A 288358-nucleotide genomic window follows, 5' to 3' on the forward strand; every position below is an offset into this window, starting at 1 on the left:
CGAAGTGAGATGGTTATTTTATTACACAGGCACTGAACAAAAGAATTAGTCTACATCATTTACAACACCAGCCATCTTGCTGATGCATTCCCAGGTGTAATCTTTCCTTGTTAAAGACGTAATGAAAACTAACCCATCTATAGATCTTGCCCCACCTCCTCATGTTTTTGTTTTCTGACAAAATTAGAATTCCTCGTGCAAAAGATGGCTCACTGTTCTTCCAATACTTTTAAAAAAGTTACTGTTGTTACTATTTGATAAATATTGATTATACCTCAAGAAATAAACTTACTGCAATGGCTTGTTGGTATAGTACAGAACAAATATCTTTTCTTGAATTCCAATGGAATTCGACTTCAACTACAGTGTCTCTTACTCACATAGGTAAAATGCATGCTTCAGGAACACATTCATGCAAGTTAAATTCATCATTTCAGTGTCTTTTGCAAAGCTTGTTTAAAAAGCATTGCTCACCTCACCTTCATCCTTTCATTTGACAGTAGAACTATGGATGTTACGCATTGTATTCGTGAAAATACCTACCTTCTGAATGACACGGGGTCTCACTTTTTTAAGGCAAGATCCCAGTAAAGCACAGCATTATCATGAAGTCGGACTAGTTACTGTGAAGATTCTAACAAACAGCTATTGTGAAAGTCATTGTAAACAGGTAGTACTTATTGTACAGAAACTACTTCCCATGACTTCCCAGTCATAGCCTTCTATTCAAATGCAATGAAAGCTACCCACTGAAATAGAAGTCATTGTGAAGATTAGTTCCCATATGGGTTTATTATAATTGACTAGAAAATAAAGTAATTAATAATTTTGTACCCAAACTACATGTATTTGAATAGGTTTTGATTATATAAAGCTTATCTTACCAGGATATTCTATTTTAATCTATTTACTTATTTACTACTCTGCTGCTGATCTGAGACTTTGATCCAGAGGCACAGGCCAGCCAACCAAGAGACTTTCTTGAACTTTTCCCAGTAGCATGCATCAGCATTATTTTATCAATCTACTTACTGGCAAAATAAGAGACAAGGTTACTGGACAGTGAACTCTTCTGTGTGAAGAATACAATTCAGTTACTGCCAACAAAACTGCTTTGCTGGAAGTTTTAAGTTGTTAAAAGTTTTAAATTTTCACACTTTGGTCAACTTTTCTCTTTTATATCCTGTTACAGTTTTGTTTCATTAAACTGGTTAACACCTTTGAGTTAAAACTGGTAATTTTAAGCCATTTGCAAGCTGAATTTTTACTTACCATCCAAAGACCATTCAAGTCAAGTTTTAAAAGCAATATGGGAATTCACTGAGAATATCTACAACTAAAGCAAACCCTATTCAGTAACACCCAGCAGCATATTTTATTCCATAGTCCCCACTGTATCTAAAGTAGTAGTCTCCAGTATCATATTCCCCTTAGCCTCTTCCTTCCACTTCATACTCCGAGAATTCTTTACAAATCTCAGCCCCAAATTGGTAAATATTCACAGTTTACAGTCAAAGGCCAGCTATTAAGGTAGTCAGTCATCCTGAATTCTAAATCGTCCAATGCAAACACACAGAGGCAAGATGCTTAAAGATTTTTTGATTTATTTATTACCTGTGCACAACAGAGGTAACTACCAAAAAAAAAAAATCAAAAGATATACAGTATTTTTTACATGGTGTTTAAAAGCAATTCGAGTATCACATGACTGTGAAAAACTAATGTTGCCAATTGCAAATCAATACATGTTAAGATCTCAGTGGAACAAACCCAAAAGCCTTAGAAGCAGTTTGAGAGCACAGGGCAGTACTCCTTAGATTTGCACAATGATTGAAGTAATTTACAGTTAATCTTCAGGAATATTGAGACAATGTTACAATCCAAGTTTCTGTACAGTTAGATTTAAAGAGATAACCAGAACAGTACTTCTAGTATATTTTAAACGAACTCGCTTAAGCTTTTTTTGCTGAGATGGTTACCAAATAGGCTGAAAGATTCTACACCAAAAACATGTCTTGTGACTTTTTTTCTGGCTTTTTTGGTTACTTATAATTTCATTATATTGTAATGTGTAAATTCTAGAAATGAGCTGTTTCCATTATATATACTGTGTTTATACTTTATACAAATTAAAGCAAAAATGGTAGATTACTCAAGTGGTATAAATCTTACAGCATTTTGCTAGCAAAAAGTACATGCTGAAATCACAATAAGCAGTATTGGTACCCACAAATTATAGCTTTAATTTGTTTCCTTTTAAATTTGTATTCTACATAAATTACTACTGAAGGCTTATGTTTAAGTAGTAAATAAATTGGCCAGTTGCAGGTGAGACAAAACCTGTTCACCCAACTGCGAAAGCTGATATTGTTTCAAAAAATCACAAATAATGCAAAACGAAAGAAGTGTGATGCATGCAACAACTGAGGGAAAATTCATTGATCCCCATTATTTGAAGTAAACTACTGCACTCCACCTTAAAATGCATCAGACTGATTTTAGTTATAACGAGACAATCCCAAGAGTCAGAATGAAATAAAGCAAGTATTTTAAAGATTTAAGAGCTGTTATCAAAAATAAATTACATTTTTTCAAGTTAAAGAAACACTGCTATGAAGGCTGAGAGCCCAGGAGCCTTTCAATAGCTGCATTGATGTCTCCTCCTGTTGCTATTAGTGCTTGCAAGTTTGCTTCACGGTTCAAAAAGCCCATTGCACTCAGCTGCTCCAGTTGTTGCTGAAATCTAACTTCTGGATTTTGTAACTGCTAAGAACAAAATTTTAAGATATAAAACCATAATACGTATTTGGCAAAGTACATGATTTAAGCATAGTTGGTCATGCAATTTTCCCTGTCTTACTAAGATCAGCCTAAACCTTTTCACGTTCCTGAAACTAGAATATGACAAAAGTTCAATTCTCTATTGAATTATACTGTATTTGTGAGGAGTATCTACACTTACATTACATTCTTGACTACAGGAAAAGCTGCTTGTTTGATAAAAATGGAATACAATTAAATCTGGTAAATTTATATCCTAAGAATAATTTCTTAATATTAGCTACAGACACCAATTATATGCATATTATATACTGTGTAATATATATGCATATATGTAACTATATATATGTAGCTATATATACGTACTATATATAGATAATATACATACATATACACACATATACACAAGATATATATATAATTTTTTTTGTTTGTTTGTTTCTTTTTTAAACAGTTCAATAAAGCAATGTTGGACAGCAACATTTTAATGATAATGCTGCTGGCAATGGTGAATGCATTAGGCTTTCTTTGCTTGGTATAAAAATCAACTCTTTTAATGTTACAAGTATTTGTTGATTAAAGTTACCAGAATTCTAACTATTAGAAAGCTTCAGCATAAAGCAAACTGACAGCTTTTATAGACTGATCCTGTGCATATGTGGCAAAATTCTTCTAATTCAATTCAAAGGCATTTTTCAGTTAGAAAAATTATATGAAAATAACATGCTGGACTAATACCAAGACCATTTTTGTAATCAATGAGAATTTAGATATTAAACAAAACTTTTGCAACTACTGCTAATTGTATTTTTGTTCCAATTCAACAATTTCATCCATGAAGAAATTACTACCTGTAATGGCTCCAAACCAGTACAAAGTAAAGACACAACCTGACACTTAAGAAATTCACCTCACTGGCACCATCTCTGCCACCACCTGCTTCCCCTAAACACAACTACGCAGAATACTCCATCAGTAGCCTAGCACACGACAGCGTAACAAGATGCACTGCAGCCTGGACCTGCAGGATGTCCATGAAGCATACAACAAATTCAGGCCCCAAAAAAATGGACTGTGGCTATTCCAAAGCCTACGACAGACTTAGTCACAGCTGAAGAGTAACAACAACACAGACAAAAAGCACAGAGATGATTGTTTTCATCAAGCTTAAGCTCTTTCCTGAGCCCACCTTTCATTTGTTAATGAACCTCACCACCTCAATTTGCATCTTTCCAGGCATTACAAAAATTCAGGGCTATGAAGATGAGCATTAAAAAAATCTGTTCAGAGGACACTTTTACTTTTTTTAACATTTTTGAAAAACATTTTTTAAATGTTTTTCAACTATTTACTTGCACAGCTGCAACACCACTTTTAAGCCACTTCTGCTTTCTTTTGGCCATAATTATTCTGAGCTCTTCTTTCAATTCTCAGACTTCTTTTTGGTGGTTTAAAGTGAAAAATGCAATAATAATTAAAAAAAAAAAAAAGAAGAATATAGTGCTCTACATTACCTGAGCATTTGCACCAGCAAGTGCCTGCAACATCTGTTGAACAAACTGCTGGTGACTGGGTTCAGTAGATCCTGATGCTGGACTTGTATTTTCACTGGGAACAGAACTAGAAACAGTGGACCCTGTAGGAGTTCCTGTGCTTCCCAGTCCACCTAAACCAGGATTAAATCTGCACAAATGACAGAAAGAAATACCTCACTTGAATAATAAACACAAGCATAATTATAATGTCTCTTCTGATCCTAAACTTAATAACCAAGTAAAAATACTGCCAAATACAGAGTGGCTAACAATTTTAGTAGCATACTAAGACAAAGACCATAGCCATCACTGTTTAAAATGCACTACAGACAAAATCATGAAAAGATTCCAAGACAAGTTTAGTGAAACTAAAAAAAAGCAAAACGAAGTCTTTATATGTGATAATCTCTACATGTAAAAAGAAGGAACAATACAGTGCAAGAGAGGAGTTCTTGTCTAAACTTGTAAGACCAATTCTCACCCGGGTATAAGTCCTGGTGCTTCTGTTGCTAGTGTCTGCAAGCCCTGCTGAATCTGTAGCAAAGCCTGCATTGCTCTAGGGTTTGACATAGCTGATAATGTGTCAGGATTCTGCATCTAAGAAAAAGAGAGAAACTTGTAACTGAATCATATACAGATGTTCAATGTTATTTTTTGATCACAGATGTTTTATAGAATCTGATATTCTTTCCAAAGTTGCTTTTCAACTTGAAATTTGAATATTTACATGAAATCCTTCAGGTACATTATCATTTTTTTGGTAGAACTTCCACTGAAAGTCATCGATGAACTCTCTAGAGATGGACAAAGCCTTCCAAATGAGGAGTACACCAGGAAAAGTATTTTTCGTTACTTCTATCAGACTATCACCTTTCAAGCCCATAGGATTGTATTTGTCCATCATCATTCTAGGGTTAGTCCCCTGTTTCATACTACTGGTGAGCAACAACACCGAATACAATGAAACTCAGCAAAAAGATATCTAATAAAAAGATGTATTTCCGTTTCCTAGCTAAATTCAGACCACAGCAATAAGATCATGATAGCTTGTGCACGTGTTGATACTTTTAATGACCTTGCCGACTGTAGAAATATAAATACATACAGTACAAAATAAACCAGCAAGCAAATGCACAGCATTAAAGAGCCCTCACTCTACTATGACTTCAACTAAGAGGTGACTTTCACATCCACAGATGATATAAAATGCAATTCCTTTTGATTTCTGAAATGTCCAGAAACCAGCCTACTTTAGATAAAAATTTAAACCTGCGGATTTATGCTCACCTCTGCTTAGAGATGCCACCCATAATTAAAAGCTATTTGTTTCAGTCACAAGTGAGGCAGTCTTAGTACGAAGACTTAATTCAAACAGCAGACAGGCTGATTAATCTTAGCAGCCTTCACTTGGCAACTAGACCAAATTCCTTCTGCTGCAAAAACATTTTAGATTAACAAAGAACTGCACATATTACAGTCAAAATTCCTCTGGTCCAGGGCAGAATTGCAGTAAGTCTGTCTGGAATATGGGTGTGTAACAAGACTTAAACACAGTCATCTATTAACACTCTGCAATCCTCTCTTGGATTTTTATATTCGTGATAGCTAGAAGTCAGAGAATAACTAAGGATATAGCTGGCAAAGTCCACCCAAGTCTTTAAAAACATTCTGGGTCCCCCAAAGTAAGTTGCTGCAATCACTGTAAGAAAACAATCTATAAACTGTGAATTACTGTCCAATATTCAGAGTTGTTTATACAGAAAATGGTGTCCCAATGATTTTCAGAACACTTAGAGCAAAGGAACAGAAATTACAGAATCATAGAAATGATTCCTGCTGTGTCTTCGCTATCTAGCATTTATTTGTGGATTTCAAAATATAAACGTGGTATTAGCTTCTCACATACCTAGTCATCACAACGTAGTGACATCATGAAACATCACAACCATTCATGTAGTTAAAACAACTTAATTAGTTTCTTCTGAGCACTGAACTTGCTACTGTAATTCACGTGTGACTTAATTTGACTCATAACACTGCCTGCTTGCAGTAAGATCTTAGCAATATGCATTCATTTACTCTAATTCACAGGGGTAAACTAACATGGGACAAACGTATTGTCTAGAGAATATATTTAACAGTCTTTTAGCCAAATAAGAAAGGACGACAGCTTACTGAAAAACATCACCCACTGAGTTGTGACATTTATTATTAACTAGTATCTCATCTTACTTGCTGAAGGAAAGTAGGAAGCTGTTGTCTCATTTGTTCCTGAAGCTGAGGATTTCCAGCAAATAAAGGATTATTCAACATCATCTACGGGAAAAAATGTTTAACATTAAAGACCAAACAGTAGAAACCAGTGGGCTTCAAGACAATTACTTACCACATGTAAATCACAGAGAGGATGGTAATCATTTATGAAAATGACCTCACAGAAAAATCATCTGCTACTACTTTGACCAGAATTTGTTATAAACCAACATGAAAACTATGTAGGGATTTGTATTATTCTTTATTTAATCTTTTTAAGCAAAAATACTGCCAAATACATGGCAAGACAAGCTAACTTTTACCTCAAGACAATCCTTTCCTGCTCGTGTCCGCTACATACTTAAATGACACAGCTTCTCTGTAAACATCATCTGCACAAAGTCAGGCTTATTTTCCAAGCCAGTATTCCTTACGTAAAGTGATTTCTGTTCTGTAAGCTCAGCATTTGACTTCGAATATTATTGCTCAAAGTAAAATTTGAAAGCACTTCTGTACCATTCACAGAACAGCAGTATCTGTACTTCTATAGGAAGCAACAGTCACAGGTAAGAAAATAAAACCAGAATAACACCTAAAACCGGCATCGACACCTCCCCTTCAATTCTCTCAGCCTAGTGCTAGTATTTATTTGCTAGCAGATCTATCTCCTGTAACTCCCTTAATTTGTTTTATTTAACTGTCTCTTAAGCAAGGTCACAAGTTTAGGGCTGTACACAACATACACAAACTTACAAGTTACTTCAAAAGAATGCCTGGCAGATTTCTACTACAAATTCAAGAAACTCACTGCGACGAATTGTTAAAAGGTGACCAGGTAAAAATTTCATTGAGCTAGGCATTGACATACTTCAAGAACTGTGCCATTCACTGCAGACAGTTACTGAATCGTTTGGTTAATACATAACTATCACAGATTCAACTGGGAAAAAAAGAAAAAAAACTTAAATGCATGTGTTACTATCTAAGGTGCGTTTACCTGTACTGCAAGGTCAGGATTCTGGCTTAATGACTGCATCATGCTTCTCATATAGGGTGCAGACAACATGTTTTGCATCAGTTGTGGGTTTTCCGTTATCTGCTGTAATAAGCTCTGCATTCCTGGTGTGTTGAACATACCAGCTTAAAAAAAAACACAAGGACACTTTCGTAAGCACCATATCAAATGAATTAGACTAATTAAAACCAAGAATCAACCACTTGATTTCTACAAGTTTTAATCACTGAAACGTAACTGTGTGGTTTTGCTTACACAAATGCATCCTAGAAATACGTTAAGAAAAAGGCTGCATCCAACAAACAGTCCCACCAGGCATTTAAATTATTAACTGTTTTCCTGTTTGTCTCCAAACAAGAAAAATACTATCACTCATCTAAAGATTCCCCACCTTTGTTATTTTAAGGCAATACCCATGTATTATCACTCTTAGTTTACTTTTCATGTTTGTTTTTGTACAGAGGACTTTGACACTAGTCAAATGTTCTACTAAAACAAACAGTAATAAAAACTTTAAATCCAAATCTTTCTCATAAAAGCATCATTCCAGCAAATTCTGCAGTATTTGTAAATATATATAACTACAATAATAGACACACCTCCTAATCCAGGTCCCAAATTTGGTATGGTTGAGCTCTGTCCCGTACTGCCAGAGTTGCTATTTCCAACAGTACTACTGCCACCACTCTCACCGCTGTTGCTGGTATTTGTCGTGGAACTCTGAGAACTGGACTGAGGAGCCCAGGGATTTGGTAAAGGATCTCTATTTTCTGTACGAGATGGCTGACTGTCCCCTCCTGATGATGCATTGCTTACTAAAGAAGCAAATGGGTTACCTCCAAACTACAGAGGAAGGAAAAGCAAACATATCATCTACAAAAGCCAACTGTTTAAAGTCCACTATAAATGGCAGGTTACCTTTCCAAATTTAAAACATGAAGATACATGTTGATGGCTCTTGACTGGTTATACTCACCAACCTAAAGTAACTCATTGTAAGTACTCTTAAGACTCCAACATTAAGAAACGCGAGCATCTCAAAAAAAAAAAAAATCCCATTTCTTTCAGAAAGTAGTGTTTCTACTACACTAGTATTTTGATCACAGTAAGACCCCTCCTGTATAGCAGTTTCCAACTTCATCTTAGGTTCCAAGTCACTAAACAGGCCATTACAATTTTCCTAGACCTCATAATTTTACAAGTCAAAGAAGTAAAGCAATTTTGATTTTTGTAGTAACTTAACATAGAAATTCATTAACTTTAAAATAGCTTCTTGGACCCACAAAACTTTATCTGTATTTCTTCAGTTTCAGAAAGGCACAGAATTTGTGAACATCTTTCCTCTGAAGAGAGAAGATGCTACATAGTGAATTCAAGCTTATAGAAATGCTTTGCCAAGTACACACTTGAAAAGTTACATTGTTTATATTCTTTCATTTTGGAAAAATATTTTCCCTCAGAGGCATTTGTAATCTTTTCTCACCTGTTCCTGTGCTGCATTCAACATTGGCTCCTGAATATCTGTGTACATACGTCGCAAAGCATTGTATCCACCTGGTATACTTTCAAGGTTGCTCAAGGCTCGGTCTTGGTTTCGCATCATTTCCTGCATCATTGCAGGGTTTCTAGCAAGTTCTAGTGTCTAAGGAAGTGGAACGTTTAATCTGTATTAATAAGAAATCCATTCTAAAGTGAAAACGTCAGCATTTGGCAGTATCTCAGTTACTAATATCTATTCTTGCTATGTCATTCAGTTACACAATAATGAAACGTCATGAACTTACAGAGATCTTTCTACATACCTGTCGCATTATATCTGGATTATTCAGCATATGACTGATCTCCGGATTTCTCTGTATCAGTTGCTGCATTTGAGGGTTAGCCATAATTAACTGCCTCATCAAGTCAGGATTTGAAAGCATGCTCTGAACGAATGGGTTTTCCATTATCTGAACCATCATTTCTGGGTTGGACATAAGTTGCCGCTGCATCTGACTTTGCAACTCTGAAAAGTTTGATGTATTTAAACCCAGGGTACTCAGACCTGCCAAACCTCCAAGGCCACCTTTAGGGGAGGAAAAAATGTAACTGAGCTTTCAGTTTCTGGTATACTTTTATACACAACCATGTTCTTTCAAAATGCAAAATACTTGAACATATCCCACACTTCAAAATAAATGCAATAGTCCATCTTCATGAGCCTGATAAAGTCATCCACTTAATTTGCTTCTTTAAATAACAAGACACCTGAAAAAATGTTCAAATTGCATTGAAATATAACTTGTTAGAGGCCTTTGGAGTTTTCCCCTCTAACATGTTCCAGTGCATTTCTAATAATCATTTATCCATCTCCTCTTGTTTACAATATAACCAAGAGACCTCCTGTGATATATGTTCATCTGATTCGTGTCAGTATGGAACAGTGCTGGGGCCGCATGATATGATGAATATGACCTTCTGTCTTACATACCCTTGTATAAGCACAAGTCTAAGAAAAACAGAGTGGTTAATGCATATAGTTCTTGTACCTTGCAAAGGAATATTTTAACACGTGAAGTGTCAACAGAGAGCTATTTGTGTTTGTATGTTCTTTCTTTAAAGTCTCTGATGTCTGGGGGTTTCAGAACAACTGCTAACAACTAGTAACTGTTATGGCTTCTGGATGGGACACTATGCAAGCCCCTGATATCTGGCCAGGTGGCCAGGAGATTAAGGAGAAGAAAGAAAGAAGCTGAAGGAGGCTAGAAGACAAAACTTGCAGGGGACGCTGTGTAAGCTTTTGACATGCTGCCAAGGAGTACAAAGGGGAAGGACAAGAAAAACAACCTGAGAGGAAGACTACGAGCCTTCAGCATGAAAGACCCCCAGAGACCCCCAGGGGGACCACCGGGGACTGATGCGCATGCTCCAGTAGGAGGGTTTGAATCCCGGAAGCTAATTATAATAACCTGTTTTTTTTTTTTTTTTTTTTAGAAGTGGTAATGAATATGTATTAGCCTAGGAGCATAAAAATCAGCTGCTTGATGTAACTGGTGTGTGTCTAGGTGGAGCGGAGACTCCCAACGCACCCAGCGCTGTTTGCTTACCTCTTTTCTTTTAATAAATTGTGAACTTTGATTATAATCCTATTTTGGGACTGAGCGATTTATAACACTCCTAATATGACATGTATTCCCTATTCTAATTAAAAGTAGGGCACTTCTTTCTACTGCTGCACCAAGAACTAATAACACTTTCCATTTTCCTCCTTTGATGAGTCTGAACAGAAAATTCACTTTTTTTAAGATACTAGTCTAAAGAACTGTTTACACCTAAAAAGCAATTGGCCTAACAGCTTTCCCAATTCTGGTTTGTTTAAAAAGCATAAGATGTAAAAGCATGAAAAAAAATATTACAGAAATACACAGTATTTTTAATATCAGACTGCAGTCTTTTTTCTTGAAAGAGAAGATTGAAACTAACAACTGATTAATTATAAATTTATCAGGATTTTGCTGCTTCTGTTCCAGATCTTAGCTTCACGTAACAGATGCAACTTCACCACCCTCTTCATGCCAATAAAGGTATACTTTTAAGGGGCAGGATGCACTGGAAAAAGTTTCATTACCCATAATGCCAGCATACAACGTCAGTGGGACCTTACTACTGACAGTGAAACAACCCATGTCTACAACCCCATCTACAACACACACATCATAGATATTTGTTTTTTGCTTGCTTGTTTTTGTTTGTTTTTTTTTAAGTCCTGTTTACTGTAGAATAAAGTTTCAGTGACAATTATCTGAATCCAAGGGAAGATACCTACCATGATAGCTAACAAAACATTCTTACCTAAGCCAAAAGGGTTACTGTTTGTTGAAGCTGTTGTTGAGGTACTACTGCTTGATGTTGATGTGGTAGCAGTACTGCCAGCGGTATTTGTTTGTTGAGCTGTGTGGTCTTGTGATCTAAAAGAAATTTTAAAATAACAAGTTTAGCAAGGTTATTTAAATAAGGTCATTAAATACAGGAGTAGCATCATCATACTTTGAGAATCTTAAATTTCTCTCTGATAACTTCTCAGAAATCACAGACCTCTAGATGGCTTCCTATAACAAACCCTTCTCAGACATCAGCAACATCATCTGTTCTTCACAACAGTAGTTTCTAACATTATGAAAATGGATGGGCCTTTGCGCCTCTGAAGCCATTACCACCTTCTCATGCAATGCCTGGGACACCCAACAACATATTGCTTTCTCAGTCCTTACCTTGCTTTAGGAATCCTCGGCCTTATTCTGCAATAACACTAGCCCTCAGACAGTACCAATTACATGCCTGGGGCTTAAAGAAATAAAGACTAGCAAAATCTAATTTATTCCATGTCACATATTTAATAGGATGCCTTACAAAATGTGAAATTCAATTAGTGTTTTATTTCATTACAAGACAAATATCAGAACCTCAATAACGTTTCAGACTCAAAATAGGGTAAAAACAGCTGCCCAATTCATATATTCATCACACCTGTCTATAGCAGAGGCATATGTTTAGGTGCTGCCATGGGGTGAAAGAGATTATGGAACTGAGCTCATTTAAATCCAATTTGCCATCTACACAAAGAAATGAGGCTAGTTTCAAGCACAAATCAGTTCCCCTATCTGGTTCAAACAATTTGATAAATAACTGTACTTATTATTAAAAATCACAGTGTAAAATAACTCCAAGAAACTATTCACTCAAATCTCACACAAAGATATGAGGATTACATTATGTTAAATTTTACAGTTCAGCTCATCTCAGTGCCTTTCTGGTACAAAGAAATTCTATTATTGTTTCAATAAAGCAAAGACAGAACAAAATTCAAAAATAAAAAACATCCTTCTCCCCATGCCCCCAAGGCTGAGAGATGACTCAGGTCCAGAGGCCTCTCTAGAATGTTTACGAGCTCTGATTCCAGCTAAATGTCACATCTGAAAGAACCCAAGGGGAAAATGAAACATTTTGCAAGTCATCAACATTACAGTATAAATACCCCACCTGCTAGTATATCCTGCTGATTTTGACCAGGATTCTTGTAAATAGCAAATAAAACGTAGCATGCCAAGTCACGAATGTTCCAGGTGATATGGGACCTAATAACCTCATTCAAGTTCCTATTGATATTCCAATTAATTATGAAGGAAAATTAATCTGGGTCCACAAGATCTAACAGTTCATTAAGTCCATAATCACTCCTATGAACTCAGTTTTGCCTGCTTTAATTTGCACTCGAAAAATAGACTTTTAGGTCCATCAAAACACATACACAATCTGCTGAATGAAAACTCATTCTAGAGGGAACTTGCCAGATAACAAGCTAATGATCTGGGAAAAGGAATACATGAATACTTGGCTTTGACATAAGGTGGGTGAAATTCTGGGCTCCTGAGAAGAAAAAGCATTAACAGCAACCACCAACTTTTAACACAAGATTACTACCATCAGCCAAGCAGCTGTAACTTCAGTGATGAAGATCATAAACCGCAAAATTGGTAACAGTGAGTATGAACTTTCTAACGAAGCTATTTGGTTTCATTTGTTCAAGAAAACACACATCTTTTCTCCGTAAGCAAAAGGTAAAAAAAAAAAATAAACAAAATCTTCTTTGGTTCTTCAACTGAGGAGCTATTTGGAGAAATAAATGTACCTCTCCATGTAACTGTCAAGAGATCTCAAAGCAGGAGAGAAAATTGGACAAGACTGAAAACTTCATTTCAGCATGCTTCTGTTTTGAAATTGGGGGTATACACCCTCAAGATAGTGCTTTAGGTATCAAGTCTTTCAGCCTCAAGCCTTTGACTGAAAATCCTTGAAAGCACACATCTTTTAAATCTGCTTTACCATGATGTTTCCTCTCGTCAGCACCTAAAACCGTGTTTGCTTGTAACATTTGCATTCAGAACTTCAGTGCATCTTCACTACCCATTACTAATCACTGCTACTTTGAAGCTGTATTGGCTAAATTAGAAGACTATACTGGAAGCCTGTATTATTAAAAAAAAAGTTTAAATATTTTCTGTAAACACGAGCACTTTTTAATAAAATACCCATAACCAATCCTGGTTGAAAAATGTATGTTAGGATTCCTACTTGAAAGCTACACATGCAATGTTGTTTACAATAGAAAAGATGATCTTTTTGAGATCTAGTTTTGGAGGAGAACTTTTGTTTGTTCAGGTATATGGCATCAACGGTAGCAGTAACAGTTCAGAGAAAGGTATATGGCATGTGTAAAATGGTTTGAAGCGATTCAGTTCTGATACTCACGGCTGAAAATCAGCACTTGCCAGGCCACACTGGCAGGTATAAGGGTCTTGCTTTGGAGTAAAGCAAAATAACAAGTATTTCAGTAAGAAGAAGAATGAGAAGGTATAACATCATCCCTAACTACCTCAAAGAGGATTCCCACTGTGCTGGCAATTAAAGGAATCCTGGTTTCACTAACTATGGGCTCATGAAACCTCTCAAATTAGGCCTCTTATGAAACCACACTCAAGAGTTCAGTTAAAAAAAAAAAGTCACAACAACAGTAGAATGCTAGTTCAGGTACACGGAGCACAAAATTACAGTATTGGCTGATACTGTATACAATATTGAGATGGTCATGAGACCTTACTTTCAGCCATCGCTTTTGACAGGTGCCTGAATGTAATGAAAATGCCTGTGACCTGGTGAGGCCTACAAAGTGTAAGCATACTTCTTTTCTCTCCTTACTAGTCTCACGCTCCTTCCTCCAACATCTGATCTTTTCCCACAGATGATCCTCACTACAGACACGGGAGTCTTAAGTAGAACAGAAGCAAGAACACTTTCAGGCTAGCACAATGAGCGTGCTATTAACTCTGAGAGCTAGATTCAAATGCGGGATATATTACCCTACTTGCCAAAAGGATTTTCAGTCAATTCTTTTCCTTCAGGGCATTTCACAAGAAGTAATGTGCAGATGGCATAGCCAGCTCAACTTGATGCATCTTTCTCACTATCATTTAGAAGTAGTCTCACCAAAACAAAACATCCCAAGCGAAGTCTGTCTGCTCATCCAGATAAATTAGTTCCATTAAAGGTAGCTCGCTCTCAAGAATTTTATTTCCCTGTTTTACCAAAGCAGTAAGAATTAACCACATATTTTTTTTTTTAAAGTGTGAAAGGTGCACAACAGACACTTACAGTCAGTTAACATGATATCTAAGAGAACTACAGAGCAAAAACGCAGCCAACAGTTGGCAATAATACCAAAGTTAAAAAACTAAAGCAAAAGACTTGAATTTAGAAACAAGAATTCAATCAAAATACAACACAAGTCTGAGAAAGAACATTGTAACTTCACACTTATTTTGCGCCAACTGTGACAAAGAAGCTGACTCGAGTGGTTTAGTGAGATCTAGTTTTGCCACACAGAAAGCTGTCACATCAAGAATTAAGAATATTTTTACGTCCTAAAGGTAAATAGAAGACTGTTTATCAATAACCAGTTACCTGTTTTGTGTTTTGATAACCAGGTGAACGGTAAGTCCATCATGAATCCCATGCTGAGTCAAAGTATCTTGATCTTTTAAAATTTTTCCAGCGAATATCAATACAAGCTGATCGGTGTGGGACTTGAAACGCTTAGAGATTTCTTCCTTAAACTAAAAAAAAAAAAAAAAAAAAAGTACAGTTACATAACTGAATACCAAAGTGCTAAATTTCTTAGTAATTTAAAGGACAAGCTACTTTGTTCAAGTTTATTGTATTAATGCACTTGTTCTGCATGTTCTGATTCACACAATCAAGAAATACTTCCTTAAGTTCACTCAACCTTTTTGTCCAAAGATAGGCAACCAACTCATCTTTATTACATGGAGGAGGAATGAAAGTGTTTCACAGACTGCTAGTTATATAGCTGACAATAACAAAAAATCTGATTCCACTTAAAGTCACTCTGTTGTGCCTTCAAACAGGCACACATCCATGACGTACTACTGATACGTACCACACACATGCCTATAGGTAGTTTTATATAATCACATCTATAATTACATAGCAGCATACATAAACTAATATATACTTACACAATTTTCTTTAGATACACGTATTTGCTGACAGACTGAGGATACAAAGTCACAATAGAATGAATCTGTCTGCACTTTCACTGGAACTAACCCAAGAAGCACCCTCTCTCCTCAGACAGTTTTGATGCCTTCCACAAACCAAAACCAGCACACTTTCCACACAGGCAAAAAACTTCTCAGGCAACAATGCCTTCTCCTTGTTGAATGACGTAGCCACATGAATTAGAGTTCCAGCCCAGGCCATAGTGAATGACCATATACTTCAGCTGACCTGGAACCTTATCAACACCACTGAACATGGAAAGCCACTGTATGCCTCCCTGCCTTAACCAGTGATAACCATGGCATGCTTTGGCTGAGATCTGACTTTGATTTTACTTTTCTAGAGAAAAGCATTCTCACAGAAAGAAAAAGAAAAATCACAAAAGGTAAAGTCGAAAATACCCAGGAAAAAACATTAAGGAATGACTATTATAGCAAAGCCTCGCAAATTCTTAAACAACACTAGTCAGTAGGCTAATTATTATAAAGGTATCCTAGGCAGTTAGGAAGACCTCTACAAGGCCACCCTATTTAACATTTTAAATTTAAATTGACCACACTACTTGAAATGAAAGTTTCCAAGCATTCTAGGAATTCTCACTGCTACAGAAAATACAAATATTAATCTTGCAATAAGATATAAATTGCATTTTATAACTGGCATGACTGGAAAAAAAAAAATCCCAGAGCACTATACTTTGAAAGAGTCTCTAATTGAAAGGTTTTATTGGAAAGGAAGAGAAAAAACAGATGCAAAGAAAAAAAAAAAGGCTGAGACACAATAGAGATAAAAGGCCTCTGTATATGGATAGGAGGTACTCCTTGGTTATTTACATCTGCTCACACAGTTAGTTCTGGTTCTTATGAAAACAACCTTTAAGTCAGATTTCATGCTGGTAATATTTAGACTCGCAAGTACTCCAGAAAATTCCAGTCCATTTCTTCCCAACTGGGTCACTTACCTGAACCATTACTGACATGTTTATCTAGCCTGCTCTCAGAGGCCCCCAGCGACAGACTCTATCTTTCTTCCAAGAAACCTACTCCAGTGCTTCACTCTCCTGTTTCTTCATTGTCCTGCCCACCACAGACAATGCAAACAAACTGTTCTCCTAAGAACTTTTCCTTACGGGCAGTGTTTTCTAATCCAATAATTCTCACCACTCTGAATTTTCAAATCCAGTCATATTGTACAGGTAAGACTCGAAAGTGGTCACAATATTCCACGTGCATTCTTATCCACCCTTGCTAGGATAACAGGATGAACTCCACATCTTGCAAGCTGTATTTCCATTTGTAAGAAAAAGAAACCCATACGTAAAAATAGCAGTGCTGACTATTTAACAGGTATAAACTCTGGGCCCTTTTCTGCAGAGCAACGACGTAGGCAGTTGCTTCCTATTCTGCATTCTTTTGGTTAATTAGTCCTGAGAGCACACATTCCAGAGCAACATAAAAACTGCAGAAATACTTGCAGTTTGGTACAAAGATAATGCAGAAGAATAAAGATATTATGCCAGACCAAAGAGTAACGTCATTACCTAAACCCATTTACTATCATATGTTCACAAGATGCTGTAACAGGGAGACCCACAACTTAACCACCATCAGAAAGCTGATGCCGTAGTATAAATGGTATTTATATTACTTTATCTTAAACCATGCCCTGTTACCTGTTTCTAGAAGCAGCTATTTACCCACGAGGTCAAGGAAACAAGATGCCTTTTATAGACTAAAACCACAGAGTATCTAATATTACTGGTATATAGGCATCAAAGGCTATACACATCCTTATCCCTACTATCATGTGAAGCTGATTAGATGACCTGCAAAAACGTTACTGTAAGACATGAATGCAAAAGCCAGTGTACCAGGACAACAAAGGAACCTCTACAGCAATGTATGTGCATGATCAAAAAATCACAAGGGATCACTTTCCAGCCAGGATAACGCATCTATCATGAGTACTGAGCCAATTCCAGTTAACTGTGGCCTACTGACATTAACAGCCTAATAGCAGGGTGCGGGGATAGAAAAGATGAAGTCAAATCTTTGTTTTTTAATCAGTTTCACATGGATTCAGCACAATCTTAAGATTTCTGAAATGAATGAGAAGGTACTAAGAGGTTCCAAGCAGGACTGAGCTTTCTTTGACATCTCACTCACAAAAGAAAAACACTGAAAAAAAAAAAATAGGTTAACATGAAATTTATTTTGCAAATGAGTCTGCTGATTACTCTCAACAATCAAAGATACCATCAAGAGCAAAACAGGCCAGTGAACAGCACACTGTTTTTTCCTGAGGCAGAGGGAAGAGAACCATTTACATGTCTGTAAAAAGGAGGCTCACAGAACATTTTGAACACAAAAGTTTGGTTTTTTGTTTGTTTGTTTTTTAAATTGTCAGCATCTAACATGTTGCTTTGGGGTGGAGGAGAAGGTTTAATATAAGCCAGTCTTCAACAGCACCCGATCCCTGCCAGTACCATAAAATTATTAGATCTACATTTGAGTGTTCTTGTGAGACCCAACCTGGAACACTGCATTAGGCTCTGGGGTCCCCAGCACAAGGAGGACATGGACCTATTAGAGCAGATCCGGAGGAGGGCCATGAGGATACTTAAGAGGGTTGGAGCACCTCTCCTGTGAAGACAGGCTGAGGGAGTTGAGGTTGTTCAGCCTGGAGAAGAGAAGGCTCTGGGGAGACCTTATAGCAGCCTGCCAGTGCCTAAAGGGGGCCTACAGGAAAGCTGGGGAGGGACTCTTAGTCAGGGAGCAGAGTGATAAAAAAAAAAGGGAAAGATTTTAAATTAAAAGAAGGCAGATTCAGGTTAGAGATTAGGAGGAAATTCTTCACTCAGAGGGTGGTGAGGCCCTGGCACAGGTTGCCCAGAGAAGCTGTGGATGCCCCATCCCTGGGAGTGTTCAAGGCCAAGCTGGATGGGGCTTTGGGCAGCCTGGGCTGGTGGGAGGGGAGGTGTCCCTGCTCATGGCAGGGGTTTGGAATTGGGTGAGCTTTAACTTCCCTTCCAACCCAAAACACTCTGTGATGATGCACATAGCTACTGTTTGAACTGTGAAATAAAGTCAGGGAGGGTGGAACAGAGAACTTTCTCTCATCCGCTGTGCACAAGCAACTCTCACTGCTACTGGTAACTAAATCACAAGACCACTGCCCCACCATAAAGATGAAAACACAAAAGCTTCTTTCAATTCAGACAGCGTAAAGACAAGAAAAAGGACTGGCAATTACTTTACTCCCACAGATCCTGCCTGTGCAGTTTTGATAGGACTCCTCACCACATATGGCAGATATTTTGCTACAGCACTATGGTAGTGAAAAGACCATAGGTGTAAACTCTGGAAGCTCCTAGACGTGACTAGCAAAGGCAACTCTATCAATTTTATTTTCCCTGGGGTCAATCCAGTATGTATCAACTCAATATCTCACATTAAACATATGCAACCAACAGAAAAGGGAGTAAAGGAAATGAGATGATGACGAGACACTTAGGCAGATGTAAGAAAATAAACTTTGGGACTTATTTCACTTTATATTTGTACAACTGAACTAAGTAATACTGCCAGTAAGCTACAGTGAATGCTTTAAAATACTTCGTCGCCTGGGAAAAGCAAGAGTGGAGGAGTCCGAAGTCTCATCAGCTGTCGAGAAGCAGTGAGTGTTTGTGTGCAGTTCTACCACGCTGACTTCCTTTTCATCAGCATGCTGCACTGCAAACAATAGTTTTAGCCAACTCGATTTACTGTTCAAAAATTCAGTTCAAAACAAAGTTTTCCTTCACTGTAATATTAGGAATAAATAATGGCTTACCATACCTAACACCTAGCACGCTCACAGAAACTAGCTCATTGTGCTGCAAATACAATAGAAAGTAAAAATACAATAAAAATAAGGTTAAAAGTGACATCACCTTTAGACAACATTGTTAAAGAAACAGTATAAAGAAACACAGTGAACAGACTGAAACACAAGACTAACATCTAGACAGAGTGCCCTGGTTTCCCCAAGGAGGAAAAAAAAAAAAAAAAAGACAGCTTTCTTAACTAGAGTTGTGAGAAACTAAGTTGTGTTTTTGCAGTAAAGAACTTATTTTCTCTATTCCAAGGTAGTTGTGTAATCATAACAAGGAGAAATCCTAAGTAGGTAAGTGGGCAGTAGAAGGCCTCACTCTTTCAAAATAAGATAGAAGCTTGAGAAAAACAGGATGAGCAGTGAGGGGACAGTAAAATAAAGATCACAGATTCGAAAAGCATAAGAAAGGAGAAATTAAAGGGTTGAAAAAAAAGAAAAATTGTACACGTATGGTATAGAGGAGGGTCGAGTAGCTTGTGAACCTGTAGTACTCTGCCAATGAGGAAACAGGGGAGATGATCAGGCAAATTAGAGCTGATGTTAGTCATGTTGAAGCACCTGGTCTGTGTTATCCTTTTACCTTGTTTCTATTAATTTTTCTTTAAAGGATAAGAGCAGTATATTTTTATTTTTTTATTTTTTTACATTTAGAGGATTAACTTTTTTTTTTTTAATAAACAGCACTCCTTGTTTACAGCCTCAATTTGAACGATGCTATGTGCAGAAGTCACACTACTTTCAGTAAAATTCAGCCCAGTGCTCAGCTAACAAAACTCTGCTCTTTTGTTCCACGCTCTCACAGAAACAGGCTCCACAAGTCACGTTAGGCCTCCTGTTACACCTTTCAGCTTGACTACCCCTCAAGGTTTTTGCAACATTCAGGTGAACAACACTGTTGATGCCCAGCCCTGAACCAGCATGAAAATAATCCAACTTGCATAATTCCTACATGAGCTAGTTATAGTAAATATTTTGTCACTGAGCAAAGCCCATGTGTCTGAATACACAAGAACTACTACAACAGCTGACTAAAAGAGACTGTTCTGCAGTCACTTTGCAGAGCACATCCATACTTTACACCTTAACCTACTAACCTCCCATCATCTGACAAGTTTGTCTAGGAGGGTCCCTTAAAAAGCTATTCCAGGCAAAGTAAAAATCAAAAATGCAAACAGTACTTTGATGTCTTACTACATTAGGATTCAAAAGCTTTCTGCTGACTCATTCTCTGCCATCAAAATCAGCAACAATGGAGCTACCCACTCCCTCCAGAAAACGCTGTGTAAAAACTATAAAAGGAAGAAAACAAATCAATGGGAAAAAAAATTCATATCCTCTCAACCTTGACTTAATGCAACATACTGAAAAATTAAATTACAGTAACAGTCTGAAAGAGGCCTCAGGGAACTAACATCCAACTACTGCTGAAAACCCATGTATAGGAGGCTCCAGAAAACTGCAACTGCTTTGAAAATACTAAGCTACAACTTTATCCGGGTAACAATAAAAAAGCAAAGTTGCACTCTTCCCAAACCAAACTGTTTTGAGCTTGGTAATGGGTAACAAGGAAGCAAAGGTTTGCATCTAAATGGCAGAACTGCTATTTAGACTCCCAGCAGTCCCTCAAATAACAGCCCTGTTACATACAGATTGCCTTTTATACAACAGAATCAGTGGCTACACATACACCGAACCCAAGATGAGGAACCAGAAGAACCAAATAAATGCACGCACAGCAATGCAGCTGCTGATAGCCACAGTCTCCTGTCCTGATGAATCATATCTGGTGATCTTATGACTGTGAATGAAAGGGTATCGACAAAAAGGGAGTTTTCATTGCACAACTCTTGGACACTGTACCGGAAGGGGGACAAGTATTCGTGGCTACAGACAGCAAAGCACGTTTGGCAGAGCCCGCTATTTGCAGCAGACAAAGCAGAGCTGGAAAGTGCACCCAGAATCAGGCTTCCACACAACCCTTTTCTGTCTGTCCTGACTTGATGGAAAGTTACTATTTGCCCATGCCCTCATCAATTACACGTGCTAATTTCACAATCAAATTATTGCCTCAAATTCTTACACCAAATCAAACTGACAAAAAAGTAGTTTTGAGAAACAAATTCAGATTCTTGATGAGTTTACAAGCCAAACAAGTCCAGAAAGGAAAACCAGGGCAGTGCAATCTAGTGGAAATACCCAGGACTCATGTTAGAGCCAGTTCTCTCGCTTCCAGGCAACCCTCAGCAAGCCACTCCGTTTCTTTGTGCAATGACTTCGGAGAAATGATCAGCGGCACCTCCCTCCTCTGAGGGAAAAGAGCTCTGCAACCTACTGATGGAAGCCATGGTGCTTTCAGCAGAACAAGACTGTTCTCTAGCAAGTCAGTGAGACTGGAAAAGGGCATAAAAGGACTAGATGTAAACTGTGATTCGTGCAGTAGAGCTGCTTTTTGAGAGCTTACCCTGTAGTTGCTTTTTCACAAGGGACAGCTTAAAATGTCATATTTTTCAACTTCACTGCAAAGAGCTCAGGCAACATTTATTTTTCCTGAGGAAAAACCGCCGTGTGAGTTACTGCCAGTAGAATTATTACTCACTCTACCACACAGGTAAATATCTCTAAATTATTTGACTTGAGCAAGCCTTAAATTTAATAAGATACAGAACATAAAACATGAGTGAATGACAGACATGATGGCTAGGTCTGTCATGCATAAGGAGCTATTAACCCCATCAGCATCAAGAAGTCTAAAACCAGATTTTTTCTCCATGTAACCACGTAATCCCCAATTCTCAAAATTTTGACCAAACCTTACTCCCACTGTTAGTAACCTCACTACATCGCCAAGGTTTGTAGTCACTAGATTCAGATGCTGACTGGCTCTGAAATATATAGAACATCTTACCATGTTACCTCTACAACAGGTATTAATTAATCCATTAGGATTTTCTCAGGCTTTCACAATTTCAGACAGTACACAGGAGAATCTTTTACAACACCATGCTCCCTACTCCAAAGCAAAGGATGACCGATGACTGCAGAACAAACCCAGAGAAATCCACAGGAGGAAGACAGCACTATTTTGGGCACTATTTGACATGGACAGCTCAAAAAACAAAAGCATTAAAATGAAATGTATTCTACATAAAAGTATCTGCACACAAAATACTTCATAGTATTCTGCCAATCATTTATCAGAAAACACTTGATAAGTATCATAAATGAAAGTCAGAAACACCGGTTAACTAAGTCAACTGTCAGGAAAGACAACATACCTTCTTCTTAAGGTTTTTGTTCTGCCAATAGCAGCTGTATCAGATTTACATGGCAAGGTTGAGTTCGGTGGGAGGGCTGCAGGGGTGGCCTCTGTAAGCAGAGCCCAGCAGCTAAAACATGCCAGGTCAGAGCCAGTTCCAAAAGGGACCTGCTGCTGGCCAGAGCTGAGCCAGGGAGCAATGCTAGTTGGGTGAGCAGATTGAAGACAGGGGGAAAAAAAAAATCTGCCATGCAACAGCAGCTGGGACAGAGGACTGAAAAAATGAGAAAACGTGTAAGGAAGAGCCCTGCAACCCCCAAGGTGAGTGCAGCATGAGGGCAGGAGGTGCTGCAGGCAGGCAGCAGCAGGGAGAGTCCCCTGGTGGAGCAGGCTGTCCCCCTGCAGCCCATGGGTCCCACATGGAGCAGATCTCCACGCTGCAGCCCCCCCATGGGTGGAGGAGCCCACAGTGGAGCAGGTGGATGTGGCCTGGAGGAGGCTACGGCCCATGGAGAGCCCCCACAGGAGCAGGCCCCGGGCTGGAGCTGCAGCCCGTGGAGAGGAGCCCACGCAGGAGCAGGGAGTCTGGGGGGAGCTGCCGCCCACCCGTGGGGGACCCGTGCTGGAGCAGTTTGCTCCTGGGGGATGGATGGACCCCGTGTGACGGAGCCATGTGGGAGCAGTGCTTGAAGAGCTGCTGCCTGTGGGCAGCCCCAGCAGGCTCAGTTCGGGAAGGACGGCATCCATGGGAGGGACCCCACGGGGAGCAGGGGCAAAGAGTGACCATGAAGGAGTGGCAGAGATGAAGCATCAGGGACTAACTGCAGCCCCCATTCCCTGCTCCCCTGCACTGCTCAGGGAGAGGAGGCAGAAGCAGGGAGTGGGGAAAAAGGTGCTTTTAGTTTGCTCTTATGTCTCATTGCTCTGTGCAACTAGCAACACATTAATCTTCCCCAAGCCACATCTGCTTTCACCACAACAGTAATTGGTCAGCGATGTCTCTGTGCTTACTTCAACCCACAACCTGTGGGTTTTTCTTCATTTTGATTTCTTTACCTGTTCTGCTGAGATGGGAGAGTGAGAGCACATGTGGTGGGACGTGGCAGCCCACCACAGCAGCCTGACATTGTTCTAATCATATTTCCCAACTCTGAGCAGTAGAAAAAAAAAAAAAAGTCAGAAACATAGTCAGAGAATGATTTGGATTGGAAGGGACCTTAAAGACTGTGAATAATCAGAGTATATGGAAAAGTCCATGAAGAGTCATACAGACACATCGATAACATGTCTAAATGCAGCAAGACACAAAACCATGGAAAGGAAAATGCTTTGAAGCTGAACAATTTATATACTTAAGAGTCTTGAATGACAACAGGAATCTTGATCACTATACTGAGAAAGAACAGCATATAACGTATGTGGTCTCATCTTATTCTGGTTGTACCATTCAGTAACTCTTGACTACAAAGACAGAACTGGATTAGGTTGAAGAACAGAAATTAACCTGCGCTTATGAAAGAAAACATCATATCAAGTGTTAAAAGCTTATGTAAGTTGGGAAAGATGTTCCACTACCCAATTACACAATGCTCCCCTTAACACCTTTATACCTGTGTGATCTTTGTAAGTAGAATATAGCCTCTTCAAGACTACGAGTAGCAGCAGGCACAAATCTGAAATACAGGATTTATGTATCTAATGTTTCGACCATAAATTTCACTCAAGTTTGGATCACAGAATAGAACTTTGTGAGATCTCCACTTGTCAAGAAGCAGAGTCCCAACAGGATGTATACATTAGCACACATAATTCAACTAGTTTAAAAAACACAAGCTGACAAACATGCTACTACTGCAGACTGCACTCTGCCCATCTTCCCATCTTGCAGTCTGCATACACATCACTGGATAGCAACTCTGAACCAATTGTAATAATAAAACTTCGAACAAGGTTGGACGCACGTTTTAACACTTAGCATTCCAAGCAGCACAACGTAAATCTCAGCAAGCTTTTGCTCTTCCAATATTGCCCTGTGGTGAAGAGAGAGTAAAGGATGAAGTCAAATTGTTTTTCATATAACCAGTTCGAACACCACATTACTTAAACCACCGAAGTCATTCGCATTAGGATGTGAGCATTCATTAATGTGACTACGCCTTCTCTTCATGTATGTGCTTTAACAAAACACACTGCTAAATCAGCTCTGCTAAGCAAAGAACTGTAAACGTTTTATTGCCATGAACTCACAATATAAAGCAAAGGAGAAAAAAAAAAGAGGATAGTTTTACTGAGCTCAAGTGAATGGGAACTTGTAGTCATAAGGCTCACAAGTATTCGTTTTCACCTACATAATAGAAATCTTGGCGCAAAGCACTCTACAGGCCTGCAAATTCATTATCATACACAGTCAAGAAGGGAAATATTCGTTCCTTGTCTACACTGAGCAAACATGCTCAGCACAAACAGTTACAGAAGGGGAAAAAAAAAAGAGATGTGTGGCACTTGCAATTAACTAACCTCCTATAGCAGCTTTGCACTTGGAAGCTATTTTGCGTTCTAACCTGCTTACTGCCTGTTCTGGATGCACAACACAGGAGCAGCAACAGCAATTCCTGTGTTCCTGAGGTCTTCCAACATCGGAAGAATCCTCCCTGACTTAGAACAGTTGCAAATCTGGTTTATGTTGAGTTGAGCACACATTATTCAAGTTCGTGGACAATACTAAATTAGGAGGAGCTGTTCATAGAATCATAGAATATCCTGAGTTGGAAGGGACCCTTAAGGATCATCAAGTCCACTCTTGACACCGCACAGGTCTACCCAAAAGTTCAGACCATGTGACTAAGTGCACAGTCCAATCTCTTCTTAAATTCAGACAGGCTCGGTGCAGTGACCACTTCCCTGGGGAGCCTGTTCCAGTGTGCAACCACTCTCTCTGTGAAGAACCCCCTCCTGATGTCAAGAAGTCCTGTTGATTCCCTTGAGGGTAAAGAGGCCATAAAGAGAGACCCTGAGAAATCAGAGCACTAAGCATCACAAACCACATGAAATTTAAAAGATTAAATTCCAGATCCTGCACCTGAGATGGTACTATCCTAGATGTACATGCAGGACTGGAGACAAACACCTGGAGCACGGCCCTGCAGAGAGGGACGTAGGCTTCTGACTCACGGTTTAGCTCAATATGAGTCAACAATGTGTGCTGGCTGCCCAGAGGGCCAACCACATCTTGGGGCACAGTAAGCACAGTATGGCTGCTCCATGAAAACAAGCAATTGTTCCACTGTACTCAGCACTGGTGCCACCTCACCTCAAGTAGTGTGTGCAGTCTGGGGCTCCATGACATAAAACGGATACTAAACTATTAGAGGCGTCCAAAGGAAAGCAACAAAGATGGTAAAGGGTTGAGAGGTCGTGACTTCAGGGGAGCAGTTGAGAGTTCTTGATGTGTTCAGCTTGGAGAAGGCAGAGAGGTGATCCCCCTATTGCTGCCTACAGCTTCACGAGGCGTAGCAGAGATGGAAACACTGGCCTCTTCTCTCTGATAGGATACAAGGGAACGGCTTAAAGTTGCTCCAGGATGGGTGTTAGGAAAAGGTTCTTCACTGAGAGGGTGCTTGGGTGCTGGAACAGGCTCCTCAGGGCAGTGGTCACAACATTGAGCCTGCTGGAGTTGAAGAAGCCTTTGGACAATGCTCTTAGATACATTGTTTAACTCTTAGGCTGCCCTGTGTGGAGCCAGGAGTAGGACCTGGTGATTCTCAGAGGCCCCTCCCTTCCAAACGAGGATGTTCTATGATTCTAGATTAACAGAGCAACGTCAGATACATATTGCGTAGCCCCATGTTTGGCCCCAATAGCTCTAAGTATTTATCTTAAAAAAAATAAAAATAAAAAAAAAAGGAGTTTCATTCTGGCAGCAGACTGAAAGCGGCCAACAAATAAGCGACTCACAAAACAATAATGTCAGCTATTGAAATATGCCACTGAATAGCTTTTATTTTGCTTTATGCATTTAGCACTTTTTTTTTCCCCCTGCAAATATGGTAGACCTGGATGGCCCATCCGTAACAACAAACACACACTTACTGATCCCAGGCACATCTGAACAGATGTTCAACTTGTTCTGTATCTGAGACTGACCTGTTTTCAGGGCTGACTCTAGAAACATCGCACTTACTGCTGACGCTTATTATTAACAACAGTCTATGATTACAGGTTAAGACAAACAGCACGATACTACTCACTAGTGGACAGTGCACTTTTTAGTGCTGGTTAGGGCACCGTCTAGGACTCACAGCAACAGTGGACCCCCACGGACAATCCTATTTCATGGGAACAAAGACATAACTGTGAATCTGATCTGTGTACATGTATCCAACAGAGTTGCCGTACAATGTTTAGTTTAAGACATACTGACAACAAAGATGTTTCAAGCAGCATGTTCTGTCAATCACCTAAAAATGTATGTCTGTTTTATGTTCTTTCTTGCTCATCTATTTCAGTTTTTGAGACAATTGCCCACTACAGAAACCTCAACTGGCATCCACATCTGAAACAACCTTGTTAAAGATACCCTACAAAATTCACACCTTAAGTAAGTGTGTTTATACTTCCTGAAATACCCAAATACCCACAATCAGACTGTTTTTCAGGACAAACACGATCCTTTAGTTGGATCCAGCATATGAATCTTTTTATAAAAAAAAAAATAAAATGCAAAGAACTTTACAGCAACTGCATTAATGCTGTTCACACATGCAGGGAGAAGAGAGAAACAAAGTACCTTTTCCAGGCTGAGATTTCTGGGAAAGCTGTGGACAACATCAAAAGCAAACACAGCCATTTTACCTTTGGGAGAAACGCCTAGATTAAGCTTGCGGACAGAGTGGCAGATAGCATGCAGCGCTGCGGCTGCCAGAAGACCAGTGGAGATAAGAGAGAAACACCTCTGGCAGCGGGAGTGAAGGCCTCGATAAAACTTACGTCTGGGATTCTTACAAGCCAAATGCTGACAGGGAGAAAAAAAAAAAAAAAAAAAAAAAAAACACCTACAACAGACTCAAGGAGAAAAACTTGAAAGAAAAAAAAAAACAAAAAAAAACATCACTTTGTTTCTTTACAGCGACTAGGTGGAGCAGAAGTCTGATTTTCAGCCAAGGCGCTGGCACCACACGTTATGCTCGGGAGCGTTTAGTTTGTCTTTTGTGCTGCCCCGATAGCCACAGCTGTGTCTTTTGTCTCGTCCCTAAGGCACGATATCAGGCACTGCATCCAGACATCGGTGCACGTTAACAATTTTTGGATTGCTGTTACCGACCACACACAAGAGAAACAACGTGAAGTCAAAAGGTTGCCTCGTTCAAAGGAAACTCAGGGTGAGTTTTAAGCAAACCCTCCTAAAAACGAAAGCAGCTCCGGATCGCCTTGAGGGACCTTCACCTTTGGGAAGCATTTTGTGGTGGCGACGCCTTCCCCCCCCCCCCACCAGCAGGACCCCCCCAGCTTCACACCCCCCCTGCTCCCCTTCCAACCCGTGCAGACCAGGCGGGCGGGCGGGCAGGAGCCTCGTGGCCAGCCTCCAAGCAGGCAGCAGCCCGGCAGGCAGCAGCGCCGATGATTCAGCAGGTGCCCCCTCCCGCTGCGTGCGCCACAGGCCCCCAGGGCGCCCGGGGCCTTTCGCAACGCGCCCGGGGAGGCCCCGGCGCTGAGGGGATGAGGGGAGGGGGGCGCAGCCCTCACCCCCGGCCCACCCCCAGCCCCCAGCCCCCAGCCCCCAGCCCCTGACCTGCCCCACGCTGCTGGTCTCGGCCACGGCGAACTCCTCCTTCTCCTTGGGGGTCTTCACCGTCACCTTGATGATCCGCGGCTCGCCGGGGCCCTGCCCGGGGCCCTGCCCCTGCCCCGGGGAGCCCGAGGGGCTGCGGCGCCCCGAGGGGCTCTCGGCGCTCTCCGACATGGCGGCCGCGCCCGGGCCGGCTCCCCGCGCGCTGCTGCTGCTGACGGAACCTCCCGAACCCCGCCGGAACCTCCCGAACCCCGCCGGAACCACCCGAGCCCGGCCGAAGCCTCCGCCCCGCTCGGCTCCGCTCCGGCTCCCTCAGCGGCGGGCGGAAACACCCGGCTCGGCCGCCCGCGCGCGCTGATGACGTCGCGCACCGGGGAAGTTACTAGAAAGGGGAGACGGCTGCCCGGGGAGGGGCGGGGCCTCTGTCAGCGCGCATGCGCAGAGGGGGAGGGGTGGGGGCGGGGTGAGGGGGCCGCGCCCGTTGCCCGCCGTGAGGGGAGGGGAAGGGGCGGGCTGTGGTAGCGGGGTGTGTCACATCATCCTCAGTACATACATACATAAATAAGTCATAAATAAATAGATGTGTCATAAATAAATATATATGCCAAGGCAGCGGCGAGGTTTAGCTATCGGCACCGGCTGAGGGTGCCTCCAACCTTCAACTTTGCTTGTTTGTTGTACCAAAGCGGCGTAAAACTCTGACAAAAGGGTCTAGAACAGCTGACAGCAGCAGGCCAGCACAAGCTCGGCTGGTCCAAGAGCTTCAGCTATTAAAAAAAAGAGAAAAGAAAGAGAAGAGAAAGGAAAAAAAGAAAAGGGAAAAAAACAAAAAAAAAAAAAAGGAAAAAAAAAAGAAAAAAAAAAGACAAAAATAAAAAGGAAAGAAAAAAAAAAAAAAAAAGAAGAAGAAAAAAGAAACAAAAATAAAAAAAAGAAAAAAAGAAAAAAAAAAACAAGAAAAAAAAATCACGCTTCCTGTCACGCTCGTCCCGTTTCCAGCCCCGGCGAGGCTGTGGTGCCCTGCCCAGCGGCTGGCAGGCGCAGGGCTGTGGTGCAGCAGCGCTTTGCACTGCAGCCAAGCAGGGATTTCAGGCAGAAATCAATCCGATCAAAGTGCAAGGAGATGTGCCTCGTCCAGGGCTGTTCTTAGTTGGTAGATAAAATAGCTCTCGCTGACTGTGGGGGTACTGCAGCGTGGTTTGTATTAACTAGCGCAACTGCTACCCGCTTTAGGTTAGCTGAGGGTTCCTAGACTAATAATCATCTGTGCTATTTACAGAAAACACCTAACAGACAAACAATACTACAAATTCCTATAAAATCATAATTTGAATTTATAAAAAGCTCTTAATTGAGCAGAGGAAACGTTCACAGAGAATGGTTATTTCTTCATCTTTTTCGGTACAGATAACAGCAGTAACAGTGTTCATTTGCCCACACTGGAAGCATCAAAATGGAAAATACCCTGAAACAGGACAACATGCATGTGTTTGCAGTGAGATATGCAGAATGCAACTTATGCACAATGCATGGACAAGTGAAAATGACACAGAAAAGTCCTTACACCTCCTTAGGTTGCCACGTTTTTCAGCAATATCCTTTCTTTCCTCTTTGTTTTTATCTTTCCCCTTTTCTCCCATCTTTGCTTTTATTTCACCTTTCTATAACCATCTGTACAGCTTTTCTTCATTAATTCACAATCCTATCAAAGTACTTGCTGCAGCAGTTCAGTTTAATTCCCAACTCTGACTAGACATCTCCAGTTTGATTTTTTTTTCCATAGGTAATTGATTTAAACAAGTGCAGACAGCCAATTGGCTTAAAATAAAACAAAAAAGAGTTCACAGCAACTAGATATTATTTTGCATCAAAATGAAAATACTGGCTGAAGTCAAGTTGAACCAAATTAAGAATATCAGTAGAAGGTCCTGACCCAGTTTAGCTAAACTCACTTTAATGTTCTACCTGAAGCTAGTGATAAAATTTTGAATTTAGACAAGGTTTCATGTGGTCTAAGTACAGTAAAGCATACATGCAAGAGCTTCAAAGTTTTCATATAAACTAGACATAACACTCCATACTTTTCTGAATATTAAAGCCAAAACATAACACAAATACCTTGGTAATCAGTTTTTAATAAATAAGGGAAGAGAAAGAGCATACATCTTGACTCTTGTGGGACCTTTACAAGAATACACACCTATTAAGCTTCCCATTTCTGATTTGCTGGAACAAAGGCTAGGGTTCTTTGTTTAGGCACAGATAAAGGTGTTAAATAAAAGCTGCATGCTAAAGTGTTACCAGATAGACAACGATTATCTTTTGCTGCTGATATGGCGCTCCCTGCATGGATACACTGCTGCCTTTAGTACAGCAAACCACGAGCAAAGTGCGTTGTTAGAGCTGAATCAGAGGGCAACATCCTTGTCAGCTCATCAGTAATTCCAACAAATAAAACGCTGTTGTCTCACTTTCAGTGGGATTTATCTTTACTCTCTGGAAGACACTAAAGATTTTCATAAAAGTAGCATTGCACAGGAACAAAGCCCTGAGCTTCTGAACTGTTCATCTGTTTTATTCTCCTGAGTAGTTAACAGGCATTTTCCAATTGTGCTATACACTACCAAAGCCCCATCCACACTTATTTTTGCTGTTTTGATTCACAATCTTTTTGGGTATCTAAAATTTTGTAGTCATACATGTCAGAAATTTATTTCTCCATCTCTACTCTGTATATATCCTGTGCTTTGGTCTTTCCACTAGGCTCTTGGTCTCTGTAATCTGTATTGTGTGGAGCTTTTCTTTGAGCAAAGACACCTCAGTCCTCCCCTCCTCCCCTCGCCCCCCCCCCCCCCCCCCCCCCCCCCAGTTAATTTATTAGTATTGTTAATTTTAGTACAGGAAACTTCTCTGTCTTACTGTTTTAACCACCTACCTTAAAGGTAGCACAGAACCTAAGCATGTTCAATAAATAGCAGCCTTTTAGTTTTTATACTTCTTTGTTATCTTACCTTCACTTAAGAGATTCTAACGATACTTTCTTTTTTAAATGGACAGGGGGGTTGTGTTTTTTTTCCCCTTTCTTTCAAAGCAACTATGACAAGCAAAATATTGTTGAAGATTTGTACAGGAAATCAGAAGTTTGTCTATCAGTAAATTATGTACACTCATAATCTGAAATGACACATTATGGGAAAGAAACAGCAAGAGAACAGCTGACTTTTCATAAGAAGGCGTAGTGGGAGTATCTCTCCTGAAACAGGTTGCAACAACTATGAAAAGCAGCTTCGTCTTCATGAATGTTCATTTTTTACAAATGTAAAAGAAGCAAGATATGGGAAAATAGAAAGTTTTTGTCCAGGTATCATACAAAACTTGTAGGAGCAAGAGCAACAGAGTAGAGAACAATTCAGCTCATTAAATAATTTGTGTAATTTATGCAGATCCCCAAAAGGGAAATACAGAGGATCAAGATGAGTTGCACTGAACAATGAAAACTACATTCAGCTTTGCCCCAGTTAGAAATGTGTGTTTTTAGCACTTAAACACAAAATTTACTTTTTTTTTTTTGAATGAATGAACATGCACTTTTAGAATACATTTTTTATTTCTTTAAAAAAAATCCTGCTATTGTTAATCAACAAGTATTATACAAGCAAATTCTCATTTATGTCAAACACTAGTACAGGAAACAGGTTCGTTCCACAAGGCTGGAGGGGGGAGGGGGTGTGAAGCAGGGATTACTGATAGCCCTAGAAAGCAAGGAGAAAAAAAAATATGTAAAATACAAACAGAATAGTAAATTAAAACTTACAGGAATACTAATGTACAACATAGCTTGTAGCCAGTCTTTTGGGTTTTACCTTCTAGACATCTGAAGCAATACAGCTTTGAATTCTTACCTCTACGTATAATTTAACAATTTAAAAGCACCTGGAAACTGGTGCTCCTCCTGGATTTTAGGAGGAGATCTATATTCTGGATTTCCTAATTTAAAGTTGCTTACAAATGCAAGCCTGTTGGAAAAAAGTCACAGCTTAAACTTAAAAGCACCACTGTCTCGACTGAAAAGTCTATCTTGTTATGGTAAGTATTTCCTATGGAGCAGCAGATAATGAAAAATGCCTTCTCTTGCCAGAATCAGTTTTGTTGGCTTTCTTTCAAACTATTAAAAACACAGGTTACTTTCATCCACCTAGCAGTGTTTGATAGAATAGGACAAGATGCTGCAGTTATATGTGGTCACAATGTACAGTTTTGAAAGAGCACTGTCAGGCCCAGGTATCAATCCTTTCATGGGAATGTAGCATTTGGAAAATAATTTCAAAGAGCTGGCAAAGGCAAGAAAAAAAGAGGACAAAAATCAGTGAAATTACAGTAAGACTTCCAGTCTTACTAAGAATTTTGAATTAATATGGGCTATAATGTCTACATTTCTATGTGAGATACAATGACTTAGTTCTTAGACAACTCTTATTCCACTGTTAGCATCTACATGGTATTAATTTTCAGAAGTCATTGCTAATTATAAAAGTGTTACAGATCCACTGTACCTTCACTGATAAAGACTTTTGTCCCGTTCTCCTTTCCTACCTTCTCATGAAGCACCATCTTCACACCTGTTTTGCTTTGGAATTTTTTTTAGTGCCTTATTGCAGGCAGTAATAAGTCTTCTGTTTTTAGATCTCTTCTGGGTTTAGCTCTACAGTTGTTTGTTTCCTCCTTCCTCTCTTCTGTGGTTCTTTCTCTGCATCTTATGTGGTCCCAAAATCCCAACAGTGATTTTCTAATCCATTTCTAGTCAACCAACTGTTACTTCACTTCTGTAATGCTCCACATTAACAACTGTGCAAAAACATCCCAGGATTTAATGCTACATTCAGTTTTGCACAAACAATTCTGTATTTGTATAGTCATATCACTGACAGTTTATGCAGGGCAAAAGAATGTGTTAGAGATTTGTATCTTATCCCAAGGTTAACTGTATATTATTGAGTCTATTGTGAAGAACGGCACAGGGAGTTCTTCAAAGCTGTGTAGGAAAGCTCATTTTACACAGTAGTTGAAGGTCGCATATTGCATTTTATGGCAGAAATTCACGTAGGACACAGATGTTCCATACAGGGAGAGGAGACAATGACTGCTAATTTTTACACATCTGGATTCAGCAAACAAGGAAATGCCTTTGCATGGGCTTTATTTATTTTATTTTTTTGGCTTGGTGAAACTATGTTGCATGCTAATGCATCTGTAGCTTAAGAGTCATTAAGTGGAGCTTTTGAAATGGGAAAATCTATGAAAGCAAGAATTCAAACACAGAAATGGAAGAGTAAGTTTTATTGAATGATAAAAAACTAGTAGCATTACAATTAAACATTTAAGCTTTGCCAGAATGCTAGTTTTCTTATTTTTCTTTTAAGTGCAACAAATCAAATATTCAGAATGTTAATCAGACTAGTAATTATTTTCTCTTCAAAAACTGCATAGTTCAGCAGTTGTACAACAAATATATAAACTTCTGCAAAACCCTGAAGAAAAAATGGATGTTTTTTGCATTGAATCTGGTGGCAAAGGAGATCACCTGCACTGGTCAGTTTCTAAGTGCCTTTTACCTCTTTTCCAACTCTGTAAGAGAAGGTAAACAAATGTTTAGTTAATGTAGTAGACACGACATTTTCTATCTGCAGTTATTTTCTTTATTAAATTAGTATAAATTATCAAGTAAAAGAAAATGAGTTGCATAAGATATACAAATATTATGGGACACAAACCCATCTGAACACCAAATACAGTTACATAAATGAAAACAGATGAGGTATTTATAGGGTACCTAATTGGGATTTTAACATCTGGTGATAAAAACCACTCTGGTTTATTGCTTTTCTTTATTATTTTTAACCCACACATTTTTGATCCAAATTTTTTAAAGGCTTCCTCATCTTTCAGGGAAGTATTCCCTAAAGATAGCAAACCTGGTGTTATCAAAACCAATGCAAGAAATGGAGATAAGAAGGGTTATTGTGATCTTCCTGGAAATATTACAGTGGAGAATAATAGAAGTAGAAACAATGATCCCTGCATGGCAGACAAGACCATTTTTTAAAAAATAAGCAAAAAAAAAAAAAAAAACATTAAAAAACACAGAAAAACATGTAAAGATAAAAGCATATACCAGGGGATGTGGCAAAGACTAAAAGACAAGGTGATTTTGTGGTAATTACAAAAGCATGTAAAGGAAGATGTTTTTCAGTCAATACTGTTACACTGTTAATCCTGCTTATTACAAGTCATGATGAACTTTTCTTAATAAAAATTGTCTGCTTACAATAAATACTAAATATTAGCAAAATACTAGCTATCGTAGTGAGAACAGTGATATGAATAAATGCAGCAGTAATGGATTTACTTTAGTTTCACTTAGTGGTGTGAGCACTCAGCGTCTCCCTAAGGGGAAGGCTTCTGTAAGGCTTCTTCTGTCTATAACAGGCTGAACTACCTATTTTTGAACTACCTATATTTGTCAACTGCTGCACAACAATTTTAAGAAACAGCTTGTTCACTTGTGGTAAAGTGACAGGGAGATGACAAAAACAGAAAGACAAAAAATTACCTGTAGAATCAATGTAATGTCAGCCACAGAATTTACGTTATCTGAAGACACTTGTTTGCCAAAGTCTACAGGGCTACCTTAACAGTTTCAACTATATCCTATAAGCTCTCCCTGCAACTTATGCAAAAGGTCACAACCAAAGACAAATATAAAATGTGCCAAGCCATGCACAAGTACAAGTCCTCAGTCTCATGGGATTAAATATTTGCTGTCCTCAAAAAAAGACAGAATGTTGAGCATCATATTGTTTATACTGCTGCTAACTGAAATTTACTAACATGATTTGTATTAGTGGCCATGCTAAACAGCATATGTACAGTCAGCAAGACACTGATCTTAGCACCCAATTTTGACACAACTTGGTGTTCATCTCCTACAAAGATTTGGCTAGAGACAAAGCTCTGATACAGAACTGAGGGAAGAATGTGTGAGAAAAAAAAAACACTATGAAATCTACAGTTAGTGCAATTACACAATTAGATACAGTATGGGTGGAACTTCTTGCTTTTATTTACCAGCATACTTCAAGTTTTAAAGTACAAATTGGTTTTGCTACTGTGCGTTTTTTTTCCCCTACATCTTGAACTGAAAATTATTTCTTAAATTAAAAACATTCAAGCTAACAGGTCAGCTTGGAGCATGTTACCTCATGACAGTCTCAGTTACATCAACAACAGATAAAATTACAGGTATGTAAAATAACAATACCTGGTATTTTGTTAATTCTGCCTGCAGTAGTTTCACTTTGGACCTTTCTTGCTCTAATGCAGCATGAAGTGTAGTTACCTAAAAAATATACAGACTATTCATTTATAAAGTATGGTTAACATCTACAAGTTTATCAAGTCAACTTAGTTCTCCATTAGCATCATGTGGACAAACCAGTAATATGTGCTGGATTCAAGAAAAACTACCAGCTACAAATAAAACATTCTTTAATGACCATTATTTCCAAAGCAACATTTACAGGTTTACCTGTATAATGCTGTTGAAAGCTATATAGTTAAAAACTCTTCTGACTTTTGAACTCTGCATTAATTTCTTCCATAGAGCAATTAATTGATGCAATATTATGCAATACAGATAAGCTTACTATGTTGTCCTTAAAAATTACTACTTGATAATAAGTTTAGACAATTTACTAAATTGATAATAAGTTTAGATGAGTTAAAGGCTTAGAATAGTAGCCGTAAACTGAAGCTAAGCTTAAAAATCTTGTGTGCTCTTCACAGTGGTGGCTTGCCAACAGTCATGCTTATAAGTCATCTGCACTTCACTTGTGTTTATACAGCAGCCTTTTCCAAACCAGAGACTAGAAACAAACAAAAACAAAAACAACCTCCAGACCACCACCACCAAAAAACAACGCTGAAACAGCATACAGAAAAAAAAGCATCTTCTGAAGCACCCTTCATTGCTTCTGAGCTTCGGTTACCAAAGGATGATGTTCTTAAGGCACTGTTGAAGGCAAAATCCTTTCAGGCATGCTGAAGTCTGCTGTCTTTCCAGAAAGAGTTTTATGTTAATCATACCAGAGATTTACATGTCCTCTGACATACATTTCATTAGCCTAGCGCTACATAACATTTTTTACTTCAAGCAAGTTGTGGTTTCAGCTTCCTCCTATCATTGCCGTGGCATTTTTGAAGTACATTAAGAAAACCTTGCTTACCTGTAAGGTCAATTCATTTTTGATAGTTTGTGATTCATTAGCCTGTTGGAGTATTTCTGCTTTGTCTTTCACTACAGAGACAAAAAGAGACAGCAAAGCATGAGGATTTTTCCTGAATCTGCAGGTCTTCCTCTGCAACAGCACTATGATGTTTCTTTAATTCACTATTTTGTTACTTCTGAATAACTCTGCCTTCACTGAGACAACAGACGATATCTATCAAAAGTAGGTATTAGCTACCAATGCCATTAGTAGCAGCTTGAAAAATTCTGAAGGTTAAACCTCAACCTTGCACTACTTATACAACACTTAACCCCGTAAGCAAATTTTGGAGACAAAATACAGAATACTCTTAACTCTGTACAAGATCGGATTTGATAAAACCACAAAGTTGCATGTTTTTTATATTCCATCACTATTCCACATAGAAAAAACCTTCAGAACTTTACCTCTTTCCTTTAAAGATGAAAACATTTGTACTTGTCTCAGAACTGACTTGAAGTAATAAAGTTCCAATGAGTTAACATTATGAAACATTCATAAAATCATTGAGAACTACAAACAGCTTAGCTTTTTTATAAACTCACTTGCAGAAAAGAAAAAAAAAAGATTTTTTTTTTAACTCAAAAATCTAACCTAGAGAGGAAAATACACGTATGAGATAAATTAAGAAATTGAAAAGCAAAGGCAATTTTTTTTTTTTTTTAAGTGTGCCTGGTATCACAGACCCATACAACTACTTCATACAACATTAAGGATATTAAGGGATAACTATGCCTAACACATAAAAAGATACTAGAATAATTATGTATATATGTGCATAAATATGCACATCTGTGTATATATATAATTTCAATCTTTGACAAAAACTCTGAATTATGGGAACTATGAACAGTGCTACAACAGAAGAGAAATATCATTTCATGTATAATAGTGTTTAGCTGTCCCTATTCATTGTATGGCAAAATGCTTGATGTAGAGTGTTTCCAACCGCTCAGAGCAGTTTGCAAAAATACAAGAACTGAACATTTACCAGAATCAGTGCCACTTGAGGCTAATGAGATCAGTCCGGAACAGATCAAGTCACTAGGAAAACAAAGTCCAACGCAAAGAATCACTCTACCTAAAACATAACTAAGCAGTTTAAATTTCGAAGAATGATCTCAAAATGCTTGATTATGTAGTATCAGAAATGCAGTACTGTGTGGTCCAAACCCTCTGTTTTACTGGAGTTTCTGCAAATCAATGGCTTCCTAGTTCTTTCTAGTCACTATGACAACTTTTTTTTTTTTTTTTTTTTAAAAAAAAAGCTGCTTGGAAAGTTTTCCCAGGTTTTTAAAAGAATTTTGAAATTCCCTGATAAAACTCTTACTTACTTTCACCTTCTTGAAGCATATTCAGAAGTTGTGCATTTCTTGCTTTTACTTCTTTATACTTTGCCTGTATGAAAGAAAATAAATTATTACCTGTATACACTATAATAACATTCTTTAAATAACCACGAATAAAAGGTTTTCAGGTTGAAAATCATCACTGCTGCAGGGAATCTGATTTGTCTTAGATAAGTAACAACCAAAGTAATGGATACGTGACAAGTGAAATGGGTGAATAACTGAAAGCCCAGAAATTAAGGCAACCACAAGCCTTAGAGGAAGTTAAAATATGAGTTGTGTCAGTACAAGAACAACCATTTAGAGCTGCCTGAATTATAAAGGCCTGTTGCATCAAAGGCTTTATGGTTTCTTGCCAGAAAAGCATTCAGACAGCACACAATTATAAACACACTTTCTGGATAATACAAAGAGTTTTCATATTACTTGGTGAGTAGAGTAAGATCTTGCTGCTCTACAGACTATTTCATTCAGTATTTTTAGTTCATAGTTACCATCTCTCCTTTTCAACTCTTTAGAGGTTACTTTTCAAGAATCCCTTTTTTGATTTTTTTCCAATCCGATACGCTTTCTTCATAAGGCAGCCTTTTCCTTAACCGGCCACCAATGCACATTTTAGCCATGTTATCTTAACTAAACTTATTTTTCTTGTCATGAATCTCTGGTTCCCGTAGGCTCTTGAAAGAAAACTGAACATGAAGTTCTATTTCAAGTACACTTTTTTTTTTTTTTAAAGCTATCACCTTCCACTTAGAATATCACCTAGTCCTCACAAATCTTAGTCCCCCTAAAAAAGTTGAAGCTACTGCTTACCCTCCAATGCATTGAAAACATGAGAAAAAAAAAAAAAACTATTAATATTGTTTGTGGATTTTCCAGTTTCTTAATGTCATGGAACCATGCACATGTGCATATACCCAGTAACTGCAGCCCTACCACAGTTTGTGGTTGTGTTTTTTTGTTTTGTTTTGTTTTAAATAATAGCACTTCCAATTCCAGTATACCAACACACTATCATAAACAATAAACATTAACATTTACAGGAACTGGAAGGAAATGAAATGGCATTTTAAAGTTTCAAAAACTTACACTTAAGCAAGACCTTTGATGACCACCTAAAACTCTGGACTACCTGGACAAGTTTATAAAATTAAACAGCTGTATCATCATCTATCATCTCACCAATATCCATATGCATTTTCTGTATTCTGCCAAATGCAGTGAAGTTCTAACAGTGGTAAATCTGAACAGATTTATACTTCAAAAAAAAAAAATTAACCTGGGTATTACAACTCTAGTACACAGTGAAAACAGCTTTTAATGAAGTTTTACTTGTATTTAATAGAAGACAGAATATAGGATTTCATTATTGCTACACCACAGCTTTAAGGGAATTCTCTTAAACCTTTCCAAATACTGTTCTCTTTAAAAAGAGATTCTAGAGATACACAGTTCACATAGTGGACTGAATCTCTAAAGAAAAACAACAACAAAAAACCTACAACAAATAAGTAGTTACTTATTTGAATTTGAACTATTTGAAAAGCTTATTTGAACTAAAAAAGAATAAATTCCATTTTACAAATTGGAAAAGACCTGAGGAAATCCAACCTCCTGCCCTAAGCAGAGCTAACTTCCAAGACAGATCAGATTGGTGAATACCTTGCCTAGTCTTAGATTACTACTTTAATTTTTTTTAGACAATGAATAAAATTTTATTTCAGGGTATTCTGCATTGATTCTTCTAATTATTTTTACATTCTTAACTTACCAAAAAAGACCACTTCAAGTAGCAGAAGAGGATTATTTTTGCTCTGTAAAGACAATTTGTGTCCAAACGAAATCATCTCTACATATTAATACATACTTTATTTCAAAATGGATAATAAGACACAACTAAAGTTAAATTTTGTTCACTACTTTAAAGCTTTTTAAGCTACATACCTCCCACTGGGTTATTATATTTTTAAGTTGCTGAATTTCTGCATCTTTCTTTTCAAGCTCAAGCTCTAGTTGTTCTGTTCTTCCATTTTTCATAACACTTTCCTGTAAACAAGCAAGTATCATTTATTAATAACTGAGTCACGTGAATTCAGTTTTTAGGAAAGGCAACTTATTTCTCTATTATAAACTAGATTTATTTTTTTTTAATGGAAATTGGATCAGAATATCTTCACAAATGCCAAAAGAATAAATAAGAAATACAGTAATAAGTATTGGCATGTTCTATGAGGAACTTATTTTGATCACACATGATTTAAACACCTCTTCAGTTTAATAAAAGTATTAAAAAATATGTTACAGGATTTTGTCAGTTTTTGTTCTTTGTTTATGTTCTTTAAGATTATCCAGCTTGTAATTAGCACTATCTTCTCATCATTGTCATAGTTTCAAGAAACTTTTTCAATTCAGAGTGACTTCTATTTTACATGCCTGGTTGTGCTCATGAGATGTGCAGTTGTCTGTTTCATTGCAGTCAGCAAGCTGGTCTCTTCTTTTTTCTCTTTTAAGTATTTTGTGAACATCATCATCTAGCCTGTTGAAAAATCTTCCATCACTCAATGAAGTCTGGGAAGAGCTCACCTCCTGTCAAAAGTAAACATCATAACAGATTTCCCTTTACACAGGTTATTATTGAGCTTCATGCTTCATTGCTTCATGCTTCAACACGCTTCAAAAATAACCTCAGTCATGGAAGACAACATCCTGATATTATTTTGTCTTGTACATCCTGACAATATTGTGATTTCTACCTAAAGAATATGATACCAGTTGAAGAGCTAGAAATTAAAGGTCATCATTTAACTGATTATGGGATTACACGAAACATCTAATTTTAAATCAGATTTAGATACTTTTGCACTATGCCCTTGCTGTTTTGTTTCACTTCACTGTTAACTGTTTTTCCCTCTACGAACTTTAATATTTGTGCACTGTACCACAACATAGTAACATTATAGCACCTTCTTAACCTTTTCTTAACCTTTCTTAACTTTCTTTCTTAATGCTTCTTGTTTGTACTACGATTTTTATTTTTGAACATACAAATTTACAATTCTCATCAAAGTTTAACACTATCTGAGAACTAAAGAAGCAAGAGCTATCTCTAAGAAAGCCAACACTAAGTTCTCAAGTACTACACTACAGACATACATCCCTATTAAATCTGCATCTGTAAAAGTTTTCCAAATGCAGATCAGCCAGTTTGGGAATATATAGCTGTTTGTCACTACAGAGAGTGTCCAAGCAATTACTTTCTAAATATAAGATTTATTTTTATTTAGTAAGAAAATTTAGCTGAGTAAGAAAAAATGAAGACTTACCTCATGTTTTTTAGCAAGGTTATCTGAAAGGAACAGAAAAAATGAAATGACAACAAGAAGTCACTGATATTTTATATAGCTCACTATAAAAACAAGCCATTTTGAAAAGAGGGGACAAAAAAAAAAAAAGTATTCTTCCACATTAGTCGCCTCTCAATGCCACATTAAAAAAGTAAAAAGCATTATAAAGTGCATTTTGGGTTAATCTCTGTATATTTGATTTTTTTCTCAGTCCTTTCACACTATTTAAATCAAAAGCAGCATCCCATATACATTTGCTTCAGTTAAAGTGGAAGGCAATGTTTTTGGCACATATGCTTACAACTTCTTGTTCGGTATTGTTTTTAACTTAGGATTTTATAGCATATTTCTCACTGTATACCTGAATGCCTTCCACTGCCTCGTCTTAAGATACTAACACTGTGCTTTTTCTCTTTTTCTTATATTCAAATTACTGGAAAGAATTAGAATTATAATGTTGTAAATTTACATAAAAAACATCCTTAGAAAGAGGATGTTAGGAAACAAATAACTTCCTTTTCCAGACTCTACCTTAAACTTACTTCCTCACTAAATTTCAGAAGCTTTTCTCTATAGACAAAAATAAGAGTTCTAAACACGTAACCCATAACAAGTATATAAAAATTCTTTCTGTATTTGCACATTTTAATAAAAAACAGTATTGAAGAAAGGCAAACTGACTTGCTATTATTCAAAACAGAAGAACTCAGTTGCCTGAAGAATGCAGACATACTACATCACTCCAAAAAACACTTACAGATTAAAACGGACACAATATTTGAGTTTACTTCCCACCCCAGGGATACATTAAATTATGTTTTCTTTAACCTTTTATTTTTTCCTGCTTATTTAACTAGTCTATTATTATATAATGAACAATTAGATTTTAGAGTTTGTAGGACATGTTAACTTCAACTCATTTAGTGTTTTTTCAAACACAGTATTAATGAAAAGAGACAGAAGGTCATTTTGCTGTTAGCATACACACTATCAAAATTCCAAGTAGAACAGCTCACATGGTATGATAAGGCATACCTATATTACTGTCTGACTGAAAATCTTTCAGGGGCACAGTGAGAGGTTTGTCTTTTCCTTGCTGGTTCTTTCTTTTCTCTTTCTTATTCACAGACTTTGACTGAGGTGAAGTACATTCATTGTTTTCATATTCCTAGAAGAATAAAGTCCCACTGGTATAATTTTCTTCAATACCCAAATATTGTTTTATCTGAAGCTTTATAAAGGAAAAATATGGTGATGATATATTAAAGGAGACTTTGGCCTGAACAGGAATTTGCAGGCTTCAGATTGGTTTAAAGAGTGTAAGGCACACATCAGCAATTAAGCATCGGTTCTGTTTTCTGAAGTAGAGCATTGCTCTTCACTAAATCACAAATGAATTATCAACCTAATACCCCCTCAATCACCTCCACAATTTTATATAAAAACTCAGATTTAGAATATAAGGTAATCAAATGCAAGAAGGTTAGCATTTCCTTTAAAGAAAATAAACAGGTCTACTGTACCTTCATTTTATTCTTAAAATATACTTATTCATTCAGGAGGAGTAAGAGTAATTAGTGTTCAGCAATGCTCTAACAGCTGTCTCCTTTTGAAATCAGACAGGCTGGTACACAATATCCATTTGAACCTAAACAACACTTCCCCCCATATCTGCATTAACATTTTTAGCAAAGTGTCACTGTCCCAGATGTTTTGTTCTATTTTAGCCCAAATAGGGAGTCTTAAGGAAGAAAATGTTATATGAAAAAAAGATGGAAATTGAGTACTTTTCTTTCCATGAAAACAATGTTTTTAACCTGTACTTGTGTACTGTTTATTGAAAGGTAATTCTCAAAAAAGTCTGCACAAAGTAAAAAATACTACTACGCCGAAGATTGTCTTCACTTTCAAAAAGTACTTCTAGTATACCAGTGAAAAATATAATTCTGGGTTTTAAGCATTGTGGTATTCTCCCTCCTCCGATAACTGAAATACCATATGAGTATATTTGCACAGAAGTGCATGTGTAAATTTTATTTCTTCATGATGCATAATTATGGTTAAACTTATATTTTTTGTAACGTTTCATTGTCTCCTGAGTTAATGCTAAGAAGCAAGTTCCTGTTAGAAATTAAAATTTATTTAACCACACTTTTAAAGAAAACTCTTCAGTATTTTGTAAGAACCACTCAGAAAATAACAGTCTGATCCAATCTATTCCCTGACCAGCTGAGGGAAGTGTATACAGCTTATCAGAAATAAAATATTTAAAACAGAGAAAGGTTGTTAGTGAAAATGTAACAGTTTTAAATGTAACTAACAGTTTAAGAGAAGTCAGTGCTTTGATCCTCTGACTCTCCAAGTGTGCCAAATTTGTTCTGAGCAAGATCAGGATCTGGATCTCTTGTTGTACTCTTCACAAGCCAATTAAAAACAAAACAAACCACCCAATATATTTTTAGATATGCTTTCTCTCAAATCCTCTATTTTTCTAAACTCTCAAGGATCTGAGGAGCGGAGGCAGACAATGTAAATGAAAGAGCTGTACTTTTAAGAGTGATTTACTTTACTTTTAAAATTCAAATCTCAAAAACTTCTACTGTTTTTACATTAGGATGAATCCCAGAAATACCTTTTTGTGCTCTTCATATTCCAGTTTGCTCAGCAGCAAAGCTTTTTCAAGATCAGCTTCAAACATTTCAGATGTCAGCTGAAGAAACAAAATTAACATTCCTTGTGACTGGTTTGTTAAAACATTAAAAAAAAAAAAAAAAAGAGAAAAAGCAGACCAAACCAAGACCACATTAAAATTTCTGTTTTGATTCGTGTATCAGTAGAGTAACCAGAAAGCTTTACTGACGTGAACATGGCATTATTTATAACAGATATACATTTTTGTATTATGAGTAATAAAATAACTTGCTTTGCCAAACTGTTTGATGGCTGTAACCGCACAGTAAGTTATAAAAATCTTTATGGAACATGTATTGCATCTTGAAGACTTGTTTATGAGATTTATTTCAGACTAAAAATAAAAATGATTTTAAACAAAAATCAAAGGGATGCTAAGGGATTAAAGCATCATCATGAAAAGATCATCAGAGTCTGTGTTCTTTCATTGTGTAGAAAAGAGTAAGCACCCTTTTTTTAGACCATTTAACAGGAGAGCAGAGCTAAGCCAACCTGAATGATTTTGAGATATTCTCCAATTTCTGAGAAAAGAAGTGCAGCATACAGCAATGGGAATGGGGAGCAAAAAGTGGGGAGGAAAGGTGTTACAGAGACAACAGTGAGGTTTCTTCTGTTTGATTTCTGGATGAGGGCATTGAGTGCACCCTCAGTAAGTTTGCAGATGACACCAAGTTAGGTGCGTGTGTCGATCTGCTCAAGGGTAGGAAGGCTCTGCAGGAGGATCTGGATAGGCTGCACCGATGGGCTGAGGTCAACTGTATGAAGTTCAACAAGGCCTAGCACCGGGTCCTGCACCTGGGGCACAACAACCCCAAGCAGAGCTGCAGGCTGGGAGATGAGTGGTTGGAGAGCTGCCAGGCAGAGAAGGATCTGGGAGTATTGGTTGATAGTCAGCTGAATATGAGCCAGCAGTGTGCTCAGGTGGCCAAGAAGGCCAACGGCACCCTGGCTTGTATCAGAAGCAGTGTGGCCAGCAGGGCTAGGGAAGTGATTGTCCCCCTGTACTCGGCTCTGGTGAGGCCGCACCTCGAGTACTGTGTTCAGTTTTGGGCCCCTCGCTACAAGAAGGACATCGAGGTGCTTGAGCGGGTCCAGAGAAGGGCGACAAAACTGGTGAGGGGCCTGGAGAACAAGTCCTATGAGGAGCGGCTGAGGGAGCCGGGGTTGTTCAGCCTGGAGAAAAGGAGGCTCAGGGGCGACCTTATCGCTCTCTACAGATACCTTAAAGGAGGCTGTAGTGAGGTGGGGGTTGGCCTGTTCTCCCACGTGCCTGGTGACAGGACGAGGGGGGGAATGGGCTTAAGTTGCACCAGGGGAGTTTCAGGTTGGATGTTAGGAAGAACTTCTTTACCAAAAGGGTTGTTAGGCATTGGAACAGGCTGCCCAGGGAAGTGGTGGAGTCACCATCCCTGGAGGCCTTTAAAAGACGTTTAGATGTAGAGCTTAGGGATATGGTTTAGTGGAGGACTGTTAGTGTTAGGTCAGAGGTTGAACTCGATGATCTTGAGGTCTCTTCCAACCTAGAAATTCTGTGATTTTTGTTTGTTTTCCAACCTTATTTCTTTGTTTTCTTTCAGGACTAGAATCAGTAATTAGGAGTTGGTTAAACTGACTGAAATTCCTCCACAAATAAGTGAACTGCTTTTGCCCACAACTGTTGAATCCATTCTGACCATGGTAGTTATCTATCAAAAATTAGGACTTTTCCATTACACTGAAAAGCTCCATATTGTGAGATATGTTCATCTGATTCGTGTCAGTATGGAACAGTGCTGGGGCCGCATGGTATGATGAATATGACCTTCTGTCTTACGTACCCTTGTATAACCATAAGGGTAAGAAAAACAGAATGGTTAATGTATATAGTCCTTGTACCTTGCAAAGGAATATTTTAACAATTCGTGACAATAGAGAGCAGTTCTGTCTGTCCTGCACTGGCAATTTAATTCTTCCACAGATGTGGTTTCTTCCCTTTCCTCCCCGTGTCCCAGTCTCCCCCTCATTATAGTCAATTTATCAAATCTTCAGAAATATTCCTCAAATCCATGAGCCTATTTGCTTTTGTTATTCCGAACTCTTATTCCTAACAGTTACAACCTTTTTGCCTTCTTTGTGGTTGATTTAGCACTGCTATAGATGTGACTGGAGTGTCCCTGTGAATGGCCTGTGAGGAATGTTTTAACTACTCGTGAAGTGCCAATAAGAGAGCTATTTGTGTTTGTATGTTCTTTCTTTAAAGTCTCTGATGTCTGGGGGTTTCAGAACAACTGCCAACAACTAGTAACTGTTATGGCTTCTGAATGGGACACTATGCAAGCCCCTGATATCTGGCCAGGTGGCCAGGAGATTAAGGAGAAGAAAGAAGCTGAAGGAGGCTAGAAGACAAAACTTGCAGGGGACGCTGTGTAAGCTTTTGACATGCTGCCAAGGAGTACAAAGGGGAAGGACAAGAAAAAAAAAAAAAAACTGAGAGGAAGACTACGAGCCTTCAGCATGAAAGACCCCCAGGGGGACCACCGGAGACTGATGCGTATTCTCCAGTAGGAGGGTTTGGATCCCGGAAGCTAATTATAATAACCCGTTTTTTTTAGAAGTAGTAATGAATATGTATTAGCCTAGGAGCATAAAAATCAGCTACTTTATGTAACTGGTGTGCATCTAGGTAGAGCGGAGACTCCCGATGCACCCAGCGCTGTTTGCTTACCTCTATTCTTTTAATAAATTGTAAACTTTGATTATAATCCTATTTTGGGACTGAGCAATTTATAACAATATGAACATTAAAAAAAAAAGAGAGAGTGAGACAGAATGAGGATAGGGAAAAAAATACCCAAAAGAGAACAGTTAACATACAAAAATATGGTATGTTCACAAAAAGATTAACTTAGCATGCTTTTATCACTTAGTGTATCTGTAAGCAGCAATTTAGAATCCTGTGTGCTAAATAATTATCACAAAACGGTGCTGCCATAATGTTACTATGAATATTAAACAAATACATTATGTGATCTCTAATACAACAATAACCCTATCGTAATTAATTTACCTAGTAGCCATTCAGTTCTGGACAGGCCTGAGCATGTTTGAAGCTGTCCATAAGCAGAACAAAGGTCACTACTTCTAAAGCACTCCGCTGAGCTGCTGCTTAGACCTGATTATTCTCAAAGACAGTCATCTACCCAATAGACTCCCAAGCACATTCAGTCCTGCTTCAGTGCACACAGTCTTAGTTTCAGAATGTGCTCATTATCACTTAAACCTATCCAAAATCCAGAAACCACAGATTCCTTTTCTTATGTACTCATGATACAATTCTAATAACTAAGCTCTGAGTACACATAATACCCCTCATAAATGGAAATCCATGCAAAACACTTAGTGACTCTCTTCAAAGCTTTGCTAAGACAGACTAGTATTATCCATCATATTTACACAATAGCTCTACAGTTTGTACAAACTTAACTTCTGATGTCAAAATCCAATAGAAGGAAACTGTCACATAGTATGGCAAATTGAAAGGTAAATATGCCAGGAGGAACTCTTCGTGTATTGGGAGCTGCTCTTTGTGGAAGTGCATCCACAGCAGGGACCCACTGTTTCTCATCTGGTGCTGAGCATCACCCTTCCTTACAGTATACCATTCAACATTTACCTCTTCATCAATACTGTATTATTGGACAAGGGAAGCTGTGGAAGTGAGAGAGTAGGATTTCATGCCTTCTGAATGTGAACAGTTTGAGTCCGTATCTCTTCTCTCTGATAAACATGTGCAAGTTGCAATTTGAACCTTCCTGTTAATCAGTTTCTCCCATTCAGAGATATTTTTATTAAATCTGGTAATACTGTCAGTATAATTTTTACCCCCGCCAAATAAACAAACAAATAAAAAAAAAAAACAGAAATCATGAGTTGACAACACTAACCAACATTTGATGCAAGCTTTTGAGATGCATATGATAAACTGAAGTCCTCACCGTTTTCACTTGTTTCTTTTTTCCCCATCATGCAAGAAAAACAAAGCTATTTCAATGCCTGACAGTGCTGTAATTCAGCAGTGGCAACTACAAACAGTGAAATAATGTAACGTTTTAAAAGGAGATTATTGATTATGCGTATCTTATAAAGAATATCCCAAGATACCCACTTCATGTTATATATTTTGTACTATGGCAAACATTTTCATTGTTGTTCTACAACAGGAATCACAAGTGACAATTTCTTTTCCCATCCACTAGATTTTAATATTTACATTTTAAGAGTTTCTGGGTTAAGTAAGAAATTCAAAGTAGTTCTGGACATTTTTGGCACTTCGGTATCTTTGGTACCTTGGTGTAAACCTGATGATTTAAATCATATATGAACCAAAAAAGTTCACCATAACCTCTATGGCTGTCTGAGAAACCTATAGTGCATGAGTTGTATCAGTAAATTGAAACAATTATTTTGTGTTTACACTGCAATTTAACAGTGATTATGCTGAACAGCTGTTTCTCTAAATATTTACTGTAGCAAAATTAAATTTAACAAGGAGTTTCTTGGAAAAATACTGATGGTCCACAGTGTACCTCTGTTCCTTACACTCAGTCCATTGTAACCAGAGAAAGCTGTTCGTTGTGCTACGGAACAGCCTATTTTTCAGTCTCAGAGTTGTGATGGAATTTGGCTATTTCTTTTCCTTATAAAAATGAGAAAGAAATGTCTTTAGGACTTTAACAACTGTATGTCACTATAATAGTAATTGGTCTAAAGGTATTTTTAAAACAAAAGAATTCCAAGGCAACTACACAGTAGTGTAGCCTATGTCAGTAAGATCAAAATGAACAAGGACTTATTTTTTTATAATTGAGTTAACTTCATCTGACCATTTCACCATCCAATAATAAGACAAGATTCTCATTTTTACCTGAAATAATTGCTTAATAGCATACAGAATACAAAAATTTTACCTACTAAACAAAGCAAGTCTGCACCTTAGAAGTAATTCTAAAGCTAGTTAGTTCTGGAAATTTTCAAAAAGATTATTAGGTCATTACTCCACTGATAGGACAACCATCCAGAAGCCTGCAAAGGTAAGAACTTGGATATATTCTGTTTAAGGAAGAACCTATATCAAAGTATTAGCAACATATAAAAACCAAGGGCAGCATCCAACTGTCAATCTTTTGTCAATATAGCTTTCTATATTTTCTATTAACTACAATGGGAAGTAGTTCAATACAATCTTTTTTGGTGAGATATAAGCTGAAAATCTCTAGATGAAAATATCATCCTACTAGCTGCCAGCATAGGAGTTCATTAGTTTCATTAAATACTTTTTAATTCCTGTCAGTGTCACTTATCTGCAGTTTGCCTTGAAAAAGTTCATGCAAAGTTAACTACTCTGAAGGACGTAACAAGACAGTCAAAACTGCATTATCCACAGTGAATTCAGGGATGAAATAAATTAAAAAGAATAAACCTGCATAGCAGCCAACCAATTTGAAAGAATCTCAAAAAAAAAAAGTGTACCAGAAGATTTCTTTAAACACTACCCAATAGATTAAACTAAAGAACTAAAAAGATTATTTACTTGCTCAGCTCTGCTATTTTATCCTAAAAATAGTTGAAATACTGCAAACAATTCAAAACATTAATATTCAGCATGGTACAAGAAAATCACTATATATTCTTCAGTACCAAAAAGGACTATTTCAATGCCAAATTAAAGTCAAGAACCAAAAAGACTTCTTTTAACCTGTGAATTTCCACTGAAACTTTTCCTTCCATGTGGCAGTATTTTGTTGCTTCCTCTCCAGCCATATCTCTTTATCCATGAGACTTAATAAAGAAACTTATTTCAGGAAAGTCAAAGACTGCTAAACACAGTAAGCTGTACCTGCTCATCTCTTTGTCTCCACTCTTGCCAATTTTCTTCCTGAGAGTTCTTTTTCATCGTAGCATGCAGTTTTTGTTCTTGCTGAGATAAACTGCCTCCATGAGAAGATTTCTGAGGAATCTTTTTAAAAGCAAGGTTTCTGAGCTGAAAAACAGTTACGTTTCATATTAAACAATATATTAACAAGAACACAGAAAGAGCCTTAACAGACCAACAAAAGTATTTATACACATGCAAACAGACATATACATGTTTTACTTTACTCTACAGTTTGGGCTATATTTTTGTTTAATTGGCTATGGTACGTACCATAACAGAATTTCTCATATATCTTAACAGTGGATTAGAAACAGCAGTAATATAACAAAATAAATATATATTTCCTGCTGAAAATACTTTGAACAAATCTGAATGGGTAGCGGTGTCCTACAGTTTTCATGTTCTGCCAGACAGTGCCCATACCTGAACTAAATTAAACATAATACCAAAGAAACTGTGGTATACTGTTTTGGCATGCGTGAATGGAAGAACAAAATGTTCAGGTAGAAAAAAAGAATAATGTAGATAGCCCCTATAGTTTGCAACAGGTCATATTTACGAACCTGCAATATGAATTACCTCTAATTGCTGCACCATATGGATACAATACTGCCATGTTTAAAACACCTTACATAATTAGAAAATGTGATTGTGACAACCTGCAAATTTTGCAACTCCAAGATATTCGCTGCTAAAGCATAAACATTAACTGACAGTGATTATTTCACTGAGTGAAAATGAATGCACAAAAACAATTTAGTATCACTATATCAACAGGGACTTCCTTAACATATGCTTTACCCTACTACTCTATAGCCTGGGCTACATCTGTGTTTAGCTAGATAAAGTACACACTAGCTTGTAAAATACAGAATATCCTACTTTCACCTAAAGAAGTAATTTTAAAACAAAACGGACAAAAAAAAGATGTAATCTGTGATTAAGTAGTTCTTCTTTCACAGGGAAAACAAAAACCAATGACTTTTCAGGGACAGCAAAAACTCTTTATGAGATAACAACCTTACTCACTGTTGAAAATACAATCCCTTTACCTCATTGGCCTCACTCTGCTGCTGTTCTCTCTTTTTTCTTCTTTTCTCTCTTTTCTTCACATTTGTAGATCTACACCCTGAAGCTAGAGATTTACCAGCACGTCGGCCATTTCTGCCTTTTCCAGGCTCTGAATCAGTATCACTTTCCAGTTGTAGTAAGGCAAAACGAGATGCAGTGGTAGGGACTGAACTGATTATAGCAGATTCCATTGCCATGTCTGAAATTCTACTGAGCTGGCTTCTTTTAATTATCAGTTTCCTGGGAAAGTAGCACAGAAGGTAGAATGAAAACATTGTTTGATCAAACAAGCAATAATTCATATCATTAAACCACAGAAGTGGTTTTTTTTTGGCTCAAAAAGCATAAGACAGGGCTGGAATTGGGGGAATGAGGGAGAAATCAAAAAGATACAGTATAATTTATTTATATTTTAACTGACTACGCTGTATTACCTTAGGTAACTAAAGAAGAATTACATAAAAAAAAAAAAAAACCAATCTACCAAACACATTTTAGGCTAATACATTCGCTCTTGAGAGATATAGTGGAAAAAAGGTGGCTCTAAAAGAAGCTGGTCTTCATGTTCTGGGTGGAAAAAGACACAATAGAATAGAATAGAATAATTTAGTGCTTAAAAACTATTTCAGATGCCATCCCTGGAGCCTGACAAACACAACTTAAAAATGAAGTAGAGAATACACATATGCAAGCTCCAGTTTTGGGTAAGCAGCCTTATCTCTTCTTTTACAAGAAGTTTAGTTTTGTTTGCAATGCACTGGAGATTCAGCAAGCAGTTTTCTCCACAGGGAGGTGAACCCAGCATTTCAGCTGGTACCGTCCACAAACATCAAGTTCACCTGTTCTTACAGCAAGACACAGAGGATATGCTGGGGGGAGACAGAACTAAGTAACACTTATGCCTTCTGTTGTTGCCTGTAGCTAAAAGCAACATGTACATCCCTGTGACACCATTCTAAAGATCAAATCATTTACCTAGCATTAAAGCTAGATCCTGGGTATATATATGTTTGTCAAACTGCAGTTTTTCCATGCAGAGTTTGGTCAACTAGCAGAGTATTGAAAGTGATGATATCCATCTCTGATTACAAATTTCATAGAAAACAGACATCTAGATATGCTGACATATTACGACAGAGGTGTAGTGAGATAATACATACTTCTTGAAATTACTGTTCAAAAGGAATCTTTATAGTTTGAAACAAGTTCTTTAGTTATCTGCTTAGATAACCTACAAATCTGTTCCTTATTAACTACTATTACAAAAGAACATGAGACTCTGCAGAAGTTTCAACAGGCTCTCTTTACCACTTAACTCCAGAATTTCTCCAGTCCAAAATTGTATAGGTGCTCCATATATACTCAGGTATGTCAACATGCAACAATAGCATGGCAGAGACCGTTACCCAAAATAATTATTTAAAAGGAATATGTCATTTCACTTTTCAGAGATGAAAGAACCATGCTCTACTCTTAAGTTTACAGGAGACAAAAAGGTTACAGAAAAGAGCATTCTCATCACACAAAGTTACTCAACTCCATTTCTCTCAAAATAAGAGAAAATGAAGCTGGTCATCTTAGGAGAAAACGGCCATTGAGCCGTGAATCTACTTGATGCTGATATTCAGATTAGCTGATCAGACCACAACTATGTATCTAGAAAATATAGGTCAATCATATCTACATCATAAGTAATTCATATTTGTCACTCTTTAAATGACAGAACAGGATACATTTGGATTTTTGTGCAGACAAGACTGTGCACATATGCACACGTGTGCATACATTTACAAATATTTTAATGCTAAATAACTATATAGTTAACCAGCTGAGGAAATTAGTTAAAGTTGAGAGACTTCATGCTCTTACTAGCTGGACACGAAATATGTTGAAACTTGAAGCTCGGAGAAAAGATTACAGGTGCATCTTTACAGCAAGAAAAAGCACCAGATAAAAGTGCTCAGTCATGTTACACAAGAACTTATGATGCTGGATGCTGCTCTAAAGCAGACAACACTAAAAGTTTTGTCTGCAGACTCCCTGCTGTGCTTGGCTTAAGAAAAAAAAATGGACTATAGTATGACTCTTCAGTAAAAGCTTGGAATTTCTAGTCTCTCTCTACTGTGGTGTATTTATATATAGTGTAAACAGTACAACGGCACAACAGTCTTTATTTGTACAGTGGCAGCAGTGGCTAATGCTGCCAAATACTTCTTTTTGCACATACAATCTGAAAACAATTACACGTAGCTGAACCTCTACACAGGTACATAAAGTGGCTGCAAACTCCCTTCTTTTATCTACAAATACACCAATAAGTATACCTTTGCTGTCTTATCGTAGTTGGCATGCAATTAAGAGCCCAGCTGACAAGTACATTTAACAAGTACTACCCATGGAATTCTGCTGTTCCAATTCACTGAAATACTATAGTGACAACATGATATCAATTTACAAAACCTTATTCCTGAATTATGTGTTTCTACATAATAATAATAATAATAATGGATGGCAATGAGCTTATAAAGTGAATTGCAAATACATGAGATTGCAGGTTATTTTCTAGTTGAGTCGCAGATAGTTGTTAACATTGCTAATTCAGTTGGTAGGACATTTCAATACTATTCATATTACAGCAGGATCAAATTATCCGACTTCTGCAACACCTAAAGATGGATCCAGTGATTCACCAAGGCCTACCACCATGCCAGGCTTCATATTTTAACACCACAACTACAATTCTGGCAGACACATTTTATTAAGCACCTAGCACTTCAGTTTCAAAGTATGGCTCCCATTCCCCCCTCCCTGAAAAAACAATGGGCTGATACCTCAAAAGCTTTCAGCTAATTAGAGGTGCTTGCTAGCACTCTTTCAGAAGCTGGTATAGTTCCCCCCACCTCAGGAATTATGAGCAGTGTTATTCTGTATTGCTATAGAAATAACCAGTTGTAGAAAATTAAAAACACACTGGTGTAATTGAGCTTGAGGCTGTGTTTAAGGAAGCTTTTTGATCACAGAAAGAAAGTGTTCAAATACCACAAGGAGTTTCATAACTCCACAGATCAAACTATGACCTGAAGCATCATTTCAACTTCTACAGTAGTTTTCAAGTAAGAGTTTTGAAGTCCGGTAAAATATTGGAAGTAAATAACAGCCTGTTGCCCAAACCCTATTTGTCTAAACACAATATTCCCTACTACATAGGCTACAGGAAAAAAACACATGAAGGTAAAAGGAAGCAAAGCCTGCTGGCAAATATTTGAAATTGTTTCCATTTGTGTTATGTATTAGCGATAGCAGTAGTCTTGAGAGAAGACTTTCACTAATGTGTCAATGAAGTAAGTAACCCTGTTACAAAAAGATCCCTCAAGTTGCAACACCATAATGGCATGGATTGACAGCTCCCATAAATGACCCAGTTTCCAAACTTTCTGATCTGCATATCACTAGCAGGCTGCTAGTGCAACTCTCTGTGCAGTCTGCTCCAAGCAGTAAGAGTTGTGAACACAGCTCCTGCAGCCAAAAGTACCTGTTACTCAGATTCATGCATCACCAACATAAGATGAGCATGATATACATGTACCATATAATTTTAAGGCAACATTATAGCAATGGTTATTTCTAGCAAGTAGTAATTTATTTATGTAATTTTTAGTGCTTTACTCATTTGTAGGTCATGCTTTTCTACAAACCATGTCAGCATACGTGAATGGATTATGTCAGATTTTTATATTAAAACAGATAATACCAAATCGGTCCCATTAATGACATGTAACACTGCTTTAGCATGCCTGATGCAGCAATTTGTAAGTACACAGAGCTTACTCCACCCTAAATACTTGATAAACAAAGAGACGTTTAGAAAGCTAAACTGTGAAATGACTGAACCAAAAGGGTGTATTTCTAGCTTCAGTTCCCTAAAGCATTTAAGTACTTCTCAGAAACATAAGACAGGACAATGCCCTGAAGAGCTTCAGTCTAGTTTTAGACATGATGTAACAAAGCTAACTATGATAAAAGTAACATAGCCAGTGTTTCAGTAGCATCGAATCCCTTTTCTATGTTACCCACCTTAACCCACACTGCAGGTCAAAGAGCTCTACTGTAAGCACTGCTGTAAGCCCCCAACACACATCTTAAGAGGAGCGTAATGCACACCCAGAAACTCAGTTGGAGCATCAGCAGCTTCCTGGTCTGTGTACAGCTTTGTATACATGCATGAATTTACATTTAACTGGCAAATGTTCAAACACCACAAAGAAATGAGCAGCACATCACAATTTAGGACTCTAGGCTGACGTTAGTAGCAGACTTTCAAGCATTTGTGGAATAACCACATAGCTTTAAATACAGTGATCTACTGTTTCAAGGAAAATACGCTGAAGAGCCCAAAAACACAACTCAGTTCCTCTTGAACCACTTCCATCTTCAAATAAACTAATAAAGCCACAGATTTCCAAGAACGTTGAAAAGAGCATCTTCCCACACGCTGTCTCCTTGTGTCTATTACTAACATGCTTATTTGCCACCATCTATCATCAAAACACGTGCTCAGCTAACACCTAAAGTACTGACTGATCCCAGCACTCGCTGGTAAACCTAAAACACCACCAAGATACACAATAACTGAAAGAGCATGTCCATCCTCTGCTGGCACCGACCAACCTTCGCGCTGCCTGCACACGACAGTATTGATCTTTGGCTGTTTGTACACTTCATCACGGCAAGCCCCATCTACTATTTAATCCTTATCAGCGCGTTTACAGGAAGCTTTGATCCACCCAGCGGGATCAGCTTTCTCACTTTTAATAACCTTTATTTAAGCCATCTGATCAAAGGCTATCAAGATACTCTATTTAAAACGCTCTAAACCCTTAAAATCACTTAGGACCAAGCCACCAGCTCGCCCCAGAGCTCCAGGAGCAGCTTCCCAGCCCCACACACCCTGCCTCGGGAACCCGCTCCAACCCGCAGCAGCGGCGAGCACATGGCAGGCAGCGAGCCTGGCGGTTTAGAGGGCGAACAGGTTGTGAGGGAATTCACCGGAATAAATAACTTTTTTTTTTTTTTTTGAGGAAGAACTTCAGGAAAAAAAAAAAAAAAGGAAAAAAAAAAACAAACCCAGTTGAGGTGCACCGTTAAAATGTAACAGCCACCGGTTTGCTCGCAGGACGCTGGCTGACCCACGAACCCCCCTTGAAGCCCTCCCACCCCTAAAAAAAACCCCAAAGATTAAAGGGCATTTATTAAGCTCGCAGCTGCTGCCTGACGGCGTTTTCCAGCTCACACCCGGCCTCCTGCCCCAGGAGCCGCCCAACGCCCGGCGGCAGCGAGCCGAGGCAGCCCAGCCGGGGCACGTCCCGGGGAAACTCCGAGCGCTGCTCGCGGCCGGGAGCTTTTTATTCACCTCTCCCCAGGGCAGGGCAGGGCAGGGCAGGGCAGGGCAGGGCAGGGCAGGTGGTGCAGGCGGGCGACAGCCGGGACGCTCGCTGAGGCGGCGGCGGCGCCGTGAGGGACGCGGTCCGGCCGCAGCCCGCAACGGCCCGGTTCTAACTGCCCGCAGCGCCGGGGAACGGTCCGCGGCCGGGCCCGCGCCGCCTGAGGTGGAAGGGGGGGATATAAAGGGGAGAGGCGGGGCGCCGCCGGGTTTGTTTATTCCGCCCGGCCGGGCGGTACGGGGTCCGGCCGGGATCAAAAATCACCGCGGGCCGCCGCCGGAGGGCCGCCGCCCGCCCGCCAGCCCGGCCCGGTCCGCCCGCCCTACGTGCAGCGCGGGAGCGCCGCCATGTCGCGGGGCGAGGCGGCCGGCGGGGGCGGTTGTGGCGGTGAACAAACATAAATGGTTGCTGTAATACATAATAAATGTTTGTTCGTTGTCTTTTGCATTATAAAAACAAGGAGTTCCGTTGGAGGAGCGGGAGTTGCAAAAGCTCCCTGCTGAATTAAGGAGCTGTATAATGCTTGGCTAGACACTATGAAAATTCTTTTGCTTAATGTAACAAAAAAGAGAACCCCCTCCCCTTCTCTCCTTCTGCATCTCAGTTGCCTCTTTTGTTCAAAGACCCTGCTGCAAAGCTCATGTAACCATCTCCTGATAAGTTGCTAACCTAGTGTATCAACATCCTGCCTTCCTGTCTCATGCTGGGCCAACATGACCAAATAAAAAAAGAAGTTGAACCACAACGCCGAGGAAGACTATGGCCTTCATCTTCACAACCACCAGGACAGAGACGACCCCCTAGCAACAGTGTGCGCAGTCGCAGAATATACCAGGATGTGCTGCGTAATCCTGGAATCACCAAGATATAAAAAGGGACCCTGGCGGGAGGTGATGTGTGCGCCGTTGGCGGAGCCGAGACTCCCCGGCCGCCCAGTGCTGTTTTGCTTGCTGTTGCTTACTTAATAAATTCCTTTCTATTATTAATGCAATGCTCTCCGAAAATTAATTAAGGGGGCAACTTATAACATGGGGCACCTTCCCTTGCTTCTTCCCTCACCACCTGTGTCCACACACCCCAGTAGTCTCTCAGACCATTTCCTCCTTACTGCACTGTATTTCAAGCAGACACCTGGGAAGCTGAAGTCCCCCATGAGACTTCCCTTGCTGCGTATGCAGTATTTTATCTGTGTTTTTTGTTTGTTAGTTTGCTGGGGGGGGAGGGAGAGGGATGTTCTTTTTTTTTCTTCCCCGTTTTTCTTTCCTTTTCTTTCTTCTTCCCTCTTGCCCATATGATTGCCTTGCTGTCCTCTCTCTCACATTGTTCTGTTTGTGTATTGAAATTGCTAGCTCCTATTCATGGTCAACACTTCATCCAGTTCTCAAAGATCACAAATGTACCCAATGTATTTACCTCCTGTAGTGCTACAGGACATTGTACTTATGTCTGGAAATGGATACATATGGCATACAGAATCTAATGTTTGAATGACTACTTAATCTGTAGTGTCACAGCTGCAGAAACCTGCAGAGCATCAGCAGACATCTACTACCAATTGAGTTGTATGTTTCCTACATTCCTTCTTGCTTATTTTTCATCCGTAAAGAACAGAATTTCCATTTATGCAGACCTCAAGAGGAATTCATACTTAGTTGTAGAGTAGTGACAGGTATTTGATAATACACAGTATCATCTGAAGAAGAAATTTCTTCGGCAATTCTTTCACCTCATAAAGAATAGTAAATAAGTGCACATTTTAAACTGTATTTACTTGTTTGTTTATTGCTGTTTGACAACAAACATGGAGTGAATAATACAGACACTAATATTAAACTTAACATTAGCAAGACATGTTACTTCCATGAAAGTAGAAATAATCCAACAAAAAGATTACGATTCTTATCTCACAATTGAGATGAACAACATAGAATAATTAAGTATGGTTTACCTAACCGTTTAGAATATAGTATTTTGCAATCTACTCAGAAAAATTGTAAATGTGCCACAAGACAATAGGCCCATTTATCATGTTGTAACAGCCGCCTCATGATGTGGACAAATTGATTCTGTGCTTGCAGCAAGGAAAAATGCAGTCCTTTCATATCTACAGCCACACATGTTATACACTACTTGCCCAGATGACAGCAGAGTAAAAATCCCTTTGCTAAGTACATCTAATAATCCACAACAACACTTTCAAATATGCCCACTTGTAGTCCACTGCTAACATAAAACTAACCTTACTTTCAAAAGTGCCTTTTTTTATATGTTGGAAAGAGTTATGGATAAAAGTTAGATTCATTGAAGTGCGGACATTCTGCTCTCTGCATTCAAGTTTGTGCAGCTATTAAGTGTATGCTTTTCAGTGAGTACTGTACTCTTACAAAAAAGGTTTGCTTTTCATCCTGAACTGATTACCAACAAAAGTAAATCAAAGGATACATGTAGCCCTTGCAGATTGGGAATTCAAAAGAATTATCTATCTTCTAAAAAAAGACATGAGTAATTAGTACAAAGAAAATACTGTATTTGCCCATTACCTAGAAAATGCTGAATTTGATCCTCTGTTTTGTTTGTTTGTTTTCTACAGTAATGGTACAGAAACAAACAACACACTTTGATATTCCCAAAGTGCAATATTTTTAAAGCCCCAATAAACAAAACCTTCAAGTGAAATAAGCAGTTCCCTTAATTTCACAACCAGACCATAACAATTTTTTTTTTTTTTTTTTTGTGGAGAAACAAAAAACTTCTAGGTCCTGCAATAGGACACAAATTTTAGATGTGATATTTTTTAAAGTACTTTCATGTTCCTTTTCAATAACAAATTCATCTTTAGGCTATTTTAATCTCAAGCATGGCTCGTATAAAATGTATGAAGTATTTAGAAAAAAGAAGTCAGAGGTCAGTCATTATCAATACCAGGTAAGATTCTGGAAACTGTATTTTCTAGCTATATAGTGAAATAAATTATGTAGTTTGTTATTGTTTCTGACCCAATGAAATGAAGCAGAATGTTCTTTCAGAAAACCTAAATTACACAGGTACAGTGCACTTTGCACTTCACAGTGCAATTTTTGAAAAATATTTTAAGTTAGTGAAATAAAAACAAGTAAACAATATAAATTACTTCTTCAATGTTAAAAGGTCTTTGAATGATATGTCCATAGATACTGAATTAATTACAATCCATCTCAGATTCACTCAAACTGTGTGAACAGCACAAGAACCTAATGATTTGATTGTGACCAGAAGAACTAAAGGGCATTAAGTCGTTCATCCATGGCTGCTACTTAACAAGACCATCTGTAGTGGGTTTACACGGCAAAGTTTTGGTAGCAGGGGGCCATAGGGGTGGTTTCTGTGAGAAAGATCTAGAAGCTGCCCCATGTTTGGGAAGGGCCCCATTGTTTTCCAGAGCTGAGCCAATAAGCGATGTTATCTTGCGCCTCTGTGAGAGCATATTTAAGACAGGGAAAAAAACGCTGTGCCACACAGCAGCTGGGAGAGTGAGAGGAGTGAGGAACACCCTTGCAGGTGCCAAGGTCAGTGAAGAAGGAGGGGGAGAGGTGCTCCAGGCGCTGGAGCAGAAGTCCCCTGCGGCCTGTGGTGAGGACCATGGTGAAGCAGTTTTCTCCAGGTTGGAGAAAACTGCTCCAACCTGGCTCCCCCACGGGCAGCAGCTCCTGCCAGATCACCTGCTCCTACGTGGGCTCCTCTCCACGGGCTACAGGTCTGGCCTGGAATCTGCTCCGGCAGGGGTCTTCCACAGGTGGCAGCCTCCGTCGGTGCAGGGCCACCTGCTCCACCGTGGTCTCCTCCACGGGCTACAGCGTGGAACCCTGCTCCACCATGGTACTCCATGGGCTGCAGGGGGACATCCTGCTTCACCATGGTTGTCACCACAGGCTGCAGGGGACTTGCACCTGGAGCACCTCTCCCCCTCTTTCTACACCAACCTTGGCACCTGCAAGGCTGTTCCTCATCCCTTCACTCTCCCAGCTGCTGTGTGGCACAGCGTTTTTTTCCCTGTCTTAAATATTCTCTCACAGAGGCGCAAGACAACATCGCTTATTGGCTCAGCTCTGGAAAACAATGGGGCCCTTCCCAAACATGGGGCAGCTTCTAGATCTTTCTCACAGAAACCACTCCTATGGCCCCCTGCTACCAAAACTTTGCCATGTAAACCCACTACACCATCAACAAAGAAATCTAACACAGTACCTTCAGTACCAACAGCTATTAAAATTCAATGAAGAGTAACTATGTCTTAGTGATACTAGACTTTTTGTCCATTTCGATGGAGTCTGGAGCAATAAAACTGACACCTGCACCAAGGCTTGAGCGTCTCAAAGCTAATTCTGAGGGAGGGATATGACGTAGCTCTCTGCGAGATAATTTTACAGAGGTTACTCCTTGAAATTGTGTTATGGTCTCTCTTCTGTGGGTGACAGAAGGTAGCTGAGGATGAGATTTTGAAGGCTGAGCTTCATCTCTTCCTATTTTGTCATCACCAGTGCTTGACAAACACTCTTTGTTGCATCCACATTCTGATATATCTTCTCCAAGCTTGTATGAATTCTGCCGTGACCTTAGAGTATTTATTCTGTCTGCTTCCTTTACTTTTCCTGCTTGACAGTTGGTTTCCAGGTTATGTGTTAGCTTGAATTCCTCAGAAGCAGCTTGTGATTCATCTTGACTGCATGCCCTGTCACCAGCACTGTTACCTAAAATGAATTTTTTATCAGGAAATACACAGCTAGAAGTTATATCAAGAAACATTAGCAAGTTGGTATGGTTTTACAGCACGAGTAACTTGTAGTATGAAAGTGGTAAAAAATTACAGTAATCTCACTTTTTTCTGTTAAAAAGTTTATCACCTACAAAAATATCAGAGGGATTTACTTTCCACTGGCTCTGTGCTTGTAATACAAGCTTCACCATTCTAACTTGCAATTTAGGCAATCTTAAAACAACTGAACCATGACAGTAAAATATGAAATTATTCGTATTTTCAAAAGTAGTCTGCAATTTCATTAGCAGAACACACAAAACATATTCTTTGAATGTGACTTTAATGTACACAGGGATTTTTGTTATTTTTAAAGCTCATCACTTTTTTATTACATATATTCAGAGGAAAGATAACTAAAGGTAATTATACAAAAATACTGAGCGCTTCTTACAAACGTTACAAACATATGTATTTGAAAAAGTTAGAAATTCATAGGGACATTCACCCTTCTACATTTCGCTACAGTTTGGCTGGGATGGATGTTTCCTCACAGCAAAACATGTCCTGGACTACATGCTTCTTTGTGTATTAGACACAGAATAATCTTCCCCATGCTCATTTACAGTCCAACCTGTGGAATATTCATATTCACACCGTCACAGCATACTTTCGAGTAATGAACCTCTAGGCTTATTATCCTGCCTGGAGAGCTAAACCTCAATTCACTCTGGTAGCAACAGATGCATATGTGACCAGCATCTACGTGTTACAAAGACATGGCACTACCTCAAGTGTGATGAAATAGAACCATCAGTTAAGAGGAAGAATGAGTCACGCTGAGCCTTAAAACGAAACACGGGGCCAAGAAGGCTGCACTGTGCGTGTGAAGTGTTGGTGGTGGCAGTGTGAGGTGTAAGACAACCAAGATAATGACAATGATTAAACCATTTTTGCTCCTACACTAGAACTACTTCATTTTAAGTTTGAGTTGTGGTTAGTAGGACATGGAACAATCAAAAACTTTTAATAGTTGTTTGTTGGTCCTTTTTTTTTTTTTTTTTTTTGGTCAAAGCATAGATCACATTAGGAAGCTTATCTTCTTACTACAAATATCTAGGTCTTTTAACCTGAATAACGAATGATTTTAGTTAACTGGAAGTATGGACCTCCTCATTGACAATCTTCCAATAAATAACTTCTATGAAATCAAGTGCTGGCAGCAAAATCAAGTTGATTGTTTAAAATACTGGCATCTAAAAGCATAGCATATTACACATTTGTTAATTATAATGCCATTCAGAGTCTTTCAGATAATAAAATACCGTTTTCTCAACCACAACAGCGTGAGACTGTAGCTTCTGAAATTATGCTCGAATACACAGAAAACCAAACATGAATTTAGAACAGTGTTATACCACTGCCTCTATTAAAACCTGATGTTGTCTCTCCTTTGCAAGTGTGGGGAGATGTAGTACCTTCCTGGATAAGAGTTAGTTCAGTAAAAATATGACTTTTATGTCTATCTGATATACTTTTGTCTGTTTGCTACCCCTCAAATGATCTACTGACAAACACAAAAGCATTTTAAGATAATGTACTTACATTTAGTAGGTGCCATTAGTTGATGGGGTGACTCTCCAAAAAAGCCCTTCAATTTCTTCTTCAGCTCTCTGCTGGTTTTCTTATAATAAAATAAGTCTTTTTCCAGTTGCTGGACTTTTACTTCATACTCTTTCAAGGTTTCTGCAATACCTTCACCATCTTGTTCTAGGGCAAGTAAAACTAGTATAAGAATCAAATCTTCACTTCACTTCTCTGTGCCAAAATCAAGATGCCCAGCTAGAGATGTCCTGTATTTTGCTGACACTCTGCTTTCAGTGTGTACATTTAAACTAGTATGACAGAGGATCAAAAAGCCCATGCCAACCCCAATTCTCCATTTTAATAGGAGCATTTAGAGGATAAAGATCAATGGGATTGGTATCTTTCACCTTTCCAATGTCAACAAATTGAATATAAAAATATGACAATTCTGACAGTTTTTTAAAAATGGTCAGCTTTTTTCTTTTATACAAGCACCTTGTGTCTGTTCATCAGCATCCTACTCAACATCAGAATTAGTAACAGCCAAAATGTTATCTTTCTACCTCATATATTCTTTTTTCTTTCATGTGAAACACAGTATTTCTCAACAGTGACTAAAGATAATATCTGCTGTACAATTCCCCTTTGAAAACAAACAAGCACCCTTGAAATGATGCAGTATCAACTGTAGTTTTTTCTCATGTTCTCTGTGTTGTAGCGTCAGCTGCCTGTCACACTGCAACTTGATGTGCTCAAGTGCAGATTCCAATTCACGTATTATATTTTCCTGGTCTATGACCTTCATTTCCTGTTCTTCAGTCTGCAGTTGTAATTTACGTTCAGACTCTCGCAGGCCAACAATCTAAGAAAGAAACACACTTCTATCAAACCATTTCAACAAACGCTTTTACAGTTCTGCTTAATAGATGAATGGATACAAAAGCAATTGTCTCTATAAACTGTAAGCTTATACTGGAAACAGATTTGCCTGTTGACATGAGTTCACACTTCAGAATTGAGCTCTGTATATTTTGATCACATGGACTAGCGGATTTTTTAATGCCCTGTGCAGAACTTAAACTGATACAAGAGTTTTTCTCCTGTTTCTGGAAAACTTCCAATTTGTGTACCACAGACAACATGTTCACAAAATCACCCAAGGTTCACCCATGGGCAAAGAGAGACACCAAGTCCTAATACATTTCTTTTTTATGTTTCCAGGTGTCATTACGATTCTTCAGTATATGGTGGTAAGCGCTTATTTGCAGAAAGATTTTATAATGGATTTGGAAAAAAGAAATACTATCCTGAGGTTAATAAAGACTGCAGGTGGGAAGAATTTCAATATGACACCACTATTTAAATATGTTGCTACTTGAGAAGTTAGCAGCATAAAGCAGTGGAAAAGAGCAATGAAATTTCCAGATTTGCAACACCTTTTAAGCTAATGACACCAAAACAAGATACAAACAAGTAATATAAAAGCATCCTTTTTTATGTTGATGTCAAGATGCAAAATATCCAAATTAACAACAGATGTGAGTAACCTAAGCAGGCTTTCAATGAAAGGGGATTAAATTGACTTTACTTCTTGACACTATTTCATTTAACTATTTAGCACAATAACAGGTAATAGGATAAAATATTGATCATTAGCCAAAGCAAACCTTGTTAAAGTATTTGAAGAGGATAGCTCTGAGCTCATTAGCAGACAAGGAAACTAGTTTTCCTATTACATTATCCTCACTCTGTGAAAGGATCTGTGAAGAGGATCTAAGCAAGTACTGGCGACTCTGAATACTTTCATTCTTGTAATCAATAGCAGCCTCCAGGGCTTCAATTCCTTCTTCCAGCTGGAAAAGGACATGTTCTTCCTACACAGAAACACAGGAGTGAGATTGTAAAAAAAGTACAAAACAACCTTTGTGTGCATAAGACATTAACTTCATTCTCAAAGGTGAATCTAAATTTAAGAGCAAGACTAACTAGTAGTAGTACAGAGAATGGAATGGGAAAAATAAGAGGAAGAGTACAAATCTAGAACCTGTTTGGAGCAACCAGGAAATGTTTTGATATCCCTTCCACAGACCAGAGTTCAAACAAATGGTTCATCACCACAAAAGCCTAAATTCTATTCTTCCTTCATTTTCCCCTCCCCACAATTTGATGACTTCTATTACTTTTTCAGTTGAACTAGTTTTCTAATTAGCGATTAATGAACCAATCAGATCTGTAAGCAGTTTGGTGACCATTATCTGTGCAGGAAGGTGGCAGAAATTAATGCCCTGAAGTATTGCAGAAGATTCTGTGGAGTGAAGCAAATAGGATTCTTTCTGGCATGCTATCAGCTCAGTAATAGGCCCCAACTGCTGCTTCTCAAGACCTAAAACACATCTGTGTATTTTACATCAATTTATTCAATCTTCAACTTAATTATACTGATCAATTCAAGTGTGTAACATCCACAATATGGCTTATTTTCATTGTAACTATATGGAGGCCTTCAGGTGAGGTTTGGTCTTTCACAAAAGCCTATGAAAAAAAAAATCAAGGGACATCACTATTAGAGTACTTCACCTTGTTCTATGTCATGATATGAAAATAGCTGCCTAAGATAAATTGATGTACATCCTGTTTCATTATTTCTAATTATATAATTGTTAGGCCAGTGACATTTGTCCGGACTCTAGCTAAAGTAAGTCCCTCTGAAAGTATATGTTGTTCACTGTTATGTAAGTAGTGCCATTATAGCAGTATTTTCATGTCGGCTGTTAACAAAAACACCCAACCTCAGTTCCTTGATTCTCTACTATCTAATCCTGGGAGACATTTTAGGTCATGATTGGAATACTTTATTATACAACATTGCCTAAAACTTTTATGTATCTCAGAGATAGTTACTTACTTCAGCTGACAACACTTTACCCTCTTTCAGTTTCTCATCCACACTATTTCTTCTTCTGAGTAGCTGATCCCTTTCCTTCTGAAGAACCTGAATTTTTTCCAGAATGTCTGTCTTATCTTCAGTAGTGCTGTCCTGAAGCTGCATACCTTTATCACACAATTCCTGGTCCAGCATACTTAAGCGAGTAGACAATTTCATACTATCTTTATTTAAAGCCTTTAAAAAAAAAAAAAAAAGAGAGAGAGAGAGAGAGAGAAAGAAATAAGAGGAAGAATGAAAGAAACCGTAAGTATAAAACTCCTTCCCCATAAACATGTACATGAGACTGTCACATGCTAGAGTGGAAGACCTGTCTACTTCTTGTAAAGGGATGCCATTTAGGCTAAGTAGATAGCTACCATAAAATTTACTATTTAGTCAAAAGATGAAAGAAAACAAAGAAAGGCAATGTGCAGTTTTCTACATATCTTACATGAGTTAGTCATTACGGTGACAATGACATTTCAATTTCTGTTTCTCAGTAGCCAAAGTAAATAATACAGAATGTTTTTCTGCCATGTTCTCTAGTTTGCAGGCATTGAGCAATTTTTTAGATATCGTTATTTAATGTGCTGCAATAACAGAACTTTGGAAGTCAGATTTTGTTTTGTTGTTAGAATTTCGGGGATATCATGTAAATAAAGATTATTACATTCTATTATTCATGTTTAAAATGTTGATTTGATCAAGCCACACAATAATGTAATGGCAGCGCTAGAGATACAAGTTGCATGGCTTAAACCTCTTCTGTTATCCGGCTGCCCTCCTCCCATAGTCTTTTCAGTCAGCTCTACAATTGTGTTAAGTTTCTTTTTTTTTTCTTTCTTTTTTTTTTTTTTTCTTAAATCACCTGGCTAGATCTCAGTTTCTTGATTTCTAGGTGGCTTTTCTCTTGCAATAATGCTTCTTTTTTAGCTACAATGGCTTCTCTTTTCTTTAAATCTTCTTCTAGTTCCGCTAACTGTTGGTGCTGTTGAAGAATTCTTTCCATTTCTTCATCCAGCCATTTCTTTTGCTCTTCTAATTTCTACAATTTAAACAGAGATCCAGAGAGCATTAACAAGGACTATTTGGGTCAGAATTTTATGACTATGTTTTTCCTCTTTTAGAGTAACTGATAAAACATGAGAAATCAACATTTCAATTCTTAACATCAATTGCTCAACAGAATCCTGATTCAGGATAATACAGAAATAGGACTGACTTAAGGAGAGGCTCAACAATGTTATATTACTACATCTTATGCAAACAATTTTATCAGATGCTTTTAAGGAAATGTATTATTTTCCTAAAAACAGTTATATAAATAGATGTCATATATAGAATGACAACAACTAAGTTTGAAAGGTACCATAAGAAATCAGCTAGCCCATCCTTATTGCATTATTCTTGCCCAAGACCAAGATTTGTGGAAAAACACATAGTGATGAGAAACTGTGATGCTGAAAGAAAGAAAAAATGGGAGTTCTGACCCTGCTAGCAGAGTCTATTATAAGTCTCTTCTGAAGCAATGGTTTATCAGTGGGCATATTGCTGGTATGGCTAAAAAGTTGCTTTTATTTCATTTTTTAAATTTATTTTCACCTCTAAAGACATTGGTTAACTCATGAAACTCTCATGTTCCAATGTCTAGTTCTGAAATCATGCAGGTAGCACTGTTGCACAGGAAACCTACTATTCTAACACTGTCATGCACGACCAAAACCATAGCCGTCTGTCATATTTGTCAGATGGGAAAAGAAATAAACAAACAAACCATGCAACATTTATAACAGAGCTCATCAGAATCACCTTCAAACCTACCAGACAACCAAACTTGTTGAATTTCCAGCTATCTGAATTACTACCTTTGACAAGTCATAGAAAAAACAAAGACATTACAGCCCTCTCCTTTCATTCATCCAAAACCAGTAAAAGAGCTTCTTGACTTGTCTCAGTTTTTGCTACAACAAAAAAATAACAATTTAAAAAAAAAACAGGGGAGGACGGAACGCTCTTCTTCCAAACGCTTTACAAAGATGACAAGGGGTGAATAAAGACACCTTTCTTTCCAGTGTCCACACAGATTTGGAATAGATCAGCTACCTCTGATTTCTGTAAAGTTCCCACCGAGTTATTTTTCTTCTTTTTAAATGCAGCAATCTCTCTGTCTTTAAGTTTAAGAATCTTCTGTTGCTGTTCCATCTTAAGCTGAAGTTCCTATAAACAAAAACAAACAAACAAAACTTTCTTTTTGCCTCAATCAGTGTGTTTTTCAAACACATTTAATGACAGAATCTACGCAATCATGAAATCAGAAATATTGAACTAATTTACATGCAAAATTGCAACTCAGGGCTAGACATCACATAATAACATTTAAAAAAATAGCTGAAGAGAAAGGAAGAATGAAGATTTCTGTGAAAATACTTATACGCAATTTCTTCAGTGTCAAGTAAGCAATTACTTAAAATGACAAAATCTGGTAGTATAGTACATTGCCTTTGGGAAAACAAAGGTAAAACTGGTTGATCTTATTCTTTGTCATAAGGAAACAGAAAGAATCCTACTTTAATTTGTAGCTGGTCCCGCTGAATCTCTGCTTCTAGTTGCTTCTTTTTTTCACTCTCCTCACGCAGTCTTTTCTCTAGCAGGGTCTGCTGATGCTTCATCTGAGCCACGTTCTGCTCAAGTTCTATTGCTCGTTTTTCACTTTGGTTAGATAGAGAAGCCAGATTCTTAGTGTCTTGCTTCTTCTTCTGTAAAGCCTGAATGTTCATGGAAAATTTCAGCTTAACAACAGGAAAACTTAAAACTAAAACCTGACTCAGGTTAATTCTCTATTTCACTGAGTTAGGACAGCGAGCAAGACTTGCTACATTTTGCCACAACAATCACACATTATTTCTAAGGTCTCTGAGCCTTCGTAAAATCATCAAAGACAGAACTATCTAACTACTTAGTTGTTAAATAGTAGTGGGTATAACTGTGTGAAGGTTTTGTGTGAAGCTGGTAAGAGTTTCACAAGCAGAGTGTACAGATTTCAAAGGTGATGCTGAGACAGGAATTTGCAAATCCTAATGGTCATATTGGAAATACCTGCACTTTCAGCTTAGCTGCATCCATCTTCTTTCGGAACTCTTTTTGTAGCTTGGCTTTCTCAGGAAGGTCTCTCAGCTCCTTATTCTCCAGCTCCTGAAGCTGTTTTTGAGTTTCGGCCAGTTCCATTTTGGCGTGCTCGGATTCTTGCTCCAGTTTAGTTATCTTCAAAGAATATTGCCTGCTTACAGACTCTGCATCCTTACCTTAAAGACATCATATCCAAATAGTTTTAAAACAGCAAGATAATAATTTGCAATGTATTACTTAAACCTGTAATTGAATCGTTACTTACTTCATCCTGATTAAACCAAAAATTTCTGAGACATTTTTCAAACCTAAACAAACAGCTCCCTTATAACACTGAAATATAGATGAACGAAGGAATCTTAAATCTGAACTCTTCATAAATCATCTGATGTCACCAAAGAAAGTAACACCTGAGTGCCATATCAAGTGAAAATTTTCTGCCTACTGCAGTCCTTGACAAAATAGCTTGCCTGTATTATTATGTTTTTTTTGTTTGTTTGTTTTTTGGTTTTTTGTTTTTGTTTTTTTTTTTTCTCCAGAAGAATATGCTACATATTTCTCAGCTTTCAACTTGGTAATCAGCAAACAAATCATGATTGTGTTTCTACTGATTTGCCCTGTTCGGGCAATCTCATTTGCTCTGTTTGGGATTCCGTAAGTACTGTTATTGGGGGAGCACAATGTTTCTCAATGACAAAAGACTGCCTCAGGAGAATATGTACACAGTAGAAGAGTGTGATTGAAACAGGTAAGCACAGATCTTTAGGGTCATCATAATGGTAAGTTTCTGGCAAGCATATATATATCAGGACAGGTGTGTAATGATATAGGCTAACAGGGGCACTGACCTTTTCCCTCATCCACTTCTGACTCCTGCTTCTCTACTGCTATGATGGGAATGCAAGCATTCCCAGCACAGTGTCGTATCTTCTCTCCTATCCCAGACACTGGGTGACAAACACATGTCCATGAAGAGATCAGTTGCACCAAGCATACATGAAAAATTACACTATAGGTGGATAAACACAATAAGCTACAAAACACAAAAAAATATTTAACAAACAAATCTGCAGATCACAGCTGAGTAGGACACAATAAAAATTTGCAGCCTTCAATGCACTCATAGCAAGTAATTCATAGAAGTTAGGAAACTGTAAGTTACCAGAAGTATTCCCGCATAAGAAAATTACTCAAAAACTAAGATATGCAGGTCTTCAGAGGTTTTGTGTCTTTCTTCTTGCTTATTTCTGAATGTCTTCATTTCAATTTTTCAGTCACTTACCTGTTCTTACTAATTCCTTAATAAGTTCTTCTTTCATTTTGATGTTAAGTGCAAGTTCTCTCATTTTTTGCTTGGCTTCAGTGAGTCTCAACTCTGAATTCTTTAACTTCTGCATGTTAAAAACATGACTTTTCTGGAGGCAGTCAATTTCTTCACCTTGAAAGAAAACAAAGCAATGTGGAGACCAAAAAAAAAAGGAATAAAAAAGGAATAAAAGGAATACACTCTTTATCCAAAAGACAGTGATCTGAAATATAGTATGTATAGAATTCTTACAAATGAAGTGAAAGAGCCAAAAGGAGAGAGTATTGCAAAGAGTCTTTTCCCTGCCGTCTAAATACGGAAATAACAGCATGCATTAGCATTTCAAGAATGCTAATGAATGCTAACCTGAGAGAGAAAAAAAAAATATTATTTAAGCATTTTCAGTGCATCTCTGATGAAATAATAGCATGTTTCCTTTTCTTGAACTAGTACTAGATTTGTATGTCAAGTGCTTTCTCGCTAGTAAGTATTACTTAAACATTAAGGTCACTGATGTCAATTTCAGAAAAGGGAAAAGGAAAATAATTTAAAAATAAATTTATGTTGAGCTATAATGAAAAAAGTATTTGTAGCAAATAAAGACATTTTGATGAGAAAAATAATTACATGTGATAAAGACATTATTGCATATTCTAATATTATATCTAACACAATTTACTCTCATGACTTCCATTTTACCTGTGGCTGTATCAGTCTGTGGCACAGATTTGTCACATAAGCTGGACTTGCCAACTTGACATTTCATGTCACTTTGCTCAAACGGAAAGCACAGAGAAGCCTGTTTTCGTGTCCATGTTTGGTTTATTGAATGCCTAAGAAAGAATGGAAAACATGATACATTCTAAACACAAAGGGATTTTTTTTCTTTTAACTTTATATAAAGTACATGATATTAAAAAGAAGAGTGTCAAACTGAGAAAGCTTACATAAGCATTTGCACCTTCTTCTTCCCTTGCTTGATCTTGTTGGATGATGTCCCCAAAACAAGGATCATGCAATCTTTATCGCATCAAAAAAATGTGGTTTTTAAACTAGTTTCATAATATGCCTAGTTGGTCCTGCAAATTTATTTTAAGTAGTATCACAAATGGCCTCACATTACAGTAGGATTAGGCAGTAATATTATATATTTATCTGTAACAAAAATTAAAGAAAAAATTACTTAAATGAGAAAAAAAAAATAAATTACTTTTTACTGTCTGTATTTTCTTTCTCTTCATCACTCTGATCAGAGAGGTGGCAGTGAAGGACTTCATCTTGATCATCTATGTAGCTCAGTATCATCTGGCTACGAGCACGGAATCCTGCCATCATCCGAGCCAGGGAAAAAGCAGGGGGACTGGTATACACCTGCCAAAAAGCACCCAAAAAACACTTGTAATAGTTCAGTAATTCTTTATTGATATTCCAATAGTATTTCAGTTTAAAAGTCTTTCACTACCTGGCCTTGTATGCAAAATTGCAGGTGTTTAAATAATATTTCTGAGTACCTGTGTACCAGAAGGTTTTGCAAGAGAAGGTTCTGCTTAGAACACTTGTCCCAAGTGCAAAAGAAGGTACTGTTACCAACTTATTACCCAAAATGTTCAGTTTATCAGTACAGAATAATCATTCATTTTGGTAATGCTTCCTGTCTGAACTGTTAAACATTGCACAAAAAGACCACTAAAGACTACAGCTTTATGACTGTGATAAATTCTGTGTTTTAAGTCAATTTGTATGGGGCTTTGAGCAACCTGATCTAGTGAAAGGTGTCTCTGTCCATGGCAGAGTTGGACTAGATGATTTTTAAAGGTCCCTTCAAACTCCAGCCATTCTGTGATTCAAAATGTAAGCCCATATATTTTGGACAATTGTGACATAGCATGTGTCGCAAGACATTAGAAAGTACTTTTTCAGTCTTCAATACCAAAATGCTTCAAAGCTAAACAGCAGCTGACAATAGGTCACCATAATTTGTCACGCCAAATATAATTATTGAACAATAACTGTTAAAAAAAATGTAATGCTTAGGTAGACCTTACTTTTCGTGTCTCTGTCCCTGAAGATGGGTAAAGGGAGTGTAGCAGACTCTTTGTGAGTGGGACACTGTATGGCCTCCTTGCAGATGCCGTAACAGCAGGCCCATCTCCACAAGCACTTGAGAAGTCCGAAGTTTTCACATCCATAAACTTTTCTAATTTTTCTTTTAGCTGATCAATAAGGATTTGCTGTTCCACCATTTTTTCATTCTCATATTAAAAAAACAAAAACAAAAACTGTTGCTGATCATCAGGTTTGCATCATACCTTTCTAAATTCATTATAAAGGTCAGTCTTCTTGTATATCATTCACTAACTCTAAATTCTTCTGCAGTGCACAGGCAAATTCTGCAACAAACTGAAAATTCTCTGGCATGACAGGTAGAATCTTACCTCTCCCCAAACTCCAATCATTTTTTTGAGACATTTTTGTCTCTAAAGGACCTGTCCTATATAAATTATGTCAGCTAGATTTAGACATCTAGCGAGAAGTAGATGACATATTTATCAGCCCTTGCTTGCCTTATTTGTGTGTTCATGGATAAATAAAATGGTAATTCAAGAAAAATGTTCAAATGAAGCACATGGTCTGAGTTTAAATAATGAAATGTACATACATATAGGCTTCCTCTTCCTCTTGGAGCGGTCCAATTTGAAAGATTATTTTTATTAATTAACATTAATAAAATTGTACGTGACCCCAGGATCCCCTGCATCAACCGTTACTTTCTTTTCTACCCAGTCTCAAATTTGTTGGTAATGCTAGTTTGAAGAACTTACTTGCCTTTCCTACAGCAATCTCTGTGCATTGTTCAAAATTACTTCACTGAACTGATTTATCCATAAGGCCAAGACCATACAATTTTCAGTCTTCTCTGTTCCTTTCAGAATACATCTAAAATCTTGCCTACCAACAGGAAATTTGAATAACAGCTAGAGATAGTTAACTAAAGTATGCATTCTCCTACTTTGAATCATATATTTTTTATTTATTCTTTTTTTCTCATCTTCTTAGACTGCAAGTCCTTTCCCCATACATAGACAATGCCCCACAAATTGACATTTTGTTGGAATATAATACATAATATTTCTGTGTCATAGGAAAAAGAATATATATGTGAATACCATACATTTTATGATTGTGGAAGTAGTAATGGGCAACTCCATCTTGCAACTTTTCTTTTTTTTAATCCCTATAAGACTCTGTCCCTTATGCCCTTGTACATACAACCCCATAGTGCATAACCTGTTACATAAATACATGTGTACAAACATTTACATGCTACTTTTACAGTTCTTATCCTATCATGTATCATTGAAATGACACTTTCCTGTGCATACAACTTTAAGCCATTTGACACAAGCATTTGATTTAATTATTATACTGATTTTTCTGTTAAGTAAAAGTGAGAGCTGCGATGTTTTGCCTACAGTACAACTGTTTCTGTTCGCAACATCTGCCTCGTATCCTCCATAGGATACAATTATAAGCATAATCGTATATAAGCATCTATGTGCATTATAAGCATGGATTGTTTCAGTCTAATAAGCTGACAATATGCAGTATGGGTTAAAAAAGGAAAACACACAAAAAAAGCCTATCCAGAGATGACAGAACAGAAAAAAAGTTAGAGGGAAGGAAAAGATGGTGACCAGTATACTTACCTTTCATTCATTGACTCTCCCCAAGCCATCAGCAAAGAAGAGGAAAAAGGAGAAAAAGGAGAATAAGGAGAAGAGTACTAACTAGCCATGTTTATGCTGTTCCCTTTAAAAAAGGTCAGATCTATCATCCTATAAAGTCAGATCTATCAACTATCCTATATATGGTCTCCTGGATCTTGAAATGCTATTCACTTACTACCCATTAAAATTTCATTAGCATATACAAGATCTAGAGAGGGAAGGAGGCAAGGAGTGTTTGCACTGTGTCACTCAGCTTCTTGTAATAGTAAACACTCAGAATACTAGGATGAAATTCTGTCTTAAAAAGTCAAAAGGCGACAATACTTTACTCTCATACTGAATAAAGATATAACAAAGCATGTTTCTATACAGCCTTTCAATTAAAGCATTCTGTAAGAACTTTATGGTCTTTTTGAGATTCTAAACAATCTTTAAAAGCCTTTCAACTCCTAAATCATGAATCCTCCTGAAACAACTTAGCAACAATACAGATCTGGAGGAAGGCAGGAAGCAAAGAGAGGGTGAATGAATCACTTAATATCATACAGGAAGGCTGTGGCACAGTTAGGCTGATACACAAACTTCAGGAATCACAGTATTGTGATTCACCCACTAGATGATCTCAGCTCATTAGGGAATACAGCTCTAATTCAAACAAGGTGCTTGTAAGACTGGTAGGTGTTTACATCCAAAAAAATTCTGAAGGATCTGTCTTGAAATAATGAGTACATTCCTATAGTGGATGGATGGTTTGATATAGATATATGTAATATATGCCAGAGGAAAAATACCTGTAATCTATGTATTTCTTCAGCCTTCTTTAAAGATTCCAGTTGCTCTTCATTTTCCTGTATTAATGTCTTTATCTGATTCTGCAATATCTTCAATTCATGATCCTTCTGGCTGAATACTTCTTCATCCATAGCTAGAGCCTGCTAGATAATAAAAGGAAAATTCAGCCAGTGGAAAAGCAGGCATTGTTATTGTTGAAGTTGGAAAATTAAATACATACAGATATTTATTTGTTGTTTAAAGATGTGATTGGAACTGCAAAGTTGTGACGTATATATGGCAAATTCTCCCACCACGGAATCACAGAACAGCTGAGGCTGGAAAGGACCTCTGGAGGTCACCTGGCTTAACCCCCGGCTCAAGCAAGGCCACCTTGAGCAGGTTGCCCAGGACCATGTCCAGGTGGCTTTTGCAGGTCTCAGAGGATGACTCCACCTCTTTGGGCAACTTGTTCCAGTGCACAGCCACAGCCACCACACAGTACACAAGTGCTTCCAGATGTTTGGATAGAAGCTCTTGTGTTCCAGTATATGCCCACTGCCTTTTGTCCTGGCTGCATGTTCACTGCACCTTCCCTTCAGGTATTTGTAAGACATTGCTAAAATCCCCCACTGAGCCTCCTCTTCTCCAAACTGAACAGTCCCATCTCTCTCAGCCTTTCCTTATTGGAGAGGTGCTCCAGTCCCTTAAGCATCTTTGTGGCCCTCTGCTGGACTTTTTCCAGTATGTCCCTGAATCTCTTGCATGGGGCAGCCCAGAACTGAACAGAATAAAGCAGAATGGAGTAGAAAAGTTGGAAAGGACCTACAAAGATCATCAAGTCCAACTGGCTGACCACTTCAGGACTAACCTAAAGTTACAGCATGTTATTGCGGGCAGTGCCCAAATGCCTCCTGAATACTGACAGGCATGGGGCACCAAACAGCTCGCTAGGAAGCCGGTTCCAGTGTCTGACCATTCTCATGGTACAGAAACTTTCCCTGATGTCCAGCATGAACTGGACATCCCCCACAGCTTTCTGCCATTCCCATGCATTCTTCCCTCAGTTACCAGCAGCAGAGACCAGCACCTTCCCTCCTCAGCAAGTTGCTGAGAGCCATGAGGTCGCCTCTTGGCCTCCTATTCTTCAGACTGGACAACACAAGTGTTCTCAGTCTCTCCTCATAGGACCTGCCTTCCAGCCCCTCTACCAGCTTTGTTGCCTTCCTCTGCACACTTTCAATTATCTTAACATCCTTTTTAAACTGTGGAGCCCCTGAGCACACAATACTCAAGGTGAGGCCACATCAATGCTAAATATGGTGGGAGAATCACCTCTTTTGACTGGCTGCCTATGCTGTGTGTAATGCACCACAAAATACAGTTTGCAACTGCAACTGGACACCCTACTCCAGGTGTGGCCTCACTGAGTGGAAGGATCACATCTGTTGACCTGTTAGTGATACTTTGCCTAGTGCAACCAACAAAACCACTAGCCTTCTCAGTAGGAAGGGCACATGGCTGACTCATGTTCAACTCGGTGTCCACCAGGACGCCCAGCTCCTTTTCTGCAGGGCTGCTATCCCGCGGGGTGGCCCCCGGCATGCACTAGTGCCTGCAGTTGTTCCTCTTCAGGTGAAGGACTCTGAACTTTCCCTTGCTGAACTTCATGAGGTTCTTGTCAGCCCACCTTTCTAGGCTGTCAAGGTCCCTGTGGTTATGGCAGCATGGCCCTCTGGGGAATCAGCTGCTCCCTTCAAAAGTGGTTTCCACCAGTTGTTTCTTTACTTCTGTTTCTCATCTATTGATTTTGTTTTGACAAGTTTCTTTCTCCCAAAGGAAATAATGTACCCATAACCAACGCTACGTTACAAAGTGGGTATTTAAATCCAATTATTTTCTTCAGTGTGCTGTGAGATGTGGCTGTAAAATCTCAGCATCAATCATAATATTAATACACCTCTCAAACAAAAAAATAAGGATGGCCCTCCTCATTTTTCATCTCAAATAAGAGCCTGAAGATTAAAGAAATTATAATATTATTTTTTTTCAGATGTTTTTCTGGATAAGTGATCCAATAGTGATTGAAGGTTACTTCCAAATGTAGTTGGCCTTCCAGAAAACCTTTAGGAGCCAAATGCAAAGTATAGACACACTATGTCTTACCATTCTAAAGACAGATACTTCTGTACAACTATATCTTTTCTGTACAACCTATATCTTTCAAGTAAATACAACTCTTAAGAGCTGCTCAGGAGCCGTTATTGCCCTGTTTATTTTAGCATCTCCCTAACCATCTCCTCCTAGCTGTGGATGGCATGCTTACCTGGGTATCTTTCAGTTTAAACCCAGCTCTTACACTGTTTTGAACCTGGGAAGCAGAGCTTTACAATAAGCCAGAGAAAAAAAATGAAGAATAAATAACATAGCTGTAATTTAGGATTACAGATTTTCTTGAGAACCAAGAAAAGCCAGAATTTGTGTATGCAATTGCGAGGTAACAATCTACAGGCTTACCAGAATTCAGTGTGAAAAATGAAAAGAGGTTGATTTTATAAAATTCTAACTTGTTGGAACTCTATCTCTTCCTCCTACAAGACAGACACATTAGCTTTCCTGATTTGTTCATAGGTACCTAAACAATCAACTTATAATGAAATACCTGGCATTTCTTTAGTTCTCTCCTCAGCTGAAGAATTGTGATATGATGGGGCTCTTGCATGGTGCCAGTTCCAGTGTCAATTTGCTGCACGGTAAGGGCTTCCTTCATTACTTCCTGTACCGTGTTGATCCAACTCTGCAACCTGTCCCGATGACTGCTTTTTAAGCTAACATCATCATTCAAATCAACCAGGAATGGGAAGGCTTCGTCCAAACAGTTTCTGTAGCTGAAGCACTGAACTTGAAGCCGGGTGAGCTGTTCTTCTAGCAAACTGATTCGGGTTCTTTCTTGATTTAAGTCGTGTGAACACTGATTACCAACTTGTTGGTTCTGCAAAGCTTCTCGGAGCAATCTGATTTCAAGTTCCATTTCATCAATCCGGTCTTGATCAGGGTTGTAGTTTACAACTGGTTTATTTCTGATGTTTTTGGCTCTGTTTGCATATTTGAGTGAATTTAAAGATTCATCAAAGTCTGATGAGGATGGACTTATACATGTTATCATGACAGTCTTGGCGTTCCCTCCTAGGGAGTCTTTCAGAATGCGAGTGATTTTAGCATCCCTGTATGGAATATGTACGCTTTTCCTTTTTGGGTCTCCAAGAGCACTGATGACATTTCCCAAGGCCAACAAGCCACTATTGATTTGAATTGATTCTTTGAATCGTTCACCAGTATTTCCAGTCTTTGTCACCCTCTCTGATCCTGCCAAATCCACAAAATGGAACTTTGAAGCAATCATCTGGACTGATTTCCAAGATGAATCCTGTGGATCACTATTTTTTTGAGACTCTGCAGATGGTTTCTGACAAATACTGATAGTAAAAATGGCATGTGATCGACTAGAGTGTTCGTTCATTTGTGTTGTGCCTGTGTGACGAGCCGCATTGCCACTTTCCAACAGGCTCATCACTTCATCTGCACATTCTACTTGGAATTCCTTAGCACCAACAATCACTTCAAACACCAAAAGAAAATCAGAATAAGTAAATTAATTCTAAACTTTTCAGTAAAAGTTTACTGCAATTATGAATAGTCAATCTATAAACACAAATCACAGAAGCATACAAGCCTGCATTATTATAAGGTTGTAGCACATAGCTAAATAAAATAAAACAGTATATGGAAAGCATGAAGTACAGCACATCTGAAACCTGCAGAAATATAATATATGGGTGTATTTTGTCACAGCATTTGAAACAATATCATAAACAGAATACACAGACTTAGGTGTTTACACATCATCTTATGCAATTTGCAACCTAGTGCTATCTAGAAAAAAAGTATGAGCAAACCTAGCTCAAAGCTTACTTTGTCAGTTAAAAAAAAAAGACAGCAATTTTGAAAGTTTGTAGTAAAAGTGACTCCCAGCCTATGTTAAGAACATAATTCTTAGTGGAATGGAAGCAGATATTTACAGCATAAGTAGCTTAACAAATATAACTTTGAAGTGAGAAGCAAAGGCTTAATCTTAAAGCATTCATTCAACTGAATAATCATGCACAATTGTGTTTCTATGCTGAATTTGCAGACACAGTAACAGTACTACCTTACCACCTGATGCTGCTTCTGGAGGAACATTGATATTGTTCATAGGAATCTAAAATGAATGCTACTTCAGATCAGCTAAACTGAATTTATATTTTGAAAACGTGACTTCGTCTAGTATTAGTCATCGATAAGCTCTCTTTTCAAGAGATGGAAACAATAATTTGTGCACACAACAGAAATCAAATGCACGAAGTTCTAGAGCTGAAATCCTACCTGTATTTCCCTTTTCATCTTCTCGGATATGTAAATCTTTCACAGAGGTCTCCAACTCCAATAAATCTCGAAGTTCTTCCTTGTAAACCTCTATATAAGATACTTTCACACGGAAATCGATGTTATGGTTTTCAGAAATATGCTGAAATAACTCCTGAATAGCCCGTGGGATTATGCCTTTTTCATCCTCTGAAACTGATGCTAAAATATAAACACAGATGTCACAGACACTTGCAGTCATTCTGTCACACAAATTACAAAGACTAAAACTAAAGAGAAGTCTGTGAGGTTTATCACTCCATATAATAAGGAATAGGAAGAGCTCAGTTTTCCCAAGTTTTCATGTAAATATTTGCTTTTCTGTTGATCAGAAATGCATGGAAATGATACAGAACTTTACTACTTTCTGCAGGTATGAGACTGAAAGAAAATTAAATTAGTAAAAAATCACGCTAGAAGAAAAAAATATTTTGAACTTGCTAATGAATTAATGATAAAACTTCAAATCCTTTATGCAGAAAGAATGAATACATAATTTTCAGGGTTTCAAATTCAGAATCAAGGACCAAGAAAAATCCAGATAGTCTTCTAATTCCTGCTACTCCACTTCTTCTCTCTTATTCAGCAGAACAGACAAACAAATTGTGACTTCTCGATATGGAAGGGAAGATAACCAGAGCTGGTGATACAGGATTCCAGAGAAAGTTAGAAAGCAAAATCGTATACATGCAGAAGCTGAAGAATTCTTCTGCGAACTAATACAGAAAAAAAGTAGTTTCCAGTCTCAGGTGTTTGAGAAACACTGACTTGGAAATACCAAGTAAGTTGAATAGTAGAGTTTCAGATATATGCCTTTAAAAAAGCAAAATTTGAATTCAACATAAAGTTCAACAAGGCCAATATGCAAGGTTCTGCACTTGTGCTGGAACAGTTCCAAGCACAACTACAGTCTGGTCAGAAAACAGATTGAGAGCAGCCTTGAGGAGAAGGACCTGGGGGCGTTGGTTGATGAGAATCTCAACCTGAGCCAGCAATGTGTGCTTGCAGCCCAGAAAGCCAACCATATCCTGGGCTGCATCAAAAGCAGCATGGTCAGCAAGGGGAGGGAAGTGATTGTCCCCCTCTGCTCTGCTCTCGTGAGACCCCACCTGGAGCTCTGGGTCACCCAGCACAAGGACGTGGAAGTATTAGAGAGAGTCCAGGAGGGCCACAGGGATGCTTAGAGAGCTGGAGCACCTCTCTTACGAAGACAGGCTGAGGGAGTTGGAGTTGTGCACCCTGGAGAAGAGAAGGCTCTGGGGAGACCTTACAGCAGCCTGCCAGTGCCTAAAGGGAGCCTACAGGAAAGCTGGGGAGGGACTCTGGAGGGACTCTTTGTCAGGTGGTGTAATGATAGGACAAGGAGTAATGGCTTTCCAACTAAAAGAGGGTTGATTTGGATTAGATATTCAGAATAAATTCTTTACTCAGAGGGTGGCAAGGCATTGGCACAGGTTGCCCAAAGAAGCTGTGGATGCCCCATCCCTGGGAGTGTTCAAGGCCAGGCTGGATGGGGCCCTGGGCAACCTGGTCTAGTGGGTGACATCTTTGCCCGTGGCAGGGGGTTGCAACTGGGTGATCTTTAAGGTCCCTTCCAACCCAAACCATTCTGTGATTCTATTCCATGAAATTTATATATGAAATCTCTTTGTCAGTCTCTGAAAAAAGTCCAAGAGTGAGTTTGCTTAATACAATTACCTAAAGCAGATACTTTCTAAGTAGGATAAATGGAGCAAAAATTTCTAAAGCACTGTGTTTCAGAAAGTAGTGTAAGTTGCCTGTTAGAATAGAGAATGGGAAAGAGCATTTTAATTTTTTTTAATGAGAGAAAAAAAATTATGAGAGAAAAAAAAATCTCTCATACTTTTGGTATAGCCTAATGGACACAGAATTTGTGTTTAGAACACAACCATCACATAAACTTTGGAATATATACGTATTTTTTTGCTATACATTTTTTCATTATCTCTTAAAAATTCTCAAGCATCATCTGTTATGTATTAAATACTTAATTTGCAGAACTACATTGTTCACACACACAGAAAAAAAGACTTTTTACAACGTACCAATGTGACCACCTCCAATGGTGTAAGTCTTCCCAGAACCTGTCTGTCCGTATGCAAATACTGTAGCATTATATCCCTCAGTCAAAGACACTAGAAGAGGTTTAATGCAAACTGTGTAAACTTCTTCTTGGGTTGAGTTTTTGCCAAATACAAAATCAAAAGTGAAGACACGGTCTTTCCCAATGATTATTTGTTGTGTATTTGGGACTAATCTCACGCATACTTGGTGGTTATGAAGTACTTCCTTGGAAAGCAGAGGTCTGACCCTTATTGCAACTTTAACTGGGATCTCCTCCATGCTGGCCTCCATCTCTGTACTCCCCACTCAGTATTCAGGAAGTCATTACAAGATCTGTTACAATTCCTCTGTTCACCTCAGCTGCAATTTTCTGCACCTAAGAAAAAATGTTTTCCGAGTTAAATAATAAAGAATTAACTCCCTGCTGAAAAAGAATGTTGAAGAGTTTCCCAAAGAATACATAAGCATCACTACACCCTGGAAAGTAACTGTGATAAAAAAGCAGATATGTTAACAACTGTGAAACCAGTGCATAAACTAATTTTGCTTCTATTACCTTCTAAGCTAGCAGACTTAACCTTTGGTCTGAAAGTGGTCAGACTTTCTGTTTGGACATTATACTGCCATATGAAGCAACAATATCGTAAGATCTTGTTAATGAACTGTTGATAAAGCATATACTTACAATGAACCTTATTTTCTCACTGCTACAGTACTGATGCATAGGCAACAGAAATTATTCAAAAAAAAACTTTTTATCCTGAATTTATACCTATACACACACACGTGCTTTAAAGCCATCTTCTGCTTACAAGGGCCAAGTATTTATAAGTTCAGAAAGCTGTTGTGTTGCTTACATGGTGGGTATGATTTTAAATATTTATGATTACTACACACCAAGCATTCCTCTGATTTTATTCCGTCTGTTTATGCCCATATGTAACTATTTTTTATTAGTTATATATTTCAGCAACCATGGTTCCTTATCCTGCCCCCCATGGATTAATTCTGAAGCACAAGAAGAAGCATTGAATAGTATTTCTTTACAAATGTCTATCAGAAACACTCAAAAGCCCCTATGGGTATCAAATGCTGCCGGACCCCAAACACATCTTCTGCTCTTGCTGATTCTCATTCAAGGAGGCTTTGCCATGCAAAGGAAAGTTTGCTGAACTTCCTTCTTGCTGAACTCCCACGCAGCCTTTTGGCTCTGTTACCCAACTGGCAGAACTCACCAGCTAAGCACATCAAATTCAGCCTTCATGAAAATGCAACCAGATTGAAACACAAGTCTTCTGTGGTTGCAAAGAGAAGAGTTTTGGCATTTCACTTACACCCATTTGCATTGAGGGCTTGTCCATGCAGAGCTGAGAAACTCTGGAAGCTGACAAAAAGCCTTGTTTTACAGAACCGAGCAGAGGGAAGCCAAGGAAGAGAAACAAGAGCCTGAAATCCTGCTCGTTTCAGAAGGGGCACGGCAATCACGAGCAGATACTGAAAACTTACAGACTCCCCACCCCCCTCCCCTCCCAAAATTACACCGAAACAACGAAACAAGTCGCGGGGAGGGGCAGAGGAGGGGAGAGATCCCGTTTACTATTTCCTCAAACAAACACACACCAAGCAAAATGCCGGCTCAACGGCGCTGTGGGGCGGCTCCCCCCCAGCCCCGGCCCCGGCCCCGGCCCCGTCGCTCCCCGCTCCAAACCTGCTCCGGGCGTCGTGAGGCAGCCTCCGGGCGGGCTGAGGGGCCGGCGGGCCGCGCCTGGGCCGCCCGCGCTGCTGTTGACAGCGCCTCGCTAGGCAACGGCCGCAACCTTCGGCGGCGCCGCCCCGCCGCGCACAGCGGCCCCCCGCGGCAGGAGGGCGCGGGCGGAGCGGGGGTTGAGGGGTGGGTGTGAGGGGACAACGGGGGGCAGCGGGGGGCAGCCCCCGGCCCCCAGGGACGCGCACAGCTCGCCCTCGAGTCCTGGGGAGGGCCGAGGGGGCCGTCTGCTTGTGGTCAAAGCAGGGGTGCGAAATGCGGCTTCCATCGCCGCGCTCGTCGTGGAGGAGAGCGTCTCCTTACGGCTCCGGTGCAGCTCAGCGGTAAAGGCTGAGTTTTGCCTGAAACACAAGCGGTCTCCAAGCAGGCGAGCCACGCTCACAACTGCTCGCAGCTGCTGGCCCAGCAGCCGCCTGGAGTGTCCAGGCACACGTCCACACACAGACACATCTGTAGACACAATACCAACAGAGCTCAAGTAGCAAAACCTGTATTCATACAACTTTTCCAGCATGATTTTACACTATTAGCTCCAGGCACAGCTAGAGAAAGATCCAGAAAAACAAAAATAAACAAAAAAAAACAAACATAAGAACATAAGTCAGTAATGTAACATCAGAAAGTGAGCGTTTGCTTGATTCAGCAAGCTCCAGGTTACTACATGAGAAACCACTGCATTAAAAAAGTAGCTGTAACAGATACCAGACGGGACTCAATAATATATACACCGTACGCGATGAAATGGAATATCTTTCATCTCTTCCCTGTGATCCCTGGCATAGTCCCAAAGGTAGTAATCGAGTAAAACCGCGTTGATCTGATCGCGCATGTCTTGACCCTTCTTCTCGTAGAGCTCCAGCAGGTGCTTACAGATCAGTGCACAACACCAAATTGAACAACCGCGGATCTCCACCTCCTCTTTATCTCCAGACTGGAAAATGGTTCCTGCTGGACACAAGAGACAGCAATGCAATTATGTTCGGGAGGCAGCAGTCCCAGGATGTCCTGAATTTTCTCTTTTTATTTCACGTTTATTCTATTCTGGGACTGCAGCTTTCATGAATTAAAGTGTAACTACTGTGTTACTGTACATTTTCTATTGCTCACTTTAACATTACCATATTTTTAAGTTTGCCTTCCATTCAATTGAAAAGCCATCCTGTATTCTAAGAGACTGAGTTTAAAAGCAGAACAAGACTCTGGGTTACACTGCACATTATATGACGATTTTGTTTGTAGAGGATACATTAACATAATTCCAAACGTGTGTACGTTCTGCAAGGATAATTCTACTCTTTACAAGGATCAAAAATTAAACAGACCGCATAGACAATTTATCTTTTCCATGCATCCTCATAAGGACATTTCCATCTTGGCTGTTCAAACAGATCCTGTATCTCTCTCTCTATACACAGACACACATGATATATAAACACACACATTAATATGCATACATATGCACACATATATGTATGTGACCAGTTTATTAAGATTCATGGGCTATTGCATTAATTTGTTTATCTTGCTGTGTAATTTTAAAATGGCATAATGGCAGTCCTACTTATAAATACACTCATTTTGCAGTGGAGAAAGGATTGGCTTCTGTTTTCATTTGTTCAAATTTCTAGTTACTAAGTACTGGAAGATGTAACCTGTCCTATACAATTATATTCCTTAAAAGCAATGGCATGTATTTTTTTTTAAGTGGACGTTTATAGTATTACCTTGCTTGTCCCTCATATAAACAGCAGCTGTTGTTTCGTACAGATAAACAAGAATCCCCCTGCTGTTATATGTTCTTCGAACTTCATAAAGAAATCGCTGCTTCTCTTATTATCTAAACCTCAAAATCACAATGATACTCATGTTGGAAAGTGACTCTGGCAACAGTGGTTGTTTTAAAACTTGGAGATCAACTGCTTGGAGTCTCTTTAATTCTGTGCTTAATCCAAGGGAGTTAGATCTTCATAAAAAGTAACCTTAACATTTAATTTGAAATCACTATTAGAGAAAGAATTCCTTTCTGTTACCTAACCACTACAAAAGTATCAGTTTCTTGGAGGGAAAAAACATATAAATATATATAATATATATAATATATATATATGTGTGTATATATATATATATACATGATCCTCACAGAGAACAAATGCGGCATCTTAAAATCAGCTTTTATCTTACTCTATCAAAACATGATTACTTGACATTAGAAAGGAACAAACCTTCCCGTAGTTTCTTCATTAGCTCTTCGGAATACTTCATTGCTTTTAAGTGAACAAGAACTTGAGGAATTCTGTAGTCAGCAAATATAGTCAGACTAGAAATGTCACCAAAAAAGCCATCTCCCTTGCCTTCCAATACACTCCATGTATCAGCCACAAGTATTTGTGCCCGTTTGTAGAAAGAAACCTTTTTTTCCTGATGAAAAAAAAAAAGCAAATTGCTTAAGTGCCAGAGACACATCAAGAAATGCAGAAAATGGCATCTCAAGAAAGACACGTAAGTTAATGTTGTTCTAGAAAACACAGCCCAAAATATTACTCAGTTAAGCAAAGGTTACTTAACTAAAAGAGAATAAAAGTGCAATACTGTAAATACATTAATACTTAAAAAATATTGAATCACAAGCAGATATCAAGTGGAATCCTCATTAAAAGAAAAAAAAAAAAAGAAAGGTAGATACTGTTGCTGTGGAATAAAAAAATACTTGTATTAAAAAATGCTTGTATATCAGAAAACAATGCTTGTTTATTTCCACTTCATGAACACTGGCTGCAATCCAGCACACAAAAAGAATTCAAAAATTCTTTTTGAAACCCTAGAATTCATCCAACATCCAAGCCTAACTAGGAGGTATTAGATTAGACAGTTAACATATTACGTTAACTTATCCCAAATGTTAAGGAAATAAAATTTTGGTGAAAACTATAATGAACGATTCTCAGTGGTGTCTAGCATACCTTGCTAGTTAAGGAGGAGAGATGATAATTAATTTCAGTAACTGGTGTATTCACAAATATTAGATGTTCTTACAAATAGACCCACGCATAGTGTTTATTACATGTTGTGTTTTTTTTTGCTGGTGCTAACCCTGAGAAACATTACATGCTTTATGACTACTCACAAGGGGAAAAACTAATGCTGTGCTATGATCTGTACAGAGCTGAGGCTTGTACTCTAATTACAAACAAAATGCGCAAATGTAAACCTGCACTTTTCAGAAAAAAAACTATGAGTGGATTATGTCCTTTTCTTTGCTTTATAGCTAGTACACATGTCATTTTCATCTTTTGAAAAAATGTCCTTAACAATATCATGCAACCAAAATGGTTAAGCAAAAATACAAGTAGATGGGGATTCTACTTATTGCAAGCTCTGTTCCACCACTCTTCATATAGCCACAATTTAGAATAGCATTTTAAAAGTTCATTTAATTTTACTTGACTGCCAAGATGCTACAGGCTGAAAACAAAGTTGATTGTTTGTCATTGAGTGCTATTCTACAAAAACGTTGAGAACAAGATGTCCAGCTGCATTTCACAGAACAACTTCTGTAAACATTCTGAAAACTTTCCACTTCATTCCCTTCTTGATGTAGATGTACAAACTTCTAGAGAATACTGCATTTTGTACATGTATGCTAAATAATAAAATACCACTTGAGACTCACAACAGGAAATAAATAAATGATTAACAGACCAAATTCCATTGTAGCTCCTACCGTCCTGAAGCTAATGAAGACCAAGGACATTGCTCTTCTAATAGTGTATTTTCCAATATAGTAAGGTACAGATAACCCCCAGGAACACAATATTTTACAACAGCAGAAGACAGACTTCAAGCAGAACTTCTCATCTCATGCTGCAATTTAATTTGGAAGAAAAATACTGACTGGTACTCTTTACAGAGCATATGAATTTATGATTTCATTGTTTCAATTATTGTTAATTTTTATGCTGCACAGATCTTCTGGAGTTTGTGGAAATTTTCTATATGAAACAGACTATGAAGCATTTCCAGTTAATTTTCCCAATATTCTTTTCAACAGATAGCAAGCATGGAGGTGGATGACACTATGTCTCAAAGATAGTGTAATTTGTCCAATCAGGAATGCTGCACCTGATGAACTATACTTCTTTTCTGCAACATCCTCACATTCCAGGAAAAGCTACCAAATACGGAGACACTTCTGTCTTCTCTCCACTACAATGAGCCAGTATCAAGAGGCATAACTAATTCTGGCCTACTGACATTAAAAGAAAGAAGGGGTATTGTGCTGGCAGATATCAACGTGCCATAGCATGGCTAGGAAGAAAAGCAGAGAACAGGAAGATCATGAGAATTTTACCACCTCCATCACAGGTGATGGGAAATATGAAGTACATACATACAATATGGATGACTGGAAGCCCAGAAGGACTCCACTGTATGTCAGAACATGAAAAACCTGACATGCAAGTATAGCATAGTCTAATACTTAAACTTCTGCCAGGATTCAAATTCAGCACAGCATCTTAATATGAAATATCCATATACAGGCAAAAAGGCTTCAGGGATTTTGGTTTGCAACTCACTTTTCAGAAGCAAAAGAACATTGACAATTTATATAACTACATTCAGGAGTGTGTAATTATGAAAAATGTTTTGTGTATATGTTCGATAAAACATACAGCCAAAGAACTGTCTTAAATTTAAAAGTTCTTTTAGGAGGTCAGATTACAGGAGAGCTATACTAGTTTGTGATAGTGTGGATTATTATTATAGTACACAGTTTGTTTTACTATCATATATGTATTTTTATTACGGAGAGTCAGTGAAAAACACTGGCTTGTTGTTGGATACTTCATCCTATTTCCAGTTCCCTCCTAATCCTCGTAAGTACAACTTCGCTTTTGTTAAAGATCTCAGCCTGCTGCCATAGAAGTAGTTAGGATAACATGATCCACGTCACCACCTCAGGATAGGTGACAACATTGATTTTACACGTGTTGTTTTTTAATATTTTTCAACATAAGTCGGGTGTAAACCTGGTCTGCATTATTCCACCCACTTTCAAAATACACAGCTTGCTTAGTGAAAGTAGAAAAATAGCTTCTGTATTCATGCAACAGGCTTTACTACTATGTCACTGCTTATGGTCTGGGATCATTTTTGGAACGGCTTTTCAATCTGAAGTCTGCTGCTTCTTTTAGGGAGCCTTACTTTAAAGCATTTGGCATCATCTCATGAAAGACATTACATCAGTGAATACAGTCACTATAAAGATAAGAAAATATTCTATTTATCACTTTGCCTGGAAAATAATTCCTTTTACATCACAAAAATTGTAATTAAATTACTTCATATGTAAAAAATCCCTATAAATTAAACTAATAGCTCCAGTGATTACTTACGAAGAAACTCTGATTTTTCATGTTAATATAGTATCTTTTTTCATAGCAGGAGACAGAGGAAAATATAATGATGCCACCTATTCAACAGCACATTTAAGTGAATAATGCTATTAGCTCAAAACTCCAGTGAATGGTGTTCTAGGGATTTATCTTCAAAAGATTGTACAAACTATTAGTATAGGCTGTACTGTCACTAGAATAAAGTATTTTGGTGATCTGACAGCTGAACTGTACGGATGACAAACAGAGTGCAGGAATAGCTACATGTCACTAAGGCTAAATAAAAAGCATGCCTGTGTAGGGAAAACGAGACACAGAAAATACCAAACATACTCTTATTTACTTCTCACCAGTTTCTGTCAGGGAGACTGCTGTATAAAGCTTCAGCACACTGTCAACTCTGAAAAAGGCGTGACATCTGGGGTTAACTCATGCCTGTAGTCATTTGTGCAAGGTCTGTTTAATTAACAACAATTCATGTTACCCAGTTAGCTGGGTATTTTCACTATACTACCAGAGATTCATTTACATGTAAAGATCCTCAAGGTAAATGAAGAAAAAGAGATGGGACATGGGTTGAGGGGTAGCAATTTAAGAGGAAAAAAAAAAAGATTCTCACTTTTCAGGCAGAAGTTATCTCATATATTACACATATTATAAGGCATACAATGTAGTTATGATCTAATTGGGAACTTGCTGTATATCAAAATTACAACAGAGTGAAGATGACAGAAAAAGCATATGAAAAACTGGCTCTCCTCTGGTGAAAAAAAAAACTCATCATTAGAAATATGCTCCTGACTATGTCACTACTCAGTACTTAAGATAATGAGGATTCCTTTACTGTTAAAAGATAGATCGATTTTGTCTTCAGAAGTTTAATTTGACAGAGAAATGAAATCTCAATAATTTTACCCTATCTTAACAAAATGTGTATCATGGTCCAAGCACATTATTTCAAAAGCTGCTTTCACTACCCGTATTACCTACAACAATTGATATAATTAAGATCAACCACCTCAAAGTCTGATTTTCCTTCTGCTATATAGACCTTTATACATTTAAGGCAAAATATTAAAATAATAATTTTCCTTCCTATTTCCCTTGAATTTTACTCATGAATTCCACTGAAGTGTTTCTGTTCACCTTCCATTTTCTGTATTAAAAAATGCCAGCAATTCACTGATTTTACATCAATTCTGAAATGACTATCCTTTCAGAAAAAAAATACTCCATAGATGACCCAAAAGCTCTTTTTTAAAGCCACAGCCAGAAAGGAATAAGGAAATAAGTTCTTACCAAAGGAGATTCAACATTACAGCTAACTTACCTCAAATACGGCCTCATCTCTGTAAGAAGGAAAGTTTTCCACCACTAGGCGTAGTAGTTTCTGGGCACTGTTCTCACTCATTTTAACACAGGTGAGGAAGGAGCCTCCAAACTTCTCCAGAAGAACCGTTCCGCTTTCGTTCAGCACCCGGTGCCTCTCTTCGATCAAAGGCATGGGCACTTCTGTGTCTGAGCGCAGTACATGTCTGACTTGGTCAAGCGTCATGGTGGCATAGTACGATGCGCTGGTAATAGGTATTCCTTCAGAACAGTAAAAATAAGATGTTTAGGATATTGTACCACACACGCTGTGATTACAAAGGAGAGCGTTCACGCCCTTAGTAAGATATGGAAGGCCTATCAGCTCTTGAAATTAACACTGTTCTGTGTCAACCACACAAACAGGAGTTTTATAACCAGGTTTGTGTTTGTTCTCAGCGCTCCCTCCTCAGATAAGAGTTTCTGACACGTAGCTGCAGCTTCTTACTTTTTACACGCAGCCTTCCCCGACTGATTTCTGTTGTTCAGTACCGCATTTACTACATCGGCATACACCAGCCAGGCACAATCATTCGCAGCCGTATTTTATATCCCCGCTTCTAAACACCGTGTATGTATGAAAAGGGTCTCAGTGCACACTTTCCTCTCAATTTAGACAGCCAGAACTGTCCTTAGCCCCACCGCCACCACCCACACCTGTCTGCGTGCATTTTAAGTGCCCTGTGCCACCCAGCAGCCATGTCGCCGCTCGACGCCCCGCACTAACCCTCGTCCAGCGCCCTGTTGACGGCGGCGCAGAGCGCCCAGTACCCGCTGTAGGCCGTGCCCTTGTACTTCACCAGGCACTTCTGGTCGTCCCGCTCGGCCCAGAAGGAGAAGTTGAGGGTGTCCACCAGGAACACCCAGCCCACCGCCTCCTCGCTGGCGGCGCGGGGGTTCAGCTCGTGCAGCTGCTTCCAGCCCGCCAGGCTGAAGGCGGCCGAGGGCACCTTGTCGAACAGGGCCTCCGCCACCCTGCGCGCCCCCTCCTCGCACACCGACACGTCCCGGCTGCGGCCCGCGATGAACCGGGCCGACTCCAGCGGGGTCGGCGGTGCCTCCATCGGCAGCCCCGTCCCCCCGGGGGACCGGCGGCGGCAGCAGCACGGCGCGGCCCAGCCCCGGCGCTGCGCAGGCCTCGGGGCCGGCCGGCGGCGGGGGGAGCGGCGGGGAGGCGGAGATCTTCGGGGATCCGCTGTGCTTGGCGGAGATCCGGGCGGCTGTACAAACAAAAGGAGGCTGGCACCGCCTGGCGCCTTCTCCCCCTCCTGCAGCCGCAGCCCGCGGGCGGCACACGGCAGCGCCCGCCTTCCCCTTCCCCTTCCTCCCTTCGCGATGTTGTCTAGACCGCCCCTTTCTGCGGCCTGCGGCGGGCCCCTCCGTCCAACAGCCGAAAAACGAGCTGCTGCTGTGCTGCGTTTCGTTTTTATTTATTTTTTTTTAAAAAGAGTTGCGCATACTTCTACCCACGAGGTCTGCCGCCACGCATCGATCTCGCACCCTCCCCGCCCTTTCCCCCGGATTTCACGACGTAGCATCCTGCTACATGGATGCTCCCACCCCGTTAAAAATTATATATAAAAAAAAAAGAAGTAATAAAATAGACCAGAGGGAGAAAAAGAATCCACTCTTATTCTCATACCCATCACATCCACATATGCACCATTCCTTTGAAGTTTGTAAACAGTTTTATTATTACTTAGGAAGTGAAATTAGAACTGGTAAACTATAAATACAAACGCGAAGGTATTACATGAGATATCCAGAGGCTTCATCTTTTTTAATTTCTCACATATTTCCTACGGAATTCAACATACAACAGGGAAATCAAACAAGGTTAAGTTTTGAATACAATGAAAAACAAGTTACAGAGTTATATACTGTCAATTTGCCAATTTATAAGAATATCTACCTTATACAAATGAAAGCTCTGAAAACAACTAGAATTCATTCCGTAATGGTACACCAACTGCCATTTCTAAGTGTTATTTGCATTAAGCAAGCTGCCTAAAACCAGGTGTACTTTACCACTGTTTAATCAGTGACATCACAAAGTTTTAAAATATTTTATTTATATACTGTCACCAATATATATATGTACTCCTAAGAGGGCCAAACACTTGCAAAAAACTCAAATCTTACACAAGGTTTGCATGAGTATTTTTGCATTTTTCCCCAAACAGCAAAGCTGAGCCATTGTTTTCACACAGTTTCTTTAATTTGTCAAGAACACAGAACTCCATCTATTATCAAAGAAGCGTAAGAGCAAGCTTAACAGCCACTTTCATGTATGCATTTTCTTGTGGGGAGAAAAAATGAAGAGTGTATCAATTTTAGATATTTACCTTATGTAGATCTAAAGAAAGATGACCACCAAGAGTAGGTTCACTAAATTTATTTAAAAATCATAAAACGTTTCTTACAAAAGAGCATTACATTCTGCACACTGCTCTCAAAGGATGCCAGGAACACGTGGACTACCACCATTCTCCCCCCTTCAAAAAAGTACAGTGTACATAAAAGCAGGGTGTTCACAATAGTTACAGAGAAACATTACAATTTACCACCAACAATGAACAAAAATAAAATTCACTCTCTCTGCTGCTGTTTCAAAATTTCACATTAGTCTCGCGCACCCTTTCCCTCCCCCCAAGTATTTGTAAAGAACTAAAACATTACATCTGGTGGACAGCAAAGATTCCACTACACCTCAAATGCAGAACACCTATGAAGCAGAGGAATGTTGGCTTTTTAAACAGAAGCAGATAAAAAAAAAAAGGTTGCAGGACTCCTTCAGTTCTTCACTAGTCTTAGAAAAACTTTCCAGAATACTGCTTCACACTATAAAAAAGAAAAAATAATCTTGCATTAGAATCCTTCAACATCTGCATACTGCTTCACACTATAAAAGAAAAAAGAAAAAAGCATGTATTAGAATGATTGACCATACATCTTGCATCAACATTCATAATGACATTCTTAGAAAAGATTAAATTACAAATTTGTAACAAATGTAAAAATAATCGTAGATTAATGGCTAGAAGTTATACATATATGAATATTTTAGGCACATTTAAATATTAGTAATCTAAAGCCAACGTTAAACAGTAAAATCTACTATGATAGCTAACATGTTTATAAAGACAAACTAAGCAAATTATATCTGAACCTGTTAGTATTTGGCAGAAAAGACAAAGTAATGCCAGCAAGGTGTGAAATGCTGCATAACAGCACCAAATCGATTTCAACTTGTCCTGTAGAGGCATGATCTGTGCCATATGGCAGACTGTGATTTGTTGTCAATTTAGTTATCTAAAAACAACAAAATCACTAGTCTTCCACACAGAACTAGACCAACATCCACTGAAATCTTCTATATTTTCTACAGGCTCTATGTAATTTATTACAAGTAGCTTTTTTTTGCAGCAGTTTTCACCACAGAAATGAGAGGACAGCTTGGTTAAGGTGTCTTCCAGCAAGATTAGTTTTGAGGGTGTCTTCATTTTAGTTAGAATGGAGAACAGAAGAGGATCAAGGCAGAACTACCACTGGAGAGGTTAGGTTCAAATAGTTACTTAAAACCTGCCTTCTAAAAACTGTATCACAGAGAACTTCAGAATGTAGCAGGAAGAAAGTCAGTGTAAAATCAACAAAAAGGCCAACATCAAGCTTTTAACTTGCCTGTTCTGCAGTAAATACTGTGCATTTTGTATCTGGTCCTGTGTTCCTGTAATAGTTATAATCCGATCTTCTGAGCCTTCTAATGGTTCATCAATTTTGATCGAAGCTCCTGACTCATGACGTATTTGTTTGATTCTCTGGCCTCCCTTTCCAATAATAGATCCTGCCAACTAGGGGAGAAAACAAAAGCAGTCACTTCCTGATATTTCTTTATGAAAACAGAAACAAAATTCCCAGCACTATTTCAGTAGCTTCTGTGACTTCAAGAGCTGCAATGGCAGTTTACTGTTTAAAAGCCTCAAAACATTCCCTGCAATACTAAGCATAGAAATGCAGCTGAGATTAAATGAGCAACCACTTGCTCTAATTTAAAAAAAAAAAAAAGTTACATATACCATTACTCAATATTAAGTATTACTAAAATTGTTCTGTGCATCTCTGACTTTTTTTTTTTTTAAAGAAACAAATTGAGAGCAAGTTAACTTTACTTACATCTTTGGGAATCGTTACTTGTGTTGTGATGATGGGTCCACCAAGATCTCCGTATGAACCACGGCCCCCTGCATAAGAATAGTCTGATTTAAACGTATGCATCAAGCTCTTCAGTAACTTCTTAACAAATAATGTATTAAGGTTCTATATAAAAACTTACCATATCCAGAGCCACCCTCAAACTGTAACAGAAAGAGAAAAATGCTTTAGTGAATAGCCATGCTTCATTAACATCTTTTAATTTTCATTAACACACTGCTAACTGTTGAAGCTCTTTTACACAGAAATCCCAACCCACCAGCTTACTGCCAAAGGTATAGTGGGGAAAAGAGGGCAGACCAGAAACAAAAAGGGGTAGAAGTCTCACAGAATCATTTAGGTTGGAAAGACCTCTATAATCAAGTCCAGCCATTAACCTAGCACTGCCAAGTCGACCTGCTTGTCAAAACCTCTAGGAATTTGACAGAAAATGACATTAACCATCCAGCTATATCAGTTTATCAAGCAATCGTGCAAATTCAGCTGCTGATAGACAGCTCTTGATGCTTACCTACTCATGGCTGAACTAACTTTCTAATCAGGGGATTTGAGTACAGCTTTATTCACAATATCAGTGTAGCTCAGGAGAGAGGAAAGCCTCAGTTTGAGCACCAGAACTTTACCAGTGACTGTCAGTCCTCCTACGTCTTCAGGAGAACACAACTCAGCTCTAGATATAGTTCTGTAACTTGTCTCTCAATTCAAACTGAACTACAGCCATTGCTGTCTTAAAACAGACAATCATGACAGAAGTTATTTCTGTTCTGCTTAAACAGCCAAGTACCAAATCTAAATCACTGTAACGAGCACTCTCGGCTTCTTTTATTTTTAGCATTTGCAGACTGGTACTTGACATCATGTATTTAATTCCATCTAGTACCTTCTAAACAAACAAACTCATTTAATTGTTTTCCTATTAAAAAAACATAATAGATAAGCATAGTTCTCTAGAATTCAACTGCAGAGGGACTGTGGGGGTGGCCCCTGTGAGAAGAAACCTTGGTTGTCCTTATGCCTGATACTGCCAGTTCCAGCTGGCTCCAAAACAGACCCACTGCTGGACAGAGCTGAACCAACCCAGAGCAAAACTTGTGGCACTTCTGTGACACCATATTCAAGGAAGGGTAAAAGATGTCTATCAGCTGTGAGAGACAGGAGTAAGGAAAAGAAATGTCTGAGAAACAATATTGCAGACACCAAAGCTAGTGAAGGATGACAGGGGGCCACAGTGTGGGCAGGAGGTGCTCCAGGCACCGGAGCAGATTCCCTGGCAGCCTGTGGAGAAGATCATGATGTTGCCCCCATACTGGCCATGGATGACCACATCAGAAAATGTATTTGCAGTGCAGCACACAGAGAACCCCATGCCACAGGAAGTGGATGTGTCCTGAAGGAAGCTGCAGGCCATGGAGAACCCACAGGAACAGGATCCTGGAATGAACTGTGGACCATACAGAATAGCTCCAACAGATAGTTTTTTTTTCTGGCAGGAACTGTGTCAAATGAGGGACCCACAGTGGAGTTGTCTGTTCCTGAAGGACTATACCCCACGCAGAAGGCACACTCTGGAGCAGCTCGTGAAGAGCTGCAGCCTGTAGGAAGGACCTGCACTGGTGCAGCTGGGGAAGGATGGTATCCTGAGGGAGAGCCCCCACTATGGAGAAGGGACAAGTGTGAGGAGGAAGGTGTGGCAGAGAGGAGCTGTTATAAGCAGCATGGCCCATCCTCCCTGCACTGCTTGGGTTGGGAAGGAGGTAGAAGACTCAGGATTGAGGGAGTGAAGTTAAGACTGGGAAGAGGACCTGCCGGAGGAAAACGTTTTTAGTGTTTCTTTGTTTCTCACCATGCCACACAGTTTTTAAGTGGCACTAAATTAATCTTCCCCAAATCGGATGACAGTAACTGCTAAGCCATCTCCCCGTCTTTATCTCTTCCCGTGAGCTTGTTCACCTTACTTTCTCCCTCTGTCTTTTTAAGGAGGGAGAGCGAGAGCAGGGCTTGGTAAGTCGGTCAGTCAGGCAGGGTCAACCCCACTACAACTACCAATTTAAAGAAGTTGTAATGCAACAATGTTTCCCCAAAAACTATTTTTACCTGCTACCTTTTTGGATCATCAAAATGGAAGTTACTTGGACCAAAATGTTAAGCTTATCACAGAATGGTTGAGGTTGGAAGGGACCCTTGGAGGCCATCTAGGTCCAACCCCCCTGTTCAGGCAGGGGCACCCATAGCAGGTTGCTCAGGACCATGCCCAGATGGCTTCTCCAAGGAGAGAACCCCTCTAGGGCAACTTGTGCAAGTGTTCCATCATTTGCACTGCATGGAAGTGCTTCCTCGTGATTAGGACGGCACCTCCTGTGTTCCAGTTTTTGCCCACTACCTCTTGTTCTGGTGCTGGGCACCACTGGAAAGAGCCTGGCTCCATCCCCTGTGCAACCTCTCTTCAGGTACATTGATGTCATACACTGATGAGATCTCCCAAGCCTTCTCTTCTCCAGGCTTAACAATCCCAGCTCTCTTGGCCTTTCCTTGCCTGTCTCTAACTAACCCATTGTGTAATCATATCGCTTAGAATTACAGATTATAACTGAGCAAAAGAGTTTGTAATAAAGTGCAAAATACAGGAGAATACAGGACACTGCTTAAGACTTCAGGAGCTAATCAGAACAGCATATTGCAGAGGTACAAACACATCTCTGCTGATATTTACTACAGGATCACTTTTTTGAGCTGAACTATACTCCTTCCCTTTACCATTTCTACTTCTCCTCCTGAAACTACAGGACAGCACATGAATTTGACAGCAGGTAAGTAATTACAGCTGCAGTGTGTATGTGAGCTAAGAACTGATGTTTAGTATGTGGCAGTACTTTGACAACTTGACAGCATGAATGTTTGAACCCTGCTGGAACTTCCATTCTTTAAACCTGTCCTTTCCAATCAAATGGAATATTCTCAAATACAAAGGATAGCACAACCCAACAGTTTATCCACAAGGTTACGTAAAAGGCTACTTAATATTCCCTGACTGGTATATGAAAAAACACAACATAATGAAATTGAACCAAAATATATAACCTAAATGTGTGCAGTCACAGTGCATCAGTTACAGAGAAAGCATTACTATTTAGAATGCTAAAATGATGTACAAAAGAAGCAATGCAACAGAAAAGTTCCTCTCTTTTGGCTGTGCTGCTACATACTTCCACATCTCTTAACATTACATGCCTGTACAGGACTCGCTGTTGGAACAAACTGCCAATAAATTTTGAGTCAGCAGAGCACTGTTAGGATTTTCAACAGACGCAAGCTGCTACTGACTATATTCAAGCTCAAGAAATTCCTTTAACAATTAACCAGCAATTTTGAAAAAAAAATAAATTGAAGACACTCACCAGCTCTGGTGGCTGCATGTCATCACAGGCATCCACATGACACTGCATCATCTTCCAGACAAAACAAAATAGGAAGAAAAGAGGAAACAGATCTAAATTTCATCCATATCATGGAGACTTGTAGGTAAATTGGCAAGCAAACACCATACAAACAGGTACAGGGAACATCTTCCTGAACTACCTGTACTAGCAAGGATTCAAAATTACACAACTTAAGACAATTGTAAGACTTGTTCCCTTTTATTCTCAATTCAAGGGAACTGTAACTGGTCACACTTACTTCTTCCCTCTTTCTGTGGTGTAACATTTTCCTCTTGTGCTCTTGTGACCAGACAGCTAACAGCAAAGTTTGAATAGGCTTTTTTTGCTTGTTTTTACTTTTTTTCTTAAGAACATGTTAAAGTGCTAAAGCTATATATTAAAAAGCATTACTCTGATACCAAAGTCACCTTTCTCCTATTTTATTATTATTATTTTTTTTAAGTGTTTATTAAAACTAAATTAGATGCAACTTTTATGCAATAAGAATAAGCTGGTGAACTCTATCAGTGATTACACTGATGCCAACAGCAAGTCAAGTAGCAAGGACACTGCTATTCATGTTCTATTAATTAATTTCTATGTATCTCATATAGCAAATATGCTAGCAATATACTGCTGCCTAACTACATTTAAAACACAAGATCATGGCTTTCTGTTCTTTCAGAGTTCTACAAGAAATATTGAAGAATCATCAAATAATGTTAAATATACTCTTCCTTTACCAATTTTCCACGCTTCATGTCACATTTCTTAAACATGAAGATCATTTTGCATTTTTAAATGCATGAAATTTTTCTGAAGTGTTTACAGAGATGTGTTCACATACATACATAATGCTAGGAAAAAAATCAAGAACTAAAATATCTGAAGGAGCAAAAGCACATCAAAAAAAGGAGACATGCTCCATGCAAGTTTGTGAAGATACTGTACATTTAAGAGACATATTCCAAGTAAATTCTTTTATTAATTCCCATTTTAAAAATGTTTACTATTTAAAAAGCTGTAGCACCTTAGCAATTAAGCTAAAAAGGGGAGATGGAAAATGGAAAAGAGAGAACAAACTTGCTTTGAATGCTTGTTTAAATGCCACCTCTGTACTAGTTTTGGCTGGGATGGAGTTAATTTTATTTACAGTAGCTTGTATAGTACTATGCTTTGGATTTATGATGAAAATAGGGCTGGTAACATTCAAATGCTCTGGTTATTGATAAGCAGTGCTTACAGAGTCACACTCTTTTCTGATTCTCACACTGGCCCACTAAAGAGTAAGCTGGGGATGTGCGAGAAGCTGAGCGACAACACAGCCAGGACACAACTGACCAAAGGGGTGGTATATTCCATACCACGACACTGTGATGAGTAACAAAAGCTGGGGAGACAGAAAGGGAGGGATGTTGGGAATTGCAACATTTATCTTCCCAATAAACTATTAGGCATGATGGAGCCCTGCTTTCCTGGAAATGGCTAAACATCTGCCTGCCATATGGAAATAGTGAATAAACTCCTTATTTGGCTTTCCTGATGTGCAGCTTCTGCTTTACTTGTTGAACTGTCTTTATCTTAAACCACAAATTCACATTTTTATCTTTTCAGTTCTCTCCCCATCCCATAGAAGGGGGAGTGAGTGGCTGTGTGGTGACTCACTGCCTACTGGGGTTAATGCACAAATCCTTACTTTACACCCATACCTACACATTTGTGTTCAGTTATGCATCTGAAAGACCAATAGCGAATTAATGCATTAAAAATAAATACTGTAAAAATACTAGTTTTCAGAATACTCTTTTAAGTCTACATGCATTTGATTTGGAGTAGCTACAGATTGAAATGTATTGTTTCTGTTACAGAAACAACACAGAGCTGTTGTTCAGGAAAAACCTTCAGAACAAAGGTAATAAATCAAGTGAACTTTGTCAACAGCTTACAACTGTAAGCCAGGCTACCATGGGCAAGGGAAATTAGCATTTATCTTTTGAAGCAAAAATGAGTTATTTGCATCTCAGAATCTACAAGGCTGTCAATTCTGTCTTATCACAGGAATCCCATAGAATTAATGGTTCTACATTCAGACGTAATTCACTACTGCAAGTTTTTTCCTTTACTGGGAGAACTAGCAAAATATGAGGATTTCTGTACATTCAACATCTCTAATGTCTATGTAAAACAGAAGCTATTTTAAATATTATTTATCATCTCTGAAAGCAGCCTTTCCCATGCATTACTTAACAATTTACAATGATGTTTACTTTCAGTGTTTTGCTAGAGGATGTTTTTTTATGAAACCAATGGTGTCATAGGAAGACCTTATGTGTCCACCACGACACTTCCAACTCCAGCCTCACAATCCACACGAAAACTTCTTGTCTGCCATGTAGGATACCATGCTTATGGTTAACTAAAACTAGAAATAAAATACAATTTGTGTCAAAAAGCAGTTCTCACTTGAAGCAGACTACCATACCTGGGCATTAAGCAGCCAAAACTATGAGGAGCTTCACTGTGAATACAATTACTATTTGGAACACAAGAAGTGAGCAGACATGATTTCACTTACTTGTAAACATTCATGTCAAGAAATTAACAGTCAACCTGCTAACAGTCAGAGCAAATAGATTTTCTATTCTACCTGGAATGGAATAAAACTAGAAGACATTACTGTCTGAGAATACACCTGGTCAGGACCGTGCTCAACCAAATACCCAGGCAAGGGTGGTTTTACATGGTTTCTATGCACTGGCACAAACTTTACTAGCTGCAAGTGTGAAAACACAAAAACTCATCTTGCAAACGTATGAATACTGATAAAGAACTTGAAGCATATTTCTCAATTCTTCCGATTTCTTAGGACACTGAGCAGCAAGAAGTGCAAGTCTTTCCTTTTCACACTTCTAGTGAGTATCCAGTGTTCTTGTAATATGTACTTCCAGTCTTATTTCCACGAGGAAGTGTGTAAAGCCCATTTAGATAGCCCAATTTGATGCCTCCTCTTTTTTGTGCATTCATTTAATAATACAGAAATTTAAGATCTCATTTGTCATCTTAAGACAAGTGGCCAACAAAGTTTAGAGAAAAAAGTTAGGACAAACACCTGTAATTCTCTTTCATGGAGTCTAATACAACTGAACATGACTGCTGGGGAAGCTATACTCAAGAGTACAGCACAGAAGGGTACCCTTCTGAAGCTTCCATAAGTTATGAGATTTTTTTCTCCCCTCAAGCAGATGTTAGCATTAACTTGATTAAATGTGCCTAATTTCATTTAGCATTCAACTTACTAGTGGCCCTGGCTCCATAACATATGGAATTAAAATAGCTTTTGCAACCACAGAAACCATCAAATAGACAAAAATTGATTAAAAGAGCAATCATCTTCCAAGATCACCTAGAGCTCTTCATTGGTGCTATTCTATATTCTGTGTTATTCTCTGTTTTCCAAGATATGCATTAAGAATGCTTCTATGAATCAAACAATTTAAGAGAACTCTTCTGACATGTTTTCTTCATCTGAGAAGCCTACCAACTCCTCCTTCTTCCATTCTTTTAAAAAAATAGCCAGTGCAAGAAAACTTACACAATAGAGCAAAAGTCAAACTTTGTGTCACTCATGGTCAGGAAAAAAGAAAGAAAATGAATCACATCTCAGATACTCTTTATCCTTCAAACACACCTACACAAAAGGGATCATTTTTATGAAAAAGTCATTCTGATCACATCAACGTTTCAGAACTATGCATGTCCCCAATTTAAGTGGTTGTATTCAGCAATAGCATATTCAGGCATTCAGCGTGCTAATGAAATGCAACTATACAAATATTAAGATCCTACCATTCCATCATAACGGTCTCCTGGTCTGCCCCTTCGGTCATAAGACATCAGATCTCTAAAATGAAAAAAGCAGCAGCAAATAAGTGACATTTGTCCTGGTTTCAGTTAGGACAGTTAATTTTCCTCCTAGTAGCTGGTAGGGTGCTATGTTTTGGATTAGGATGAGAAGAGTGCTGATAACATACTGATGTTTTAATTGTTGCAGAGCAGTGCTTACACTAAACCAAGGACTTTCCAGTTTTTCACTCTGTCCTGCCAGTGTGCAGGCTGGGGGTGCAGCAAGAGCTGGGAGGGGACAGACCCAGGACAGCTGACCCAAACTGGCCAAAGGGTCAGTTATACTGTATGGGGTCATGCTGAACAATATATACGGGTGGCTAGCCGGGGTGGGGGGCCGGCTGCTTGGGGTTAGGCTGGGCATCGGTCAGTGGGTGGTAAGCAATTGCATTGTGCATCACTTGTTTTGTACACATTATTATTACTGGTACTACTATTATTACTATTATTTTTCTATCTTAATAAACTGTCTTTTACTAAACCCAGAGGCTTCACTCTCCCATTTCTCTCCCCCATCCCAGAGAAGGGGTGGAGGGCGGGGTAAGCGAACGGCTCTGATGTTTAGCTGCCAGCTGGGTTAAACCACAACAACATTGTAAACTAGTATTATATATTCTAATTCAGATTTTCACATTCATGAGTCTCATACGCCTTTATTTCTAACTAATTTAGCCAAGTCATGAACAACAAATGGTATTACACAACTACTGATCACATTCCTGTAGCAGTTTGCTACAGAGTAGCGAATAAATTCCCATACTTTTCCAAATACTCCAGAGCAACAATATGAGCACAATCTTGCATAATCACCACCAACACTGAAGTGTGAAACAAACACTAGGAACATGAATACAATTCAGTAGACGGTACACAACTTGAGTTTCATACAACACCTTTATGCACCAACTCACCCGCCACGAGGAGGTGGAGGAGGAGGAAGAGGAAGATTACGAGCTCTGCTGCCACCTCTGCCCCCACGGCCTGGCGGAGGTGGTGGAGGTCCTCTGCGAGGGCTCATATCATCATAATCTCTTCTCGATGGAGGCATGGGTCGGCCACCACGACCAGGAGGCATTCGATCAAAACCTCCTCTCCCACGCATCGGAAAGCCTACTGGACGTCCCCGTCTATCATCAAACATCATCGTGAAGCCACCATAGTCATATGTTTCATCATAGAAATTGGGATCGTAAGGCTGGGCTCGTCCTTTAATCGGAGACTAAAACAAATAAAAAACCACCACCCCCCAGTTAGCACCATTATAATTAGCACAATTTAGTTAAATATATTACATGTATCAAAGTGAACTTAGGCATTTTGGAACTTATTTTTGATTTCACAATGCTGATAAGAAAGGAGAAGATAATGTGTTTTCCTGGGAACTTAGCTACGACAGAAAAACTGCTGTTGTGTATCAGTGGTACTTGTCTCCCTCTCTGATTTTTGAATTTTAATGACAGGCAAGGCATGAATAATGGGCCACTAGTACAAAAAAAAATGCTTCCCTCTCTTGTAAGTTGCAGCACAATTCCAGGAAACAGCAGTAATTTCAAGAAGTGGTAATAGTCCAACAATTTGTTGCTTGAAAAGTGGGAGGTACTGAACTCAAAATGGAAACTGGTAGATGCAACGTTCCAACCACATAATCCCTAGCATTCATGCATGCCAAAGAAAGAATAAAATTAAGTTTAATGAACATTACCTCAGAGATCAGATCCAAAATAATCTTGATACATTCAACAACTCTATCAGGTTTTCCACCAATAAGCACCACTCTGTCAGTTGAATGAGGACAACACTCCTGGAAGAGCTTAATGGTAGTCTGAGTGTTCTGTTGAAAAGAAAAAGTAGTGAAGATTTAAAAAAAATATAATTAAACAACTTTATAAACTTGTCAAAAATAAAAATGGGTTAAGATGCATATTAATTGGAAAAATAAAATCAATCCAAAAGACAATTGAATTCCTAATCATTTCCAGTGCTTGCTTACTTGTTTTCAAGCTCCCACAACAAATTTGATTTTAGGAATGCACATTTTTAAAGCTTTGTGATTACATCTTTTTGTCTGAGGAAGGAAAAAGCTCAATTTTTCCTCCTCTTTCAATTATGTCTTATGTTTGCCATTTTTCAATTAAATAGTAGGAAAAGGATCACATATGCACTACAAGCTCACAAGTTTTATTAACCTTCACCTGACAGGAGAAACATTTTTTTGATACAAGACAGCAATGTTGCTGGAATTATGTCTAGCAATCTTGCCTTCCTCAGCCCACACAAACGTTTGTCAGCTTATACCTGAACTGACCTGAAATGGCCTCTGACACAACGCCACCGAAGGACAGAGAACACAGGTCTTTAAATCCACAGAGACAATTAATTCTTTTGGACATTACCTCATTCTTTCACTTAAAGAAAACAATGGTCTTCAAGTTTCAGACTGATATGCAGACATATACCGAACTACCACCATGAGAAATTTGTGGAAATGGAAAAAAAAATAACTCATTTTTCATATCCAGCTATTCCAAAGAATCTCATCTAGGCAGCAGTTCCTTTTAGGAGGAGTGATGAGCACCATTTTCATCAAAAATGATGCTTTATAAATGTTACTCCACCACTAACACTGCTTAAAAGATTGAAAAGAAAGTTTAAGTTCTATTACTAACCACCTCTTTATTTCTGTAGGTTTGCATTGAAGTTTCAACTCAGATTCCTCTCAGAACACAGAAATCACATATGCAGTATGTTCAAAAGGACTTTATGCACAGAAGATACTTACACTTGCTCTTTATGAACACAAACCACTAAGCTATTTATAGAACAGAATTTGAATCAAGAAGAACATAGAACAGTACCTCTCTGAGTTCTTTGATTTTAGCACCCTTGACACCAATAATTCCTCCTGCCAGACTTTGGTGAATAAGAAGTCTTAATTCGCAGTCGAAGTCGCTGCCTTTGTAGTGTTGATACTGCATGGAAGACGCATAAAGAAGAAAAATAAAAATGTTAGCCTCGATACATTAAAATAATGATTTTGGGTTTTGTTCAAGATTTTTCTCCCCACCAGACATGGTGGTATAACTTGATTTATTGATTATATACCTGTATTTCCCTTCACAGACTAGCACCACGCCTGAACATGAACTGATGTCAGATCAGTTTTCCTTACTTTTATTACACTGCACAACATTCCATACACATTTAGGAAGATACCAGACACTCTTGTGCTTTCAAAACCAAGGCATGATACAGATTACAACAGAGCTAACTTCAAACTAAGGCTATTAAGAGGTAATTGTTCAAAAATCAACAGGGAGGGGGAAGGCTGTTCTAAATATTCACTTAGTAATTAAAGACCCTCTCTGTCCTATACCAAAAAAGACACCATCGTGTAGTCAAGAGAATCACACCGTCACACCCCTTGCTTAAAAGGGTTTTGTTGTTTATTTTCTAATTTCATGTATTAAAGTAAGCAGCATATCATCTAGAATGATCATTTTAAAAGCTAGCCTCATACCTCTAAGGAAGGAACATGTTAAGATACATACCTCTTCTAAAGTAGGGATAATCTTCTTCAAGATTTCTCCAATTGTCTCTATATCCGCACTTATACTCAAGATGCTGTCAGAAGCCACAGTGCCAGACAATACGGAGATGGTGGAAAAGAAAAAGTAAAAGTAAATTTTGTATTCATAAACAATATTCTAACAAGATTTACTACACAGAAGAACTTACAGTTAATATTCCCCGTTTAAAGTAAACCTGTTTACTGAATTTAGAACACATGCATCTTTCTTTGTTTATGCCCAATACGTATGGTTGATACATTTAAGATTTGGTAGGTCTTGCAGAGAAAGAGAGAGAAAGAGAGAAAGAAAGAGAGAAAGAGAGGACTTTTGGAAGGGCTCAGATTAAGTGGGCAAGAAATTGACGCAGAACTGAAAGTAGAAGTGAATATTCATGTTCCCCGCCACCACTAATTTAGGATACCCTCGCTATTACATTGGTAAAACTGGCACACCTTCTCGTAGTAAAAGTGGGGATATGCAAGTGGTGAACACTGTATCTGGAGTAAGGTTATGAGACCAGTTAGAAATTAGATTACTAATGGGCTCTGCAAGAAAACAAATACAAATGCAAGACAAAAAAAAGACAACACAAATGAGAAGTGAAGGAAAGTGAACCAGAGTTAGCATTTCATCAGAAATAATTATGAACAGGCAATGTTGAGGGAGCAAGGTGGGCCACAAAGACAGAGCGAGAGACTACTTTGAAACAATCTGATTTACAATGCAGCGAATATGCAACACTTGAAGCTGTGCTCCTTCCATTGAAATAAAATTAGTGGATTGTTTGGGTGGGCAACTCACGTAAAAGTTCAGTGACAAAAAGACTTAATGGGGAAAATAAGACAGAAAACTTGAAAAAAACAATACACCGTCTATAAGGGGATACTATTTAATTATATAAAAGGCAGGTAATAAAATACATTTCTCTCTTTCTAATCAGGCAGTGAGGCATAAACTGTTGGGACATACCGCTCGGGGCCACTGCTGTCTGGGACTGAAACACTGGCATTGTACTGCATTGGTCATTGGCGTTCGTGGATGTTGGCATTGGGCATGGGTATTCAATCGGAAGTTGTCAAGTATGGTACCCGTTTGGCAACGAGCACATTTTTGGGCATAGCCAACCAGGGTTTTCACATGGGCGTTCAGGGGCGGATGGGCCAACGTCATGGTGGGCAACGCAGGGGCAAGTCGATCCAGTACATGGGCAACGGAGATATATGGCCAAAAAAACAAGGAGAGGGAAAAGGGGGAAAAGCAATAAATTTTAATTTAATACAAACTATACTCATTACTCTCAATTAATGAAACAAGCTTAAGTTGTTCTGAAGACTAACACAATAACGGATTGCTACACCAACTGTGGCTTAACAGTATGGACCTTAAAAATGAGTCACTTGATCTGACTGAACTACTTTTTACTGTTATCGTATGACGTTTCAGTAAGCAGGCTGGCTCATGAGGGTAGACACAAAACCTGTCGAGAGTGGTACTACTGAATCCTCGGGCAAATTGGGAAAGTTAAGTTTTCCAGACCACGCTAAATTATCTGGACTTAGGTGGATGTATTGATTTTGACTTTAAAAAAAAAAGAAGGAAAAAAACGAAAAAATAAAAGAAAAAACCATTAGCTGCCGAAGAGAGCGTATGTATGATTCCTGACCATTTCAGCTTCAGCCTCAGTTCTAGGAAGCTAGGAAGTTGCTGTAGTTTATGACCTTAGTTGGAACTGATTTGCAATGACATATTACCAAATATTGTGTTGAACAGAGTACTGCTTGAAAAAAATTGTTGAAATTGTAGCTGATGTTAAGTACAAGAGTGTAAACAAACAGAATTTAAGAAGCGTTGCCAAGTTTTATAAATATGTAACATTAACGTAGAACATGTGTCTAATCACAAGAGTCAACCCACTATAAAATGTGAATAGGCATGTAAGTCATGACTTTAAAAATGCTTCAAAGTAATAAAATGTTTCTTCGCTGTTCTATACCTATACCCTAATCAAGCGAATTTAACAATAATGCTTTTCTGTTTGGTGTGCAAGCTGTTAAGGAACAGATGGGCCATTTTGGGGGGTGGGGTGGGAGGGGAGGTTGTTTTTGTTGGTGGTGGTGGTATTTTTTTTTGTTTTGTTTTTTTAAAGGAAGTTGAAGAATTCCTCTATCACTGGGTTAAGCCAGCCACCTGCAATGGTTTCAGTAGCACTATAATTGATTCACACATATGGGAAATGGTACAATTAAGGGTTTTAAGCTTTGTCAATATTTCTCATTAGGATGTTAACTCATTTGAAGTGTGTAATTTAGTGGAATCCTATTCAAAAGAGAAGAGGTTTAATATAAACCTCTCCTCCCACACGAGTCAAGCTGGGCTTTAATTACAGTACAAACTGAAGAACTGAGTTACCTACTCTAACAAGTATTACAAATGGCTTGTAACTAGAATATTGATGCCTAGAGTTGAATTGTCCCATTTCTAAAAATGCACGCAACCAAGCTTTCGATGTAGTGCTCTGAAAGAATTGGTGTTAAATTAGTTCAAACTCATATATACTCACGTCTGTACGAAGTGCCTTAATATTTTTGCCACCTTTTCCAATCACTGCTCCAGCGTTCTGGAAAAGAGTTTTCAGAAGTTACACTTGGCCAACACAGACTATATCCAGAATAAGAATGATAAACCTATTTTTGTACTACCCTACGCTACCCTGTCTGCTGAAGAGGGGAGGGGAAGGGAGAGAACAGGCGGGTACTTGTTTTTCTTTTGAAAGCTTAAAATCAAATAGAAACGAATTGATAAAGCCTGTCCATAAGAAAAAAAAAGAGACCAACGGCTCTTATCACTGCGCTTAACTAGAAGAATATTCAGTTTTGCAACCAGTATTACTTAAATTCCAAATTCAAGTTTCTAGACAATTCCACCTATGTTAGAACGGTCTCATAGTTGAGACCATTGACTTAAGGATTCAATGAATGTTATGAACATCAGTGATTTCCCTTATTTATTATTTTCTTTTCAAGTATTATGTTTGGTCAATTTTGCACTGCAAGTGTTTCTTGACAATTTCAGGGGCTACTTTTGTTTATACCTATGTAAGACAACTGACTTTTCAGGTTAGTACATTTGAAAAGGTGACTGTTAACATCTCCTTTGTCTAAATTTAGGTTTCTAAAAAAGCATCGGGAATAAACTAGCAGGTATTAAAGAAGAGTAATTGCAAAACTGCATTTTTACCAGATTATTTTAAGGACTACATGCAGAAAGTATTGCTTTTATTAAATGGTTCATACCTGAGGCTAACAGCACGCAAATGTTTCCACACAACTTGACTATTGGTCAGAAATGCCACACAGAGTTAAGATAATATTCCCTCATGCCAACAAAAAAACAGTGAGATACTTCAAACAACATAAATTATGTTTCACAAATGTAAACAGTAGACGAAATTCGTACTTGGCAACTTTATCGTAACAGTTCACACACTAGCTAATGAAACTATTGCTATCCTGCAGCATTACTCCCACATTGCTTCCTGTCTGTGCATTTGAACAGATTTAGGAAATTGGTCAGGGAGGAGTTACTAAGATCCCAGACAAGTTCTCATCTTACCTACTGTACTTAATAATCACTAGCTGATCGTTTTTCTCAACCGCTTCCTTTCCGAAGACTAACACACAATCACCCCCCTTGAAATAACAACCTCCCACTTAACTGTAAGAAAAACAGCTGTTCATTACTGCCGTTTTATTTTTTCAGAAAGTAGAGCCCTTAAAAATAAATCTGCAGATCCTCAATGCCTTACCTTTTGAAGATCACTGAAGAAAATTCTATCACAATACTATTCTACTACTACCCGTGCAAAACGGAAGATTTTATTACTTATATCAATGTTCTTTCTGAACATACAACCCAACAGACATTTTGTCACCACTGACTTCAGCAACACAATAAGCAACAACAGAATAATAATAAAAAGCATACCTTGCTCTGAAGCAGGATGCGCAGTTCAACCATCTCGTCTGTGTTCCGGGATCTTTTGAAGGCCTGTTCTTCCTCCATATCTTCTGCAGGACGTTTGCCTGTAGAGAGGTCCATAGGGGGGAAACACAAACATTTATTTAACTTTCTAAGTCATAATAAAATGGAATGGAAGTCATGTTCATGCTCTGTATTCCTTGCACATTCTTTCCTATTAGCTCAGCATTAATTTCTGATACCTACTTTAAGTATCCACATCAGGGAAATAGGTTTTTACTTTATGAACCTACATCCCATACCTACATTAGTTGTCGATGTATAACACACTTAGTCACATTCACAACATGCTGTTTAAAACAGTGCAGCACCACCTGACTTTTTTTTGGTAAACACAATTGTAAATAAATCTTTCAACTAAAAAGTTCAAAGGTGGTTTGTCCAACACCAAAATAATGGTGAAATAACAGGAAAGCAGTGTTTCAAAAACTGTTTGGAAAAACTGGCACAAACCAACTCAACACTAACACCCTAACTTCCTGCAATAAACAGTTAAAAAACATGCCTAATAGCATTTTTACATACTCACAGCTATGTATGCTCTCTCTAAAACATGTCCACAGAAAAATTATGTTTTCATGCTTCAAAAGTACGTAATACATGCTAATCAAAAATGAAAACATTTAATGCAGAATGCAAAACTAATGCTGAGAAAATAATATTTCATACCATTAAAGCATTAAAAATATTTTTAAAATATTTTGAAGGGTCCTTTCTAAAAAGAAATAGTCCTTTAAAAAATTTACCATTTGTCTCAGTGTTGGTAAAGGTCTCCTCCTGTTGTTCAGTCTCCATTACCTCTTTTTCTTAGGTGGGCAGACAAAACCTGTTGGAAGAATATTAGAGCTAGCATACCTATTTTGTGAAAAGGCAAATTGCCCATTTTACTAAAGGGAAAAAGCGAAAAGCAATGCACGCTTCTGGAACTTACCGCTGTTATATATCCTTGCAGAGAAAAACTCAAGTATTCTGGGCGGGATCAAAATCCAACAGCCTATTGCTTCACGAGCCTATGAAAACAGCATAGATTAGTTGCGTCTGCTCATTTACAGCTATGATTCTCGCTACAGACAGAAAAACAGAGGTTTGACCTGAGTTTCATTGCAGAGCTTTTCTTAATAAATGAGAAAATGTACCAAGGCCAAACACACCACTAAGAGGAAATATACAAGTGTGTAAATTTACAGATAATCAATTACAGTCTGAATTAAGACAGTTGTCAGTCATTTGCTAGTTTTGAGTAATTTTATTTACTAACAAAGATTTTCGGATACTTAGAATACAGTTCCTCTATTTTCAACATGCTATATGATACATGTCTAGAATTCACTTTTTAAAAGGATGCTGCGTAAAAATCTGTTCCTGATGTCAGTTCTAAACAATTTCCAATCAAAAAAAGTTCTCTGATATCTGTCAGCATTATTTTTTTAATTTTTTTTTTTAATCAATCCTGTATCAATGTACCAATAGGCTTTTCAGCATACCTTCTTTTGTTTAGTCCATCTGGGAACATTTCTAAGTTACATTAAAAGCCCAGATAAGAACAGATTATTTTACCGTTTATTCTTTCCAAAAACATATCTCTACAATAGCACTGCAAAACAAACCTGTATCTTAAACGGTATTTTATTGTTTAATTTGAATTTCCTCAGGAAAAAGTCGACCCTCACTCTGGCTTCCACGAAGGTGAAAACTGAGACAGACTCAACTTTTTAAACGCACTCTCTGCTCGTTGTTCATTTGTTATAGTTACCTCGTTTGTGCAGTCTAACAACAGGGACTGCTGAGAGGCATTCAGCCTACCACAGCCAGCCGCTGCTGAGCAACTGCCTTCACAGAACACGCTGGCCTTTCCGTGCATGCTTAATGTGAGCTAACGGAGCCTCTGCCACGCGTTGCCAAAACACTAATACGCGTGAGGAGAGCTTTTTACAAGGTTCAAATAGCCCTTTTGGACCCTGGTTATTTTACTTCTGACCATCCCAGCAATCTGAGGGCTGCGCGGAATGGCACAAGACGTAATACCCTGTTTCAGGGCTTAATCTTTTCCGCTCCTGTGTGCTTATCCCCTCCGAACCGTGTCTCCCCCCTGTCACGTGCAGTGAAGGTGCTCTCTCCCTCACCGCGCTCTGCAAATCGACTTTGCGGGATTAGCCCGCCGAATGCAACGCGGTTTTTTTTTTATTATTTATTTATTTTTTTTCCTACATATATATATATATATTTAACCACCGAGAGGGCAGAGTGCCCAGGCACGGCAGCACCGAGCCGCAGCCCGGCCGCTCCCCTCTCCCCGCCGGTCGGTGCGGCGGGCGGGGCGGAGGCGGCGTTACATAACCCCGCAGCCCCGGCCTCCCCCGCCCCCCCCCCCGCTCCCTCCCTCCCTTCCCTTTCTATTCCCATCCCTTCCCCTCCCCGGCGGCGGCGGGGACCAGCAGACATGGCGGCGGCTGCAATGGCGCCTGCCCGCTGCTAGGCGGAGCCGGGAGCGGAAAAGCCGCCAGCACCACGCGGTCACAAGGAGACTTCACCCCCCTCCCTACCCCCCCACACACAACCCCACCGCCACCTCCCCACCGCCTCCCCCCCGCCCAGGCCCGCACAAAAGAAGCCGCCCGGCGGCGCGGACCCGCCTCAGGGCCCCTCCGCCGGCAGCAGCGGCGCGGGCCGCGCCCAACCGTCCCCCAACGGCCGCCCCTCAGCCCCGTCACGGAGTTACCGGGGGGGGGGGGGAGGGAGAGAGGAGGCGGCGGGGTGACCCCGCTCCCCTCCTCCTCCTCCTCCTCCTCCTCCTCCTCCTCCTCCTCCTCCAACGGGGGGGCCCTCAGGGCGCTGTGCCCCCCGCCCAACCGCCTCAGCCCCCTTCCTCCGCCTCCTCCTTCCCCCCCCCCCCGTTACCTGCGGCCGCCGCCGGCCCCGCCGCGCACGGGAGAGAAAGGGGAGCAGCCCCCGCCGCCGCCAACGCGCACAGCCCTCAGCGCCGCCGCCCCATTGGCCCCGCCGCGCCCCCCCGCCGCCGCCCCATTGGCCGAGGCGCCTGCCCGTCAGCCGCCGGGGGGCGGGGCCGGCCCCGCGCAGCCCCGCCCTCCGTGCGGGCCCGCGGCCCGGCGGGGCCCGGCGGCCCTCAGCGGGGCAGCGCTCGCTGCTCAACGCCGCCCCGCGCCGCCCCGCGCCGCCCCCGCGCCGCCCCACCTCACCTGCCGGGCGGCGGCCGCGAACGCGGGCGGCGGCGAAGGGAAGCGTGAGCCGGGCCCGGCCGCCGCGAGAGAAGATGGCGCCAGCGAAAACCCCGCCCGCTGCACAGCGCCGGGTGGGAGGGGGCGGGGGGGAGGAGGAGGAGGAGAAGGAAAGGGGGGGGGGGGGGGAGTTGGGTAGCGGTGTTCTCGCGAGACTTGAAGCCGCGCGAGGCCGCCATTGGCTGGCGGTGTGCGCGGGCATTTCGGGGCCGCGCTCCCCCTTCCCCCCCCCCCCCCGCCCGTCAGCAGCCGGCGGCGGGACCGGGGCCGCGGTGAGTGCGGGGGGGGGGGGGGGGGAAGGGGGGCGGCTCTGTGGGGAACTGCTCGGGTCATAACGGTTAGAATGTAAATTTTAAATCGGTTCTGCGTTAACGCTCTTACTATGCTTGAACTGCGAATCGAGGGCAAATTGCTGCATTGTACCAGTGAGAGCCCTGTCATAAATTCATAATAATACTCATAAATTATCATAAACTCGGCTACTTAAAGAGAATAAACATGTCTTTTTTTCTTCTTCTTTTTTTTTTTTTCCCTAGTGATTTCGCTCCTCTGGCTTAAAAGAAAATGTCTACACTTAACATTGCAGCGAGAGTGGAAACTTGGCTTTCATCTGCGTGGCACGTGAAGGTTCCTTTGACGTGGTTGGAAGCGTGCATTAACTGGATCCAGGAGGAAAACAGTGGTAGTAACTTAAGTCAAGCGCAGATTAACAAGCAGGTGTTTGAGCAATGGCTCCTTACAGATCTGAGAGATTTAGAATATCCGATTTTGCCTGATTGCATCTCGGATGCTCCCAAGGGAGAACTGTCTGGCTTTTACTCCATACAGATCGATTCACTGGTTGATGTTAGCCAGCCAGCATATTCCCAGTTGCAGAAGGTAAGAGGGAAGAGTACTGTGAACGAAGAAGTCACAGCCAGTACTCAGGCATTCCCGAAGCCCTGGGAAGCAAAGCCTACTCGAATGCTGATGCTGCAGCTGACTGATGGGATACATCAAATTCAGGGCATGGAGTATCAACCGGTGCCAGTCCTCCATAGTGATCTTCCTCCAGGAACAAAAATCACTTTACACGGTAGTATTGCATATCGTCTCGGAGTCCTTTTGCTTAAACCAGAAAATGTGAAACTGCTGGGGGGTGAAGTGGATGCTCTTCTGGAGGAGTATTCCCAGGAAAGAGTCCTTGCTAGACTAATTGGAGAAGCTGAGAACCCCAATTCTGTTGGACAACCTGGTCATGAACAAATTGTTCTCAGTCCTATGGATGAAGTAGAACAAACTCTAGGCCCTTCAGATGAAGAGCTCTTGGCCGGTCTTGATGAAAATAATGGAGTTATTTTAAACAACGAATCATCTTTAGAAAGTGGATACTGGAGCAGAAGCAACAATTTTAATACAGTCTCAGGTTCACTCCCTACACGCAACGAAAATACGTTGCAACAGGTGTCAGTAAGTTCTCATTCACGTGAACAAACTCCTGTGGAGTTAAATGATTTTCCTTTGGAAGATGACATTCTTCTGGAAGAAGAGATCCAAAGAGAGCTGGAAGAAGTGCCACCAGTGGTCACAAACAGAAGCATCGATTTAACAACTGAGAGGATTCCACAGACATATAGAAACTCCTGCAATTCATCTTTAAATGGCACTTCTGGAAGAGATGAAAGGCCTGAAAGAGATAAGCCTATAGAAGCTACCAGCAAGCAAAAGACTTTTGGAAGAACAGTATCTGCGGGAGATGGCAATAGTACAAAAGGCTTTCCACAGCATAACACTGCACATCAGGCCTGCAGCTCTGCATTTTTTTCTTTGGAAAATCCTCGTGAAGAAAGGCAGAATAATAAAGACACCGATGAGAGCAGATGTAAATCCCATCACGCTTCTGACAGCAGGCAGTTACACAGTGATCCTGTATCTTTCTCAAAAACTGATCCAGAAGCAGATCAGCCAAAGCGTGATATGCAGACCATTCCTTGCAGAGCAGTAGAGGCTCGTGACCTTGATTTAGATTCTCCACCTTTCACATACCTTTCCCTTCTCCTTGCAAAGAAACCGGAAGCTGTCACAGTTGTGAAAGTTAAGTGTTTTATTGTAACTCTCACTGGAAACCTCGAGAGCAGTAATGGGTCCTGGGGTATAAAGGCAAAAATTTCTGATGGTTCAGCTTATCTTGAAGTAAATTTTGCTGATGATATTCTAACAAGTTTGATAGGATTTTCAGTGCTTGAAATGAATACGCTGAGAAAACATCCAGCTTTACATGGGAAAATTAAGGATGGTTTAGAGAAATGTCAAAAACAACTGATAGATCTCTGTTGTTTGATGACTATAGAGTTTAATCCATTTCAGTCTAAAGCCACTGTTTTATTTCTACAGGATGTTGATACAAGGCATCTAGAACAATTGAAAAAACGCTTAAATAAATAATGGTCTGCAAGTTTGCACATGTTAGATCTAAGTATTTTTTCCCAAGGGCCTGTTGAAAGTTAAATTTCAAGGCTAAGTGGTATGCCTTTTCTCAAGAAAAATAGTAGAAAAACTATTTCCACTCTTGGAGGAGGAGACAACTTGAAGAGGAGGAATTTAGCAGCTTGTTTCTTACGGTGGTGGTATTGAAATTAATAATCAAATAGTTCCAGCTTGATTTAAAATGTTCATGCATCCTTTTCATTCAGCAAAATCTTACGCGTCTTTAACTGGTGATCTGGAGGAGCAGACTGTCAGGAAGTGAATAATAAATAACAAACCAGCTCTTTCTTGCAATTTTTGAAAACAGGTTACTTACCTGATTTTTTAAAGGTAGCTGTAGGAGGAAAACAGTTGAGTAAATTTAAACAAAGAATTATTAATCAGATGTGAGTACTTCTGATTATGCCAACTCGATACAGAGTGTGCAGGAACCTGAAGTGTAGAAAAGTAAAAAGTATTTCTTACAAGTACTTACGTATTTAAAAAAAAAAAAAAAAGAAAAAAAAAAGGCAAACATAAATGGGATAAAAAAGCTGAAAAGCTGTGTACTTTAAAAAAAAAAAAAAGGGGGGGGAGGGCAAAACAAAGCTAAAAACTTCAGCAAAAATCTTTAAATCTTTTGTTACAATCATTCCTTTCTGTTAATAAATGGAGAAATTTTATTATGATAGATTTTTGGCCTGTTGATGTTAATGACATTAATTTTGAGTCTTATTCATTAGCTCTTAAGTTATTGCTAATCAAATCTCTCCAAAGAGTATTTAAAATATTTGTGTTACAAATCTGTTGTGTACTTAATATTGGTCTTATTTTTTTATTATTATTTTAGCTTTTAGAATGTACAAAAGTAAACATATTAAAGTTTTCATTTAACCTTTGGTGGAAGCTGTTGAGTCATTTTCAAAGGAAAAATGTGTCATGTTCAGTGTATAGAGCCAGATTTTTTTTTGTTGTTGTTGTTACTCCCTTTTCTTCTTCCCATCCTTTTCCTTGCTCTTCATTTTGAAGATTTTCTTTGAAATTAGTAGAATTCTAAATTCTGTCAGGATTTGGGGACCGACGACAGCAGAAGTCTGAGCAGTGTTGATTGAGTGTATTTGCAAGTAATGTAAAAGCATTAGTCAGGAGCTTTGTCCTCAGTGGAGAGACGACTTCCTTTGAGACTCCGTGTGACCTAAGGAAAAGTAGTGATAATTTGCTAAGTAAAGTAAAAATGGAGGGGGGTGGAGGAAGGGAAAGCTTTGTAAAGCATGAGCCTTCTTGGGTTTTGTTTCCAACAGCTTAGAAATTTATGAATTCCTGTGTTCCTTTCCTTCCTCTCCTCCCCTTTCCCACTCCCCTCTGAAGAGAACCTGGGCAAACCACAATGCTGAGAGTCGCCTGGTTTTATTTCCTGAGCCTGCTGGGAACTGTGCGTCACTTAGAACCATAACAGCAAAAACGTTTGGCTGTGTGGAACCTATGTTGTTGGAGCTTTGATTATTGTTTCAGAAATGTTTGCTTCTTAACAGGGAACTGACCAACCTTCATCTCGTGTTACCCCTTGGAAAGGTAAAACAGCTGACTGTAATCTTCTAGTGCAGTTTAATGGAAACCTTTTACATTTCTTTATTTGCCCTTATTTCTTTATCTGCTTCATTTCATTTTATGTGTTGATTTTGCCATGAAAAAGGAGAGGAGTCCTTAAAGTTTGAACTAAACAAATAGTCCATGGACTTTATTCTATTGTGCAAAGCAAGAACAAAGGCATTCAAAGCACTTAAACAGAATTGTATTTAGAACTATCTTTGTCTCAGCTGATCACCTGAAGTCACATGCACCTCTTTTTCTGTATTTATGTTAACATTTAGTTATCTCTGCTAAAAGAAGTTAACGTGCTTTCCATCCTCTTCCCTCCCTCCCTCCTCCTGCCTTACAGGCACTGTGTTCCTTTTCTGACTTTTCCTTCCCCTCCCCCAATGGAAGAACATTCTTTTTCAGAATGTTCTTCCCGGAAGGCTTCTGTGCATATTCTCAAGTGTAAGCAGCAACGTAACTCCAAGTACTGCTAGCTGTTCAGTGCTTGACTGCTCTGCAGACACTTCAGGACAATTTTTTGGCATGTGATGCTGTGTTTAAGTTTTCAAAATTAATGAGAAGCATTACTTTTTTGTTTTGTTTTGTTTTTTTCAGACAAGAAAAGGAAAGAAAGAAAACAACTTAAGGAATGCATACATGTAAGGTGGAGAGTGACATAAGTGGTTGTGTACCAGTTATTGGTTCATGCTTAATCCTCTATATTGGTTCTCAGAACCACGTTCTTTACCACCAGTCGTAATGCTTTTATGCTGTGAGTACATATGGTATGCGTATATTGCCTCTGCATGCCAAGCAGTAGTGCATGTTTCAGTCTTTCAGATAAAAAGAGTTCTTCCAGGCCAAATTCAGGAAACAGGCTGCAACCTCAGCAGACTGCGGTAGTGATCAGGAGGAGAGGTATGTCACTTGGAAATGTGACAGAATTCCTGTGCAATCCAATGAAGGCAATTGTCTATATTAACACAAGTTACACGAAGTCTTCTATTGGAAAGTAGTTCCTCTCCTCTTTTCTTGCTATTTTACAAATTCACTTTTTCTTGCTAACATTTTTTTTCAGCTGCCAAATAGGTTTCTACATCTGCAGTGTATTTGACACTACAGAGTTTCAGATGCTGTGTTCTTCAGGAATATATTCATATTCATGGGAAAAATAAAGTGCAATTTTTCATTACTTCCAGATAATTCATATGAAACCTACAACATTGTCACTCAATGTCTTGAATGTTATCGATATAAATGATGACAGTTTGCTGGATATAAATGATGACAGTTTGCTGTTTCTTCCTTGCAGTTATTAGAGAAACTGAAAACAGTAAATTGGTTGTGGCAGTGCCAGATACCTGCATCAGAATATCTCATTTTAAACTCTCTGTCATTAAGGCAGGATAGTAGAAAGAAAACAGTTCTCAGAAACTTAACTGTGTCCTACTTTCTTTAAAGGTATTCACTCTGAAACTGTAGAATAAGGCAGTGGCTAGACCAAAGAATGTGGCTGGTTTCCAAATAAGCCAGGCTTCAAGAACAGCTCGGGCACCAGCCTAATCCTATTGGATACCAGTTTGTCCACAGTGATGAATGTCATTGTAGCCCAGCAATGTCCTTCTTGTTGAATGCAGGCAGCGTCCTAAGGAAAAAAGCAACAGCTGGTTGTGATAATGTACCAACTTCAAGTACCAACTAGGAAAGTTAAAGGTTTTCCAAAAGGATGTGGGGTACTGGTCCTCTGTAAGAGCATTACTATGACTTTGCACTGAAAGAATGGAATTCCAGGTCATATCAGCAGGAGAAGTTTTCATGAAAGCTGAATGCAGAACGCAATTAGAACAGTAAATATAACATTTGGTACTTGATATAAAACCTTATTTCTTAATATCTTGCTCTGATAATGTCAAGCATTTCTGTTCAGAATAAAAATGTAATAACTTTTAAATCTTTTTAGGGAGAGAAGAGTGAAGTACAGTACAGTATTTGAGTTATCTGGTGGTAGGAAAACTTAAATTTATTTACCTGTGAGAAAAGGGTGAAAAGGACTTACAAATATAAATAGTACTTCTGATTTCAGATCCAATTCTCTGTATTATAGTCCTAAAAGGAACAGAATGCCAGCAGAAATGACAGCAAATTGGAGGTTAAGGGCAGCCTGACACTGGAACTTTTTAAAGTTCAATAGAAGAGGCAGAAGTTTCCTGCAAATAAACTTCTTGTATAAAGCGACACGTAGCAAAATTGTGTGTATTTTACACACAAAATTCTGTATATTCCTGCTTAATCCTTTTTCCTTAAGGATTTTTTTTTTTTTTTCCATATGCATTTTCTAACAGGGCAAAACTGTAGCATGTTCCTGTTAGAATCTGTCCTGCTTTTTTTTTCTTAGGCTGAGCAAACCCACTTCTCATCCTCTCTAGGGACTGATATGTGCTCCAGCCCCCTGACCACCTTGGCAGCCTGACTGCTGGACGTGTTCCATTGTGTCAGTGACTTTCTCGTGCTAGGGAACTCAAAAAGGATGCAGTGCTCCTTGCAGCCTCACAAGCACTGAAACAGAAGAAGGGATGGCTTTTTGTGACCTTTTTCCTGATCTCTAATGGAACCTGTAGTATGGTTAACCATCTTCACCGCAGGCACGGCTCTGACTCATGTTCAGTGTGCCCACCAGGGCAGGCGGGACTTGGCAATGTTGGCCCCCATCCCATACTGTTGCATGGGAGTATTTCTGTTAAGATGAAATACTTTGCGTTTACCCCTATTTAGCTTAGGGAGGTTTCTCTCAGCCTGTGCTGAGCCTGTTGTGGTACTGATTCTCTCAGATACTGACCACTTGCTTTCCTTGTCTTTTCCCTTTACCTTGCAGTCTGTGGTTGCATCTCTCCTGCTTGTCCATTATCGATACGATCAGTATTCTCTTCCTTAAAGGAAATCTAGTTAGGCAGGCATGACTTGCTAACGGTAGACCCATGTAGGCTGTCCCCACTCACTTTCTCCTTCATCTGCCTGGATATGGCTTCAGGGAGGGTTTGCTCTGGCCTTCTCTGGGACAGAGATCACGCTGCCCTGTCTGTAGTTGCCTGGATCCTCCTCCTTGAGGATGGGTGTGAAGCCTTTATCCAGTCATCAGGAACATCCCATGATTGCCACAACCTTTCCAATACTAAAGAGAATGGCTTTGCAACAACATCAGCCTACTCACTTCAGCACCCTCAGCTGGCTTTGCAACAACATCAGCCTACTCACTTCAGCACCCTCAGCAGCACGCTGATGGGTCCCGTGGAGATGTACGTCTGTAGGGTTAAGTACCCCGTACCAGGTGGAGTTAGTACATCTGATCTCAGTAAGAAAGGTGCTTAAAGCTGGTAAAGTATCACTTAAAGTGCTACTGGAGATGATACTGTTATATAAAAGCAAAACCACACAGGTGACATAGTACCTGGTACCAAGTGGGAGCTGGCTCCTCTAGGTTGGTGAGCTGGTGGAGTTTGTCTGGAGCCCACAGGCCCTGAAGGCAGCGCTGCCCCTGCAGCACAGCATGGGGCTGCTCAGCTGAACCGCTGTGGATCACAGACTCCTCGGTGAGCAGTGGTTTTCTGCACTACGCTTGTAGTGATCCTGACCATATCCTTACCCACTTGCCTCCTGCAGTGGGTAAGGCTGCCTTTCCGCAGATCCTAATAGTAGGGTTGGGGAAATGGGAGGCCAGGAAGCAGATCTCAACCAGAGAAATCGGAGGGGAAAAAAAAAAAAAAAGCATTGAGTACCTCAATCTTTCCCATGTCATTTGCCACTAGGTCCTCTCTCTCACAGAGGAACACAGAGGAACTGAGCTCCTTTCAGAGAGGAACTTTGAGCCCCTATTTTTCACCATCTCCAAATGTGCTTCCAGAAGCCCTTTTTGTTGCCCTACTCACCCCCGCATGCCTTGCTATTGTCCCTCCGGTCTTCCTGAAGTTCTCTCCATGTGCTTCTTTCTTCAAATCTGAGCTCAGACAGTTCACCTGCTCACCCGTAATGGCCTGCTGTGCTGGCTTGGTGTTCTGTGCTTTCCAGGGGCTGCTTCAGAGAGGTTGTCCTCGAAAAACAGCCCTGGGCTTTCCTGCCTGCCTGGGCAGTCACCCACAGGACCCAAGTAGATCCCTAAATGAGCTGCTGTCCAAGCTCCCAAAGCTCAGAGTTGTGATTCTGCTGCCGTGCTCACTTCTCAAAACATGTTAAACCACACGGGCTCAGGACTGCTCAGCCAGGATGGCCCTCAGCTCTGCCATCTTTAGGTCTGTCTTGTTTACCAGTGGCAGGCCCTGCCGAGCGCCTCCTGTCACCCCCTCACGGATCACCTGCCTCCCTCAGTATCTGTATGGCTGGTGTAAGTTACTCAGGGGAAGGTTTTTATATCATAATACAACTCATCGTTAATGTTAGGTTTAAAACAGTTTAATATTTTTTGCAGTATTGCAGCATGAGTGATGGAAGAAAGTAAGTTGTTTGGCTGGACAATATTAAAAAACAATGGCAACATACAGCCTATTGTTTTATGGTATAGGAATAAAAAAACAACCTAACTTTTACACTATTTTCAAGGACAAAACTCAATGATTGCAACAAAGTTCTGGAAATATGAAAAGGGGCAAGATGTAGACAAATACCATTTGCATCAAAAATACAGCCTGGCTGTTTGAGCATCTGAAAGAGATGTTCATGGGAGGAGTGATGGACCTGAGGTCTTTCTTAGGGCAAGGGATAACACCTGATTTCCTGGGGAAGTTCTTGTAAGAACATTGTGCCAAAGAAAAAGAAATCTGCCTCAACTAGCATTTAATTTTCAGCCCCATTAAGCACCTCACTTCTAGATGGTGGTGGGAGCTTGGAGGCATTCAGTATTTAATGGTCCCTAAATAAGTATCTTCCTGCCGAGCTATCTGGCCTTTACAGAGGCACCTAACTCCTTGTGCAGGCTGAGAGGGGAGCCTGTGCAGTTAACCTAACTGGCATGGACCACCCTGACAGGTTATGCAAATTCTTTGTTTGTGTCTTTCTTCAGAATTCTGTCCTTGGGTGAGAACAGCCTTCACAACAGGGAAAAAAGAAGCAGATTATTATTTTTGCATAACGGGTCAAGGGCTTTCTTTAATAATGTTGATAATTACAGGACAAGTATGAGGCAATGGTAGCATTAACTGCTGCTGATAACAGTCTGATCTTGAACTACTGTCAGAATCATAGACTTCATAAAACATTCTTCTGGATTAAAAAAAAATCTTAGAACTTTGAGGTGAAAATATGAACGAGTACAAAGAATCTGTGATGAGAAAGAGTATGATGTATGGTCATTATAAGGAAATGTTCTACGCTAACAGCACTGAGGAAATAACTGTAATTACAAGCTAAATGTTCACAACTGACTTTTCTGCATGCCAGGCAATTTTATTTAATATTTACAATTACAATGCAATCATCATTTAACAAATGTGTACTATATATAAAATACAGGCAAGCATTATTGCTATTAAACCACAAGTCTGGCATTTACTGAACAGAAAAACATACTTGGAAACCTCAGTTGTGCTGGCTATCTAAACACAAGCTTAGATAATTTACCCCCAGTAACAGCTATTAGTGTTGTTGCCCTCATGCAGTTTCTCCAAACTAGAAAATGTCATTAAAAAGCAAATGTAAATAAGGACCTACTTGCAATTTAAAACATTCAAAAATACATTTAGTAGATACATTTTATGAAAACACGTTTTTGCCAAGGTCCTCTTATTTACATATTGAGAACAAAAAATGATGAAAAAAACCCTTGAGATGCCATGACTATGCTGCCAAACATATGAACGGCAAGGACCTATATGAAATAAACGTTAGAGTTCTCAAAAATATGTATCAAAATACAAAGAAACACTGAAGGAGGTTTTACTTTTTATTTCACCAGTCACTAGGAAAGCACGTAATCAGATACAAATATGACAGGCATGAACTGTGAAATACAGGAATGTGATCATATTTGATAATGCAGGCACAGCCAATTAAGGAGAAAAGCAGATGTTTTAGCTATATTTGTTGCTGTTCATGAAGGGAAATGAGTTTGATGTTACGTGATGCTTTTAATAACTGCATTATCTTTTATTTATAACATTGTTTTCTAATGCATTTTTTATGGAGCACTGGCTAAAATCTTATTTAATGTAAAATAAGACAAAAGTGTAACTTTCCCCTGTCTCCAGTATTGTCTGTAGTATTGGTCCAGTAGAAGACTGGGAGAAGAGTCTTGTGATACGCGTGAGGTGACTATTACTTTCCCAATTCCATTTAAAACTCTTTATTCAGTAATCATTCTAACTCTGCCTTTCAAAAAGCAGAACTGGGAATTTGTTTGATCTAATTATATCTCCATAGTGGTCTTTTCAAAGTTATTAACCAATATATTAGGCTCTGGGGACATCTGTAAAAATTAAGAAGTGAAATAATTGTGAATATTCACAGGTAAGTATTATTTACCTATATGTAATTACAGTTAATCAGTCTGCACAGACAGTAGCAAATGCACAAAATGAAGCATGGCTATGTATTTATTTATTGTTGTATATTTTTATTTTTATTTTTTATTAATAGTTTATTCTTGCACAACAGACAGATATGCTTCAACAGTACAGTATGTATTAATGGAATGGAGCTCTTACAAAACCACCACCTTGTAGGTATGAATTAATTGTTATTACTGCTTTTGCTGCCACTTCTTTGTAGAAGGAAGCCTTCTTTATTTTTTCAGCTGAAAATAGGTGAAATTGTGTGATATGAAAAAATATGATTGTTTTGGATAATCTTGAACTGATTTAAGTACACGGGTGAACATTATTCATGATGATTCATTATTTTGTGCAATGAACAATTTAATCTAAAAATCCAATATTATGTCGTCAGTATAATTTACGACTTTAGATCTTCCTGAGAAATACAGTAAGTTTGTTCATATTGTGTTCAATCTACTAGAGTTTTCAAAGTTCAAGAAACATGTTCTATAATGGAAGTAAAACCAAATTTTTATGGTGATGGAGGTGATAATATTCTGTGTTCTAGTGTTTTGCCAGATAAGATTTTGTGTTGGTCTGATGCTGGGAAGTTGTATGACTATTCCTGAATTAATGTGGGGAGTGTAAGAGTTTGTAAGACAAGGAGGATTTGTTAATGGAAAAAGGAGGTGTGGTTGGTGAGAATGTCAGTTATCTTAAAGGAAGTGTATTTTAGCAGGATGTTTCTTTAGTTACATAGGGAAAAAAAAGCAACATTAAAATAATATTTTCTTAAACTTTATTTGCTTCTTTTAGTTTAGTTTGGTATCTACAGGAACAATTGCTTCCTTTTGTGCAAGGAAGCAATGTTCTTTACAGGTATGATGTATTAAACGTTGTGCTAGTGGTGTCCACAGAGCAATCAGTAGCAGAATTTTTACTGAGCCTGCTCACAGCAGAACGGATCTACAAGTAATCCATAACACTTACATGGTAAACATACTTTGCAAACGCTGCCAGTCAAAACTTAAGGATGCTGTGGGTGGTGTGTGGTTGTTTGTTTGTTTTGACCATACTGTCTCATCCAGCATATTTGCAAAAAAAACTAGTGCGTACATTCTATGGGAGAAGCTCGTAAAACATTCAGATGTCTGAGGTAACCTGATGCCATTCAGTCACAGAAACTGATTCTATTTTTTTTTTTATTTTATTTTTTATGAGAGACAGTTTCAGTGCAACTGCCCTATTTGTAAAATCGACACAGACTGACAAAATCAGCATAAATTCTGTTATTGGCATACAGATGCTTAGACTAGTAATTTTTTAATTTTTATTTTTGTTGCCAGTTTGCTGAACCCTAGCTAATAGATTACCCTTAAGATTCAGGTGGAATTTGCCTGACGGGAAAAAATAAAATAAATAAAATAAATAAAATAAAAAGGACCTGGTCATTTTGTATGACACTTCTGCATTTACAGATTTCTATTAGCCAGCATGACCATTGAAAGAGGCTATTAGACATTTCCTGCCCCCGTTTTAATGCTTGCATACCATCCTCTTTGTGCTGGGCTAAAAATGAGGAAAAAAAGAATCACCATAACACAGCAGGGTTGCAAAACTACCTTTGGTAGCTGTTTTAGCCTGATTTTAGCCTGGATCAGTTCCCTAAGGCACAAGGGAGGAAATGGTGTAGGGATGTAAAGAAGCAGGGGGGAGAGGGAGGGAGAGCCGCATAGACTGGTTTAAGGAATTCAAGACCCCATCCGCAGACACAATTCTGCTGATGGATAGCAACAGGCATCCTTGAGACCAGCTGGAGGAAAAGGGGATGAAATTATAGGAAGTGGCCAAATGAAGAACACAAGAGAAGGAAACCGAGAAGTTCAGCTCTGGATATAACAGTGAGAAAGAGGCTACTGTGTCCTCTGTTTTCATCCCTGAATCAAACAATGGCTTTGTTAGAAGTTGTAAATAATAAACAAAAGGGGAGAGAAAAAAAAGGGGGGGGGGAATTCTAAGCTCTCTGGAGCATTGAAAAAGAGTAAGCAATTGCAGAGTGCCCAACTCAGCTGCAGGGGAAGCTAGAGAAGTAAATCATGTATATTTATACTGATTAAAGATACCAATGAAAATATCCAAAAATAATTGTGAGAAATTGCTTAATTTAAGGGGATTTAGTACCTACATTGTGATTCCTGTTGGGATTTTCCTAGTCAAAAGAGAAAGGAAGACACATTGTTTTCATATAAGTATTCCTTTGAACTTTAATTTCGTGCATCTGAAAGCATTAAAGTATAGACTGCACTTCTGTTGATACAGGCACAAATAATGTCTGCGTGATAATAATGTCTATCGCTCTCTGAGAAGTAGCACATGTTACCATGTTCTTTAAACAGACTTGATTGATGGTAGTAACTCCCATTTTTTATGGCTGAATTTCAGAGGGTACATAATACGAGTATTACTTAAGTGGAAGGAATTGTAGGTTTAGGTTTTGTGTAGGTTTTTTGATTGTTTCTGATTTATTTTTTTTCCCAGAAAAGAAAAATAAAAAGCATTTCTCAGCAAATTTTGAACCCCATTCCACCCCCGCATGTTTGTCTTGGGCAGCCCCAGTGGTAGATAGCAGTTTGTCTGTTTCTCCATTAGTTAGGGACATACCTTCCTTCTAGCTACCAGCATCCTAATTTCTGTAAGCTGCATTTGTGAATAACCAGCTGGTTCTATTTGGTAGGCTCCTTAAGTCATTAGAAGACCATGCTGAATTTTGTGGCATTATTTACAACTGTGAATGGTAGCTGGGGGGTGGGAGGGAAGGAGGCTCAATGCTGAGTTTTCCCCTGATGCTTTTCTAAATGATGCGTTTATCTGTTCTTCATTTTTCTAAGTATCTTCTCCAGCTGTGCAGTTATAATTCAGCACTATCATGTACTGTCACTTCTGCATTAGTAAATACTTAGGACCTGCTGAGTGATTATGAAATAACCTCATAATGAAATGCAGCAAAGAGTTCTAATTAAATTTTAAAGTTGCTTAACAACAGTTCTACTTAGAATGAGAATTTTCCAACCATGTATCCTAATGAGTTCTCAGAATACATTACTATAAATATAGAAATGATATGGTAAACACAAAATGTGATTTTCCACACCTCCACTGTGGGGAAAACCATATGTAAACAAAATAAATTAATATACAAAATTACAAATAATAACTTATTTTGAAATGCTAGGACAACTACATGAAATTTTTAATAAATCTTAGTTTTATAAACAAAAATACAGGAAGTCTGTACAGGCTGACACCAACGGGCTATGTAATTCAGTATCATATCAATGAAAACTCTAGTAGTGGATTTCTAGAGTAGCATTACAGGCATAAGTAGCTTTTTCCTTGATTTCTTTTTTTTTTTTTTTTTTTTTTTTCAGCAGTCTCTGACTCATGGACACCCTAAGCCTTTGCACTTACTGCTCACTGATGGAAATTTAGAAAATGCAGTAATTGGTGTAAATCCACACTACAAGGCTTTGTGAATCTAAAACATTGTCTAAAAATGTAATTGCTGTATACCATCTTCCATTCAGAGGCTGTTAAACTTATATTTGATGAAGAAATATTTTGTCCATATTGTGTGTTCCTAGTTTGCTGGCATTGCTATCTCTTTCTGTTACTACAGTCTGTTTTTTAAGATGTGATGTGCACTCAATCACTAGTAGAAGTACAGCTAATGCCCTAATCCACTCATGTTCCCATATCAATAGTTTGTTTTAAATCTTATAGAAACTGAGAAACAAACCTCCACAAATTAGTTAATATATCTAAGCACAAAATCCAACTAATTTAAAATGCTAACTGAGCATTTATAGGGAGTCTTAAATTAATTATGATAATATGAACTTAATACTTATTTGGAAATCACAGCAATGTTACATGAAATGGTAATGACCGTATTCTTCTGAAAGGTCTTTTCAAGAACTGTTAACTTCAATAATGGTAAATAGAGCCTTTTTAAGGAAAATCTTCATTACATTAAAAAATAAAGATATAAGTGCAGAGAAATAGTTATATTGCTAGAACCAAGTGTCTCAGTCACACAGCTTTACCAAGAATTGAGTTCTCTCTTCCAATTTATCATTTTCCTGTTGAGTATACTGTTAATACTTCTTTTCTCCTATTCTTTTTTCTTTACTATGTTTACTTGAAGTGTAAATTCATCAGGATTTGTACTCTCTCCTTTAGTTATCTGTTCTTTCACCCAAAAGTGTCTGAAGTTGTTGGTCCTGCTCTTGTTTGGGACATCGGAGTATAAAACATAAACCAATGGTTTACTTATAGTACCCTCCAAACTCTGCTGTCTCCATAGGAAAGGAAGTAGAATAAACTCTTTGGTCAGACAAAGCTCTTGTTCTGCCATTTGGTTTATTATCCTGAAGACAACTGGGGCTACTAATTTCACCAGATGGGGATTATCAGAGTCCAGTACTTTTCCATAACGTTCCCTCCATGTCCCATGCTTTTCAGTGATGAATGAGAAGGCACTGGGAAGTTAGCAGTGAGAGTACAGCAGGGATTTCTGCTCCAAGAAGCACGTGACTGTCATAACTATACCTTTTTTTTTTTTTTTTTTTACATCTCAAGAATACTGAGACTTTTTTGTTCACTTCCTGATACTCTTGCCTGAGGATGCATACCTTCAACCTTCCCTCCACAGTCATTTTCCTCCATAACCAGGGGGAGGAGGCTGTTCTGCCTGTTAAATTATTTCAGGTAATCACACAACAGTGGGAGTGGAGGCAGTGTTGTCTTCTCACTCCAGTAAATTCGCTATACTTGTAGGCACTTCTAGATATCTTGTGAAAACACAGCCAAATTAAATACACGCCTGGTCTCCAGTGTTAACTCCACACACACATCACCCTTCCCTTTAACAGGCCTTCTGCCTTAACTGTACTGTGCATCATGTGTGCTGCCTCTCACAACTGAGATGACCGGGTAGGCCTTTCCCATAACTGCTGTTACTGGCTGTCACTGGCACTGTGGCACTTAGCACAACGTCTACACAGAGAGCTGTATTTGTTGTATGGATTTTTCCTGCCCACTGAGTCACTAACCCCAGCGGAAAGAAAAGCAACTACAGCAGTGAGGCTTGAAAGTACTGAGAAGGCAGAGCTTAGAGGAAGTGAAAGTGTCAAGGGTGCAGCAAAACATGCTTTTATAAAGGGTAGTCCAAGGGCAGCGGACGCTCCTGAGTTTCTGAGTACCTGGACAGAAGAACAGGAAACAAAAACATGTAGGGTGAGACAGGCAGACAAAGTGGAAAATTGGGGCAGGTGTGGAGGTATGCAGAGTCAAAAGGCCTGGGCAGGTGAACTGAGAGGCTTTAACAGATGTTGGCAAGGGTCTGAATGTGAACTGTAGGGTAATAGTAGGCAGAAGCTGAAAGTTGGGATGCTGCTAACATGCAAAGCTGGAAGTAAAGAAGCTTGATAGCACAGCAGAAAGGGAGAGGCAGCTGGGCTGAGGATGTAGTGCCTGTAAGCACAGAGGTATGGCAGCTGGGGTCACATTAATATTTCTAAAATATTATTCAAGTCACTGGCAAAATAGGATGGTTTTTTTCCATCTTCTCATAAATGGCTGAACCATTCTTGCTAAAATTTCTCTCAGTTTAGCCCAGAGCAGGAATGATGCTTGAATGGTTGAAGTATGATTCAAAATGATCTGGGCAAATAGGATATACAGTTAAAAAAAGAAAAACAACAACAACAACAAAAACCACAACAGAATGAAAATCAGAAAGAACAAGTACAAGATAGTACACTTGAGGAGGAGCAATCAACTGCACAAATTAAGTATGGGCAGTAGCCGCTTAGAAAGTAGTTCTTCAGAAAAGCATTTATGGGTTGTAGTGGATCACAGAATGAGTGAGCCTCAGCCTTGTATGGCTGTCAAAAACATGTGAAAAACAAAGATATAAGGGGAATATGAAAAATATTATAACCTGAAACCTATGATTGTGTTCAGTTTTGGGCCCCTCAGTACGAGAAGGACATCAAGACCTTGAAGTGTGTCCAGAGAAGGGCTATGAAGCTGGTGACGGGCCTGGAGCACAAGTCCTGTGAGGAGCGGCTGAGGGAACTGGGGTTGTTTAGTCTGGAGGCTCAGGGGAGACCTCATTGCTCTCTACAGCTACCTGAAAGGAAGGTGTGGGGAGCTGGGGGTCGGCCTCTTCTTGCAATAAGACCAGAGGGAACGGCCTCAAGTTGTGCCAGGGGAGGTTTAGGTTGGAAATGAGGAGACGTTTCTTCTCAGCAAGAGCAGTCAGGCATTGGGATGGGTTGCCCAGGCTAGCGGTGGCATCACCCTCCCTGGGGGTGTTTAAGGAAAGGTTGGATGTAGTGCTTAGGGACATGATTTAGTGGGTGATATTAGTAGTTGGGTGATGGTTGGACCAGGTGATCTTGGAGGTCTCTTCCAACCTTAATGATTCTGTGATTCTATGGGGTAGTTTTGCCCTGGAATGCAGTGCAGCACCACCCAGCCACTCAGTCACACTCCACAGGTGGGACAGGGGAGAGAATCACAAAGGTGAAAGTGTGAGATCTCATGGGTTGAGAGGAAGACACTTCTCTAGGCAAAGCAAAAGCCATGTGCAAACGCAGAGCCAGACAAGGAATCCATTTGCTGCTTCCCACAGCAGGCAGGAGTTCAGCCGCTTCCAGGAAAGCAGGACTCAGCATGTGGAACAGTTTCTTGGGAAGACAAATGCCATCATTCCCAATGTCCCCCTCTTTCTCCTTCCTTACCCCAGCTGTTATTGCTGAGCATGGCACCATATGCTATGGGATGTCCCCTGGGTCGTTGTAGTCAGCTGCGCTGGATGTGTCCCCTCCCAACACCTTGTGCAGCATCAGCTGGCAGGGCAGCACGAGAAGCAGAGGAGACCTTGGCGCTGCGTAAGTGCTGCTCAGCAACAACTAAAACACTGGCTTGTTATCACCACTGTTTTCATCACAAATCCAAAACACAGCACCACAGATATTGCTGAGAAGAAAATTAACTCCATCCCAACCATAAACAATACAACACACTAAGTAATTCCCCACTGGTCAGCACTGCTGAATTTGTGAAGGTTTACTCAGACTGGATTTAGAGACTACACAAGATGTGAACCAAACAGTGAAAATCCAGACAAGTAGCAGGAAAGATCATTGCTAGAGAAAATGTATTGGGAGAGCAAAGGTTGAAAGAAATCAGATTGTTTACCTGAAAGAAGGCTGGAGGGAGCAATGGGAAAACATGATATTCTTCAAAAGAGCATAAGGTTATTACAGACAGAAGGTAATTAATCTGTTCCCCTTATCTGCAATAGGAAAAGAATTAGCAGGCTTAAATTAATGCAGAAAAGACTCAGGTTAGAAATGAGGAAAATATTATTGAAGGTACTATGTGCAGGGACCTCCAATAAGTGCATTATAAGCCTGGGGAAGTGTCAGGGGCCCATGTCTGGGAGGCCTTTAAGAACGGGTTAGACCAGGCTGGTCAGAAATGCCTTGAATAGAGTTAGGTGTTTTGGAGCTTGTGAACAGAACTACATAACCTGGAGTCCCTTCACATTTGTTTTCCTGACAGTGAAGTTTTAAGCAGCTGGGAAGTTTTTTAGGATTAAAATTCACAGTGCTTCTCTGTTGAATGCCGATACTTGAAATTTTTCTGAAGCTGACCCAGCAGTGGATGGAGCTACAGCTAGAAATAATGGGCTTATCCAAACAGCTTGTTTTCACCTCAATAAAAGTGATTGTGGTCTGCTAATGTGTCACTTCCACCTACACACTGCGGTGCTGTCCTTTCTGCATATACCATTTCCAATAGTCAGTGCAGTTTTTCCAGTGGAGTCCTATTTATGCTTGGGACTTTTGCTGGCACAGCCCTTGTCACGCAGCAATTTTGCCTCTTCACTCATAGCAGGCATGTCTGATGTAAGACTAGCTTCTTTGGGTAATTTTAACCACAGGATTGCAGCCTGTACTGAAAGAGCAATTAGCCAGAAATAGTAAAGAAGAAAGAGTCACTGTACCTGAGTAGGAAAATTTTGTGACATCCTGCGCTGAATCTACAAAGAAGCTAACTGATGATAACCCCCAGTAGTGGAAAACTCTGATTACTACATTCTGATTAAAAACAACCAATCAACCAGCCAAACAAACAAACAAATGAATTTTCAAATTTTTGCAAAAGATCAGTGAACTGTTTAAAAAAATCAGTAGGCAAAATGTTTAGGTGAACCACACTTTGCACAACGTCAAATCTCAAACCTAGCTTAACAGAGTTCCTTTTGCACGTTAAAAGCCATCCATTCTTGTTTAAGGTTTTTACAAAATGCTTCCAAAATATACCTCTCTGATTCTCTTCCCAGTTTTGCTGATATAAATCAGATTTTAATCTAACAAACACAATGAAATTATGCTGATAAAACAGAGATTGAAAAGAAAACTAGTAATTCTCTATTTTAGGACACAGCTGTCTCTATTCAATATCAAACATTTGCTGGGAAGGTGTCACAAATGAGCCAAGGAGAAAGATCCATAGAAGGAACTTTCAGGCAGAAAATTACACCTTTTTTTGTCTGTCCAGGTCCCACTTCTCAGTTAGATTGTGGACCTGCAGCTGTGCTTTCAGTTAACTTACAGAAGTTGGCTATAACAGCCTGCGCTTGTTCTCTTCCTGCTGCTCAAGCAGGACTTCACAAACATTATTTCATCATGTATTCCCTGGCTTCAATGGAACAAACCATTAGTTCTGCATAGTCGGCTGGTCTAGGTTTTGAAAAGTCATTCTTCTTAAGACAGAGTTTTTTGGCTCATTTTATCTACACCTTCACTAAGTCTTCAGTCTGTAGTGGTATTACCAGCATATGCAGCATGCAGACCATGATTACTGCCCCATTTTCAAGATGCTGTTTTTTTTTTTAAAGTTATTATGTCCCATCTTTATTAGTATGAACAATAAGTTCTTTAAAACGTGCCTTTGTAAACAACATATCAACTAACACCTTTCTTTTTCCCAGCTGTCTGGACCAAGTTGCTGTAAAGCCTGTTTCAAAACCCCAGGTATTGCTGAAAGCCAGTGAATATTGCAATACAAATGTATCCATACTAGTCTTGCTGTTATGGTATCTAAATAATGCATTCAAATCAGTAGTTAGCCAAGTAATAGATATTTAACTTTTGTCTTGAATTACTGCAGTTGATATTGTTAATACAGTTCTCAGGAAGAGACAGGTTTCATTAATTATGTATTAAAGCAGGGCATTTATAGTGAGAATGTTAGCTGTATTGTAGTGTGACAGGTTCTGCTGATGTCAATTAAAAAAAATAAAAAAATATGCTGGCATTTCCAGTTCTCTCATTTACTTTGTACAGATCCTTTTTGTGCTGCAACAGTAGCTGGAACAGTTTTTCAGATTATGGGAGCTTCTGTGTATTCAATGCAGAATTAGAGCAGTTATTTGGGAATCATGCCTTTAATTTAGTTTTGCCAGAGCACATAAAATATTTTGGGTTAACAGTATCACAACACTTGGCACTTATTTAATGAATTTCATTAAAAGGTCAGGAAAGACATATTTCAGTTTATTAGGAAACTCTGTATAACCTGACAATATCAATGGTGTTCTTTGCTTTTATTCTGGAATAATGAATACTCTCTTCAAGCATGTTTACAATTTCTTTCTAGGTATTTATGAAAATAACTTTTAAAAACATTATTAAAAAACTCAGAAGCATTGAATAGAACCAATTTCTGCTCCCAGAGTAGTTTTTACTTATAGCATTCTTTTTTAATAGAGTTCCAGCCACAATTGAAGCAGTCCTTAGAGAAGACATCTGGAACATAAAGCTAATTATTCCATGTACTTTGACTTACTATAATAAGGGGAGATAAGGATATGTCTCTCTTTTTTCTCTCCAACTACAATATGTTGTCTATTTTCAAGTGAAGAGTACTAAAAAAAATCCTATCTTGATTTAAATAGGATCTGTCCATTTGAGTCTGTCAATTTCCTATTATAAAAAAATGATTCTTAAAATAAATTTCTTAGTAGCTGGGGCAACCACAAGGTGAGTAGTTAGAAGAAAACAGTCACTAGATTCTCGTGCTGGAGGAAATAGAGGAAATGTTCTTTTCTTTCTCCTGAAGATGGGGATTTATTAGACCTTTTAGCAAATAATTTGGTTTTACAATACATTACCAGGAATTAGTGAGATTGGTTATGTCCCTAATTATGTTTTTTTAAAATGTCCTTAGTCTACTTCGAAAAATTTTGAAGTGGACCTTTATTATAGTTACAAAATTGTATAAAAGAGCAATGCCCTCTTAAAATGAGGGTCACAGGTGGAATGTAGCAAGGCTAATATGAAAAGTAATGGAAAAATCCACTACTTGTGTTTGCTACTTAAATGACATGGTTGGGTAAATGGATTTCTCTACTTCCTAGGAGTGTGCTTCTACATTAGTCTAGCAGCAATTAGAGAAAAGAGGTTGCTCTGCAAATTGGCTCCATGAACCATGTAGTTCATCTTTTTATTGTGTAAAACATAAAAAATTGCTCCTAATCAATCCACTTCAACTTTCAGTCTAAAAATTATTTATCATCCCTTTCAGCCTAGAGCACTTCTAAAATGTTTTCCTGAAATTAACTAAAAGGAGATGGTATTTGTATCAGTAAGCCGATTATGGCCATGTGAGGTAAATCTTACCGTGGTACCAACAAAGAGACTACATTATTACTGAAGAGTTCTTAACAAATTGATCAATGCTTTTAGAATAATTAGTCCACATTTCAGATGTAATAGTGCTCTGTTATTTAATAAATGAATGATGCATTGCTTGATGACCATAATACTGAAATGCCTCATTTTTTGAAAAAGAAAATGAATTATTTTGAACTTTCCTTTTTGACAGGTAGTAAGTTGCTTATTAAATATAGCTTGACTCCTTCCCTTTAGCTCTTTTCTCCTCTGAGACCTACAGTGTGACTTCTGCTTTTGTGGACAGTAATATTTTTGATTGTGGCTTAATGATTGCCAATAGTTCCCGCAAGTTGACAGAATCATTGTGTTCAGATAATTGGACTGGGTGTGAGGAGATAAAATTTCCACAGCAGGCTACAGTGGGAAATTATTCAACCTCTGTTCTGTATTCTCTGTAATATGTAGGCATGGTGTTCATGACTGGAGTATTGTAAGGCTTAATTAATTATGCTTGAGATCCTCTGATGAAGGAGGCTCTAAAAAGTACTATTACCTGGATGAATATTTTGACTGCAGTCCTGCAATCCTGTGGAAAGCAAAATGTTATAGCAAAATATTATCATCAGTAATTGGAGTTGGTGAAAGATGACAATTCAATTTCATTATAACACTAAAACTTTTGAAGTTTGTTTCTCTTCCACACTAGAATAAAACCAAAACTTTTAAAACATTTATTTATTTATTTATTTTCACAAGTAAAACTGCATTGAAATACCCATGTCTGGATAAAATATTCAGGTTTTCAATTTTGTTCTCTTTGGCCTGAAATAACCATCTGACCTGGGATGCTGTAAAACCTTCCACCCTCAAAAGACCATTCTATTAGTGATGTACCTGCACACCTAAAGAAGCTTTTATATAAGGTGATCTCACTATGGCTTCCATATCCATTTTTAATTTTTGCTGAAAGCAGCTGCACCAACAATAAATCATACTGAGGATGTCATAATGTTCCTATTCTATGCAATAATGAATTTGAAAGTTGAAAGTCTATTAGGATAGGTATGCCTTTTGTAATTGTTAAACGAATTTATTGTACCTTACAATTTTTTACCGCATATGTGAAGCGTACTTGTGTGGATGTTAATGCCTGTAGTATGTTATTTTTCCTGGCACTGGAGAACCAAACAGTGAGCAAGTGAACAGGTTCCACTCTGACTCATAAATCAACTCAAGCAACCAAAGTTCTCATTTCAGTTGCAGTGTAGATTGGATTTTCCCTTCCCTTCCCTTCCCTTCCCTTCCCTTCCCTTCCCTTCCCTTCCCTTCCCTTCCCTTCCCTTCCCTTCCCTTCCCTTCCCTTCCCTTCCCTTCCCTTCCCTTCCCTTCCCTTCCCTTCCCTTCCCTTCCCTTCCCTTCCCTTCCCTTCCCTTCCCTTCCCTTCCCTTCCCTTCCCTTCCCTTCCCTTCCCTTCCCTTCCCTTCCCTTCCCTTCCCTTCCCTTCCCTTCCCTTCCCTTCCCTTCCCTTCCCTTCCCTTCCCTTCCCTTCCCTTCCCTTCCCTTCCCTTCCCTTCCCTTCCCTTCCCTTCCCTTCCCTTCCCCTCTCCATTGGCTTGAGCTGAAATGGCACTTGGAATAAAAGGAATAGGGTTTTATTAGGGATACTGAATAGGGTTTTATTAGGTCTACATTATATGGAACCTGCTTATTTTAAACTAGCTCAAGAAGAACAAGTAAGTAGAAGAAAGAATTTAGTGCCAGTGTTATAGGAGTTTTGAAGAATATTACTTTATCATTTGCAACTGATTCTAAATAGGAATGTACTTAGATTAGCTGCCACCACATTTATCAAACGTATGTGTGTATTTCTGCAGATAAAAATACATAGGCACATCTTTATGTGAGTACAGATGTGCAATTTTTTCTATTAATTCCAACAGAAGAAGAGAGCTATAGAATTAAATATTCACCTGTTTCTTGATATGTGATTATCAGCCTCTGGGAAGGATGAAATATTTTGTTTCATGGAGGCCTCAACAACAATCCTAGGATAGTAGCACCTTGTAATGAAAGTTGTCAGTTTTTTTTTTCATTAATTTCAATATAATATGCTTGAAACTAATGGGAAATATTTTCTATAGCAGATCTGTGTGATACTGTGTTCCCTCAGAGTTCAGGAAAATCAAGCACTTGCTATGATCGCCTGTTGTTCAGTGTATCAAACAATTTCCACTCAGAAGTGACTACAGACACGGTTCTGTGTCTGGGTACCACGTCTGCATATTCTTCATCTGGTACCCAAACCTGAAAATGAATTAAGGATCAGCTGGAGGCTCAAGCTTACATGGGCTGGCAAATGAACAGCAGCCATGCTCTTCCAGTCCTCCACACCAGTCTCACATGCAGAAGTGTAGGACAGCCGGTCAGATCTATGTCTCCCTAGGAGGCCCTGAAAAAGCAGGACTCAGAAAGGACTGTGTTTTGCATGCTCTCTCATATGCAGAGGAGAAGGTAATGAGCACATTCATGAATCTGTCCTTTGGAAATTAATTTTCCAAATAATTAAGGATAATTATTTTTCTGATAAAAGTTCTATGTCTGGATTATTTATTTTTTTTTTGTGAGCAATTCCTATACTGAATTGAAGATAAATAATGTTGCTGGTGGCCAAGCAACAGAAGTTTCTCATAGGTCTTTGACAAAGAATTCAGATACTGATTAAATTTATTAGTCCTTCAAGGTCTTGTTGTGCTTTTCTTTACCAATATGTGCCCAGTAGAGATTCAATGACTAATCACATCTGCTGCTGCCTTGTGGGAGGGATGCTGCCTGGAATATTTTAAATATTTTTTAAAACCCATTTTTACCCTCTGTTGTTCATAATCTGTTCTTTTACTGGGATTATTCATTCAATTTCAAAATAGAGAAGAGGAACAGTATGATATTTCCATTTAAAAACTCACAAAATCTCATCTAGTTTGTGTGGTGAAATTTTGATAAATGCTGACAACAAATGTTGAAGAATTCAGAATATGCATTTAAAGCTATTGTTGTCTTATCAGGAATTCTTAATGTAGCATAAGACATCACGTATTTTCCCGAGCTGTGAAAATGTTTCATTGCCCTTAGGGGGAAGTATGAACCTTGAGTGACTACTATAGAATCACAGAATCATAAAATATCCTAACTTGGAAGAGACCCACAAGGATCACTGAGTCCATCTACTGTTTCCACACAGGACCACTCAAAAAACAGACCATGTGTCTGAGAGCATTGTCCAAATGCTTCTTCAACTCCAGCAGGCTCAGTGCCATGACCACTGCCCTGGGGAGCCTATCTCAGTGCCTGACCACCTTCTGGGTGCAGACCCTTTCCCTAACCCCCAGCCTGACCCTCCCCTGTCCCAGCTCCATTCCGTTCCCTCGGGTCCTGTCGCTGTCCCCAGAGAGCAGAGCTCAGCGCCTGCCCAGCCGCTCCCCTCAGCCTGTTCTGCTCGGGGCTGAACAAACCAAGGGATCTTAGCTGTTCATCACACATCTTCTCCTCCACACCCTTCACCATCTTTGTAGCCCTCCTTTAGACACTCTCTAATAGTTTTTATGTCCCTCTCATATTGTGTCACCCAGATCTGCACACAGTCCTCAAGGTGATGCCACACCAGCACAGAGCAGATCAGGCAATCCCTTCCCTTGACTGGCTAGCTGTGCTGTGCCTGATGCACCCCAGGGTGTGACTGGTCCTTTTGGTTGCCAGGGCACGCTGCTGGCTCATGTTCAACATGTCACTGACCAGAACCCCAGATCCCTTTCTGTGGGGTAGCTTTCCAGCCCCTCATCCCCCAATCTGTAGAAATAGCCAGGGTTTCTCTTTCCCATGTGCAGTATCCAGCACTTGCTCTTGCTAAACTTTGTAGTTTTGGCTCAGATCTCTAATTTGTCAAGATCTCTCTGCAAGGCCTTTCTACCTTCAATGGAGTCAACATCTCCAAATTTAGTGTCATCTGCAAATCTACTCAGAACACTTTCAAGTCCTACCTCCAAGTCATTTATGAAAAGATTGAAGAGAACTGGCCCTAATACCAAGTTCTGGGGAACTAACTAGTGACTGGCCACCAGCCTGATGTGATCCCATTTATTATAACCCTTTGAGCCTGATCCATCAGGCAATCATTCATCCATTATATTGTGCATTTATCTAGCTATATGCTGGACATTTGTCCAGAAGGATACTGTGAGAAACAGTGTTGAAAGTTTTAGTGAAATGCAAAGAGATTACATCAACTGGCTTCCTTTGGTCAACAAGATGGGTGACCTTGTCATAAAAGGAAATAAAGTTAATTAAGCAGGACCTTCCCCTCATGTACTCATATTGTGTACTCATATTGGCTGTGACCAATGAAGTCATTGTCCTTCAGGTGAGTTTTAGTAACTCCCAGAATAATTTTCTCCGTAATTTTGCCAGGCACTGAAGTGAGACTGGCCTTGTAATTACCATGGTCTTCTTTATTTCCCTTCTTGAAAACTGGAACATTTGCCAGCTCCAGATTCCCAAGACCACTGAAAAATAATTGAGAGAGGTCTTGTGATGGCATCAGCCCCCCTTCAATAAAGTTCGATATCAACCCTGGGATGGATCCCATCAAGCCCTGTAGACTTATATGCATTCAGCTGGAACAACAAGTCCTGCACAGGTTTTGGGTTGACTGGGAGTTTATCATTACAGCAAGAACAGTGCACTCAGGGCACCTGGGGTCCCAGAGCCCATCATCTGTGTTGAAGATGGAGATGAAGAAGACATTAAATGCCTCTGCTTTGTCTATGTCCCTGTTTGTGAGATGACCATGCTCATCAACGTTTTCTTTGGTCCTCCTTTTGCCGTTAATATATATTAAACAAAAAACAAACAAACAAACAAACAAACAACAACAATCTTTTCATTTTCCCCCACAGTACTGGCCAGCTGCAACTCTAATTGAGCTTTGGCTGCACAAATTTTCTAAGGCTAACAGCATCTCTGTAGCCCATGTAGCCCAACCTCGCTTCCAGTGGCCATACACTTTCTTTTTCCACCTGCGCTCTGCAAGATCCCTGCTCACCCAGGATGACATTCTGCACCTTTCTGAATTGCTTGTTCCTGTGCTTGTAAGAGACATACTATAATGCACAGTGCCATGAAATACACAACTGGGGATACCAGAGATACCCAGAGAAATTATTTTTAGGTTTTTAACAGGGTAGTTTTTTGAATTTTAGGTTCAGTGTTTATCACTTTTCAGAATTGGCTGTGCCAGAAATCAGCCAGCCCTCAGCAAACACAAGCAACCATGGCACTGGGTGTTAGGCTTCAGGCTGGGTGTTGGGAATGGTGGTAAGTACTAGAGGTTAGCTGGCAGGGGGGAAAGCTGAAGTAGTCAGAAGTTGATAATGTGAGTCTCCAGGCAAATCATTAGAATAAATAAGGCCTGATATGAATCACAGAATTATAGAAGGGTTTGGGTTGGAAGGAAGCTTAAAGACCATATAATTCCAACCGTCCATGTCACCAGTAGAGATGTTTCCCAATACTGACCCCCAAGGAACAGCACTTGTTACTGATCTCCACTTGGACATTGAGCTGCTGACTACATCTCTTTTAGTGTAACCATCCAGCCAATTTCTTACCCACTGAGTGGTCCATCTGTCAAATCCATGTCTCTCCAATTTAGAGACAAAGATATCATGTGGGATATCCATATGGCATCAGAATCTTCCAGTATGGTGTCATTCTCAGCACGGGGTTAGGTATGTAGAATGTAGGTGCAAAATATTTACCACAGGTAACGCCTGGATGCTGTGAGAAGATGCCTTAGTAACTGGCAGCATGATGCCTTATAGGAAAAGACTATTCTGCCCAAGCCATCTGTTAGCAGATAGTACTGGAAATACTGGATATATTTCATTAACAGATAAAGTCCATATTACCATGAGCAGGATAACCAGATGCAGAATGGCCTTTATCTTCAATGCATCTGACCAGCTGAGAAGCAGCTCATTTTTTGTAAAATATTTTATGTTTTGGAACGGCATGTCCCCTGCTTTGAAGTTTTGACAGCTTACTTGAGCTATAGAGGGTCAAATACATCAGAGACCTTGACTCAGGCATTGCTCCAGAGGGAGGAGGCAGCTCCTCAGGCTGGGGGTTTGGAGGCCATTCCAGGACTGTGGCAGGTGGTGTGCTTACTGCAGGAAGGCAGTGCTGGCCAAGGAGTTGAGCTGCCAACTGAAGGAGCTGAGTGAGCAGACTGCTCAGCATCAGAAGAGAAACAAGCAAACAAACATACATGCATACAAATAAAATTGATGATATCTTCACAGACTGCAGAGAACAATGACCGAACCCCTAACTGTTCCAAAGGAGTGGCAGCTAGAGACTGGCCGACACGGGGAAGAACCGAGACCCCTGTGATGGAGACAGGCTGGAAATTTGTGTCTTTTGGCAAGAAGACTGCTGGTGCTCCACCTGCAGATCTGCAGTTGCATAGCAGGCTGTGCTAGCAGGAGAGGGGCAAAAAAAACGTCTCGGAGAAGCATCAGAACTCAGTGATCCCCAGTCCTGCACAAGCAACACGAAGTATCAGCAGGTGTCACAGAGTGACTCTAGAAGTCCTCATATGCCGATCTGACTTGATGCCTAGGGAGTTTTACTGCTTCTGGTGGTCTTGGATCTGGGATGCTGTGGGGAGACTGCTGAGGCTTGCTCAGGGTTTGGACTGTTCCTCCCTGCTGCTTGTCTCTGTGGGCACCAGTGATATGGCCAAGAGTTACCTTGACCATATCAATGATTGCCTGTCTCTGGAGGTGGTAGCTGAGGGCATGAGACATGAAGCTGTTTCATCTACACCACTGGTGAAAGGCAAAGGATTGGAGGGGAGTTGATAGATTTTGCAGACCAATGCCTCATTGTACAGCTGGTGTAATGGAGAAAAACTTGATATTTATCCCCGCAGGACCCACTTTGTGGATTGAGGACAGCTGGGAAGAGATGTGATCCATCCAGAAAATGGGGCAAAAGCATCTTTGTCAACAGGCTAGTCAATCTTATGAGGAGAGATTCAAACTAGTAATGATAGAGACAGGAAGTGTTGGTGTACTGTAAAAGGGGGAGATGTAGGATGTGGTAGAAAGCAACAAAGGCAGGGTGGCAAGTTCAGAAAGGGTAAAACAAGGTGAAGGGCCACGCATCTCAAGTATATAAACACATATGCACTCAGCCTTAGAGACAAGTAGGAGGGACTTGACCTTCATGTGCAGTCACAAAATGATGGCATTACTGAAATTGCTCAGAGGAGGTGGCAAAGTTCACACATCTGGAGTGCTGTGATGGACAGACAAAGCCCCTCATGAGGCACATGCAGGGAAGAGAAGAAGAGAGATGCCATCTATATGCAGGAGGAGTCGTGGGACAGATGACAGGCAGGGTAGAGTTTGTGGGCCAGGTTCAGGAGAGAGGCCAGTAAAGCTGACAAGAGAGTGGTAACGAGTTACAGACTACCTGGTGCAGGTGAGGAACCTGGTCGAGGGGAGAATGAGAAAGGTAAAAGGTAAAAATTTGTGGGTTGAGATAAAGATGGTTTATTAGGTAAAGCAAAACCTGTAAGAACCAGTGAATCAAAACAAGTATTCACTGCTTGTCCCAGCATGAAATTCCCTGACTGGATAAAGGCCTCAGCCATCTTGTATGATGCCAAACCCAGCCCTGCTTTGAGCAGGAGGTTGGACTTTGTCCCTTCCAACATAGGTTATCCCATGCTTTTAAAAAAACAAACCTTCATCACTCCCCTCCTCCCCAATGGACCAACACCTCTCCGTTCGATATCTGTTCTCCTTTTCCCTTTACATTTACTTGCAGTTCTGACAAGACATTGCTTTAATAAGCAGGAAAAAGCCAAACCATTTGTGAGCTTTGTATCTTCTAATGCATCTCTTTTTGTTATGGGGGTTGCTCAGATGTCTGAAAGTAATTCCATTTACAGAGAGAGACTGGACTGGAATTCTGGCATATGTGTAGCAGACTTTTTGTTGTTAAGTGGTTTGCTTGTACAAGGATATTACAGAATTGTTATGAAAAAGGAAATATATTAACATTTATAATTTGATTACCATGCCCTTTTTGAGGAGCAAATCTTTTGAATGTCATTGTGAGGAGAAAATCCTTTGAAGTCACAATAAGAAAAGATTTTTAAAAACTAGGACCTTAATGGATATACTTCTATTGAAAAGGGGGAGTGTAGCTACAATAGGTGAAATGTTAGTGCACATAATAGTAAAGTATTTCCTTCTATAGGAGCATGCTGTTTACATAATCAAGAAAAGATGTACTTTTCAACAATTTACTTGGTACTTGAAAGGCAAGGATTGCTATGGCAACACTGAAACAAACAAGAAGGAATTGCGAACAGATGAATCACAACGTTATATGCAAGACAAAGAGTCAAATGTTTTCCAAATTGAGCTAGCTTTAAATTATAGCAAACATTTTAAAAAGTCTTTTCTTAATTGTTTTATACTGTAAGATAGGCAAGGAAATTCAGTAGAATAAGGAGTTATGCTTCTTATACAGTGTTTCAGCAAAATGTATTTTAAGGACAATAGTATTGAACTACTCCATCACAATTTACACACACACACACACACACCATTTTCTAGAATGAAGATTCTGAATTATCTTCCAGTGCAACTGGTTTACATATATTGTCTAATATGTTCCCTTATTGGTGAATAAAATTTCTTATCCTGACTAAAAAATTTCTTAAACAAAAATAATTACCAGTGATAATCATAAAAACACTCTGTAAATCTTAAGGCCTTTCTAAACACACATATATATATTTAATTTTTTTTCTAAAGCTATATATGTCACATACCAAAACACACCAACTCACTATCTTAGTAGTAAATAACAAAACTTCATCTGCAAGTTGTAAGTAACACTTGAAATTTTTTTTTGTTGCTCAAAGTAGAGGTGGATAAGATCCATTTATTTCTGGTGTTTTTTGTTTTGTTTTTATTTTGCTTTGTTTGTTTGTTTGTTTGTTTCCAACTGATGTAGGTGAGATAGGGATGCTATTATAACCAGCAAATACTTTTTATTTCACAGTCTTATTGCCTGAGAAAGTGGATAAGGTTTGGGACTTGAAACTGAAAGTCCTCTGTTCTGATCACAGTTTTGTCATTAATCTGATGGTATTATGCATTTCAGCTTCCTCCTTCATTAAATGAAGATCTGAGTATCTGTTCATGTCTTTAATACATGGATATTGATACTCTGGGACCAGAAGTGCTAAATGTAATGTACCTAATGTAGAGAAGATGCCTTCAGTTAAGCTTTTAGCCTTTTCTCTAACAGTTACAAAATCCTACTCTTCTGTCCACATTAGTATCAGATTAAAAATAAACTGTTGGAAATCAAACATGTCTTACATATGGCACTGTAACAGTTGCACAGCTGAACTCGCATTTTGTTTTAAATGTCCTGGACTCAGACAAACAGATGTGCTAACATGTAGTTGTACTTCTTTTACGTAGTCTGCCTGCTAGAGTGCAGATCAATACAGTGTTATAGAGATCAGATAACTTAGGATTCTGAATATCTCCTTAAATTAGTGGAGTATTCTCAACTTGCTTCAACAGAAGTAAGTAATGCTTATGACACAGTAGGCCTGGTACTAAGTATGACAATCTTTCAGGCCTCATTGAAAGAAGAATTTAAAAAAAAAATGGAATGAGAAGCACATTTGTATAAAATGTTGGGAGTATAAGATTTGTCTGGGTACACCCTGAAGGATACAACTGAGATAAAAAAAAAAAAAAAAAAAAAGCATGACAGGGTTGGGGACAAATCATAAAGAAGTTCTTGATCCCAGCTGAAAAGGTAAAAAGCATTGTGACTCAGAAGAAACTAAATCTCACAGCATAATATATGCACCAAAAGAAAATAAGAATGAAAGAGCCTAGGAAAACAATGCAAGCAATGCTAATAGAAGGTGAAAAAGCAGAGGGGTAGTAAATGCTCAAAATGGAAACACCTGCTTTGAGAAGACACTTAAAAAAATACATGCGTAGTAAGGTGGAAGAGTCATCCATTGGTGATTAGAAGGTTGACAAAAAGGGCTGATCTCCACTACACTTTTGTCCTTGAAAAAACAAAACAAAACATTCTGCAGTGTTTTTTATTATTTTATTTTATTTTATTTTATTTTATTTTATTTTATTTTATTTTATTTTATTTTATTTATTTTATTTTATTTTATTTTTTCCCCTCCTGCTGGGTGTATTTTGGTTTTGTGCAATTACACTAGCATCACCTTTATAATCTACTTTCCTGATAAATGCCTTGGCTTTGCAATTCTCACAACAATGTGAAAGCACCTTACTCAGTGACCTAGTCATTCCAGCTGCTTATGGAGAACTTGGCCTTGTGGCCCTGCCTTTCTACTAAAGTGGCCACAGAGCAAGGAGGAACCTCCGCCCCAACAGGGGAGCCAGCACTAGGAGCCCAAGGCACAGCTCTTAGTGCAGCCCTGGGCAGAAACAGATCCTGCCTCAGCCCAATGAGCACCCTGCTCCCCACAAAGCCCTGCTCCCACCTTTATTGCACTGGGGGCACCATGCCTTCCTGCACAAACAGGGGGAGCTGCCACAGCAGCTGCTTGCATGGGGGCCTTGAACAGCAGCCAGTCACAGCACACCTTACCAAACAGTGCACTCTTGTGTGTGCATACTTCTGTATGACAAGAGCTTCCAGGTTAGCTGGTTCTCAGTGCAGCTCTGTGCTCACAGTTGCTATCTACCCACTGGGGCGCTCTCTTCACCTCTCCTATTAACCAGCAGCAGCTGACCTGGGCAGCAGTGCCATGTCATGAAATGGAAGTAACTGCGTTGCTGACAGTAAGTAAAAGCATTTGGGTATGTAAGTGGGGAATGATACTACCCCAGTTTTTCTCTGCCCGACTCCATACTGCAACGATCAGAACCTCTGCTCTCTAACTGCCCTTTCCACCTATCCCACCCACCATGGCACTGGGAAGGCTATATTCAGATATGTCAGTGTACTTGTTGTTCAAATGACAAAAAAACTTTGTGTTTCCTTTCCCTGTCCACAGAATCTGCAACCCTGAATGATAGACAGAAAAGACAATTTGCTCAATTACTCTGTTGACTCTCCCTCCCTGTGCTCCCTCCCCTCAGAAGAGCAGCCAGGCAATCTAAGCATTATCGCTAAGAGCCATGCTTGTCTAGGACCCTGAGACTCTCCACTGCTCTGACCGCAATCAGTAGAACCAGTAAGAATGAAACTCTTCTTTGCCTGGCTTGAATCTCTCACATAAAAGCACCTGATCAATTTTGAGAAGTTTATTCTGCAGAAGGCTAATATGATTTCTGGTTACCTACTGGTACAAGTCTGGCTTATACCCTTTTCCCTGGCTTTTATTAAAAGACTGCTGGCTAGCATGCTGCTCCCTTCTGCTGCCAGATTCAGCCCTGTTGCAGTCCTTTTCTTCTCTGCTTTGGCAATTTGTATAAGCTAGTAAACTCTACATGCATCTACACAGATTTAAATGCTGATATTTAGCCTACTGGGCTGATGGCTTTTTGCTAAGCCAAACACAAGAGAAGCTAGTACACTTTTCTCTGTCTGCATCTCTTGCTATTATGTATATTCGCTGCTCATAGAGAATGGGACTACTGCTCTTGAATTAATACCAAATATAATTAACGGGAGATCATCTAAAGCCTTAATACTTTTTTTTAATACCTTAATATTTTTTAAGTTATGGCATGTGATGTCATCTTAACATGGAGCTTCTGTCCAATTAGATGACTCTAAAAGGTTAAAAAGCCTTTGTAAAACATTGGCATGTTGTTTAGCAAGCAAGGAATGCTTATAATTATTGCAATATTCAGGATAAGGTTAAAAAGGTTTTCTAAGTGCTTTAAAAATGCAGTATTAGTTTTCTTGCCCCAAACTAGAAAACTTATTTTAGAACAAATTCTAATTTACTCTGTTACTGTAAACCTTTACCTCAGCTCTGGTGAGATATCTTCAAGAATTCTGGATAGTCCTGCATTTATATTTTGGAAAGGTTCAGTCTTATTAGTATGTTGTTATTTCTAGTCAATGCTGAAAAGGCACAAATTTAGCAAATCTGGCAAATTTGATCATTCAGGTGTCTTTTTTTTTTTTTTTTTTTTTTTTTTTTTTTTTGGTGGACTATACTTCAGCAAACAGATTCACTAACTTTCAGCCTGCAGCTTTTCATTTTGCATTTATATGGTCCTTGCAGGTACACACCCAGATTTAACGTAGATGCCCAGGAACTGATGTTGCACAGAGAGATGACTGCAAGTGGATTTAACAGTTTTAAGGAGGAGTTATAAGACAGCATTATTTATAGAGTCTGGAGAAGAAATGTTTCTGTTTGTCTCCTGCAGCTTGTAGGATAGTCAGAACTTGCACTAAATGGATGTCCATTGACTTGTCACTCCTTGGGGAGACTTTCTGAAGAATCATAAACATTTTACAATGGGCAGAATTTAGTTCACTAAGCGTTATCTAAGGCTTTATTCTTATTAAGTGAAATAATCCAAAACAACTTTCTTCATCTCTCTGTTCTTAGATGAATCTGAGGCTATTAGCACCCAACAAGCATCTTTAGGGTTAGGAGAACAGTAACTGCAAATTTGCATCTCAGTCAATAGCAAATATCTTAGTATGAGTTGCCAAGTATCTGGAAATTACATTTATTTTTAATGTCTGTATTCTGAAGAGGTATTTCACAGAACTAATCCTTGCCAGTCTTGTTTTGCCTCCACAGGAATAACCTCTCAGTCCATTGTTTGTTTGTTTGTTTGTTTGTTTTTTGTGTGTGTGTGTGTTCCCCAAGTCTAATGCTGCTTTAAGATGCAGCAAAGCATAAGTGTCTTCAAAAGCTGCTGGGACAATATGTGCCCCAAAGCTAATTGCAGCCAGGGAATATCAGTCTACAAGACCTTTAGCACCACTTAAATACTGAAGCATTGCTAAACATATGTTAGCTCCAGCTGATCTGTGGAACAGATGTTAATAAAATGTGTTTATTAAAAAGTTATTGTTTCATGAATTTACATTGATACCAAAGCAATAAAGATGACTGCATATGCACAGAGATGTTAGCGGGAGCTATGACTTTCATGGCCAATAAAACTTTACATGTTTGTATTAGTTATTTTATCTTATCATTAAAACAACAGACAAGCCAACCATACAGGCCAGACAACTGTATATCTGATGACAGCACCTATTGCTAATGTCTCTTTAAAAAGTAGGATCAAGTTTTTCAAAACGTATGGATCCTATAGATGGGGTAGAGTGGGTGGCAAGAGTGGGAGAGGTGAGTGAAAGCATGCCCTCACCTATGAGATGGTGTGTAAAAGCAGTGCTTTGTTTTTGGGCTGGTATATTTTATGAGCACTAATGCCTCTGTTGTCCCACCTTTAGCCTCCAGTGTCCTTGAACCACAAGCTCAGTACAATAAGTCTCAGTCTGACAATAGAACAGCAGCCCACGGATGTCAGTCGAAAATATCCTTGTGTGTGAAAAAGTCTGTAGGTTGCACTGGAAGACCCTATGTTTTCATAATGTCATTTGAAAACATACTTATTAAGCAAAATATTTTGTGGCTTAATGTTTAGTGGTTTACCATTCCTAAATTAGTAACACATTGGACAATTTGGGCTTTATCTGGACTGGCTCTGTGAATGAATGAGTCTGTTTTTGTAACTAAGATGTACACCATTAACACTTTCTTTCTTCTTCATTATAAGTCTTTAATAAGCCTTTATTTTTTCTTCCTTCCTTCTCTGCCAGATCCCTCTGGAAAAGCAGCCTGGGTTATTCTGAAATATATACTGGTCAAAAAAACAATGTTTCTTAATAAGGATACTAATTTATTGTCTACTTATACTTGTTATCTGAGGGTCATACTGCTTTTAGCATAAACCACCGAAAAGTTAATTCAGTGTGTAAAAAAAAATAAATAAATAAATCCCTGCACACATTAAAGAAAAATAATCCATACGTTTTTGTATAAATCTTTCATAATTCTGTGAAGAACAAAGTTAAAATTAATATTTTAACCTGTTTTCTTTGTTTTACTTGAAGTCTTAGCTCTGAATTTCTGAAGGTTCAAATGGTGACTTTAAGAAAACGCGATTCCTCTTAACTTTGTTCAAAATTTCTTTTAGATAAGATATTGTTGGTTGGCAAGTCTGATTTATTCATGTGTTTGTTCAAAGTTTCTATCCTACACATTTAAATAGAAAATAATACATTTGGAGACTAGAGACGTCATACCGATCAACACCTAATAGTGGTCAATGAGATATTACCAAGTTTTCATACCTGTGATTTACTGGAAACTTTTATAAAAATGCTATTTTAAAATCAGGTTGATTCAGCTCTACTGGGTAGTGTCAGCTAGACAAAACAAAATGTTCTTTGTCTGGTAACGCCCAACTTCACGACCTATCTCCTTGTTATTTTGTAGACTTTAAATACATTGACTTTTCACAATCCTTGTTAGTCTTATTTCAACTCCATAAAGAATACTCATATAAATGATGCTTTAAGAAAAGGCATGTAATCCATAATTTTTAAAGTTAACATTTAAGTCTGTATCTCTTAATATTAGGAAAAATTATTTTGTATTTCACATTTTTGTCTCCTCTGAAAGGGTGAAATTTGTATGCTCTTTGGTGCCTGCTGGAAATCAACATTAATACCAATGAGAAGCAAACAGTCAGCTCACTTTCCCCATGCCAGGTGTTCATTAATTGTAAACGTGAATAATAGATAATAATACATCCAATGTATTTATCAATCCACATATCTTTTTACAATGCAAAAGAGGTCATTTGAGAATCTGTGTAGGTTTTTTCAGCTCTTCCTATTCATTAACAGAGAGCTGCATGCAAAGGCTGCTAAGCAAAAAAGAGGCCACATTACCTGAAAACAATAATGGAGTGCCACACCACATGAAATAGTAATTAGGTTTGCCCAAGGCCAGGATACAGTTCCTATAATCAGTATCACTCAGAATTAACTTCACACTTATGAAAGGATATAAGGTGAGATTGACTTAATGGTGACCAAAGCTACCTTTCTTGCCATGAACACCAAACCTCTGAAAGAAGAAAAAGAAGAAAAACAAACGGGATTATCATACTATTATCACCAGAGTTAGCAGCCTTGTCCCCTTAAAAACAATGCATTGCCATTTTAATGAGGTCTAAGGGAGCAATAATAGGATAATTATCTTCTGAACACACAGACCACTGTAATATCCGTTAGTTTTTAATGCTGAAAACAAAGTTAAGAGACTAAAAATATGTATTTTTTAATCCTTTCAGAAACTTCACAGAGAAAACAATAATGTCCATGAAAATCAGCATTTTCTTTATTAAAGAGATACAGTACAACAGTGTACTAAACAAAGAAAGGGGGGTTTAATCTGAAAACACTCGGCAGGCAGTTAAACTACCCATTCTACTTGCTTGTTTCAGGTGAATGAATTTCCCATGGCAAACTAGCTCTCTCCGTCACCATTTGATGACTTTGTGTTACTTCTGATCCTTGATTTTCCACTGAGGGAATAACAGCATTTATGTTTTAGAGCAGTGGAAAAACAGCTGTCCAGCAATGTTGTTGAGCACATGGTGTGCAGATTTATTTTATTTATTTATTTATTTATTTTTAAATCTAATGGGAAACAGTGTATTTTAAATATTTCTGGTGGAAGGCTGAGGTAAGTTTAAGTGAGAGAGACAGGAAGATGAAGCATCTTTTGGTTTTAAGCTGGGGAACAATTATACTAAGTATCATATTACACCTGTCGTCTGTTTTCTCTCTTTTTTCTTTTTTTTTTTTTTTCCAATCTCCCTGACAAATGGCTGCTAATAAATAGATTTAACCTGTGCCATCTGCTGTTATACTACAAACCCATTCACAGCAGCCTCCTGTTTTCTATAGCATTACATTTAATCAATTTTCTTTTGCCAATGACATTCAAAAAACACACTCATCCAGGTGAACCAGACAATTTCAAAGCACTGCTAAGATGCAGAGAGTACCTCCTCATGCATATGTTATATGACATACTCTTTTATTAACTAGATCCAGTTAGTCTTGGAGTGCATCTTAGCTGTATTTATTTAAGGGAGCCTATTTATTAATATAACTTACTGGAAAGGGCAGGAAAAGCCCTATATGGTTATATTATATAGCTGATTAAGTAATTGAAGATTAGATCATGATGCTTTGCCTCTTGGCTCTCTTCCAGGATCATATTTCTTCCTTGATTTGCAAGAATTTTATTTGCTAGGGGCAAAATACTGCCATTGCTGCTATTCATGACAAAATAATATTGACTTCAGTGAAAACAAGAACTGGTAGCACTAGTGTATTTTGCAGAGCAGAATATCACAGTGTAGCTCTGACACAATCTGTCCATCCTCGTGGTGAGAGTGGAAGCCCTGTAAATAGCTGTTTATTAAAGGCAATGTGCAAACACTGAAAGTAGATTTGTCTTGCTCTCATGTATATAGAGGTTAGCCACAAATGAGTAATTGTGATTTCACCCCCCCCCTAATGAGAAGCAAAACTGTTTTTCAGAGCTATGGCTATCTATGTAAGGAAATCCAGATACATTCTTCTATAGCAATAGATTAAGTGCTGAAAATAAGTCATTTGTGCTAGCTACTGTTATTATGACTTGAAAACGTTTTAGATCATTTTAACAATGTGCTGCAAGTTTCTAAACTGGTGTTTTTTGAGTCCTGGAAAAACAATGACAATAACAAAACAAAACACTAAAAAGAAACTAAATGAAGCTAGTCTGGATTTAAGAAGTCCCAGTTACACAAAAATATCAGTGAACTGAAAGGGAGTTGCAAGTGCTAAGCACTATTAAATAAAGAAGATAAACACATGAGGGGGCTGATACTGCTTTCCCCACCTTTGGAAGGAAAACCCCTAACAGAAGCAATGCTTCCTAACTCCTGCTCATCTCAGGGATGAAGGCTGTCCACAGAGACATTTGGCAAAGGATCTTGAAAGCAGAAGGTGAGAATGAGTAATATAACCTTATACAACAGCAGATTTTACAATTGTTGCCTTTACATATATCTGTGTTCATGGATAACTAACTGTTAAATAATGATTTTTGTTTCTTATGAAATTTAGGTTCCTTTTAAAAAGATTGTTGTTTTTCGGATAATCAGAGAATAACATTTCCAATGGCAATAACATCAATTTAATGTGACAGCTTGTACGCAATGCTTGCATAATAAAATGTAAATTGATAGTTAAAACCATATGCAAAAACAAAGTTACATCAGCAAATATTGGTTTAAACAGAGATACATACATACTGTATTCCCCTGATTCTAATTTTTAATGTCACTGTGACCTGGCTAGCATTTAAAATCAATTCTCTTAAGAGTAACATGACACTTGCCCTACCTTTCTATTTCATGTGTTTTTACTTAATACTGTGTTATGAAGGAAGATTATATGATTGGAGAGAGACTTTTTACATGGGCAGATACTGATAGGAATAGGGGGAATGGTTTTAAACCATTAAAGAGGGGAGATTAAGATTAGAGATTAGGAGGAAATTCTTCTCTCAGAGGGTTGTGAGGCCCTGGCACAGGCTGCCCAGAGCAGCTGTGGATGCCCCATCCCTGGGGGTGTTCAAGACCAGGCTGGATGGGGCTTTGGGCAGCCTGGGCTGGTGGGAGGTGTCCCTGCCCATGGCAGGGGAGTTGAAACACAATGATCTTTAAGGTCCACTCTAACTCAAACCTTTCTGTGATTATGGACCTGTTTTACTGTCAAATGGTGATTATACAAAGATCTAAATGTTGCACAAACTTAAAAGTTTATTTAATCTTTATTTTTTTTTAAAGTGATTAATTGCAAACAGAATAGATTATCAAAAAGAACAGTAAGCCACTGCACTATTAGATGCTTAGATATCTATTTGCTCATAAACACTTTTTCTCATGTACCAAAAAGGATTCATTGTCAACACAAACATAGGGACTTGAATTTCGTGACCTAAAGATTTGAAAAAAGAGGGAGTTACATTTACAGATTTCAAGTGTCTTCAGCACTTCTGAAAATCTTGTTTGATTCTTAAATATCTCTGGCATTTCAGCCCCCAGACAAGTAATATGTCTTCACTGTCTTAGGGTGACATCCATCCTTTTTCTCATTCTGTGTCATCAATTCTGTTTACAAAATACCTTAGTCATTCTTGTCCTTCTCTGAAAATGAAGGATTTGTAATACATTTTCCAATCTGAAGCTGTTATTTTTTTAACAAAAATATGGATAGTAATTGTGCTGGTGTTCAAATAACATGACCATTTCCTCTTGTTTCCTTTACTAAAAAAATACCCTGAGCTCTATAATGAAGACTAACAGTCTGCAAGGTACCACTAAAAAAAGATGGTTGATTTCCAAGGATCACTTCCTCCAAGCTCAAGAACAATCCACCCCAACATGCAGAAGTTAAAGCAAAGGTAGCAGGAGCCCTGCACAAATGAACCAAGAGCTCATAGCAAAACTCAGGCACATAAAAGAAACATTCAAGAGGTAAAACCAGCATCAGATAATTCAGGATGACCAGAAAGGCACTATTCAAACATGCAGGAGTGGAGTAAGGAAATTCAAAGCGCACCTGTAGCTGAATCAAGAGTGGGGCATGAAAGGCAACAAGAAGCTCTTGTTAATCAGGAAGCACTTCTTTTTTTGCAGTCTCTCTCCATGGAGATCTTCTTGGAGTCACCTGGGCATGGCTCTGGCCCTGCTTGGGTTGGAGCAGAGGACCTCTAGATGCTCTAGATGTCCCTTCCAATGTCAACCACTCTGTGATTCTGTGTCATTCTGTGAAGAATTTCTGTGGGTATATCATCAGCAAAAAGAAAGGCTAGAGAAAATGTGGGCCTGCTGCCACTTTGCCTTGTTTTCTGCTGGAAAGACTAGTCTTTGGGAATCTCAAGTCCCTGGGACATGAGAAAGCCAGGAGCAAAGAAGATACACCCCACGTTGCAGCAAGATCAGGTCATGGAGCACTTAACTAACTGGACAAACACATCAGGAAGAAGGAGCATATAGGTTCCTCTGCAGGCAGATAGGAACAATCTCGTGTTCAGAGGTCCTGGCCCTCATGGGTGACTTCAACCACCCCTACGTCTGACGGAGGGAGAGCAGGGCATCAGCAATCTAGGAAGATTGCTGGAATCCTGGAATGCTTTGATGATAAAGTCCTTCTACAAGAGATAGAGGAGCCATTGAGGAGAGGTGCTGTGCTGGACCTAGTTCTCACCAACAAGAAGGGGCTGGTGGGGAATGTGAAGCTCAAGGGCAGCTTTGGCTGCAGTGACCTTGAAATGGTGCAGTTTGGCATCCAGAGGGCAGTGAGGAAGGAGCACAGCAAACTCATTACTCTGGACTTTGGGAAAGCAGACTTTGGCCTCTTCAGGGATCTGCTTGTAGAGTACCATGGAACAAACTCGTGGAGGAAAGAGGAGCTCAAGAAAGCTGATTAATTAATATTCAAGTATCACCTTCTGGAAGCTCGAAGGGTTGCATCCCAAAGAAGAAGCCAGGCAAAAATGCCAGGAGGCCTGCATGGATGAATGAGGAGCTCCTCGAACACAAAACAAAACCAAACAAAAACAAAACAAACAAACAAAATGGTTATCTTGTTCTTGAATTTTTAAGAGTAAGATGGAATTTTTATTACATTCCAGGAACAATTTACATATTAGGTAAAAGACAAGGCAGATAGTTTAATTCTGGCAGACACATGAATGGTAATAAAGTGAGAGTGTTCTAATTAAATTACAAATCCTGTGTTTAAAGACCTTAATTAAGGAAAGAAATGATTGTAACATTCATTTTTCAAAGCAGTCTATTATAAAAAAAAAAACTAAAACAAAAACAAAAAACTGGACACAGTCAATGTTCTGGAGCTTTTTTTTTTTTTTTTTTTTTTTTTTTTTTTTTTTTAGAGGCTGAGCATGGTATGGTACCCTGCTGCATGGAATGGTTTGCAGAGGATTAGGCATGCCCAGTGGGTGAAGCTAGGGATGGAGAAAGCGTTCTGCTTTCTGTATGCAAAGAGTCTCAAGAACCATTGTGGAGAACAGGAAAGAGAGGAAAAGTGTGAGTTACATAGAGATAGTCAAGCAAGATATTGCATGCTGTCTTTTCTCAGCAACTTCACAGGAAAAGGCTCTTCCTAGCAGGTGCATTGAAGTGGCATTATGCCACTCACTGCTGGGCATAGCAAATTTACTAGGTCATTCCTACCATAGAAAAGTGGATTAGGATGCTTCACTGGGATAATGCTGGATTTCCTGCCAGGCTTTTGGCAGGAAATATGAGGTCTGTGGCAGAATTGATGCATCAAATATTTGCTTGATTACACCTTTTAATTCTTAGGTTACACCTCTTTAATTCTTCACATTCTGTGAAGAATCTCTCTCTCTCTCCCCCTCTCCTCTTACACAAATAAAATGGTGAGCTTTATAAAAACTGGATGAAATGTAAGAACTCCTTCTTTCTCCCTTCATACATACCTGCTGTGAACATGCCACTCTCTGTGGACCATAGCACAGGACCTTGGCCTCTAATAACAAGTCCCCTAATACCCAGTTAGTCTCTGTGCCTGAGCTATTATTCACACTTAGTCCACCTCTTAGTCCATCCAGCCATCTCTTCTCCCATGACAGGTTACAGCTGGGACATGAGCTCCTGCTCTTTGGCTTCCACCCCTGTGTCCTGTTCTTCTGCCTCCAGTGACTCCTGCTGCTGTTTTTTCCCTGCAGCCATTGACTTAGGTGATCTTTGTCCTCCTGTGCCTGGCACCAAAAGACACAGTCTAGCAGGTTCAGATGTCAGGTATGCAAGAGAGCTGATGCTCCAGCTTTCTGTCCTGTGATGACCTCTGTGGTGCCAGATAAGTAACTCTGGATCATTTTCAGAGTATAATCACATGGAAGGTCATTCTTCACATCTATTAATTTTCTCAAAAGGACCTAGAAGGTCCCAGGCATACTTAAGATCACACCCTGTTATCTCCCAAATTACTGAAAGGGCTTCAGAGGACATCAAAGTCTTCTTAATTCTCAGGCAAAAACCTATATATGTTCTTTAGACAGGAAAGGTGCTGAGCTACACGGTACAATCTTGATTGTAAAATATTGGCTTAGAAGTCACAGCAGCAAAAGATATGGGAAAATGTAAATTCTAGAAACTCTTGAAAGAACCAGCTGTCAAATTTTGTTGTGTTGTACTTGAATATGTTTTGTTGCCACCATTCTGTTTGGATCAGTGCAATAACATACTGTATAATCCTAAAAAGAACTACTTTACTAAAATTAATTTCTCTCATTTTTCCATTTTTCCCATACAGTCATGCTTCAGATTATACTGTAGAGAAGTACAACTATCATAACAACAGTAATTGAAAAAAAAAAAAGATATTAAACTTTAAAGCTCTATGAATTCTTTGGAAATGATTTTTTTTTTTTTTCTAGAATTGTCTGAGCTTTCCTAAATACTAAATGAGCTATAAAACAAGACTATATGAATCCCAATTATATGATGGTTAACAGTGATTCAGAAGACAATTCAGGAACATAGCATAGATCTCTATTCTAAAATTATTTCAGAACTAGTTAGCTGCTGGAGTGCTTAAGACAAGTTATAGTTCTTGTCCAAACTCTTAACATGATTTGGGAAAAGTTCTGCTTTAATTTCAGAAGAAGAGTAATTTAGTGATCCTTAAGTAGAGATATTTCAGTGGACCATGAGGGTTAAAACTAATCTTTTTCTTCTTTTCTGTCTTTTTCTTTAACAGATTAGAGAACACCTGGGTTTGGATTTGCATAAATTGAAAATTAAAGATCCATAGGGCTGTGTTTGTCATTAATGTTTATTTTTTCAACTTCAGTGCATCTGAAGAAGTAAAATGTGTCTCACCTTCATTATAGTTGGTGAAACAGCAACTTTGACATCCTGACATCAGTATATGTAAAAAAAATACAAATGTGCCTCCAATGTACTATAATCATCTGCGGGTAATTTTTGTCTTTCTTTTTACAGAAGAGAAATGAAGAGCCTATGAATGATTGCACCTTCAGATGAACTCATCACCTGCACCTGCCTTTATTTGAATGTGTAATATAAAATTTAAATTAATTCATATTTGGGTGAATATATTGTGTATATATAGCTATTTACATACTTATATAAAAATCAGTGATTGCATTCATCCGATTTCTCCACTTTATGCTTATGATTGACTGGCAGGCTGCTAATCAAGACCCTGAGATTGTGGGGCCCCTGTTTTCTTTTGGCAGTGTAGGCCTCACCCATTTCCCGCAGCTTGGCTTGAAAAGTCAAACAGATAAATAAAACTCAAACACAAAAGTGAAGCATACAGAGAGTGAAAGAAAGGACAGACAGGTTACCTGGAAGGAATACAGAGTCATTGTCTGAGCATCCAGGGATGAAGTTATGAAACCTAAAGCCCAAATGGAAAAGAATCTGGCCAGGGATGACCAAGGCAACAAGAAAGGTGTATGTACTCACATAAATGACAAAAGGAAGACTAGGGAATACTTAAGCAAATTGGACATGCATAAGTCTGTGGTCCTTGGTGGGATGCACCCACGTGTGCTGAGGGAGCTGGCAGATGTTATTGCGAGGCCACTCTCAATAATCTTTGATTAGGGCAACTGGGAAGAGTGCAACTGGTGAGGTTGCCACAGGAGTAGTGTGTCCAGTTCTGGGCTCCCCAGTACAGCAGAGAGATGGAGCTATTGGAGAAAGTCCAATGAAGGGCCACAAAGATGACCCTTCATTACTTCTCCTAGGAAAGGCTGAAGGAGCTGGGACTGTTCAGATTGGAGAAGAGGAGTCTCAGGGAGGATCTCATCTACATGTATGTATCAATATCAATACCTGAAGTGTAGTTGCACTTCAGTATGGAGCCAGGCTCTTTCCAGCGGTGCCCAGTGACAGGACAAGAGACAACAGGCACAAACTGAAACACAGGAGGTTCCTCCTAACATCAGGAAGCACTTGGCAGTTGGACTAGATGACCTTTGAAGGTATCTTCCAAATGAACTGTTCTAGCTGTATCTATTTCTTTACTGTGAGTGTGACTGAGCACAGGCAACAGGCTGCCCATTGAGATTGCAGGAGCTTCCTCCCTGGAGACAGTAAAAAGCTGTCTGACACGGGCCTGGGCAATCTGCTATAGGTGTCCCTGCTTGAGCAGGGGTGGGACCAGATGGCCTCCAGAGGTACCTTATAACCTAAACCATTCTGTGATTCTGTGAAGTGCAGATAAACTGATACTGCTACACTAGGGTTCCTGGGCTCCACTCCTTCAGAACAAAATGGGGTTTGCAAAGTATCACTTCACCCACTTCAAGCCCTACCATGGGTATGCGCTAATGGCCAGTGATCAAGCACCTTACAGACCTTATACTTCTAAAATAACTTGTCTCTTTAGATGTCTCCTTCTTCGGTGGTTATGAAAGAACTATGATTTCATATAAATTAATTTTCTTTATGAGCAGACTCCCACTATCTTAAATCTTAGAAGCCCCTCTATCAGATTACAAAAGTCCTCCCACAACCAGCTGTGTTTAATTGCAAACAGCTCAGATCTCATTTTTTCTATTGAGGTGTTTATTTCCTCAGACTTGCTACCAGTTGGCTGGACAGGCAGCAGGGCTTAATGTTCTTCAGTCACTAGCTTTACATTATGGTGAAGTTGCAAAACACAATCTTTAATAAAGATAGTGCTCAGAAAGCTAACCTAAGGTTTTTGTTTGTACTCTAAATATAAATTAATCTATTACTGAAGATAAGGAGGATTTGGCTGTAGCAAGGAGAGAAGATTGCTTGTAAAAGATCATAGTACCTAGCATAGGTACTTGAGGATGCACTTAAGAGAGAAATCATAGAGAACTTGCAGTTACAGAAATATTTTTCCTTCTTTTCAGTCTGACAAGCAAAGGAAAAAATTGGTACCATTTTACTTTGGGAGGTTTACTTTACTTCAACAGTAAAAGTTCATTTTTGAATTTTAGAACCAGCAGGAAAGCCAAGCTAGTTTCATCTGGGAGATTTTAACAAATTCCGAAATTAGCCCAGAGTAGTTCAAAAGCTGAAGTAGTTAATGGTTGTAAGTTGTGAAGTAGTTAATGGGAGTAAGACACAAGTTCAGCCTAGCTCACTGGTGCAATGCAACACCCTCTCTATTGTGTTTGGGGCTCACTGCATTTCTCTTTTGGTGAACAAGCAGTTGATGGTGCACTCCTAATATATAGCCTTTTAAACAAAAGTTTTGTGGGGAGATTATACTACCTTTAATTTCAGAAAAATTGGGAGCTTGTGCAAAATGCACTTCATGAACTGAAGACGGGAAACTTGAGCTGTCTTTTTTAACAGCTACTCTTATTTCACGGAAGGATTTTTCAATATAGTAGCATTTATAATGTGTCTTTGGCTTGTCCATTTGTGATCTATTCCCATCAATACATGCCACCTGTATAGATTGCACAATGAATATTTTAGAAAGAAAATTTACTTAGGAGTTTAATCCCTGGTAGTAAATATTAATTAGGCACTTAAATTATTGTTTTTAAACAGATTTTGTGATATGGAGGGCATGTTTTTCTGTCAGCTGCTCCATATTTATTTTAAGCATATTAAACTACCTCAGGAATATTCAGTGCATGAAAACCTTTTTATGTTTGAGTGGATTAAATATACAAGTCCAAATTAATGCTATAAATTACATTTACATAATTCATTCTTCACAAAGGAGAATTTGTTTTGCATGTGTAGCTGTTAATATATGCAATTGAAGATGAAAACACAACACAATATTGTTGCCCACATTGCTAATTTGGACTAAGCAGAGTTTACAGACCATTTCAGCCCCTTACTTGCTTGGTTGCCGGATCTTTCATTCAGTAGCTGTGTTTCACAATTAAGCAGCATGTACATGTGTTCCCAAATAAAAAAGGCCTTGCTATGTAAACTCAAATAGGCCTTGCTGTGGTTCTTAAGAACATAATAATGTTTAAAAAGCTATTATTAGTATTTTGCTTATTAGCATAAATAGGAAAAAGCAACTGGGGAGAAGTAAAGTAATTGAACAGAAGGCTACACACTAATGTTTTTGCTTGTTGATATGAAACATCTGCAGGAAAAACTAAGCTGAGATAAAATGCTATTTAGTATTGGGATTTGATTTAAAAAGACAAAAAGTTTTACAAATTTAACAAGGGCATCCAGTTATTAATCTAACATTGAAATCAATGGAAGTTATGTGGCTAAATCCCTTTGCCATTTTAAAACCCCAAATCCCTTTGTAATTTCCAACACCTGAAACCACTTCTACATTTGGCATGGTTAATCTTGTCAATTTGTTTTGCAAAATCGAACACCCTTATTACCCTAATACTTGATTTTAGAAAATGTGCCATGTGTCATACTAATTACCAATGATGGTCATAAAAGCCATAAGTATAAAGTACACAGGCACTTTATATGACATCTGAAGGTCTTATCTTAAATGATTTGTATTTGTTCAGTTGTTCTCAAGAAACCAGACTCCCCTTTTCCCCCTATTGTCCACTATTAGCTTTATCAATGAGCAGAAACATTGGAATTGTCTTCTCCTTCTTACTTTAACTTGTTTGTTTATTAAGGAGGAGGGGAAACCTAATCCAAAAGCACCTACAAGAACCTGCCAGGCAGTCAGACAAAACAGTGAAAGGACAGGCATTATTTGAGTGTTTCTGAAAGTGGTCTTTAAGTTGAAGCATATTTTTATCCTTTTGTTGACCTCTGTCTTTTTCAACACAACGTAAGTACACAAATAGAATAATTTGAATAGAAAATTATGCCATGCTATTACAGATTTGTTTCCTGTTAACTCAGACAGATAAATCAAACTATGGCTTAACATGTATATAGTTAAAAGTTCTCGAACTGTGATTATTACTACTATTATTATTTGTTACTCCAGCAACCCCTGTTGAGCTTTCATTCTCCTGTATTGCATTGCTCCAGTGATGGCACAGTTTTATTATTATTGCTATTTCTTTATCTGTAATTTCTGACTTCATTGAGGAAAAACAACAACAACAACAACAACAACAACAAAAACAGACTGCCTTCCCCTCCTGAAAATAACAAAGTCACCTATAAAAACATAATAAAAGAAAATTAATTTAGGAAAACTTATTGCTTAGCATTGGTCAATCCACTCTCAAAAAAGAAATGAATTGCAACTGCTGCAGACACATCAGAGTATAAGCTGTGGGTCATCAGTCTAAATAATGAGGTCAGTGCAGATATAGGCTAGTACCCTGACAAAAAAAATTCAATCTTTGAATGCCCTTCCACAACATCTGAAAAAGTCAGGTCACCAGGCCACCATAGTCCTTCCTTACTTATCCACTGGTCCCAGTAGGGAATTATTATCAGGTTTCAGCATACACTTCCACTCATGGCTCTGAAGGGCCTCCAGTTAGCAACAGGAGACTGTTTTGTGTCTTGTTGTTGTTTTGTTGTTGTTGTTTTTGAAAACAGCCACAACAATGACATTGATGAAGTGTGCTGACATTGGCAGCTTGGGGTCATCTCAAAAAAGACACTATATTAAATACAAAGTAGATGTATTTATAGCCAGAGCTTATTTGGAGAATATTCAGCAAAACCTGCCTTAAGTCAGACTCTCTGTCCTCCAAAAACTGGCATAGTGGAAGATCATTCAGACCTTTCTAAATTTGTTGGAACCATCAGCAGCAGATCACAAAATCACAGAATCACAGAATCATCTAGGTTGGAAGAGACCTCCAAGATCACCTAGTCCAACCTCTGACCTAGCAATAACAAGTCCTCCACTAAACCGCTAAACCATATCACTAAGCTCTACATCTAAACGTCTTTTAAAGACCTCCAGGGATGGGACTCCACCACTTCCCTGGGCAGCCCGTTCCAATGCCTAACAACCCTTTCAGTAAAGTTCTTCCTAATATCCAAACTAAACCTCCCCTGGAGCAACTTTAGCCCATTCCCCCTCATCCTGTCACCAGACACATGGGAGAACAGACCAACCCCCACCTCACTACAGCCTCCTTTAAGATCTGTGGAGAGTGTTAAGGTCGCCCCTGAGCCTCCTTTTCTCCAGGCTGAACAACCCCAGCTCCCTCGGCTGCTCCTTGTAAGACTTGGTCTCTAGACCCCTCACCAGCTTTGTTACCCTTCTATTAACTCAAACCTTGATGTCCGTCTTGTAGTGAGGGGCCCAAAACTGAACACAGTACTCGAGGTGTGGCCTCACCAGAGCCGAGTACAGGGGGACAATCACTTCCCTAGTCCTGCTGGCCTAGATGCACCTTGTCCAAACATATTTCAGTTTAATTCTTTTGAGGTGACCAAGGGTATCTGAGGGTGTTTGTGCTGGGTTCATGCAATGCATGGCTACCCCTTACTCTGGTAGTCCCACGTGAGCATGCTATGGATTTTACAGTGTTGAAGGTTGGTTGTGTGGCTACTGCACTAGAACCTGTGCCATGATTTCTGGAGGGACCAAAGCAGTTTTATACTGCTATCAATTCCCCTTAGTCATCGAGAGGCTGATGGTGTTTGCCTTTCGAATAGAGATTGTGGCTATGGAAACTAAGTCAAGGAAATTCATACCAGAGACAGAAGACAAAACCATTAGTTCTGTGTCTGGCTGGGACAGCATTTAGTTTTCTTAGCAGTGGCCTATACAGTGCTGTGTTTTAGATTTGTGACCAAAACAATGCTGAAAATACACCACTGCTTAATCTGCTGCTGAACAGTATTTGTGCAGCATCAGGGCTTCCTGTTTCTCACTCTGTTGACTCAGTGAGTAGATCAGGGGGTGCACAAGAGTATGGGAGGGAGCGCAACCAGACAGATGACTTGTAGAAACCAAAGAATTATTCTATGCCATTAAACAGTGTGTTCAGCAAGGAAACAGAGGGGATGAGGTTTCGGTGGGTTAGCCATCTTTTGCTGGCTCAGCATTTGGCTACCTAGGGCAAGTGGTGAATGAATGCCTTTATATCTCTTGTTTTGTTCCTTTCTTTCAATTTTTCATTTTGTATTAAATTATTTTGCCTCAGCCCAATATTCTTTTGCTTTTACTCTTTCATGTTCCCTCATCCCAGTGGGGGAGGTGGAATGAGTGGCTGTGCTGCCTACTAGGGTTAACATACATAATAATAATTCAGTTAAACTCAGTAATATATTATATTAAAAAGCTGAAATTTTTCTGTTATTGCTGAGCTGAGTACACTAATAACAGCATGAGTTATGAGAAATATAGACTTTAAACTCTCTGATATTACTCACCTTGAGTGATTCTATTTAAATCCTGCCTTTTTTTTCCTGTTAATTACACAGAAATCATCAAGTCTTGCTCATAAATACTTACAATATGAGTGTACAAGAGTGGCATGTTGTTTTCAAAGATTTTAATTATGTTGATTACAATAATTTTGAAGTAATGACTGCAGGACAGTCAAGGAATATGACTCCTTCTGTAAAGCTTTTCTCTGGCAATGGGAAGGTTTGAGAACTCACGTCTGCTATGCAGGGCTGCGTGGAGGTTCCTAAGCTGAGAGCAGACTTGGAAGCTCTAGATGATAGTGTCAAGTGGTGTGTCATCACCGCAGTCAAGTCAGATTGTTTCTAGTTGAATTTGAGCATGCAGGTCAGCCCAGCTCAGGTGTGAGCAGTAGCGTCATGGTAGCTGGTGTGTGTTACTGAGAAGTAGAGACTGACATATCCTGGAGCCTTCATAAATTTAGGAGCACTTTTCTTCTTTGGTCATGAAATGAGAGGCACCAAAGGCCTACCCACAGCTGAGTGACACAGTCTGCAACCTCACTGCAAATCAGGTGACTTACAAAACAGCCAAAAACCTCTCTCAAGGTTCAGCATCTTGCCTAGATAGCAAGCTACCACAGCTTGAGAGCCACAGTGAAGCTGTCTGAGAAGGTTTTAGCTGTAACAGGAAGGAGAGGACTTATGTCAGCAGTGAGTAAATGCCCTGTTTAACTCTATGGTAAAGTAACTGCAGGAATACAATTATGTGGGAACTTTTCTTCCAGATCAGCTGAAGAGATATGAAATCAGAAAGTGTATCTGAGTCAGTAAAAGTAAAGCATTGTGAGCATGTTTATTAAAGTCTAGTACTTGGGAAAGTGCTAACATGGGGCTATCACACAAAGTGCTCCTGCTTTTTCTCATTCGTCGTGAGAAAGGTCTGTATGGTCCTTCTCTTTCACTCTTGTCTTGGAGGACAGTTTGACTCAAACTGGAGCTGTTCAAGCCCTGATTTAACAAGCTGTAAACAATAAACACATCCATTACACGCTTAGAGCTTGAAAGGAGCCTGTTGGACAAAAGCTGGTTATCAGCCAAATCATGTTTTTGTACAACTTGTGCTGTCTCTCAAACCATACAGAAAATACAGGCTGTGCTCTGAGTGCCATTTGGTTCTCTGATCCCCTGCATCCTGCTGATGCTCTCTCTCTTTCTCTGCGTTGAAATATTGGATGGGTCCCACTCAGTAAAACTGCTGGCAGTCAGCCATTTGGAATAGACAGCCACAACATGCAAAAAGAGGCTTGACCAGCTTGTCATTTAATGGATTTCACTGCACAAAGAGTGATCAAAAGCAGGAATTTTCCTGTGCAGTGGAGTATTTTAAAGAGGTGCCCTTGTCTGGGGTGAATACTGTTCATTGAATAATCCCCATGTCTCCCAATCCCACCTCAGTTTGTTAGTTTACTAAACAGACCTGCCCCTGCACTACGATTGCTTCAAAATGTTTAGACTTCAGCCAGAGTGCTCCCGCTGTTTGACGAACGAACATATACACAAAGGACAAGCTATCAGTCTTACAGTTTTCATAACGCAGTGTGAGCAATGTCAGTGTTGGTACCGGAGGCTGTTTACAGTGGTGTAAGGAGTAGCAGAAATGAGGAAATCTATAAACACTGGACCCTCAGGAAACAATTGGAGTTTTGCTCTTTGGTCTGTGCAGGGTCATCCACCAGCCTTTCTGCGGGAGCACATGGGTACTAAAAGAAAGTAAATTCACCAGGAAAAAATGAGTTCAGCATAAGGGCTACATAAATCATTGCTCAAGAAACCACAGCTATAAAGCTAATGGAAAGTGTGTGTTAGGATGAAGCAAGAATGTTCAGGTGCAGAAGTGTAGATTTCCTGAACCTCATCACAAAGCTCAGCTCAGCAAACATGATAGTTTAAAAGCAATGCAAATTAACTAACTTGTCACCAACAGACCTAGTTTGAGGTGTAATCATTCCTGTTCTTAAGGCCATATCATTATTTTCATTTGCCAAACATAGGACCTACATTACACAACCAACACTTTCTATTCCAGATCTGTGAATTTCTTCAGGCTAGAGAACATGCCCGTGGAAAGTCAAATTAAACTTTGGATCTTAAGACCCTGAGTAAAAGTGTCTGACAATTTAAAGTTTTATTTAAACCAAATATGCAAAAGGGGCATGGCCTCAAAAAAAGAGCAGAGATATGATACAGGTATACCACAAAATAAGGAGGAAGGCTTAATGGAAGGATTTTGTTAAAGTAATATTGTTCTAACAAATGACTTAGCTTTGTGTGTCTACAACTGTTTTTCCTTACTCTGCTGCTGTTGGTTAATATCCGTGTTAAAAATCCTCAGCTCCTGCATCTGATCCTGACATGCCCTCATACCCATAAGCCCCACCAAAGAATCTCTCTAGCCCCCTTCTTAGCTGCTCTGCATGGACAACTGACAGCTACATCAGCATGTTCGGCTTCCCTCCTAGTACTGCAGCCCAAGAGTGAGAAGCTGACAATTTTATTTGTTTATTTTGTTGTTGTTGTTCTAAAGTATTGTGTTTATGTAGCCCAACAAGTGGGAGAAATAACACACTATAGAATTAGTAAAACTTTACAGAACATTCTCTGGCTCTGGTAATGTTTATAAGTACTTTTAATTCCTGAGATATAAGTTGTTATATAAATGGCAACTATTATTGATCCATCTCAAATTGTGATTTGTGAAAAATCAAACCTCAGGACACATTATTGTGGTAAAGTGATGAATCTTCTATTTCACTGCTTTTGCAGATAAAATGATCCCCAGCACATAGTACATTGTACATTACCATTTAAGGGAACGACACTGGAAAATGGAGAACAGGCAAGGAAAAATATCTGGAATGTACATTTAGAAATAAGTTCAATTTAAATTCAAGATAATGGAAAGTAACTTTAAACAAACAAAAAGATAAAGCCTGTAGGCAGCTCTGTGAATATATATGCTTGGAAAATGACTACCCTGATGCACATAAAAACATTAATGGATGCCTTAACAACCTCCAAATGCCCACATGCCCAGATACACAAAGGGATGTCTTAGAAAAAGCATTCACTGAGGAGGCCATTAATTCTCTAAATAATGGAAAAACAGCTGGCTTGGATGGTTTCCCAAATAAATTCTATAAAGCCTTTAAAGGAACTTGGGGATCCATTTTGTTTGCAACATTCAGCATGGACTTTGAGCATGGTGAAGAGCCAAGACATTTGGCACAATTCTTGTTGAGTCTGCACTTATCCAACAGCCTTTCATCTGTTTGCAAAGGCATTTCCAAAGGACTTAAGCCTATATTTCCCACTACAGAAAATCATGATCATAATCTTGTTAACAGAGATTATTTGATTATTAATAACTTATGGCTTTATCATATTAATCAGAGAAAGTAACAGAAGGTTCATTACTCATGAAGTATAAAAAGGGTTTAGTTGCCTTAGCTTTTAAGCAGTGATAATAGGCCTCTACATCTAGAGCAACAAATCACATTAGTATTTTGAAGGAAACATTGATTCTAAATACCAGGGAGACAGGAATTGAGTCAAAGCTCACTTTTTCCCTCCTAAAAAGCTATTTTCTCTCTCTCTCCCTCTCTCTCTCTGCTACGAAAACATTTCTTTCAATGAATTCCTGTGCTTGAAAATTGTTTGGAAAAGTTTCAAAATCATCAACATAGGCTGTCCAAAATGCAAAATGCAAGTCTTTTTCACTGGGATGCAAAATGCAAGATAGTTATAGTGGCAGTTTCCATAGATTGTTCAAGCATATCAAAGATATGCTGTAACTGATCTGAAACAACTTTTTCTTCAGCTGGAGGGCAGGACACTCAGAGCAAATCCTTTCACTATATTTCTGTTACCTGTTTGCAAAGATGTTCTTTATAGCCTGAGACAATCAGCTCCTTCTGGCCTTCTTACAAGGACTGAGAATGAGATCTATGAATGGTTCATAGCAAGTGACTGAAGATTTTCTTTGCACTTTGTGCAGACCAATATTATCCCAAGATTTTTTTAATCAGGACCTTTTGTCTGCTTTTTTTTTCCTCTCTCTCACAGGGAAATAAAACCACAACAAGAGATTAATGCAGAGGGGAAAAAATCCATTTGTGTAATTGGAGCTTGTACTTTATTTTCCTTGGGTTTTGAATTATTAAATGTCCTGATAGTTTCTTACATGATTTTCATTTTCACTTCACCATCAGATCAGTTCTATCAATTTCATTCTCATACTCTTTCTTCAGCCCTTCTGTCATTCTGACCATTTTGATTGTTTTCTTTTCCATTTCTTCTTCCTGCTCATAGTCTTTTCCCTAATTTCTTTTATCCTCTTCAGTTCCTCTCTCTTACTATTATCTCTTTCTTGACCCCCTAACTTGTCTTCTGCTTTTATTTCTTTCCCTGTCATCTGGCTCTAACTTCTTTCTTTGTGCTTCAGCTCAGTTTTCTCTTCTTCCCACACACTCCCATATTATACTCCCTCGGTAAGGTATGAATCTTCATGGTAGTCATCCATTTGTTTCCATCTTTGTTTTACTTTTTTCCCCTCTAGTTATCAGTGTATCAGAAGAGAAGCAAAATTACAAGTGACAAATACCCACAGGTTTCACACATCTTTAATACTCTTTTTCTTTTAATATTACCTATAGCTGTTTTTCTTTTTAATAGTACCTGTAACACTCTAATTATTTGAGACTGCCTGGTAGGTAGCAACTTAACTCAGTGGTTGCAGAATATTTATGCTTAAGAATATGAATCTTATACGAACACTGAAAAAAGTGTGAGATAGGTGATTATGAAGAAAGCCTTACAAATACCTGCTGAATTTGACCAAATGCAGCAAAGTCTACCTTTACCACCAGAAGATAGCATGAAATAGAAACTATATTTCCTGCATTTGTGAGCTCTGATGCTTGAAGAAAATTATTTGTATCAATATTCTTATATTTCTTTTTACCAAGCTTTTAACATTCAGTTAATATCCTTTTTCTACAGTTAAAACCCCTATGCATATCAAATATTAATTTTTATGATCTTTGCATAAAAAGCTCCATTAGCTTCCTTGTCAAACAGATTTGAAAGTAAAAACAGAAAGAGCAAAAACAAACTACAGTATCAGGACTGAGCTGGCCTGTGGAGACCATATGTACAGCTCACATTGGAGGGAAGAGTGATGAACATGTCTTCCTAAAATATGATGAAAGCCACCAACCCATGAACTGTACTACCAGTGAGGCTACTTATATGCCGACAGCCTCTCAGGATTTCTGTGTGGCAAGGCACTCAAGAGTCACCCTTCTAGTTACCATGTCATCAAATCCTCAATATGCTTTTGCATTGCTATAGCTCCCAGAAATAAATTTTCACTTTTAATAAAACAATCGGCTGCTGAAAAGTTACAATTTAATCAAACTAATTGAGAGGGCTCCTTACTTAAAAAGGAAAAGCTTAGTTTTTCAGAGCTTCATATCATTCTCTGAGATTCTCCAGGGAGAAAGAATTAAAATGTAAGATTTTATTTGTTAATTTAGACATAGCTTGATTAACAGAAAATGTTAGTTGCTTAGTCCTGTGTAAAAACACCTCAGCTGCTGGTATTACAAGACCCCTCTTAAGCGTGACTTTAGAACAACCTTGTCAAATGTCTAAACTTACTCTATACCTTGCTACATCTAAACCTGTTCCTTTCAGATTTTCCTGATGGTGACATCTCAAGCATGTTACGTATGTTACACATATTCCATTCATGTTCTTGCAAAATTATAAATGACGTATAAGTTGATCAATATTCTATGTATACAAATCTGTTACTTCATTACCTTACAGTGACGCATTGCACCTCAGGTACTATGAGTCTAATCCAAAATATCACAAGAATTGGTGGGACATCAACTTCATACTCTGCTTGCTTTTGAAACAAGCCCTACCTTTCTGTGACTCTTTGATGGGGAAGCAGACTCCGTAAGTTTTTAACCATATATTTCAAATATTTACAGGGGCTCTAAACAAGTTAACAAGTACTCCCTATTCAACAGCACTCAGAAGTTAACACTAAAAAACAGGAGAAGGAGGAAATTCATCAGTGAGCTGAGGAAGGATCACCACCAAAAGACAAGTGTGGCTATCTGGCTGTTATGGTTGTTAGCCCAGGAAGGGCTAATAAGTACTTAGTTGTCTGAAAGGCTGAACTGTACACTGGACTTGTGTGAAGGGACTAGAAAATAGAAGGTAGTGAATCTGGTGGGCTCAGAAAAAGCAGGGATTCAGACAGCACATAGCTGAACCAGGAGGACACAAGTGGAACAACAGCTTGAAGTTCACTGGGGAAGGGGAACAGGAGAAGATAGGTAAAAAAAAAAAAAAAAAAAAGAAGGACGTGGCAGGAGTTTCTCAAGGAAATGAATTTTGAATTTTGCCTTATTTTCAGAGAGCAATGAGTATGGAAATGAGTTTTAAATCAGCCAGGGTAACAACAGACCAAGCAAGCCTCTATGAGTCTAGACAAGTTGGAAAGACTATTTAGCTGTTGTTGAAGCTGAGGGTTTTCTAGTGATGAGTGTTTTCAATAATAGCTCTCTGGGTTCAAGAATGATTACTGCAGGAAACCTACTTGATGAAAAATGAGTGCACTTAATTTTCTATCATTTTCTCTCAGATGTTGCATTTGTCAATTCTCTGATGGCTGGAAAGTCTGAGCTTGGAAAACTAACAATGAAATACCAGGAAGCACAAAGTGAGATCACTCCCACATTGATGCTGGCATACAGATACAAACCAATCTCAAGCATTTCTGGAGCATTCCTCATAACAATACGTAAAGCCTAGCTGTGTGTTGTGGTAGACCAAAAGAAAATTCTGTGAAGTAAAAGTGTTGAAAGAGGAAAGATTAATTCTACATCTGAAGAACATTCCCAGTAGTTTCTCTCTCTGTATTTCATGTAATAATATTTTTGGAAACTAGACAACACTAGAACTGGGGAAAACATCAGACAACAAAATTAAATATATACAAGCACGGTAGATTCACAATGAGAGATGGAACAAATTTTCAACATTAATGTGAACTATTACACATTTTCTGGATGTATATGCCATTAAAAATTGTCTGAATACTAATTTTAAAATGCAAACTTTGTTTCCTGTTGCCTCATGAAAAAAAAAAAAAGTTTTAAATAAATTGAAATTGCCAGTTGTCACTGTTGTGGTTTAACTCTAGGAGGCATCAGAGACCCACAAAGCCACTCGCTCCCTGTCCCAGATGGGATGGCAGAGAGAACTGGAGAGGTAAAAAGTGATAAAACTCACGTGTTAAGATAAAGACAACGTATAGCAAAAGTTTGCACACAAATTAAAGCAAAATAAGGAATTCTTTCACTACCTCCCATTGGAAGGCAGATGTTTAGCTATTTCCAGGAAAGCACTGCTTGTCATGCATAGCTGTTACTTGGGAAAAAAAAAAAAAAGTAACTTTGAATGCCTGTCACCCCCTTCCTTCTTCCTCTCAGCTTTTATTGCTGAATGGGATGTCCCGCTGGTCCATTTGGACCAGCTGCCCTGGCTGTGTCCCCTTGCAGATTCGTGTGCACCCTGAGCCTCCTCGCTGGTGGGAGAGCATGATAGACAAAGGAGAGCGTGGCTCTGTGCAAGCACTGCTCTGCAACAACAAAAACATCAGGGTGTTATTAACACTGTTTTCATCACAAATCCGAAATATAAAACCACAGCAGTTTTTATGTATGTATGTATGTATTTATTTTAATGAAGATAATTAGCTCTCTATCAGCCCAAATTAGTACAATCTCCCCTATTTATGCCACAGCAATTTTGTCGTGCTCAGGTCTCATGCTATATAATATATCCTTATAAACTACCCCTAGCCCCTTCTCATCCTTTGATATATATACAGCTATCATTCCCTCAATGTTGGTGTATGGGCCACACCTGTTAAATGCTTATAAAATAACCATAAAATGTCTGCTGTGCTCTTTTAGTCCATGTCTGGTTTCTGTCTGTTACAGGACAGGAGAGCTGGTGTGTTGCATGGAGTTATTGGGTGCCAAAGCCAGCTTAGATCAGGTCATTGCTGCATTTGCACTGCTTCTTGTGAGGTTCATCCTTCATTGGATTACATGGTTCCTGCTACAGTACTTCCTATAATGTACAATTCAGACAGTTTAAAGGTGTATCCTTTACAGTCTCCACCTCTAGTCCATTTGGACCAGGCTATAGGTTTAACATTGCAAGGAACTCCTCTCCTTGCCCCTCCTGCTTGTCCACTGTCCCTTTGGGGTGTACCTGCTCTGCTATGGCCCATCCCAATGCCACAGTTCCTTCAGAGGTATACCTGCTGCCTTGTGGGCCTGTCCAAGTCCACAGGTGCCTAGAGGTATACCTGCTTCTGCCTGTAATTATCCATGGACACTGTCCCTTCAGGGGTGTACCTGCTCTGGAGTGGGCTTATCCATGGCCACAGGCATTTTGGGGTGTCCATGCTCCCATGTGGACTCATCCACAGCTCTGACTTGTGTTCACTATGTAGTCCCAGCCTGTCCAGTACGGCAGCACAGGAACAGCAGCAATGCCTTGTTTGTCTACCAGCCCAAGTGCGTGGTCAGCACTGTTATCTAAATGTTCCTAGGCACATCAGAGTGAGATGATAAGCAGATCAGCAAACAGCAAGAGCAAAAAGCAGCTGCTAACCAGAACTAGACTCTAATACACAGCAAGGCAAGCAAGACCAATGGCAGGCATAGGAGCCTTGCCAGTTAGTAGCTAAAGAGCTGTAACAGCTATAAAATTTGGTCTAGCACACTCCAGTCAAGTTGTCATTATCTTGAACCCCTTGTGCCTCGCACTGAGTGTCATAAAAGACTTTTGTAGTTTAACCCCATAAGGCAGCTTGACAGACACTTTCTCAGTCCCCTGCAATAGGATGGGGGAGAGATTCAGAAGGGTAAAAGTGAGAAAACTCAGAGGCTAAGATTAAGGCAGTTTAATAGGTAAAGTCTGTGGGAATGAGCAAAGCAAAAATAAGGAATTCATTCACTACTTCCCATGGACAGGCAGATGCTCAGCCATTTCAAGGAAAGCACTACTCATCATGCATGCACATGCATAACTGTTGCTTGAGAAGAGAGATGCAGTAACTCCAGATGTCTTCCCCGTCTCTCTTTTTTTTTTTTTTTTTTTTTTTTTTTTTTTTCTCCCAGCTTTTATTGCTGAGCATGACACTGTATGGTATGAGCCTTTCCTTTGGTCTGTTTGGGTCAGCTGTGCTGGCTGTATCCTCTGCCAACATCTTGTACACCCCTAGAGTCCTCACTGGCAGGGCAGCACAAGGAGCAGAAAAGACCATGCTGCAGTGCAAGCACTGCTCTGCAGCAGCTAAAACATGGGTGTGTTACTGCCACTGTTTTCCTCACAAATCCAAAACACAACACTATATAGGTTGCCATGAAGAAAATTAACTCTACCCCAGAAAAAATGAGTCATTAATGAACCTCTTGAATGTCAGATGTGTGACATATGTATATTTCTTAGCACTAGGGAATGCAAACACAGAACAGGAAAAATCAGAATTGCAGTATTAAAAAGTCTCAGCCAAAACAGAAAGGAAAAAAGCATGTTCCTGTTTCAGAAAATAGTACTGGCATGGAAATTCTACAGGCAGCACTCAAAGGTTTTAAACTTCAACTGTTTTGTGTTTTGTATTTTAGCTCCACCTTCCAAGTTTTCTTAAATATTTTCATCTTTTACCTCTGTGTTGGTGAGAAATGGCAGATCATTTTGTGTACGCCTGGAGAACAGAGTACTGAAAAGCCCCGTTTGGGCTACGGCAGCCTTCAGTTCAGAGGCCAGCCTTTGTTTGTGCCAAAGGCGGCTGTTTGACATGCTGCTTCACAAGAGCATCAGACGGGAGGGGAAGGGCAGAAAAGCGGTTGGAAAATCTCTGAAAGATGACTTGGAATCAAGTGAACATTTGCCACAAACATCTGCCTCAAACTCTGTCAAGTAAGAGGTGGCATCCTTCATGCCCAGAGAGGTGTGGGTCCTGCATGCCCCTTCATCCTTTTACTCCTTAGGGGAGTACTGTGGCATGTATGCTTTCACAGCATATGTCACGACATATGTCAGTATGTCACCAATGCCTTATGTATTTCTGCATTGTCACAACACAAACAGCTTGAGGGGTGGATTTTTCAGATCTTTAGTAAATGTTTGGGAACAGCCTAAGAAAAACATAGTTTCAAGGTGCTAGTGGTTAGGATCCTGCAATCTGGAGATTTCAATTTTTTTTTTTTTTTTTTAGCATTTACCATAGCATTCCACTGAACAGATGAATACTGGAGGGGAAGGTACAGCATTCAAAAAAACAAACAAACAAAAACAAACAAACAAATCACAAAACAAAACAAACAAACAAAACAACTGACTGACTGACTGCAGAGCTCACCATGGCTCACAAGCCCAATTACTTTGCAGAGTCTGCTCTGAAGAGCTTTCCAGTAGCTGGTACGCAGTCCGTTTTGCAGGGGCTCAGTTCCAATTTCAACATCAGAAAAGAAACAAATTGTTACAGTGTTTATGACTCTGGATGCTGACCTCTCTGGACATTTTAGGTCCATGTGTCAGGATGCCAAAAGCTTGATGCGGAGCACCTGTAATGCTCTCTGTAAGCATTACATGCTTGAAAAGCTGTCCTCAAAACCCTGCTCACCTGACTTGTTCACAGCAGCAGGGCAGCTCTAGGTTTGGTCACCCCTGTTGTTGCTGGAACCTGTCCTTGTGTGTAATATCTTATCTACTCAATAATACACAGTAGCTGAAGTGGCTAAAATGAAAAATAATACACTTTGCCCCTAAAAGATCTTAGAGTTTGTATGAGAGGAATGAGCAAAACAGAGGTGATAATTACATGAGCTAAGTCACAGGCTGGTTCCCGTAGCTCATTTTTTATTAAATAATAGTCAGATAAGGTTGTTTTGTATTTCTGATGAGACATGGAGGTAGCACAAGGTAGCCCAGCAATATTTCCATTAGTGCCGTTTCTGATGTTCCTGACTCTTTTTACCAGAGAGCAATTGGAGTTTATTTATTTACCTGTTTTGTTTTCCATCTCCAGCCTGCTGGGCCATCCAGAACAGTTTCATAGCCTGAATCTGTTCCATAGGATGCGCAATGACATATAATATGGAGACTTATACTGTCATTGTAAGGCACAGCTATAGGACAGGACTTGCCTTTTGTACTCCAAGGTAAGCAACCATCACAAAGTTACATTTAAGCAGGAAAACTTTTTTTCCACTTCCAATAAAGGAAAGGTGGATGCATGTGAGAATAACTCTGCAACAAAGAGGTGGCTGAAAATTTTCCTTTGTAGCCCATACAACTGCTTTTGTAGTTTGGGGTTTGATGTTGTGCTAACTTTGTTTGAAGAAGAAATCACAGATGCAGCTTTAAGACTGCTTTCCATTTCATTTGGGTGTAACAGGCTCTGTCCTGTGTACAGCAGTGGCAGCTCCAGCCCTTCTGCCACTGACAGCAGAGGAGTTCTGGTGACACCACCTAGGTTGGTTTATGATGGAAATCCAGCACAGATGCACCACATACCTAGCAGAAATAGAGACCTCACAGGCTGGTCCTTAGAACCCAGGTAGAGCAGAGTGTGAAGATTACATTACAGAACTGATGTATTCTTTCACTCTTGATCATTATCAAGCTGCCTACTTATAGGCTAAGCAACATAATGAAAATGAACTAGCAAAGCTGCTGTTTCCTAACCCTTTACAAATGATTTTTGTGAGAAATTTCTCCCTGCTGCCCCTTTTTAGCCCCACTGGCACTAGTGAAGTAGAGCCAGTTACATGCAGTTTCAGCCTTGGTCTGTTTAGTCTTGTAGACAAACAAGCTAATGCAAAAACTTGCTAAAACAAAAAACTCCCACAAAACATTCTGACTGATACTGGAGTGATAGAAGACTCTCTTCAGAAAATATGTCTATATAAAACTCAAGTACCAACCCACCGAGAGGCAGCTGGATGCCTGCAGCAGAAACAAAGCCCTACAGGCCCATCTATGACAACAAATGGGAACTTCAACTCTTGTTGGAGTCCAGTGGTGGAGCTGGCTGACACAGACTTAGCTGTGGTACAATAAATGGGCTGAGCAGCGAAAGGGAGGGATTATCCCATTGCATTGTATTGTTTTATATGCATTGAGGGCTACACCATACAAGTAGAATAAAAGTGCAATACATTCATACCCTTTCTTAGGAAAATAAGCTAGGTTTTATTTGGATTGTACTTTGCATTATATCATTAATGGCTCCTTAATTTGTACTGCCTTTCCTTTCTCCAAGATAGCACCACTATGATTACTGTTCTGTGCACCTGTTTCTGTTGTTGCCTTGATCCCTACACGTGTTTTTTTCTTATTATTCCATAAAAATTGAATCAAAAGCTCTCCCTAGGTGCTTAGTATATTTGTTTGTACAATGCAGAATAAAATGGAGATTACTGCCTGTTCATGGTCCCTATGAAAGTAATACACTCAGAATTATACCTACTGTGTTTTCGAATATGTTTCACTGCAGTCAGTGCTGTCAAACAAGGCATTCGTGATCAACATAGACTCATTTTGTCATGTAGGAAAAAGACGGCTAGCAGTGGTTTGTGCTGGGGCATATAAATACAAGAGGCTTTTCCAAGAATCTTGAATGAGATCATTTTTGGAGAAAGAACAGTAATAGTTCCCAATACCACCAGAATATTTCCTGGGTCAGTTTTACCTAGACCTCAGGATTCATCCTTGTCTCCCTGCAATGTCTATAGTGGTAAAGGAAATCAGCAAAAGGAAGGCTTTTTGTCATTTGAAAAATGGTGTCCTCAATGTCCCCTCTGAAAAATAAGCAAGGGGAAGGATTGCCAATTCACTCTGCCCTTGGGCAGTTCTACAGGTCTGATACAACTGGAACTTTCTTTGGTAGATTCAAGCCTGTCGGATAAGAATTTTTTCTTCATTGTGCATACTGCACAGTGAAAAGTCACGTAGGTCCTAGGAGTCAAGCTGGTTCTCTCTTTGATGGCTAATGAGTAATTACCTGACTGGATTTGCACAGAAATAACTAGAACAGCTATACCTGAACAAGTGTAAGACCTAAAAGGAATCCAGTTCACCCTCTGCCATTGCCTCTTACAGCTTTAGTGGAGTCAGATACTTTGGAAAATATTTTTGCCACTTAACTAAGCACATGTAAGTAAACATATACAAAGAGCAGAAGCCATTTCTTTTTCATATTATCAATGTTGTAGGATTTTTCTGGTGTAGGATTATTGAAAATGTTTGTAGAGACCAAAAACATTGTCTTAGAAAAGAAATAAATCTAGATGTAGCTGAAAGCACTTTCCTTTTGCTATTTTAGGGACTGTTTAGAGTAAGAAATGGATGAGGGTGACTTCTAATGCAGTAACAAGTTCTCGACTGTTTAGTGTTTACTGAACCCTCCCAGAACTGCCAAGGAATGAACATTTCTATAGACAGAATATCGGTGACTAATTAAAGAATTATATTTTTGTAGTTGTTCAGATAGACTCAAATGGGGAGAAGAAAACATTTCCATTTGGTGCTAATGTTTTGAAGGAAATTTAGGCTGCAAGCTTCACAGAAGGGAAAAGTATCATTATTTTGTCTTGTGTATCCCTGGAAATAAAGGAATATGGAGAAAATGTTATAGTGACTTACACCAATACTATGTTGTTTTCCTTTTTGTCTTTACTTCACAACTTTATTTAGCAACTTTTTTTCAGTGGAAACAGGAAGCTAAAGTGTGAAGGACGTAAAACACTTTTTGGAACCACCTGAAAGTACCTGTGGAGAATATACTGCCTTTCATGCTGAAGTGGAGATGCTTTTATGAGAAATGTTCCTGAAAAGAGAACCTTTTTGAAGCAGGGCATCACTGGTAAGAACTTCCTTCTGCCCCTCCAGGACTTTAGTTATGGTGTTGATAAACATACACTATAGATTTTATGGAATGCCTGTAGATGAAGATAAGCTGATGTAAGAAAGCCAAAAACTAATGGAGCTTTTCTCAACAGCATGCTGTTTCTGATTTTGAGCCTTTCATTTTTTTTCAGGAGTGTTCTGTGAAGGGTTCAGTTGAGGTTTCTGAAGGCTGTGTGATCACATTCCCCTGCATTTTCTGAATGTTCCTGTTAATACTGTCACAGCTCTGAGAGATGAGAACAGCCCAAAGTAAGAAACAAGTGCTTTGCTGTCTCATATTTTTTGATGAAACATTTCTCAGTTGGAGTGAAAGTGATGGAGAGACCCTCCTGATGTGGATTGTGAGAAGACTATACCCATCTAGTTTCTTTTAAGGAGACTCTTAAATGCTGTATAAGCTCTTGCAACTCACTGCGAGCAGGCTACTCTTCCACAAAGTGGTTTACTTTGCCGTATTTAGCAGTGAGTTTTAAGCTCTTGAGTAGTGGTTCTAGTATCTCTGGAAGGAAAGGAAGGCTCTTTGTGCTTCCTTCTTCCCTGCAAATAAGAATGTGCCAGGCATTGCAAGCAATGGCACTCCAGAAGCAGCCGTTCACTTGAGTTACATCTCATAAGAACACATCTTGTCATTGCTTTCTCCACAGTACATCATTCCCCTCTCCTTTCAAAGGGCACTATTTTCTAGGTCCACTAGTCATGCAGCATACTTGCTGTGTTTCATGCCTTTTTCCTTAACCCACCTCACAGCAGTGAGCTGACTCCTTCTGTTCCTCCTGACCCCTACACTGCATCTAAGGAAAACTCCACCTCATGGAGTGTGTGAAAAGCCTTCTTATCAGAACAGTTCAGCAAGTCCCAAGGCAGATGACATGCTGAGAGCTAGGCTGGTGGCAGAGGAGCAGTGCTGGTGGTAGAGTTACTGGTACTACTATTCTGGGTTACACATGAGCTGTGTAGACAGAAACCTTTAGCCTCCATATTTTCTGCAGCTAAGTAGCATGGGGATATTGGAGCAGGGTGCACAACTAACCTCCCCACAATGTCATCAGTAGCCAGTTTTAGCAGCATCTATTTATTCACTTTTTCTGTAATTCATTCTGCTACTTTCATTAAGGTTACTATCAACAGTCATTAACACCTTCCACCTCAACTACAAAGGTAGCAAGAGATTTGAGGGGATCAGCAAGCAGCATTTTAGGAAAAGATAATTTTCAGAGAGCTATTCAAGGTGCCTGCAGTGGCCCCCTAAAAACAAACTACCTCAGCCAAAATGCACCATATTTTTATATTACCCAAAATGAAGTTCAGCTAATAAAAATATTTATTCTGCTGTTTTGAGCAAGAACCAACAATTGCACCCTGTATGTCCAAATGAAAATGCTAGATACTTGTACTCTCACATGGTGGGTGGTTTTGTTTTGTTTTGTTTTGTTTTTGTGAAGGGCTTTCACTGATTGCTTTCTGCCACCTAGTGATATGAGAAGTGAAAAATTCAAGTGTCCTCTGTGGTGGTGGAAATAAAAATAAAGGTGACCAGGAGTAAAACCAGCAGGTGCACAAAGCACTAAGTGAAAGGCATTATTGTAAAGCCATGGAGAAGTCAGAGAAGAAAGAATGAAAGGAAAGAAGCAAGAGGCTTGGGAATACAAAAGAGCTGGATGAGCATGTAAGCAGTTTGACCTGAAATCTCAGTCTGGGCTCTGCCATGGTTTTATCTTCGTAGCTAAGTTAGCACAAGGAGAAAGCTGATAGTGCTGGTTTTGCTCTCAGGCAGTTCTGCAAGTTTTCCTAGGTGATTTCAGGTTAGGCCAGATATGCAGTGAGTTACATGAGGTACATATATAGTACAGAGAGTACCTCATCTGACCTCAGCTTGAGTTGTTCACAAGAATAGTGTTTAACTGCATTGACAAATTCTTCTTAATTTATGGGGAAGTACATGAAACATATAAATCACTCAAGATAAAAAGAGGCTTTTGAGTTTTTCATGTATAATAATTAGTGTAAAATAGCCAATTAGAATGAATTACTGTCCAGTGGGAGTTTTTTAGGAAAATTCAGGTCAGCACTTACAGATACTTGGAATAATGGGGATTATAGATATAATAAAGCAGCTAGGGATGTTAGCTAGCACAGTGAGATGTAAGAACAGTCAGTTGGTATGGGCACCAATTTGTTTGCGTTCCTGCTATATGAGCTTTAACATTTCTTTAGAAGGGGAAAATGACATTAGTGCGGACTTATCCACAGTCTTCCTCATTTACTTTAACTGGAGCAGTTCTGTTTAGGAAAAACATAAGATTGTTAGAGTTGTAATTGCTTCGATCCATATGTAAGAACCTCTAACAGAAACCAGTCAAGTAGTGTATAGTTTCCAGTACAGAAACACTGTAGAGAGATCCTGGGTGTGTTGTCCCACAGCTGCAAAGGTTCTGCTCTCCCTTTTCTGCTATCTGACCATTTGTCCTGTAGTGTTTGCTAAGAACAGCCCGAGGCTGCTGTTTCATTTTGCAGATCAGGAGCAGAGACATCACAGAGTTGGGAAACTTTCCCTAAGACACGTGGGGCTTGTGGCAGAACTGGCAGCTGGACACAAATCCACATTTATTCCCCTAAGCACAGGTCTGTTCTCCCTATCAGGGAGACTCCAGATGTTGTTACGCTGCTGAGGTAGGAACACTTTCCTAGGATTTAGAAAACAAGCAACAGGACACAGGTATAATATTTCTTAAATAGAGTTAACCCTGGCAAGAGGCAAGTTTATGCAAGTAAATGCACAAGATTTTCTCATTTCGCCTGGACCAACCTGGTCCTGAACTCCAGCCCTCACTTGCCACCAGGGAACATACAGCAATCTCGTGAAGGGTTCTCAACCCTCCCTGACATTTCTAGCCACCTGAAACCAAAGGCAGTAATGAATATAACAAAAAGAAAATATCTGTTTTCACTATGGCAACCCATCCGTTCTGATCAATGCCTTTTGAGCTAGTACACTGGTTGCTATAGTGAATCCTTATGCCATAGCAACGAGAAAATGTTTTGATTTTTTTTTTTTTTCTGTAAGTTGATCATGAAGTAGTTTTGAACTAAAGAGTAAGAAGGTTTTCCCCAGTTTGTTTTCCTGAATTTTCTCAGGTTTCAGAATCAGAGCTCCATGAAGCAAACAGAAACATGGGTACAGATGCACTGATCACTATCACAATGCTGTCAGAATTGAAGTGCTTCCATCAGCCTGCGAACGGATACAACTTTGAAACTAGCTTGAAATCAGAATCAAATCCCAGGAAGCAAATTATTGCCTTGTTTACATTGGTATAAATGTATAGCAAATTTCAGAGAAGATCCCCCAAGCTTAGACTGATATAAATGAGAGAAGAATTTGAGTCAGCATCTCAAATGTTAAAGATTTGTAGTCTGCCATTTGTTTTTATGTTTGATATCGGGTAACAGCTGAGAATGCTAGCAGGCTTATTTATTCCGTGCATCTGCTTGCAAAGCAGGAGCAGTGCTACATGGATTAACAGTTCTCCCAAACCCTCTGTGAGGCTGGGGCCTCACTCCAGCTTCTCCTAAGCACACCCACCTGTGCCACCAGCTGCCAGGTAGGGAGGGCTCTGTGCTGCCCGTGCCAGAGTAGGGAGCTCCTCTTGCCTTGGACATGGGTTTGTCTTCTAACATTGCTTATGGGGCTAAGGTTCAGAGTTGCCACTGGCTACATGCACGTGCTAAACAGTACATCTTGCTTATTTGGTTTTAAAGTTACCTGTGTCTGTGCCAGATTTGGAGGTGATTCATTCCCAAAATGTGGGAACCATGGATTTATACCTCTACTTAGTGGGAACCAGTCTAATCTGTATAGCAAATTCTCTTTCATAGAATCACAGAGTGGTTTGGGTTGGAAGCGACCTTAAAGATCACCCAGTTCCAACCCCCTGCCATGGGCAGGGACACCTCCCACCAGACCAGGCTGCCCAGAGCCCCATCCAGCCTGGCCTTGAACACTCCCAGGGATGGAGCACCAAAAACCTCTCTGGGCAGCCTGTGCCAGTGCTTCGTCACCCTCATAGATCACATCTAATCTGAATCTATCCTCTTTTATATTAAAACCATTACCTCTTATCCTGTCAATACACATCCTGATGAGGAGTCCCTCCCCAGCTTTCCTGTAGGTCCCCTTTAGGTACTGGAAGGCTGCTTTAAGACCTTTAGGTACTGGAAGGCTGCCAGAGCCTTCTCTTCTTCAGGCTGAACAACCCCAACTCCCTCAGCCTATCTTCATAGGAGAACAGCTCCAGCCCTCTGATCACCTTCCTGGACCTACGACGAACTCATTCCAGCAGGTCCATGTCTTTCTTATGCTGGGGCCCCAGCACTGAACGCAGCACTCCACGGCTGGTCTCCTTCATGAGAATGGAAGAGATGAGGACAATCACCTCCCTCAGCCTGCTAACTGCACGTCTTTTGATGCAGCCCAGGATACAGCTGGCTTTTTGGGCTGCATTCATTCACTGTCAGCTGAAGCAGAGTTTTTCAACCACCAGCACTTCCAAATCCTTCTCTGCAGGGTTGCACTCAATCCATCTATCACCCAGTCTGTACTTTCCTTCTAGACTGTCAGCTAGATACTCTGGTCTATCTAGCTAGACTATTAGCGGTGTCATCCACAAACTTGCTGAGGGTGCACTCATTCTGCTGAAAAAAAAGAACTAGAATTAATATTCTGCCTCTTTAGGAAACTTCTCTTTCTCCACTCCTACCTTTTCTCAGAAAGAGGTGGTGATAATGCTGGACCTCCTCTGGAGAACACTTGCTAGTTTCCATTGTTTGCTGCCCTGTGATTTGCCTCTTTGACACAATTATTCACATGTTCACAAACGCATGTAGGTTGCAAGTGCTGTTGTGACGTTAGAGTTTGAAAAAGCTTTTGTTTCTAAAACTGTTCTTGTTTTTTCCAACAGCCTTTCAAACAATGAAGATAGAAATACTCCTGTTCCACAGCGGCCTTGCTCCATTTACATATTTCAATGCTTTCCTAGTTTAAGGCCAGGGAAAACTTGTCTTTTAATAAACAAGCTTTCTTTGATTGTACATGCTCTAAGCATTTTAATGGCTACATGGTGTTTCCCAGAATTACTGCACACTGAACTGCATAAAACATTTCCTGGAATTATTACCTGTAATTTTTAGTGACTAGCTAACACCCTATGAACACTTCAGTACAAAGTTCTGTACAAAGGCTTTTGGATACACAGTGACATCCAGTGGGGAGCTTCTGAGAAAGACAGATTGAGTCACGTCACCTCTGCTACTTTGGCTTGTCATCTGCATTAGCTACAGGGAATTGTACGCTGCCTTGTGAGTAACTGCAAAGCAGGTTAAGCTCTCCTTTTTCTGCAAGACTTTTGAAACAGGCATGCCACTACATAGGCTCTGTGCATTGCTTAATCTAATGTTTCCTGAAAGTTCATGAAGGTCTTTGTATCTATTCAAGCATACAGTGCTAGCAAATTTTGTCGTTGGAAATATATTCCTGGGCACTCATAGCCCAGGGTCCAAGGTGTCAGGTTAACCCAGAACCAGTGAAATGTATAGCTCTCTTTTTGTGATGAGAGAGGCTGAATTCCTACACCATCACAAGGATAGAGGGAAAATAGCCACCTGAAAGCCTGGTGGTGCTTAGGAGTCCTGCTCTGCTCTCTCTGCTTCCTTTGCTGCATTTAGGATGCAACATGCCATCTGTATCTTCTTCTGACTAAGCCATCATCAAAACAAGTAGGCAATCTGTTTGACCAGATGTAGGTAGAGCAATGTAACATATCTACTGCTGAAATTACCTCCCATGTAATGCTACTACAGACGAGTCATAAAAAAGAACAGAAACACACCACATCTGTCCTGTAGTAGGAAGGCTGGTGCCCCAAGCCATGAGAGGCTTTTTAAAAATTTCATGCATGGTCACCTTTACTCCTGAGAGAACCCCTTTTAAACAGCTTACAGTTCCAAGAATAGGAAGAGCAGCTATTTCAAAAGGCTAATATGAAACAGAGCATGCTGGGGAGAAGCAAGGAGGGAGACTGCCAGTGATGTCTCATAAATAGGGGGGAATTCTGCCCAACAGTGAGAGTTAATATTTCTGATTGATTTCTCTTGAAAGAATGTATTTCTGTATTTCATATCAGATAGCTCTAAACTGATTTGAAAGCTGTGCCCTGCTATATTAATGATGCTCACTAAAAGAGGACCAATGTGGTTTCTTTACAACAAGCTTTTATCAAATATTTGAGCATAATCTACAATAATCAGGACTGGAAATTTTCTATAAAAGCATTGAAAAATGAAGTTGTTGTGCAGTCTCCTAACGAAGCCAAAGAAAAACATCTAACAATATGAAACCTGTATTAAAATTTAGAAGTAGTAGTAACATTCACATTTATAATTTTTGGATCATTAAATTAATAAAACACATTTTACAGGAAACAAACATCTTTAATGATAAATCCAAACAAATGCCCACTGAAAATATCTATATTGGCAGTTGTCTAAGTTTATTAGTCTGGTTTTCCCAGAACAGACTCTGCAATAATTAATGGAAGGATGAGAAAGTAGTTATTGTTTTATCAGAATAGATTGGTTTGTCTTAATCTATACCAGTTTTACTCTGGAGTCTATGTCAGGACTTTCTGACATTCCTGTACTTCAGTTCTTAGCTTTTTTTTTTTCAAGCCTTTGTCACTAACAATGTTATGGGATAGCAATACATATCACAATATTTTGCAAAACAATCTACATAAAACTTTTCAGATTTGAAGTCCATGAAAGGATTAGAGCTTAAAAAATTAACAGACTTTCCTTCTTAATAGAATTTCTTCATGTGGGACCAATTAACACTTCATTCATCAGATGGATCCCTAAAACAGATTAATTTATTATGAAAATTCAAAACCTTTTTTTTTTTTTTTACCTACATCTAGCTATTTTTTATTTTATTTTATGATATTTGCACACAAAAACACAGTGTTCTGCATGGAGAGAAGCGAAGAGGGTAGTTCAGCTGTTTGAAGACAGAACAACAAAAAACCAAGGGGTATACCAAGTAAATCTTATGTTCTATCATAATAATTATAATAGTAATAAAGAACATAATGAGTAAATCTTACATAAAGACCCCAGGTGAATCTCTCCATGCAGCCTGCTATGGGAAAACTCATCTGGGTCCATCCAGTGCTGTATGAAACCAGGGTTCTCAGTGTATGATTTACTCTACCTGTTTGTTTGTTTCCCTATATTATTAAAACAGCTGTTCTATCATGCAATTTGTTGCAGGACCTATCTTACTGAGATTTGGAAACAAACCTGTATCATCCACCCTGTTGTAGATAATGTAACTGGATGACAAAAAATAAGACACTGCTCAACAGACTTATTTTGTTTGATAGCACATCCTCCTATTCATGGTCTGGTATTCATGATCCACAAATGTTGCTTTCACAGGGTCAGATTCTGACCAGATTTTAGGCATGTTCAGTTAGCAGCACAGCTCTGTTGTTCCCAGTAGGAATACTGCAGTGGCTCTAGGATCAACCTTCAGAATTGTTAGCAACAAAGACTGAGACGAGTTGACATGGGAAACTTTCCTTGGAATTTGGACGTTTTGATTCTGACGAGTTACCTCTCAAGAGGGACCAACACCCTGAATCCAGGTACGGAGTGGACACCTCCTACCCTCTGGGTATGCATTAGTTCTTCTCTCTGCCTGAGTGTGGAAAGAAGGGGACTAGAGCACATGGAGGCTTCAATCCCTGATCTGTGTGCTTTGGTGACCAAGGTGGTGAGGTTCACTGCATGTTAGCGGCTCAGTTCACATGTAGCCATAGTTACCAGAAGAAATATACAGAGATTTCTGAGAACAGTCATTTATCTTCGTGCTGTAAAATCGTTTCTTAGGTATCAAAAACAGCAGAAATTCTAGTAGGATGACAATTCTAAATATTATTTCCACTTCATAACTTTCTGTAATTGGAAGTCAAATCCTGAGTCTGATTTCCTTCTTGCCTAGAGTGGTTTTATCCTACGGATTCATCTGTTTCAAGGTGAAAATGAAAGCAGAAGATGCAGGCTCAGAAATTTTCTCCGTCTTTTCTGATCTCTAACAGGAGAAGAGATCTGCAGCAAGAGGTCTCTTGCTTTTATCCCAGTTTCAGTTTGAAGTAATTCCATACACGTCATGGGAATTGCAAGAGACAAGAAACAAAGGTCAGTTGCTTTTCTTTGTACTTGTTGTGGAAAAAGAAGTTTTTAATTGTCTTTCTGTCAAGAAACAAAGTTGTTATATTTTATGTTTATTATGATTTATCCCATCCCAAGTCAAGGTTTAATCCAAGTGCAATTAAAAGCAGGTTGATTCAGTATTTCGCAACATCCTTTCCAGGAACTCAAGCTGTAGGTTCCTCCAAGGAAGCTCTCTTGAGTATTGTTTGCACTGGAAAGAAAGGGAAAAGCAGAAAACAGATTTACTCCTTTTCTTTTTTGTCTGTGGGTATATACATAAGAATATAACATTTTTTCCAAAGCAACTGTAAATGCATTAAAACTAACACGAGAAGTGAAACTTAGAGACACCTTTATGAACGCCAGCCAAGTGGCATCACCAAGTGTTCTCTGATTTTACTGGACTGATATTTGGTTTTCTGTGTGAAGTCCTTGTGCCTCAGGTGTATCTTCCTAGATAACTGAAATGATTGAGGGCTCCATTTCACTATTCAAGATTTTTGTATTTTCAAAGCATTTGCTCGACATTGATTCTGGTGAAAACAGAGCAAGCTATAATCTTCATTGTACCCTGGAAATGTTAAAATGTGTGTGATGAGAAAGAGTCTGGATGATTGGAAAAAAACCTGAATGAAGGTATGTACCCAGTATCATGCATGTTCACTCTGCAGAAAAGTTTGTGTCACTGTAGTATATGTTAAGTTAAACTCATTTGAAACATCAAGTTGCAAGAATATACATTTCCTTGCTATGACAGGCATGCACTGATGTTCAGACATAAGGTGGTAATATTGATACCAATATGAACAATTTTTGTTAATTGACTTTTTATGAATATTTGAAATCTAAAATGTTTCCACAGAAATAAATGCACCTTAATATTGTATATACCTATATTCAAAGCTACATTTTATGTGAAGGAAGAAACATGTTTCAAAAAAATAATACAGGAAAAATACCACCTGCAGTTAGAATTGTAATTTTGATTCCTATTGTATTTAACATCATAAGGAATTTAAAGTTGCCACTGTGGGTAGTGAGGAAGATCTAGTGAAATTACCCCATTGGAGGATTTTGTTTAGAGAATTCTTGTAGGCTAGATTGCATCAACATCACTATCATGTTTACATTATGCATTTTTATCATAGATAAATGTTAAATCTTAGTGCATTGTCTTTGCTCAAAAAATGTGAAATGAAGGATGAAATACTTTGATTTTCAGTAGAATGGAAAAGAGATCAAATATATTTTTTCTAAAGCAGTTATTTGTGGAAAACAAACAAACAAACACATATTACCAGAAATTTAAAAGGTTCTTGCCATAAACTAAACACACAGACATTTGCTTCTTCGTCAGACAGTGTAAAGTATGTCTGAATGTATTCCTTATTTAACACTCTATTTCTTTCTTCTCCATATATCTGGATAGACAATTATCAAATATAATTTGAATATTTTCCTACTTCAAATGTGTATGAAGTTTTCTGCATAAACTGTCACCATTGTTACTAGCTTTAGCTGGATTTAGCAGATTTGGAGAAAGATATTTTGAGTTCTCAGTTGGTTCTGTTTGCATTTTCCATGTAACAGAGAGAAATGCCAAGGAAAATGAAAACTTTTCTAACAGCATTAAAATATTTCTTTATTTAAAAGGTGTAAGGTCACAGAAAATACCTGCTAGAGATTTAAAAAAAAAAATAGGCTTTTAGAATTAGGCTGAAAAAGGGTAAAGAGTTCCTCATTACCTCCCCTTGGCAGTGGGACAGAGGGGTCTCAACTCCTCTGCCCCCCTTTTTCCCAGCCCCACAGGGCTTGTGGCTGGGAGATGGGAATGGAAGGGGGTATTGGCAGGGGGCAGTGGTACTGCTGCTGACAACCACCTGCAGCACTGCCTGCCATGCTTGTGGGGGACACTCATTACCTGGTGAAGAGCTGCTGGCAGCATTTGACTACTTCTGTGCTGTTGGCAGGGAAACTTGTGGAGTTGAAAGCATTTGATAATAAAATGTGGCAGTGAACATCCACAGCAGGGACAGTCAGCATTCCTGTGGAGTAAGTAACAATTTTTCTAATGAGCAGTGAATAAGATAAGGTTTTGGATATCAGTTGCTGGGGCAAGGTTGGATTAAACATTCTGAAAATGTTTAATTTTGGGTTGAAATTTGAAATCACCCATCACCCTCTGAGATGGTTCTGTTAAATGGTACAAAATTAAAACCCTTGAAATGTGGGCTTTTTTAAAAAAAATATGAATCATTTTATGGAATTGGATTAAGGAATTATCAGTTTGTTTTTTTTTTTTTTTTTTTTTTTTTCCTATAGAAATTAAATTGTGGTAATAAATGCACTACACTCTTACAATTTTGACTTCTTACCTCTTTTAGTGCTTCTAAAAAAGTATGCTAATGCCTTTCTCACTTCTGGGCCACTATGCCTTCAATAAGTAAGATGGAACTATTGTACATTTTTAGTAGTGCAAATAAACACATGAACTTTTCTTCTGTTTTAAATGGATATAGTTAAGGTCTTATCTCTCTTTCCCTAGATGTTCTCCAAAATCTCCTACAAGTTCTAATTTCACTATTTGTTATAGGGATGGAGACAAACACATGAAAATGACAGGTTCTTCTTGTACTTAGTGTTGGGAAATTTGGCCACATTTTTAATATGTTTGTATCTTAAACGTGATAGTAGATTTTTAGTAGATTGCTTTGCTCTTGTAACTTCTTCTGGGTAAGATGAAAGGATTTACCATGCCAGGAGTGGGTGGAATGTGATTATCTTTCCATGGCAGATTTTATTGTTTTGTAAAGATTGCCCAGTGGCTGTTCATGATTTTATTCTTAAGGCCGATGTTGTGAAATGATACCTTTTAGGAAGACTTCCTGATTCTTCAGTTATACAGAATGGTGTCATGCATTAAAATATTATGGAGGGTTGTGTTACTAATAAACTTTCAAGTGTGCTAGATCTATAACCTTGAGAAAATAGTGCAGGATTATCATTACAACACGTATGTTTTTGTTGCTGCAGTGAACACAAATTGATAGGGAAGATGGGGTTCATACAGACACATTTTTTTCAGCTACATAAGGTACCAAGTTCATTCTTCACTGGAGGAATATCAGTGCTTGAACTTTTGCCATACAATTCTGCATATCACGTGCTTCAAAAAGTAAGCTGGGAAAGTTAAATACTGGGGATAAATTTTGCCTGCTGAATCATATCTGGGCATATCTCCTGGATGACTTCTAGTATGTTCATTTTAATTTCCTCCTTAAAATGGCTGTTTCCTTGTACTTCTTCATTCAGCTTGAAGGTGAGACTTTGAAAACACGGATATGCTGCTGAGTTCCACCTTGAGATGGTTTCATTAACTTAAATGCATTGTGGGAATACTGTCAGCACAAAATTTCCTTTCATCACTAAGGCCAAAAGCTGTTCCTTTTCCACCTCACTCCTTCTCTCTTGCATTCTACTTTCATTTTACTGCTCTATTTCTGCTCTGTAATTACTTCAATATTTCTGTAGCCAGTGGTGTGTATGAGGTGTCTCATCTATAACTTGCAATTATCTCTTTTTTGCATGACAGGTGTTATACATAGAAGAACAAAAAAGATAGAGAGGAAGAAACAACATATTTTTTACTATCTATTCCATTTTTCAGCAACTTTTTGAATATTGGCTTTTAATCGTGTCCAAACCAAAAATACTAGTTTTATGTAACAGGATTTTCTCTGCTGCATTTATCACACAGATGCACTGCCACCCTGTGGACACTCACACTATGACATGCTAAACAGTACAGTACCTGCGATACAGGCTGTCATGAAACAGGCAACAGTTCCAGCAATCATAGCCCTGAAAGCACCACCGGCTATCTCCTTTCTTTTTGAGGGAGCAAGGCTTGCTAGGAAGAAAATAAAGTGTGTATAAGCCATAAATACATATACGTGTAAAGGAAATGAACCTGACAATTCTCCCTTCATGAGAGGAAAGCCTCAACCTGTAGCTCTAACCATGAGAAACAAGGATGGAAAAGACATTTTAGTGGGGCATTTGAAAGCCTCATGGCAAGGTTTGCTTGCTCCATTAAGATGGCTTGTGCCAAAAAGTAATTTCTGTTTTGTCAATTCACAAGTCTGTGCCAGCTCTAAGCAGCTTTCAGAAATGAATCCCAGGCATGGCACTGGGGTCTGGCCTCATGGCTCTTCCACACTGCCTGGCACTGCTGCTGGCACTGCAGAACCCACCTGGTCTCCCAGGGTAAAGGGATCTGACACCAATTCTGTCTGTCTGGTGAGAAACTCAGAAACTCAGATGACTTTTCAATTTTTCTAGAGATCCAAAAAGTTTATTCTAAAAAGCTTTTTTTTTTTTTTTTTTTTTATACATGTAACATCTTTAGAGAAAATAGCTTATTTTATCTTTCAGATTAGAGATGGTTTGCTTACCCCAAAGCCCAAGATTTGCCATAGTTGCAACAGTTGGCAGCATGAGATATGGACAGGAAGACCTATGGTCAGGGCTTGGTCCCCTCCCCTTGCTCTCAGCCCATCTCCCAGTACCTGTGCCCCAATGCCTGCATCCCCTGTGGAGCCCTCCCATACCCAGCTAGGTGCTGAGCTTTGGTAAAGCAGCTGCTCAGACAGGCAAAGCTTCACCTGTCCTTCTGGGTGTTTAATTTGGGATTTGCTTGCTAAATAAATTATTTGTGAGAGGTGTTCTTACTCAGGCTTCCTATTACCAGTCCCAGGGAGCCGAAGTTGGCAAATCCACAAAGAGCATAGGTGGCAATTATTTCAGAGTGGACCTGAAAAACAAACAGACATGGCTGAGTGAACTGAGACAACCCATTCTGTTTTAGAGGTCTGAAAACATGGCATTGTGGCCCAGTGCCCTGAATTCTGAAATCACTTTGTTTCGCTTGGTTGCTACCTGAGTGTGTGGCTTTGAGCAAAGTAAGCTCATTCTCCTCTTGAAGGTGTGCAGGCTTTCCTACCTGAGGACTCAGACTGTGTGACTGTTTTCTTTTTCATGTATATTGCTGTGCCTTCCTGAATTCAGTAATAGTAATTAAAGACAAAAATTTTTCTTATCTCACTAGTGGCAATTCAGCTATTGTTTTTTCAGGGTGTGAGCCAGAGCTTTAACTCAGCTTGCAGTTCATAGCTGGTCTGCCTTTATAAAACTCTGTTCAAACCTCAAGTTTTGGTATGCATTGCCGGACTTCCCTGTCCCTGGAACAAGCAGAGGGTTCCATGTGCCCAGCTACTCTGTACATGCTCCACTCTGTACATGGAAAAAGAAAAAGGAAATGTGTCTCCTCTGGAGTGGGTGCCTTGATGTGATAACAGGCAGAGGGACTTTATGATTTTGGAATGTCCGGTAGCAGTTTATTTGGTTCCTGATTTCAGCCACTTTCTTTCCCTTGGGCAACACCAGCTTATTCTGGACCTCAGTGCACAATATAGGTTACCCTTCGTCTGCCCCCCACATTCCTACTCCCCACAGGACACAGAATGACTTTGGGTGAAATCAGGTTACAAACATATAGACAAACGTAGTTCAGACATTTTGGGAAGAGATGCAACATCTCTCAGCAAATGGATTTTTGCCCCCAGGCAGCTTTGAACTCCTATTTTCTGTATTTTAAGTGCAAGCTAAAGACAGATGAGTGAGGGTTCTAGTAGCTTTCCTATTTATCAATTTCTCTGTTTCCCTTCCTGTTTTATGAAAACCAATTTGCAGACATTTTCAATCAGCCTGCATATATGCAGGAAAATGTTTTTCAAGTGCACACTCTACCCGCTTTTCCTAGAAAAGGCTTTGTGTTTGATGATTTCTCTGCTTTCACTTGCATTCTCCTAGCTCAGAAAACAAGAAGACTTGTTATTACTGACTCAGGTGAGGTAGTTGAGAAGACTGATTGTTCGCTTTCTCTGATGGAATATCTGTGACTGGATGTATTAGGGAGTTCTGAAACTGAACAGACATGAAAACTGGAAGCCAAGCTACTCTCAGATGGACTCTTGTGCCATAGCTAAAGTGGTTATTTTGCAATTTTTACAAGTGTTATGAATCAAAATTATTTTTGCATCTCAGAGCTTTTTACCACAGAAGCTAACACAGCTCTTTGTAGGTATTTCACTGAGGAAAAAAAAAATTAAAATACAGGTGGTGGGATCTGACTCAGAAAAAGCTGACTTCAAGATTAAAAAGAAAAAAAAAAAAACTCCAAGCACTTATTCAGTTGAGAGCCATATTCCCCTTGTAGAACATAACATGACTGTAGTGGAGCTGATCAAAGGTCTGTCTAGCTCAGGGTCCTACCGCTGGCAATGGGTACTTTTGCAAAAGTGTATTTGAACTTCCTGGCTTTCTACCTCCATTTGTAAAATACATTCCAGTAATAAGGAATGCAAGTGGTCAGGAACATGGTTTTGGTTTGTACATAGGGCAGGTATCCACATCACCATACTAGATAAAATGAAGATTAAAGGTTGTACATAAGGATGCTTCCTAAGCAGGGGTTCTCTATAGCCACAACTTACCTTGATTTGAATAGCAAAGGCCAATGCAGTTGCAAATCTAAGTATCACAGTGCTTAGAGCGAGGACAGATTTGGCACAGAGTCTGCATGGCAAGGCCAGATGGGGTAGCAGCTAGGACTGCCAAGTGGAGATGTAAGAGTCACAGCTGACAAAGTCAGCCTTGATCCCCATGTGTTCTTTGCCCTCATGCACACACCTGAGATACCCCTTGTGTTGCCATCTTCAGTGAGGTTTCTTCTTCAGTGAATTGTAGTAGAAATTAGGTATCCTGTTGGGTGAATCCAGGTGGACATGTGAAGGACACCTGGGCTCAGGCTTCAGCTGGAAGTCCTTGTGCATACTAACCTTCATTGGCAATTGAAACAAACTGGCTGGGCTCAGTGTGGCAGGAGTGGTGTATACCATGTAATACACGTTTTGTACTACTGCCTTCTGCACAGAGGACAATAACTTCAATCACAGGTGTGCCATGGACCACTGAGTGTCAATAATATCTTAAAAGATATCTTAAATAATATCTTAAAAGCTAGAGCTATCTGGATGCCTTTCCTGAAACATGAGGCTTGGGTAAACCTCTGTAGACAGCAATATCCTCTAGTTCTTGCCCAGTATTTTCATAGGAAAGTATCTAATAGGGAAGTTCTAGTTAAGAATGAGTTAAGAAGAAACAAACCTTGAAGACAGACTTGGTCATTAGTGCAGTGTTTTGTGGGACAGTGAACATTCCTCAAAACTCCCCTTACCAAAGTCTGTATCTTTCTTTGCTATGTTTGTTAGAGATACCTAGGGTGATGACAGTCATGGCAGCCTCACAGGGCAATGCTGTATTTTAATAATTAAACTCTTGCTGAAAACTGTTGCTGAATGATACCTTTTAATATGCTGCCATTATCCCTCTGTGACCATGTTATAATGCCAGTTGACTCACAGCAGAAAATAATTAGATCCAATAAATCTCCAGAATTAAAAATGTTACTTACAGTCATATACTGTTTCACACCATTAATGTACATGCTCCCACCCTTTTCTCGGTTGTTAATCAGTTTTGAGAGGCGTTCGTATGCCACAAATTCATTGAAGAAAGTTTTGTAACCTAGGAGTCCACCAACAATAAAGCTGTCTTCCCAATCTACTCCCATCATGAAGGAGAATGGCATGAAGATATATGAACAAATGTTCTGCAAAATATATAAGACAAAGGGATGGTCACAAGGGATGATTGGTCAATGAACAATGGCCAATGATAAACTCTTGAAATTTAAAATAAGTATGGTTTTATTCCAGCACAGGAACATTGGTATTGATCTCTTACTGCCAACACATCCATGAGACTGGGAATTTTTAATAAGCAGGTATGCCTGAGCAATTTGAAAACAAACAACAGAAAATCTAGATCTAAAAAAGTAATCCGATTTATCCTTAATTTTACACTTAAAATAAAACAGAAGTTTTCTTGCCTTTTTTCTTTCAGATTGGACAGTGTTTGAAGCAAACTGAGGACTGAGTTAAAAGAGCAATATGAGAAAAGAGAAATCCAGTTCATGTGCTAATTAAATCAAGTTTATCAATGAACAGGCTTTAATAATCATGTTATTGGACTTCAACTGGTGTACACAAAGGGCTTGACTCAGCAGAAAAGCTGTATTCCTAAAATAATTATAGCTATATGGGTTTTTTTCCTAGCATAAAACCTATGCAAGAGAAATAAATAGCATAACCCACTATAGGCTATTTTTATATATGAAAGAAAATACATCCAGTGGTGAAAAGGTTTGGTCAGATGGTCTCTTGTGAATTTAACTGAAGTGTTTGAGCAATTGCTATTTCTCATTGTTTTCTCTGCCCCCAGAAAGAATGATCCCACACAAACTTCTTCCTTTCCTGTTAAGGACAGAAATACTCAGCAAGTCAGTATGTCCACAACACAGTCCCACAAAATCAGCCTAAATTTAAGGTCCCCAGCTAGACCCAATCCAGCAATGGAACTGAACATAACAGATGTTAGTGTGTCTCTGAAGGAATGGCTGAACGCAACAGGTCTTTGGGTTGCATCTCCTTGTGGGTTACCAATTCATCCAAATCCTGCTCGATCCAGCAGTTATTAAAATACCACCCTTTCAATTATTATGGCTGAGGTATGCATAAATGTGCCTTTCCTCTGCTCTGGGTGTCTAGTGTGGTGGCAGCTGAGTAGGGTAGCATCTGTATCTGCTGTGAGTGTCTATAGACTTCTCCAACACTTGCATTATAGTGCTATATCCGTGTTTCACACTGCCCTTTTATCAGGAGGTTGCAAAACAAATAGCTCAAATCCACTGAAACAAGATAGTTTGATTGGGTTAAAAAGATGTATTAACCTAAGTTAAAAAACAAGTTCTGTTTAAAGCTGTTTGCTCAGCTGACTGATTTGGGTGCAGTTTTACAATATAATTACACTGAAAACTGAGCAATATTGAGTAAGCATGGGTTCAGACAAGTTCAGCCTTGTCCCATTGTCCTTATCTAGATGAAGTCAGTGAGCATTAAGGACTTGATGTGGCTATCTGAAGCTAAAGACACTTTAATGTTTAGCAGAAAGAGATGTTAGTGGCTTAGCAAGTGTCAGATCTGAGATGTTGCCAAGTCAGAGGTGGTGGGCATTAGCATACAATGCTCGGTAAAAGTACTCTGCTGTTTATCAAGAACAACCCAGAGGGAAACTACATGGACTAATGGATACAGAAATACATACATGGCAACAATTTTCTCCTTTGGCTGTAAATGGTTGTAAAGACATTTTTTTAAAGAACATGCACACAAAAATATAAAGTTTTAGATCATATTACAAATAAAATTAAAATAAACAATCAAACAAACAACAACAGCAAACCATGCAGACACTTAATTTGAGAAAGGCAAGTTATGTATGTATATAGGCTGAATTAAGGACCTGAAGACCATACCTCGAAATTCAGTTGTGGATAGTCAAACAGGTTGCCCACCCAAGAGAGAGCTGAGTCAATGAAAGCCAGCAGGGCAAGGAAGGAGATCAGGTTCACAGCGATGTTTGCCACCAGCAGAATGGAGCTAGATGCACCTTGACTGGCTGCCTCAAGCAGGTTCTTTGATTCACTTTATCAGTGAAAACAAAACCAGTGTGTGAATCATAGAATCATTAAGGTTGACCTCCAAGACCAAAGACCTCCAAGATCATCTGGTCCAACCGTCCCCCAGCTACCAATATAACCCACTAAACCACATCCCTAAGCACCACATCCAACTTTTCCTTAACCACCCCCAGGGATGGTGATGCCACCACTAACCTGGGCAACCCATTCCAATGAGTGACTGCTCTTTCTGAGAAGAAATTTCTCCTAATATCCAACCTGAACCTCTCTTGGGCTGGCACAACCTGAGGCCATTCCTGCTTGTCCTAAAAACATTTGTTTTGTGGCATTTTGTAACAAAATATGAACAGTTTGTAATTCAAGATCAAATAATGGAACTAAAAGTAACGTTGATGTGATTAGAAATTAACTTCCGTAACCATAGAATCACAGAATGGTTTGGGTTGGACAGGACCCATCCAGTTCCAACTTTCCTTCAGGGACACCTTCCACTAGACCAGGTTGCTAAAAGCCCCATCCAACCTGGCTTTAAACACTTCAAGGGATGGGGAATCAGTACTTCTCTGGGCAAACTGTTCCAGTGCCTCTCCCATATTACCACTCTCATAGTAAAGAACTTCTTTTAAATATCTAATCTAAACCTACTCTTTAATGACCAGGGGGAGTAGATTCTGGCCTGTATACTCTTGGGAGCCACTAGGAGGGTGTGCCTTTAGTTCCTTGAGGACAAATTCTGGCACAGTTGGGGCAGGGATGGAGCCATTGGGCAGGCTCTGGATCAGACCTGTGTGCTGCAACTGCCTGAGGCACTGCTGGGATGGGGGAGTGGGCACTACTCTTCTTGAGGCAGCCCTTGCAGAGATGCCCCAGGCTGATCAAGTGCAGCTTCTCACAAGCCTTTCTACTTTGTTAGTTCTGAGGCAAGCAAGTCTCCCTGCAGATGAGCAATATTTGCTGCTGCCATCACTGAAAGCATCAGTTTCTCCACCTTTGTTTTTGTTTGCTTGTATTTACAGATTTGTTGCAAAGCAAAGAGCAACTAGGAAAATCTTTTGGTGGTTCACGTTGGGCAGGAATTTCTTTTGCTCTATGAAGAGTTTATTGTCCAGCCCTCTTCCATGACAGCTCTATGCCTGCCCCAGTGAATTGTGGTCCCTTCACACAGGTGTAGCAGGGCACGTTGCACTTGAATACAGAAACCATTAGCTTCGTGTATTACCTGCACACCTACCATGTGCTGCCCCAAAACCTTAGTTATTCTTCTAAATCTCATTTTTGCATGAGTATCACCATTAACTAGTCTATTTCAGCTTACCTTTTTGCCATATTAAGATCACTCTTCAAAGTTACTTGAGGCTTTTCAGTTTCTGGCCAGAATAGTTTGGAGGTGGCTAACGATGCTGGTGCTGACATGACAGAAGCAGTCAGTAGGTGAGAGGCAGAAATCTAGAATTTCAGGTGACAGAAAACATGCTGTAATAACTGCATCATGAACATCATAAGCAAACATGTAAAAAGTAAGAAAAATCTTTAAAAGTTTGGATAATTTTCTACAGGGTGTCATTAAAAAGATCACATTACTCATAGGGAAAAAAATAAAATGAGCAATATAGGACAGAGCTAATTGGAGACAGGAAGAATCTAAGATGTTAAAAGTAAGGAGTAATTGCTCAAAGAGGTAAGCTGCTTCTCCCTCATCTAGTGGCAAAGCAAAGATCAAAATTAAGAAACAAAGAAACAAGAAAGCAAGATCCATGGAGGAGACCAAAAAAAAAAAGCCAGGTCTGGGGTGTAGCAACAGTGGAGTGGATGAGTGAGAGCCAGCCTTCCCCTAAACTATGCCCCTCACTGGCAGAAAATTGTTTCTGTCCCTTGAAATTGCATTTTATAAAAAATACAGGGCCTAACATAATTTCCTCTATTACCCTTTCACCCCTTTTTCCACAAATTTCTACATAAAACTTCCTCTTTGCTAACTTTTGCAGTATTTCCATCTCTCCTCTTCTTGTTTTACTTTGTCTTTTCAGACAACCCTGCCTTCTTGCCTCTGCCTCTCCACTGTATTTTATCCAGATATTGAATGTTCATTAACTATCCCCTGATGACTCTGATCATAAATCATATCTTCAACTCTGTTTTTTCTGTCTAATGTTGTGCTATCAGCCCCTTGGCAGACAAGACATTTGCTACTTGTGTTTGCACAGCATTACTGGAACCTCAGTCACAAGTGGACTCTTTAGGCTTGTATGCCTAGCATCCATTCCTGAAGGACATAATCAATATCACTGCTGCAGGCATTGATCCATTAGCACATTCCATGTCAGTTCATCTGGACTGTAGTAAAGTACACAAATTAGTAACTTCATTGCAGCCATGGCAAGAAGACTCTGTACTACTTAGGTAGAAGTTCATGATACTTAAGATCAGGTCTTGGTGTCTTTTTTTACCGTCAGGAGACAGGGCATTTTTTGTGGTTAATTCCTTAAAAAATATATATATTTTTATATATATTTATATATACATACATACATACATATATATATATATATATATAAGTCCAGGAATATAAAATAAAACAAAACTAAAAAATTAAACAAAAAATAAAAATAAAAATAAAAATAAAAATAAAAATAAAAATAAAAATAAAAATAAATAAAAATAAAAATAAAAATAAAAATAAAAATAAAAATAAAAATAAAAATAAAAATAAAAATAAAAATAAAAATAAAAATAAAAATAAAAATAAAAATAAAAGTAATGACTTGTGGATACCTGCCAGCATTTTACCTAGGCTTCTATACTTGCATAATTTAAGACAGAAAATGTATTTTTCAGTTCTTCTTCCTTTTCTTACCCCAAAAGAAATATATGCGCCTAAGACACTTCCAGCAATAGTGGAGAATCCTGCTGTCATGACTGCATGGAGTTCAGATTTGGTGATGTATGGTAAGTAGGGCCTTACCAAGAGAGGAGACTCTGTCTGGAAGTGAAAAACAACCAAAAAATGAAGAACCATCTAATAAATCTTCAGAGGTTTCTCTTATTAACAGGTCAGGAAAATCAGTGGCTGCATTGCACATTCCTAGGTGTTTTTGACTAGTTAATCTTTGTGCTAATGAATGCTCTGAATATAATTATTATTTTTTTTTTCCCCAAGAGGGAAAATTGTACCAACATCCATCTTGTCTGTAGATAGTTCTTGTTGTTTTAAAGTCTCCCCCAAACCTAGTGGAATTGCCAGGAAATCCTAACCCAGTTTTGAGTGAGTTAGAAACAGCCATGGGTTTGAGCTGCAGTTAAACGTGTATGTCATGTGAAACATGCATACCAACCAGTATTTATGGGTTGGACTCAGGTTAAAGCTCTGAGTCCTCTGGTATGTGTGTGAGCACATCCTGGGGGTAGTATAATATGGACATACTGGTTTAAGTCTGGAAGAAGTACTAAACAGTGGGGCACTGCTGCAAAATAACTATCATGTGTTAGCATTGTTTCTGTGCTTGGACACTACTTGGTGATCTTTTCCCAGTGTTTTGAAGATGGGCACAGACACTGCTGTAGTGTTGTTTTACTGGATTTTCCCATTAGTTGGGAAATTAGTCTGTCTCATGTTTTCCTGTCTAAGGCCTTGCAAAGCCAAGCCTGGATCTTATTTTTTTCTGAATTATCTGTCTTTCTGCCCTTGCCTACCTCATGAAAGTTCTTTTCATCCTATTTGCCTTTTCCTTCTTATTTGAAAAAAAAATATATGTATTTTTTCATAGCCTTGGAGTAGTCTTGTAGTCATTTTAAGGGAGATGTATCACCTATATTTATGCTTAAATTTCTGTTGGGAAGAGATACGGTTCCCAAAACCTGCCCCATTGTGTATCACTGCCAACACTTAGCAGAATTCAGTCTTTCTGGAAATCAACCACCAGCCATTCTGTACTGTAGTCCTTACTTCATATGAAATGAGGATTATTGTTTTTATACACAGATGCTTGCTGAGCAGCCATATTTCACAATAATCAGTAATCCTATACTAGTATTATTTTCCATGCTTCAACTCACCTGTCCCACAAATATGTTACCAGCAGCTACAAAAGACTCAACAGGAGTTGTCCCCATAAAAATGTGCATTATCCAGCCAACCTAAAATTATTAAAAAAGAAAAAAAAGGAGACATTGGTCTGCCTAATAAATGTACTTCTTGAATTAATCACGTCAATGTCAGAGTTCTGAGACGCCTTAAAATATTTCCCGAGTTAATGATTCCAACTCCAAGATATTGTCCCTTCATATAATAGTAGCATGCTTAAATAAGACAGAGGAATAATAATTTAAAAGAATTGAGAGTACAATTCTGAAAGACCCCAGGCTCCTCCTGGACATGGAACTGAGTTACTAGAAGCAGGTATTTTAATGTGTCCTTATTATTTATATGCCTGTCCATAGGGACTTTGATCATATACAGGGAGAAAACGTAAAATTTTATTAAGGCTCAAAATACATATTAGAAATTTTAGCACATGGTATTTCAGCTAGGTTAGGTGTGTGGTGATAATGTAACAATCCTTGGAATGACAAGGTCAAAGGACTTTTGAAGTTTATCTAGAAATATGCTTTAACCACTACCATACAAAAAGATCTTTTCCCTCATCTGCTAAGTTCTTTGGGCAGACAGGGCAGAAAGACTATTTGTAGACTTGCTATAATGCTGTTGGACACTGACACTGGACCTAGGACCTGACTGAAATGAACACTTAAAGAACGAGGTGAGGAAACATCTTCTGATCTTATTCAGAGACACAAGTTCTCAGGGGATCTGTGACAGAGAAGTACTTGCAATTGCTTCTGCAATGCTTAGCAGTAGGCATTAATCCACTTGCTGTGGTCTAACTTCAATCATACATTTTGGGGAATGGACATGGGGCAGATGGATGGAAGGATGGAAGGAAGATTTAAAACCTAACAACTACTGTGATATTAACAATAAGACCATGCTGGTGGAAGAAAGCATTCTAGATGATGTCAGTTAGGATTTTGTGGCTGTAACATTCAAAACTATTTCCAGGTTAAAAATAAACTACCTCCCATATGTCCATCCCAGAACAGCTTGGACAGGGACAGTGTTACATGTGTTTAAGAGGTGTCCTGTACTAGGCAAATGAGAATCTACTGGTGACTATTCCTACCTTTCCAACGAGCCATTGCATGATTCCGAGGTGATACAGCATAGACATTACTGTGCTGAAGAAAACCACAATTGGCAGGACCTGATTTAGAAACATAAAATCGTTAACACTTCGAGAGTGGTTTTTCTGTCCTTGATTCTGTAGGTCACTTAATTTTTGAAAAAGATGTTCATGTTTTTTAAGATACTCTTAGAGGTCTTGAAAACTGATCATTAAGCTTACACTTATGCTGTAAAACTTTTAACTTTCTAGACTTTTTGTGTGTGTTTGTGTTGGAATTTTTTTTATGTATCTGTTTAGTTCTCTGATAGGACAGCAATGGTTTTGAAACAGTCTGGTTTAACATGATACACATTTGTTGATAGCTATGTTTGAGATAGCTCAAACAACTACTGGGCACTGGCATCTACAAAGACTTGGGTATGTACATCTGTAGACTTTGAAAACCATGAAATATGTACAGTGGGACTGTAGCATAGAATTCAGAAGTCAGCTTCCATGTGTGTGTTAAAAACAAAAACAAAAACAAAAACAAAAAACAAAAAAACAACAACAACAAAACAAAACAAAACAAAAAAACAACCAACCAAAAAAAAAAAAACATAAAACTTTTTAGAGTGCTATATAAACATTGGGAGAGAAAAATCCGTCAGAAGATGGGGAGATTCTGATGGAGACTGTAACTGACTTATTTCCCAGAATCAAGGACAGCTTCCTTAGAAAGCTCAAACAGTGTAGCTGCTTCCTAATAACACACTATATCAAAATCCTCTTTCCTTTGTTATTCAGTGCTATTGATAACATTATATGACAGTGTAATGACAATGGGGCACATTCAAGAACTCTGTAATTGTGAATGCAGACACAGTCTACGTAAAAACAAATTCACAGGTGTACACTTTTTAAATACAAGGAGTCTCTAAGTATCTCTCCTTCAGTTGAGACTGAAGGAAAACATTTTCCTTAAATATGACTTAAAATAATTCCAATGATGCCTAACCCACTGTGTGACAGGTTATTAACTGTGTTAGTTTTTCATACTGAATAAAACTAGTATCACTTGGTTTTCAAGTATGTTAAACGTGTAGGAGCTCAGCATTTTGTATGTAACAGGAAGAAATATCCCCCAGAAAGGTCCAGAATTAGGCAGACAAGTTTGTTATAGCTAAAACAGCACTATTAGAAATAATAAGCTTTTATGTATGTTCAACCAAGGTCATAATACATCATAAATAAAAGACGTGAACAGAACAAGAAAGAACAAAATGAATTGTTTGTTCAGAACTTGCTGGTAAATTAATGCTGTTCCTTTCTAGAGAAAAGTTAATACAAACAACAATTTTGATAAAACTCTGGAGACTCAGTTTAGATGATCAAAGGTCAGCTGTATATATTGGATGGTAAAAATCTTAAGTGTCTTTCACTCTGAATGGATGCTACCATGGTATGTACATTTCTAGCTGAAGGAGTGAGGAGACAATGTTCTGCCTGTGCTGGGTGACAGCCAGCATCCCTCTGCCTCACTTCTTTTGCACATTCCTCTGAAAATAGCTTAGATAACTCTAAAAGATGCTTTTCCATTTTTGAGTTGCAGGCAGTTCTGGATGTAGCATTAGTCTTTATGAAACAGGGAGTTTTTGGTGCTTTTTTTTTTTTTTTTTTTTTTTTTTTTCCATTTGTGATAATATCTGCCTTCACTGCATAAAGAAATTGGGGACTACTTTGTAAGTAAATTCTCCTGCCTGAATTCCCAATGACTTAATGTGGTATCTATTATGTTATGTCTTCATCAGAAAATAGTAGCAACCATTTAACAGGTAAATAATTGTTGCAATGATCTGTCACAACCAGGCTAGCATTTATCTAGGTCATAACAAAGTCACAGGGAAAAAAGTATATGAAAACCATTACTCTAAAATAAGCAGAATGGAAATAAACTACTTGCAATCCGTTGCACAGCAGTGGGTTTTCAATTGCACTGTCTGCAGACATAAATGTAATGAAAAACACTTAACAACTTAACAACTGAAAACAAAACAAACGACAAAAAAAAAAAAAACAAACCACATGAACTGTTTTGCAGAAAGGCACTCTGCTGTACTAATACACTGAAATGTTAAGTCAGTGGTTTTGAAACTTGGGAGAAAGGACAGAACAACCTCAAGAAAACTCCTCTGGTCCCATGTCTGTATGGTTCCTCTCTCCCTGAGAGTGAGAGAAGGAGAAATGTCACTTTCAGTCTGGGCCTATGTGGGACTGCACATTGCAGATTGGATGAGAGTGGGAGAACGGAGGGGGAAGGAACATCCTGTGTTGCTCACCATCCTCTCCCTCATAGAATCATTGAGGTTGGAAAAAACCTCCAAGATCATCTAGTCCAACTGTCCAACTACCACTAATATTACCCATTAAACCATATCCCTAAGCACCATGTCCAACCTTTCCTTAAACACCCCCAGAGATGGTGACACCACCACCTCCCTGGCCTCTGATGCCTGACTACCCTTTCTGAGAAGAAATGTCTCCTAATTTCCAACCTCAACTTTCTCTGGAGCAACTTGAGCCCATTCCTCATCCTTCTCAAGTTATCTGTGAGAGGAGGCCGAACCCCTCCTCCTTGTTGCAGTGCCCAAAGGAGGAGAGTAAGAGTCATGGCATCAATAACATCAGATGGTTCCTTCTCATGGCCTTAGGCATGGAATCTAAGAACAACTTCCCTCTCTAACTGTGGGACATCTACACACATTGTGTATGTAGGAATACCTGCATGGCAAGGGAAGGTAGTGGTGCCATATCATTTGTAATTAGCTGTGTTTCATTTGTTGGTTAAATGAGAAATGTAATAATGAATAAATTTATAATGAGCACTGTGAAAAATCCCATTATATTTCCATTGAGAACTGATATGAAAGATCTCCTTAGAATTATATTTATATGGCTTGCTAATCTAACTAGAAATCTATGCTTAGAAGCCTAACTCCCTGCTTCTTGAAGCAAACCTTGCCTTTTGTAGTCAACAGAGGAGATGACTCAATATTAAGGTACTGTCCAACTACTTGACTACTCAGGTGTGATAAAGGCAAGAGAAACTTTGTGTGATCGCACTCACCAGACTTAGTAATAGACCAAAAAGAGTGTTTCTGCTAGTTCAGAGTATTTTTTCTTACAGTAAAACAATGTGCATTAGCTTGTTTATGTGGGCAAGTTTTTTCAGAACTCCGAAACTCTGCATCTGCATACACAAACATGCATGTGAAAAACCCTAATGACTATGACTAATTAGTGTTTCTGTGACTAAAAGGCACAAAGGCTGTAAAGGGACTTGTCAGAATGCCCAGTGGGTGCCTGTGGGGGATATGTCTACTCTGGGAACCGCATGCATCTAACACAGCAGAAAACTGAGGTGTGCCTGCTTATTTCTAAGGATGCAATATGGATATGATTGGGCTCTGATAGCTTTCTGCAAAGAGGTACTATTACTTGTTCACTCCTTCTCCTGAGCTAAGCCAATATTGAGAGGTTTCATTTTTTGAACACACTTCGGAATAATCATGGGTTAAAATCTGGTCAGCTCAGCACTATATGCAGATTTGACAAAATATTTGAAAGACACAAAAATATTTTTGACCATCTTAATGTCTAAAAAAGTGACAAGTGTTTCAAGAGATAATAGGCTGGCTGTCACTCATGACCAGTGTAGAAAGACAGAAATCTCTTCCTACAGAATTAGAGGATGGAGGATGTTTTGTCATGCGGTGTGTTTATCTGCCACTCTGTTTACTGTATATATTCCTATACCAAGACATATGCAGCTCTGAAAATCAACTCTTTTTTTTTTTTTTTTTTTTTTTTTTTTTTGTGCTTGTTATCATCTTCTAGAAACTCCACATACAGTAAAACTAGTGGATGTTTGCATTCATGGAAGCAGACTTTTGACAGTGTGGTCGATAGTTATGGCTTTAGTCAGCAAAATGTTTTGCATCATCTCAGAAACATTATAAAATTAACTTGAAAAATCATATTCAGAATGCACTGTGCAGAAACACAGGACAATAGCATTTTGGTTGGGGTTGGGGATAAAATCATTTCACACCCAAAATATGTAATCATGAATGCAAGTTGCCATTTGACTGTTTAATAGAGTACAGGTGAGAAAAGACTGAAAAGTGAAACAGAAAGAAGAGAAAATACTGTAATTAAAATGTAATTTCTATTCCTTGCTGAAATGCTTCTTTTTTTTTTTCCTGTTAAATTATTATGAGTATTCTTAATAACAGCATATTTTATAGATAACATTTTTAAAATTATTATTATTATTATTATTAAGAAGTGATAGTGCTAAGTCTATATCTAGTTTGGAGTATCACATTCAGGCAAGAAAGAAGATAATTTTGTAAGCCCATGGTCAGATGTCTGAAGTTCATGACAGCAGTCTCTGATCAGAGGAATGGTCCCTAATAGAGTCCTTATACATTCTGCATTGTTTTTGTTGTTGTTGATGTTGTTTTGAACATATAAATGTTCTTGATTCCAGACTTGTAAGTGTCATGGCATGGACTCTATGTGGGAACAAAACCAGACACCATCCTGTTACATGGTGAAGAACATAGAGATGTTTTACAGCAGTTTCCCTACAAATTCTAAGGGAGAGCAGGGGAATCTCCATGGGATCACATGAATGCCAGACATGACTCAATGCAATTCTTTGTGCTTGTGCATGGGCCACTTCTACTTGGTATACGGATACAAGGAGGCTCTCCACTTCTACAGGAGCGAGGTCTGTGAGGCAGTGGTCTACACAGCTCTTCAGGATAGGACAACAAAACAACATAACATAGTATAGCAACTTTACTTGTGGAGGGGGGAGGAAAGATAGGCTTGAGATAATATTTGTTTCAGCAGGACCAGGGAGGAGTCCTTTAATCTATTCCTTGTAGAAGCATGTCCCAGAGTCTTGTATACTTGTAATATAAGTTGCTGTAACTGTACTAAACAAGTGTAACCTCACTCAGTGCCTGGCAATAAATGAAGGGCTTTATCATAGAATCAAAAAATCACAGAGTGGTTTGGGTTGGAAGGGACCATAAAGATCATCCAGTTCCAACCCCCCTGCCATGGGCAGGGACACCTCCCACTAGACCAGCTTGCTCAAAGCCCCTTCTAACCTGGCTTTAAACACTCCCAGGGGTGGGACATCCACAGCTTCTCTGGGCAACCTGTTCCTGCGCCTCACCACCCTCAGATTAAAGAATTTCTTCCACATATCTATTCTAAATCTACCCTTCTTTAGTTTAAAACCATTACTCCTTGTCCTATCACTACAATCCCTGATATGCAAGGTTCCCACAATATCTATTCAGAGTAGAATAAGGAAGAGTTTTCCTCTTAGCTGATCTGTATGGTTACTGCACTGGTATCAGAAGATATATAATTCCCAAACATACACTTCCTTTCTCTGTTGCCTGTCTATACAGTATATATAAAAGCTTCCTTACCTTAAAAGCAAATAAATGATCTGTATACTTTTCACCAAACACAAACTTAGCACCTGTGTCAGAGTACTCCAAAAAAGTCTACAAAGAGAAAGCAAAGGAAATTAGTCATAGGCTCCATGTCCGTGATAAAAAATATGCAAATATTGCTGGTCTTCCCGCAGCTATCAGGTGAGGTCCGAGGAGCTTGTGCTCTGCTCTTTATAGGTACAGGCTTAACTGACTGTGTCTGGCTGAATCAGGGGTCTCTGCTCTGTTCTTCTATGAATGCAGATTATTTCAAACTGTGTAGATGAACAGCACGGTGCAAGTTTTCCTGTTGCACCCAACAAAATAAAGGCAATAAACTATAATAAAATAAAACTGTATTTTTTAATCTTGATATTATGGAGTATTTCTATACTCCCTTAATGTTAATATGTACAATAAATTACAGTTTAAATTTAACGGTTGAACTCGTGAGTTGTGAAAAGACTAGCCAAAAGCTGTCATAAAAGAAGCTTTTACTTTTTACTTCTGGCATTGTGGTTCAGTTTTATATTCCTGTTGACAACATATGCTATTAATGATTCTTTTTAAAACGGAAATGTAATAGCCAGGGTAATGAGTTGTGTGAGGAGTAGCTGTAAACTATACGGAACTAACAAAAGGGGGCACTAGACCCACTTCAGTCAAAATTGGAAGGGGAGGCTGAGAATCTGGTGACAAAACCCAGATGACTCCTGCTGCTTGCAGATTAGCAGCCAGACAGACGTCAGACCTGTGCCTTCACTCCCTCACGGAAACGGTACATTCTGCACTGTCTTGATTTAAATGCACTTAATTATCTGTACTGTGAAGAACAGTTGTGTGAGTAGTATCCCTGGGGTGGAAACTCTGAATGTCCTTCAGTGGGTACTCTCTGATCTGCTTTTTGGATTTATCTTAATTATTACCTTTCAGCAATTGACTTTTTAAAAAAGAAATTTTACCTGCAGACTGCTGTAGAGACACCTGTGGCAGGATCCTGTCTCCTCCCTAAAGATCCCTTACTGCTTGCAGCAAGCTGTTTTGTCTGGTCCCAACTGTGAATTTTGCCACTTGTACTTTTTTACGTGTTGTGAGAACTATGAAATGGCACTGTGACCACGACCTTGGGCTATTCTGAGGATAATGATTGTTCTGCCTTGCTAAATCCCAAGGCTTTGCATCACAGCAGCATTATCAGAAGGATGTTTTGGAGTTGGACCAAGTCTAAGAGTTTCTACAAGTGTCACGGAACATTAGTTTTTCTGTGTGTTTGGAGGGATGCAAGTTATGATTTTAATCTAAGGGAAGTAGAGGCACTAACAAATAGAGTACTCTGGTGATTACTTATCAACCTGTCCCACAAGATTGATAATGTGTTAATTGGGCAAAACAGAAACAACAAGATTGAACTCAGGTTGTTAACTACCACTCTGAGATTTCAGTTTTTCTCAGCTGGGGAAACATCCCAGGGCAAATGGATCATTGCATTGCCTGACTGCTATGTAAGAGTCTCAAGACCGAAAATGATATAAAAAGTAAATGTTTTTGTCCAGTAGCTTACCTGGATCTGAATTCCTAGCCAGTTAAATACATCAAACCCCACTTTGGTCCTCAGAATAAGAATCCCAAGAATAAACTGCATTGCTATTCCTGAAAATACTGGTCTCCAAGCAACCTAGATGGACAGAAAAATGAAAATAATTACAAAAAAAAATAAAAAGGAGAAGCCACTTGTTATTTGAATACATAATAATATACTTTAGATGTTTGTTAAAATAATGTAGGGATTGTCTGTCTTACTGCAGGGTAGCAGCAGCTGTCAAAACATGTTCAAGGGGCTCAAAGGGTCTGCAATGTGGTTGCCTCTATCTGAGCTAGTTGCTGAAAAGCTGTCTAGGTAAGTAAGAACATGTCCTTTTCACAATTACAGAGTGCAGGTAAACAAGGAGAAAGAAAAGGAGAAACTGTTCTTCCTGTGTTAAAGATGAAATATCATCTTAATAAAGAAAAAGCTTAAAGATTAAATAAACAAATAAACATACATGATGGCAACAAACAAGTGTTACTTTGACAGGGTTGTTTTTTGTTTTGTTTTGTTTTTTTTACTGAAGTGGGAACATTGGAAAAAAGTAACTAACCATAGGGACTCTTCAAATATCTGGACTGGGAATAAGGTAATTTTGCTATTTTTAAAGTAATTTCAACCATATTCATCTTCTGCAGCTTTAAAGAGCTTGGCTAGTTGAGAGCTATTTAGTGTTGGCTATTGCAATTCATATGATATGAATGCAGTTGCAGGAAAAACTGTGGCAGCATGTGACCAGTCCCTCTACTATACTGCAGATTTCTTCTCTGTTGCCTCAGAAAACATCTTTGTTTTGTGAACACCAAATCTAAATCTGAAAATTTACAAGGCAAAGAGCTGAGATGGCACTCGCTAATTTACTTAGATGATATTTGAATAACACAAGCCAATTAGGTGTAAGGAGAACCCCTGTGAGAGCACAAAGCATTTGGACCATACAAGTTTTCACCTCAGCTGGAGGCAGTACCAGTTGTAAAGGGTGGGGAGTGGCAGGGCCACCAGTCCATGCTGAGGGAGGTATTTCTGTGAAGCAAATCCTCAGCACAGAGGTAGGAGTGTTGAAAAAATGTTGGTGAAACTCGATGACCTAGTAGATTATATACAACCGGTAAAAGCAGACACTGTATGGTTGGCATACACACGGGGATAAAAACTGAGGTGAGAGGTGTGGTGGCTGAATTAACTCCGTTGTAGTATCACAGTAATGCAGAGCATTAAGGTGGATAGCTCAGCTGGAAAATTAACGTAAACGGCATCAACAAGACTATGGGAACATGTTAATGAAATTTGAGGACTGAGCTTGGCATCTGCAGTATGAATCAAACTTAAGAGGGAGTAAGAACCACAGAAGAGGAACCCATTTCCAGTTCCACTTAATCTGTGTTGATATGACAATAATGTATTCATACAAGCACCTGTGACATCTTGGGAGCTGTGGTGAGCCTGTTGTGGTTGAGGCATAGAGCAAACTGCCTAGCCTTGCCATGATGCTCTGGGACCAAACACATCCCCATCCACAGAAGTGCTAGTACATAGGACAGGATGTAGCCTCCCAGAAAAATGAGAGCCAGCTGCCAGTACAGCCCCATGTCTGCTTCCCAAGATGTCACAGCAGAACAGCTTTCTTCAGAAGTAAAATGTGTCACTGTGCTCTGACAAGTTTAAGTTTTGCTGTTCGTAGATTTTTAGTTACTCTTACTGAACTCAACACCAGCGTAGGGAAATAGTTTTGAGACATTAAACTCAAAAACCAAAGTAGACTAGATACTCACTCTGGCTGGGTATTTGGAGAAGATAAACATCAAGACAACATACATCACAAGCCCACCAAAAGAGATCATCTGGCGGGATCCCTGCTTTGCTGTGTCAAAGACAAGCCAGAGGATGATAGTTACGATAAGAGCTGCACACAGCACCCTGCAAGAGAAAGTGCCAGGCATGACATTGTGAAGGAGACCAGACATTCCTTCTTCCCCTGTCACCTCTACATTTACATATGTCTATGAATGAGAGCTCTGAGCATGTTTTAAGTTGAAATGTTTAGCAGGAACATAAGCAGGACATCATTTTTACTTGTGCTACTCATGCTACTCTAACAGCAACATCCCTTGCTGGCATCTAGAATTGTTCTCTGACCATGTCCCCCGAGTCAAAGTGTGAGAAAAAAAAAAAAACAACAACAATAAAACACAAGTGACTTTTGTCTGAGCATTATTTCTGTTAAATGAAATGAAAATCTTTTCTCACTCTATCCTCCTTTTCCCTTCCTGTCATCTCTCTTGATTCATTTCTTAGATCTGGGCAGGTCAGCCTGATCGTGTGGTTTTCTTTTCATTTCATTTCATTTCATTTCATTTCATTTCATTTCATTTCATTTATTTCAACTATATCCTGTAGTTTAACTGGTGGGCCTATGAAACTGACTTACTTTGCAACTGGCTGTAATCTGTTTAAAAAATATCTTTTAGTCATAGCAATTTTAGCCATTTTAGAAACAATAACGAGAGCACTGTCCACATCTGTGTTCAGTGTTTCTATGGTCCCCACTAATATAGAACTGTGTTTGGTTTCCTTATTAGGGTAACTATCCCAACGACAGTCTGAGGGACAAGGAAATACATCATCCCATTTACAGAGAGAAAGATTAAACACGGTCCCAGTTCTTTCATGTTAGTGGTGTCTAACTGTTGTTTAGCTTCCAGTGATATCAGTGGTACCTAGATACCCAAATTTTGATTTTAGGCCTGGATCAAAAATACTGCAAACTAGCTCCACAAAATGTTTTGTCCATTGCAATGCTAAACAACACTTTCTGCACCTGAGAGATTTTCTGTCTCTTGCTGGAATCTGTGACCTACAGTTAAGCATTTAATCTGACACACACCATTTACAGATTGCAGCCTGCATAATACAGCACTTATGGACCCTGACTTGTCCCACCTGCCCATCAGAGGTCTACTGGTCTTTGTGCTCCTCCTCTCCCCTAGAGATGTTGCCAAATTGTCTAACATAGGTACTCGTGTGCAATTGCTCTCTAACATGACTCAGAAGCAGAAGGACTACAACGTTTATAGCATCTTTCTTTGAAATTCCTGCTCCTGGGGTAAAACCATATAAAAATCTTAAATTAAAAAAAAAAAAGATTCGTGTTCATTTGCCTGAACCCAGAATGACTCTTCGTTACAGCTTTTTATTCCTCTGAGAGAAGGTGACGTAACTGAGAGCAAAGGTGACTGACCACTTTCATTTTCTTTTTAAGGATTTTTTTTTTTTGGCCTTTGGAACCTCTGTGAGCCTCCTTTCACACTCCAGTTATGTGTTAAATATTCCTGATAACTAACTGCTAAGGAATATTTGGAATAAAAAGCAACCATATCTAAATATCTACCAATTTTTTACGGGATAAATGCCTACCATCCCAAATAAGATTGTACGACACCAAATGTAGCTGGTGCATTTTGACTCCGGAAGATTGAAGTAAAAAAGCTTAGAGGTCATTGCTGTGGGGGTATGTGAACAAGTAGTGCTTAGATAACAAACTTCAGTTCTCTGAACAACCAGCAATGACACATTTTGGCTTGTATAATGAATGCAGCAGGCATTTTCTTCCTGTAAATATTCTTGACCCCTGACTACTGCATTAAAATATTAAGGGTGTGCCTGACATCTCCAAACTGGAAAAAAAATAATTGTTCTACAAATATTGTTTGGTTTTATTGCATTTTCTTTATGATTGATCCATCTTCTGGTGCTTATGGGCCATAAGTTTAAAGAAAGATTTAAAGGTAAATTGACCTAACACTTTATTCTGTTGTATAAGTAGGTAGTCATTCATATTTACCATTTTAGCCAAAACCACTGTTTCTCCAAATATCTTTCTCCAGGAGAAAGAAATGCAGCAATTCTGTCTTCATACTTCGCTACTAAAAAATCCCAGCAGATGAAGAAGACAGCTAGGACGGTAATGATGAGGAGAGGAAAGGCCCTCTGAAAATTCAAGCTGCAGGCTGCAATAACTACTGCCATGTAAGCTGCCACAGAAACAAAAACACACACGTCAGTTAGGTCTGGTCTCTTTGAAAACAGAATCAAATCTTAAATTCAGAGTTAAGGATGTGGTTAAAGTCAGGCCTGTGCTTATCTTTTGAGTGCCTTGAGTGCTTTACTGACTCTTGGCCTAACTATTGAGAATTTCGGCTTTCATAAATAGTGTTGTTATTTATGTTCATTGATATGAAACTGCATTGCTGGAAAATGGTGAACTGTTCTTTGATGACTTTCTTTTGTAGAAGCAGAATATATATACTTTGGCCAGATCAAGTTCATATAAATTATATCAATCACTCTGCACATCTATATAGCTGCTTTTTTCCTGTGTAAAAGTAGTGAATTAAAGAAAATAGATCTTGTTTCTTCTTTCACAAGAGGATGATTTTATCCAATAAAATTTGAAGAAACATTTAAAAGCATTTGCTTATTGCCTGATTTGATGGCCCTCTGAAGTAACTGGGAAGCTTAAAAGCAGTTTATGTATTTATTTCATAAAGTAGTTATTAATCATTTGTCATTTGGCAGTTTCAAACCAGCCTACTGAATAATTAGGAAAGTAACAAGCAAGAATAATTGAATGACTTTGCACTACATGCTGACATACAACACAGCATTGCTTAAAGCAGACATTTGCTGTAGGTGTTGAGTGATATGGGTCAGAGCAGAAAGCTTTAATTTCTAGCCTGCTGACTTACACTCCATCCAGGTTGATGATCCCCCTGATTTTTAGAGTGATTTCATCGATTTGAGCAAGTTCCTAACACTGTAATTTAACTAGCTTCTTGAAGAGGGGTACTAATTGAGTAGACATAGAGACTGAACTACCCTTTTTTCCCCTGAAAAACAGTTAGTCAGAGTTAAAACATGCTAGAGGAGCAGTGTAGCAAAATTTTGGTTTTGTTATGTTTGGGAATGAGTGGAGGTTTGCAATCTGGAACTTTCTCTGGGACTAAATTCACTTTTACCTCCTTTCAAATGCATTTTTTAAGATAGTCAAGAGTTTTTGTATCAGATACAAGAAAAAAATAATCTACAACCTTGCATAGGTATGTAAGTAAGGCTTCAGCAACACTAAGTGTAATATACTGTACCTGTTATTAATATTCCATAGATCACGTAGTTAATTCTGGTTTTATGTTTCTTGCAAAAATCACAGGCTTTATCGTATTTCTTTTCTAAAGGCCTAGGAAAATGTGAAAAACAAACAGAACAGAAACTTGAGCTATAGATAAAAAAAGGTAGTTTCCCCAGGAACATCAGGTTAAATTGACAAAAATTTCTCCCTGGAGTATTCTTCACTACAGTAACAGATAAATTTGGAACCCTAAGTGCCAAAGAAAATCATTTTGATATCTTCAAAACTTTTTTTGGGGGGGAGGGAATTCTCTTGTTTGATGTTAAACAAGTAAAAAGGAAAATCTGCCAGCTATCTAAGGGGCCAGTCTGTCAAGAATCTGGAGGGCTGAAGCTAGTAGGCCAGTTATGCCAGCCTCCACAATACAGTTCTTCCACAACAAGGCCTGTTTTACAAGGTTAATGCAGACTAGATAGGTAGATAAAGATTCTGCGTCCATTACTAGATCACAAAGGTTGTTAGTACAGCCAACACAGCTTTGCTGTGTGGAGTAGTGTTGCTATAGTTGCAAAGGCCCAAGGGAGTAGGTTAGAGAAGGTTTGAATGAAGGCTGAAAAAATAGTTGTGTGACATTCCTATGAAAATATAACATTCCTAGAAAAAAAAATAATTTTAAAGGGTTTGTGTGTCTTACAGCATGTAGCTTCCATCGGCACTTGTGGATGCAAAATAACCAGTATCAATCTAAAACATTATAGTGTTAACAGATGCTTCTGGATTTGAAAATTTATTTGTTATTTACAGTAACCTTTAGTCAAAGACTCATCACTTCATGGAAGATGAAATGATTTTTAACATTTGCATATTTCCTAGTGTCTATTCTTCCACTTATAAAATACTTAATTTTTGTTCTTTTCTAATCTCACCAAGGGTAACACATAGTGATTTCATGAAGAAGGCTGAGATTTAGGGAAATAGAAAGTTAAGGGAATTAATTCAGCACAGATTTCCAATGTTAAATATGCTGATGATGTGGGTGTATTTTAGTTACACAAGCTTTAGCTAAATAAGTGCATCAGTATTCAAGCTGAAAAAGAAATCACGGCTATAGTTTATGTCTCTGTAAAGTAGCCTTAATAGGCTCTCATAGCCTTAATGTCTACAAAGACTGTGATAGGTTTAGAGTAGCTAATTATCCAGACTGTACTTGTTGGGAAACCAGCTGCAGCTGGGGTCAGATGCATGCTGAAATTCAGTGTGAATACCCTACTTTTCTGCACTTTAAAAAAAAAAAAAAAAGAGAAATATTAATTTATATTAGCACTCAGCAGAGAACAAAAATACTTGTTCAGTTCAAAGAGGAACAGGATCTCTGAGAAATCTTAATTGCTTTTTATATTTCAGGTTTTCTTTGTTTATTTTTTATTTGTTTTCCTAGGAATTCCTTTTACTTCACAAATAATAATTCTTTGCTTTTACTTTTTAGAACATTAGGTTAGCCACTCAATCTCAGATATAACAGGAAAAGAAAAAAAAATGTAGAAATGAAAGACACTGGCATGAATAAGCCAGAGTGACTTTATCAAGTTTATTGTTCTTCCACCAAGAAAAAAAAAAAAGAGGAAAAAAGGGAGAAAATAGTTGCTACTATCCATTACTATGTCTTTTGAGTTCTTTGGGATTTTAAATCATTATTTTAAGATTACAATTCTTTATAATTTCTTATTTAATCTAATATCTTTCCCTTTTTTCCTTTTTCTTTTCTTTTTTTTTTTTTTAGTGGTTATCATGTTGATATCAGCATATCTTAAAAATTCAGGCATATATGTTATAAATGTACAGCTCTGTTCTGAAAGGTGGCAGAAAAAATCATCTTCCTAATGAAGTCTAGTTACTTTACTAAATAAACACTGTTTGTTAAAGGCTGACCCTAGGGGCTTAAAGTGTAGCACGCTGCTGATGGCTTTTACTTAATAGATGTTGAAAAAGCACAAAAACACACTTATTTAAGTACATTTAAAAGAGAACTTTAACGTGAAACATATTTGTGTACCAAAACTATTTTCCCTTTCATTTTGCATCTCAGAAATCCTTGTTCTGGTCTGCATGTACACTCCAAGTGAATGCTACCACCTTGTGCATATTGCATATCATTGTTATCCAGACTGATCTTTCAAAGGTTTTGCGTCTCGGATCACAAGCTGTTCAGTTGAAAGAAATCAACGATGCATTTGAAATTAAGGGGCACTTTGTGAATACTTCTTTTAACCAGACACAAGGAATACATTAAATCACATTAGGGCATGCTTTTAGAGCTACCGTTGCCTTGTCAGGTGCTCAACATAAAAATAAACTTAGACCCCAAGAACAAATCCAACAACACAGGACAAGCAGTAGCTTGAATATAATTCAAATAGAGCAAAGTGGTCTTCAGCTTCCAGTCTGCAAAAAGCTTTTGCAGCTCAAGGCCATGATACCTTCTACTGTTGGAAGAACAAGGGGACCTAGGAAAACGGTAAAGCCCTTTGAGGGCTAACTCTGTTAGCCCTTGGGTCTCCACAGAAGTACAAATAAACCAAAATAAATGACAAACATACAGTATTTGTCAGAGGGCCGGAGCACCTCTACTATGAAAAAGGCTGAGAGATCTGGGGGTGTTCAGTCTGAAGAATAGAAGGCTCTGAGGTGACCTTATTGCAGCTTTTCAATAATGAAAGGGGGCTTATGAAAAAGATGGAGAGGAACTTTTTGCTCAGTCAGATAATGACAGGACAAGGTTTTAAATGGTTTTAAACTAAAAGAGGGGAGATTAGAGGTTAGGAGGAAAATTTTCACTCAGATGGTGGTGAGGCAGTGGAAAAGGTTGCCCAGAGAAGCTGTGGATGCCCCATCCCTGTAAGTGTTCAAGACCTTAGATGAGGCCCTGGGCACCGTGATCTACTGCATGGCATCTTGGCCCATGGCAGGGGAATTGGAACTTGATGGTCAAAAACCCTTCCAACCTGAGCCATTCTATGAAAATGACTATTTCATCTCTGATCCAGCTCTGCCTCTCACAGGGCAGAGGCCAAGGTCTGAAGGGGGAAGACTTTGTACATGCACTTCTGTGCCAACATTTGCCTGTGCTACCAATTTATTTCTGGGTAGACACCCAGAAGTGGTGTCACTTGCCACTGGTGACTCTTAGTAAGTTGTTCTGGTGTTTGATCTATCAAATATAACCTTTTGTTTTGGTAGAGAGGACCCAAAGTGTTTAAACAAGAAATTGTTTTATGTTATGTACTGCTACAGGAATGACAAAATTGCCAAAGAACACAGAATAGAAACAAGAGAAAATTCTGGTGATACCTAAACTTTGAAACAGTATTTTAGTAATATGATGTCAACAGCAAATCTGATCAAATTAAGAAGTCTTTAAAGTTCTCTCAGTGCAACTCAGAAGCATAAATGAAGTCACCAAAAGTACTGTTTCTGTTTATAAGTGTATCATTTCTACAGGCATGAGACCATTTCAAGTAGTTCAGTTTGAGTTAGAGAAACTCCTATTTAGGAGCAAGTCAGTTCCTAGAATCATATAGTAGAAATGTAGGTTCAAAGCTGAAATGGCATAATAGAGAGCAAAAATAGAAATCAGCAGAAAAATTAAGTATGACTTCTATGGGGATTTATATGAAGTTTCAATATGACAGAAAAATATTTTAGACATTAAAGACATTAAAATAAAAATTGATGAAAATAAAAATGCAATATTAACAATAATTATATTAATTACAAATAATTAATATAATATAATTAATGTTAGTATAAAATAATAAGAATAATTATAATAATTAGTAATATTATGTTATTATAAAACAAAATAAAATTTGATGAAAATAAAATTTGATGTACTCTATCTCAAATTCTTGAATTTCTTATACAGGGTTTGTAGTTTTTGAGAAAATACCAATCCCCAAGTAAAATGTGTGCTTTCACTGTGTAGTCGTTTACTGCTACTGCTAATGAAATGTAAAATTTCTAACAGATCAAAATGTCTTTTTTTTTTTTTTTTTTTTTTTAACATCTATTAATCTCATAATTTGCAGGGGGGTAAATAGGCTAGTTAGCTATGTAAACTGAAGTAGTGAATCTGACAATAGTGAATCTTGCACTTCCTGTAAGAGCATAATGTTTAAGGCCTCTTTTAAAAATGCCCTTACAGAAATATTGAACGTATAGCTAATTTTAAAAAGAAGTAAAATTGCTCCTTTAATTTGCAACGTTTTAGAAGTGTTCCATAATCATATGTCAGTTGAAAGGTATAATATTTTAAAATACAATGCGTTTCGGTATTACCCAAATTGTGATACAAAAGTCTGTGTTGCACAGGGACACAGCTGTAAACTTTTGAGCTGTTGCTCCAGATGCAGAAACACCGGCTGCTGACTGCTTAGGCTGGAATAAAGTGAATAGAACACTTACTCATCCAAATGACATTACCCTTTTAAGTGTGGTTGTTCCTCAGCTGCTGAGTCATGTTTGTTTTCATGCAGATCACTCTCAATATTGACATATTCATCCTCCTGGAAAACAGATCAGTACCAATGCTGTGAGAAGGGTGCATGCTTGTTAAGTAATATGAAAAATAGAAATCCCCACAGGCAGGTGGCTGAAGCAGTCACAAGACTTCCTTCTGCATTGTGAGCACAGCTCTAACTCTCCTTTCTGCCGTCAGTGCTGTGATAACTAGCAGGCAAATGCACTAGTTAGACCATGACTTCCAACTCACCAGTGTTGTGAGTTACAAACTTTTCCAAGACTTTCACACAATTTTGGAAGAGAAAATAAAGGACAAAAACCCTCTAGTGTTACTTGGAGTTAAAGAGGCTCCAGTACAAATTAGCATTGCATACCTACTGAAGAGTGAATGCTGGGGGTTGCTACTATGCTAGTATGAGTGCTAGTATATGCTAGAAGAGTGAATGCTAGTATGGTTGCCTACTGACCAGACCACAGAATCACAAAATGGCTGAGGCTGGAAGGGAGAAGGGACCTCTGAAGATCATTTAGTCCATTCCTCCTGCCAAGCAGGATGACCTACAGCATATTTTTCAGGATGGCACCCAGGAAGGTTTTGGATATCTTCAGAGAAGGTGATGCCACAGCTTCTCTGGACAACCTGTGCTAGTGCTCTGTCACCCTCAAGTGCTGAGATTGCTCGATATTTCATATTAGTGGCTGCCTGGTTTTGTTGCTTCTCTGTTTGCCAAACCTTAATAGGGTTGAATGGAAATTTTATTTATGGAGAATGGTTAAATTTTAGGGGGGTTGTATTTTAAACAATTAGCTAAGTCAATTAATTTACTTCTTAAAAAAGCAACAAAAATTTGAAATTTGTCCTGATAGCACATTATCATCAGAGATATATCTTTTTGCTCCACATAAGTCTGTTTCCTAATACATCCATATTTTGAACATGCACAGTGTGATCTCAGCTACAAATTCATTAAAACTTGCACATTTTGCTTTCCGCTGGCTGTGCTGTGCATGGGGCAGGTTGGAGGTGGGGGGGGAGGAGGGGATATGTCTCCACAGCTTTTGCATGCAGGGCAGCCTGGGGCTCTGTGTCCTGGCAAGGCCTGGGATGCTGGGGGCCTGCTGTCTCCAGGCCCATGGGCAGGCAAGCAGGGTGTTTGTGGCAATCTGGATTCACATGGCTTTCAAAAACAGGCACTTGTACTGATACCTTGCCTTTGCCCAAAAGCTTATTTCACTACACACTAGCAAATTCCAGAATTGTCGTGGTTCCGCTCGAGTGGGCAGCCGAGCTCCACCACAGCCGCTCTCTCACTCCCCCTCCTCAAAGAGGAATGGGGAGAAAATATGTGAAAGGGGCTCAAGGATTGAGATAAGGACGAGAAAATCACGCAATAATTAGTGTAACGGGCAAACCAGACTCAGCATAAGAAGACAGATAGTAAGATTTATTGCTCATTACTAACAAGCTAGAGAAGTGAGAAACAAAGGAAAGAAACCAAAAGCACCTCCCCCCCCATCCACCCTCTTCCACCTCCTCCCCCCGAGCGGCGCAGGGGAACGGGGGAATGGGGGTTATGGTCAGTCTACAGCACTTCTTCTCTGCCACTCCTTCTCGGTCACTCTCGTCCCCTGTGCTGTGGGGTCCCACCCACGGGATGCAGTCCTTGATGAACTGATCCGGCGTGGGCTTCCCACAGGCAGCAGCTCTTCCAGAACTGCTCCAGATATGGGTCCGTACCACGGGGTCCATCCCTCAGGAGAAAACTGCTCCAACCTGGCTCCCCTACGGGCAGCAGCTCCTGCCAGATCACCTGCTCCTGCGTGGTCTCCTCTCCACGGGCTACAGGTCCGGCCCGGAATCTGCTCCGGCAGGGGTCTTCCACAGGTGGCAGCCTCCGTCGGTGCAGGGCCACCTGCTCCACCGTGGTCTCCTCCACGGGCTGCAGCGTGAAACCCTGCTCCACCGTGGTACTCCATGGGCTGCAGGGGGACATCCTCCTTCACCATGGTCCTCACCACAGGCCGCAGGGGACTTCTGCTCCGGCGCCTAGAGCACCTCTCCCCCTCCTTCTACACTGACCTTGGCACCTGCAAGGCTGTTTCTCACTCCCTTGACTCTCCCGGCTGCTGTGTGGCGCAGCGTTTTTTTCCCTGTCTTAAATATGCTCTCACAGAGGCGCAAAACAACATCACTTATTGGCTCAGATCTGGAAAACAATGGGGCCCTTCCCAAACATGGGGCGGCTTCTAGATCTTTCTCACAGAAACCACTCCTATGGCCCCCTGCTACCAAAACCTTGCCACGTAAACCCACTACAAAAATGTATTGCTGTTTTGTACCTGGTTCTCCCTTTGTAGGAAAACACCCATTTTTCTTCCTATCCTTAATTAGTAACTTTAGGTTACTAATCTTACCTTGAAGTATATATTTGTAGTCTAACATGGCAGTTTCTTATCAGGAATACCACAAAATTCTTCTCTTAATCTCTCATTCTGAGCACTTGCATCTTCTGGGTAGTTCTCATTTCTCTGCCAAAACCACTGTGAATTTTGTTCCAATGCTGCACCAAGCATCAGGCTCTCTCTGTCACACTTGGTGGCCATCCTCATGGCATATGGAAGCCACATGGTTCCCCTGACACTGCTGGGCAGTGGCACTATGCTGCTCAGAGGCCCAATTGTGCCTGTCCCACCCGTGTGTACCTCAGTGCTCATGCCATGTGCAGGCTCTGTGGCAGGGCCTGTGGTCGGCAGGGACCCAGGGGCTGGTGAGCCGTGGGGCTCTTTGGCAACTGAAGGCAGCACAGCAACTCCACTGCTGTGTGCCTTGCTGCTGTCCTGCTTTCTGGTTTTAACACCCAGTCGGAGCAGCATGACCAGTCGTGCTCTGTGCTGGAGACTGCCACAAAAGCAAGCAGTGCTTTCCTTCCATGCTGGGTGATGCGCTACCCTCTAGGGAGGAAAAAAAAAAACAGTGCAGCTTGGTGCAGTGGAAGGCTAAGTGGGAATTTACCTTTCCTATGTCACAATTATTTATGCCAGCCCTGTTCCCCAGGCTGCTTTATGTGTACCAGAGCATGCTGTGGAGCATGACCCTGCCTTTGGACTGGCTTTTCTGCCCAAGCTGAGGCCTCCACTTACAGTCCTGGCAAGCCCACTGTTTCTAGCAAGAAACCTGAAACAAAACAGCTCACAGGCAAAAGACAAAGGACAGATGCATGGCCTCTAATTTAAATGGTATGTAGGAGTATGCACGTTGAAATTGCTATTCATTCCCTTACAACAAATCCCACTGAAACACAGATAGGAATCTCTCAGTCCTCTTAACTGAAATTTCTAGGGCAGGATGGGTGAGACTCATGGAGCTTCACTCTAAGTTACATTAATTTCTTTCTCTCTTTGGTATCAACTATGAAATAGAGCAAATCTGAAAATACAGATGCTGCTGCCTGCTGAATTGCTATTATTTTGGTAGTTGGGAGCACTCCTCCTGGTAGCTATAGAAGATGGACTTCTCACCTGAGATGCAGTGAGTGAAGAGGGTGTTGATTGATTTTTTCCCTGGGCTTCAAGTTATATTGCATGCCAATGCTTATCACATATTTTTGATTTTGTAGATAGAAAAAGCTCAGGCCTATATTATAGATCAGGAGTTAGTTGTCCTTTTGGTTGAGGAGCTGTGCATCCAGTTTTGCAGACGACTGCACTCCCCATGGCACCTTGTCCTCTCTCCAAGCTGTAGCATGATGCTGATCACACATCCCCCCTCCATCCCTACCACCATCACCAACCCACCTGTTTTGTGTTATCCAGACCAGGTTCCCTTGTCCCTTTTCCCCATGATGTGCTGTCCTCCCCAGGGAAGGAGGATCACCTACTACCTGCACCCTGACTCTTTACATCTGTGAAATATACGGATGCCATAAAGTTTCTGGGTGATTAAAGCTGGGAAGGAATATTGGTCTTGAGAATGTCACCTATTTTTTTCTACTATTGATTCACTGTTTTTAAATTTTGTTTCATTGTAAAAAGCATCAGTACATATCTTTTCATGTTGTTTACAAGGTATTTAGATTGGTCTAGAATATTATTATGTTATTACTTTACTGTCACAAATTATTTCTTAAGTCTATGTTAAAAAGAGTAAAGAAAATCTGAAATCAAAGAAGTTTCAAAAAAATCAAAGTGTTTAGAAAATCTGAAATCAAACCACTTTGTATCTAACTCCATGTGGTTGCACGAGGGAAGAGGAGAATGGATCCAAACCATTTTCTCTCTTTTTCTTTGGCCAAACATAAAGCCAGAACTGGCTCCTGGGGAGGTTTTGGCCCTTGATGAGTCACCAAAGTGCTGTATGGAGGATATAGACTTCAACCACCAGGGTATAGCAAAGTCAGTCTGCTTCAGAGTCCCCAGATAAACTCTTCTGCCTCAAGGCATGGTGTGTCTGAGAACGTCAGTGAGGATAAGTGTATCTGTAGTATATCTGTACAAAGTACTGGCTGAATGTTTTCAGCTGAACCTTTTCAGTTGAAAGTGTGGATGTGGAAATACTAGTATATGACACTAGAAAAAAATACCCGTTCTATGTTTTTTTTTTTTTTTTTTTTTTTTAATGTTACTCCAGCCTTTATAGTGTGGCCCACATATAATGTGGGCTTAGACAAAACTACTGTTAAAAGAAGTCAAAATAAACATGTTTTTGAAGTCATTTGTATTGTATTCTCATCTTTTTGTTTGTTTGTTTGGTTTATTTTCTTTGGTCTATCACAAGTCAGAGCTGTTGCCTCCAGCTTGAGTTTTTTTTTGAAATTTCCCCTTTTTCTGAAATCTCCCTTATTTTGGATGAGTAGGTATTTAACAATATCTATGACACCCTGTAGGACTGAAAGACAGTATCACTAAAAACAGTGTTTCCAGGTAGACTCTTTCCAACATCTCAGGAGAAAATACTTATAGTTCAACATCTTGTCTCCAGTATTCCCTCTGACTACCATTTCTGATGCCTGTATTATATCTTGCATGAAACCATTTTGGCATTAGAAAACATTTTTTTTTTTTCCTGGATACTACATATCCTTATCAATTTTCTGTTTTGTTTGTATATCTGTTGTTAATTTATTTCTGAGAACAGAACTGACTTCCCTGCAAGTTTATGAATTTTAAATCAAATTCATGTTTTGTTAAAATATCTGTATTGGATGTGCTATCACAGCAACTCACATTGAATTTGTGGTTTATGAATTTACATAAGGTTATTCTAATACCTGTATTTATTTTACCTCCCAAAGGAAAAAGAAGAAAAAATTAAAAAAACATACCTTATTATTAAGTACAGTTTTGTCATTTTGTGAATTCTTAATTCTCTGTGAACTGTTGCCAATACTGTCCTGATGGATATTTTTTTTTTAGTTTAAAACCACTATTCCTTGTCCTGACACTGTGCTCTCTGACAAAAAGTCCCTCCCCAGCTTTCCTGCAGTCCCCTTTTAAGTACTGGAAGGCCTCTTTTAGGTACTAGAAGATCTCCAGGTGTTCCTGGAGCCTTCTCTTCTCCAGACAGAATGACCCCAACTCTCTCAGCCTGTGTTTGTAAGAGGTGCTCCCAACCTTTGTCTTCATGGCCACAGGCCACATCTTCTGTGGCCTGTTATGACCACAGATCCAGGAACATGCCAAGTCAATACTGAACTTAGCCAATCTGCATTGACGTAAGGAAGAAGGAAGTTAAAAACAAATTAGAACAAGTTAGATGGGCAGACCCTCTTCCCTCCAGGCTATGCTGAAAAGGTTACTGACTTGATCCATTTACTTTGAATGTTGGCATATATGAACAGTGTTATACAACTAGCACATTCTGTTGTACTTTACTGATTAGAGTTTCCTCCTTGCAAAATATTTGATCAAATGGCAAAGGCATGGGTTTATCTTGTACTTGCGCTCCTTCAATGTCTGTTTGCTTCCCTGTAGACAAGCTGTTTACTTGCCCAGTCTTTTTGAATAACTACATTCTTTGAGCTTCCCTCCTATCTCCTCCTGGGGTTTCGAAAGATAATTGGTTTTATAGAGGGTACTTCTAGTACTTGCTTTTGGTTGCACTTTTAACAACAGCATCCACTCAAGAGCAGATTGTTTCCCACCCATTCCAGGTAGTGATTTAAACAAATTGGATGTCAGAGAATCCAAACAGATGCTTTAACTGTTTTACATTTAAGAGGGGATCATTGCCTCAGCTCTGGAGACTAGAAACAGGGTGTTTAAGTAACTCAGTGAAAAACAGATGCTTCAAAAGCAAACATTTTAATTTAGCATGTTGGATTAGGTGGATTTCATGGACTACTTTAAGTCAATTGAAATGAAGTCACATGATTTACAGTTCAAAACTTTTTTATTCTTTTAATATCCAATGCATCTTAAGACCATTAATCTGAGGTGTTCCAATATCTGCTGTCTGATTAACCAGTGTTATCATTCTGAAGAAGTTTTAATGAATGTTAAATACTGAAATAAAAGGGAAAATTTTTGATCCATAATCATAGTTTTCATAATTTTCTGTCAGATTGTGAAATTCAGCATGCAGGACCAAGTGTTGTCCCAGAATGATGAATAAGGCATTATCCTTGCCTTAAAGTGAGGTTAAACAAATCACAAAGACAGGAGATAAGATAAATAAAAGATAAAATAAAAAATGTGTAGTGCCAGATTTACATTCAGCTGGCTAAATTTTCATGAAATATTTTGAAATGGGCTGTAAATTAGGTTCACCAACCCCTAAGTATGTTAGAGTTTTCTTTAAAAGCTTAAGTTGTCTGTCTCCTACCAGTAGGACAGTTGGATGGTATTTGAAATGCAGGATAAAAAAGTTTTAGTGATAGACTGGCATAAGCTGGCTGTACAAAAGAAACAGAACAAGTAAGTGTATGAGGACCAGAAAGCAACATTCAGAATAACTGAAAGAGGGAAGATAACAAAGTGTACATGACCCCTGTAGTTGTGGCATTCAAAACATCTGTTGGTGGCAAGCAGGAACACAGAGGATGACACAGACAAGAATCTTAAAAATATTTACGTAGCCTGAGTACAAAAAAACATAGAGGTATGATTGGCTTTTACTATTTCTTACAAGAGACAGAGTGGTATGTCTTAGTATGAAAACACTTTTTTTTTTTTTTTTTTTTTTTTTTTTTGGAAAGCAAATTTGGAAAATGGGAGAAAGGACCACATAGTTTCCTGCCTGATGGTGTCTGATGGTGTTATATAGTGCAATGCCTTCATAATTTTCAAGGAAAATTATAACAGTGATGCCCATAAAATAGGAAATTCTTCACAGCGCATATACTCTTTGTTAGGCAACCAGACTTAAGTATCTAGGATACTGTGGAGAATACTGATAAATGCTACAAGAAATAAATGTCATTTTTATAGATATATTGTTTGAATGGAATGGAGTATTAAAGCTGCATTGGTTAGGGAAGCACCTTATGCAGCATGCATAAAAGGCAGAGTTATATCTGAGATCCTTCCTCAGGTAAGCACCTTAACAGCATGGTGTGCTAGGCTACAAAAACTGGTTCTAACTGCTTAATGCATCATAACACTGTCAGTCAGAGGCTAGTGAACAATAAATATTTACTACCTGTTATCTGCCCTTTGCATTGTATTTAGTTTATTTTCTAACTCCCAGTTCCTCCCTGAGTCAGGGCATTTTTTTTTTGGTACTGCTTCCGATTACCACTCCTTTATGAGCCATCTCTTTTCATCCCTTGAGGGTTGTGTGACTTCTTGTTTAATGTCATTATTAGCAGAGATCTGAATCATCAGAATTAAACAAGTAAAACCATTGCATCTTAAATGCAAGCTGAACACAAGCTAGGAAAATGCTAACATCTGAGTGTTAGCACTACTGTCAGTGTAGCTGGATTTGTGAGCAGGAAATCCAGTGGGAAGCTGCAGTGAACCTCCAGCCAGCACCCTCAGAGAGAAGTTAACTGAATCAGATTGGAAGCAAGAGACACTGTAGCATCTATGTACATTGTGACATTATTGTAGATATAGACGCAATATATTACATTAACGTGTGCACACTTAGCGTGGACAGTCTTCCGGATAATGATGAGACTATGAGGATAATGTATCTGTTGATGATTCAGGTTCCTTAAATTGCATGACATATTTAAGGGAACAAAACAATTAAAAACCTGAATCTGATGGTTTAAACAATGCAGCAATGCGTTTATTCGAGCTATAAGTTTGCATCCAAAGCAGGTAACTTTTCCATGTAGGCCTAATGTTTGCACTGGGGTTTTGTCCTGGGTACATTGCCTTGAAGTGTTTGGGCAGACTGATGGTGTGGATAGAGTTATGTGTCTTAAAATCAATACAAAAAACTTACATATTGTAATGCACCCAAATGGCTGCTAGTAACTGAGCCCTAAAATCAGTGAGAGAGAGAGATACAGTGCAGCTGTACATGTGGGATTTGCTGTCTGTTTTCCTATTACCCAACACCTGATCACCTCCCCTGTTTCCTCATTGGCTGAGTACTACAGGTTCACAAACTACTTGACGCATATATGTTTATTATTTTTTTTTCAATCCTTTAATTTCTCCCTCCCCTCCCCCCCCCCCCCCCCCCCCTTTATTTTTTTCCTTTTCTTATGTTCTGAGAACCTGTGGTCTTTGTTTTACTGTTCCCACACTGCTCACCCTCTTTTTCTCAAGCTTCCACTTTATTTTGGAAGAGTGAAGCCTTCTATTGTCCACTTATCTAGTTAGCATTTCTCCTTATTATGACTACACAACTATCTTCGAATACAGAAAATTAGTTCTCTACTGCAAAAACACAACTTACTTTTTCACTTGAATGAGAAAAGAAAGTTGCTTCTGAGTCTCCCAAGTATTAGCTGATATTTTGCAGGATCAAACATTACAATAAATGTAACTGATGGCATTAGTAGAACTTTACACTACACGGATGCATCTCTGAAGGTTAACATTGGATAAGTGATTTTTAAAGTCTACTATAATTTGGTTGAAAAAGTTTTACACTCCTATAATGTAGTGGAAATTCAATAACATTAAAGGATTTATGTTTAAATATCAATAGCCAATGTAAAATTAAAAAGAGCTCAAATAGTTATCCCCTTTAAACATTTGCATGACTAGTTGAAAGACACGTTACTTTATGTTAACAACCTCTTCATCCCATTAAGAGTCCCTGTACATCATCAGGCAAAAGGCCAATCATTCTTGGCATAATAAAGCTCAAATATAATCCATTCAACAGCACTTGTTAGTATTTAACTACTTTGTAATAACATCAAGAGCTGTTTTCTTAACATATTTACTTTATAAAACAAACTACCTAACTGGGGTTTACTTTGTCCCTGATTTTTTCTGTCACTTTTCAAGTTAATCATTAAACAGCTCAGGTACATCTGAAGGTACTTTTGGAGTGCAATCCCTCATTGGTACTTAAAAATGGCTTAAATGAATTTGAGAACACTTTTTGGTTTTGAAGATAGTATACTAGATATATACTAGAAAATACTATATCACAGAGGAAGAAAAGTACTGCTTGTCAAAGAAAAAATCAAATACAAGAAAATAGGAAAAAAATAGATGTGTTTCTTCTACACAGTGGCTTCTACCATGAAGTGGTTTTTCTGTTTGCTTGCTTGCTTTTGTTTTTCTTTATGCAGAAACTTATCTATTTTCTTCTGTGCTTACATTGCCAAGAGAGTGTTTTATATGCTGAGTCAGAAATAGCATAAATGTAGATGTTAACTTCTAATATTCCAAGAAAAAAACAAAACAAAACAAAAACAGAAAACCCAATTCAAGTCCCAGATTTCATTAATGGCTAGTCTCAGTAATTTTACATTTAGATTACTTAAATCAGATGGGATGTCCATGCTCTTGCAAACCTCTGCTGCAAGTGGGCAAGGAACTCCTGGGGTCTCTGCACATTGCCCAGGTGAAGCAGCTGTCCAAGGCAGGGAATTAACAAGTCACTGTTCTGTACTGCACAGAGACTGCTGAGAAATTTGATATTTTCCAGTTTGGGCTATTCAAGAGCATTTGGAACTGAGCTTCTGCAGCTAGAGGGGATGCTTCTCTCCTCTGTGAATCTGTATGCACAGATTTTGGAAGCTGACCTAGGCACCTGTTTCTTGTGCAAGCAAAGCCAGGATGAAGTTCTCACTTAACTCAATCATTTGGACTGAAAGAGACACAAGTTCATATTGCTTGGATACCTGCTCTGAATCAGAGATGCAATGAGGGCACTGTGATTACCCAGGAGAATGCCCTAACCACTGGGCTATCATGTTTTAAGAGAGTTATCACTCTGTCTCCTCTTGAAGCTGTCCCACTTAGCGTGAATTATTAACTATTGACTGGAGTAGGGACTTGACCCTAGCTCCTTTACATTCCGCAAATATTCCCCAGCTGGCAGATTATCAAATCAGTCTCTTGTATGTGTGTCTCTATAGCCCAATGAATATTTAATTATTAGGACAGAGCGCTTGTATATTTATTGGCATTACAAAATATTCTGCATGCTTAGCTTCTGCAAACATTTTTCTGTATTATTTGAATAGCGTTGACTGATATTCATACCCACTATGTGCTGTCCTTCCTGTTAGCTGAGCTCTGTGACAGCATAAGGATTGAAGGCTGCAGGATGGCATTAAGGGATACATTACCACTGGAGCATGCATCAGAGCACCAGGCCCTCCCCTGCCCATCCTACTTTCACTAACAAAGCACCGCAAACTGGTTGGCTGTGGATTTATGTTGTTTATTCCTACTCTGATTCCTTTGAAAGTGCAGGGGTGCCAATAGCACTGAGAAACGATAACTGACTGGTTAATAGGTTTTTGTTTGGTTGGTTGGTTTTTGGTGCTTCAGCTTTTGAAATCTGCATTGTTTAAATATTCATTAACATTCCCTCATGCACTTAATATGAAGAACCTTCTGTGTTGGCTCCTTACCTCCTCTCTGTGTTCTTCTCCAGAGCGGAACATGCAATTATACTTATTTTATGTGTGGAAGAAAGAAGATATGCCCTACTCTGATTGTATTTTTTTTTCTCATGTTATTAATACATATTGCTTTGATGAGATGTATGTCTGCTGCATAATTTTTGATCTTGTCTTCAACAGAACTGTAAATTAAGTATCCTCAGGAAAAAGCAGCAATTGATACAACAGCTAGGAAAACAGGATGTGTAGTTGTGAGACCTGTCAGCTTACCAAATATTACTGAGTCAGGAGACTATTCAGAGATACCAGTATACCAGATAGCAGATGAAGGGAGTGAGATGAGCTTATTCCTGAATGTGTCAGTTGTGGCTTTTTGTATAAGAACATTGTACTTTGGCAGGATATCAGCACAAAGCATATGAGGTGTTGTAAACTATCTGCAGACAGCAGAAATTGCGCTATCTTTGTTTAGGGACCGAGGTCAGCCTTGTTCATTGTTTTTAAGTCTTTTCTCTTCCCCACAAAGCAAAAGAAACCACGCTTACCTGGAAGGCCAAATTGCGCACTCCTGTGTGATCACGGGTGGTCTCCTTCAGCTCCATGTGCCTAGCATGGACAAGAGAATTCAAGGTGTGTGCTGAAAGCTACTTGTGGCACAGGGCAACAGCAGCCACCATCCGGTTAATCCATCCACCAGGTGTCTGACTGCCACTCGAAGCCTGGTTGACTGGAGGGACTCTCAGGTTGCTAGCTCCACCTTCTCACTCCCTTGGACTGCCCCTTCTGACCTGTGTGAGAAACTCAATTCAAAGTTTCTTGGGATCAGAAGGGAGGATATCTGCATGCCCCCAAAAGCTGTTATCTTTCTGTGTGATTCCCCAAAGCAAATATATGTATTTACATGACTTCTGGCTTTCCTCGTTTGCTTGGGGGAGCAAAAAGTGAATGGAAAATTTTCTCCACCCAAGTCTTTGAGATGTCAGCACAGTTTTTGTCTTTCTCTCTCTCTCTCTCTCTCTCTCTTTTTTTTTTTTTTTTTTTTAAGAGCTATTTTCAACTTTTTTTGATGTTATCATGGCTGTGTTTTCATAGTGGTTAGGTATTTCATCTAGCAACAGAAAACATGAGAAAAGAAGCAGCAACTCCAGGACTTTCAACAAATATCTGTTATGCACTTTTAGTTTGCATGACAAAATCTTATGACACAGGGTCATTTGGTTATCTGACCTGACATAACTCACCTTTAACTGAAGTTTGGTTTTCAGGATCGTTAGTTACAGTATGGAAAAGTTCCTTTCTTAGAACTGCTAGATGGGTCTTCCAAACATGTTTTTAGTCACTATGGGCTTCTCAACAGCTCATTCTCTACAAGTTGACTGAAGATAGTAGAGCTCTTACTGACACTAATCTCTGACAAAAATTTAAGAAAAACAAAAATTGTTTCTTTGAAATGCAGCAACATATATTTACATAATCATTAGGTTCCTGAATTCCTAACTTTCTACATGGGGATTGAAAATGTTGAGTTTTTCTCTTTCTTGTGGAAAAATAAATAAATAAATAAATAAAATAAAATAAAATAAAATAAAATAAAATAAAAAAGATGTCCTGCTTTATGAATAAAGACACAATTGACTAGCATGACTAAATATATTTTTAGGAAAGAGCAGTTGTCTGAAAAATAAAGTGACGCATCTTTCTGAGGAATCATCTAATCGTGTTTTAATTACATTGTGTATCATACACTTGCAGTATATGATCTCTGAATCTAAGTATTGCTTAAAAAGAGGACTTTTTTTTCTTTTTTTCTTTTTTTTTTTTTCTGTGCTTCACTATGAAATGCATAACTTTGAACACTGAAAAATGGAATATATAATTAAGATTTTTTTCTGATGTCTCAGATTTTGAAATCATCATGTTTGTGCCTATTTGTATTTACTCTGTGAATACAGCAATTTCTGTAACTAATTGCCTCTCTGTTTGCACACTAGCTGCCAGCAAAAATAGCTGCAAATATCTTTAACAAGTTTGGTATAATTGCTTGCTGATTACAGTGTACCTCAGCTGTTTCTCTCTTCCTTTCTGCATTCGATCTTCCTGCCAGTTTTGGAAGTGCTTTTACTGTCAGAGGGAAAATGCCGGAGGAAACATGACATTGAGTCATTTTCAGATCCAGACCCTTCAGTCCTAGAATTTTTATTCTGCACTTGCATGATTGGAAGAAAGTTCTACAGAAGTATCTATACCAAGGCACAAGTGCTTTCTGCTGTTGTTCCTCTTCTTCTGACAACACACTCAATTGTCTGTAACTGTTTTTTACCATTGAACGAATCCCAGAATAAAACTGACTTGATCATTTCAGTGCAAAGTTTCCTCCTCTGGAATATATTTTATATTAGCGGACTCACAGGATACTGAAAGCAGTGTTCTTGTAGACAAAGCACTGTGTCTTAAATACAAGGTGGGAACTGATGGGCACTTTTTGTCAAGATCAGCATGCAGTCTACTAAATATTAGGTTTATAGCAAACTCTTTCCCATTTCTAGTTAGTTTAAATACTTAAATGAAGATATGGATTTACAAGAACTGTCTGAAGAACTGTCACATCCTGCCGTTTCAACAGATAACAAGATTGAACATCTGTTTTCCAAACTCGTGATTCCTACAGATAAAAGATGGCATTGAAGACCTGAATTCTTAAATTGTAGGGTGTTATACAACATTAGATTAACAGCACTATCCTTGTAATGCATGTTGCACAAAATTATACCCACTGGTAATAGAAACATTTACATCTGAGGAACTGCTTTTTAAAACCAGCACTAAGAACCTTCAAGTTCAGACCCCATACTTCTTTGTAGATTACAGTCAACAGAAATATATTCTAACATAGTTTGCATTCAACACTCCATTTCTCTTTTCCTGGACAATCTGACTTTGGGACATTCCTTTAAGGGGAGCATTCCTTTAAAAATTACCAGCTAGTGGTCCTGCATTCTTTGGGGAAAGTTAGAAAGTAAAAAGCTCTTTCCAATATAAAAATAGATTTCAAAAAATCAGAACAGTGTCAAGTTTATTGAAGTGTTTACACTAAAGAAAAGGCATTTAAAGAAAAAAAAATATTTTACATCTACACAAAGTGGCAATACGCAGTATTGAAAAAAACACTGGATTTTTTTTTTGCAGCCAATTCTGTATAAGCGTACATTATACATACCTTAGAAAGAATTGATATTGATGGAAGTGTTATGTTGCTTCATCTGAAATCTTTTGCTAAGGAAGAAAAGAAATTACTAAACTTTTTGGAAAATGACAGAACATTCTGAAATCTGAATTTAGATGGGGAAAAGTGAATTTTTGATCTAGAAACTGTGACCTTTTTGACCCAGGAAAAGTATCAAATTTACCATTCCATCCTGGAAAACAGAAGAATGAGGAAAAACACAAGACAAAGACTGGACAGTCCAGAGTGTCTAACTTCTGAAACATGACACCTAGACTGTTTGCAATACTTTGAATGTGTTTGCTTGGTAGATAAATGGGAGGGTAAAATCACCAGCTTTTTCAGAATAATTTTAACTTTTTGTTGGATGGACTTTATGCAAATATGCTACTCCCACAGTTGCAAAGTGGCTGGGTGGCCATGTGCCACCTTCTCCTCTCCCAGGTTGTGCTGAGAGATCAGCCTTTGGCCCACACTAGTCATAGCCTCATGGCATATAATTCTCCACTCCAGGTCCATCTCTCCCCTCTCCCTTTAAGATATTTTTGAATGGTGTGAATACTTGGGCAGAATAACTATTGAGAAAATGATTTAATTCCTAGGTTTAGGGTTTCTAAAACCCTAAAAGTAGAAATGCGACATCTTCATGTTTCCTATTTGTCCTCAAACTCCCCATTACAAAAGGCAGAGAAGAGAAGAGAAGAGAAGAGAAGAGAAGAGAAGAGAAGAGAAGAGAAGAGAAGAGAAGAGAAGAGAAGAGAAGAGAAGAGAAGAGAAGAGAAGAGAAGAGAAGAGAAGAGAAGAGAAGAGAAGAGAGGTTTTGTGTTCAGTGAAATGAAACGCTGCAGAGAATTGATGAATGGGGCAGTCACTGCTGTTATGAAAATTAGACCTCTGAGGCAGAAAGTGTATTAAAGGTAAGTAATGCAAGCATGTTGCACTCTTTGTGAAGGTAGGTGTGGCAAAACCCATGGAAAATAATTTATAATTGTGATATAAGGAAGATTTTTTTTTCTCGTAGTAACAGTTGTGATGTAGCTGGGATGTGCAAGGGCTGTGAATGCAAGGGCTGTGCCTTTTTGCATACCTGGCATGCTTAGTCAGGGGAACTCCCCAGATTGTCTTTGGATAAAACAGATGGTGAATTGCTTGCAACAAATTACTTGACTGAACTCCTACTTTGATTTCTTACAAAGCACCTGCCTAATTGTTCCTGCTGCTATCCATATGCTAGGTTCCCATTTGGGTCAGGACTTCTGGCAGATCCTGTTGGGCAGAGACCAGTGGATAAGCACTATCAGTCTGTTGGAGTGCATTAGCCAACCCTCTGACTGGAGAAACTGAGTGATTCTGTGGGCTTCCCCCAGGCAGTTCCTGCTGCAGAGGAAGGAGTTGACTGAAATCTGCATAGATAAAAGAATGTTAAATCAGTAGAAACTGTACTTGCATTTGCAGGAATGGTAACTACAGGAATGGTAATGTAAGATAGTATTTTGTGCACGATTAAGATAGGCTATGCTTTGTAGATAGTTTAAAGTAACTAATAGTAAAGGATCATGCACTTGCTAAGTAGTCATCCTGTTAGCAAGCCCTAGCATGACACTTACAATCCTAGAAGGATTACTAGAGCTATAAGATCCCACCTGAGCTACCTTATGGGGACTCTCATCTGATCCAGTGACAATGTTATAGCAACACTTGCAGTGTGGAGTCCTGCATCATCTGTACAGTTACTGACAGTCCTTTTTGAGAGATTTAGATCCCCACATGAGCAATATCCTATGTAAAAGATTCTGATATATGTATTTTTAATTAGCACTCTGTTGGTGAAGCTTTTTTTATCCATGTATTGGTCCACCTATTGTTTCTTACTCTCAGTTCAACAGGCTTATGTTTTCAAAACATCAAAGCTCTGGATTGTGCCCTAATTTGCTGCTGAGACCAGGATGCCCAGCCTCCATTCCTCCAGCCTCAGAGCCTCCTTTCTAGCATAACAAATGTGGTAAAAAAAGGGGGCTGGGATGCATTATACCCTAAGTATTTTTCATCTACTGTACTGCTATGATAAATAATTTTCATCTAGTGCATATAACTAGGCCTATGCAAGGACAGGAATGGTGTGTGTGTGCTTTCAAGAGGAAGTAGAGAAAGACTTTGGGCTTAATCAGGCTAAGGGGCCATAATAATGCAAGCTCTTTTGGGGCAAATTACCCACTAGCTGTGTGTGTTGTTTTGTTGTTGTTGAGGGTTTTTTATTGTTGTTTTGTTTTTTATTTTCCTCCCCATAGATTTTCATTAAGCAATCCTGCTTTAATTAAGTACCAGACTTGGTGGAATGAATTACTTTGAAACAGAACAAGCATATGCTGTGGTTTTGAATAAATATTCTGTAGGTCTACAGCAAGAACAAAACTTCAAAAATGAGCCTTGTGTGGACATCAAGTCTTGAAGACAAATGGTGTTGAATATCACCTATTTGCTTGAAGTGACTGGTCTAAATCTGTGCCCCGTGTTGGTTCCCCAGGCAAACCAGAGATGATGTATTGTCTGCTTGATGCAATGGAATCACAAAGTGTGATTCTATTCAACATCATCTCCTGAATGCTGAAGGCAACTTTAAAGGAACAGAAAAAATCAAAACCTTTTAAAAGAAAGAACCCTCCCCTTTGAATATCAGGAAGTTGATTCACTGAAGTTCTTACATATGATTAAACATCCTTTAGTATTTTCTATATCTGTATATTTTACTTTTTTTTTTTTTTTTTTTTTTTTTTTTTTTTTTTTTGACCAGATGCAGAGCATCAAGTGAAATATCTTTCAGAAAGAAAATAATTCCCTGGGTTGTGGAATAACTACACCGGCCAAGGGCAACATGTGCACTCAGTTTGAACTCCAGGGAATATTTTTTAAAAAACTAGGCTAGGGGGAGAGAGGCACCACTTAAAATGTTCTTTTGAATTTTTAATGGATATTTAGAAGTTCAGACCTTTGCCATATCTGAGACAAAAAGACCAGCTAAACACCACTGTTAACATACTGCTGTTAACACAGCTGAAGCTGTTATCAACCAGATAATAGGATGGGCTCAGCTTTTTGGGAAGGGTTTGGCCTAGAGCACAGTTTGGGCAGCTGCAGGTTGCCCTAGAGTCATAGCACTGCTGCCTAGACCAGTTCTGCCAGCTGAAATGAAACTTTTGTTGGAGACTGGAGGCTGTGCATGCCCTGCATTATCCCTGCAGGACACTTTCACCTATCTCCCCTTTTTGTCTGGGAAATAGATAAGCCTGTCTTCCAAGACACCAAATCTGGAATTAAGCCTAAGAATAAAAGCGTATCTATTCCAAGCATAGCTTACTATAAGGAGTTGAAACCGCCTCTCTGTTAAGTATTTCAGGATATATATCTTTAAGCTCCAAGAGACACAAAACTACAGCTTGCCTGTCAAGGCAAAGGATTTAGCAGAACATAAGTGCATTTGGACAATCACCCAGAGGATTCCTCTTTCTGGCAACAGATCCTGTGTTACCACAGCTAATCTGTTTATGGGTGTTTTAGATTTGAAGTCCCTTTTATTTTCAGATTTTGTTTTACTCTGCTTCAAAAAATATCCAAAGCTTTTGCCTTCCATGTTTATTGTAATGTTTCAATACTGCAGGGTGATGGACCATTAGTACCCCTTCAACTAAATATTTGCTGACCTAGTGATTTTTTTGAATTGCTTTTGCGAGCAGTATATTTAAGAAATCTATTTTATAAAATGGACACAACATAGCCTGACAATTTTTCCTTATGGTCCTGACAGACAAAACCATCATCTCTTCCACTTCACCATATTACATGATTTTTCTGCCAGCTTTTTCAACCACAGAGCTCCCTCTAGCTGATTTATGCTACCTAGATTCAAGGATTGATGGTGCATGACACTATTACTGCACAAGAATTAGCTAGTCCTTACTGATCTGACTTAACACAGGAAGCACTTTTGTAATTTGCTGATACATGTTGCACAAAACCTCTAGATAGAAAAATCTCCTGTTTGTTTTAGTCTTCTGATCCCACATCCTCATATAGTTACTTTTAACTTTGGCATGTCTCCTTGCAGTTTCTTTGCATGTTTTAAATTCAGTGTTTTGGGCTGTATAAATCTACTGGTATCCTTGAGGATTACTGATGAATAAAAGAGTCATTTTGAAGAACTGAGAGAGGAAGGAGAGTACTGGAAAGAAAGTCAGGCTCAAATCCTTGCATGCACTATTTCCAAGCCTGAATCTTGTATCCAATCATACCACAGAGGAGAAGGTCGGGGGGAATATTTTGGAGTATCAGTGTGCTTAAATTAAGTATTGAGGGAAAAATGGAATTATTTGCCATTGGACTAAAAATAAATGAATAATTTAAAAGTGTGAAGGAATTATAACCATGCAGCTGAGCAAAATGCTCTTGTTAAATATGGAATTGGGTGTAGAACGTAATGAAATAAAATATATTTTGTGCAAAAGAGTATCAAATTATACTTGGATATTGCATGCAACAACAAAAATCATGAAGAAAATCACAGAATCACATTATATCCTGAGTTGGAAGGGACCCACAAGGATCACCAAGTCCTGGCTCCATGCTAGAAATACTGTAAAAGTACTTGTTAATTTCTTTTCAATACTTTCTTTCATTTTTGGCCTTTCTTCACATGAGCTAATTGCCAACTGACACCCTCTGGCATAGCTAACTACTATCTAAGTCAATGCCTTCATCAGAAAAGCTGACTATTCTGGCCAGACATAACCAGTAAGCTAAATGCATGACACATCTGTTTCTGACTTTCTGTCTAACTCCTCTAGGGGCAGCTCTAATTATTTGTGATGGATTATTCATTTTACAAAGCTTTACACTTAAGTACTTTAAAGCATATTTGAAAATTCCACTGGAAGCAAATTACCTTTCAGAGCTGCCCTGCACCAGCTGTACACGAGATTAATTGTTAGGCAGCACCAGACCACAGTGTGTGGGAATTGTATTACAGTCCCTGCAGTGATTGATGTAAAGAACTATGAAAGGTCAGGTGTACTCCCCCCTTCTGCCCCCTTTTCTTTCTTGGAAGGGAAAAAAAAACTCCAATAAATTATCTCATTCTAAGCAGTGGAGTAACATTTGCTGGTAGCAGAAATACAGTATATGTGTGGTGCACACCAGAGAGGCCACACACCAGAGACTGTCAGAGCAGGAAGCCTCTGTTTATCCTAAAGTGACATTGTTAGTAAGCACTGATCTTTCGAGCTGTCTTTGAGGTTTGAAAAATGAATATAAGCATTATCCTTACTATTACTTGTATGCCATTACTCATACACATGCCCTCACTCTAACGAAGTAACAGAACAAAAATATCTTGTCCATGCATATGAATAGATATAATGGTTAGTGCACATTTAAATCAGCTTTCCTGCCAAGAATCGAAATCTGACTTGCTGGCTTTGACAGTGCTGGCTTTTCCTGCTGCCTAGGAGGGCACCCAGATGGAGAGGTCATCCCTGGTCCTGATGCCTCTGCCAAGGCACAGTAGGAGCCAACTCCCTGACCACCTCCTGTATTGTAAGGTCCTGGCATCTCCTAGTTGGGATAACTGTAATTGTCCCCTTCCCAGCACTTATATTAAACTACTCCTTAGCTTGTTTATATGTCTAGTCTTCCCAAGTAAGGATTTTCTGTCTTTGGCAGTATAAGGACCAGCAAGCTCAACCAAGGCCAGTAATGCCAATTGCTGTAATACTAGTATTTTACACACACTGAATAATCTAACCCACACCTACCTATAAAATTATGTCCTTGTTTAGTGTCTTGAATCACTCATTCATTAACTTCTACACCATACTGAGGCTTTTAGTTTTCACCTTTAAGCCTCACATAGTACTCAAGCTCTTTATTTTATGAACTCATCTTTACTATGTCTGAGTGTCTTCTTTAATCTCCAATTTAATTTAGTATAATTTTCCCCTACATTCCTTTGGTTTTACTAATGCTTTCCTTTAGTCCTTTCTTTCATCTCTTCCTCTGCCTCTCAACTTCCTATATCCTGCCCTGATGCCTTCTAAGCTTCCAAAAATCACACTGTTTCTCTCCACAAGCAGTTCCCTTCAAATCTCTCTGATGACTCTTTGACTGTTTGGACAGAAAACTTTCCTGCACCTTTTTTTCTTGCTGACAATCATTTACCCTCAGTTCTCTCATGATATTTATTTATGCTGCTGATACTGTCATTTACAGTATAACATTTAACATAGCTAGAGGATGTGCCTATTTTATTTTATTTTATTTTATTTTATTTTATTTTATTTTATTTTATTTTATTTTATTTTATTTTATTTTATTTTATTTTATTTTATTTTATTTTATTTTATTTTATTTTATTTTATTTTATTTTATTTTATTTTTACTTACTCGTCTTTAACTGCTTACTATAACACAGTGAAAATGCAAGTAGAAATATTGAAAAAGAGAAGACATCCAGTCTGGGTCCTTATTATGTATCAGATGGGTCAGGTCAGAAGGGTAGCAGAAAAAATAAAAATAAAAAAGTCAGCTTTCTGATTGAAGGATTTTCTTCACTGAAAATCACAGATTTTTGAGTAAAAAATCTGGGTTCAGTTAGAGCTGGTTGAAACTGGCCTGTGAGCCCAAAAGCTGAGGGGAAAGGTATTTGGTGCCAGTGAGCTGGAGGGCCAGGCAAGCAGCAGAGTCTCACTCCCATGGCAAGCACAGAGTAAGGAAGTCCTAAGCACCAGGAGGTGGTCCTGCCTTAGGGTGGTTGCTGGCAAATAAGGAGCTCCTCCACACTCCAAGTGTTGTAGGACCATGTTGCACTGTAGTCGGGGCATTATCCAAATTAATGCCAGCCCTTGTGGGCTACTGGAAATGTCCCCACACATTTAAATGTGCTTTCTCCTGAAGCCCTTGCCCGCACAACTAAGTGCTGAATAAAGAGAGAGGGTTTGGATTTAATTTTGGGGCATGCCAGGAAATGGAATAGGCCTTACAGTCACACAAGCAACAGCATGAGGAGGATGCTACTCCCATCCTGGGGGTACTTGTTTATATCTCATGCAGCTCTGATATTACTGGGAGGATAGCTGCATTTGCCTGTGCACTCAGATTCTTTAACATTTTGACACTGTGCCAGAGAGACTCGTATGTGAGCATCTATGACTGATGTACATTAATGTGCACATCTCTGCTTGCAGCTGCAGACAGGAGTCCGCACTGCGAACGGATGTGGGCACTTGGTGGCAGTATTTGCATTTGGTTCTTGCGCCAGTAACTCCATTAGCCATTCAGTTTCCACTGCAGCCTCGGAAGAGCTGCGGGCATTTTTGAGTGAGTGAGGGAAAGGGAAGGAAAGGAGAGAATTACAGAAGAGGAGGGGAAGGACAGTAAATATGATTTATTATTTTTCCTACTGCCATTGTCTTCATACACACATTTATTTTAAAGTCTTTTTTTTTTTTTTTTTTTTTTTTTTTTTTTGGTTCCTTTTGTTGACTTGCTGTCTCAGGAACTCTTATTGACCCTTTCTGCTAAATCTCAAGACATAAGTTATACGAACTGTTATTTGAAATCTGTCATAGCGCAGCTGATAATATTGTTTGGGGTTATATTGATTACAAAATAAGATAGGGTTCTTGTGACTGCATTATCCTCCAATAATGATTGCCTTCCAGGTGGTACAGTGCTTCAGCAGCATCTGGAATGTTTGGCCGCTTGCTGGTTCTGCAAAATATTTCTGAGCAGATGAATAGGTGGGAGTGGCCCCCAAGTGCAATGAGGGGCAGCCTCCTGTACAGCTGACCTGCTGCTGGTGATACCTTTGGAGATGGTTTCCTGGGGATGCCAGGCCTGTTCAGATGACTGAAATAATCCCTTGCTAATACGGCACATGGCAGAGATATAAATGTGGCAATGAGCCATTTGAAGGGTTGCAGATGCACCCTGGCTCAGAACTAAGGACTGAGACCATGAATACTATGTACATTATAGCATACATATAACAACATCTATATTCAATCCCTTCTATGTTCTGAAACCTGTAGGCTGTGACATATTTTCAGTCCTACCCTAATATCAAATAAGACTGGTGGGATTATTTTACTTATATATGTATATATATAATATGTATATTTTAAATAAATTTGAGCAACAGATGCAAATGTTTGTGGTGCAAATAGCAAAATACACATTTTGGTGGTCTGGTAAAAATGTGCAATGCCAAGAATTTATTTGGGGAAAATATTTGCTTTCTTAATGCAACTTTGCTTCAGTGAGTTAGGATAGGAACAACAATAATGGTAGTGTTTTGTTTTTCCTCAAAATTTTGCTTCTGTCTTGTTTGTTGTGTTGAAATTCATTCTTTGGTTTCATGAGATCATTTTCACAGCCTTAAGTGTGCAATGGTATCGTGTTATAGCATGGCTTCCCTCATGTTGCTCATAATTATTATTTTTTTTCCTAAAATAGTTAGAAACTGGAGTAAAATCACAAAAACAAAAGCTTAATCCAAGTCACATGCTAAAAGAGTTCCTAAAATGGTGTAAATCAGTGTAGCTGTGACATTGCTTATTTTTAGTGACTGTGGTCTGATCCACTGAGTACTTACTGTAAGAATGAAGCTAATGAACATTCATGTCCAGTCGATCCATCTTTCCACCTATTTTCATTTGAAAAGCTGAGAACAGAGCTTTCCCTCTTTCACTCTGTGGGAGGCTCCCTCTCCGTGTTGCAGTTGATGTCTTTATCCAGCTGAGTTATTCCTCTGTTCCCTTGAAATGGTCTGTAATAAATTAATAATTTATGCTAAGTGAAGTAATACTCCTGGGAGTTTAGAGTTGAACTAATCAAAATTCAGAAGTTGTGGGCCCTATTGAAAACATTTTCTGAAATCACTATGGCTCCAGGAGATATTAAGATGTGTGTGCATGTGTGTGTGTTTGGGGAGAGAGAGAAGAGCTTTAGCCCCTTTTACTTTCCCAAAGGAATGACTAGCAATGACAGGATTTAGGAAGACAACAATGCACAGAGTAGTCTTGGACTGCAGCAGAACCCTTTGGAAACTGAAATTCTCCTCCAAGGAAATGTCTAACACTGTTCTCTGTGTTTGGAAAAGGTAAATAGACTTTCCAGCATTTCCACTGGGATAAAGAATTTGAGGACCTTTATTTAGAAGAGAAGTAATTTATTTAGGATATAGTTTACTTTCTTTCCTTCTTTTCTGCTTTCCTTCTCTCTTTCTTCCTTCTTTCCTTCCTTTCTTTGTTTCTTTAATTTTTATTTTCCCTTTGGAATCTAAGTTCTGAAGCTCTCGGCTTGTCTATGTCTCTACCAGGAATAAGGTTAGTTATTCTTCTCAAAACCTGTGATTGTCTATCTCCCATTACCTGGAAAAATAATGGTATGCAACCCCAGAACTGCAGCTCATGGCAGCTCCAGCATATCAGGCTGTCTCCTGACTTAGGTGACAATAGCCTGGGAAGTATAAAACCCTGCTTCTTTTGTTGGATTGTAATCATGGAATATTTCAGTTTTCACAAGTTACATTTTAAAATATTTTATGAAGATCCATTTCAAATAGAAGCTTCTAAACAACTGTGTTCAATAGGCACATCAAATATTGGAGGCACTGGAAGGACAGTATGATAACAGCAGCCCCCATTGTTTCCCTGCACACTGTTTTTGGAAAGTGGATTATTGCTTCATACCGGAGCTTTAATGACAGTGGTCATTGCGAGACAAATCTCTGTAGTATACTAAGAACCCATTCCACATTTATTCTTTGGTATCTCATTCAATCTTTTCTTGCTATCCTTCCAAGTGATAAACCAAACTTCTGTTGTAGTGGGCTATGTTTAAAGCTCAGTTGTGTGCTACTACAACTTCCGAGCTGTCCTGCAGATCCTAAGATACAGGTACATTGTATGGATCTGAAAAAAAAAAGGAGGGGGAGGGAAGGGGTGATAGGAATAGCTGGATAATGTGTATGTTGAGGGTGGCTATAAATTCTGTGAATATTTTAGTAATTTAAAAAAATTATTCAACGTTTTCATTTCTCTTAAAGCATCAATCTGTTTATTTAACTAATAAATAAATAAATAAAAATTCTGATCAAAGAAAATCCAAACCTCCCCAATGAAGAAAAAAAGCACTGTTCTAGTAGCTAGAGGACAGACCAGTAGGTGGTGCTCCAAAGTATGCAAAGATATTTTCAGCTTGCTAGAGCAGAAAGATCTTTCACTTTCACGTATTAGGAATAGATTCTTAGAGGAAGCATCCCATTATCTTCCGAGTACAAAGATGATGATTTGAGTTGCAAAGATGTTCATGATATGGAGTTCCCATTAATTTAATCTAAAGCTGCAAAACTCAGGCATCAAAAGGGAAGCTCGTTGACAGCGACTTTTCAAATATTTGGGGGGATGGGGTTGTGTCTTCCTGTGTATTTGAATAACTTCATTTATTCATGCTCAGTTTCTCTGTAGTACCTCAAGAAAATACACAAATAATACTATAAATTTGAGTTTTGTAGATTTTCTTTAATATTAGGTGTTTAAAAGAGCTGTAGTGTGGTTGAAAGTCTGCCCCAAGATGTTCCTAAAAGATGTTGCTAAACTGTAAAATTTGGATCTGAAACAGGACAAAAAATGAATCCTACATAGTTCAAGAGACTTTCTTACCAGATGTTTTTTTTTTTTTTTTTTTTTTTTTTGGTTTGCTTTTTTGAACTTTACAGTGATCATTTTAAAATTTAGATATGGATTTGATTTCTATTCCAGGTCAAGAATGATTGGCTCTGTAAGTTGTTTTTTGGCTCTGGTTGTGTATTTTAGTCCAATGATTGGTAAGCAATACTTAAGGTAAATTCAAGTCTTCCCTGCCATCATCTGCCCCAAGCAGCATTATTTTTGATGACGAAAGATTTGAAATTTTGAATCTTCAATAAGTAATTTTAAAAACAGATTATTGAATCTGTACTCAATCCACCAGTTTATATATGCATATGATCAATAATGGAGCTCATAAAGACATCAACAATAAAAATGTTTACTCTTGGCTTAGACTTGAGGGGGAGGACCTACAGATAGTAAAACAGAATATTTCAGATATTAAAATCAAATAAATGTTAAAGTCTTTCTATACAGGGTAAATCGCTAATTGTATTGAAATATGAGTGTTGTGCCGGGTTTCGGTTCCTTTGCCTAATATGAGGTGCTTCTTATTCCAGTTGAGGTCTCAGTGATCTTAATGTGTTTAGTTATCATGGGTTTACTTATTAAGTAAGGCTGTTTCATACAAGCAAGATTGTTCCAGATTTGCCTACAGTTGGGGCCATAATCTGCTTTAATGTTTCCATAGCTTCACTGTAAAAGAGGGGCTGTTTCATCCCTGTTGGTTCTACGGAGTTGCCCTTGTTCTTGTAGAAGAGATTCTCTGAACTCTTCAAAAACATAAGAAGCATGGATTCTTCTACAACAAATTGTGAAAAAATAACAATACCCCCAGAATAAGCTTCTGTCCAGCTGTGATTCCATAAGCTGGCAAATAATACTTTGAATTCTTATACACATGTTAAAAAAAATGCATTTTCTTTTTTTTAAATACAAAGCACTTAAACAGTATAAATTCACTTACCTTGTACAAAGTGATTTTAACGTGTTTTGTCTGGGGTGCTAAGGACCAATTTTATTTTGGATCAAGTATAATTTGTCATACTTCTCTAACTTTCTGTTGGATCAAAGATTGCTTATCATCACTAATCTGATAAAAATGTGATTACGTGTTCACACCTGATTCAAATCAAATTCATAATATTTGGTAATTCAGTAGTGAAAATCTTCAGTTTTACTGTCTCTGAAAGTTCATTTGATTTTATGAAGAGATGATCACTTTTCTGTGCATCAGCATCGGCTGAAGACATTGCTTGCTCTCTCTGGGTGTCTTTCTTGGCTGGTTTGAAATTTCCACCTCCCACAGTCGTGGTTAGTTAAAGGGATGCTGGAACACCCCCTAATCCATATCATGCAAAATAAACTAAGTTAATTCAAACCATTGTATGAACTGTTTAAATTAGTGCAGCTGGGTTTGTGGGGAGTGGATTAAGCATCGGTCACACACACATTTTTCTGCCAGGGTGGCAACCTCCAGCAGACAAGCAGTTGCTAACATCTGGGGAGTAGAGAAGGGGAAATATTCAAGTAGCACATCTGTGAAGAGCAAAGGTCTCCCCACAGCCATTGTCTTTAATTGAAAGACTTAGCACCTCATTAAAATCATGTTGTAAGTGAGCTAAAACTGAATTAAGTCTGAAATGAGGTAGTAGAGTAACTACTGAAATGTTCACATCAAATTGTTCTTGAAGAATATTTTTTTTTTAGTGCTCTTCTTGGCATAGTATATAGGAGTATGTTGAAGAGCTGATCTGATGCCTCTTAAGACTGAGAATTCAAATCAATAAACATAAACACCTGGAAGTCAAAGTGCACGAGTGGAATATCAAACCCAGAGCTGAAGCTCCCGTTTCCTTTTGTAGTCCATAAGGACAAAATGTGCTTCAGAGCTGTGCTCCAGAAAGTTTGTATACCTATGTAGCCAATAGGAAATACCTAAAAACAGGAGTGTGCTGCAATTTTTTTTCCTGTTACTGGAGGAATTGCTGAGAGCCACCTTACTTAGACTTTACCCAGTACTGTTTAAAGACTCTTCAACATGGAAAGCTTGTGTTGCATAGGTCCTTAGCATGTGTACCTAGACTACGTGGCTGTCTACATGCAAGGAGTTCTTGTCCCCTGATCACAGTTTGTGACTGAGTAGAAAAGTATAAAATTTCTTGGGTCAGAAAGAGACAACTTGTTAAAATAGTAGAAGGGTCTTTTAGCTTTTAGGCGTCTATGTTTTCTGTTGCCTGGTGTTTAGTGTTTTTATGGCTTGAACCTTCTCATACTAAGGAGAGCTAGAAACTCAGGCTGTTTCACCTATGTGACTGCTTTATTTACTGGAATATTACATAATATGAAGGGGCCCCTTTTGGTTGCCTTTTGAAAGAAATCAGCTAGATCCTATTGGGTGGGGATCGTAAAAGAACTTAAACATTGCTCCACTTCTTCTATCCCTTTAGGGGAATTAAACACCTGTCTATTCAGTCTAAATGTTTCTGATCATGTTTAGAAACAGAACTTCTGGTGTTTTGCAAAGTCTCAGGTCAAACAGGAGATAACTGGTTGATATACCTTTCTTCATCTCATTTTTGCCATCTCCAAGCTGAATATATTCACTCCAGATCCTGGATACAAATCGTGCTTAAGCATATCTATAAAACAGATAGCCCAGCAAGGAGTTTAATGTCACTTTATTCTAGTGTGTGGGTATCTTGTTCCAAAGATAGACTTGCTGCTTTTTTTTTTTTTTTTTTCTTCACATGGGCCTCTCTGGTTTGATTTTTCGTCCACTGGTTTATATTTATTTGTATTTTTTATAATTGTATTGTGTCCATATCTACACCATTTCTGGTCTCTTCAGAAAAAAAACAACAACACTGCCTTAAACTTCTAAATTTATGTTTGCCATTAGTTTTCAAAGTTGGAGGCAAATTCATTACAGCCCTAAAAATATATCTTTACAAAAACGTAATTACTAGAAATGTTCAGATGATACTGATAAACCACTGCAAAATAAATATGAAAAATGTCATAGAGTATGTATAAATAATAGGGATGGAACTGTATTTCAATTATTAATAGATTATTGCCATCAATAAACAAGGGTATCAATCTCACATGCTTAATATAAATTACATCCATTAGGTCCTTCTTTCCTCAAGCACATAAATCTTTACAATCTGAGCATATACCAGTTTTTTAATCCATAAATGTATTATGTAGTAGTTCTCTTTGAGGAGCTAATGCTTTGTTCAATATTCTGTTAAAATGTCTCAAATGAAGCAAATGGGCTTCTAGAGTCGTATTTATGGAGGCTCAGGAGAGCAAAACATAAAACATGGAAGTAAAAACACTTGCAAGCTCAGAGACTATAGCACCATATTCTTCTAACCAAACAGATAAACTGACTGTGAGTTTCTGAATTGTTTTCATTCACTGTTTTGTGTGACCTTAAGAAAAAAGAAATCCCAAACTACCTCAGATTAATTCCACACACACACACCCCCTTTTCTTTTTTTTGGGGTCAAGTCAAGATGACACAGATTTCACCTTACAAGGTAATACCAGCCTATAAGCTGATAGCTGAATACATACACTGTATGGGAGTGTATTCAGCTGGGGTGAAGATGAAGTTATGATGAAGATATGTCACCTCTGTAAATGCTTGGTGTACCTGTGTGTTGTGTGATGACAGTAGAGATGATGACACTTTTGGCATAAACATGACCGCAGGATAAAAGTTACACATGACAGAGCAATGGGAGCTTGGAAGTGAGTTGTGCAGAGCATGAGACATTATTGTTTATGGAAAATAGAGTGGATTTTCTGAACAAATTAGTTTCTTTCTTTGTATAGGTTTTACCGGCTGTCTTTGATTGCTCTGACGTGTCAAAGATAAGAAATATGTACTAGTGGTGAACTTCCCTACTGGTGCATGTGAGTATTAAATCACGTGTTGTGCTTCCTGAAGCAGTAACATCAGAATTTCCAGGAAGGAGGTGGTCTAATGGATAGCTCACTGAACAGCCTGCAACAGTTGTATGGAAAGTTTCTGGCAATCTATGTCCTTCCCAGCTGGCACCTCAGGGGCTGAGGAAAGTGGTTGTATTCAGCTTCTCTTGTGGCAGTGGCTGAAGTGCCTCACATAACTCAGGGCTGGGTCAGGTCTGGAGAAGAGGAAGCTCAGAGGAGACCTTATTCCTCTCTACAGCTACCTGAAAGGAGGTTGTGGGAAGCTGGGGGTTGGCCTCTTCTCACAGATAACTATTCATAGGACTAGAGAGAATGGCCTCAAGTTGCTCCGGGGGAGGTTTAGGTTGGAAATTAGGAGACGTTTCTTCTCAGAAAGAGTAGTCTGGCATTGGAAGGGGTTGCCAAGGGGCTTGGGGGCATCACTGTTGCTGGGGTTATTTAAGGAAAGGTTGGACATGGTGCTGAGGAACATGGTTTAGTGGGTAACATTGGTAGTAGGGCAATGGTTGGACCAGATGATCTTAGAGGTCTTTTCCAACCTTAATGAGTCTATGATTTTATGTTTACTTGGCTGCTTGTTGCCATCTCAGTGTAGTGTTTGGTGGTGTGGTAAACTAAAAATTAAGTCTGTTAGAATAAGAAGTTATTTTTCTGTCAAGTTGATTGCCTGATCTGGTTTGCCACACAGTTGCTTGTGCTGGAAGAGCACAACAGGCAGAGCTGGGATGAAAACAAGAAGGCTAGTGTGGGGAAGAGGGATGGGAGCAACCAGGTGAAGTAGCTTACCCTCTTCACATGAATATTGAAGGTAAGAGCTGGGAGAACACAGAAGAACACAACCCCACTGCCTGGGCCATTGCACAATGCCAGGCAGTGCTACAGGCAATATCCCATTTGCCCCTCTGATTATTTTGTAATGGCTCTAAGTGGGATATTAGCAGGTGCTTTGTGCCACCAAAATACACCAAAATATAAGGAACAAAGTTGTTTATAGCAAGCACATGATATCATTCAGCTGTAAGCTTGGATAAAATAAGTGACACAAGGCTCTGCAAACAATCCTAGTCAGGTAGCCCCATTTTTATTTTCTTCACCATGAGATTTCCTACAGTCATTTTATATTCTCTGAACATGGTGTAAATTTTTAGATACCACTGAACTTCAGAAATGATTACTGTAGATGTATCTGACTGGAAAATTGCCCAATGGGTTGTTGCAGACACATAATTGACCATTTAACCTCTGGATCATATCTCAGCTGTGATAAAAGCTCGATGCCTTTGGATTCTTTTAGGAACTTACATGGCTGTCATCTGCCTTGTACAAATGCATCAAATGGAAAGTATTAATGCAGTGTTGGACTACTGATTATTTTTTAAACTATCACATAGCTTATTCCTCCTTATATACGCCTTCACCTCTAAACTGTGCTCACAAATATGCCACAGAGTGCCTACATAAAACTAAAGAATTTCTCTAAAATAGTCTTAATAAAACATTACAGATCTGATACCTACATTCAATCAATCAAATTGATAATATACCATGGAGGTTAATGGGAAAGCTGGTATTTCTTGGAGAAGAAAATGTAACCCTGGGTTTATTCACACTCACTCCAATCAAGAATAAATGAAACTTAATAATGACAATTGTACCTTGTATTTATCAGATGTTCAAATGATCAAAAGGGTAAATAAGTAACACATGTTAATATACAAATACTTCACATAAAAGAAAATGGGTGTATAATATAAATTCAAAAGATCAAAATAATAATTCAACCAAAACATGATTCAGTTGAAATCAGCGGGGATTTTGCTTTTATTTCAGTAGGACTGTAATTTAACCAAATTAAGATATTTAAAATATATGCCAAGAGAATTAAAATGCATTATACATATATGCCTTAGTTTCTTGTATGTTTTCCATATTTCTTTTCTAAACTAATTAAGTCTGTAGACTCTATGACCTTCAGCATCTATAAGATTTACTATATAGGAAGACTAATGTGGTTTTAAGCATTTAGATGTCTGCATTTTAAAGTTTGGTTTATAATTTGGTAATTTGATCTCCTCAGTAATTTGTTCTCCTTCTATGATATGATCACCCACTTAGCGGATGAAGGGAAGCCAGTGGATATAATATTTCTGTATTTCAATATGGCCTTTGATACTATCCCTCATGACATCCTTCTGGACATATTGTCTGACTCTGAGATAAACAGGTTCATGCTATGCTGGGTGATGAACTAGCTTGATGGTAGGTTGTAGTGAATGGGGCTACATCTGGCTGGTTGCTAGTCACTAGTAGTGTTCTGCAAGTCCCAGTTCTAGGTCTGGTTCTGTTCAATGTTTTCATCAATGATCTGGATACAGGAGTGGAGTGCATTCTCTTCAAGTTTGCTGATGGTACTGACCTGGGAGGTGCTCTTGACTCCCTGGAGGGATGAGAGGCCTTGCAGAGGTATCTAGGTAGACTGGAGCACTGGACAGTCATTAACGGCTTAAAGTTCAACAAAGGTGAAAGACTGGTTGTTGCCCCTGATGGAGTAATGATAGTCACAAGTCCATACTGAGAGGTGAGTGACCGGAGAGCAGCTCAGCAGGAAAGGATCTGGGAGTGCTGGTGGCAGAAGGCTCAGCATGAGCCAGCAGTGTGCCCTGGCAGCCAAGACAGCGAAACGTGTTTTGGGGTGCATTAAACACAACATTGCCAGCTGGTCAAAAGAGGTTATTCTCCTGCTATATCTAACACTTGTGCATCCTCACCTTGAGTATTACACAGTACAAAAAGGATGTTAAGGTCCTTGAATGCATCAGAGGAGGGCAGCAGAGCTTGTAAAGGGGCTGGAATGCATGTCCTGTGTGGAGAGGCTAAGAACATTTGGATTGTCCATTTTACAGAAAATGTGGCTGAGTGGTGACCTCTTTGCTCTCTGCAACTTCCTGAGGAGAAGAAGCAGAGAAGGAGGTGCTGGTCTCTTCTCCTGGTAACCAATGAGAGAATGCACAGGAATGGCACAAATATATTCCAAGGGAAGATCAGACTAGATTTTAGGAACATTTTATTTTCTGTGAGGGTGGTCAAACACTGGAAGAGGTTAGAGGGCATATTGCACAAGGTGAGGCTGAGGACACCTGGGATGTCTAGTCTGGAGAAAAGGAGGCTGAGAGGTGGCCTCATGGCTCCACAACTCCCTGAGGAGGGGAAGTGTGGAGGGAGGTGCTGGTTTCTGCTCCCTGGGAACCAGGGATGGAACACAGGAGAATGGCTCAGAGATGTGCCAGGGGAGGATCATACTGGGCATCAGGGAAGATTTCTTTACCACAATGGAGGTCAGACACTGGAACAGGCTTCCTAGGGAGTTGGTTGATGCCCTGTCCCTGTCTGTGATCAAGAGGCATTTGGACAATGCCCTCAATAACGTGTTGCAATGTTTTGTTAGCCCTGAAGTAGTCAGGCAGTTGGACTTGATGGTCTTTGCAGGTCTCTTCCAACTGAACTATTCTGTTGTATACTAAATAGAGAGAAGAGCTACAAACTTCTGTCTCTGTATTTACAAAAATAATTATTCCTAGCTTAGAAACTCAGATTTAACCAGTGATAATAAAGAGAAAATTTGCAAATCAGTATTGTGTTGGAATACTTCTGCTGAAATGGGTGATAAAATTCTTCCTGACTCAAGTAGGAATAGGATGAGTTCTTCTATAATTAAATATTAATAGGATGGTAGCCATTTGTAAACAAACAAACAAACAAAAAAACCTGTGGTTTCTTCATCTAGAGAGATAATTATTTGCCACAAGGAAAAAAGTCTGCAGCAAAGACTTCTAGCAGGGTTATTTGAGGAACTACAGACATATACAGAGAAAAGCACCAACAGGTGACCAAATCTGTGTATTGCTGAAGTCCAGTTGAATTTGAGCAGTGTATTTTGGCCATTGCCATACATGTCTTGTTTTGACAATTTCTCATAGTTGTACTACAGATGTGCAAAAATCTTGTTCTGGTCCTCTGCACAGATCTAGATTTCATTCTATAGTAGATACATTGCTTTCAGAAATATATAAAGACCAAAACAGAAGGTGTAGGGGAAGTTATACTGAATTCCCAAAACCATTGACTGCAAGAGTGGCAAGAGACTTTGAACAGCAGCCACAGCCTGAGCTGCAAAGTCAGCATGGTAGACCGTGGGAAACAGGAGTGACCAAAGTGTGTTGCTTTCTCCACATCTTGGTCTAACTCTTATCTGTCTCCAGAAGAGTCAGTTATTCATCTTCTGGGCAGCTGGTAAAAGCACAAATCCATCTGCCCAGCCAGAATAAAGATCTAGCACTACTAAAAAGCACCTCTGGAGAACAATTTAGATCCGTCATCTGGCTCTGCAGTTGCTGGTGGGCTAATCCTAATAGGAAGGGAGGGTCATGACTACTGCTGGCAGAAATATCTGGGACTGTGGTTAGCTAGCTCTGGAAAGAGTGTTGGTCCTTGGCAGGTTAATCTGAATTTATTTGGTGTTGCTGCATTCTTGTTCTTAGGTGGCACTGATGTGTAGGGTTTACTTCCACCCAGGCACCAGCACTCTCACGTCTCTGGTCCAGGGCTATGTCATCTCTTCTTTTCTCTGCATCAGTTATTGGTAGGACTTTTCTTAGTTAACTAAGTGCTGAAACAAACAAAAGTCTGACAGGTCCACTCTGCTCACTTTGGACCTCTGAAAAGGTTAAAAGCATACTAATCCAGATCAAGTGCTATATATTACTTGAATAGCGCAAAGGACCAAATGTTCACCATGTGGAATATGAGGTGTGAAGAATTGCTAGTTTCATAAGAAATCAGCACCAGATTGCTCTGGCTAAAGTGGGAGAGCTGTTATAATAGGAAATGGGGGATAGTGAAGGTCTCTGATGCTGAACTCTACTAATATAGCCATGGATGGCAATAATGCTAGATTTAGAAGGAGGCAACATTAAAAAAAAAAAAAAAAAAAAAAAAGTGCAAAATACTTGCAGATTTTCATATTTTCCATAGAAAACTTTTTGTTTGTTTGTTTGTTTTGTTTGGCTCCAATTGTAGATGTGCAAAAGTGAAAAATCTGGAACAATCATTTATTCTTTAAAAGGGGGGTACAATTTCAGACTTAATTTTATTTTTTTTTCAATGGCTGGTAATAGTTGTAATGTCGCTATCTTGAAAACAATATGAACAGTTTTTTAAGTGTTGAAGTGAAAAAATATTCCTAACCATTGTGTTACTTCTGTGAATGAAAATGAGAAAAAAAAAAAAAAAATGAAACTGGAGAAATTTTAACAAAGGAGAAGTTTTGTGAGAGCACTCCCAAATACCCTCTATATAGAAATACCAGCAGTATGCCGTCTCAAGACAGAGATAAATTATACTTATATCTTTACAGATATAACATCATTTTCCATAACAGCAGTTTAATTCAATCTAAGAAAGCTAGCTAGTAATCTGTAAAATGGAAGCAGAACAGAATGCTTAACAGAATGACAACACTATATTTATGAAGTTTATATGAAATATAGACAGGTGTAGTTGCCTTCTTAGAACTGAAGTAGAATATGTCAAACTCTGTCAAAGAGCTTTGTCAAAAGAGCCGAAAATTTGGTTATACGTTGATTCACAAATCATGAGAACTAAATTAATTAACAGAATTTGGGAATAGCCAGAAATTTATGGATAGCCGGTGTTTACAGATGTTCCATCAGTTGTCATTTTTCTTCATTATAAATTGATTTTGTGTTGAAAATCTGTGTAAAGAATCTTTCAGTTTTTTAGAAAGAACAAGTTTCTAGATTTGGTGTGTAGAACTCACTCACTTGAGCCTTAGTATTTTAAATGTGTTAAAATGTGTTAAAAATTGTGCTTTAGAAATTAATGGATTTTTAATGCTTGCTGAAGTGCTTTGATGAATCAGGTCCAATGTGTCCTAAATACTTTTCATTTAGAAGAGGAAATCCCTTCCTTCCTTCCTGCCTTCCTGCCTTCCTTCCTCCTTCCCTCCCTTCCTCCTTCCCTCCCTCCCTCTCTCTCTCCCTTCCTTTTCTCCCTCCCTCTCTCCATCCCTTTTCTCCCTCCCTCCCTCCCTTTTCTACCTTTTCTCCCTTTCATTTTTGTTGTTATGGAAGCTGTAATTTCCAGTGTGTTGGCTGCTGCTCCATGAGAAGCTGAGACCATCTTTACAGTGAGGGTAGAAAGTAGAAATACGCAGAGGGTTCATAGCACAGGCTATTCCAGCCACTGATACAGAGCTGTAAATGCTTCTTAGGCTTTGCAGTTGTACAATTGTATACTATACATTGGACTTGAAGGGCAAAGTCTTGAGCTGTTTTTATATCCTAAAACTCTGTAAATCATATAGAAAGAATAGAAAGGGAGAGAATCTAACCTGAAAAGTAACAAAGCGAAAAGCAATTCTGATGTCTTCAGCCTTTGCCAGTTTGCCAATGTGGAAATATCCACTGAAAAGGCAACTTTAGTCTATGGCATCCCTTTTGTACTTGCTCAGGAAAAAAAAAAAAAAAGAAAGAAAGAAAAAAAAAAAAAGCTACAATAACCCCATCAGCAAGATAAATTTCAAATAATTAAACTTCAGATCATGAGGGGAGCTAAGTACATTGAATGTTAGTAAAATGAGAAATGAACCTCAGTGTCCCGAATGCTTTCTGAAGAAAGCTCTGGCTAAATAATCTATTTCCCTCTCCCTGGCAAAGGCTCCATACTTGCATTTCAGAAACTTTTAAGATAGTAGTCTTAATGTTGTATTGTATCACCTATGACTGACTTGAGGAGGGTGAACTTTAAATTTTAGCATCTTCTGGAATTGCACCTATCAGGAACAGATGTAAATTCACTTACACTGAGACTGGAATTGCTAGAAATATAGGGGTCAGTGAAAGACGATAGTGAACTTTGCAGATACTGTGTTATTTTTTGCTGAAATTTTATCCATGTCTGGTTTCTTTAATTGGAGGGTAACTTACTAATGCTATAATGCAGGTCACTTAACTCACTGATAGTGAAATGCCTCCTGTAGTTCAGGGAAGAACAGGAGGATTTCTCTGTTTGAAATTCATCTGGTACCACAAGTGTACATTAATTATGATTTCATTATTCTTTCAGATAAATAATGCAAGCTCTTTAACAAAGCATTTCCTTAATAACCACATTAGAAATTGAACCACATACACCAATAAAAGCAATGCTGTGTTTAATTTTTACTACCTTTGAATCAATAAGAAAAATGGTATGAGATTAAAATATTTTAAAGAAAGCTAAGAAAGTTAATGTTTTAAGTGAAGAGTTATCTTGGCAAAGTCCTACTTTGTAAAGTAATTTGCATATATTCAACATGTTGTCACTGAGAGGAAATTAGCTGCCATTGAAATAAAGCAATGAGTAATAATGAAAACAGACTGGCACAGTCATTAATTCACCTTTAGATCAGAATCTCATCTAATACATGGAGGTTATTTTTAAATGTAATCTCACATGCTGTAGAATTATTTGTAAATGGGATAAGATGTAGCCCAAAATCTCAATTTCTTGAGTGTGGGAACATCAAGACCCTCATGGTGGTAAGACAAATATGAATTTCACTGGCTTCAATTTTGCCATTTAATATAGGGAATAGAATAGTTTGACTCTTAAAGGGTGCAGATTGATGCAGCTCCAATGAAGACATCAGATCACTGTTTTGCACCAGCTGGGAATCTAATGTACAGGCTTCTGTAACAAGTTGGAGAGTTAGGTTGCAAGTGTGGAGAGCCTGCCAGTCAACAAAGCTGTATTACCCCACTGTGAAGGAGAAGAGAACAAACTGTTTGTGCCTAGTGTCTCCTAATTCTTTTCTTCTAGCTCTCAATATCTGGAAATTGGAAAATAATATATGTATATAATTATTATTATTAAATTATGTATATTATTACATATATATTATATATATATGTTCATAGATGAAGGAGGAACTAGTACTTACCAAGAGAAATCTTAGAATCACAGATTTCATAGAATCACAGAGCATCTTGTCATTATAACAGACTGTGCATTAAAAGACTGCTCCCAGTCATGGGTTCATTTGTATTTTTCTTTAAAATTTGTAACAGTAACCTCGATACCTCAGCCACATAGTGTGAATTAGTGAGCAAATTACAGAATAGTAATTTCCTCTAATTTCCTCACAATGAGTAGACAAAGATCTTTAAAAAAATCCCTCACCACTTTTTTTTTTTTTCCTCCTTTCAGGAAGGAAATAAAAGGACAAGGTGTGTTCCTAACAAGTTAAAGCAATGCTACAAGAATTTTTGCCTTTGAGTCAAAAACTGCTTTTTGGATACATGCAAAGATGAGTCAGTCAAAGAAGTCATGAGATCTCTGCAATGAATTTTTATTAACATAGGAATGGGTACGGAGAAAGAGCTAAGACCCACAAATTTCATTCTTGTGCTTTACAGGATACACTTAAACCCCAAATCCTCTTTGCCTCCCTTTGCAGTTCTTTTAGTTGTGGGCATAGAGATATTTTCCCTCCTTATCCAAGGGTGTGACTACTTTCTAAAAGAAGGCATGCTATTATTGGAGGGGATGCAGCCATTCTAGATTTAAATTTGCATAGCAGCAACAAAATGTGTCAGCTGAAACTTGAGCAGCTGCTAGAAATCTGAAAACATGTTCATGGTCCCTAGTAGACCAGTATCATAGTTGATGCTTTATCATAGACGTCTCCTTTAGGGAGAGTTTTCTCTTCTGCCACTAAGAGGATGAAGATCCAGGGAGAGCCACACACCACAATGCTGGAAGCACACAGGTCTTTCATTCAGTATTAGGCAAAAAGATATCAAAAGAATTACATTAAAAAATAGGCAAACTAAGACTGTACATAGCTGTGTAGAATAGTTAGAGAGTTGGTGAATCAGGTTCAGCAGTTACTGCTTTGCTCAAGTATCACTGATAATTCAGGACAAAGACTTTTTTTTTACTTTTTTTTTTTTAATTAAATATTTTGTTATTATTTTTTACTTTTATTTGTTTTAACAGGGCTATCTGAAAACAATTGTCAGGCCTTTCACGGCTGGAAATTAGTTTTTATTTGGCATATTGCTATTAGACACATTGTTTGCACATTCTGCAAGTTGCACTCTTTCGAAGTCTTTGTGAATACTTTTGCTGACTCTGTAACATCAGCTGGTAAGAACATGACAGTCAGAGAGATCATTTTGTGAGTATTGGTCAACTGTCTGTATTTCCAAACACAATGAGAATAGTATCTCATTGCACACCACCTTTTGACAAGATGTCAGTGACCTCCAAGCATAATACCTGCAATTGTGGTGTTTCTGTCTTTATCCAAGTGAAACAAATCAATGCAAGGCCAGTTAAATTACCCCAGGAAACCTTGCTGAATCTGCAGATTTCAGATTTGTATTGAATTAATGAAAGCCAAAGGGGATTCACATTTTATAGCATTTCTGTTTTAAAGGATCCTAGCTAACAGTGTACACAAACATTAGATTATATCAGTTGTTAATGCATGAAAGATAAAATAGATGCATCAATCCTCAACAGTTTATACACACTGTATTAAATGTAAAAGTGTTATTTTCAGACTCCAGGAGATATTTCACAAGAGTAATGGTGGGATTTAGGAGGTCATTAAAGTTTAAATTAGGTTGCATTGAAGGTTAAAGTAATTGGTGTGATGCCCAAATAGCCATTGTAAGTCCGGTCGTGTTCCGTGTACTGAATTATCATGATTATGGATGCAGAAATAATGTAATACCCTCAGCCTAGTTGGGTTCTATGAACTGCCATGGCCACACGCAGAGTTTTGTTGTGTTCAATGAAAATTATCACGGCTAAATTAATGAGCAGTGCGATTTATTAAAGCAACAGATACACAGGTTCTTTGGATTTATGGTGATAAATCCACTGTCCACAAAGGATGTGAAAATACCAAAGGTATGAGTAATACAGCCTGGCTGCAAATGTGTTAAAAGATATGAAGCAACTCTATGGAGATTTCTAAGTTTCCCAGGGAGGCATTTGGTACAAACAAGTGTTCAAATCTTACCCAAAGGCATCCCAATAGATGGGAAGAGAGGCTCAGCCCATCAACTGATCCCAGAAGGCAGAAGGTATCTTTTGAGATGGTATCTTCTCTTTCCTGATGATATCTTCCCTAACATCCTCTCTCCCTTAAGCTAATATATATAATTTTTTATCAGTCAGGTGAAGCTTGAGTGACTCTAGTCAAACATATCGTTATTACGATTGGTGCTAAATTTTCTCACTTTGCTTGTAAAGGTATAGACTAGAAAAAAAATAAAATCACAAGCTCAAAGAGGCATGGCCTCAGAGGTGGATAGCCTTTGGAACAGAGGTGTGTTTTGATATTATAATGAACAAGTTTAACAAAGACAACATTTTGTCACAGCAAAAATATGGCTGGCCATTGGCCCAGGGTGGGAAATAGTAGCTAATATGCAGCTTATCATTTCCAATGTATCTGCAAGTTCCCATCTTATTGCAGAGCCTGGTTGTTGTGTCTCCACTCCTCTCTACTCTCCTGGTTCCTCCTAGAGTCAGCATACTAAATTTCCCCCATGTGGTCAACACCTAAGGTTGGAGGCATTGGGAATTTCTATGTAATGCAGATACACTCTGCCCTGGAAGCTTCACCAATGCTGTACCTTTTCTTTAAAATGTGAATATAAGCTTTATTTCTAAGTCAACTCACACAATTATTCCACACCACCATTATCTTTTTGATAGAAATTAAAACTTTCAAGATGCAGAAGTTTGTTAAAAAATAATTTCTAAAGAAGGTGAACAGCAATTAAGCTTCTAAATTGCAGATATGTTAGTAAAAATATTTTTTCTTCAACTACAGGAGAAGTAGGTACCTGATAGGGACAGGACCTTCCTGTATGATCACCAATTCAGCTCACTGGTAAAAAGCAAATCTTATTTGTGATAGCCTCCTTGCAAACTTAATGCCAGCTGTGCTTGGTAAAGAGAGATCACCAGAAGCATTACATAAATGTTTGTTGTTATTTGCAGGACTTTTTTTAGAGTTACTGACTGTAGGCCTACCTATAATCTGTATAATCAGCTGCTTCTTTAACAATTAACAAAACCCATGAGGATTGGCTATTGTTCATCACTGTCTTATCTCTCCCATAACAGTTCTGCTTCCAGAGCAGGTCTGAGACGTATTCCTACAGAAAAACACTCATGTCATCTCATTAGTAGTTAAGATGACTCCAGTTTTGTATGCATTACAGTTCATAGGCACAAAGTTTAGCCAGATACTAATATTAGTCAAAACAGTGCTCTAAAGAAGCAGCGTTTGCAGAACAATATTCCTTTCTCCTTTTTCTGGTCTTTTGTCTCTTACACCCTCAAAGCTGTCTGAGAAATGTGATGGAAGATAAGATGCTTTTACATGTGATTATGTTACAGACTTGATTCATTTGCAGTGACAATGAGGCCTAATCTATAAAGCACCTGCAACAAGACAGCATACTGTTCCTTTGGCTCTATATATTTCACATTTTCTTTTAATTGTAGGCTTTACTGTAATCCTGCATTTACCTTTTTTTTTTTTTTTTCCTGTCCTTACTAACTCTATTTCATCTTTACTTTATGCTTGACAAGATAATTTTTATTTTATTTTACAATTTTCCTATGGGCTCTCCTGGGTTTCTTGTACCCTTCCATTTATTTTCTTTTAGTTTATACTAACCACTATCTATAGTAGTGGTCTCAGATTTCTAGAAGCTATTACTCTCTTATGGACAGGACTCTTCATTGATTGTTCTGAACATAACATGTTTCAGTGATAAGATTGATGGACATGAAATCCCAAGATGACAAATTGACAAGGCTTTTAAACTGAGGCACTGCATAGCTTTATTATTATTATTATTATTATTATTATTATTATTATTATTATTATTATTATTATTATTATTATTATTATTATTATTATTATTATTATTATTATTATTATTATTATTATTATTATTTTAAACAGCAATTTAAACACAGTTATAGAGTTCATAATTTAAAAATGGAAAAAAAAAAGCATTAATGGTTACACATACATTGTGCTTTGCAGGAGTTTTCTTAAGCACCTGCTTTGTAACACAATATAAATATATGTTACTATTTTGGAAATGAATAAGAGCTGTGTTACTGTGGTAGTGCACTGACATGATCCCTTCTTCTACATCATGCAGAAAGGAGATCAGGTGTTTCAAATGACAGCTCAAGCAAAACCACCAGACTTTCAAGTAAGGGTGGCTTTTAATGGGTTGGAGGACAGTGGAAGTTCTTGAAATGGGGATTGAACAGAATACAAATTACCCATCCTTTCTCTAAGGCAGAAGAAGCACAGGTAAGTGGAAGAGGACACCACTTTTGCTTCCCTGAACTGATTTGCTGTGTTGAGCCCTGCTCTACTTTTGAACTGAGACACTCAAACAAGGATCAGATTCACATGGTGAGGGGCTGTCACCTTTCCTCTGTAGTGGGAAGAAGGCACACAAAATTCAGAACTCATTGTTGATAAATGCATAACCTTCAAAGAAAAACACTTAACTTCCATATTTTAGCTCCTACACTTTACTAACTTCTTTATAGACATGGATCAAGGAACAGAGCATCTGTTTGGAGAACCCAACAAAACACAAAAGAAAAAGCAAGACAGAAAAAATGTGAGGGTCAGAATAGGAAGCACAATAATACTGATCTGTATAGTTCCATATCTTCATCTGCATCTAACAGTAGTCTCTACACTTTCTATCATAGTTTTGGTCAGAATCAAATTCCTAACTGGTAAAGAATTCTCTTTTTCTAAAGGTGTAATATAATGAGCTCATGGATTTCATCACTACCACAAGTAACTGAGGGTAGTAATTCAGTATATTTAAAAATGAGACTAGAAGGTTAAGACCTCAAAATTTGGAGTCATCACAACTGAGGGCATTTAGAAAGGAACAGATTTATTAAATAGAAGCTCTAGATTTTAAGATGAATTCTCTTAGAGCTTAGATGAATACAGCTGTAGAGGACTTTTGATACATTGCCTCTTCTATGGCATTCTTGTATCTTCCTCGGAAGCATTGCTGGTCAGATTGAGAAATGGAAAGCTGGATTAGAGGGATTGCACTGTGGATCAATTCTTATCATTTTAAAATGATAATCCAGCTCTGCAGCCTCATGCAAGTGCCCTGGCCTATTATACCTCAGCAGAAATCAAATTGCCCAACTTTCCTCTCTTGCCTTACCGTGTTTTTAGACTTGGAATTGATTTTGTTGTCTGTTTTGTAAAACACTAATAATTTACTTCTGAGTGAAGATGGCTAAGACATAGGAAACAAACTCCAAATTATGTTGTCTCATACATGGTGGATTGTAATTTGTTATGCAATTACAATAAACACAATTTTCTATTTCTGATTCTTATGAATAATTGATAGCAGACACTAACAATAATAAACCAGGCAGAAGATTTATCATATTACAAAGGCAGTAAGTTTACCATATCAGCTAACAAGTGGCAGATGAAGACTACAGCTTTGTGTTTACATTTACCTATAGGCTTGCAATATAGAGACAAAGTAAGGAAATTCGACTTTTGGCCTTTGTTAGTTCTATGAGTCAGAGAACAGCTACATAATAAAATGCAGCTGAGAAAGTACATCTAAGTATACATCCCCATTTTGTTGTTCTGTGGAGCTTATGAGTTCAGGCAGAACAGAGAGTTAATCATATTCCCAGCTAGACCTGGTTCAGATGAGTACACAGCTCATCATGCACATCAGCTAATATCCAAATGGGCAAAGTTTTCACTTAACAAAGTGTGCAACACCTAAGGGAAAGCCATTGATACCACTGGAGCTGAAAATATAAGATTATTGTTAATATTGCATTTATAGTGCCCAAAGTAGATCAGGGGTCTGTTCTGCAAAGTTGTGTCTGAATCCATAATTCAAAAGCACCCAAGCTCCCTGTAGTTTACAGCTTAAGACAGTATGCTGTTGACTGAGGAAAATGATATACCACTATGTTGAGATGCATCCCTTATGATATGATGTCCATGTGATGTGTGAATTATGGTTGTCTTCTGCCTAAGAACCCAGAAGTCCTTTTCTTCAGCACATACCCCTGTGCCAACATTTATAATTGGGACCATAGTAGACAATACATGGAGGTTTTCATTTAATACTGTGTTATGTATTAGAGGGGAGTTTTTTTTGTTTTAAAAGTGAAAAACAACACAGTGAGACTAAACTGCCAGATCTGTGAGATTAAGCTGCCAGATCTAAAATGCCTGAACCATATGGTGCACAAGATGAAAACTGACATTTTTATTTTCCTGAGTAGTCTTGAAAAGTAAATGCATAACAGATGCAAAGTATCAAGGTGCTTGAAGACCATTTGCAGAGTCACAGTGCAAAGCAGTTTAAAGCTCAGCAATGCAGTCCAGAAAGCTAATATTTACACTACTCAGGAGTCACATGTGAGCAGAATTGATGAATCTGGTCTTCAATATAATTTTCCTTCTAATATGTTTCTCACTTCCATGAGAAGGCATTGAGCAAGACTCTGGAGGGTTGGGTGTATCTTTTCATAGTTAACTGAGTCTATGTCCTACATGCTATGAGTTTTAACCTATTCTACAAACTGAGTAAAAATGAACTCTCATGGTCTGCGAACTGTGTAAATTTTATAACAGAAGCCATATATATAATACTGCATCTGGAATCTTCTTTATATTCAGGACACTAACAATCAAGATTTGTATGCATGTTCTTCAGGAAGTAGTCCATTTTTTGTTTTTACTTACTATCAAGCTCTATGTACAGCCTTGTTTAGCTATGAGAAGAAGATCTGATTCTCTCACATCTTCACTGATTTAATCTTGTCTTCGCTGCACTGAAGCCAATGAGATGAATTTATTTTTCAATTCCATTGCAATCCATAGGAAAAGGTAGGTAAAAGTTTTGCTTCTGAAAGTTTAAAACCTTCAGAGAGTGTTCTTCAGTTCTCTGCTTATTAAATTTCTGAGAAAAGATTTAAAAATAGCCTTTTTTTTTTTTTTTTTTTTTCTTGGAACGTTGACAATTAGAAAGATCCTAAAAATTTGGGGAAAAAAACTGGCTTTATTACTCATCTGATATCTTAGCCAAACACAAAGTATGCTCTGATTAGTATAAAAAAAAAAAAAAAAACACACAAGCTTTTGCCCAAGAAGTATAGAGTCAGATTTGCATAATACTTAGGATCTGTGTATGAGCACATAGAAAGAATATTTTTTGAAAGAGAAATGGATTTCTGGAGGATACTTGAACAGAGCACTGGGATGCCACTGATTCCTCTGTTCAGTTTGAAGACTGGGCCCAAGAGATTTACACCACTTGTTCTTAATGCCAGATCTTAAAAAGATCGGCCCCCCGCCCCCAGGAGTTTTGGCTGCTGACCCCTGGGGCTAGCTTAGAGCCCATAATGATATGGGAAGAGATTCCCTGATATCCTGTGGGCAGGCACGGGTACAAGCCCACCCCTGCTCTCTGGGTCTGCTTAATCTGATGCTGGAGGCTTGGACTGCCCCAGTGCCCCCTGACTGCTCCTCTACCTGGCTGGGGTGGAGGGGCTGACCTAGGGTGAGGCCCTGCTCTGCCTCTCCCCATGGCTCCTCGCCCCCAGAGAGCAGCCAGGAGGTGCTACATGAAACACCAGCACTGTTAACAAATACCCCCAAGCCCCATAATGGTGCCAGTTGGAAGGTAAGAGCTTCCAAGCCACCAGTACTGCATGCATTGGGCAGACCTCACTACTGACCTGAACATTAAAGACCAACCAGCTTTAGTGGGTTTTGATTTCACTCACTACAAGTTGGTCTTCCAGACCAGCTGCAATGAGGGGTCAGCTCATGAGAGTAAAGACTCCATACAGGAGGAAGCAAAACAAAATTAGTACTCAGAGCTGATGCTCCAGGCTCAGAGCACCTACTTCCCGACGGGATTATTGTAATATCCTCTGCATGGAGTTAACCCTGAAGCTTCTATGCAAGTTACAGCTGGTGCAAAGTGTCCCAACAGGCAAGGAAAGAGGCCTTATGCAATTTAGTGGGGTAAATCAGCCCAAAGGGTGATTTGCCTTGTTTAGACAAATGTTGTGGCGTTATGAACAGGGAGGAAATGCAGAGCACCTTCATGATGCAGTCATGCTCCCAGCAATCCATAAAGGCCTAACCCCAGCATTAGATTACCAGATGCTCAGGGGTTCACTAATCCTTTAGCTATTACATCTGCATTCCAGGGTTTTCATAAGAAATGCTGTGGCTGAACCCTTTAAGCGCCTCTTGAAACAATGACTGACTTCAGAGATTATCTCTCTCCTTCCCTTCAGAACAGAAGGGAATTGCCCCCATGGGATACCCCCTCACTAAAAAAGATGTGGGGTAACCTCCCACTTAAATCCTTACAAGTCCTTGGGAATGGGGGCAGTGTGCATGGTGGGTTAGAGAGGAAATCTATCCTGACCACTGCAACACCAGATGGGTTCCTCTTTGCTTTCAGATCCTCCACAAATGTACTTTTTGCTTAGGTTTCATGAGCTGTAGAACATAAAATGTATCTTCAGGTGTGTTATTTCCTATTCTAAGTAAAATTCAGGTGCACCCAGATAGCTGGAAGTCTTGATATCATGCTTTAGGCCCAGATATGTACTTGCTCTAGTGAGAGAAGCATCAATCCTTTTGCTAAATTAATGGCAGGAAGTATAGTGCTTCAGGTGTTGTTGTTTTTCCCTGAGATAGCAGAAGCAAGCTAAGTCATAATATCGATTTGTAGCATTTCCCATGTAACTGAAATAGCTGCAGTATTTTCTGTATCTTCCAACGTGGTATTGTTCAGAACTGAGGTAATTCTGCCACGATCCCTTTTTCTCACGCATTGTGTATGCATTTGATGTCTGAACTGCAATCATCATCTGTTATTATCTGTCTGCCATATCTCATTCCTTGTTAGTGAAATTTTATTGTATTCACCTTTAGTTGAAAGGCAAAGGCATTAATAATCAGAAGTACCTTGTTCTTCTTAAAAAGTCCCATCCTGCAAAATGATTGCTGTGATTGATAGCCTAAATTGCAAGCCACTGTTTCTTTTCTCTCTTTGGCTGGACTGTATCTATGAAAAGTCCTGAGACAGCTGAGTAGATCTTGATTCTATCAAAGAGAGATTATAGGGAACTTTCTGAAAAAAAAAAAAAATCAACAGAGGAAATGGGTAATTATGACTGATAAGGAAAATGTGAAGCCTTTGCACACTAGTTCCCACCCTTTTTTTACAGAAGTAAGCATATTTGTCTATGTGAGATACATTCCAGTTCTGTATTTGAAGATGCCCTGAGACATCATTTTAAGGGATGAAAATAGATATGATATAGATAAAATATTTGCCCTCCTTTGTAAACAATTAATTCATCTTAATTAATTAGATTAATAACTAAGGAAAGTTTCTTGCTCCCCATTCCCAAGTTTTAACTGCAATATCCAGGAAGACGTAACTGCTGCGCTTAGAAAGTACTTTAGTACTGTAGTAGAGAATAACACCAAAACAAACTGATAAAGTGCTATCATACCGAGTTGCACGTGTGTGCATGAAACCTCAGTGTTTTTCTCCTTTGTCAAGAAGCATGGGATTTATGTACAAGTCAGACACTTGCTGTGAGGGAACCTGGGTTGGGACAGCACTGTGACATGGTTTTGGATTCTTACAAATTAAATGTCTCTATTCTCACTTATGAAGGAATTATTAGGAAGATCTTTTAGTAAATATGGGACACAAAATAAAATGAGGACATACGAATCACCAATAAGTAGCAACATAATGACTGTGGAAGTAGCCATAACTTCATAAATAGTATAATATAGATAGGTAACTTAGATAACTTCAGATAGATAACTTAGATAACTTAGACTGATAACCTAGATAACTTCATAACTTCAGTTATTCTATCTATTCCTATGATAAAATCTATCTATAAAAGCATGGAAATAATTGTCATGTTTTGCATTTGAAAACTGGATTCAGGCTCTATTTTCACTCCTGTTGTATTTACACATACATTTTTATGTGAACTGAGGAACTAAGTACAATGCCCTGAGTAATGTGACATCTTAAACCAGTAATTAATTTGGTAACTACCTATTAAATGCTTTTCCACAGAAACTGAAAATATTTTAGTCATTGAGCAGCAATATTTGGAAACTACAGAGAGCTGTGATTCTACAAGAAGTTACAAATCAATCCAATATGCAGCAAAATACCGTTACATAGTATTTAACCAGAATTAGCTTTATTCTATGAAACAGTAAAAAGAATGTGGTCTGCTGAAGAAATTAATTCTGCAAAACCTGAACTAGTGTCTCTCTCTTAATGAAACTTTTTATTTGGTTACTATTTTTTCCCACCTACATATTTTCCGAACATGAGTGTATGTCTATTTTTGTTCCATTTTTTTCTATGACTCCAGTGCTGTAATTCAGTATGCAATTAAGTACTAGAGTCAGTGCACAGTTCCATCAGTTTCCAAGAGAGTTGATGAAAACACCCACATTTGTATCTTTGTGATAAGGCATATTAAACCCTAAGTTTATCTCTGAAAGTAAAACAGAGGCTTGAAAATATACTATCAAAAGCAACATTAAAACACAGGAGCTGATTTTAAGTTTATAAAATAAAAGTGTGGTGAAAATGGACACATTTCCAAATGGTTGTTTTATCCACTTTGTGCTCTGAGTGGTAGGATATGAAAGTTCATTAACTAGATGGTCTTGTTGGCCTCCCAGATACTTCCACAGAAGCCTACTACAGCCAGTACAATTACTGTTGCAAGGACAACTATAGGCAGAAACATATATATGCAGATGTGGCAACTTCCAGTCAGGAAATGCACTGAACTGGGCCAAAACCCAATTATCCTTCATTTTGTCTGCTTTGGTGCAATTGAGAAACTATCTTTTAATCTCACTGTTGAATGTTTCAAAGGCGATGTTTCTACGATTAAAGGCAGCTGTGAGAAGGGCAATTCATTTGACATACATTATAAGGTGGGTACAACCTCTGTTTAACATACTTCTCACACACTCTGTGTTACAAAACTCACTGAAGTAAAAATAAAGAAAAAAAAAAAAAGGAAAAGGAGATAAAAGAGAAAAAGAAAAAATATCTTTGGATGTTCAGAATGGATGTATCACTGTTCAAAGTTAGAAGCAGATGACATATCCTCAAGAAATATGATTTCATAGCTAAATATTTCCATAGTGTTTTTGTTGTTGTTGTTGATGTTTGTTTGTTTTTGTTATTGTTGTTGTTGAAATTGAAATGTTTATCATTTGGGGAACACTGAGAACTTTATCAAACTTAGGAAGTACTGCAAGGTATAGGAACTGTTTTCTGCCCCTTGTTGACTGTGTAAGCGTATGTCACTGCGTCTCAGGATATCTCCATTCTGCTTGTTGTTGCAGCATTTATTTATTGTCCTAAATATTCTTTATGTCACTCTGGGTGTAAATGGTAAAACATCCAAATTTTTTCTTGGTGATAGAAAACCATGTTGGAGAGTGCCTTTGTATAAGAGTGGAGGAGGAAGGAGACGAGACAGCAAGCTGTTGATAACATTAACTGCATTGAGTGGTTTGGAGCTACCTGATCCAGTTTGCCTAATTGCTCATACACTTGACCAAAGCTTTGTCTGTCTCTACTTGCATCAGTGGTAGAACTATTGTCCTTTGAGATTGCTAAATGTAGCAGTCAAAATGGTTTTAATTTTGACTTCACTCCCAGGTGCAGAATATTTAGCAAAGGTTCAAACATACCACTGTATTTTTGAGAAATATGTTAGTATTCTTGAATACAGACCTTTCACTTATCTGAATTTTAGAAGCTGCATTTCCCCCAGGAATTTAAACTCTAAGATTTATTCACACATCATCACTGTACATGGTGATAACACACAGAATATATATATTTCATTGTATAGGAATTACACTGGAAGCTGAAAATAGGTTTCTATTCTCTGTAACAGAGAATACTATATACAGCAAGTATATGTTCAACATAAAACCTAACTTTATTTTTGTGAGGGAGTAGTGAAAAATCAAGGTAAATGGTGAAATCGGAGTCTGATGTTATCTTATGTGATATTATACTATTTCTTTCAGCAACAATGAAGTTATGTTCTTACGGCAAATAATTGATAATACTATGATTAAGTACTTAACGACACCAGAAGATAGTATGAATAATTTTACTCTTTTCACTACCTTAAAGCATCTATAGCTCTTGATATACATACAGCTCTTGACTCACAATAAAGTGAATGGATAATTTTCATAAGACTAATCTTTCCATGTTTGCATTTTTTTTCCCAACTTTAGAATCCTTTCCTCCTCAGAGTGCAGCTATTAGTTCCTCAGAAATAACAGAAACATTAACAATCTGTTTCTCCATTAGAATACATTGTTCTTATGTCTAGAGGGAGTCTCAAATTCTGGGAATCACTTTAACTATAGACCCTAGTTCTGCAAGCTTAGTGTTTAGAGTGTAACAGTTCTCATTCCAAAGAATTTTGCATGGATTAGATGAATTCTTGAAACATGTCTAAGAATCACTCATATGCATGCAATTGAAATACCACTGACAAACACTGAAAATGAATGGAATGTGTTTTAGCAACAATGTTTATGATATTATCAACAAACAACAGGGTGGGTTTTTCTTGAGAGCTTATGGTTTGAAAGTCAAAACCTTCTGGATAAAACAAGACTTTTCTGGGCAGTTTTATTCTTTTATAAAAGTTAAGTGAAACATCCACAAAGATCTCCACACTTTGATGTGTTTTTCTTTACCAACCATTAAAAAGTTAGATTTGTTGAAAGCTTTCTGTAATGAAAGACAATTGGTTATATAGACTTAGCTCTTGAGAGAGCTGAAATCTTGAACCCATTTTATTTGAAAGTGCCAAGATTCGTGAGTAAGTTCTACTAGAACATTCATGCATAACTGATAGAAAGCAGTGGTATATTTGGGTAACAGGCTAGGGAGACACCATATTAAAGTCTTCCTGAAAAATCATCCTAAAATGATATGGGGCTCCTAGGGATCAATTGATTGACTAATCAAAAGACCACAAGCATCAAAAAGCAAAATAAAAGATGCTGATTAACTGCAATGTAGAGAAAGAGGTATTTCAGTTTTTCATAAGTATGATGTAAAATGAAAGAACTTTCTCTAACAGTGTCTTGGAGACAGAGTATGGGAAGATAGTTTCGACTGCAAACTGAAAATCACTTATCACTTAGGAATGCTAAGCAATTTTTGTTTTCAGGTGGTCATATTAAGTGTTTCCTTATTGAAATTCTTAGGCATTAAGCTCTCGTATATGTTTGGTGGTTATTGTTATTAATATTAATACTAATACTAATATTAAAAAACCTCAGGCTAATTAAGATAATTCATGTGAATTCTGTAATACCAATGTGGTGGCAAGAAACTCAGTGTGTAAATAAGTAGCTTGTTCTTGAAACACAAATAGATAATTAATTCCATGAAAAATCATGGAGGCATTAATAAGAAAAAGAAAACTGTTTTCCAGATGTTGTTTTCTTAGGTTGGAAATCCATTTAAGTGGATGATAGCTACCAAAAGGCCCTTTGATGGTCAAGCCATTCCAGGAGATATTAAAACCCTACAAAACATAAAAAAAAAGTAATGCTTTTGATTTTACTTGCAAGTATATTGAAGAGATACTTATGATGCACTGACCTTTTCCTAACTTCATGCAAAGGAATTCACATCTAGTGCTTTACATAGCTCTGTAAAGTAGGATACTCAGTCAGTGATTCATTATGGTATTTTTGTCACATTTAGTTTCATCACGTATAGGAAAGCTACCAAGGCTGAACTGGGTGACTCTGCTAAAAGGTTGTTTATATACCCTTGAGGAAACAATCTGCTGTCAAAGATGGTCAATTGTTTTTATTAACTGCCAAATATAAACCTTAAACTGCATCAAGTTAACTGTCGTGGAACCACTGCTATAATCCAATGGCCCTGAAGATCTTGCTTCTTTAGCATTATCTACTAACAAATTAGCAAAATGCCTTCACAGCCCTTTCAAGCCATTGATGTGCATTGAATTGCTATTAACCAGCAAGCCAGGAGGAGAATTCTTGCTCCCAGAAAGAATCAAACTTCATGTTATATTTTTGAAGGCAGTTTTTTCAACCCACCTCGAGTCCAGCCTGGCTAGGACCAAAATAAGTGCCTGCCAGGATCCAGATCTCTGTGCAAGTTGTCATGAGCAGAACTAATTTTCAACAGATGACAATAATGAACAGACTAGGTCATTTTTCACCTAGCATGCTCCCTGCTCCAGGGAGCTCCTGTGGCTCCACTCTGTTTGGCTTCAGGGTGTATGTCACCATTCACAGCAAGAAATCAACTCCCATCCCGCTGTGCTGCCACCACCAGCCTCCCACTAGTGATGTTCTGTTGAATGCAAAGTTGGATGTATTCAACACATTCTTAATCCTTATGAGGATTCAGAAAACAGGAATCTCTGCTTTTCCAATGCTGTTTTTCTAAATGAATAGCCACAGGCCAAATAGGTTAACTGTGTTCCAGTTTGAGAATAAGTTAATGTCAGCTACTTTACCCACATCACCCTAGGAAGACAATCAGATAAAATAGGCATGGTTACCCTACTATACATAATGTAACTGTACAGGTGCTTTGTTAGTATTTAGAATGCCAGTTACGGAGTGCAATGCAGAAAACAGATCTCTGGGAACTAATGTGTCATTCTGAAAACACAGCCTTTTTAAACCTGCAAGTGGAGGAAGTTTGGCAGCTTATATGTCGGGAGGGTGTATTATTTAGGTGATTATTTTGGTTTCAGTTCAATTACCAAGCCATTATAATAGCTCAATATGAGGTCTTCATAATGCACTATTGTTCTCACTGTTGACTAGAAGAGTTTTGTTTGGTCTGCATGGAAGGAGGAGGATTGATGATGTTACCTAATTGGCCGCCTAATTTCTGACAATCAATTTTTAGTTCTTGCATTGTGAAGCACTGATTTTTCTCTATTTAAACATGATCAAATATATTCATGTGATTATTATAAAGTACTTGATATTAGCATTTAGGTGAGGGCTGGAATTTCTTTTTTCTCAAAGCTGTGTCATTCTTAAACACCATCAGTGTGCCCTACACAGTAGGAGGAGACAAGAAAATTCAAAAACTTTGAGCTGGGACTGTTGGAAACCATTTTATTTTTAATGGTCTTTTTAATGGTCTTTCATGAAGTTCTGATGAGCACAGAAAAACTGTTCATTTGTCTTCTGAACCATGTGTGACTTGCTGTGGATGGTTAAATTCTTAAGGTTCTCTACTTTCAGAAATCGTATAGACTTTGAACAGTTGGGATATCCAGTAAACATGATTGCTTTCAGTACTGAAAATACCAAATCGTCCCTTCAGTTCCAGTATTTTATTTGGAATTTCCTTCTCCTTTGAATTTCTAATCTGGAAGATAAAAGTCAAACACTAGGGTCGTTTCTGTGGCCTGCAGTAAAGAGGCTGCAAGTTTAATCTCTTGTTTGAACACTCACCATTAGATCTTTTGGCAAATGCTTTCTGGACAATGTGAGAATATTCATGTTTTAATTTGAACCACGAAGATGCAGGAATACTTGTAAAAATAACAGCAGAAGCATAAATTTAGCAACTGCAAAGTCAGTTGTGTACATCAAACGCTGAAGGAATACAGAACGGATTAGGCTGCTTTAAGGCCCTGAACTGCTCCTCATGGGAGGAATTTTCCACGGGGGATCCTGTCACCATCACAACCATGACGATGGAGGAGACTCAGCAACAGCCATGTCACAAGATGCTGTTGGCATCTGGCCCACTATGTAGGATAATGTTTTATTGAACTGAAGAAGAAAGGGCTTCTACAACACAGAACACGTCCCTTATCTACCTTTTTTCTTGTCACAGACTGACTTGTATGCAAATAACATGTTAATATAAGGACTCATAAGTGACTTTGAAATTCCTCTGTCTTCCTATCCTAGGCTCTAGTTTTGTGCTTTGCTTTTAGCTAACATGATAAACTATTTTGTTACATTTACGCTATTAAATACATTGGTTTACCACCTGTAGATTTACCATTAAAGAATATAAGCATTGCTAATTAGCAGTGACTTACTTTGCTTGTTAGAAAAGTTAGTTTTTTGGTTTTTTTTTTCCTAATTCATTTTCAGGGTGTTGACAGGTGTGGGAGAGGTAACGCTATGCATTGTTCCTGCTGGTGATTGCTGCTGTGTGTTTATTCTAAATTGATGAATTTATCTGATCAGATGATTTTTTTTATTTTTATTTTTTATTTTTCCTGAGCAGAATTCTCTGTTATTTATCATCTTAGTGGTTGTAGCGACTCTCTACCCCCTCCAAAAAACCCCCCACTACATATCTTCACACATTGTATCAGCAATTGTTGAACAATTTTTTATACTTTTTCCATTTCTTTCAAAACAATTGTTGGTGCACTGCTTCACTGCTTTGTCTCTGGTTAGAGACATCCATTATTTTAACTATTAGCTGATCTGCCTTGTGTGGCCTCTCCTGAGCTGACTTTTTTAATTTTTTTTTTTTAATTTTTTTCCAGCATCATTTTTAGGCAAAGCACAACAGAAGAAGACGGGGTGGAGATGGCTGCCATGACAGCCTCATTAGCTAGAAGCTAAGAAGGGCCTGATGAGCTAGTGTGATCTGGGTGTCCTGGGCCATTGGGCCATGCTGCTGTAGGATGAAGACAGCAGGTCAGATGAGATGAAGGGTTAGATCTACTTGCCAGCTGAAGGCCAGAAAATGCAAAAGACTAGTTTCTGGTCAATGAGTATCATTTGTTGCATGAAACACCCTGCATGTATGCACATGGGAATGAAAACAGAAGAGATTCATGGGTGTTTTTGAATGTGAACAACCATAATGCAGTGACAACCTTCTGGTCTAAATCTCATTAACAACTCCAGTGAGGCTAATGAGATCATTATAAAAGAAAGGTAAATAAGAACTTGATCAGACGGCATAAAGAGCTGCCTAAGCAAGAGTAGAGAGTTCAAGTCTATAAAGCAAAATATTCTCTTTTGAACAAACCCTAAATTTTCAGAAAAAAATATATATTCAACATTAAAAGTTGAGGAAACCGAGCATCCGCAAAGAGAAGCATATTGAAATCTGCAACAATATCTGCTTTCTTGCATTAAACAGAAACATTTAAAACAAGAACATTCCCAGCTAATAATTCATGCCTCAACAGTTGGTAAAAATATGACATAATCCCATCTGCAATAAAGCGATCTGAAAACAGAAAATTAAAAAAGAACATAAAATAAAAGTAGACTGTGAGGATTTAAAGCATAAACATTATTCTCACGCCAGCAGCATTGCTGGAACTACAAAGCAATGAAAACTGCTTCTAGATGACTTTACTTCCTGTCGTGAGTTCACTTGCTTTATTTTACATACAGTTAACTTCATGTAGATATTAACTGTGTGAACCTATAGTAAAAGTGCTTTCTTTTTGTGAGGTCCATAAAATTGTATATGGTCAACATAGCATCTGCTCCTTTCTGCCCAATATCATGTTAGTTAATACTTTATCCCTCTTTCCCTTTCTGTCAAACAGTGGTGCTTTGATATTTGGAAGCAACTGCTTCCCTTGTCTCATCAAGTAACTTGACCCCATAATCTCTAACAAAACAGACTGATGTAAAACTGTTTCAGCAACAAATATGGTGTCATGTTATTAATGCTTTGTCTACTGTTGTCCATTGTATCACAGAATCACAGAACTGTCTATGTTGGAAGAGATCTCAAGATCATCGAGTCCAACCTCTGATCTAACACTAAGTCCTCCACTAAACCATATCGCTCAGTTCAACATCTAAACGTCTTTTAAAGACCTCCAGGGATGGTGACTCCACCACTTCCCTGGGCAGCCCATTCCAATGCCTCACAACCCTCTCAGTAAAGAAGTTCTTCCTAACATCCAACCTAAAACACCCCTGGCGCAACCTTAGCCTGTTCCCCCTTGTCCTGTCACCAGGCACGTGGGAGAACAGGCCAACCCCCACCTCGCTACAGCCTCCTTTAATATACTTACAGAGAGCGATAAGGTCACCCCTGAGCCTCCTTTTCTCCAGGCTGAACAAACCCAGCTCCCTCAGCTGCTCCTCATAGGACTTGTTCTCCAGATCCCTCACCAGCTTTGTCGCCCTTCTCTGGACTCTTTTGAGCACCTCCATGTCCTTCTTGTAGCAAGGGACCCAAAACTGAACACAGTACTCGAGGTGCGGCCTCACCAGAGCCGAGTACAGGGGGACAGACAATCACTTCCCTAGTTTCTGGTATAGATTCTAGTACCTCACCTGAGCTGGCTAATGTATTCATCTAGGAACAGTTTGTGGTGAGAGGATAGTTCATGCAGTTTGGTGTTACACTGATTAGTTGATATGCCTGTCCCATTTGTATTACTAAGGTTTTGAAGATATTTCTAATGGGAATGCATTCTTGCAGTGTGGGTAGAAGTATGAGAAGCTAGTAGCAAAGTTTCGAAGTGTCTAGACATGATTTCTGAGATCTTCTAGAGTATCCAGATAGTCAAAAGATTTTAAAATCATGCTATATATGATAGACGGATACCTGACTGCAAGGTACTGCAAACACCTTCTTGGCCACCATTCTTGAAAATCTTGAGTGTTTTATACTTGAATGTGGTTCCATCAATTTTTACATAATATTTTAGTATTTTTATGAAATTTTCTTCTGTGGTCATATCTCGTCACATCAACCTCTGTTCTCCTTTTATCAAGCATGACAATTAAGCAAGAGAAAACAGACTGAATGTTTTGTGGTAATAAATGGACATAAGTTGCTCTAAACAAATATATGTTGCTATAAGTCATTTCTCATCATTCTTCAGCACTGAAAGTATGCAGCTTCATTTGACATATTTTCACAAGCTGCCTAAATCCATTACAGATGCAGCTCTTGGAGAAATAAAATCTCTTATTCTTCCTAGATAGGGCTCAGATATTTTAGAAATAACATAACCTATCATACACAAATATATTTCGCAGATGAGTACAAACAAAAGGGTGGTATCTTCTGCGCCTTTGGAAAATTTGTTATGAGTGGTGGGAACTGCAGAAGTGATACCTTTTTTTCATTTGTCTTCTTGTTGAATCCAGTGTGAGGATACTTCCTAAAAGCTCTCAGTATAACGAAGAATGACAGAGCCAAATGTTTAGATATATAAGGCATTTTGTTGAATTACTGAGCTCACCATTAAAACAATTGATACTGCTTTGGGAGGACATATCTTTTCATATTTCTCACACAATCAAACAAGATTAGGTCTTGTTTTCAGGATATCTGCTTTGACATTCAGTTGCTTACTACACTACTCAGAAACCACATTTCAACCATGCCCAAACTAGGAATTAATCCTCTACCTCCTGTCCTTTTCTTCTGTCTTATTCTTGACAAGGGACAACAAGGAAACAACACAGTAGAAAGTAGTGTCAACACTCGTAAGATCAAGACATGATTTTATGGGCATGATCAATGGTTTGCCAATCAAGAAGGCCCCATGCTGAAAGCAATTTTTATAAAGTGATATATCCACTGGTATGGGTTCTATGAGAATATGTGGTGATGACACATTCTGAGCAACAGCCCTGTCTTAAGTCCAGACCAGGGGTAAGTAAACAAGCTTGCAGCCCAGAGTGAGCACATTTGAAAGATACACAGGATGAGGGAGAGTGGACCCTTTTCTCTGATAGGAGCCAGAGGAAGAGTCTCCCCCTGCCCCAGAAGAGCCCTTGCACAATAGATATGATGTTCTAAAACAAGAGAGAGGAGACTCTGGTAGAGCTAGTAAAGACCTCAAAAAGACCAACCACAGGAACTCAGAGAGGCTGACCACGTGAAGTTGGCTCAGTCTCCCAACTGCATCAAAACCAGTTGCATATAGAAGGCACAAAAGGTGTTAGTCATCGGAGACTCCTTTCTTAGAGGCACTGAGGCTCCCATTTGCCATCTGGACAATCTACAGAGAGGTTTGCTGCCTGTCTGGGGTTCATATTCATGGTAATATGAAGAGACTACCAAGTCTGGTGGTTTCCAAAGACTACTACCCCTTCCGACTTTTTCAAGTAGGATCAAATGATGCTGTGATAAGGAAACTCCAAATAGCAAAAAGGATTTTACGTTCCTTGGAAAAATGTTGAAATGATCAGGAGTGCAAGTAGTGTTCTCCTTTGTCCTCCCAGTTGATGACTGGGACCCAGGAAGAAGGAGACAAACTGAATGATTGGCTGTGAGGCCGGTGCCATGCCCAAGGCTTTGGGTTCTACAATCTTGGACACACTTTGGAAGGACTGGGCATGCTGATGTCAGATGGAGTGCAGCTGACCATGTTGGGCAAGAGTATTCTGGGCAGTAAGCTGGCTGGCATATCAGGAGGGCTTTAAACTAGATGCAGTGAGGGAGGGGGATGTATCTCTGAGTGGAGAAAGCATACCTGAGAACACTGTCACCCCAAGTAACGACAGTAAAATACTTGTGAATTGTCCCAGTGCAATCAGGAAGGGTTCTGGAACTGTGATATGACTGATAGCCCAGCTGAAGTGCCTCTACACCAAAACATTCAGCATGGGAAACAAGCAAAAGGAATTGGAAACTGTGGTGCAGACAGATATGACCTGATTGCTATCACAGAAACGTGGTGGGATGAATCATGTAACTGGTACACTGAAATAGAGGGCTACAAAGGGATATACAAAAGGAAGGGAGGGGATGTTGCCCTCTACATTAGTGAAGAGATAGATTGTGAAGAGTTGCCTCTGAGAAAGAAGCACAGACATCTTGAGAGCTTTTGGATGAGAGTTAAAGACCACATCAATAAAGGACAACTTGTTGTTGGGGTCTCCTGATCAAGAGGAAAAGGGAAACAGTCCCATTTTAAAAAAAGGTTGAAAGGAGGACCCAGGGAACTAAACCTCTTTGGTAATTGTAATTTCGTAATTGTAATTTGATAATTGGTAAACCTCACCTCTCTGCCTAGCAAGATCCTGGAAGCAATGTCAAGGCATGTGAAAGACAAAGAGGTGATCTGAGACAGCCAGCATGGCTTCACCAAGTGCAGTTCATGCCTGACCAATCTGGTAGCCTATTATGATGGTGTGACTGCATCAGTTGACAAAGGAAGACAACAAAGAGAGACTTGGGGTTCTGGTGGGTGAAAAGCTTGACATGAACCAGCAGTGTGTGCTTGCAGCCCAGAAGGCAACTGCATCCTGGGCTGCATCAGCAGAAGAGTGGCCAGCCGGTGGAGAGAGGTGATTATCCCCCTCTACTTTGTCCTTGTGAGGCCCCACTTGGAGTGCTGCATCCAGGTCTGGAGCCCCCAGCACAAGAAAGATAGGCTGTTAGAGTGGGTCCAGAGGAGGGCCACAAAGATGATCAAGGTGCTGGAGCACCTCTCCTGTGAGGAAAGGCTGAAAGACCTGGGGTTCAGCCTACAGAGGAGAGGTTCTGGAGTGATCTCATTGCAACCTTTCATTACTTAAAGGGGACTTATAAAATAGGTGGAGAGCAACTCTTTGCTCAATCAGATAATGACAGGACAAGGGGGAATGGTTTTAAGCTAAAAGAAGGGAGATTTGGATTAGAGATTAGGAGAAAATTCTTCACTCAGGTGGTGAGGCACTGGAACAGGTTTTCCAGAGAGGTTGTGGATGCCCCATTCATGGAAGTGTTGGAGACCAGGTTGGATAAGGCTCTGAGTAACCTGATCTAGTGGGTGACATCCCTGTCTATGGCAGAGGGGTTGGAACTTGATCTTTGAGGTCTCTTTCAACCCAAGCCTTTCTATGATTCTATGATTGTTTTTATAGTTATTGGCATTATTTGCTCAATTTCATTTTCAGGTTGGATTGCATCCTGGTGCACAGCAATTTTAGACTCAGAAACCTTCACTCATGTTTCTGCCTTCAGTTGGTGTGCATGTGTGAACAAAGAGAAACAATTATTGGGTCCTTTCACTTACAGCCAAGCATACTCTGACCTGCTGTGCTCTTCCAGAAAAAATACAACCTTTTATGAACATTTAGGCTTGAACACTGTTTACTGAATTCTGAGCATGAGTTTATTCTAAATTTTGTCAGAAAGAAGATGTTCAACTCGAGGCATACTAACCCTCTTTACTTTTTCTTAGTATCTGAGAGAATAAAAATCATAATTTACTGAAAAAGAGAGAAAGTATTCTCTCCTTCATTATCTCAAATTGAGATCTGACACAAGCTTGAGAAATTTCTATAAGCTCCTTGCTAAGAGCAAAAGGCAAAGATTAAGGGCAAAGAGGTGCTAGTTGTTTAGTTAAATTTTCTTCACTAACTATGTCTGTTTGTGCTGAGCTGCTGAGTTTCACAAATATACTTTAAGCAATAATATTCTTTTTTTTTTTTCTGCATGTAGTGTCTTGAACTTTGTAAAGGTTATTTATTAAATCCAAATTTAATTTTAAATCTACTCATCATTATTTATATACTGAACATACTTGTGGAGTATAAGCATTTCCTTAGAATAACTTCAACAAAATAAATAACTCTTTTGTTTATAAAGGTATGTATGTATGTTCCCCTCTCCCATCAGCCTTTTTTTAGACTTGCATATGTATCTCTGAAGCACGGAGCTTATCTTAGCCTAAGGGAAAATATTTTCCTTCAAGCTTCTCCTGAAAATCTTGACAGCAAATCATTGACACTCCTGAAAAAGAGGGATCACCTGAAGGGTAAGAATTCACAGAATTCAGTAGGAAAACTTTTCCCTCCATTCACTGTCCACACTTGCACTGTTCCCAAAGTCTGTGGGGATTAAACAACCAGAGGTTATCCAGAATCTCTTCCAATGGTACAAAGCCACTGGGGAAGCTCCATCCTGTTCTAAGGGAAAGGGGAGTGATAATCTCCAAAGTCAGTCATCACTTTAGGAGACGCTTTAGAGATCCGCAGCTGCAGTGTTTCTTATGAAAACCCTGGAATGCAGATGTAATAGCTAACGGATTAGTGAACCCCTGAGCATCTGGTAATCTAATGCTGGGGTTAGGCCTTTTGGATCACTGGGAGCACAAATGTGCAATAAAAATTGCTCTGAATTTCCTCTGTGCTGACAAAACACTGTTTCCAAAATTTGCTGAAGTCAGGAACAGATCCTCAGAAAATGATGCTTTGGGTTGATCCCATCGAGAAACCAGAGTCTTTCCTGATATGAGAACTCTCCCATTTCAGGTTATTAAACACAAGTTCTCTCTTTAGAGGTGTTTATTTTGTTTGTTTGTTTCTTAATTGTCCATCCATGTGCAAACAGTTTTTTGTTTTTTTTGTGACTTTTAGTTACTTGTGTCAGTAAGTTGGGACATTTTCCTCCCAAGTGCTGCTTAGAGCACCATATATTTGGAGCTCTTCTCTTTTGTACCTGTCTTTGTTACATGCTCTTCCCATCAGTAAGAGGTCCTGCATGATCTCATTGCAGGAGATCACAAATAAACAGATTATCTGAACTTCACACAATAATGTCAATCTTTCATTTTACTGGACGCTAGAGATGGGAAAAGATTGCAAAATCCTAAAGAACATGAAGGGAACATCACAAATTAGCCTGAAAGCTCTACAAATAAATTTCTGAAAAATTTTGGTACCTTATTTAATACATGGACTACCCCCTTGTGAAGATGTGTATTTGTATTTTCTAAGCTTCATATAGGTTTGTACCTCAAGACACAAATAACACTAATGAAGGTCTGAGATGGTACAATGAGAAAAGAAGCTTGGAAAAAGCCCTGACTGCTTTACTCCAGCCACAGAATCTCTCTTTCATATTCCTACACTGTTTATTTCCCCCTGTTCTTAATCTAGGGCTATCAAAAAATGACAGAGGAAAATAAAGGAATAGTAACTTTGGCAAAATGTGAATAAGCAAAATATAAAATGTACCTTCGTGCAAATTTTTACACATATGAATATGTAATGTAAAATCATACTCTATACAAATAGGTTTGTGATTCATAGAAGCCTTACATGGGGATTGACAAGCTAATGGTAGGACATATCACAGTGATATCTCAGTCAAAAGTGTTTTGGGAGTGCCCTAGGGGAAGATCTAAATTCACTGTTTCAAATTAAATTAGATATACTAACTTAGCACTCTTTACAGACACCTGTATTATACAGACTCTCCATCAGCTCCATTATGATGTGTTACATATTTTAGGACTGTGATGAATGTGACGTTGCTAGTACGAAAGGAGATAGCTAGACATCTGTTATACATTTGTGCTTCAGGTGTGAGCATGAAAATAAAGCTTCATTTTTCATATTTCACCCTGTGTACTGGGCACTCTATTCTCATTATATTGTACTCTGTATCTTAAAACTGTAACTCCACTCTTTCTTCACATTCAAGTCTGATTCTAATCTCATGAATAGGTGTTTAAATTAGGTGTTACCCCTTTAAAATCAGGGATCTAGATCCTGATCTGATTGTGTGTAATCTGAAGGAAGTCTCTGCAGTTCAGTGGAGGTACTTTGAATTTCCTTATTCAACGGAGGTACTTTGAATTTTCTTAAGGTAACTGTAACCAGAACCTGTTTAAACTTCAGAAGTATGTAAAGCTGATATAAATGACATCAGAAACAAATCTGTGCTATTTGTTCTGGCAAATATATCATGTATCCATGTTTGCGTTTAAATATGATCAGTAATATTCTAATCACAGTCAGTCATCTTGAGTAATTAGCCGAATGCTGAAAGAATAATAATTGCTTGAAACACTTCCCAGCTGATACATAAATTTAATTCCTTTTTCTTATTTCATATTCCTGACACCTCCTGTTTCCATGGAGAAATCCCAGTGTGTGCTAGACTAGACACCAATAACAATACTTAGGGGCCCTGAGGACAATCCTTCCATTTTGGGAGAAATGTAAGTAAGAACTTATATGGCCATTAATGAAAGAAATATAATCTCTTGTATTAATTCAGTTTCTCTTCCACCATCTGTAATAATGATAAGTGGAGTGTGGAATTTCTCACTGTTGCATAAAAACTATTCACTCTCAATTGGCATGTCCAGTACATCATTGCAATACTTGCATAACCAAATTTCCCTCTATATGAGAAAATATTTCTCTAATCTTTTTCTACAAGCTAAAGTTGCTTCCTTGATGTTTTCAGACATGTAAGATCAAAGGTGGCCTTTGCAGACAAGAGGTTGTGTTTGCTATAAAGACCTTCACTACAGACGTTTTGGTATAATCTCCATTTGAAGGACTCTCTGACTTTTCTGTGTACAATTGCTCTTCTTCCACCTATCTTTGAGTTCAGCTGGGTGGATATAGGGGTCTGTGGATGTACTATATGTCAGTAGCCCTCCTAGGGAATATTTGTCATTACCAGAGACTTTCTTATTGCTTCAGTGAGAGCTTTGGACTGAAAAGAATACTTCATCCAATTGATGAAAAGTGTCACCTGCTCTCACTCACATTGGGTTTATGGCTTCCTTATGGTGGTTGAATGAAGCTATTCCTGTTCTAATACTGGGCTTGAAACATAATTGAGAAATGCACATCAGGGAGAGCCACCTCACTAATCTACATTTAGTGAAAATCATAAACTATTGAAAACCTCGTTTACTAAGCAGAATTCCATGCAAACTCAAGGTAACATCATCTAGTGTTCTTTATTTGTGCATTTAATCAATGATCTTGAATACTATGACTACAAGCCATATTTTCTATTTATTTTTATTATATCATAGACTATCTTTCAACTGCAAGCATCCAGTTTTCCTGTGTGTGTCTCTCTCTCTCTTTTTTTTTTTTTTTTTTTTTTTTTTTGTAACGGGTAGCAATACATTGATCACTGAAATTAGGCAGAAGTAAGACTACTCAGTTATGATTTATTTACACTTGGGTGTATTTTCAGTTACTCAGAGGAACTACAAATGTTATATCTTTATGGTTATGGTAACTGCACAGTGAATTATAGATGACTGTTCATTGGGCAGTATAATATAGAGGCTTCCATCAGTGTGTGAAGCTGAGGTAGTGACTGTCAGAATACCAGAGTCTCCATAGATCCCATATATGATCTACACACAAAATCAGAACAGTTTATTAAATTAAAGCGTTTCAATGTGCAAATACTACATCAAGTTTTCTTTGATATTGTATATTTAAAAGCAGATTAGAAAGTCTACAGTAGTGATGCTATTAGTAGGTGAAGAAAATACAACAGCCATTAGGTTACTAGAATAACCTAATGTAGAAGTAAAGTTTTTACTTATAAGCTGGAAGTTTCTATTAAATTAAAAAAAAAAAAAGTGCAAAATATATCATTTTATAGACTGCTCTGCTCTTAGAATTTGATTATTCAAACATACTCAGTAAAAAAAGTGATCAGTTCCTTTATCTCTTCATTATTAAAACAAACTATTTTCAAATTTCACTAGGGAAATATTCAGCATAATTAAAATGAATGTATTCCATTATCTTATCACTTTGTTTCTGCTAGCAGTTGTAAGGAAATTTATCAAGCTGATGAACTGATGATCCTCCTTCTTTAGATAAGAGAATGCTATTCACTTCTCAGCCATCTTCCCCTCAAAGGCTGGAGAGGGATTTTTATCTTCTATGAGTTCACAAACTCATGTGTATGATTTCCCTGAAAAATGCTTTTATTCTGAATCTCTAACATGGTATTTTAAAATATATATACAGTCATGTCAAATATAAAATTATGTAAGTTAACTCATGAGGAGGAGAATGGATTTTGTGAGAACCAAGTAGGTGGCAGAAAGAGAATCTGTGTTTATGTGTTTGTACAGTTTCCTGAATCCCTTGATTTTTCACAAATGATTGACTACTTGTGTCATGACTAATGGAAATGGTAATGAATAATGTGCATTTAGTTAGACATGTTCATACTTAAAGATCTCAAAACAAAGAGGAAGCTAAGATAACAGGGTAAAATAACATCTGTTGTCTGATGGAAGTTATTTGTAGTTCTTCAAGTTAAAAAATCATTTATATTTTAATTACAGTAATAGGCTATAAAGGAATGCAGAAAATAAGTTTCAATCTGATTTCAATGTCATGATACATTTTATTGTTTCTGATTTTGAGTTAATAAAATCCCCCAAATCTTTTTCTCAGATGAGTATTAATTAATGACTCAAAAAGATGTGTTGAAGACTGATCTAAAGTTAAAGAACAAAAGGCTAGAGCTTTTTCAGGTAACAAAAAGAAAAGAAATGACAAAAAAAAATAGTGTTTAAAAGTGACTACTTACACACTTATCACTAATAAGGCATAAGGCTTGTATAATAAATGAAAATAGTCTTTTAGCTAACAAGAAAATCCCTATTTATGAGTCAAATGTGTGAGGAAAACCTAAAAAATCCACATGTCCAAATGAAAATCATGTGTGTTTGAGTTCTTTGCTTTCAGAACATGTAGAATACATTTTCTTCATAGAATTTCTGTACCTGCAAGTTATAAAATCACTCAAAAATAACCAAAGGAGCTGACTGTGTGAAGAGCTTGCTCTTTAAATGCATTATTTTGCTCACATATGAATGAGATTGATTGATTAACAGCAATGTAGCAAAGCAGACATAAAAATTACAAGCATACTATCATCATTTTGTGAGATGATGAAAGATCTAATTAGGATCTAATGTTTACATGAACCCACAACCTCCCCTAGCAATGCCAGAAATATTTTAATTTGCTGCTAACCAATTCACTATTATACAATGCAGTATATTATTCTTACCTAAAACTGGATTTAGTACTATTTCACTTTTGCTATCAATTATCTTTGGGTTTAAGTTTAATTGCTTTACCCTGGAAAAGATTAACTTTTTGTAGCTATGAATTATTTTTCATGAATAAAGGACTAACAGTCATAGAGAAGCTATCTGCTGCTCAAGACAGTGGCAAGACAAGAGCTTTCACACTATATCTTGCTTTTGTTCCTAGCCAGGAAAATTTAGGGGAAAACTAATTAATTAAATGAATGAATGAATGAATAAGTAAATAAATGTTATGTGGGCGTATATATACATATTCAAATATATATCTTAATGAGTGGAATGTATTCTGCTCTTCCCCATCTTTCTTTGTGTTCAAAAAGAGTTAAACTTTTTCATTCAAATTTCATCTATGGAAAAAAAATATTCCTGGAAAATTTCAGCCAGAAAAACATATGTATGAATAATAGCAAACATCCTGTAAGTCTGGTTTCCTGTGAATCTGTGTCTTAATTTTTGCTTTTCTAGGAAGATGCAGTCAGTAACTGCTGGTTTTTTTATTATTATTTTTTTTAATTTTATTTTTTTTTCTGAAGCTATGGAAATTGTATTGTGGATTCTCAGGCATCCAGTAAGTGTTGAATTTATGTTGAAGCATTTTTCTCATTTGAGACGATGAAAAAATCTACATACTAAGCAGAAAAGCAACTAAATCTAAGTTTATTTATTATTTTATTTTATTTTATTTTATTTTATTTTATTTTATTTTATTTTATTTTATTTTATTTTATTTTATTTTATTTTATTTTATTTTATTTTATTTTATTTTATTTATTTTTGTTTGGTCTGAATTTTGGGGTAGACTTGTAGTCGTTTGTAGGTGACTACAAGTGGTACAGTCACTTGTAGGTGAGAAGGGCTAGGCAAAGAAAAATAGCCTTTTTAGACAGACTTTATTTTCAGCTTTCCTCTGCCTCTCCTTCCTTCTGTCCTTTCTTGTGGCTATTCTCCTTTCCAGCTGTCTTTCCATCAATGCCTTCAACATTGTGTGGACTTGCACAGGCTGTTGGTTTCTCTGGAAACATTTGAAAGTGGCAGATGATACAGCCAAAGACATCCCCTAAGTAAGACTGTGAAAAAGAAGGAAAGGTACATACAGGCAACATTAGCTTTATGCCAACTGTATACTCTCATGGGCTAGGAGAATCCCCAGATACCTCTGTATCTCTTCCCTGATAAAGCTTTCATGGAAAATTGACAGGGTTGGGTGGGAGACATCAGCCTGTCTGATAGCAAACCTTGTACTTTCTTGTCAGAGTTCTATTATTTTTTTTAATTAGATTTTTTTAGACATCCTGCTCATCCTGCTTAATATCATCTTAAATATTTGTTTTAATTTGATGTCTATTCTGTATCATGTTTTTGCTTCAACACTGCAGTATTTCCAGAGCAAAGAGAAAAAAATTGTGACATTCCAGAATTGTTAAGTGATGTCTGTTTTAATTAAAAATTATTTTTGTTCAGATTGGAATAGACGGTAGAAATAGATGAAATAACCCAAAGGATCTCAGGTTAAGCCTAGCACAAATATTTTGGGAGTCATAAATTGTCTATTTTTCTGTCATGCATAATGCAAACTGTGTTACCCATGTGTGTTGGAGGTTTGAGACTGCCAAGGTTCATTGTAGTTCATATCTACACAGCTAAGCAGCTGTAAAGACCAGCAGGATTAAACATATAATAATAATAAAAAAAAAAAATAAAAATAAAAATAAGAGGTACACCAATAAAGGGACCTCTGTATTTTTTCTGGTTTGAGCTCTCTGCTCACAGTAGAGTCACCTACAGCAGGCTGGTCAGGGCTGGTGCTGAATATGTCTAGTGATGCAGATATCACTATGTCCACAGAAAACCTGTTCCAGTGTTCATGTACCTTCAGAGCAGAGAAGAATTTTTTATATCTAAATGGAATTTTCTTTATTTCACTTCGTGCCCGTTGACTTTGGTCCTGTCACAGTGAAGAGTCTGGATATGTCTGCATTACTTAGATCTATGAAGCATGTAAACACATTGACAAGATCCTTCTGAGCCTCATCTTCCCTCAGCCTCTCCACATATGAAAGATATTGCAGTTTCTTAAACATATTTATGGAACTTGATGGACTTGTTGCAGTATGTTTATGTCTGTCTTGTACTACAACCCTGTATGTTTAGCAGTTCACACAATCCACCTTGCTGTTTACTTACCTAGCCTGTATTTCACTATTTTGCCTGTGAGGTTGTTCTGTGAGACAGTGTCAGAATTCTTCTCCATGACTGAAGGTCAAGTCTTGACTAATGTTGGGATAAACAGAATCCATTGTTCTCTCATTCATCAAGCTAAACATTTTATATTATGAAGCTTTTTGTAATATCAATTTGGTCAGGCACTATTTTCCTTTTGTAAATCCAAAATGATCATTCAAAGTCACCTTCTTGTCCTCCATATGTTTGGAAATGGCGTCTAGGAGGATTTGCTCCATTGCTTTCCCAGCAAATGAAGTGAGGCTGACAGACTTTTGTTTCCTCTACTTCTCTCCTGCTTTCTGTGTTCTTTAGAAGGTAATCAAGGGTAACCTCACAGTAACATAGGCCAGGTCCCTCAGCACTTGTGACAGCATCCCATAAGGTCCCATGGTCTTGTTTATGTTCTATCTACATGTTTCTTAACTTTAGCTTAAAGTAAGTCTTCTGTGTTCAACAGAAGTTTATCATTAAAGGCTGATGTGAAGGAAGCATTGAATACCTTGGCCTTTTCATGATCTTTGTCACCATTTATACCTTATCACTTTCAGCAGCAGGCCCACGCTTTTCCCAGTCCTCCTTTCACTGCTGATATACCCATAGAAATCCTTCTTGGTGGCCTCTTTTTCCTCTCCAGATTCAACTGCAAGTAGTCTTTGTAGTTCCTAATCCCATTTTTTCAAGCTCATTATTTCTGCTGCATTACTTGGCTCAGCTTCCACATCTTGAATGTTTCCTTTTATGTCCCAGTTTTGCCAGGACCTCACGCATCCAGGTACATTCTACTGCCTTTTCTTTAATTCCTAAAATTTGGGATGGACTCTTCTTGAGTTTGGAGGATGTGTTCCTTGGAAATCAATAAACCCTCCTTAACCACTCTTCCTCCAGTACTGTATCACATAGGATTCTTCTAAGCAAGTCTCTGAACAGGTAAATGTCAACTCTATTGAAGCCCCCCATTGCGATCCTGCTTTTTGTCTTGTTTTCTTCTTCCAGGATCCTGAACACCATCATCTCATAGTCACTGGAGCCAAGACTGCCTCCAGCCTGTACATCCTTGCTCAGTTCTTTCATGATTGTAAACAGAGCATCTCCCTTTGTCAGCTTCTGCATCACTTGGCAGTAAATTGTCAACTCTGTGGTCCAGAATCCTCCTGTCTGCTTGTGTCCTGCTCTGTTCTCCCTTCAGTGGGCAACAGAGCAACAGAGGTTGCTAGTCAACCACAAACAGCTGTCTGAAGTCCTCAATGAGAACTAGGGCCTGCAAATGTGAAAATACTCCCAGACATATCTCACTGTTTGTAAGAACATCTTCTATCGCGGTTTTCCTGCATCTCATCTTAATTAGAAAAAAAAAAAGACTCAGAAATATAAACTCTTCTTCAATTTCTCTGATCTCACAGATATAGCATAAGTTTCAGTGGAGGGGCAGGTCAACAGCACCTATTCTATTTCTCTACTGAAATACAAGATAACTTCTCTGTAGCTTGACTTCCAAGGTTAGGAAGACCTGAAGAGTCAAACTCATTAATTTATACACTGCTTTCTGTGACACATGTAACATTTTTTTCTCCCCACTCATTAAAAGAAAGGATTAAGATTCCTTTATTCCTTTTTTTTTTTTTTTTTTTTTTTTTTTTTGACTTCCACATGAATGTAGCAATTCTTCATATAAGGATGAAAGTGGAAAATATCTAAAATTGCTTTTCTTGTTTCTGGCAGGTAATAACTTTTGCATTCCAAAGGCTAGGAGTTATCAAGGTAAAATCCGCTTCATGCAAGATGATGGAATGCTCACTGAAACATTAAATAACTAAAGATTTTTAAGTCCCCTAACTGCAAGCCATGAGTCTATCTGAATAGAATCTGAGAATTAAAAGCACCAATGAGATTTTATTTTCCAAAACTACTTAATTTGACAACCACATTTTATCAGTGTTTCCAAAGTCCAAAGACAGAGTATCTCTGTTATAATGCCATTTGTTTATACTCAAAAAAAAAAAAAAAAAAAAAAAAAGCATGCAGGGTATCCAGAAATTGCCCTATTTTTCCTATTTTTGATCTCTGGCATGCACATCATCCCTGTGGCACATGAACAAACATTTATATCAATGCATTTGAGGAGAACTGGGATATACTTGCGTAACCAATATTAAGTTTTGGCTCATATGTTGCAAAAGCACAGTAAATTGAAAGTAGTACCAAGCAGCAGGTAGGACAAAGAACAAGTTTGCAATTAACTTTTTTTATTTGCTTCATTCTTTCTTCAGTCTAATGAACTCTGTGATTTACAAAATTGTACTTATGCTACAGAAAACTCACATTCAAGCTGGGAGATTTTTTAATCTAAAGTTTGAAAGAAATGTCATTTATCAGTCCAGAACTACATGTAATGAGTGTGTGTAGCCATGAGTTATGAGCTCATGGCTGCTTTTATTATGGCTTCTTTTAAGTCTGTATTTCTTTATTGTGTACATGATTTTGTGACTTTAGTTTAAAGTAAAAAGTACTTTATGAGGTTTGTGATGGACTAAAGGAAATCTCATGCAGGCATCAAGCTCCAAAACTAAAAAAACAAACAAATGAACAACAAAACGAAGGCTAGCTAGGGAATTTATAATAAGCTGCAACACCTCTATTTAATTCAATCTAGCCAGGTTGTTATTGATAAGAATGTTTATTATCAAATGGTGTTTATGGAAAGACACAATGATCTTGGCCAATTTTTCTGTTTCTACAACAATCCAATCAATCCAGCACAGATGCTGGGAGATTTATCAGAGTTAGTAAAAAGGACTGTGTAGCTGTTGTGTTTTCTACTCTGTTCATTTCATTTAGTCTAGTAGTGGAGACATTATTTGAAGGTTTGCTTTCCTCAGGCCTTTTCAAATAGAGCAATAAGGGTTTTTAGTCCTGGTGTGTTTTGACTCCAAGTGAAAAACAAACAAACAAACAAACAAACACAAATGTATTTCAGAAAAAAAGTTCAAATTTCATAAGACTAAGTTCATCAAAAGGGAATAAAGAAGTGAAATAGAATCTAAATTATGAGAAGACAAGAGAAACTAGAATTCTCTAAAACTGCTGTCAGTTTGTATGACTGTTAGAATGGCTGTCCCATGTAATGCATGAGCTCTTGGCCTTACTCAGATGGCAAAATTCCTATTTACAGTGAAGGAAGATGGATTTAGCCCTAACAGGCTCATCAGAAGAACATGTTAATTTGTTTTATATTTAGTGGTTTAAAGAGAGAAGCATTACACTTGTGCAAATACCTCAACAACTTCTAAAGTTACATGTACAAGGCCAATTGAAATTAATTTTGCATCAGATTATGTGTGGCTATTATTTCCTTAGGGCTGTTAGAAAGCAGAAAACTTTAATGTTTTCTGCTTTCTGCTTTCTGTTTTATGCTTTAATGTAAACTGAGGAATATCATAACCTGTAGAAGCAATTTCTGTGTCTCTGTGCCATGATACCTCGATGGGTAACAGTAACGTCTAGCTTTTGTAGATTTATTTATTTTTTATTTAACTTGTGAATCACTATAAGGGCAAATAGAATATTAGGAAATATATATTTTAAATATATACATATATATTAGGGATATGGTTTAGTGGGGACTGTTAGTGTTAGGTTAGAGGTTGGACTCGATGATCTTGAGGTCTCTTCCAACCTAGAAATTCTGTGATTCTGTGATTCTGTGATATTTAAAGTTTACTGATAAATGAAGTTGTTTGAAATGGTAATATTATGGGCATAATTTTGAAAAGTGAGAGTAGCATTTCACTTTTGTGCTCCTTGTCAGAGTAACAAGCTACAAAAGTCATTGGGTTAGAGAGAAGAAAGATCTCTTACTCTACTACTCTCTCCACTTCCAAGTCTTGAGAGTTCAAAAAAACCCAGACTCCTTTCCTCTAGTTATTCACATGGTAGTTGTGCTCCATGTTAGCAACACCACAACAGCAAGCAGCTTTCACATTCCATATCTGACCACCATAAAGATATTTTTTGTTGGTTCTGCAGCTGGAGAACTTGAAGTGCCTTTAGATGTTTCCTGGTAGTATGCAAGCATTTCAGAAATTAGCTTGTGATTGCTAGGTGTAGTACAGAAGTCAGTAATATGATGTTTAAAACCATGTTTCAGAGACAACTGATACTCTACTGACAGATCATTTAGAAATGTAGTGGGTTTATGTGGCAAGGTTTTGGTAGCAGGGGACCATAGGGGTGGTTTCTGTGAGATGGACCTAGAAGCTGCCCCATGTTTGGGAAGGGCCCCACTGCTGACCAGAGCCGAGCCAATAAGCGATATTGTTTTGCACCTCTGTGAGAGCATATTTAAGACAGGGAAAAAAAATGCTGCACCACACAGCAGCTGGGAGAGTGAGAGGAGTGAGGAACAGCCTTGCAGGTGCCAAGGTCAGTGAAGAAGCAGGGGGAGAGGTGCTCCAGGTGCCAGAGCAGAAGTCCCCTGCGGCCTGTGGTGAGGACCATGGTGAAGCAGGATGTCCCCCTGCAGCCCATGGAGTACCACGGTGGAGCAGGGTTCCACGCTGCAGCCCATGGAGGAGCAAGGTTGGAGCAGTTTTCTCCTGAGGGATGGACCCCGTGGTACGGGCCCATATCTGGAGCAGTTCTGGAAGAGCTGCTGCCTGTGGGAAGCCCACGCCGGATCAGTTCGTCAAGGACTGCATCCCGTGGGTGGGACCCCACAGCACAGGGGACGAGAGTGACCGAGAAGGAGCGGCAGAGAAGAAGTGCTGTAGACTGACCATAACCCCCATTCCCCCGTTCCCCTGCGCCGCTCGGGGGGAGGAGGTGGAAGAGGGTGGATGGGGGTGAGGTGCTTTTGGTTTCTTTCCTTTGTTTCTCACTTCGCTCGCTTGTTAGTAATAAACAATAAATCTTACTATCTCCTTATGTCGAGTCTGTTTTGCCCATTACAATAATTACTGCATGATCTGCTTGTCCTTATCTCAACCTTTGAGCCCTTTTCACATATTTTCTCCCCATTCCTCTTTGAGGAGGGGGAGTGAGAGAGCGGCTGTGGTGGAGCTTGGCTGCCCACTCGAGTGGAACCACGACAAGCAATTTAAATTTTACGAGTGTTAGGCATGACCATATTGACCACATTTCTTTCTTTCCTTTCATTTCAGGTTTTGTCATTTTTGATGTTTTTAT

At 38.7% G+C, this 288358-nt stretch overlaps 7 protein-coding genes and 1 long non-coding RNA gene across 31 annotated transcripts; 2 read left to right on the top strand and 6 right to left on the bottom strand.

Annotated features, from left to right (window-relative positions):
* Nucleotides 1–1587: 1587 nt before the first annotated feature.
* On the bottom strand, nt 1588–28980 carry UBQLN1 (ubiquilin 1). Of its 3 annotated transcripts, none has more exons than XM_038170473.2 (11): nt 28617–28978; nt 15082–15233; nt 11416–11531; nt 9387–9649; nt 9068–9226; nt 8184–8427; nt 7567–7709; nt 6549–6632; nt 4798–4913; nt 4296–4464; nt 1588–2763 (listed from the first exon to the last, which is right to left on the bottom strand). In XM_038170473.2, the coding sequence occupies exons 1-11, from the start codon at nt 28785–28787 to the stop codon at nt 2611–2613; spliced, it is 1770 nt and encodes a 589-aa protein (XP_038026401.1). In that variant the 5' UTR covers nt 28788–28978; the 3' UTR covers nt 1588–2610. The 3 variants fall into 3 exon arrangements, with proteins under 3 accessions (XP_038026401.1, XP_027302117.1, XP_038026402.1); XM_027446316.3 differs by having other exon boundaries at nt 1588–2766; XM_038170474.2 differs by lacking the exon at nt 9068–9226 and having other exon boundaries at nt 1588–2766; nt 28617–28980.
* Nucleotides 28981–33938: 4958 nt separating this feature from the next.
* On the bottom strand, nt 33939–51506 carry GKAP1 (G kinase anchoring protein 1). The gene is made up of 11 exons (XM_038170962.2): nt 51291–51506; nt 50200–50343; nt 44266–44343; nt 42669–42801; nt 41613–41635; nt 40723–40875; nt 40234–40335; nt 38275–38338; nt 36899–36969; nt 35935–36012; nt 33939–34241 (listed from the first exon to the last, which is right to left on the bottom strand). The coding sequence occupies exons 1-11, from the start codon at nt 51504–51506 to the stop codon at nt 34194–34196; spliced, it is 1110 nt and encodes a 369-aa protein (XP_038026890.1). The 3' UTR covers nt 33939–34193.
* On the bottom strand, nt 51427–83558 carry KIF27 (kinesin family member 27). 7 transcript variants are annotated; one of them, XM_072031433.1, is made up of 19 exons: nt 83184–83558; nt 81457–81851; nt 79352–79552; nt 77589–78544; nt 74947–75090; nt 72473–72679; nt 71638–71798; nt 71127–71260; nt 70404–70559; nt 69970–70068; nt 69092–69297; nt 68563–68760; nt 68099–68212; nt 66864–67040; nt 65975–66190; nt 64737–64943; nt 63733–63931; nt 63088–63252; nt 51427–51549 (listed from the first exon to the last, which is right to left on the bottom strand). In XM_072031433.1, coding segments are annotated over exons 2-19 (3852 nt in total). In that variant the 5' UTR covers nt 81767–81851; nt 83184–83558; the 3' UTR covers nt 51427–51547. The 7 variants fall into 7 exon arrangements, with proteins under 7 accessions (XP_071887534.1, XP_071887531.1, XP_071887529.1 ...); XM_072031430.1 differs by lacking the exon at nt 51427–51549 and adding an exon at nt 58512–61477 and having other exon boundaries at nt 74947–75087; nt 83184–83363; XM_072031428.1 differs by lacking the exon at nt 51427–51549 and adding an exon at nt 58512–61477 and having other exon boundaries at nt 83184–83360.
* Nucleotides 83559–83714: 156 nt separating this feature from the next.
* Nucleotides 83715–91350, bottom strand: QNG1 (Q-nucleotide N-glycosylase 1). Of its 2 annotated transcripts, none has more exons than XM_038169865.2 (4): nt 90729–91350; nt 89964–90223; nt 85463–85658; nt 83715–84188 (listed from the first exon to the last, which is right to left on the bottom strand). In XM_038169865.2, exons 1-4 carry the CDS (start codon nt 91063–91065, stop codon nt 83953–83955), a joined length of 1029 nt encoding a protein of 342 aa, XP_038025793.1. In that variant the 5' UTR covers nt 91066–91350; the 3' UTR covers nt 83715–83952. The 2 variants fall into 2 exon arrangements, with proteins under 2 accessions (XP_038025793.1, XP_038025794.1); XM_038169866.2 differs by having other exon boundaries at nt 83715–84185; nt 90729–91349.
* A 1031-nt stretch (nt 91351–92381) lies between these two features.
* HNRNPK (heterogeneous nuclear ribonucleoprotein K) lies at nt 92382–112476 on the bottom strand. 10 transcript variants are annotated; one of them, XM_072031442.1, is made up of 16 exons: nt 112337–112476; nt 110071–110149; nt 109886–109965; nt 109086–109183; nt 107662–107718; nt 106071–106114; nt 105081–105153; nt 104388–104501; nt 103235–103363; nt 102444–102751; nt 101476–101530; nt 97609–97659; nt 94335–94356; nt 94175–94257; nt 93683–93852; nt 92382–92842 (listed from the first exon to the last, which is right to left on the bottom strand). In XM_072031442.1, exons 3-16 carry the CDS (start codon nt 109932–109934, stop codon nt 92812–92814), a joined length of 1284 nt encoding a protein of 427 aa, XP_071887543.1. In that variant the 5' UTR covers nt 109935–109965; nt 110071–110149; nt 112337–112476; the 3' UTR covers nt 92382–92811. The 10 variants fall into 10 exon arrangements, with proteins under 10 accessions (XP_071887543.1, XP_071887542.1, XP_071887536.1 ...); XM_072031441.1 differs by having other exon boundaries at nt 92382–92903; XM_072031435.1 differs by having other exon boundaries at nt 92382–92903; nt 104388–104515; nt 105080–105153; nt 109086–109195.
* Nucleotides 112307–115719, top strand: RMI1 (RecQ mediated genome instability 1). Of its 3 annotated transcripts, none has more exons than XM_038169856.2 (2): nt 112307–112449; nt 112912–115719. In XM_038169856.2, exon 2 carries the CDS (start codon nt 112940–112942, stop codon nt 114797–114799), a length of 1860 nt encoding a protein of 619 aa, XP_038025784.1. In that variant the 5' UTR covers nt 112307–112449; nt 112912–112939; the 3' UTR covers nt 114800–115719. The 3 variants fall into 3 exon arrangements, with proteins under 3 accessions (XP_038025784.1, XP_038025785.1, XP_038025786.1); XM_038169857.2 differs by lacking the exon at nt 112307–112449 and adding an exon at nt 112493–112647; XM_038169858.2 differs by lacking the exon at nt 112307–112449 and adding an exon at nt 112675–112800.
* A 39599-nt stretch (nt 115720–155318) lies between these two features.
* LOC140000802 (uncharacterized) lies at nt 155319–169389 on the top strand. Its single transcript, XR_011806026.1, has 3 exons — nt 155319–155932; nt 168032–168166; nt 168861–169389. It is a non-coding gene; the product is annotated as an uncharacterized lncRNA (long non-coding RNA).
* Nucleotides 169390–182729: 13340 nt separating this feature from the next.
* SLC28A3 (solute carrier family 28 member 3) lies at nt 182730–227727 on the bottom strand. Of its 4 annotated transcripts, none has more exons than XM_027446915.3 (17): nt 227575–227727; nt 216006–216088; nt 211543–211634; nt 210243–210432; nt 208174–208318; nt 206378–206491; nt 204811–204888; nt 199316–199396; nt 198192–198272; nt 196993–197118; nt 195454–195584; nt 193974–194142; nt 192012–192209; nt 189209–189290; nt 188289–188387; nt 186399–186522; nt 182730–184688 (listed from the first exon to the last, which is right to left on the bottom strand). In XM_027446915.3, the coding sequence occupies exons 1-17, from the start codon at nt 227629–227631 to the stop codon at nt 184574–184576; spliced, it is 1965 nt and encodes a 654-aa protein (XP_027302716.2). In that variant the 5' UTR covers nt 227632–227727; the 3' UTR covers nt 182730–184573. The 4 variants fall into 4 exon arrangements, with proteins under 4 accessions (XP_027302716.2, XP_071887565.1, XP_071887566.1 ...); XM_072031464.1 differs by lacking the exon at nt 227575–227727 and adding an exon at nt 217856–218260; XM_072031465.1 differs by lacking the exons at nt 186399–186522; nt 227575–227727 and adding an exon at nt 217856–218266.
* Nucleotides 227728–288358: the final 60631 nt, after the last annotated feature.

Source organism: Anas platyrhynchos, chromosome Z (genome assembly GCF_047663525.1).
Source record: "Anas platyrhynchos isolate ZD024472 breed Pekin duck chromosome Z, IASCAAS_PekinDuck_T2T, whole genome shotgun sequence".
NCBI lineage: Eukaryota > Metazoa > Chordata > Aves > Anseriformes > Anatidae > Anas > Anas platyrhynchos.

Coding starts and splice junctions, on each gene's coding strand:
- HNRNPK (XM_072031435.1), bottom strand. CDS start 109,934: ATGGAGACTGAACAACAGGAGGAGACCTTTACCAACACTGAGACAAAT. Junction 109,196..109,885: donor TACCAACACTGAGACAAATG/GTAAATTTTTTA, acceptor TCCCCCCTATGG/ACCTCTCTACAGGCAAACGT. Junction 94,258..94,334: donor TGAGGGTGGCTCTGGATATG/GTAAGTTTTTAT, acceptor CGTTTAAATCAG/ACTATTCTTATGCAGGGGGC.
- SLC28A3 (XM_072031464.1), bottom strand. CDS start 218,038: ATGTCCCCCTGCAGCCCATGGAGTACCACGGTGGAGCAGGGTTTCACG. Junction 208,319..210,242: donor CAGTGGTTTTGGCTAAAATG/GTAAATATGAAT, acceptor TTTCTCTTGCAG/GGTGCTGTGTGCAGCTCTTA. Junction 198,273..199,315: donor TGCAATGGCTCGTTGGAAAG/GTAGGAATAGTC, acceptor TAATAATTTTAG/GTTGGCTGGATAATGCACAT.
- GKAP1 (XM_038170962.2), bottom strand. CDS start 51,506: ATGGCAATGGAATCTGCTATAATCAGTTCAGTCCCTACCACTGCATCT. Junction 44,344..50,199: donor GGAGACAAAGAGATGAGCAG/GTACAGCTTACT, acceptor TTGTTTCTTCAG/CTGACATCTGAAATGTTTGA. Junction 38,339..40,233: donor ATATAATAACCCAGTGGGAG/GTATGTAGCTTA, acceptor TCTTTCATACAG/GCAAAGTATAAAGAAGTAAA.
- UBQLN1 (XM_027446316.3), bottom strand. CDS start 28,787: ATGTCGGAGAGCGCCGAGAGCCCCTCGGGGCGCCGCAGCCCCTCGGGC. Junction 4,914..6,548: donor TTCCTACTTTCCTTCAGCAA/GTAAGATGAGAT, acceptor TCTTTTTCTTAG/ATGCAGAATCCTGACACATT. Junction 2,767..4,295: donor TTGCTGGTGCAAATGCTCAG/GTAATGTAGAGC, acceptor TTTTGTTCTTAG/CAGTTACAAAATCCAGAAGT.
- QNG1 (XM_038169865.2), bottom strand. CDS start 91,065: ATGGAGGCACCGCCGACCCCGCTGGAGTCGGCCCGGTTCATCGCGGGC. Junction 90,224..90,728: donor CAACAGGGCGCTGGACGAGG/GTTAGTGCGGGG, acceptor ACTGTTCTGAAG/GAATACCTATTACCAGCGCA. Junction 84,189..85,462: donor AATGAAGAAACTACGGGAAG/GTTTGTTCCTTT, acceptor TCTTGTGTCCAG/CAGGAACCATTTTCCAGTCT.
- KIF27 (XM_072031428.1), bottom strand. CDS start 81,766: ATGGAGGCCAGCATGGAGGAGATCCCAGTTAAAGTTGCAATAAGGGTC. Junction 67,041..68,098: donor GAACTTTACAGAAATCAGAG/GTAGCTGATCTA, acceptor TTTAAATTGTAG/AAATTAGAAGAGCAAAAGAA. Junction 63,253..63,732: donor GATACTGCATCATTTCAAGG/GTGCTTGTTTGT, acceptor TACTTGCCCTAG/AACAAGATGGTGAAGGTATT.
- RMI1 (XM_038169856.2), top strand. CDS start 112,940: ATGTCTACACTTAACATTGCAGCGAGAGTGGAAACTTGGCTTTCATCT.